Here is a 288,358-nt window from a genome sequence, read left to right as displayed (position 1 = left end):
GCACACACACCTAAGCATCATGTCAGATCTGAGCACACAAACGCTAACAAAGGTCCCTTCCCTCCTTCACGTTTGGCTGTTTTAATATGTGGCTGATGCACACTATCTCAGTTTCCACTTCCTTCTCTTTTGTTTTGTTTTCCTGTGTTTGATAATGCTTATTTCTATGCCAAATTGAGTCTTCATATTATCATTTTTATATATATGGTATATAAAATACATATATATATATATATATATATATATACATATACATATATATATATATATATATATATATATATATATATACACATATATATATATATATATATATATATACACATATATATATATATATATATATATATATATATATTTATATATATACATATACATATATACATATATAGAATAACATGGTGGATGAAAAGGCAGAAGGGGTCTCAGGTTGTGTCTTGACGGTGGTAGTTTGCGAATTATTTTTAGTGGAAAAAAGTGACACAAAAGACGTCGGGCTCTGTTGCGGCATGACTGTTTTCATTTTGGATTCCCACCACGCTTCTTCGCCGCCCCGCCACCTCGCTTTCTGATTGGCCGTACGTCACTGTCAACCGGATTCGTGTTCGTTTGTCCTCGGAGCACAGTACCCACGGTCCGAAGTCAGGCCCAAAAAATCCAACATGAACATCCCCGATTTGAGGTCGGACGTCCTTCCAAGCGTCCGAGCTCAGGCTGAGAACACCGCACATGGGAGGATTATCTGATAAGATTATTTTTGAGAGTTGGTCCTGACCTACAATTGTTGGGAGGGGAGATCAGGGGCTAAAATCGGGCTGATTATCCTGCCGTGTGAACAAGACTTTACTCTTTAAGTGAAGCCACTGGTCACAGAGTCGCGTATTGATAGTCCATTCATGTACTGTATATGGTCGTGGCTTGGAGACAATTTTATTTTTTTTTAAAGACAGCTCTGACACACATAGATGTACATCACAGCATATTTTACAAACATTATCTAAAATATTGAAAGATCTGGCAATAGGCGAATCTGTGGGTGCCGAACCGTGTGGGGGTCCATTAAAGAAATGAAAACCCAGACGTGCCAATGGCATGTCATGTTGCTCAGGCCTTCCGATGAGCGTGGTGGCTTAATATATTGCGCAAGAGAATAGTGGTGTTAACAATCCAGTAAAATAACAAATTACTATTTATACTGTTTTTTTAACTGTTATGGAGCATACCAACGACTCTTTTTGCAGTCTCAGAGGTGAAAAGAGAACCTTTACGGTCAGTAAATTAAACGGCATAAAATCCAAGATGACATAACGGAGACAAAAACTCTATGGGTAGGCTTCCAGGATATACAGTACACGAAAACAGGCTTCAGTTATACGTACATGATTTAACCACAACCTTTTAAGACTACATGGCTGGCTCGACTTTACCGTGCCAGAACCTCAGAAGAAATCGCTTTGGGGCTTTGTCATACTTTCTTTCACTTATATTTACAGATAATGAGTCCTTGATGTTTACATGGAAACAATGTTACATTGCAACAATATTTCAGATTTTGGATTATAGTCCCTCTCTCTGTCACACACACACACCCACACACATACTCACGCATTCAGTAATAGTTATTAAGATTCCAAGCTGTGTTTCTTCCTCTGCTGGTTTGGAACTGCAGCGTCACACTGGGAAGCTAAGGCTCTTAGGCTGCCTTCACTCCACTTCCCTCTTTAGTTGGGACACTTGTTATCCATGACGAACAGGGTGCTCAGGAGGAAAGTGTCTAAACCCACGCAGGACTACTAACGAGTTTTACAGCCCCAAGTGGCCGTCAGACAAGCAGGTCAATGATTTGTTTGTGTAATATAAAAACATCCATACATTTTGATGTGAGAGACCCCACAATAAGATAGTTGTACATGTTCTTATTGTTGTTCTAGCGTATCATGTAGATGCTAAAAACAACAAACCACACATTGAACCAAGTCTTTTGCTAAGACACAACCCTGAAACACAGAAAGGCCAATGTCCGACACTTTCCTGGCGGTGTCAAAGTTAGTGTCGTATAGTTTGATATGAGTAGTTTTGCTCTTTTAAAAGGTAATTCTGGTTAAATGACCAAGAGACTAATCTGTCAATTTATTCCCGGGAGGCACCGTATAATCAGTCCTTTGTGGAATTTGGTAATAAAAAAAAAGAATTGGGCCCAAAACCGGCCAGATTATCATTATGTGTGTACTATGTTTTAACTGGTCATACATGTGATACATGTGGGATGAAAAAGTTTGAGCTCAAAGCCACAAACATTCAACATCACATACCTTGTGAGTGCCTGAGCGAGCCGGGGACGGGGGGGGCAATAATTGGAAGTTGCCTCGCTTCAGAGAGCATGACACAAAACCAAGACAGGAACCGAGAGCTTTTTCGCACTGTTTGTTTGCAGGAGTTGGTCACAACTTGGGATAGGTCAGAGGACCGTGTGGCCCTGGCCGGCAGCAGAGGTGTAGTGGGGGGGATTATAGGAGGTGTTGGGGGCGGGGGGGGGGGGGGGGGCAGGAGAGGGTTAAATCCGGGCTGCCATGGCTAATGCTTCAATCTTCTCGCCCCCCCCCCCCCTTCTCTACAACAACACAGGATCAACAAAGACAGGATCAACAAAACTCTGACCAAAATCCTCTGACGCACTGACACAGAAAATTCCCAGTCCTCCTCAGGGTGCACAGGGGACAGCAAACACACACACACATACACACATATCTCCAACTGCTTAGGGAACAACAAACAAAGGAGGTAAATACAGCTGCAGACGGCTGGGCAGATAAGAGCCAATCCCTATCCCCAACTTGTTCCGTGGCTCACTGGCTACCGACTGCCCTCTGCAGCTGGCTGCCTCGGCCATGCCTCTTACACAGCACAAACACCTGCTGCTTCATGCTTGGACTCTCTCAACCACAGCATCCCTTGCCAAACACCAGACTTCCAATGCTCCCAATCGCCCCAAAACTTTCCTCCAGTTGTGGCATTTCCTTCTATCGCACCGCTTTTGTGCCCGCATTTGACAGCTGAACAGCTCGGCTGTGTTGTCGTGCCAAGTTTCTTGACTTGGCCGCATCTACAGATACAGTGTGCTTGAACACAGATTACCCGACATAAAGACTGTTCAAACAGACAAACACACATCTCAGCACATCGGGGATGAAAATGCCAGACGAGCCTGGTTTTTAGTGGCGCAGACAGAGCCGGACGTTACTGTGTTTGTGCACACGTCTGGATGGAAAGATGGAGTGATGGACTCCCTGCAGATAGAAAGAGAGAGGCTGAGTGATAGGGAGAGGAGGAGGAGGAGGCGCTGCTAGATTCAGACAAACTGCATGCAAAGGGCGTTTGATGTAATCCAGGAAGTTAGTTCAGTAACTCCATCTCCCCGTCCCTCCGACTTAGTGAAGGATCGCGTAAAGAGGGATGAAGGAGGCCCTTGTCTGGAGAGCCAGGGGTTTTCCACATCTGTCCTCCGCATTGTAGCCGGCCTCTCTAAACAGCCCAGGAGTCTGTTATGGCAGTGGGACGCACACATGCGCACGCGCGCCGACACACACAGCAGCTACGTCTGGGTGAGCCTTGTGGAACGCTTTAACACTGATTGCAGTTAAGCGTTAAATCATCCATACTTAAGTTACCAGAGAGAGAAAAAAAACATCAGGATGCAATTCCTCCCCCCGGAGATGTCTGCATTGATGTGTGTGTGTGTGGGTGTGGGGGTGCGTGTACGCGTGTGTTTATGAAACAGCAGTCATGCAACACGTCCCTGCCTTCTGAAGGGTTCCTTGTCTTTCGTTTTTCCCTCCTCTGGAATGCTGTGACACGCACTTGCCTATTCTTCCTTTGAGGCATTTGACATGTTGCCTCCGCACCCCAACCTATCCCACACCATGCCATGATCTACGTGTAACCTCACCTCCAAAACTCTGGAGGGAGAAGAAATGGCAACCCTTTCATACTTTCAGTGGGTAGGTGCCAAGTAAACAGGGACGTACACATTCACCGACACATCCTGAAGAATAACTCGGGCACTACAGTTACTCAGGTGCAGGCGGTCAGGCCCAAGGCACGAAATGCTGGGAGGAAGCATATCTACTCACTTGTGCCCTCTGTGGGCAAAAAAGAACAGCTTTCCAACCAGTTGCAAACAATAACTAATTGGAAGTATTACATAGAGAATAAAGTGGTACACCTTGGGGGACCACCTGAAAGCTTGTAAAATGTTGAGGGAAAATATGCCTTCAATGTCTTAAAAGTGTTGTGCTGTCATAATGTTTGGGATCAGCATACCGCATGAGGTCTCAAGTCAGCCAGCATCAAAGGATCAACTCAATGATTGTGCTTAGCTTTTTTGTTGTTGTTGTTGTTGTTGTTGGATTTTACAGCACTTTTTTTTGTCTAAAATAACAACTTTTAGTAAACAAAGGACTTTAATTTGGAAATTCTGTGAATGATGTCATGAATTTGAGTCTAATGGACTACTAACGGATTCAGACTACGGACGAATGGCGGACTAAATGAAGGGTGTCCCGTCTATTTTAAAATTGTTCCCGTTATTCATCAGCAAAACGGGCGTCCGTCAGTAACGGATAGGCGGACCGGTCCGTCACATAGGTGGGGCGCCAAGCTCTGTGTGGGTCCATATGTATACTTACAAATGACCAATCATGGCTCAGCTTCAGAAAACAGGTGAGCTGTGATCGGTTGTTACCTGAGCCCTGAGCAACCGTGATATCATTTTCAGTCGACAGAAGTGACAAAATGGCCGCCCCCCGAGATGGCTTAAAAGAAGTGGATTAAGTCCTATTCCACAAACACAATATTTATTAGAATGCCTTGTTTCAACTAGTGTGCCTGCATAGAACCTATTCTTGAAAAAAATATGTTTGCCTTGACTTCTACTTTATATTGACCGTAATTGGACATATAGGGTTTCCAAACCACCATTTGGATTCTGGAACAAATTATTTCAAAAACAATTCATCGCGATTGCAAATCCTGTTTTGAAAGTCGTCCAAATCCGAAATTAATCAGCGTCACACAACAGACTGCACTCAAGGTACCATTGTCCTAAAAATTCCAATTTCACAAGTCATAAGTGAGGTCAAGCAAGTTGCACCACTCTTTCTTGTCTGACTCCATTTTGCAGCAAAGCAGTCCTCGCTATTGTTTCTTTCATTCTCTCCATTACAACCATTTTATGCTCATCTCAGCAGGCTGACATGTCATTGTAGTGGGCGTTTGACAGTCAAACACATTTCCCTGTAATTGCCACCTCATAACGTCATAATTACCATAGACGATGCAGCTCTCACTCCTGAGTGGCTTGGCAATAATGGGAGCGCTTTAATGATAGGTGTGTTTCATGGCGTGTGCACACGCACTCGCACACACACACACACACGCACGCACACAAATCTGGCTCTTGTCCAGGTTGCTTTTCTTTTTATTTTACCATTTCTCTTCATGTGTATCTCTCATTTAATTCAATTAAAACTTTTAAACAATCTAATTGGAAACAACTGCCTTGAAAAATTAAATTACATAAACAAAACTATCCTGACAGATTACGTCTAATATTAGGCATCTGGGCCTTATTAGGCGGCAGTAATAACAGTATCAGCACACGGCGAGGACAGGGAGCAAACCATTTTCTGCTGTATTAGCTTTGACTGGCCATGCAAGTAGAAGGTAACCTGTGTGTCTACATGTGTGTGTGCGTGTGCGCGTGTGGGGGTGCGTGTGTATGTGTGTGTCTATAGGGGCCGTGCACCCCACAACAGGGCAGTGTTTATTTATTCTCTATTAGGGCAGGAGCAGACATTAAACCCAAACAGGCCTAGCACAGCACCCTCCCCTTCCCTTGTGGACATTTTTTTTCCCTTTCAAACCTCCCTCTGGCCCGCCCAATTAGGAACATATGGAAATGGGGCACAGTGGAGGTGAATGAATGTGAAGCACAGGTTTGTGTATAAGGTCAGCAACTTTCCTTGAGAGTCTGAAAGAAGAGTGGAGTGAACAGGTCTTAATGCATTATCTGCCGTAATAATACTTTGAAGAAAGACAAATTTGAGTTTGGCCATACAATTCAGAATTAGAACAATATTTTTTGGAAATATTTTCTGCTGCCCTGAATGACATTTTGTGAGACGTCAGTGAATGCAGAATGGCTTTAATTCGGTGAGCATCTAATGCAGAGTTGGGCAACGTAAGTGCTGGAGGGGGCCAGATAGGAACACACACTTTCTAACCAGATGCATGACAAAAATGCTATTTTAAATATGGACAAAATATACACATACGTACAAAATCTCATTTTTGATCATATGTTTTTCAATGCATGTTTAAAAGACCCATCAGCCTAAACCAACAACTAGGGGTTTGAAACAAAAACAAAATAACCATATACAATTTTTTTTTTTTCAAGTGCAAAGGTCTCTCTTGCGTAATAAAAATGAGCATTCAAGGACGGAACAAAACTGCTTAACAGAAAAGCAACATTAAGTGCAAGAACTAATTTTGTTCATTTTTTTCTCAAAAATCAACAATTCAATATTATTGGAGTATGATGTTTGTCCTACATATCATTCCAAATCTGCAAAAAAAATATTATATTCATCCCGGTGTGAGCACAACTAAGACACGTGTGACATCTAGTGGTGATGGGTGATAATACAAGTTAAAACCTTTTCCTGAATATTCACAGTTTGGCACCCACAGACTCGCATATATTTTTGGTTTTTTCTCAAAATGTTTTCATATGAATTTTCCCAGTTTCTGCGGGTTTTGTTTTCCCCATTTCCCCCCTTTTTTTATGAGAATCATACACTGAATGTTTATCAGTGTTTTTTTTTTTTTTAAGAATTAAAATAATTCGGGATGGTGCGGGTTGTCATAATCAGAGTGTGGCCGCTACATGCAGTTGCCCATCTCTGATTTGTGCATGAGGCCAAGCCGTGCTTGAGAACACACTGGTTTTAACCTGAGAGGTTCCATTGGTGTTACTGACCCCCAGTGAGCATTGGGTGGGGGTCTACAGTGGTTTACACAGTCCATACCCGCTGTCCAGTGCAGAGCGGCTTTTGTTAGCTGCAACTGCTGTCAAGGTCAAACCTTTTTCTCAAACCTTCTCCCCACAAACTTTCTTTCCCTCTGATCTTTTCCTGACCCTGGATCAGCCTCTTGCTGCCTGTCTTTCTTTGCCTCTACCACTCCTCTGCGTCTCTCCCTTCTCTCCCCTGCTGCGGTTTCAACCCGTGTCATCACATCAGAGTCGACAGCTCTAATCACTGCGCAGGCTGTAAAACATGGCAGGGACTGACAGCAGGGCTCAGCGTGCACACACACACACACACACACACACACACACACACCTTTCCCTTTCCTTAACACACACATCCAGTTGCAGTTGCAGACACACTTTGGTGGGCGCACACAATCGTGCACATTTACACTAATGCGGGCATGTGCGCAAACATATTCAAGGAGACTTCATCTTTCATCGCACACTCTCCCTCTCGGGTGTATTATCGCACTGGTTTCCCGCCTGTGTTCTTGTGCAACCCTAAACATGGTGTTCCTGGAGGTGGAGGAACAAAGGAAGACCTGCCAATCAATGCCTGATCCATCTAATCCTCAGGTAAGACAAGGGCTTTACCATGAAAGACTGTCGCAGGCCAGACAGAGGAAAACACGTGAGCAAGTCACCCGCACAGCAACTACCTTTTTTTTTTTTTTTTTTTTTTAAGATTACAGCTACAATTAATATAATTGCATTGTCAGTGACCATATTAGTATCACTGACTAAATCTTAGGCTTAGAAGAGGCCAATTACTGTTTGTTACATGTTCATGGCTGTATTGAAGGAGGATGATAATGCACACGTAGTAAAAAAATGGCATCAGTGGATTTTTTTGTGGTCATGTTGAATGCATTCAAATCTTTGTTTTCTTTGCTGGGTCGGTTTAATCATTTTGCATTTGTTCCATACAATAAGTCAGAAAGGGGGGAAAAAAAAAATCGCAAAGGGGACTAAAACCCAAATCACACTTTAGGTGCAGGCCAAAGAGGATAAACATTTATTGGCCAGACTAATTGTTTTTGAATATGAGTATGAATTGAGACTGTATGCAAATTACACCAAAATAAATCAAATTAAGCTTAAAATTATTTAAAGTAAAAATATAAATCTTATAATTACGCAAGTTCAAAATATGACCATGCTGCAAAATGTTTTCGGAAACGTTCAAATAAAAATGTACTGAATAAAAACATAAATACAAAACGTTTGTTTTCGCTCTCAGTTATCATGTGCTGAACTGACACAAAATAAGACATTTTGTATGTACACAAAAGGCCCATTTCCTTCCCCAAATACAGTAAAATTGCACATTTTATTTTAATAAAAGTGGCCTTTTTATTGTGGACAAGTCACACCTGTCCAACAATCATGCTGTATTATTTCGGATTAAAGGAGAAGCGCTCACTAACACAGGTTTCAGACAGATTTGTGAATAGTTGAGAGAACATTTTGTCAGAGCTGGATACTTGGAATATTTTTTCTTTTTTCTCTGGATGGACTGCAGGAGTTCAGCAGTGAGGAAACTCCTACACACTGTTTTGTTAATATTTATTAAAGCAGAACAGCTGCTCTCGCAGATGTGCGATATGTTGGTAAATGTTAAGATTTACCCAGGAGGCTTAGGACAAGACACCACAATGGGAAGCGTAGGTACTGTTGGTGGATGAATGACATCCGTAGTCATGGTTGCCAGCACCATGAGCATAACCCTCATATTATGTGGTGGGTCAAATTGACCCCTGTTTAAAGTTAATAGTAAAACGTTAGTGGTAAGAAGTAATTTTGAAGGATGTTTGTAATGAAGTTCTTGTCCAAAGGTAGTGCTCCAATAAAATCCTCAACATTTATCTTGATTCAAAGTCAATGGGTCAGTTTGACCCTCAGCCGAAGAGGTGTTATTTTCTAACATTAATCCATTAAAAATAACAAAAACAAAACAATATTGTATTTGATATGTAGATCTTTACAGTGAACAATTTATATTATCGTTTCTGACACATTTGCCCAGAAAACATGTCCCGGGTCAAATTGACCCTATTGCATGATCACTGTTCCTGAGGAAGGAACAGAACAGGAGGGTTGACACATGCTTGTTTGTGATACATCACTGAAAATTGTTGTAGTTTCCCTAATTCGCTTAAGAATGCTGCGGGGGCCGATTTCATGCATCTCCGCTGGCTGGATGTAATTGCCTACCAGGCTGAATGTGGCCCGCGAGCCACGAGTTGGACACATATGGTATAGAGCAGGGATGCCGGCACTTTTTCAGCCTGAGAGCTACTTATGACATGACCGAGTCAAAATTATCTACCACCTAGTAAAAATGCAAAACACATTATTTATGAATATATTGAGAATCATTTGTATATGTACCGTATATGCTGGCGTACCTTGCATGACTGAATCAACCTATACAGCACGATACAACAACAAAAAAAGTTTCGTAATTACCTCACTCTGATGACTTGCACTGAATGGAATCAGGCAGGGACGTATAGTCCGGACAGTAGCTGCTGATAGCCAGCCTCAAGCAGATATGCAGCAACAAGAATCCGCCCATTCGCTCCATTCGGCGCGTATAAAAGAAGTCAAATTTTTTGCACACAATGCAAATATTAATATTGTGGTCTTGGTAAAGTTCAGGAACTGTATAAAAAAAATAGATTTAGCCGAGTGAACAGGACGCTGTGTGGCTAAGTGTGACGTAGAATGCCTGATGCTGACTGGCTGCCGCGAGGGGAAATGGCAAAAAAGTTGACTTGTTTTATACTTGCCGAATGGAGCGAATGGGCGGATTTTTGGTGCTTCGCTCCGCGTCCCGAAACTCCAAATGCATCATTCGCACCGCCCAGCACGCAACCGCGTCCGCCCGCGCGAACTACATTGACTCCAATTCAAACACGCCGCCAGGAACGCTCCCAACGCAGTTGGTGTGAACGTAGCAATACAGTAGTGAGGACGGATGATAGGCTGGCGATCTACCCACAATGCCTTTGCGATCGACCGGTCGATCGCGATCGACGTAATGGGCACCCCTGGTATAGAGACATGGTTTGAGGGCAGGGCAACTATAATATTTGTATAACTATAATTGTTTTCATTCAAGGCAAGGCAAGAAAATCTGCAAGTTCAATCGGTATTCAAAATAATTTGAGTCAGCTCCAAGGAGGAGAAAGGACCAGTACCTCTCAAGGTTAGTACGATTGTTGCTCAAGTGTGCTGGTGTCCTTGTGTGGTCCAATCCATGTATTCTTTTTTTTTTTTTTTGTATTATATTTTGTGTTTGTAAAGCCTTATGCGAGTGTTGATGCATTGCTGTTTGCATGTGTGTGCGTGCCCATACAAAAAAAAAACATTTTTTGCATTGACAGCCACTGTGAACCTGTTCCAAAAGAAATCTGATTTCAGTGTTGGTAATTTATTAAGGACCATTCTGCATTCATCATGGCAACAAGATTACATCCTCAATAGAGGATGTATGCTTGAAAAGTTTCAAATGGTTTATTCACCCAAACTCAGATAAGAAACACAAAAACAGTTCAAGGGAACAGGCAATATTGTCAAATTAAATGTCTAAGCGCAAATGGTCACAGTGTAACTAGAACCTTCTCCACAAATATCATGTAATTTTTTGGGGGGGAAAAAAAAACCCCCACAAAGAATAAATGTTGACAAAGACGAGAACTGATTAAGCCATCTCAGATTGTTTGTCCTTGAGCGTTATTGTAAAAGAGAGTAACATCAATACATCCCCTGAAAAACATAGCCGCAAGGAAATATTGAGATCTTTCAAACACCTGCGCTCAAGACAGAATTTGACCAGTAAAAACACCTCAAACTCCCATTCAGGGAGAACAATGCGGAGCATTTATGTAGCACTGCCAATGAAGGAGCAAGGCTATATTTTCAAAAAGTTTGAAATGCCGTGCATTGACAGCAAAGAGATGTTTACTTCACCAAGATGGGCCATTATATGATTCAAATGTATCGATTTTAGAAATGAAAAGATAGATTTCAAAAAGCTTTAAACCTTCACTAAAACCTTGCAACTATGACCATAGAAAGAAAAAAAAAAGAATGAGATCCTCTCACTGAGACCAAAGCATAATATTTATCCTGTAAGATAGGGCACATAGCGGACAATGTAAGTGATGCGCGTATCCTTTTCAATGAGGCCCCAAGGTGGCGTTTGTGTGTGCGTGGCACGCATGTGTGTGTTGATCAGGTTGCAAGTGAGTTACTGCCATCACCTTACCCCAACACCCCCCCCCCCCCCTTTCTGCCTAGGGGCTAGGGTGGTATGTCAGCATCTATGTGACACACACCGGCATGCTTGTACGCACACACGGCAAGGCGGTATATCAGCATCTCTGCTGACAACCTCTGTGCGTGTCTCCCCCATCATCTGGCCATTAGACAATAATGGCCACCAGAGCAGAGTCGTGTTTCCCTGTGGGCTCGGTACAGTACAACAGCATTTATTAGACGTAAAAGACGCACCGTACTGCCTCTGCCACTCAGCACCCACACGGAGGAGGATGAGGAGGCGGTGCATGTGCAGTGCACGCATCATGTCGACAGAGGTGTCCAAATGTTTTCCTCCAAGGGCCGCATATTGAAAAATGGAAGGAGGCCAGGGCCCCTTTGATATTCTTCAACTTTCATTTATTAAACTCACTAATAAAATCACTCGATCAAGCAATGATTTTTTTCCCTACATCAAAGCTTTCTGTTTCAAAGTGATAAGGCAAAGGCAGTGAAATTTTGCAGGATTTGGGGGCCCTCCAACCCACTAGAATAAATCCACTTGTGACTGAGCAGCAGCCATATCACATTTGCACATTCAGAAGCTAAACAAAAACAATCTGTAGCAATCTGGTCAAATCAAATAAACTCAGCAGTCAAAACAAAATCCACATAGAAACTAAACAAAGACCAAAAGGTGGAGACTGAAGCCGAAGCTTACATTGTCTCCTATTTTAACATAATATCAAACTGTCACGATTGCATACATACGTACTGAATATGCATATACAGTACCCCCCATAATTATCAGCACCCCTGGTTATGACGTGTTAAAAGTCTTAAAATAAATTATTTTGTTTCATAAGCATAATCTCATGGGGAGGAGCTGCAATTTTCCAGCTCCTCCCCATGACCATCTCAGTCCCCAGACTTCAACCCCACTGAAAACCTGTAGCGTGAGCTAAAGAGGAGATTGCAGAGGAAAGGATCTAAGATTCCCCTTTCTGTATTCCCCCAACTTGTGAAACATCACACAAGAAGATTACATGCTGCTCTGCTGGCAAAAGGGCGTTGTACAACGTATTAAAGTTGAAGGTCAGCCCAAACATTTATTTTTTCAAGAATATGTAGGCCCACTAGTTGAAACAAGGCATTCTGATAAATATTGCGTTTGTGAAATAAGAGTTCATCTTCCTCAGCCATCTCAGGGGGCGGCCATTTTGTCACTTCTGTCGACTAAAAATGACATCACAGTTGCTCAGGGCTCAGGTAATGACCAATCATGGCTCACCTGTATTGTAAAGCTGAGCCATGATTGGTCATTAATATCCTTCTGTTAATAAAAGGAAAATCCAGAGTGGTCACAGGAAAAAAACTGAATCTGAAAAAAAAAAAACTAGTTACAAAACGTCAAACACTTTGCGACTAAATAATTCAGTGCCGTCTATTTGCGTCACTTTGTAAGGCTCAAAACAATATTTGTTGAAGTCTTGCATGCTTGACCGAAGTCTTGTTTAACATAAAAAATTATGCCGGTTTGAACTCTGCAGTTAGCGTCAAAAGCGTCAAAGCATATTTTTCCCAAATGATTTGTGCTCAACTTCACAATGCACAACCACTGTATGCTGCCTGTCTAAAGTTTTGATTTGTGAGTGTGGGATGCACAGGTGTTGTGGGGAATGTTAATGATGTTCTATTCAAAGGTGTCAGTAAGCTGTGACAGTGTGCCTGTGAGCCACCACAATGAAACCAAAGCGGTTAAGTGGAATCCAGTCATAACTCATTGTCACCGTTTACACCTGTGCTTTCTGGAAATATTGCGTGCATTCAACTTTATTTTCTCTCGCCTCTGTGATCGCCAGGGCAAATATCGGCCTCCGAAGAATGTTGCTTGCGTTATACATTGTACATAATCTACTTCAAACCACAATTAATGATCCCACCAGGGATTCGAGATAGTGTTGGCCAAGCCCAATCACCACAAGCCCCAACAACCCTGCACAACAGCTGCAAAAAAGAAAAAAATCCCAAACCCGACAGACCAGTTCAAAGCAGAACTTCAGAATTGAACCTTTGCAGCCCTGCAATTATATTTTCTCAAGAAGTACTTTCTGTTTTATGAATATTATTTACTGGATCAAAGAAGTACGCATGTGCATACTCAAATGCACAAGAATGAACGCACCACACAGCTATTTGCAAAAACACTCTCTATCAGAAGCATCTACAGGTAATTTGAATTGTACAGTGGAAATTTCAAAGTTTAAAACAATCCATTCCAAAAAATAATCCATCACATAAAATGTACTGTTGTTTAATTTCCAGAATTATATACATATAACCTTTACTAACTGTATATTTGTCTAATAAAAGTTAAAAGAGGTTCATTACTAAATTGTAGGGACGCGCAGATTTGGAGGGGCAGTTGATTAAAGCTTAAAGGGGACACGTGGAAAAGTTCTTTTTCAAGCAAATTGAGAGCTCCTCAAGAAAGCTAAGGTGGAGGTAGAGGAGGCTGAAGACAACGGAAAGGGATGTAATTGTTACATTGAATTTTCTTTAAAGAGAGAGACAACCCAAACATATTTTTTTCAATAATATGTTCTATGCAAGCCCACTAGATAAAACAAGGCATTCTGATAAATATTGCGTTTGTGGAATAAGTGTTATTCCATCTGTCTTTAGCCATCTCTGGGGGCGGCCATTTTGTCATTTCTGTCGACTGAAAAAGACATCACAACTGCTCAGGGCTCAGGTAATGATCAATCACGGTTGACCTGTTTTCTGAAGCTGAGCCGTGATTGGTCGTGACCTGAGCCCAGAGCAACTGTGATGTCATTTTCGGTCGACAGAAGTGACAAAATGGCCGCCCCTGAGATGGCTAAACAGGGGTGGATTTTGCTGCTTAACTCATATTCCACAAACGCAATATTAATCAGAATGGTGTGTTTCAGCTAGTGCGCCTGCATAGAACATATGTTTGGGTTGATTTCCACTTAAAGGGTGGGAATAAGCTACAAAGGCATTCTGAAAAAGCTGCCATTGCACGCTACTGATGAAAACAGACTTAGAAAGGACACAGGACACAAGGCATTGCCGTTTCCAACAAAGGTGCCCACCATTTGCCCACGCAGATGTCAATGTGTTCATGGGAATGATATTACATCCACAAATGAGTATTCTAAAGGGAACATTATACCCATTTCATGGGTACGAAACCTGAATTGTGGCCACAAAACAAAAATACAATGTCACATCTGGGGCCCCGTAAGTGTTGTTGGATCTATTCTACGGAGCAATTTATTTCCCCAGCAATTTATTTCCCCCTTTTCTTTTCAGTGAAACACAAAATTGAGTAAATCTTGATGTGAGAAGGTGGTGAACCTCACTTTCTCCTTGTCTCATGCACTGCCCTTGAGTTATATATGGCGAAGATGCATGTTAACTGGGAGGGCTGGCAGTGAATGAGAAGCACCATTGGTGGTAGAATAATCCAAATAAAACATCCCATTATACACTCTGGATTGCAAATGATTTTTTCATTTGCAAAATGCATTCATTAAAAGTTCACGACTGCATTTGAGTCAGAACACAATGAAAGTAAAGCATAAGTCACACGATAATGAAATGCTCAATGGCTATAGTTAACACATACAGTACATTCAGTAAAATGTTCTTGCCAAGAAGCCTATTTGCACACAAAATGTAAAGGAAATGAAAAGGTTTTGAAATATTTTTTAACATAAATATATTTCTTTTTAATCTAAGCTCAAATCAATTGATTTTCAGTCTGATGTGAATACTTTTTTGATTTCTTTAGTCCTCCATGAAAGCGAACAAATTTTGGATTTTTTTTTTCAAAAAACTTATCGCAGAGATGGTGAACAAGGGGAAAGGGGACAAAGAAGAGTTAGAGGAAGGAACTGTCATCACCGATGAAATTCGGGTAACATTTGGATACCATATCCATGATTATGATTATCATTAGAATGATTACTATTGTTATTATTTATGTATTTATTTTTTTCATTTTGAACTCCATTTTTTACCTTTTGCTGTTGCATCTTGAGAATTAGTGTTTTGATGATGTTCCTGTAATTGCCCCTATCTGGAAGAACCCATAGTGTTTTAGCAAGGGAATTGAGGCTGAGAACTGAAGTTCACCAGTGCATTAAAATGAAATCATACGAAACAAAGCTGTGAAATCATGAAACATTGCAGCTCTGATATCAGATAATAGATTACTTGTTCAGGTTCTGCTGGTGAGCCTCTCCTGTCCCACCCCCAACCCTACTTCTCTTGCAGGGACACTGCGACGTACATTATGTCAGTGTCACGCAAAATGCGTGTGAATGGGAAGTAATTCCCCCAGTTTAAGTCCCTTATTTCCATTTTGTCATGTCTGAGCGCTTGTCATGCTTTTGAACAAACATTGACATCATTAAAATGCAAATGCAGTTTGGATGGCGGAGGAGACAGAGGGAGATGTCAGGGCTGATATGCACACAAGAAGAACACACAAACGAAGACACACACAACTGCGAGTCGATATGGCAAACATTCACCAAGGTTTGAGGAAGCGATGGAGTAGAGTGTGTACAGTGTGGCTGCATTTTTGTTCTCTGATTGTCTGAGTGTACTGTTGTGAATACTTCATGGCTCCTGCCCTTTATTAAGAAATGGGTGGGGGGGGGGGGGGTAGTGGCCTTCACTCCAGGGCCCCAGCAGAAGCCCAGGGAGTGGGTAAGTGGGTTAACCCAGAGGCCCAGTCAGAGCCTGTGGAATGGATAAGTGGGTCACCCGCCCTCAACTGAACACTCAAAGGATCCACTCTGACTCCTCTCCCTTTTTATTATTAGAGCTGGTCTAATGTGTGAGGGGACCTAAGGAAGGAGCATGGCACTCATCTCCGCAGGACTGAGAGAGAATCGTCGCCATGTATGTGCGGTATACTGCTGCAATTACTATTTGGATGCAGTTCCTGAGACATTTGAAGTCGTTTGAAGCTGTATCACAACAATTTGTTTCATTTAATGTGAGGCGGGGGGTGGAGAAGTTTAAATGCTAGCCAAGTTGGGTAATCTATGACGTTGAGCTGTTGACCAAATTTTATCTAGCTTCAAAAACACGTGTCAAAAAAAAAAATGGATCGCAGCACATTCGAGATTTAAGAGAAAGACCCACAAGGCTGTATGAAGTCCACAAATGTAATCATTATGTTTATAAACGATGTACCTTATAAATGTTAAGTTTTTCCATGACAATATTAACAGTTAAATATGGCAGGCCAAAACAAACTGCTTTTAAAAAACATAAGAAGTTTAGAAGGACTGAAAGACAGTCTTGTGTTAAGTAGAAAAAAAGTTGTATTTATTTAACTTTATTCTTAAAAGTTCTGTTAAAAAAAAGCTACCACTCAAGTATTGTGTTAGCTAAAACGGTTGTCAATTTTGTTTAGCGGGGTTGTCGGCATCAGTTGAATGAAACAAATAAAATAACTTCTAATCTAATTTAGTTACGTTTAAAATCAAATAATGAGTGATGTAACTAAGTAATCAGTAAAGTAACTATGTTACTTTTTCATGGTAACTGTGGCAACACTGATGATGTTGTCACTCACGCAAACAGAGTCACCACACAAGTCAAATCCACTGACAGCATGCAAGAAAATACGAAACAATGTGAAATCTTACCTGTTCAGAGTGTTCTCCATCTCTTGCTCAAAGTCAGCAGGGCCAGACTCCAGCACGCCCGTGACCCTAAAGAGGAAAAGCAGTAAAGAAAATGGATGGATTGATGTGAAATATTACATTACCAGCCTACTTTTAGGAGTAATATTATGGCAATGAAGAGAATGAAAATGCCACAGCAACAAGTCTGTGAAGAAATATTTTTCAGTTCCAAAAACAAGTCATGAATTGAAATTGTTTGAGAGACATATTTGATTTGGTTGACGTAGAAAAATAAAACCTGAGGATTTGATTATAGTTGATCAGGTTAAAGCTGCTGGGGTAGAGAGTTGACAACATTTTTTAGCTCTTTTAAATTGTACAATATAATAAACACACAAATAAGTTCCAGTTCATAAACACTTCATTAACTGTTCAAGGAAAGGTTTAACTATAACTGATGGTGTAGTGGTACATTTGCCTGACTTCAGTGCAGGTTCAGTTCCCACTCAGTGACAGTGTCAATGTGAAAGGGAATGCCTCAGTGATGGTTGTTGGAATTTTCCCCAGGCGGGTGCTACAAATAAATATAGATGGACAGATAGACAGATAAGATTGATTAGATAGATGGATGTACAAAGAATGGATGGATGGATGATTGTATTGTATTGTATTTTTTTAATTATCGTCTGTTTTTGTTTTATGTTTTTAGAAGCACACAGTTCAGTAAGGAAATCAGGAAGATTCAGGAAGTGCAAAGCCTGCTGTCTCATGGAAAAACCTGTGTTGAGCAAGAACACAAACAGTGTTACCACACCAACATGATTAACCACCCCAAAAATAATCACTTAATGTTTCACATATTCTCACCATAGTCACAATCATTGTTTTTAACTGAGTAATCTCAGCTAGTTTTCTGTTATGTGCTAGCAACGGTACAAATAGTTATAAGACTTTTCATCCTGAGTGGTATGCGAAGGTGCGTAACTGTAACTGACTCCCACACAAACAAACAGAGCGGGGTCTTTCTATTCCACCGCACAACACCACAACGCACATCAACAGTCCCAGAGGTAACAGCCAAAATAAAGATCTTATTTCTCTCTCTCTCTCTCTCTCTCTCTCTCTCTCTCTCTCTCTCTCTCTCTCTCTCTCTCTCTCTCTCTCTCTCTCTCTCTCTCTCTCTCTCTCTCTCTCTCTCTCTCTCTCTCTCTCTCTCTCTCTCTCTCTCTCTCTCTCTCCTCTCTCTCTCCTCTCTCTCTCTCTCTCTCTCTCTCTCTCTCTCTCTCTCTCTCTCTCTCTCTCTCTCTCTCTCTCTCTCTCTCTCTCTCTCTCCCTCCCCCCCGTTTTCTCCCCCCTCTCTCTCGCTCTCTCTCCCTCTCGCTGCCTCTCCCCCTCGCCCTCTCTCTCCCTCTCTCCCTCTGTCCCTCTCTCCCTCTGTCCCTCTCTCCCTCACCCGCTCCCTCTCCTTCTCTCCCTTCCCCCACACACACAAACAGTGGCTTGTCAGCTGCCAGACCCTGACGTCTCCTTTCATGTCGGCCAGGCCTCCGAGAGGAGCTGAGATGCCGAGGGGCGCGCCGCGCCTCCCAGGGGCTTTGAGCGGCGTTTGATTCCTGATAGATAATAGCTGGTTCACTGTCAGCTTCCAGGATGATCAGTTAAATCCTTAATCACCCGCCTGTCCACTTGCATGACAGTTATTTTTTGGGCTCCTTTTCTGGACCATCTCTTCGCTCTCCTCACCCCACCCGATGAGAAAAGTAATCCCCACAAGAGAAGCAACAGTAGTTGGGGGGGGGGGCATGTTGTGGAAGGGACCCTAGATACAGTGATGGGGTGAAAGGCAATCGGATCTGGATGCTGCTTGATTTCCAAGAACTGTTTGGTACAGTATGTAGAGGCTGGAAAAGGCTAAAAACTTTGTCACCGCAGATGATTCTCCTAGTGAAGAAGAACATTACTTTTAACTGTCAGCATGACAAGAAGAAATAGGTTTGACCGCTCTAGTTGTCTTCGACCCTCCTTTACCTGTCTGATTCAGAGGAAGAAAGAAAGAAGAAAACGGTAAAGTCGTCACCTGTCAGCCTGTCCTGTAGTCACGTCACCGGGCAGAGTGGCTGAGCCGGAGTGGAGATGAGCGTTGCGTACCGTACGGCCTTGATCAAGGCTGCTCCAAAGCAAGGTGCTGCCACTGCTGACAGCCTCTCAACCACGACCGCCCGCCTCCTTTAAGATGGGGAAAATGTCAGTTAGACAAAGACAGAATTTTTGCGCTCCCGTCTCATTGTTCAGTTCTGGAAGTAAAGTTCAGGTTCACAGGCCGTTACAGGAAGTTTTGGACACTTGGGCACCGACCACGTTTGGAGAGTTGTGAATTATCTTTTAAGTCTCCAACAGTTCAAAGGCTCTACTTGAAGTGGGTGGGGTGATCTGGAATAAAATCATGATTGTCATGAAGCGTATTCCATTAAAGCCAGCACAACTGTCGGATTCATTAGGGGCATTGAGTTTTTGGTTCCAGGTGGGAAAAAAAGTTCACCAAAGACAAACCAAGATGTGAATGTGTTCATCAGAAATTGAGCAAATATATAATTACACTTCATATGTAAAGTAAGCAAGTACCGTAAGTAAGCTTGTAAGTTTTACTAATGGAATCCCAAAAGTTGCTACACTTTTCAACAAAAAAATACTTCGACAAGACTGCATAAACCCTATCACTCTTGATTTTCTCAATGCACTTCTTTTTTGTTGTAGTCTTTCTTTTAATGCTCCTTTTATCAGTCCTACAAAAAGTACTAAAAATGCAATGTTACCATTTGTTTTAATCTATCATTCCATTTCTATAGTGCTTTTTCTTCCAGGAGGGTCAACTGGAGCCTATACTCACTGGACTGGTTGCAAATCAATCACAGGGCTGCATAGACAAACAAACATTAACACTCACATTCACACAGATTTAAAATGTTAGGTATTAATAATTCTTTATTCTGTTGGTTGTAATTGTTATCACACATGGCTGCACGATCGAGGGTGGAAGGCAGTCTCCAAGTGACCACTTGACAGTGGCCAACTTTACATGATCCGCAAGTGGAGATCTTGCAGTTCCTTTTAAATGTACTTTGCACGTGGCGATCTTCTGCATCTACATGCCATGTACACCGCACGGCTCTCTCTGCGCTGAAATTAAAAGGAATGAGCTGGGGCCCCGTTCGATTGGCTGCATTTCCGTTCCGCTATGGCTCAAACGTTATCTTCTGCCTGCGCTAGTCTAGCAGAATAGCAAAAGAAAGAGAAACTCCATCCATGTGCACAGTATGACAGCGCATTGCGCTAGATACCCTCACTCTTCATATCTACTATACGGTAAATGAGGCAAAAATGCAATTTCATATGACTACAGTCGTCCCTCAAACGTCTCCAGTTGGTCCAAAATGCTGCTTGCCCACCTACGAACTGGAGCTCGGAAGATGGAGCACATAACACCAATTCTGGCCTCCCCTTCACTGGCTCCCAGTGCATTTCAGGGTTCAATTTAAGATTCTCCTATTTGTCTTTAAATCGTTTAAATGGCCTCGCCCAGGCGTACCCTCTTCGAGCTCCTCCACTCCCTACGCACCTTCCCCCGCCAGCCTCAGGTCTGCGGACCAGGTGCTGCTCGAGGTGCCGAGGACCAAGCGGAGCCTCAGAGGGGATTTAGCCTGTTTCTGTTGCTGGTCCTTCCCCTCTGGAGTGACCTCCCATTGGTTGTTAGGCAAGCTCCCTTTTTGTCCATTTTTAAAACCCGGTTGAAGACACATTTCTTTTCTCTGGCTTTTGATCAGACCTCAAATTTTCGGCTCTTTTCTCCGCCGTCAATTGTATATAGTGTTTCATGTTAATTGATTGGCTTTATTTATTTATATTTCTATCATCTGTATTTATTAATACGTGTATCACAGCCTTTTATTGTTTTTTTTATTTATTGTATTGTTTGTAAAGTGCTTTGTTACAGCTCTAGCTGTTATGAAATTGCGCTGTATAAATAAAATTGTATTGTATTGTATTGTATTGTATTGTATTGTACATGAATGGGCAACTCCCCGCACAATGTACAAGTGTATTGGAGCATTACTCAAGGTTGTTTCTTGGAGTGCATTGTTACCTGTTGCTAGAAATAAGCCCACTTCAAATACAGTGTTGACTTTTTCATGGGATTTTCTCCCAAATTCTTTTGAGAACACATGGACTTATATAGCTTACTTGTTTCTGCCCGCCTGCTTGTTCCTGCGCATTCCCTCTCTAGCGATCATGTTTCTCACAAGCACCACCATGCGCACAGAAAGATGCTATTGTGGCTTTGCTGTAAAAGACGGCCCATACTCAATCGCCTCATTTCCCACATCTTGACCTTTGACTGCTCGATTCTAGCTGCGCGGCGCTCGGCTGCAAGGCACAGGGATTCTTTCAGCCAATCGAATCAGAGCGCAGCTGAAGGTCAGAGGGTCACCGCCTCACCGTGTATGGAATTCCATAGAGCCACAAAGGGCAGGGATCACGCTCAATCACAGCCCACAGAGCGAAGAAAACATGACTCCGAAAGCCACAACACAATGATGACACGCACAACAAACAGTGATACATGCTGACACATCCTGATGATAAACTGATATAGCGATCTAATGGATGCTCCACATTGTTTTATTTGGCATCAATCATATGGTCACATGACGTGGGACTTTCCAAGATGGGACCAGTTGGTGTTGGTGGCGGTAAGGAAAGTACAGTGGAACCTCTGAAGTTGAACAGCCATGTATACAATTCGGAATTTGACCATCATTTTCTCTGCCTTTCTCTTTCTTTGTAGCTGTTTTTGGACTGTCTCGATGTTAAATGCATATTATTTGACTTCATGCTTTTTCTTTCAAACTATAACACAGCTGATGCATACGGAAACAAACAAGTGTCTTTTGTCAAGTTCGATATTTTGTTTATGTCAAACGTTCAGGTCAGAGTGATGTTTGTGTCTGTATTTATCTTTAAATTCATTACAGAGTTAAATGCAGGAGATTGACACGGTAAACTAGATTTGCCCCGGATCGAAAATGAAGATGCGGCAGTTATTACGGCAAGCGCATATACGCCTGTCCACAAAAATAGTGCCCTGAGTATTGTTATCCTACAATTAGCTGTGTTTTATTGAGAAAACTTGTATGAAAGCTGAGAATATTAACATGTTTGTTTTCTCGCCTACATTTTATAATTTTTTGAAGATTGCAACAGTTTGATCCTGGATTAGAGTGTTTATGTTCGCAGTATTTACTAAAGGAAAATGTTTCAAAATCTGGAGAAAAAAAAAGGTTCTGATCAGGACCCTGTATATTTTCTTTATTATTAGTATATCATTTTAACTTAAAAGTTAAAATCATTCACCCAACAAATCAATTGAGGAAATGATACATGACTTATTTAATTGGTGGAATTATAAGGTTAACACACGTTAGATTCTTTTGTATGCTTTTTGTATATGATAAAATCTTTGATTAGAAAAAAAGGAAGATTCAAATCTTGTTTTTCCATGCCTTATTATTACTTGGTGACCTTCAAAGAACGTGAGCCACGTTTTGAACTCCAAAGAGAAAACATTAAAATACATGAATGATTAGCGTGGCTTTTAGTAATGCTTTCCAGTGTATACCATCATTCTTTTTTTTTTTCTCCCATGACCCATCAGGTCAACAACATTGCCAGACTGATATTCAGTTACAAACTAAGCATGGATATTATTGTGTGTGCATGTGTCAGTCATGGAAGTCTCAGAGGTGCCATCTGCAAATCTATTGAAAGATCGTCAAGAGACTCCCAATCAGCTTGTGTGTGTGTGTGTGTGCGTGCGTGTGTGTGTGCGATCTCTATGGGAGCATGCAGGCCACGTCTGCTGCTTAACTCTCACTTTCATCACGCGCACACTCAGAAGTGACAGTCCCCATCTACAAAGAGATTTAGAACATCACCAAGAGACCTGCCGTCTCTTTTCCACGCTCTCTCACTCACATGCAAACACACAAACATAGAGAAATACCCGCAGGAAGCTTGAAACAAAGGGACTGATGACGTCACCCAGAGATGCGTTTTAGTCCCACATCATTTCCCATTATTGGCCCTAATGAACAAGACCAAAGGCGTTAAACGACTCGTCTTTCCCATCCCTCCTCTTCTCGACCATAACCCTCCACATCCTCACTTCCTGCCATCCCCGCTAAATCTCCCTCGCACCACCCTCCCTATTGACGCGTATCCCCAGAACACACCGGCAAACACAAGGCCCACAAAAGGCTGAGCGCCTCAGCTAACAACCGATACACAAAAACACAACAACAAAGCAGTTGTTGTCAGGTTGTTAAGTCCTTGCCACTGTATCCGAGGGTCGGGGTGACGGCAAGCAGACAGTGAGAGGCAGAACGGGATGAGATGGGCTTTGGAGAATAAAAGCCGGCTAATCCTCGCATTTGGATATGGGGAAACGCAGGCTCGCAGGAGAACGCATCAAAGCCCAAGCTAAATTAGCCTACATCCAGCGAGGCAGAGGAGGAGAGAAGAGGCAGTGAGAGAGGAGCGCGGAGAGCTAGTCTCCTATGGGCCCAGATTAGCAACACACACTCATTATTCTCCAGCATTGCACGCAAACACACACGCATACACTGCCATGCCCACAGATTAGAAACATACACTCATTATTCTGTCTCAGTGGGACACTAAACCCCAAAATCCAGCACGCTTGCTGGGAGCACTTGCACAGAGACGGGTTAACGGAGTAACGGGGCCCACCGCTGCCTTTGTGTGCACTGTTAGCTACGCTGGGAGCTAGCACCTAATAGGGAGTAACTCGGTGTGTGTGTGAGGGGGGTGTGTGTGTGCGTGTGTGAGACGGAAGGGAAAACAGAAGCGAGCAATTAGGCTGGGAGAATAGTGGTATAGTTTCATTCAGGGCAACAAGTGGAACCCCTTCACAACATATTACATTCGGAAGTTAGGCTTTTCAGGTTTGGACGTTTCACATCTCAGTAACAATCACACACAAGTGTGTGTGTGTGCGTGTACTAAAGCGTCGTCATGCATGATAAGCATTTCACGTACGTGTACCACCACAAGAGCCTGGGCCAGCAAGTATCTAAAGATCAACTCCGTCTTTGTGGGTTTTTTGATTTTTTTTTTTTTTTTTTTGGTGATGTTTTTCGAAATAAAGGAGCAAAAATGCGCAACCAGAAGACACTTGTGCCGCACGGTTGAAGGGTTTGTGTACAATAACAAATCAGATGTTCCTGTGTGTTTACATGTTATCTGCATGCTTGAGGGGCTTTTCGCCGGTCCTACTTTCTAAGTGTGACTGTAGCATTATTGTCTAAAGATGTCCTGCGATTGACTGCCGACCAGTCTAGCGTGTATCCCGGCTCTCACCCAAAGTTAGCTGAGGCAGGCCCCAGTTTTCTTCGATCCTAAATGAGAACAAGTGGTATGGAAAATAACAGAGATGGCCGTATCATTTTGCCGGCCACCAGTCCTTTATTGTCAGTCCGTCATTATTTCAAGCTGAACCAAAACTGTCAGCGTCAGTCCGTCACTGCATCACCATTATTTTAACTGCACTTCCGTCATCGCTAAATTACGTTTTGTCTGTTTTAGGACTGTCAGGAACTTTCACCGGTCCACCAGTCCGTCATCATCAGCCTGTCACTCCGTCATCGTTATTTTAACCACGCTTCTGTCCCTGCTAAATCTATCCATGATCTATAATGATACAGGCAGACCAAACGCGAGTTTTCTCCTTCTCCTTCTTTATTGGTGGATTACAGCTGTTTGGTGCACTTTGGTCCACGTACTGTACACTGCCATCACATTTCCATATATCATCAATGCAGTGCTCTCGAAGCAACCCCGGTATATTCACACCCGTGAAAAACATACGTGAGACAAACAGCGCATGTTTCCGTCAGTCGTCAGTGAAACAGGAGTCCATCAGTGATGGACTGGGAAGGTCCGTTCGCAGTTTCCCATAATTTGTCATTTGCCAGCAAACCGGGTGGCTGTCAGTGACGGACTGACGTGTGTGTGTGTGTGTGTGTGTGTGTCTATATATATATATCCATCCATCCATTATCTATACCGCTTATCCTCACAAATATACATATACATATATATATTTAGTATGTTTGTCCATTTAACAGATGTCCAGAGCTACCAACCTATAGAAATTCACGTCCACAACAATTTGTCTGAATCATGCTTGCACCTGCCTTACAGACATGGTAAAGACGCAAAATCAGCCACCACAATTTGTTTCAGGTTTGATGAATCACATTTTATCTATTTTTATATACTCTTCCCAGAGCACACGAAATAAACTACACACTCATTTAGCCGTTGTGGCAGACGCAATCTTGGATGCGCCTTGTTGGTAGATGAGCAACCAAGTTTGCGCCCGTTTTTCCAGATCATCAAAGCGGTATTTAATTGACAGTTGAGCGGGGTGTGGTTTCAGCACTTTTTTATTTATTTTTTGTTTACATTTTTTTTTAATCATTCAAATTTAGCAGGGTTGTTTAGACTCCTCTCTGTGCTATTTCAACTATAGAAGACTTTTATTTTCACTTGAATGAAGGTTTTATGATGCCGACATTATGGCTCTGGATGAGATTCGTGCTAATTCCACTATTTCCAATGGGAAAAATAGTTTCAATATCCCACCATCAAACGTGTGATTGAGCAATGTCCCAAAATGGATCGTGTTTGACCTTTGAGCTTCTACTGAACCTTTAAATCATATGACAGACATAAACAACCATAGCGGTCTGTGCAGAAAGCTATGTTACCAAGCAGGTCGTTTGCTCTCCCACTCACACACACACACACGCGCGCACCCCCACACACACAAACGTACATACACCCACATGCACACACAGTAGCAATTATGGCAATCAGCAAGCCGACCCAATTAGTGTTTCCTGCTTGTTAAGCCCTAGGGGTTGGCTGCTCGACCACCTCACTTTGCATAACTTAATCTGCAATGACAGGGTGTGACACCCAGACTTCTGACCCTAACTAGCTGCCTGTGTGTGTTGAGTGTGCGTGTGCATTTACAAGACATTTACTATTTTATAAGGACTTTGGTAGGTCCTCAAAATGTCAAAGGGATGTTAAAGTTTACAATTAGATCGAGGTTGGGCAAGCCGGATTCTGGTTTTTAGTTACGTTGTTAAGAGATGCTCCACATAGAAACTGTGTGCCACAGCGCGTATGTGCTCGTGTGCATGTGTGAGCGCGAGCAAGCGCGAGAAAGAGACCTCTCCTGTTTGTCCGGACTGTGTGTGGTTACAATTTACAATCACCAAATTGCTCCCAGGCTGAGGAAGACCTGTGAGTTCAGAGATGCGGGAGAGGAGCGCTCGATCTGGGCCTGATTCTGCGGCTACCTCCCCTGTCTCTCATGAGGGCTTTCTCCTCCCTCTCCTGCCTGTGCTACTTACAGGCTGATGGACAAGTCTGTTAATATGCAGCACGTGAGGCGAGGCAAAACAAGGTCTTTCCAGCACATTTGCCGGCGCACACGCCATCAAAACGTCCGCTCCCAATTGTGTCTTGGAAGAGACTGGAAGCTTAAAAGTAAGCTCACCTCTACCACGCAAGTGCTATGATTGTTCAAATTAGTTTCATGGTTAAACACTTGTGCCGTTATGGAGTGAAAGTGAGGCCCTCCCCTTTTTGGTGAGTGGTTGCCCCGTGACACATGTTGCCAGGCATTAAAGCTGACAGAAACCATGGTTACTGAAAACAAAAGAACTATTGTGGAGGTGTTTTTGATCTTAGTGTGTGCGTGCATGTGTGTGTGTGTGTGTTTGAACTCGGTGTGAACCGCATGGAGTCTGCGGAAGCGGGAACAAAAGCACAGCAGCGTGCAAGTGTGGCCATCACCCTGATTGCAAAGGAAGAACAAAAACAACAACTTGTATCTTCTTCGACTCTCAACTTCCGCTCCTTTCTGTTCTTTTAAAGTCTCCATTTTGTATTCATCCCTTTTTGGACTGATTTTTTTTAGTTTTTTTTTTAAGTTGTTGCTTTTTGTTTCCTCGCCAGTTCCAAAGTGAGGAAAGCATAGTGGGAAGTGTTTTCTATGAGTATCTCTCTGGTGCCAATTCCATTAAAGGCAGGCTGATAAACAGGCTAGGATAATTAAAGGGGAGTGATAAATAGTGCTGCCTTAATTAAAGGGGAGTGATGAGGACACGTGTCGAAATGTTTTGTTAGCGGGCCAACGGACAGATGAAGGAGGAGAGTAATTGCTTTGGATTAATTATTTGGATATGGGCAGCGAGAGGGTACACACATCTCTTGAGGGCTCTGTCGGGATGGTGGGATGCAGAGGAAGGAGGGGCGGCAAGAGGAAGCGTCGCAGCTTGGTATCAAGGAAAAAAAAAAAAACGCGCTCGTATCGCTCTTTCGCTTTTAACAGCCTTCTGCTGTTCAATGAAAATTCTTCGGGCTGGTCAAGAAAAAAAGCCTTTTCACATTTTCCCGTAAATACTTTCACACCTGGAGGCTGCCCGGTCTCACCGCAGGCTTCAGCTGCTGTCCACTGAGGAGCTGTCAGAGGCCAATTACCTGAATCATGGCCGCCTCAACTTCAGTTATTCTTTCACTTACCCTTCTCCTCCTCCAGAAACCTTGTAGACTATTCATCTTTTTTATAGGCCAGGTTAAAGCTTCAGATGAAAATGTCCAAGATTTAGAATCATGGCGACATAAATGAAAACTGAATGATGAGTTGCAGAGTACCAGATGTGGAAAAGCATGTTGGTTGTAAGGTTAAGGACCTAAAATGAAAAAGAAATCTCCACCAGAACAAAAAAACAGAAAGAAAATAAGAACACAAAGTCGTTGAAGTAGAAAACTTTCAAGTTGGACTTGTAAGTCCACCTTTTGACATTTTTGCCATCATGAGATTCTTTGTGTTAATAAAATCGTGTAGCTAAACAGCAACGTTATGTTTTTGAAAAGTACTCTTTTTACATTGGGAGCCAGAACCGTCCTTCAAAACATGTACTTCACTTTCGACCACAACTTCATTATTCACTTACAAAGGCTCGCAACGCCATCAAGACAAAAGTCAACGTTGTTTAAATGAACCACGTGCCAACTCTTTAATATGAGGAATATAACATTCTTCAGAAGGTCATTTTTTATTGATTGATACATGCACTTCAAAATCGCGAGGGTAGATTAGCTATTCAATTATGAAATACACTGATTTCAAAATGAAATTTCAGTGCAATGCTTTGGAGAAGCATGACGTTTTACCTCACTACCCAGCGTTACAAATATCAGAAGCTATAATTACACTTACACATACAGCTTGTCTGTGTTCAGATAAGGATGTGTAAATATGCTTCAATATTCAAATCATGAAAATGTACAATACAGGCTAGGTGGCTGTGAAAACACATTTTTCTGGTGCTGTTGTTATTATTACTTTGGGTTCTGGAAAAAACAGTCATGTGAAACTCCATTCAATGAGAAGTCTTTTTCTTAGGAAATTACACAAAAACGTACTGACTTTCAAAATCATAAAACCTTCTGGCAATGTTTAAAGTAGCATTTTAGATCCGGAAAAAGACAATGACAACATGCATGATTTGCAAATCAAAGATCGACTTTCATCTACTTTCGTTTGTCAGTATGAAACAAACAGACGCAGGTAATCTAGCGTTTAGCTCGTTGATAGCGACACCTATCCATCCATACATCCATTATCCAAACCGCACTGAAATCTAATTTTGAGAAAAAAAATTGTGCAGACTGCAGACCTTAAAAGTCAAAATCAAAACTCAAAGTTGTGATGTAATGTAAAAACAGACAAATAACATGACTGACATTATAAATACTGTATTCATATTACATAAAATATTGATAGTAATACTTTTAAGCTTATAGGCCACTCCTCCTGGCTGACGTACGCGGTAACAGAAGTTAATTCATTTCCGTTTTCCGGTTCTGTTTAGCGAGTAGATTTTCTCTCCTGAGTCCAGACACTTATCAAATTGTCTGCTATTCTGATGTGCAAAGTTGGATGTTCCCTACTTTAACGCAGTTCAAGCCAGACTTCTGTGAAAAGTGTGCTCGATCACCCAAGCACTTACCCGGTGTCTCGCAATTACATGTCAATCTTTGGTTAGCTTAGCAATTGGCATGGCTTCTTCATCTTTCCTCATCGTCATCAATTCGCGAGAAGAATAGTTGTCAGGAATGTATCTTATTCAATGGGAACAGAGGCAATGATTGCTCACTTAAGAGCGACTCCACATGTTTAGCCGAACTAGTAGCTAGCCAAAGCTCGTTGATGGCTAGCTGGTGCGGCGTAAATAGCACCGAGCTTGCCTCATACCTTAATTCTTAGTTTTGCTATTCAATGTGCCTTGAAATTCTAGCATTCGGCCTTAGTCAGAGGTCATACAAATGAAACGATATTGGAAAATGATCATGTATAATATAGACTTTGTATTTTATTGAACAATGAATGAGTGTTTCTTTGCTAAATCATTTTTCAAAGCCAATAATAATAATCCCAGGGGCATGTGACTGCTCCTCTGATGCACTCATAAACGTTACCTCGGTGCAGCAAAGAAAGATTTACAGCCCTTATACAGTACATGCGCACACATACACACGGCTCACCACACACAAAACACATGCTTCACCTCTCCACCTCTGTGCATGTGTGTGTGAGAGCAGGTAGGACCATCTGTGGCATAGATCACAGACAGATGTGCACAGCTGCACCACCGGGCCGGATCACCTTACATAAATACTTTACCATGTGAGGGATTCATTTGGCCGCATTAATTGACGGTAAACTTGCTCGGTAACGACGGCCCCACACTAATGCAAGCTCACACACACACTAAACAAAACAAAAAAAACAAAAAAACACAGTCCTGCATGATCACAGGTGGCTTCCTTCACTCACAGGAGCAATGAGTGGGTAACCGGTGGTAACTGGACGCTGATCAAAAGGAAGATTGACATAAATAAAGAGCCTGCAGGAATGCATTGTGCAAACAAAATATGAGCTGGGCCCCCAAACATTCCCCCGAGGGGAGGGCTGAGGAGGGGTCGGTGAGGGGGTGAGAGAGACGGGAGGTGGAGTCCAATACTTCACTTTGTCTTTATTCCCTCTTGTGCTCCTGCCTTTCATTTGCCGCCTGAGCGTTCAGAGACAGATTAAAAACAAGAACAGGACGGCAGCAAAGTAAGAGGAAAAAGAGGCAAGATAGATGCTTCCTTTTAGGGAGCCATCATATTTAAACAAGATATTAAAACAGATGCTTGGAGGGCACAATGGAGTAGATTTCACCCCTCCAGTGACTGTCTAATGTTCTGCCACCTTTTGTTGTCATTTTCAAATTGGACCAAACCTCTATGGCAGGCTTGATATTTAATCCTCGCTCAATGAACCTTTGATATGGTAGCCGTCACCCAAAGGCCCCTGTGGTTTGTGTACACACAACACACACACACACACACACACACACACACACACACACACACACACACACAAACAGAAAACTGCCCTGGGGAGTTTCCATGTATCTTTTGGGTGTCTGTTTTTCTCCATGTAAGGCTTTAAATCTAGAGAGGAAAACAAAGTGGCATAGTCCATGTAGCCACACACACACACACACACGCACACAAATGGCTGTAACACTACCATAAGAGGAGTTTACGGTTGGCACTGCATGATCAACCAGCGCTGAGACATTTTTCGTTTTTCTTTCCAAAACAGAAACAAAGACCACATCATTAATACTAGACGGACAGACAGTAGAGAGTACACGTCCGCCAAGGTGAACAGGTTGTGCTTATCAACACACAGGATTCCTAAAACAAATCTTTTCATTGAATTTGTTAGTCTAAAGCAGGGGTCACCGACTCTTATGAAATGGAGAGCTACTCCTTGGGTCATGATTAACACACCTCTGAAATAACAAATCTGTTCAAATAACCTATACTAATACTAATACGCATTATTATTATTGATATTAATCTACATGAAGACACTATTAGTGTTAATTATTTCTCCCGATGACTACCAGCAATGATTTTACCATGAAGGAAACAGAAAAATATGAACGCGCAACACTTTATTTACTTTCTGCCCGTGTTTACATTTTCAAATGATCTTTTCTGCAATATTCCTAGGAAATCACACTGTCCCATCACTAGTGAGCTATTTTTAGAACAGGCCCATGATGTGACATGTGGTCCTTGAGGTCTACATAGTGCCCGTGGGCAACATATTGGTGACCTGCAATATAAAGTAAGTAAGTAAGCATAAAAGTGAAATAGTGTTCATTAAAGTTCCCATGACACTCTTTTTATTTTTTTGTAATCACTCATGTTCCTTTATCGGGTTAGCAAGATAATTTGGGTTGGAAAAGCAGAGCGTTCCCTTTTCCAGGTGTTTTATTGGCTCATACTGGTCTGGCAGATTGACAGTCAGGTTTCTCAATAATATTCACGATGTGAATAAGCTTGACTCCAATTGCCTTAATTTGATATGGAGAATGACTGCAAGAGTAGTGTACACGCCAAACATGTATTTGCGTCCTCCGTGCCACACATACTGGAGACAAAGTGGGCCTTCAACAGGTAGATAGCAACACACATTTCTTATATTTCTTAATAAAGAATAATGTGTGTGAGCGAGAGTGAAACTGAGTAAGAGTGGATATGTGCGTCAAGTCAGCGACAAACGACAGCTGTAAACAAGTAGGACTTCCTCGCCAGTTTCCTCGCTCAATACTCTCCATTCGGCTCTTTTTCACACGGTCCCGGTATTCCCAATTCAACTCAAATCAACTTTATTTATAGAGCACTTTAAAAGAGCCATCGCTGCATACAAAGTGCTGTACGTGGAGCCAAATTATTCATACAAGAACAAAGATGCAATAAATTACAATCAATTGATCACATAAAAACAGTACACACCACAAAAAAAAAAACAGCCTCTCATGCTGAGTCAAAAGTTAAGAATAAAAATGTCTTTTAAGACTTTGCTAGGATCAGTGGTTCTGAGGAAGATAATAAGTAAAAGTCAACTTTATTGGATTTTATAATTATTTGAGTTTTATTATCTAACTTTCCCAAACCATTGGGGAGCAGTTGCTGAGGGAATGCCAGTGGTATATTGAAGGAGGTGATAAAAGACAACAACAACAACAACAAAAAAAAAAAAAGACAAATTGCAACTTCAAATCTACAGGGAGAACACACACTTCTTCATCTGTCGACAAGCTCTCCGTAGGGAGTAACAAAAATCTGCCAAGCACCTGTTCACCCTGAATTCTGTTTACTTGTGTTTGGATGTTTGGAAGCTTGTGTGCCCCGCAGCAAGGTATCGCACCCAGGAAACGGTGAGAAAACCCTCAGGGTGCTTTGGCGGTCTTCAGGGGCAAAGGAGGGGGTAAATCACTCCAGGGGTCCCCCAGTTCGAAAACAATTGAATATAACGTGCAATAGTGTCTCAGGGGTGACTGGACACACGGGACGGGTAAAAAATGAAAATAAAGATAGAAGTCGAGCACTGAGGGGAGTCTGGGATTCTCACCTTATTGTCTGCATGAGGAAGAAGAAAAAAAAAACAGCTTTGATGAAGGGAGACGAGGCACAAGGCAGGAAAGGGCTTGGAAGAGAGGAAAGAAAAACAAGGAAAGGTAAATCTAATTACAGGGGCCAGATATGGCAGCAACGTCAGTTAACACTGAGACAATAAACACAACTCCCAGGCAAGCATGCTGTGTCTGTTCACGTGTGTCCGTTCGTGTGTGCGCATTCATGTGAGCGATAGGCACAGGAGGAGGGCGAGAGGGAAAGACGAGCCCCTGTTTGTTTGTACGTGACTGTTTCTCAGGCCCCGAATGCTGGCATTCCAGAGCCGCGCAAACACTCACAAGCGCTGACATTTCATCATGGGCGAGGTCAGAGCTCAGCACACGCCCTGTGGCAAACCTACAGTACATCGCTCCTGTTGCACAGAAAAACAGATACACATACCGAGCAATAAAGCGCTCAGTTTCATAAAGGCACTAAACACACCTATAGGACCTTATGTCTGTTATGACATTCCCCGGGTAGGTACAGTTTTTAGACTTTGACGATACATAGACAGGTTAATTACTGTATATGTGTCGACTATGGAGTTAGTCTGGTGCGACATCTGTTGTGACATTTTGTATGTAATCCTGATAGAGAAGTAATAATAAAAGAAATATCGCCAATCGTCACATGTGGCAAAGCATCCAAAGGCAGGCCAAAGTGACAGGTGGCACTATAACTGAGGCCATTTTATCAGAAAGCTGAAGAGAGTCTCATCTGGAAAAGGCCCATTTAAAAACGAGGCCAAATGGGAATTACATGTTAAGATTCATGGGGACTTTTGGGAGTGAAAAAGTAAATCCCAGTACCTATACATTTATCCAGATTTTCATAAAAATGGAATTATTGGAATTTATTTCAGAGCAGATGTATAAAGGATCATTCAATGCCAAGTCAAACAGAGTTTCCAAATCATTACATTGGTTGCGTTTTTCTTAAAAGTACATTTTCAGTGACCTGAAATTCAGTTTGCGTAATGGTCAAGAAACCAAAACAAAATTTAAAAAACCCTGAATGTTGTCCATCTTTTTCCCTTCCATCATGCTTTTTTCCAATTTCGGCCTCGCAGCAGGTCTAACTCACTCGCACCTGCGTGATTTTGTCTGTGTGCGCATGCATGCGTGTGTGTGTCAGTGTAACCTAAACACTTGTAAGAGGAGCTTTTTACAGTGCGCACACTCAAAACAAACCGCTGCCCCATGCAGCCGCTATCTGCCTATGAAAATTGATACGAATTGCTCTTTGCTGAAACTGAATGCTTCACAGACAACCATCCAGTCTGTACACGAACACAGTCCACTCGTTCCAGAAGGTCAGAAATAAGGAGGGGCAGGTGGGCAGCAAGCTGTCGTATTAGTGCGCTTTCAGCATGGATGAAGAATGGCCATAAATGGTAAAACCATCACGAACTGCTTACTGTAAACAAGCGGCGAGGAAGTGGAGAGGGTGAGAGATGCCATCTGAAGAGGTGAAGAAAAAAGAACAACGAGGGAGGGTGAAGACGACGAATGTGCAGACATTGAGTGTTCAGATGTGTTTATTTGAACGTGGTGGTGGTTTTGACACACAAAGGCAATATTAGAAGTTTAAAACAAACTGATCTTCCACATCCTTGGCCGGCGGATGTGCTGGTTTTAATTGTGGTTTAAAAGTGGTTTTGCTTAAGAACAATGACTTGAGGATTGATTTCCCCAAAGGAACCAGTTCAAAGCTGGCACAACTAGCATTAGGTCATCAGGTCCCATCATCATTGGGTCCAAATGTTGTCTAGAAGCCACACTTGTATGACTTTGCTGTCTGTGATCTCAAAACTGACTACAGTGGTGAATCGTACAGGATCGGAACTGGATCCATCTCATGAGACTGCAGAAGACTGTAGAACCACAGCGTTACATGCATTTTACCTGATTTTGTTATGTCTTGGGCTATAGCGCGGCAAAAGGGTACGAGTAGAAAACGTGATGACCAGGCTACTATAGAACAGGAGATGGTAACTTCCGTTCACGTTAGGAATATCTTAAAAAGCAAAAAGTGACAAGCCTTCCTGTCCACTTGCCAATATACGGTGAGTGTCAATGACGTCGGAGGTCGCGCAGTTTGCCAATGTATCTCTAAATGTGTGAATGCTTTTATGTGTTTTTGTTCTTATCATATTAACTGACTTGAATCGGCATGGGCAAGTAAAAACACACACACAAACACGCGCACACACCATAATGTAATAATGCAAAGTGGAAAAACATGAGTTGGGCTGTTAAGCGTGAAAGTAGACATCCGCCAATGAATAGAGTAAACCACAGTAAATGAAGAGATGCATCAGGATGAAGAAGTGTGAATGGAGGCAGAAGGACAAAACAGGGTGAGGCTGATTCGTGTAATGCCATAGTGGAAATTGACTTTTAAATGCAATATTACATTTCTGCACTCACGGAGAAAGAAGATAGAGAGTCTACCTTTTTTTGTTGCTTAATAAGAATAACAAAATAATGTACTTGAGATGGAAAAGCAAATAGAGGACTGAAGATAGGAACCCTTCTGGAAGTAAAATACATTTCTGAGGCATACAAACAAAGTTTTACAGACTTCATTCATTCTTGCAACTTGCGTCTTTCAGGTGCTACAATTAAGAGGAGAAGCCCCAATTCTTTCCCAAAGTAAATAATGGAAATAGTAACGTAGTGCAAGAATAAGTTGCGTAAGGTAGTGCAAAAATAACAACTGCATAATATACATATAAATAAAGTCAAACTACTCGCCATTTGATGGGTGTGCCCGGGTGGTGAGTCTTCTCATATAAAGAAAAAACAACAAAGAGTGAACATTCTCATGATTTTATTGCTGATGTCCATTTATTATTGCTTTGGCCATATTGTACTGGGACAGAGACGCCTGTAACACTTTGCAAAATCTTCATAATTTCCATCATCACCCATTTCCTATATGCCATCACATTCTTTCTGCCATGGCATCATAATAAAAAAGTTTTAAAAAAAAGCACACATTCTGGAGTTAATTCTTTATATACTCACTGAGCCAAAGTTCCACAAGATGTGTTTGAATTTAGATGTAATTTTCAGATTTTTCACAATTTTGAGGTTCCGCTGTATCGTATCTACAGACCAAAGACATTGAGAATGAGCAATGAGCAAACCACTTAGCATGCTTCTCCTATCGTGTGTGGGGAAAATAATTTTACATTCATGGGGCCAATGCAGAGGTAATGAGGTCACGAGGCCAGATTTTGTCTGTTATTGTACCTTCAGGGCTCCATTTAAATGAAGTGCTGCTTTGCTGTACTGTTAAGTGGACAGCACAAAAATCACCATTTGTTTATTTTTTTCCATCAACACTGAGTTACGTTACACAATACTGCAAGTCTGGAAAGACTATAAAAAGCCTTGGTTGGTATGAATGGTGTGTAGGAAAAGACTGGACAAAATGGCGTGTTAAATCAGATAAAGCTTGAACGGAATGACAACCCCGGGAAGAGCAATGACAGTTTCAGAAGCAATGCACCATTAGCGTAGTGATGTAAAATGACTACGAGAAATTAAAAAAGGGATTATGGGACAAAAACCTCAATTTAAACATAACGGTTTACCATTGCAACCTCCAGATACCATACAAACATAACGCCTTAAGGCAATGATCAGCATAGAGATCGCACTGTTGCCATCTATCTGTACGCTCTAGTTAGTGGCGAAGCAGTGACGAGGAACAAAGGCAGTGGCGCAGAGTGTAGCTACATCTTTGTCAAACGCGAACAACAACTGTGTGCTGAAGACAATTTTTTTTTAGTATAGTAGTTGGATAATCACAACACCCACCAATATCACAACACTTGGGGTGCTTTAGGACAGTGTCAATGTATGAGGCCGTACTGTGCTATAAACTGTGGAAATATTTTACCAAAAATAAGACAGGTAGCACACAGTTACTTGCAAAATATGCAAGTCTATCCACAAGGTTCAAACTTATTCACCTGTCAAAAACGTTTACTCCACATTGGCAATTTCACACTTCCGCATCTGACCATTATTTGCCAATGATGAAAAATAATACCAAAACTGTCGATAGGAAATGTTATTCTCAGATTTGGAATTTTTTTAACAAATGAGATTCACATTAAGTTGAAAATTATGAAAAACTATTTGATTATACTATAATTCACCAGATTTACCCTTATATAGCTGTTCCCCGCGCCTAGCATGTCAAGATGTGGCTGAAAATATTAGTTCTGCTCTACATCTGACTGTCACCAGTTTATTTTTAACAATATGCCAGAGACTGTTTACGACACATGCATGATTCTTATTTTCATTCCACTGAGCAAGCACCCATGGAAGAGTTTCAAAATTACTGTCAATTGGAAACATACAGTTTCGCTGATTTGGAAACTTTTGGATTGTCGACAGCACATTCTTGGAACATTAATGCACATCAGTTCTCTCCTGTGTAAACCGCCGCTTGTTGCCTGTCAGCACTTCAGTGTTTCTTTCATGACACATACATGGCCGTATCCTGCACCTTTAAAATACACAAAACTCAGAGCATTTGGATTGTTGAGTATATACGATAGATATGGTCTAACATCTTGAACATCTCTCTACTCGCACAACCCCCCCGGCCCTAAAAAAAAATAAATGTGTGTGTCGTAAAATGTGACTATGCAGTAAATCTAATCTAGTAGAGAAAGAGAGAGAGAGACAGAGAGAAAGTAACATCATTGTCATCATCATGATTATGACTAAGCTTGCGGTCTCATATTTCCCAGATTCCAGAAATGTGTGGACACAAATACTGATGCTGTGTTTTTCCCAAATGAGTAAGCAACGAAACAAAGTCATCTTTAGGCATGAATTGCTTTGGAATTCGTCAAGACATGGGGAATTTACAGTGATGGTTTTTAAAAAAATGTTGACCATTTGGATGAGTTTTCTCCATGTATAATACACTGCGATTTTATTTTTCTCTGCACTTGTGTATAAGTAATTGTGTATAATACGGTCCCCTGATTTGCTGGCATCTTTTAATACACTGGCCAGGAATTCTGGCACTAATGTATTACTGTATTTGGAAATATTTTATTTTGAGCTTGACCTCACCACGTTGGCTGCGTGTTCCGTCATGGATGACATGAACAATTGCCATGACTAGTTTTGCCCACGGTGTACACATGAGAATTTTTTGGGAAACGAGATACTTTATATTACATATATTTGGAACGTAAGACATTACATATCATGTTTGAATGAAAGTACTTGAAACTCTTTTTTTTTTTTTTCCTGAAATCAACCTGAAAAAATGGATCTTATTCATGGTATTTTATGGTATTTGTTTTCTCCTTAGCTTTTCTGCCACATGTGAGTGAAGAGGATTTGTTTCTGTTTTGTTTTGTTCCTGTATATGAAAGCCAAGACTTTTAATACAATATTTAAAACAATGCCTGTACAATGAAAGTTGGCGTGATGGTGAAAGTTTGACTCTGCTGACAGATTAATAAAAATTCCATTATTTCTTGTGGAAAATTGTTATGAAACGTGAACAAATTGGAGCTTGACTCTTTTGATTCAATTTAATCCAGCTGTCAATTGAAATAAAAGGATGCATAGACACAAACACAGGTGGATGTATCCTATAAGCAGAAGAACTGAAAATAAACTTCCTGGAATTGAATTTGAAAAATGTTTCATCTCTTCACTCCAAAAGCTGTTTTGGAACACATGCTCTTAAATATATGGCTCAATGAATGATGCTTCAGAGTTTTCATAGAAATACAGGTGCACCCTGAGAAGCAGCCCCACGTGCACGCACATACACAGTCCCATAGCTCCAGAACAATCAGCATGTTTATACAAAGTGTCAAGAAGAGCTGGCTCGCTCAGACAGAAAACACCGGGTAAAATTAGGAATTCCAGGACGACGCACTAAATGGCGTAAACCTCATCATCTTTCTTGAAACTACACACACACACACACACACACACACACACACACACACACACACACACACAGAGCGTTGTCCTCTGCTAGTCACTGACGACGACTGATGATAGAGCAGGCGGAGACGGGGACAGAGGAGTCAAACAAAGAGGAGAAATATGAAGACAGGAGGATATGGAGAGCCAAAATAAGCGAGGAGGAAGCAGAGCGATGGAGAACAGGATGAAACTGACACATATTAGAACAACCAGAACACACAGAGAGATTTTCCCTTCCTGAGAGCTCATATACAGAGATTAGTGGGGGCGGGAGGGAAAAATGAGAGAGCCTAGGCTTTAAAAAAAAAAAAAAAAAAATTAAACTGCAAAGAAAGACGAAACTTTTTAAACCCCAAAACCTTTCTTATCACTGAGTCTACTTCCATAAATTTACATATTTACATTATTAACTTACACAATGTGACTAAGTGCAATCGTTGGGCTTTAATTTGTGAGCCTCTATCAAGAGCTCGGAAATATTTAGACAGGTGATTCACTCTGAGTTTATTTTCTTAAGAGGTTAGTTGAAGACGAATGAAGTACAGTCTGGAGTGAATATCAGGTATTGATTATTGTTCGACTGGCGCCTACCGATACGAAGTCAAAGTGTGACTTCGTATTGATGAGATTTTGGTTGGTCACGCCTACAACGAATATGAGACTGTGCAATCTGCAAATTTGTTGCATTTTAAGGGGATAGGAAAGCCCTTAAAAAGGCAATTTGTTAAGCTTAAGAATAAAAAGGGATTTCAGGAGGGCCTTTGCGCCACATGCTTGGGCCCTAAAAATGGACCATTTCACATGGCAAATGTTTAATCCTTGGTGGAGGTGGCGCAGTGTGCCTTACGTTGCCATCCTGCATTTTCCTATCCAGCTATGAAAGCGTGCGATTTATTGAGTGCAGATTTTATTGTTAGATCCTACCATCATTTAAACAAGCAGCATTTTAAACTGCTGCGAAAACAAGTCCACTCTCGCCTTACCTTCTGCTAACAAATAAAGCTGTAATTGATGTGCAGCCAGCTCCCAGCTTGACGTTTTGTTTTATGCTTCACTGGAAAGATTGTGACATTGGAATCTTACTGAATATTTTTGTGGACCTCCTGCGGGATTGGAGGTAAATTTAAGATGAGCAAAACACATTTTCCTTTTTCATTGCGCACATACACACACAAAGCCCAGTGGCCTTAGCAGGTGAGTGTGTGTGTGTTTGATTTAGTTCGGGGAGAGAGTATTAAGGTGAGGGGAAACTAATATTTCTCTTGAGAGAGATTGATGTGATCTGTTCGCAACTGTCATTGTTTGCGGTTGATTTGAGAGAACAGCCTGCTCTCGACAGGCATTGCTATCTGCGTGTGTGTACGTGCGTGTGTGTCAACAGCGGAGCGCGAGCATCAAGGAAAGAAATTGCTCTATTATTTTAGCGACTGCAACAAATCAGTCGCTTCACCTTTGTCCCTCTCACTTGCCGGAGCGAACATGGACAAACGGCGCCGGCGCACATGGGAGCGGCTGCTCGTTCGTGCACTGCATAAGCCCGCCGGAGTGAATAGACCCTTTCACGTCCACAGATAAAGGAATGAAGGGCAATAAAATGTGTATACTTTAGTCACTAATACACTTGAGCTGTCCTTTCATGCTATTCAGCCAAACCATCACCGAGGGGAAACATGGTCACACACTGCTGAATATGAATAGGAAACATTTTTAGTATTGCTGGAATGTTTACTTAGTGCGATGCCACTGTCCAAATGGGCATATGCGATCTCATCATAAATGGCCACCACTGTTAATGTTTCTTTAAGTGTCAACATGAATGTGAAACACAACGGAACTGCCCAAGTCGAACATATCTCAAAGGGCCTGTATCATGCTGTTTTAAGTTTGGCGATCTAATTTCTTAGGAGATAAGAGTTATTTTGGTGGCTATTTTTCTAACCCGCAAGTACAGTAATATGCCTGGCTCACACTTCATCTCCCCGTGTGGCTTCCGCACCCCTTTGATGACATTGTCCCAAGACGGGCTGCTGCCACGGACGTATATATGCGCGCACCGTCCACGAAACAGTTAATGATAAAATCACAGGGGAGGCCGGCGCCTCGGCCAGGGAGGCCGCTCATAGTGCCTCTTTGCCGGATGTCCCGCGGAGCTCCAGCCGCGGAGGCCGATACATGCATGTGCAGGCGAGTGCACGGATGAAAAATAATTTCAGAGCGGTGGCGCTCCAGCCGGGGAGGCTGGCGGCTCGGCCGAGGAGGCCGCTCGTATAGCGCCCCTTTCACAGATACGCTTGTCAGGCGTCGCGCTGGCTGCTCGACAAAGTGGCCGCGTGTTTAGTCTGCCGGGGTGGTACGGGGGTGGCTGAGTCTGCCCACTGGGTTTGGAAAAAAACATTGTAAGTTTACTGCCGCTTGTACGTATAAGATTGGGGACCCAGTCATTTTCTTGGATTGGTCTGATAGTTCTGGGATGCACAGAATTATAATATAAATCCGTGAGGGGATGTCGCTCCATGGCCGGACTTGCTGGCCGGTCTTGCTATCCTGTCATCCGTTGCAAATGGCTAATTCAGGCATTGAGCAGAATATTCAGTATGAGGGCGGACTCGGACAGTTTCATTGGTCCACTGTGACATGTTCGGTAATTTCACTGGTCGGATGTGACGAGACTATTGACTACATTTATTGGCAGCCTGAAGAGCGGCAGTAAAAAAAAATATCTAACTAAACCGTGTCACTTTAAAAGTCGCAGGCTTCAAAGAGTGGGAAAAAGTTGCAGCTTATAGTCCGGAAAATGTCAAGAATTAATTTGTCCCAGGCTCAAACTCATCATCAGAAAACTGTACAGGCAATATTCACGTAACATTTGAACAAACCTGTCGTATAAATGAAAAGGAAAAAAAACTAACGAAAAATACAGAAATAATAAAATAGTAAAATGACTCACCCTTTTAAAACATTGAGCCTCCTCAGATTCTGTTTTTTGCTTTGGTACTTTCCATTCCTTTCCTGTCCAAGCACGATAACCTGAAAGTACATGGAGAAAAGATTCTTAAAAGGCTTAGGAAAGGTGACTTGAAGCAACTGCTGTTAGCATGGGTTACCCCTGACCAACTTTGAAAAAAGCAATGGCCCAAGCGACAAAGTTTACTGCCGTTTCATGCTATAGACTTATGTCGACAATACTTGCCATCGTGCGATGGCGTTGCTTAGGAAAATAGTCAAGTTTATTTTAAACGCTGCTGTCCTGGACGATTGATTAAAACTCAGCTGAGGAGAATTTTAAAAAGTTACACATGCTGTACGTAGTATACCAAGGTTCAACAATTTAACAATTTTTTTTCAATTTGAGAGGCCCCATAATAGATGAAAAAAAGAATAACCAAGTAGTGTGTGGTGTACTGATGATGACCAACACAGAGACACACACACACAATATCTCCATCAAAAATGTTTTTCCCCAAACCAGAGGACGAAACTCAGTGTTGACCTCAAAGAAAGATACGCGATCCTAAATATTGAACGTTTACCATTTACGATTGCCAACCCGAACTGTTTTCTGAGCAGGTCGCGGAGGATTAATCCCTCTGAACTCACACCACACCACAGGATAATCGTTCAGGATAATCTTTCAGAGACATCCGACAATTCAGGCCTTTGCTGATGGTAATCAGCTTTTAATTTATACTACTTTTGTCGGAGCCAAGTTGATCCCGTGACCATTGTGGATTTTTCTCTCTTCAACGCAACGGTATCAACAATTACGTCAACTCGCGTATACGACTCTGACATCCCTGTCTTGTGTTGGATTTCTTTCAAAATCAGTAAGCTTCTTACTGAAAGTTTGAAGCAAGGTCAGATGAAGTTTGTAACCCGGCAGCTCTGAAAGAAACCAATAGGAACTAAGACTAAAAAGGAAATCCTCCTGTAGTCTATACTATCTACACTGTATGATGGATGCAATCAGGATATCAGGCTTCAAATTGTAATGCAGGAGGCGCTACATTGAGTAGGGCGGGCTCTGCCTATATGCTTGCATTCTTATTATTAGTCATGCGATTAATAGAACTGTTTTATGTAGATGAGCACTGTAGGTGGACGCCAACATGGCGTACAGTAGCTTAGTGGACTGCTTTGCGGAGACGAAGCAGAAACATATGGCATCACATCTGTTCCTCAGCAAATCAAGTTGGCTGGAGCCCATTCAAATGAGACAGATGTTTGCTTCTGGCACGACGCTCCACAGTGTTTAGATGTTCCAAGCTAAGTGAAGATGATGGGTGACTACAGTGCAGGTTTACTGTTACATGTTAAAGGAGGGATCTTTGCATTTGTATTTGATAATCCGATAGTGATATCTAAAACTGACCCGAATCTGATCAAACGCAATGCTACCATCAGAATTGAGCATAATGAAGTACATGTAACGGGGCTCTCCGTGTCTATGCTTTTTTGTAGTTAAAACTGTTTTAGTTTTAGATCCTAATATTAAAGTTGGTTAACTTGCTTTCATTCCTTTTACTTCTATGCCAGTTGAGAGTTTACGGGTTAAACTACATGTATTGTTTACGTTTTACAGTTTGACTCTGGAAAAGATTTCTTTTTACATTACTTCATATTGGAAAATATATATTTAAATATCAAATTTGAGGTCAACTAGCATTCCACAACATACTGTTTTTGACCATTGAGGTTCCTACGTATAACACAGAAAACTTCCATTTTCTTACATATCATGATATCATCATAAGATTTGAATAGCTGTAACAATTCTTAAGTGCTTTCACACCTGGAAGTAAGTAAGACCAACCCACCACCCAAAAACATACACACTGCAGTGTTCTAAATTCATTCGTAATTTGCTTGATTGACCTGATGATTTTAGGTATCGTGCTTTGCATACACTATGCAGTATAAACATGCATTCATAAACAGTATTGAAATTCTTTTTAAATCTCATTAATGTGGAAGGGGGAAAAATTACATTGGGGAGCAGCTAAATAATGCACTTTACACATGCATCATTTTGTTAAGACGCCGCATTTTGTTTATTTCTGCTCCTTTTCATCCCTATTAACAAAGGGAAAGCATTTATCTTTGTCTCTGATTATATCCCAGCTCATTGTGTGTGATCACAGTGGTTGGTCTCTGTGGCACATCCCCCCACTGGATGAGACAGAACCATATAAAAGCTTCATTAACTCACAACAATTAATACATTCATTTCACAAATCAGTAATCAAGGCTAGTGAAAAGACAGTGGCTAATACAATGTGGCACACGTCACCTTGACTTGAATTGACTTCAGAATGCATTCATACAGGAAAAGTGCACAAAGCTCCTTCTTCTTTTGCCTGGAATCATTTGAGTTAACTAACCATCTAACTAGCTTATCTCTCTCATGTCATTTGATATACCATAAATAAATAAAGAGCACACAAAGCATTTAGACATCATACAAACCTTGTGAATCAAGCTGAGCTCATGATAAGGAAGTTAGCATTTCCTTGTTTCTCACCAAAAGTGGTGCCACAACAACTTCCTGTCTTCCTGTTAAAATACTGCTCCTTGTGTTTGGGAGGAAAATATACAGAGTAAAAAAAAAAATTAAAAAAAAAAAAAAGAATTCACAAAATCCAATCCGGTTATCTTTTGAGAAGTTTCACCACTACTTCAGAGACCACAGTTTTCCTACTCATGGAAAATAGTGTTTATAGAAAATGCAAGTCAAGTTTTGAATTAAGGTTGAGGGTAAAGAAATGTTCAACCTTCAGCAGATAAATGTAAAATTTAAAATATATGTGAGAACAGCCACGGCATGTCAAAACTCTTTACCCATTTTGCACAGGGAAGGTCAAACATTTGAGCGAGGTTGCAATGAGCAAAACCTGCTTGAAGTTGAAGGAGAACGTTAAACATTTGATTGCAGTAGCAACTTCATTTTGTTAGGACTTTCAAGGAATTTTTAAAAGCACAATGTCACATTTCGTCATGTCTTCATGAAATGTGCTTACAATTCTTCATTAGGCTTGATGGGCCGCACTTGGGGAAAAGTGTTGGTACTTTGTTCCTTTCTTTCCTTTTTTTCATTTTTTTTTTTTTCCAGATATGTCACGATAATGAGAAGCGTCAGGTTCCATCAAGCAGAAGAGGCCCGGTCCACATTACAGATGCATACATCACTGCCCTCATTTCAATGTAATAACACCTGTCAGGCCTGATGAGGGCTGCCCATGATGGCTTAGTCCCAGCCCACGTGTGCCCTCTCACATCACACACCTGCATGCACACAATTATCAAATCAACAAAACACATGTATGGTGCGACACGTGAAACTCAGAAGAGAAATGACCTCAAATCTGCATCTGTACATACAATACATGTGAGTTTTGCTTCCCTTATGAGTTATTTACATGTGAATTAATAATGATGGTAGGTTAAGACACTAAATTGCCCAAAGGTGTGAATGGTTGTCCCTGTGATTTAATGGTATCGGCTGCGATAGGGACGAATACTTTAGAAAATGTATCTATGGAAAATTATGAACTTTTATTAACTGTAGCGTAAGATTTTAACATCCTAACCATCATACAAGTTTACAACTCTATGATTAAACAGATTAAAATTAGTATAAAATAAAACCTACTCTCACTTTGAGGTAGTCTGACAGACACATTCATTCAGGTGCATGCTCTTTATATCATGCGATGTAAGATTAATTTGTGAAAATCATACATAATTTATTGTATTACTCATACCTTCTTGAGCATCCCTTCACTATGCGGTAATGAGTGATTTTTGTGTTCGACTGTATGATTATCATCACACACTTTATTGTGACTAGGGTTGCCAACCGTCCCTTGAAAAACGGAATCGGCCCATATTTAGAAATATAAGTACGTGTCCCGTATAGAGTTGTAAAGGCACGCACTTAGTCCCGTAATAACGTGAAAGTCAAAAATAGTGTGTGAAATGTCGATGGAATTAATGAACAAATGTTCCCTTTATATGAAAACTTACGGTGACGGTCTTAGGCCCTCCCCATATATATGAATTAATTTCAAATATCAACACTTTATCTTGGGAATTGATACTTAAAATTGAGCAATCTGGATATCGATATTTTGGCATCGATACGCTCATAACTAGTTGAAGGATGGCCGACCTGCCGATGAGGTGTCCCTTATTTATTTTTCAGGGAGTTGGCAACCCTAATCGTGACTGGTAACATTCTGTGGTGGCTTCACAAAAAAAGAACACCTACCCAAAAAGTAAGAAATAGCTAAATACAAGCTGTGCTGTTTATTGTTTTTGATGCTTACTGCGCTGAACTGCTGAGGTCACACCTGATCATATTCAAGTTTTAGAGGTTATACTTTTCAAACACTTTTGGTGCCACTTGATGATTTTGAAACTGAGAATGTTCCCAAGAGAATGTTACTGCATTACTAGTAAACTTCAGATTTTTTAACAGTTGCGCCATGCACTAGCATCCCAATTTTTACTGCTTCTTAGCGCAACCACCTTTAATCAGCAGCCTTTACATTGGATATATTGCTCATGAATGTGGAAAAAAATAATAAGGGAGTGAGAGAAAATAACTATAGGTGAAATAAGTTATACATTTCCAATGTCCTTTTCTTCTTGTTGTCATGCTGTAGACTGATACGAATACCTCTAACAGTGTCAGTGAACAGTATTGTGGAAAAAGGTTGCATAGCGTTTGAAATCATCCACAAATCAAATATTTCCAAGAATTAACTTCATTATTATGAGATCGTGTCTCGCTGTGTGGAGTTGAACAGCGGAGAAAGACATAAAGTGAGCAGGCTCGCTAATGGACTTCATACTGAGACTCGCAGATTCGCAACAGTCAGTCACTGCTGGCTGCTGTCACCAGCTTTTAACGTTTAACCAGCGACTGCATGTAAAAAGCCTTCCTCACACAGAAACCAAGAAAATGTGTTGCAGCGCGCACTGCGGCAATAGACAGTCTTGATAGGCATATGCACACACTTACACACACGCAGAGCAGGAGCAGTAGAACAAGGCATTACCATAAATTCATTAGAGTGGTTGGGCAACATTTATAAACATGTAGAGATGTTGTTTACAATGTGTGACTGGATGGATTACACAAGTACACAGACTAGTGAGGGGAACGCTCCAATATATACACACTGTTTACACTGACGGAGCAGGAGGGAGAGTGGGTTAGAGCACATCGCTGCACAAAAGTCCCTGAGTGGCATGTTTTACACAGCGAAATAAACATTCAATAAAATAAACACCACTCCAGTGTGCCGGGCCGCCAAGCACACACACAAACGCTGTTTGCGTGTGCGCGCACGTGCGTTTGCAGGTGTCGATGCTCAACGCATTCTCATGATGTTCCAATAATGGCATTTAGATGAGGGTTTGTGACATCACCCATGGCTGTGTATTCTTGGTTGGGTTTAGGTCCCAAAAAATAAACAAGCATGGTTAGGGTCAGGGGGAAAAAAAAAGGAAGGCCGAGGCTTGGTTGCCACGGTTGCAATAATAACAGGAGCTAAAAACAAAATCAGGCTGCTGTTCTGGACTGTTGTGTTCAAACATGCAACAGAAAAAGCAGGTTGTGTGGTTGAACACAGTACACAAACAGTGGTCATGTGAGTTGATCTCATTGTGGTCAGTAACATTTAGAAGTGGAATACATAAACAAGGTCCACATTTAACTTTTGGTGGGAGTGAACACACCCCTGTTAAAAAAAAAAAAAAAAAGACTGGTTATTCTTACGTTTGAAATAAAAATGACACCACAATAAAGTACACAACTTTATTTTTTATTAGAAAATATGTATGAACTATTATCTGCATCCATCCATTTTCTACAGCACTAGCTCTCATTTTGGACACAGGTGAGCCGGAGTCATTTCCCAGCTGACTTTAGGTACGATGGTGCAGTCTGGCAAGGTCCAACCAATCACAGGACACAGAGACAAACAACCTTCACACCACAAAAGTCACAGATGAGAATCACAGATGTTTAAGTTTTTCCGATAACTTAACCGCTGAGACGGTCCCAAAAAGCTTCGCTGGGCTGGACACGCTCACTTGTGTGCAAGTGGTCGGCCATTTACATTGCAGATAACTAGCAACAAGCGTCATCTGGCTACTAGTGCGGCTAAAACACTTTGTGGAGTAGCTATTAATAAGCTACACTTCTGACAAGAATTGTTCTAACTAGGGGATAACGAGGAAAAGGATGGAGAAGCCATGCTAATTCCTAAGCTAACCTAAGAGTGACATGTAGCGTTTTCCTAACCGGAATTAAGTGCCTAGATGATCAAGTGCCCTTTTCACAACAAGCGATTTCATCAAATTGAAACTAAAATTGTCCCAAAAACTTAAAAAGAAAAAAGGTATTTCGAGCCTCGTGAGATAACTTATTTTTTTTCCCTTGGGAGGACAAGCTTCCCTCAGAGAGGAGATAGGACTTAAATACAACGATTTGATTTGAAATTACAGGTGGTAGTGGCATTGACATTAAGCATATGAGGCTAAAGAGAGGACATGCGCAAATGGTGACGGGGTGTTGATACAAAAGAAAGACAAAGAGATTCGGAGAAGAGAGGATGAATTTATTGCTCCTTCGAGAAGTGCATCTCGACGTGATGGGAGGAGGAGGAAGAGAGGTGAGGGCAATCAGACAGGTTGGACGAGGAGAGCACACACAGGCGCGTCCTGTTTAATGTCTCGCTGACATTTCTGCTCTCCATCGCCTTCCGCGCCGTCCTGCTCCCGATGGAGACGAATGATCCGAGGGGGAAAAGGCGGAGCAGAGGGCGTGCGGATGGTGGAGTCGCACCTCTCTGCTTTGCGCTTCACTCAAGGTCACAAGTCCCAGACAAGGTCACGGGTCAAGGTTCACAGCAAGGCCGACCAATCAGGAGGTGAGCATATCTAAGTGAGACTAGCCCTCGGAAACTCTCTGCGACATTCTCTAATGTGTGTTTGTGATTCGTTGTATTTAGTGTTCACACATCTGTTATCTGGCATGCATTCTGATATGATAAAGATGCTTTTGAAAACTTAGGAATGCTCTTAAGGGCAGTTTAGAAGCTACCTTGTAGCCCTGTGCTTCAGTCCTTGAGTAAAAATTCTTTCTGGATACCGTCACTCTATTAACCCATGCAACCAGCCTCCCTGCATCTGTGTGTGCGTGGGGGTGTGTGTGCGTGCGTGCGTGCGTGCGTGTGCGTACGCAGAGAGGCTCACACTCACTGTCACTGCTCTGTGTCTGGTGCTGATTTCATTGCACTAAACGAAACCATCTGCATGTTCATGTGGAATCTCACACACACACACACACGCACACACACACCCCCCACACACCCCCACACACACACTCCTCCCGCCCCATCAATTGAACTCTAAATGCCGGTGTCCATATCAACAGGTGAAGGATGTTAGCTACCAGCTTCCTCAATGACCCTCATATTCATTCCTGCATATGATTTCAAGGCGCTACTTAGGCATGTGGATTGCTGATATTATTAAATGGGTGTTCTCTGCCATCAATATATGTTTTATCTATAAGCAATTGCACTGAAACTTCAAAGACAATTTTAACAAAGTAATGTAGATGGAATGGAATGGACCAAAGAAGTAGTAGTGCATGTGTAAAGGGAAAAAAATGTGAAGAGGTAAGGATTTTTGTTTGTTGGCATGCCAATATTTGTCAACAGGCAGCACGATGGCCCAAAGGTTAACATAAGTCATCTCATCGAAAGTAAGGTTGGTGCTTTGAAATTGTGTTAACTCACCATATTGCGTGGAGTTTGCTCATTCTCAATGTGCTTGTGTACAATCTATTTGTAGTCACCAACTTTCTTCCATAGTTCCAAACCTGTATGTAGTAAAAACTGCAAATTGTATGTCTAGGATGAAAATATATAGACCATATATTTTTTTAACATCACTTGGTGACTTGGGGTTGACGGTTTCGTAACAACCATAGATTAAAATTTAAATCAACGTGCAATTGATATAAATGACAGTACCAAATACTCCTTCCTCTGGCTGATTGGTATAGCCTATACTGCTTGCTCTGTATAGGGGAGGGGCAAATTTATTGATGTGACCCCAGCGAACTTTATAAACATGTCAAAACAACCAAAACTGTCCAGAGCGCAAGTAAGAAAAAAGAGGAGGGAAAATGGGAGAAAGAGAGGCAGCCTCTCTTTCTTGGTGTATCCCATTAGGTGTCACAACATCAAGTCACTTGCATGATTTGTTGGAGTTCAGAAGCAATACAGTCATGAAATGAAGGAAATGTTCCATTTTTATAGTTTAAATGTGTGTGACATGTTATCTTATAAATTAAAGGTATAGTCTGTTCCATGTTCAGGTTAGTTGTCAAGTTACTGTAAATATGTGCAGCTTCCAAACTTGAGATTCATTCATCCATTGAAGATTTTGACTGGATTTTAGTCTGTGATCAAGCAACATTTTACTTTTGTCTCTTTTTAAGTCATTATTCATCAAGAGGTTAAGTTCCTTACAATAGTCAGGGGAAATGAGGTGCATTATGTGCATTGGCATTTGCTTTTGAATTAGATTTAGGATTTTGAGAAATTCTCCAAAATTGAATGAATGAATGGACTAACAATGCCGCGTACGCATCGTCGGGAGAAGTAAAGCCACCGGCAGCCATCTTACGTTGCCACCGGCCGAGCTCACCTGACTTTAATACATTGATGTCTCCATGGCGTTTTCACGTTATTTTCTGTCTCCACGCCGAAAATGCCACAGTGTGCGGTGTGCAGTTGGACCAGTAGGTCTGTGGGAAGTGCTACATGAACATTTCATCGGTAAGAATGTGATATAATACATTTTCTCTTATAAAGTAGGCCTATATCTCCGAGTGCTACTCACGATTCGTCTGCATCAAGTTGTCAGAATTTCAGAACCATCAACAAATAAATGAAAGCAAAGCCTATCGGGAAAGTATTCACTGTGAAATGTAAACCTCACAATTCACAATACTGAGATAAGTTACCATTCATATAGAAGTCCATGGATGGGGAAGGATAAGTGAAGTGAGGCTACGTTCAAATCCTGCAAGCAGTTTTAACATTGCAAATTACCCCACACCCATGTCTATGAAAAATATAAGTGGTATAGCAAATGCATGAATATGTTGCATTTTTTGACATTCTTCTTAATTAGTTCCTGTGCATGAATTAATCGATCCACCCAATTTCTACAGTATTTGTCCTCATTACAGTGGTCAACAAATCTTTACTAAATTTTTCAATCAGAGATCAAGTACATTTTTCTAGATGGATTTTTCGCACTGGTTCCAAATCTGCTATTGTTCTTTTGCTAGCACTTCAGATTTTCATAATACTAATACTAATCTAAGAACAATATGTAATATTTTAATAAGGGTTAGGTTCAGCAACCGGTAGAATTTTTTTTTTTTTTGGGGGGGGGTTGGAACGTCAAAGTCCGTATTACGCAAGCTTTTATAGGTCAAACTAAAAAAACAAAAAATGAAAACATCTCCAAAAACTAATGTGCAAGAAAACAAAAAGTCAAAATTACGTTTAGGGACACATAAAGCCATGCCTGATTCAAATGTGCTGTTGACCAGTGTTATGGTCACAGGCCTGGACTAGTCGCCAGCCAATCGCAAGGCACATATAGACAAACAACCAATCACAGGCAGGGGGCATATACTGTCTCTATGAAGGTGTACAATTTGGTGATGATCCAAATGTTCGGCCTTGTTGGAGGTCTACATTCCACAGAGTGTCATCTGAGCCGGTTCTGTTTCCCCATCTCATTGAGTCACCAATTGTCCAGAAGCTGCTGTGAGCGACAGAGACAACAGGCAGCACAGGGCCTGAGAACACTTCACTAACCCGACCGGTACCAAGACAAATAGAGGGGTGATTGCTTCCCTGTGGCCCATCTGGCTTCTCTTAAGGCGAGCAGAGGGGAGAACCAGGGGTGGGCGTAGAATGTGTGCTCACATTTTAAAGGCTGCCACTTTACGTGGGGTAGTTCAAACACATCCCTGACTCGCCGACCAATTACAGCCAATCGCCGCTGTCGGCCCGACTGCTTTTGCCCGTCAATAAAAAAACATTTTGTTTGGGCCCGCTCAGGCCTCACTTGGACGGGCGCCCGGCGGCGCAGTGGAATAAAGATCAGCGTGATTCAACAGAGGAAACCAAGAGGTGAGTTTAGTCACTCGGGAGGGGAAGGGAGGGGCGAGGGGGCAGCCTGACCCTGTGAGTATGACTGGGTGTGTAGACACAGGTAAGGATGTTTTCCATAGAGCGGGCAGATTGCTTTCCTATAGCATGGCAGTTATTTTAAGTGTTTGGACGAGGTCCCGGGTGAAACCTTGAGGCCGCCACCTCGGAGCTAAAACCCAAGCCCTCAGGACGGCAGATTTATTTCAGCTCCAGTGGAACAGACAGGAAGTCCATTGCTTCACATTTGGGGGCAAGCTCGGGTCAAACCAGGGCCCTGCTCCATGACTGCTTGCTGGCCACATCTCCACCTGCTGGCTCACCGGTGAACAGCGCCATCTACATAAAAAGTCAAACGTATTCTAATACAGCACAAGATGCTTTATAATTGATATTTCGGCCCCAAACAAACACGCCTCTCACTTCCTGTGTCTCTGCTCTCTGTCTTCTCTTTCTTTTAAGCCTTAATAGTAAACAGAGATGCTGCTGGGCAGGGAGCAGTCCAAACGGCAGGGAAATAATAGCTTAGTTGTCACCACAGATACACACTTTTGTTACTGCCAAAGTACAATGACGCATCTGGCTTCTGTTAAGTGTAGCCCAGCTTTACGGTTATGTTTGCAGTAAATCACCAGAAATGAATCTAATTCCGTTTGGATCGACATACCCAAATGGATGCACTCTGAAATGGGACAGGCCTTTTGCATTGCACATGCAAATGAATGGACTCGGCAACACTCAAAGAGTTAAAATTTCGGTGCGAGTCAGTTGTTGTTGTGAATGCACATGAGTGTGTATGGGCTGAGGACTGCCCCGCCCAGTTATAAAGCAGGGGGCCCGGGCCGGGGGCTTCACAGAGGGGCCGGGTGTGTGTGCGTGTGGGCGTGTGCGTGTGTGTGTGAGTGTGTGTGCGTGCGTGTGTGTGTGTGAGAGAGAGAGAGAGAGAGAGAGAGAGAGGCAGTGAGAGCTTAGCAAGGGGCCCACAGTGTTTTGTTCTGTTCCACATCAATGGGACATCAAGCCGGGTTTGGGCCTGACAGCACCCGGATTAGAGGTTTTCTACCAGACTCTTTCGACCCCTCCCTCTGCATGCACGCACACGCACACACAATGCGTGCACACAGACAAACATGCAAACACACATGCATAGAATGGGCTGAAACACATCATCTTAATTTGAGTTCTAAATTGTGATTTGCAGGTGGCCTACAAGCGGAGGAGAGCTCTTCTAAATAATGCTGTGTGGTTGTGTGTACATGCGTGCGTTACTTAATAAAGACATTTATTATCATAATTTTCCATCAGAACTTTTTTTCCTCCCAAAACGTGCTTTATGATAATTAACCAATGGCAGGCTGCATCAATGTGAAATGGAGAAAATGGTCACCGCGCTAGAATGACATGACTTTTTTTTTTTTTAATAAATTAAAAGTTAACACATAATGTATGGCTGCAAAAATACGTTGACCAGCCACATCGTGACGTATGACAGTCTTACAATATCCAATACCAGAACTCAAATTCTAACAAGTAAATGACCGGTAAGGATTTTCAGAATTTTGATAATTATACTACTATAGAACTTTAAAAGACTTTTAATGGTGTGAGTGTGTACTCAACCACACCCCACCCTCGCCACATCCCAAAGCATTGCAACATTAAATGACATGAACGAATCATTGTCAATCAGTGGCACACATGTGTGGGGGTGTTTTGTACTATATGCCATAGAAAATATTGATTCTGAACAGAAGCTCAAGGATTTCTACCAAACCTGCTACTTTTATGTCGAGCACAGTATTGATGTAGGCTACTCCTGTACTGCATCACACTGAAGACCAGATTTTATATGTTGACCTTCTGAAACAACATATTGTCCTAGTATGGTGCACTGCACTTGTTCACTGCAAACATTAAACAAATAAACGTATTGTTAAATCAATACCACCCTAACAGTGCTCCACAAAAGTGCTGATAATAATCTTTGTAGTCAGAAATGAAGGCCTGATGACATAGCTCTGACGCTCATGTCTTAGCTACCATTCAGTTGTAAATTACTGAAAGCTAACACAGGATATCATAAAACACACCCACATGAAATAATACCAAAAAAAAGTGATAAAGTAATGACTGCTTAAGAATGTGGACAAATGAGGAAAAAAATATTTTTAGGCCAGACTACACAGTAAATTTCATAGCGCATATTTTACTCTAAAAGGAGTATATTTGGTTCTAGTAAACAGAGTAAAATTTGAGAGTCAAATACTCTAAACGTACGTAGAATTGCACGTACCCCAAAAACGGTTTGTTTGTATTAATTATATCAATATAAATTATTTTATCTTAATTTTTTTAACACCCACTGAAATCATTTAAAATGTCTACTTGCTTAACATCAAAGTACTATTGTGTTAATTGAGCATAGGGGCTTTTTGATACACACAGCAAAGTGTTTGCATTTGGAGTTACTATATAAGGGCTTTAAATTGGGATTGGGCAGTGCGGTTGGGGTGGGGGGGTGGGGGGGGGGATAAACCCATTGGAGCAGCTCCTTCGTGTGTGTATGCATGCAACAGTTCATACCTCGACTGGACCTTGAGCTGACAACAAGTGCGTTTGATGCCAACTGCTGTTGGCCTGTGAAGTTCCCACTGAACCAATCCCCCTCCTTCCTCATCCATCGGTCTGGGCTTTGGGGAACACATCCATGTCGGCTCCCTCTGGTTCCCCCATGACTTAATTAGAGCTCTCTGATTCTCCACATTAGTTTACTGTATAGGAACAACTTTTATCCCTCGCTGTAATCAGCTTGCCCACAAGAACAGAACACAATAAAAAAGAAGGGCAAAAAAAGGGTGTTTGAAGTTTTCTTTTGTGTGATCTTGAGCACTTGAGTAACAAAAGCTCAGTGCAGCTGGTCTCACAGTGGAGTGCCGCATGGCCGAGTAGGCACGGAACCTGCGCCCTGCAACACCTGCACGATTGGGTTTCCACGACACTACTCCCTCGAGTTTTATTCAAAGTGTTCATATTCCGCATGAAAATCATTTGGATACATTATTTAAAACGCGTCTCCCTGATGAAATGTGTCCCTAAAGGGAATAAATCCAGCCGTTTATTACCATTTGCCCTCCTCACCCATTGTAAAAAGATTTTTGTGATGAATTCTTGAGGTGTCATTAATATGCATAATCAGGCAATGGCAGACATTAGCCCTTTTAGGTCTATTATCAGGAGATGGCCATGACAGACTGCCTAGTTTTATGAACCTCCTTGTGTTTCTTGTATGAAATATTCTCCTTCTCTGTGATGGTCAAGGTGACCTCCAATTTGATGGCCAGCTCTACTATCTGTCTATAAGGAAGTAGTTCAGAATTACACGTTTAATATTGATAATGACAAAAAAAACGTAGTATAAAAGTAACATTAAACTTTACATGGATGGCCTTTAAATACACAAGATGTTTTTAATGCGTTTGTATAATATTGATTTAAAAAAAATACAAGCAACTTTTTAGTTCGTTCTAAATACATTTATTAAATACATTATACTTATTTAAATGTTGTGACGTTGCCGTTGTTGTATTTGCGGTTATCAAAATACGGATTTTATTATTTTTACACACAGGTTTGAAAACTGGATGTCCCTCCACTCCTGCAAGGCCGCTGGTTGTTTATATTCATGGTACAACTACGCCATCTAGCGTCACAGATTCACTTTTTTTTTGTCGATAGGACAACAACTGAATCTCAGTCAGTCATAGTTATTGGTGCCGTTCCCGTCCCCATGAAAAGACTTACGGAAAGTAAACACAATTGTTATTTCGAAAACATTATATCACATATTATGGTCTTCCAGTGTAAAGACAAAATGCCTCTGATTTTTTCCCCAGTAGTAAGATTGGCCCAGATGTCCATTTAAATGTTGCCATTAAGCACCGTCATTGTTGGTTAAGATCTTTATAAATATTTACACAATCAATAAAATGTTTTTCTTTATATAATTTGCGTCCCCAATTTTGCATTTGACCCTGTGTAAAAAAAAAAAAAATAGAATAGTTGATTATTCTGAATGACGTAATTTGGGGGGAACTAAAACGAGCAAAATGAGCTACGTATTAGAATCTTCTTAACCCTGGATGACCCACTGTTAAGTGATTATTAGTTAAGTGACATTAATAAAAAAATAAAAGTAAAATAAAATGCAGATATTGTACACTGAGTATATAGTAGGGTACGTTTTTTTATTTTTATTTTATTTTTTTTATATGAAGAGATGCTGATTCATGGTGGTCGACTGGTTAGCACGTCCGCCTCACAGTTCAGAGGTCGTGGGTTCGATCCCGGCTCCGGCCTCCCTGTGTGGTGTTTGCATGTTCTCCCCGTGCCTGCGTGGGTTTTCTCCGGGTACTCCGGTTTCCTCCCACATTCCAAAAACATGCATGGTAAGTTGATTGGACTCTCTAAATTGCCCTTAGGTGTGATTGTGAGTGTGTGTGATTGTTTGTCTCTGAGTGCCCTGCGATTGGCAACCAATTCAGGGTGTCCCCCGCCAACTGCCCGAAGACAGCTGGGATAGGCTCCAGGACGCCCCGCGACCCTTGTGAGGATAAGCGGTATCGATAATGGATGCTGATTCACGGAGCACTGGTTGCTTTGAATGAAAAGGAATGTCACCCTGTTCCAAACTGTTCACAGGGCGAAAATTGTATTACACAAATCATTTCTATTACAGAATTATTCCTTTTTAAGTGGTTGAAGTCTACCAATACAATTCCCTGAATCGTAAACATGTTATCTAATGTCTGATATCATCTTAAACTGAGGTACGCTAAGGTCATCAATAGCCAACCCGTACGATATATGAAATAAACATTATAATGATGTCAAATGTATTTTCAATATATACTGACTTGAAGCTGAGGTTAGTTTTGTTATTTTTGTTTAATTCAACAAAAATCAAAGTGAAATGTCAAAAACTTAAAATAATAATAATCACCACTATTTTTTAGATGTCATCATGAGCTGTTCTATAGGTGTCAAGTTGTTGTACCATAAAGTCACAAAACAGTAGTGAATGGACTTTAAGGTATACATTAAATTTGTGTGCAAAGAACCTTTGAGACTTTGAATTCTATCATGTGTATCGAAATTATGATTATTGTGGAGGTTTTAAAAATGTGCTTTACTAATCGCATAATCAAGGAAACATTGAATGTATTTTAAATTCTGGTACATAATGTTTTGTAATATTTCTACTTGGAGATTGAAGTTCCATTGGGAGGAGGGAAAAAAATCAAGTTCAATGGCGCTTGTGTATGTAACTTTGTATTTTATCCACAAGAGGGAGGTAGAGCATTGAGCAAAACTTCAAAGGGACTTCAACGCTGTGGTATCAAATTGAAAGACTTCGGTAACATTCGGACTGCCATTTTATGTATTATATATTTAAATAAGCACACCACAATTGTTCTTTCACTTTACTATAATTAATTAATTCCAATAATCGTTACCCCCTACAGCTTGGAGTTCATTTTTGTAAAAAAATGAAAACCTCTGTGAACGTTGTTGGCGTACCGTGGCAAATCCCAAAAAGGCAGAGTATATCATTATGTTTTCCATCGTACCACATTCATTAAATACTTTTTTTTTTTTTTAATAAAAACGTTTATTATTAATTCAACAAACATACAAAAAACAACAATCAGTTTTCCAAACTACCAATGCCGGTTCAGTGCAATTCCAAAATATATTTTCAGCAGGGCAAGTAATTAAAGTTATTCACTTCATAAACATTTGAATAGTTGTGTTTTTTTAAACTAATGTAATGTGACTATTGTCCTAGCCAGAGGAAGCTCTAAGTGATACCTTCTTGTAGTAAAACTATACACGCCCCCAACCCTTATATAAAGAAAAATTAAATAAACACACATCACCAATGAAATGTAAAATACATTAAATGCACATTACAAACCAATTCATTTGTAAACAAAGACTGTAAACAAAAAGTAAGCATGTGGTTTTAAGTATTTGGCCTGAGGACAAATAACAGTCCAAGTGGTTCACTACAATGACAAATATTTGTTATGTAGACTGTCAGTCATAAGGATGAGTTTGCCTTGCCACCCTGCACGCGCGCGAATAAAACAAAGACAAACAACTGCAGAGCAACAATCGTTTTTGCTGCAATACATACCGAGGACACAAAGGATGCTAACTTTAGCATCTAAGCATTGTCTCAAGGAGGACAATGTCATAAATGAGTCCAAACAATGTCCAAAAATGTTTGACACTGGTCAAACAACAGCATAGATTTACTGAGCACCAAATCTACCATTATTAAATCAGATTATGGCCAATAGAAGACTGAAACATCAAAACATACACACCACAATAGTACGATTCAGAAATGGGGAAATAAAAAATGACTGAGTCTAGCTGATGACTTGCTAGCTGCTACGTCACTTGTCAACGATAGAGTGTTTTATTGTTCCAACGCATTTACAATTCTTTGGTGGTAAATTCTTTACACACGTGTGCTATGTTAAAAATAAGTTGCACGAGGCACACCGACTTTATACACCTTATATTCATTTTTGGGTTAAGAGTGTTTACTGGTTTAATATATTAATATTACTGTGTCAACTTTTTTTACACAATAGAAATGTTAAAATGTTACATAAAACAAGTTCAGTTAAGTCAACCTTTTTAAAGATGGCAACAGTTTGACGTTGAAATAGATTTTTTCCCCCAACATTTACTATGAGAAATCCAGCTTCCTAGCGTTCGACCATTAAGATCCCATTGTATTATGATGCAAACCCATAATTCAATATTTCAGTTTTGAGAAATTGTCCCCTCGAAGTGCTACGTACAAAAACAAAAACCGCGAACATCAGGCCTCTTTCCAATGTGCTAAATAAATAGTTCAGGCAGTGTCACAGCATCACACATATCCATTAAGACTTATATGCTTGCACATATCGATACCCCACGCATACTGTACAATATGACTTTGTGTAGCCCCTGTATCGCTTGCCCTTTAAAGCCACTGTGCTATATTTTTTCCATTCAAAAGACACACACTGGTTCAGTCGTAGCGCCACACTCGACTATTGATTCTCATTATACTACGATTGGTGAAATCATGTCAGAAATACAGGCTTAATGTAAGCAGTATTAGAGGTTGAAATTGTCGAAAGAGCGTACCTTTTGCTTGACAGCAGAGCTGGTGAGGTGATTGTCGCAATTTACATAGCATGAGCAGGGGGATAATAGCTGCGTGACAATGTGTATTTTCTGAAACAATGGAGGTGCCATGCTCGGCATGGTCAAGGGTTAAAGAGTAATTGAACGCTGAATTAAGCCTGCTTTTTGACAGAATCCTCGATTTTTGAGATGCACTGTATTTTGCTTTTCTCATCTTTTCTCTCGCTTATACTGCCACCCACAGGATGCAAGTGGAACAGTACTCATTACAGGTGATTAATTGATGAATTTCACAAACATTTTTTAAAAGGTAGAGTGCTTGTGTTACATAGACACAAGCACAACCGGAGTGCTGTTTTCAGGGGAGTCAACCTTTGGAGTGCGCCATCTCTCAGGCCCAACTAATCCCCCCGTGTGTCAGAGCAGGTGTTCCACCAGCTGTCCAAGGCCAAACACCTGCTGTGACATCACTGATTGGGCGTGGCTTCAGGCGTACCTGGCTTCCTTTGAGCCGAAACAACGCAGTACCTTTTATTCCTATGTGATTCAGAGTTAAATTACACTCTAAGGTCTCCCTTGTCTCTCACTCATCCAGTTCCATCTGTCCACTGTTAGCTGCTGTAAAGCGTTTACGGTCATCCACGTCCACCTTTACCTGATGCACTCCTCCTCGGACAGGCTTTCTGGTTCCTCGTTTTCACTGTCATCTAGTTCGGGCAGATCTCCCCACAGGAGCAGATTGAGACCTGCACACATGGAGGAGTTGGCAGGTTTTACAAACCACACATGTACTAAAGTACCAGTACAGATACTTGTGTAAAAAAAAATACTCTGGTAAAAGTTGAAGTACTGACCCAACTGCTTAAGTAAAAAGTACTTCCCACCTCTTATACATTACACTGTGATTACGGGTTAGGGTTAGAAAAAAAAAAAAAAAAAAAGAGAGAGAAATAAATTTGCATTAGGGGTTGTGCTAAGACACATGCAAGCTGTCTTCAATTGTGGAAAACAAGTATGTATACTTTAACACAACAATGTTTCAATATTAACCTTCTATTCCATCCGTATTGTTTAAACAGACCTGTTGCATCCAATCTGTTGAGCGTGGAAACGGCATCACTGTTGAACATCCAGAAGTGTCCGTTGTTACATGAGAGCAGGCAGGGTTTACAGGGGGCCACAACATGATAGCCAACTACATTGCCACTGTGGCGAAAAACAAAGCAGAAACATGAGTCTGCATTTTACAATGAATATAACTGAAAAGTGCTAACTCAACTACTGGCTGTGGGACAGATGTTTTGTTTGTTTTCAACCTGCATGCGACGACAACAACAGTGGAATGGCACACAAAGAAGCGCCACCTGCTTTCATTTAACACTACTCTCAGTTAAAGACAGAGAATTATGTCAAATCATCACTGTTACAAAAACCTTCACAATCCAATCAGACTTAATTACTTGTGTAGAACTGTTCTGCTATGTTACCTTATGAACCTTCGTGAGGGGGACAAAACATTAAAAACACCTCTCAGCTTGATGCAATGTGATTATACATAGTATAATTAGTATATTGCCTCATATACAGTGGGTACAAAAGTAGTGTTTTGATTTTGAAATAAAACGGCTTAAATTTAGAAGCTGCTTTCTCAGTTGTTTACGGTCATGCCATTCAAATAAAAGCGGTTCTTAAAATGAATGAGTGAATGAATGAATGAATGAATGAATTAATTAACAAATCGCTTTACCTACCACTTGAGACATGCAATGTCTCTCAATTTGCACTTGCAGCTTTCAGTCGAGTAGCAGCTGGCCACAAAGTCAACAGTTCTGTACGTGTCGGGGAAACAAACATAATTGAGAGGTCGGGTTGGGTCGAAACGTTTCAGACAAAACTTTATCGATCACACTCGTCGATGCAGTGGAAATCATAGTCAGGGAAACCTCGTCTTAGCAACAATTGCACATGTAAACAACAGCTGGCAGAAGCGCCAACTTTATTAGCACTTACCTATTTGGAGGTATATCGGTCGAAAAGAGCTGAACTTCGGTGTCTGCAAGAAGCACGGCTTTCATGCCTCTCGTACAGAGTACGCTGTCACAAAAGATGCAGTTAACCTGGGCGACACACTTGTTTTTGAAATTAGCGTTGGACGTCGACATGGTCGTCCCGCTTTGCTGTTAGAAGCTCTGGCGTTGGCGTTTCACGCCGCCTTGATGTTGCAATTGCAACAGAAAGAAAAATTCACAGTGACGATATCCGATTTCTCTGCGTTTACGGATGACGGGAGTGCCTTTAACATTCACTTTACAGGCGACGGTGAGCCTCTCTCCGCGAGCAAACGCAGCTAATGTTAGCTTTCCTGATGCAGTACAAACTCGCGGGGGGAATCCAAATTAGTATCTTAACGTCACACGAAGAAGCCTGTCGGCTAAATTTCATAAATATACCAAGAAACGGCGAGTAAAACGATTGTTTACACGAGCAGTCCCGCTTCCATACAGTTGTAGTTACAAGCTAACCGAATAGCTGTCAGTTTTGTTTACAACTTCCTGGTATTTAAAACCACTTCCTGAAACAATCTTTGAAAAGAACCCAAGCTTAGCTCTGATTGGACATTCACCACAGTGCCTCACGCAATTGGACAGATTTATCTCCAAGACCAAGTTTAATTGGATATACGTTCCACTTGGTACAGGCCCATCTTCAGTAGTCGCCTACGCTGATTGGTTTCTTTGCACGTCATTAAGACTGCCAAAGCCAATCGCTGTGTAAAAACCGTCTCTTCGTGTTCTAAAAAATTAGGCGGGGCTCGCTTCGTGTCGTAGTGAAAAGTTTTTCCCTGACCGGAAATTTCAAACGATGGTTGCGTTTTAGTGTCTCTTTATGCGCTTGCTGTTGTACGTGAAATTGTTATCGAAGTCATAGCAAAAATAAGATACACGTGTATATTAGTTATAGCTTGGTAACGTTGCCGACTACTTCCGGTTTTAGCAAGCTGTCAGGCTGGATTTTAGTTTGAATGCAACAAATGTGAACATAATAATGTGTCGATGCACATAAACTGCTATGTCGTGGGTGACTGACAGTCATGAAAAAAAACTAAATCCACGTTGCATAGCTTCTTAGTGCTATTATGATTCAGCAGCACACATGTCCGCTTAAATGATCACTTAAACAACCACTACAATTTAAAAGATTAGATTACATAAGCATTATTTTTGCTTTTTATAGGTCGTTTTAAGTGTCTCAAAGAGCATCCTTATGTCCTGCGCAGTGGGGTCGAGGAACAGCCAACCCCTCCACCGGTTCCTCCTCTCTCTCACTTCTTCATGGCGGGGGGGTGAGCAGAGCAGATCACTTCAGGCGGGATCGAAGAAGCAAGCGGACGCTTCTGGAGCGCATACTGAAGTTATCGCCCATTTTAAAGGGGGGGATAAATCCCCCTTTTGACTTTAAACGCTTTGCACCACAACCGGTGGCTCAGAGGAGGCGTGCATGAAAATTGTGAAGCAGCAGAAGCAGCGTCAAACTCACAATGCGCCCTGAGTGAACACACGCAGGGAGACAATACGGACCGGCGCGCTCACCAAGCGAGGAGCCACATTTTCTCATCTGGATCTCCCCTTTTTTTCACGCCATTCCCACTCCACCGAGCCGCAACGTGGATATTCTCCCATCAAGCTTATTATTGTCCAACTGAGAGCGAATTGACTTAGCAGCGTGGACGAGTGGTTTGCTCTCCAAACTCCAGCCATGACGTCTCCGGCCAAATTCCGAAAAGACAAGGAGATCGTGGCCGAATACGAAACTCAAGTTAAAGGTAAAACTTTTTTTTTTTTTAAAGATCCTCGGAATTCCCAAGCGATGATGCAACGGCGCTTGTCGTGTTGATCGCATTTTTGCTGCCACCATCTCTTGTTTGTTGGTTAATTAATTGTCAAGTTCTCACCATATTATCTCCTTATGAATGTGGAATCATCATAGCTACTCGGATGCAGCATGTGCTCATGTGGTCGCTCGCCTCCTAACGTTGAGCGCAAATCGCCAACAAAGGCAGAAAGAGGGGGGAAATGCTTCGTGTCGTTGACCACCAGCAGCTTGTTTGAGGTGTGAAAGCTCACGCGTTATATGCTGTTTGTCCGCTATGTACGATAAGCAGAAGATTTGCTGTTTCGACGAGGAACAAGGCAGGGCGTTTTCTCTCTCCTCGCTGTCTCCCGCATGTCTGTGCTGCAGGCTGCTGAGCTCTGCATACCACCCGAGCATGTGTGCCGAAACACACATTTGAAACTAAACGGCGATTGTTCTTGAACGTCCACAAGGTTTTTTTTTGTTTTTTTCTCATGCGGTGCACTGAAGTGAGTTAAGGCCCGATTGGTTGTGTTTGTGGATGCTTCTGTCGTCAGGCAGTCAGGCAACACTGGTGGCGGCTGCACTCACTGGCCACTTCATTAGGTACACCTGCACCACCATCTGTTGACGTCCAATACAAAAGCTGTATTAAAAAAGTCGGCCTTTTCAAAGATACTCATCACTGACACTGTCATTATATAAAACTATATTCGTCTGTCATCGTTGTAGTTTTCCATGAGGAATAACTGCGAGGTGTTTAAATATTGGGTATACATAATTTACAAATGTGAGAATATAAACCTTTCAGATTTACTATCAGTGTGGTGCCATTTACCCTTGGTGTTGGATTTAAATGATTATACGTTTGTGATGTCATAGTGTGTAGATTCTCCATCAGTGCCAGTTTCTTATAATGGGACTTCTCTTTTTATTTTGGTTTTGTTATACCGGTTTTGTCCAGGTAGTCCAATAACATGCATCTTAGTGTTATTGAGACAAAATTAGCCATAGTTGTGTGTGTGAATGCTTGTTTGTCAAAAAGTGAGCTGCGAAAGTTAGTTCGCTCCAGTTACTCAGGACTGTAATGATGAAAAGCAGCAGTATAGAAAATGGATGGCTAGCGTTTTGTTTTATTTGTTTTTAGAATGCCTGCAGGGCCAGATCAAATACTGTTGCGGTCCGTATGGCCCATTGGCTTTTGGTTTCACACATGTTCTAAATGGCGCACAAACTACCACCGCAATAATTCCACCATCTTCAATACTGCACTTGTGAGAGCTCATCAGAAGTTATAGGCTGAGTTTGGAATGGCAAAACTATTGGAGGGTTTGAGGAAATGTTAGTACTGCAGTTGTTGAGCAATGTAAATATTGTGACATCCTATTAGTGCACCCCGTCAATTAACTCAACAATTCGGAATGAGACCGACACAAGTTGACATTAGCAAACAGGAAACACAACGGGCATAGTTTCCTCTCTCTCATAATCTGCAGTATTTTTCAACCGAGCAAATACTCATCCAGATTGGAATGTGTAGCGTAATAAATACACGTGCGTCCATTTTTTTCTCTATTGGCTGACAGTCGTCTTGCTGCAAGCTGAAAAGCAACTAAACTGTTTTCTGCTATTTTGGATCCGATGTGTTCTGTTTTTCTGAGGCCTATCAATAAGCAAGTGTTTAAAAACCTTAAATTAAGATTATTTAGCTATAACAGTGACATCAAAGTTAACACTTATCTGATTGTTGAGCATGTGATGATGTAAAACCAGCCAGCATGACTTCCATCTATCTATTGCACATTTACGTCACAAACAGTCCCAACGCTGCAATCAGTCTTTCCAGCTCTTCCTTTTAAGCACTTTACCCAGTTGGAGATATGACCTGGCTCTTGGTGCCTGTAAAACTCCTGACAACGGAAATGCCCCCCCCCCCCCCCCCCCCCGAAAAAAAAATGTTGTAAAGGTAATTATCCTGTGCTAGCTTGTTCTTTTGGAAGAGAGGATATTGGCTACTGCTGCAATTGGCCTAGATGAGTAGATAAGATGGGTCACCTCTTTCTCTGTCACATGGGCTTTCTCGTGTTCCTGTTCAGAACAAGTAGTCTGGTTATTCCCAGTCCTCCAAAATTCACCTCTTGCCCCTCTCGCTGTGTTCAGGTGTCACTTTAAATAGGTGTTCCAGCAAACCAAAATGAGGCCATAGAAAGCATCTCGCATCTCTCCCACCCGGATCATCCACAGGATCTCATCCAGGCTCCTAGTCACCTACCTTAAATGTTAACCATTTGGAGTGTGATATATGTTCCCATTAGAACAAGCATCATGTTGAGCTGCTTTTGTAAAAGGCTCTCTGTCAGGGCTGCATTGTGAGCACTGCCTCCTGTGGACTTCATGTTTGTCCATCGACCCACCCTGTCAAGTACTTCACAGCACCTCTTTAAACAGCGGTGGTGTTTTTTCCCACATCTAACCTGGAATTAAACCAGTGCATGACTGCTTCGGGTGATTTTGGATGTCTGCAGAAGGTGCAAAGAGACACGCGCTTATACACAGTATGTCATTAGCTTGTAAGCTGCAAATAGAGGGAATCAAACGATATGTGATAACATGCATCTGTCACTTCCCAAATCTGGAATTGGTGAAATTATGTCTGTGCTTATCAGGGAGCAGGAGTAATCTTTTTTTTTTTTTTTTTTTTACGCTGCAGCGTGGAAGGTAAATAAATGTAAATCCCACCTCATGGCTTAAGTTGATAAGGCTCTGCAGCATGATGGTGCACCTACATGTACACACACACACACACACACACACACACACACACACACAGACTTGGAGTACCTCACATAATCAGAAAAGCACCAATTTTGGCCAGCTGTAAAGTGTGAGCAGTCCCAAAATGTCCTACATTTTCACTAGAAGTAATGTCCAGGTGTTCAAATACTTTAGTCCTGAAAAACAATCATCCACACACGGAGTAATGGAAAATTGAAAGAATATTAGGTGAGAATCGCCAGCCTTTAGGAGATTGCACGTTGTAGGAACGCCGATTCCAACACAGATGCAAATGGTTATACGTGCAGTTAAGGAATGAGCTTATCATCTCACGTTAGGAGCGCGTGGAGCTCTTGGAATTACTTGGAATTGAATCCAGAGGTCGACTCTGCTTTTCAGAGAGGCTCTGGATCGCTCGGGGTTTTGGCACCGTCACAGTCTGCATGGGACTGCATTTATTCAGCCAACGCAGTGCTCCTGGTTTACCAATCAGCCAGCTCACCATAGTACTAAAAAGAAAAGAACAGGAAGTGTTTAAGTGCATGTGAAAGCCCTTCAGAATATTTGACACGCTTTAAACTATTCAAGGTTACTTTGGCGCCGCATCTGTTGCTGTTCCACACAGCCGTTAATAAGCGTCTGCCGCCGTCAACCAATTTCCCACTCCCGCCATTAATAAACCCTATTGATCTTGGGGCTTTTGTGGTCTGTCTGAGACACTCGGAGCAATATGTACAGCCGTCCGGTCTGATGGTGTGCTTGAATAACTCTTATTGATCGTTTGACTCTCAGCAACACATGTACAGATGGCCCAAAAAGGCATTTGGGAGCAGCATCTGTTATGATTTCACAGCAGCAGATATGATGATCTTTCACCCTGAAAGGGGACGTGTGTCTGTATGTACGTGCGTGCCTTATTGGCCATCAACTAAAATGGTGTCCGCCTGCCCACATGCACGTCGTTAGTCAGGCGTATGTTTGCTCGGCGGCCAGTGAAACATATGATTTAGGATAAATAGCTGCTTTCACTGGCTCACAATAGGAAAGGTGTTGACACAGCAGTGGGTTTGTCTGCAAACAGGCTTGTGCGCGCGCGCGCGCGCGCATGTAGGACGATGCCCGGACTTGTTATTTCTGTTGTGTTTGATTGATGTATTGTTGGTGAAGAGAAAAATAGAACGCAGTCGGATGACAGCTTTCGAAAGCACTTCATTACCTGCAATAATGCCGACGTGATAGAAGAGAGGGATCGTGGTTACAGCGTGATGGTTATTGCAACACTGACAACTCTTCAATGTGGCTGTGACAATGTGGGGGAGTTGTTTAATTAGTGGCACTTTTGAAGGATTGTGTCTGTGTGTGTGTGTTTCAATATTTAGCATCTGCCTGTCATTTAGAAACTGGCCCGGTTTGTACAATTAAACAACCACAAGAAGTCAATCACACGGCTTTCAACAAAAGCGCTCACCCCATCTGCCTGTACATGGATAATCGTGCCGAGTTTTGATTTATCACTGTGCTTGTCGTTTGCAGTGGTATAGAATTTCAAGACATCCTTCAGAGAGCTGCCTAACATTTTGTCAAGTAGATAAGCAACCAATATATGATACGACTCTTTTTAGTATGATGCAGGGCAGCTCTACACAACTGCAAACTACAACCACAATAATGAACATCAAAATTGAATACGATCATCTCTTCAAAGGCATGACTTTATTTTTTGGGTAGTTAAATTGGCTCACATGAGGAGATAACGGATCTTATCAACATGCAAGTGCGCGAAACAGACTTTAGGAAGATCAGTTTTCCATCGTGTCAGTTTTTAGTGACGTAAAACGATTTGTACAAAGGATATGTATCTGTGTTGTGAGGTATGCAAGGTTGTTGTTGCTCGTGGGAGTGAGTAAAAGTGTGTGTGTGTGCGCGCGCGTGTGTTTCAGGCTGTATTAAGGATTTTGCTGACGGAGCTTAAAATAATCAGTCGGGAAGGATGTTAGTGTGAAACTGAGGGTATGGAGTCGGGCTTGAATATACACTGATTGTACTGGGAAGCTTCCTGTCAGTACAGGACACACACACATACAACTGAGTTCTGTACATTTGTTCAGCAGCATGACGAGAGTAGCACTGAGGATATTTTTTTTCTTTCAATAAATAACTCCATTCCATCTGATCCTTTAATAAATAACAACAGAAGCAGCTACCACGCCTTTGTTTCAGGCGTGCAGTGTGCTGAGTCAGCAATGGACTTGGCATGGCTGAAAAAATAACATTGATTTCCTCCGTCACTCTACCAATCTGCTACTTCCTCATTCTTCACTCAGGGGTACACTATAATGATTCACTACATGGTATCTTTTTAGGTGTTACATGCTTGCATATCGTTGCTGTCCTGTGAAAAACACTTATGTCCAATTTTGGATTTTTTTTTTTAATTTTCACATTTAATGCGGAGTCTGTAACACGGAAACACCATTCACGTAAAAATAACAACATTGTAAAAAAATGGACATAAGTGTTTTTCACAGGACAGCGACGATATGCCGTGTTATATTCGGTATAGGCACACAACCGTATATAATCGAATCCAACCGCTGGCGCTTTGTCCTCCTACACGCTGTCGAAAGATGAGAGATAAGATGAGGAATGTCAGGCATCAGGGCGACCACCGTACTCCAAGCTATGTCGATTGAAGCAGTACAGGTGAGCGACAACATCTGGCATATCAGATGCTACACACGCTTGGCTGATTAATGTCGGCGAGAGATGAAGCGATGCATCGGGAGCACTGGGGAGAAAGGAGAGAGAGAAATAAACACGCCGAGAAAGAAAAATGCACACAGCCGAGCCAAGCGGGTAAGGTCAGAGTTTAGCTGCGAGATGACTGCCGTTCATTCGTGCCAGATGTTCCACATGCCCTGATTGGGCAACAGATGTTCAGCCTGCAGTGGTTGGCTGACGGAATTCTTCCCTCCCCTCCGTTTCAGGTGTTTGAGCTTTGACTTCAAAAGTATGACGATCGAAGGGCAGTGACAAATCGCTCTCTAGATTTTTGTGTGCTTCTGTTTTGCGTGATGTCCACTGAGACGTCGCTTTGTTGCGCCTATCACTTTGAAAGGAGACATCTGCTTATTTTCTGTTTCGTATTTTCATTCTGCTAGTACGGCTGAGTGACGGCAGTCAAAAAGTGCCTCCAAGATATGCCTGCGTTTAGTTGATATGCTGCCTTTTTCTGTTTAGCTCCCGTCTCTTTAAGATTCCTCTTCAAAGTCCACATTCTTTTGATTGGCCAATTTCTAGAAGCCTGCTGAATAGCAATGCCCCAGTGCATTGTGTGGGTGCGGGAGCCCATGACCTTATAAGGTAATCCGTATCAGGATGACCTTCCTGATATGTTGAGACATATTTATATTTAAATATTTTGTTCCTGAAAACGGGGAAGTCTGACATTTCCGACCTTTGACTAGGGAAAAGTGCAACGGTAAGCCAGTGTGAGTTGGAGTTCCTCCTCGCAAAGTCAGAGAAAATCACTCTGCTCCAACTTCATCACCATGCACTTGTCTGACGTGCCATGACGGTATGGTGCTATGTTGCTATTTCCCCTGTGTATGAAGAATCACTCCCTTCAGACTAAATGGGAGTTAAGTGTCAAGCAGGATATGTCCAGCTTCTCAGTTTTCTAAAGGCACCATAAGAACCAGTGGTCAACTGTTATGGCAAAATGTATGGATCACTTGATCCCTAATTTGCATTTTGTCTCTGTTTGAATGTTGTGAGTTCCTGTTTCCTTGGAAATGTCATGACCTACTGCACTTGTTTTTGTCGCGGGCAACCTTGTAGTCACAGCTTCTCTCAGAGGGCCACTATGATGGTGAAGCCAAATAAATGTGCGCCGTATTTTTTTTTTTACTACATACAAATTAATTGATTACTAGTTCTGAAATCATAAATCAATGATGATAGCTTAATTATTGTTGAAGTTAATGTTAAAAGGGTGACAAAAAAAAAATGTCTTGCAAAATCTCAGTTATTATTCATTACACGACAGTTGACATTTTGGTACAGATTTTAGCAAGGATCATGGACATTGACACATGGATTGTCTTTGCGGGACACATAAAACGATATGGCGGGCTGAATCTGTCCCCTGGGCTTTAAGTTTGACACCTGTGATATACAGTATATACTTCGCATCAATGCAGTCACATTGTTCTACAGGCCGCAAAACTGAATGAAGATTGACTAGTATGCTCCAGTATGTAATCAGTTTACCTCACAATCAATCGATGAATCAATAAGTGTGGTCAACCTTTGGGCGCATATCATTATACGCTCATTTAACTCAAAGTGTCTACAAAGTATACTTTGATGCAGTTAATAAATCTACTAAATAACGAATTAAATAAAACATTGTTTCACAATGCTGCTTTACCGCCTGATTGAGATGACTAAATAATATTAATGATAATATAAAAACAGTAGACATAGACTCAGTCGGCACCGTGGAACTTTATTCATTTTTCATCAAATTAAAAGAGGAGGCAGGAAATATTCTTTGCCAATATTGTTGGCAAAATAATATTTTTTTTAGTGTGAGTAACCCAAGGCCATATAATAAAAAAAAGACTTGACCCCTTTACCCACTGCAACAGCATAACAACCACTCAACAAGCGCAAGAATGTGAAAAGCTGTCGATCCCTTCCTCCCTCACGCTCAATTTCAATCTTTTTCTTTCTCTCGGCCCACATCCAGCGAACAATCGGAGCATTGTGAAAAGAACCACTGGTTCTCCACTCACACTTTTGTTTTTCTCACTCCTCCTTGCTCCCCCTCGCCTTATCTGTCACTCTTGTCTCTCTCCTTTCACTCGTCATGTTTGACAGTGGCAATGACGTGTGACACACACGGCCTCCTGTTGCGCTTCAAGCCGGCCGTCCAGGCACATGTGCAAACCACATGGCTGACACGCAACCGACCGCGGATGTTTGGGTGAGTTGATGAGGGCATCTTTAAGAGCAGATGGGTCTATATAAAGACAGAGAGGGCCAGGACTATGACTGCTCATATCCTCGGCGAAACAATCAGTAATGGAGCGGAGGCTGTAAATAAATAGGGAAGGGGCCGAGTGAAGGGAGCGAGAGAAAACAAGTGTAAGAAAGGCTGGACGATGTTCCCGCAGGATGCAGGTTGTATTTGAACAGCTCTCGTGCGTGGCCCAAGAACAAAGGGGGAGTAAAGGAAGGGGCTGGACTATGAGGCAAAACTTGGAAGTTAAAAATCTTTTTTATTTTTATTTTTTATCCGAAGCCGTGCAACCCCTGGTGTGTATGCACTTATTTTAGCCTTCTCACTCCCCGTCTCCGTCTCCCCTCTTGCTCCCTCCTTCCCTCTCCATCAGCAGCTTGTCTATGCACGTAGGCACACGAGGTTGCTACGGTTACAGAATTGCCCCCATTTTTCTGGGTTTGCAAGGAGCATGGAGGAAAATGAGAGAGAATAATGTAGATTTGTCTTCCCTGTAGGTCTGCTGGCTAATCATGTTACCGCACATGCTCAGACCCACACGTGCACGCACAACTCCAGTTTGAACCCTTTAGATTAGGGTTCGTCTTCCTGTGCTTTTCATTGCTTTGTTTGCTCATGGTGTCGTTGTTGTTTATTCATCTTTCTCAGGCCGTGTGTAACTACATTTCATGAATAGCGGAAAGCTGGATTGTGCTATTAAAGAGAGGGTGTCTGTATCGAGGCATTTATACGCATTAAAAGTAAGCAAATCACCGCACGGCACCCCGCCATTCACTTCACCTCTCCTAATGCTGTTTTAATGAAGCCATTCATCAGCTCGTCTCAGTTGAATCTGCATTGCACACACACAGCCTCGCACTGTGCTCGCCTCTTTTCTTCTGCATAAAGTGAGGACACAGTGTTCTTCCCCCCTGGTTGCCATGCGGATGCACCAGTTCTGCTGTTCCCAGCATCCACGCTCCTCCAGAAGGAGGATGAGTCTTTCCTTCTTCTCCCCGTGTTTGTTGCCACACATGCTGGCTTGTTTTAAGTGCCGAGACCGAGATTTGCCGCTAACCCGTTTTGGATGTGAGAAACATGTTGTAGTTTTGTTTCCCACAAGCATCAGAGACAATCACAGGCATATGACTCCCATACTCAACAAGGCACCGAGCAGCGTAGTTCAAAATGAACTATGATCTGGCTTTGGAGGCATCCTCATATGAAAGGGACCTAAAATATAAGGGTAGACGGATTATCGGCCGGGCCGATATTCGGCATTTTGATGAATATCCGTATCTGCCTTTTTTTTAAATCGGATGGCCGATAATAAATCAACTTAAAACTGTGTTAACTTCAAGGAACTATTTGTTGGAATTGTCAGTTAACTTTATTAGAGATTCTACTGAAGTGACATTTTAACATTTCTGTCATTTTGAAATTTTGGAGAACTTAATTTACTGTAGAAAACTATAGGGAGCAAGTTTTCATGTAACTTTTCAAGACATGCTGATGACCCTGGGAGCGTCCTGAACTTTATTAGAATTTTACTACAAAGATGCACATTGTCAAAAATGTATGATAATAAAAACATAAAAATTATGCAAATCCGAAAAAATGTTCAACAAACATGCGTAAAGGCATTTCAACAAAGTTAAGAGTTTCAATTTGTTTTATTTTTTGATGTCAATATTTTCCTTTTTACTGAAAATGAATATCGGCTCCAAATATCAGTTATTGGCCTCCTTGACTACTAATAATCGGTATGGGCCCTGAAAAAAACATATCGGTCTATCTCTACTAACATATTCAACCTGTGTTGTCTTTTTTCTTTGGGAATGTCATTGACATTATTATGCTATGATACGCTAGTATAAGGTGGAGCCGAGGCACTCAGCCCATTGATTGGTTAGCAAAAATTGTCATTGGCATGTTCAAAATGGAATGGGGGAAATGCAAAAGACGTAATTTACTGGTAGAATGTACCATTTTTGTACCCTTCACTACATTTAAACAATACACTGTATGAAAAACAAGTCTACTGGTGGGTTGGTCAAAAACTCACCTCAATACATAATGAAAACTTTGCTTTACAATTCCGCCCTGATGCTCCCTCACTTCACAACTTCTACACGGCATGTTGGATGTGTGGGTGGTGTTTGGGGTGTGTCCACATCACGAAAATGTTGAGCTTGAGGACGGGGTCGCACATCCAGGTCTCCCTTAGATAAATGGCAAGGAGTCAGTCTGTCTTGGGTGTGTATCAGCTTGGAAATATAAGCGCCAAAATCGACATGCAAAAGTCAGTGTCTTAAAACTATGATGGTTGTGGTGATGGTTGGTTGAAGAGTTAGCCCTTGATAAACAAGTAAAAAGGGAACAGCCTAATGAGACATTATGAAATAATTGCATGTTAGGAAAAGCCATTATTGATAAGACTCTCAGTGGTGACTGCTGCAAGGCAACATGGCCGTTTTTCATGAATGTGGTCAAACACGTCTTCAGAGGAAGCATTTCATGTGCGCACTCGTCCTGTACCTTATGTTTCAATGTGGGTGTGGTAAGCATGTTTGCCTTAACTATTTGTTTACGTGTCGGAGGAGCTCGTCAGTGCAGGTGCCAGGAAGGCTGTTAAGGAACTCTCAGCGCATACCTGGGGCCCGATATTTATCTCGCTGATTTTTGCAGGCGCCTGTAAGCATTCGTTTTCTCTTGTTGCTGCTTCTTTGCAAGCATCGCCATGGGGTAATGGTGTGTGCGTGTGCGTGTGTGCGAAGGACATATTGAGAAGTGCTGTTCTTTTCTCATGCATGTTTAAAGTGCGTCCTGAGGCAGTGAAATATGTGTGTTGTCAAAGTATTTCTCAAAACCTTGTTTGAATGGTGTGATACGCGCCATCCACTGATCTTGTGACACCTATGGCAATATGGGCAGTTGATGCTGAAGTCGCACACGCATGCGCAAATCTCATTGTACTCAAATCGTTTAAGCAGTGTTCGTTTTGGGCTCCCTCAGTAAGTTAATGAGTGAAGAGGTGTGAAACTTGCCCTAGGCCTCATTTATAATATAACAACCTAGTTAGCATTGATTTCAGTGGTCGATTCTTTTTATCTGTATTGCTGCCATTTTCTTGACTGTTTTGACTACGAGTTGTTGTTGTTTAATATTTTCGATTAATTTGTAACCCTGCATCCCATAGCTGATGTCATGTTTTCCTGCAGACGACGAGCTAATGGTAAATAAATCAACGGCACGGGACCTCTGCTGGTTGCAGTGAAGTAGTGAACTTCACTTTGCATCAATCAAGACAATTCATTCTATTATCAATTCCACAGTATCGAAAATTCATAATGACCAGTTAATCGAGTGTGCACTGAGATCCAATTGAAAAGCTATTTCATTGATACCTCAAAAATCTCAAATAAAAAGACCTATACACATTTTGAACGGAATCCTTTTAATTCTATAATTGTGCAGTGCCCGGTCTTGTATACTCTTGTATACTTGTTGAAAATATAGATAGTAAATATTTAAAATGCTTTCGATGGAGTTTCTCAGTGTCTACTCTGTGCCACCATGCACGACCAACTGAGCTTTCCAGGCGCTCTTCGGTTAACTGCATCTCAAATTCTTCCTGTCTGGCGCTCTCCCCTCCGTCTTTTATCTCTGCTTCCATCGTTAAGTATGCATAATTCATATTCTTTACCCCAGGGTTGTTTTACGTTGGTAAATACTGCAGAGTGTGTTGGTCGGGCATTCGTTTGCTGCGGCTGAGTTTTGCATTTGTGACAGTTGTCAATCTCTGATCATGACAAATATTCCCCACAAAATACTTTCATCAGTACTTAGATATAACTATTTCCTCAGTAGAACTGTGTAATCCATTTGAAATTATGAGAGTTGCCTCATGATATAAACAAAAGCCATATTGATGGGAATGAAAAGCTTCTTTCACTGTACACAATGTCATTTTCATACCAGAGATTTGATCACGTGTGTCACAGCAGGTTTATCGTAGCTGATTTCACAGTTTTATTTGTTTGGATTTGCTGAGTACTAGCTGTACTAAACAACAGTATAGATGGAAAGATTCCAAACGAGGAAAACAGTAGCAGATGGAGGTTTCTGTACAGTCATTACACAAGATAGACCTTCATGTGCTAAAAATCCCAGTAAAAGCATCTCAATTGGGCATGGTAGTGTGCACATAATTTGAACGATGAATTACAATCCATAATTTATTCCAGTATCCCCGATAGAAGAATTATGTTTATAAATAATGGCGTTTTCTTAATATCTGGACCAAATGATACCAATATGTCATCATTATTATTATGTAGCAGAGCGCGCTGAATCTGCTGTAGTCTCTGTCTCTCTCCACTGTGCACCGACCCCAGTGTGGAGGGAGGGGACCATGTGCCAGCCTTCGCCGTGGGACTCCCATCTCGGATTACGGCCTTCGCCTCTACCATCACTCTCCCTCTGGTGATTGCCCCCCCCCCCCCCCCCTCAAAAAAAATCCTTCTCCTCCACATTCCGACTCAGTCCGTGTGCTTCAAACAGAGTGGAAATGGGAACATCCCTCCCCTTTCTACATGCACACACACATACTCATTCCCGCTGTGCAGTGGCCCATGAGGGAAAAGTTGTATGAACTGACGGTGACATTTACTGTGTAACTCGTTGGTCACAACATTAGGTGGTCCACCGCAATTTCATTGATCAAATGTAAGAGCTGTATTAACAACTAGAGGGAAGTTATTTCATTTTGTTTTTATTTGAATAACTGTGCCCCCGCCCCCTCCGAAAAAATCATAACATTTGAACAGGGGTGTTTAGACTTTTTCCATCCATTGTAAATAGTACTTTACTTGTCGTGTAACACCTTCTTTATCATCGATGCATGACTTCACTTATTGACTGGGAGAAATGATATGGCTCCTATTACATTATATAAAGGACGTGACATCTGCTTTGACTCAGGTTCGAGTTACCTTAAATGGTTCCTTCACCTCTATAGAGCTACAAGGAAATGGATGCTTCATTTTGATTGACAAAAGATAATATCACGTTGGCTCGGACAGCTACTGGTATTCACTTAACAAAATGTTTTATTCTTGCTTCTGCCAAGGAGTTGTGTGTCAATGCAAAAACTACTTGAAATTAAGGTGAAGGGGCAAGGCTTAGGCCAAAGGGAGAGGATTTTTGTTCACCATGTATTAGATAATGCATGAATCTTAGCTACACAATTCATGCATACGCAAGAGGTGGGCAATAATTAAAGTACGAGTATACCTGGGTCTGATCCAAATTAGGATTGTTGAGGCCCGGCAGAGAGCTGCTGTGTCACTTTATTGTTTGCACTGATGTAGAAACGCACTGCATCATCCTAATATTATGGGCACCTTGTTGCAGTGTAGTTGTACACCACTACTCATCATTTATCATTTTGATACATCGATTTTTATTGGATCTCTTGATGAAATATTCTTAAGTACATCTTGGCTGCATTTTGAGTCCTTTTTAGAGGTGACTAGACTATTGGTATAATGGAGAAGAACGCAGGGTTTGAGGGGTGCTGCCCTTTGGCACAAAGGACCATCAATCACCTCATTTCATTGATGACGGCAGATCCAGAGGCACACGCATTTTACTGAACCCCCCCCCTAATTACCCCGAATCATTCTGTTCCCACTCCCTCTGTCATCCAACTCTTTCTCTCAGAGGACAGCAATGTTAAAGGTGGCAGTCTCTGACATACAGATGCACGCACACAGCCACTTACTGTGTTAAAAGGTTGCTGTGGGTGGCTACAGGCTGAATGTGTGTGGGACTCTTGTCATGCACTGGTGGTATTCCCGCTAAGGAATGTTGTGGGGCGACTTTCCCACTGCTGCGGCCTATCTTTTTAATTGATTGTAATCTTGGTCTAATCCAGCGTACCGGCAGTTGAGCACTACCATTATGACTACTACAGTATATAAATAAAGTGTCATGTTAACCTACTGTTTATCTAAATGCCATCCCTCTCAGACATTTGGAAGATGGAGGGATGTGTTTGAACTGCACCACATACAACACACCCATGTTTAACATGTTAACATGAGGTTAGATTAGGTTCGATCGCTATTTATTGATGTTGAGCAAGGTATGTACAGGTACATGTTGACTCAAATGCACTAACGCCAACCGGAATTGGCCATAAAAAACTGTCCTCGTCAGGAACAGCCATAGTGGTTTACACAAAGAAATCATACTTGAATTGATACATTTTCACCTTTTTTATAGTAACCAATTTGATCAATTTTGTTTGGTCCAAAAGGAACTTACATAGTGTTTCAACGAAATTTATTTGTCCTTGTATTTGTTACGTTAAAACATTTACTTGTTTTGTACCAAAAAATAAATGATCGTCTGAGTAATCGTGATTTAAATTATTACCAAAATAATCGTGATTAAAATAATTTTCCTAATCGAGCAGCCGAGTATAAATGCAAACTGCACGCGGCATTGCCGCAGTGATGCGCTCGCTGACGTCGCCGGCGGGAGTGTAAAGAGGTCTTTAGCCAGTGGTGTCTGTGCACAAAGATTTCTGAGTAAAGCACAGATTAGGCACTTATTTGAGTTTGTCAGTGACGTCAATACAGTGGAAGTATGTGAGGCGGGATGAGGGCTGGCGCACGGCATAAGACAGATCCACATCTAAAAAGAGCCAATTTCAACATGACAAAAACCATGATTAAATTATTGATCTTTGGGGTATTATTGACGAATGCGTTGTTAAAGGATGAAGTTATTAAGGAACTATGAACTGTTTTCAATTGTGGAAAGCAATGCATAATATGTCAAATGAACAGTCTTCAGATACTAAACCCAAGATTACACATCTTTCTATTGTATTTTCGATGCTCATATGTTCTTCATCATTTGACGTTTACTTAAATCTACGAAGGTTTTATTATTTTGAAAATAGTGTTTTGAAATATCGCATCTGCCTTTGTGTGCTCGCTCACAGGGTCTGCCATTTTTTATGTATTTTCTATTTCCTTTTTTAAAACTCAGTAAACTAATTGGTTGTTAATCTGTATTGACTTGACAGAAAACGTATAACGTCACTGGACGAAATGACAAAATACAAGTATCGTTTTTGTCTTTCCAGTCAGGGTCCAACAATGCATTACTTATTTTCTTTTAAGTCCTGATGAATATACCAAATGATTCCTAAATGAATACATTTTGCCGTTAATGAGCTGAGGCATGCCAAAAAGCTTTTGTTTCAAGTAAATGAGAAACAAATTCAACATTAACGCTGTTTTCTGCATCGCGGCTTAAGGCCCAAGTTGGCGTGCGTAATGCTGCTATTGTTTAGCTGTACAACACGCTGACACTTACTGCCTATTCTTTCCAGCGTCTTTGTCAGCCGTTAATGGTCAGGGGGGCTTACAGTATGTATGAGTCATGTCCCTGCCTGTATCCCTCTCCATTGTGTCCGGCTCTCGCTGTGAAAGACAATGATGGCTACTGTCCCCCCCGATGTCATAGCTCACATACTACACGGTCCATATGCACGCTGCATTGCTGGCAACGGCCCAACTTCCACAGCATAGAGGCCATTTTGAGTTCATGAATTATTGTCTTGTCTTCGGTACAAGAGGGAGAATTGCCTGGTTTCTAGCAGAGGGAAAGCTGAGGGACAGAGTTTTTTTTTTTTTTTTTTTTTTGGAAAGGGGCATTGGGAAAAAAAAAAAAAAGGAGCAAGCTCTCGCCTGAAGTGAGCAAGCGAGGAGTGTACGCCTGATGTCTTTGAGCTCGGAGAGTCAGAACAGCGGGAGTCTCCCAGATCAAACAGGCTTCCTCTGTGGATAAAAAAGAAAGCCTGGGCAACAGAGAGAAAAACACTGGCTGCAGAGAGATAAAGCAAAACAACATGACAGCCTTTTGGAGTCTCTCACAGTTTAACAATAAACTCTGCTAATGACTGACTCACTTGTCTACTTTACCTTGTTTTGGTCCCCTAATGATGGGACTGTGGGGTATCTTTGAACAGGTGTGGGCCACATGTCTTCCTCCGGTCTGCTATGACCTTTGACTTCTTCTAATCCCGGCCTTGAACAGACGTCGACTGCGGTCAGAAACATGTTGCGTGCTCAATTATTAAGTGTGACACACTGCCTCCTAAATGAACTCCCAATAAGCATCTCATTACGGACACACCATTCCTAGCGGAATTGATTACATGCAACACCACTCAGAGGCAGAGATACTACAAGCATTGTAATTCTTCTTTTCAAAACAAGTGTAGATGATATTATTTCCTGAGAATTTTATTTGTAAAAGGTCAAAGTATTTTTTGAACCAAGGCTATACATACAAATTGAAATGCTACTTTCTGTGATTATTGAACATAAAGTAGTGTCTGAATCCGCCGTCTAAAATGACGCCTCGTCTTTCTAGTCGAGTATCGTAGAGCCTCTTAGGTCGGACACAATTTGTTCTGGCAACCTGGGATGAACTGTGTAATTTTAGAAATAGTTCTTCCTTAATGACAATGAAAATTTGCGATTTTCGCCTGGTCGAATCAGGGTTCACTACAGTGAGTCACTCCCATCATTTGATTAGCAGAGTCTTTTTGCTGCCGTATGCCCTTCCTGGCTCAACCCACTCATTTTTTTTTTTTATTTCCCGAAATGTTGGTTGAATTCCAAATTGTACCATTTCAGGGGCGTCCCAAGATCCACATTCTGCAGTCTGCTGCAGTGGTCTGTTTTCTTGCTGCCCTGTCTCCTGTTGAATAACATGTGTCTCGTACATGGCCATAAGCCACCTGCAGAGAAGTAATTACCAGAGATCTCGTTCTACTCTGTTATTGTTGCCATATCTTGTTCTGACTGATGCCATCCATTGGCGTGTTTCTTTTTTGTAGTTTTCTGCAGTAATTTGAAGTGAAAAACTGCCCCAAAACGAGACAAGTAGAGCTGAGCCAAACCTTTACTGTACAGTGGAAAATCATAATAACTTGTAGTCTGTCATTCCTTACACGAGCAATGTCCATGTCCGCTTGAGCCTGAGCAAATCATGTTCTTGTCAGCACCAGACAGCTCTGTGTATGTGTATGCATGATGCGGAGATTACACCGGGCACCTGAAAGTGTTCTGTCTTCTCCCACTTCCACTGATCCAGCGTTAATAATTCAGCTCCGCGTTGCGGAAAACAAAACGACAGCACTGCTTTCCCTCTGTGTAGATCTGTCCCATTTTCCCATCTGCTTGTCTGCTGTCTCAGCTGTCTGTCCAGAATCAGTTACACCTCTCAGTCTTTCTCGCACTTCCTGTATTCCTAAGACTTGCCTTCTGTTTTGATAGGGATTTCATTCCTGATGTGTCCACTCCCTTTTCTCTCCTTATTTTCCCTTTTCTTTTTAAGCCTCATCGGGGTCATTTAGTAAGGTCATGGATGTGGAGCTTGGAGGAAAGGGTGTGACCGCCCACGGTAGAGCACCCTATTGTGTTGTGCCGATTGAGACATGTCCTGTCTTTGATACAGGACGCACATATGTTGCGGGGAGTCTCCCACTTTTTGTTGTTCCACTTGTTCCTCCTCTGGAGAGGTGATATTGTTGTATCAAACTGTCCATTACCAAATGCAGATAGCTTCGTTAATGTTCAAGGCACACCAGGCGCCATCTTCCCTTGGCGTCAAAGGCTTGGCTACAAAGATATCAGGAGGCTACCAAAGTTTTAAATCGGAAACTCTTCCTGAAGCAGATTATCAGCAACACTCCACCTCAGGTCAAAGATGAGGATTTAGAAGGGAGCAGTCTTTTAATTCAGCTTCTATTTTGAATGAGTAAAGTCTTGTCACAGAAGGTTGAGCAGGGTTTTCACAGAGTTGACAGTGTATTTAATCAGGGAGGCTTTGCCCAAAGTGAGTGCAGCAGTTCGGATGAATACTAATGGGCGTGTTGCTAATGAATGCATCTGCCACAAGGTGAAATACAATCCAGGATCCTGTTTAGATGACGCATCCGTGCGTTGCGATGCTTAGCAGAATCCAGAAAGTAAGGTTGTCAAGCAGGTTAGACTCGAGGTCAAGTCATATTTTCCGCGTCGGCATATCTGCAGGGCGTATCGGTCCATGTGACGTCATTATTGTCATCCACCACTGCGCGCAAGGATCCACAAGGACCCCACTGCAGTCCTTCTTCTACTCAGGTTCCATGGTTGCACAGTTTATCATGGTCATACTTTTCCTACTTTCCAGCAAATAAAGAGACACAGGATCTCTGATTGTTTTTGTGACATCGCCATTTTGATTAAATGCGCAGTTGTTGATGTGTGGAACGCATACCGACCTGAACCCTGAAATGGAGTACGAATGGACCCGCATGACCGTCTGCGGTCCGTGGAAAGTACAGTATCAATTGGCCTCAACTCTTCGTAAATAGACAATTCTGTGCTTCCAACTTTCAAGTGCCTTTTCTGTTCCAGCATTACTCTGCCTCAGTGCACAAGGAAAGATCTCTAAAGATACGCTTCGGTGAGTTTGGTGTGGAAGAACTCAGATCCCAGACCTCAACCTCCTGACCATAAAAATGCTCCGGATGAATGGACACCAAAAGATTTCCTAGTTGTTTTTCCCATTTTCAGTTCAGTATTTGTAATGGCCCGCTGCCCTGAAACGTTTGCTTTTGGCTCTGTACATTTATCTGCTAACCACTCCCTGATTTGATTGAACAACAATTTCTGATTCATGCAGCTACTGGATTTTGAATAAGTGTTGCCAACAGTTTTGGGAAGATGCCTGTTGTGGCCCCTGAGATGATGACATTTGAGCTGCTGGGACAATCATGCGGGTGGTATGTCAGGACTGCAAAAGGGGAATGGTTGTTATGCGTGAGGAGGCAAAACAATAGCATGTATGTGTTTGTGCACTTGAGCAGGGCGAATGCTGTTTTCACCATGCAAGGTCGTTCTCAGAATCACCTGAGGTGAGTGTTAGTCACCCTGCATCAGTTTACAAACCCATAAATGGTGTGTGTGTGTGTGTGGGGGGGGTAATCATTAGTGTTGTGGTGCTTTCTAAGCAAGGGGAGATTTCAAAGGTTGCTTCAGGCTAATTTGAATCTTGTGTATTGTGGAAGCCTGAGAAATACTCTACATATTATATGAAGCTATTCATTATGGGCAGCGAGCTCACATTTGACCTCATATTGCCCTGCACCAACCCTCATATATGGTGCGTGTGTAGTACTTTTGTCAGTTTTACCGGTGTAAGCTTGATTATGTTAATATTCGACTCCTGATATGTTTTCTGGAAGGCAATCTCTGACAGTAGTGCAAAATTACACAGAGGTGTCTCACCTCAACTTTTATATCAAATTCAAGAGGGAAAAATGCACAAAGAGGCAAATTCCATTGCAGCAGGCATTATTACGCTTTGAAAAGGTGGTTGTCATTTGCCTGACTATTTTAAAGCGGTTAAATGGATTTGGATCGCTGCATCAGGGGTAATTCATAACAAGAAAAATTCTCCCTGTTTTTTTTTCATTATTTTTGTACAAACCACGGCTAAATTCTTGAAGGCAGCACATAATCCTGTTAGATACACTATAGTCCCACATAATTAACGTGGCGAAAGCATAGATTTTTTTTTGTCATTCCATTCTTATTCCTCCCTGCCCAGGTTTCAATCAAGGATGCACAGTTGAAAGATGTAAAATTGAATTTAACCTCAGATAACTGTGGTTTACCAAGAAATAACCTGATTCCCATCCCTTTCAAAGCTCAGTGTTCATCTTACTGTTTGTAAACTCTTTTTGACCATAGATTAGGGCTATGGTATCGATATGCGATAGCATGAGATGTGTTATCCAGCTATGTGATGCCACTAGTATGGTTGCAGTTGTTTTAATACTGTGAAAAATCTTCAACAAATCCCAGCCGAGCCTTTGTCAGATTTTTGTTCCTTTTTTTTTTTTTTTTTTTTTTTTTTGTTGCAGTGGTTGTTTTGTGCTGAGGTGCAGAGTTCTAGTCTTTCCTTAGAGCCTTTTCATGCAGCTTGCCCCACTTTTTCTTCCCCCCTCCTGTCAATGCACCACTTCCAAAGATGCTCTGATGGGAGCAGCAAGGAGTGCTGGATTTGAGGAGAATCTTTATCAAGATGCTGAATATGATAATCATCATAGGATTTTTTTCTTTTCCCAGAGTAGTGGTGTATTTAAACATTAAGCCGTATAAACACCCCAGGCCTGTGATAGTACTCCACAACAAAACATTCTCCACGGAACAGCAGCAGCTAGGGTGGGGCTGTTATCTTCTCATATGCCCATTTTAGCTGTATCTCACATGCAAATCTACAAAGTGATGTACAACTGATACAACGGATGTACTGCAAGAGACTGTTACTGGTATACAATGGCTCAGTATTGTATTGGATAGACAGCATGAAAAGTCCAAAATGGCTGACTCTCTAATTGTGAGGTTTATCTCCCAGTGCACACCCATTTTATAGATTCACTTTGAAGTTTTGCTGTTGGCAGCTGTCCTGGTCATTAATGTGAACTGTCCTCATAGCGTTAGATACAACTTAGTCATTATTTTGTACTCTTCCTTAAAATACTCTTCCTTAAAATATCAGAGGAACAATTTCTCCTCTTTTCACATACACACTCATGTCAATGCCTGTAAAGGAATTTGTTGTTGGCATGTTCAGTGTCGGAAAGAACGTATTGCCTTCACTCATTGTCTTCCCATGGCATGCAGATAAGCATCACCACTTGACAGCCGTCAGCAGATATGACCCTTTTGGTCTCGATGCTTCTCACTCTATCCTCTATCTCCCCTTTTAGCCCCATGTCTCTTGGAACGCTACGTTAAGAATTTTCACCCATATTGGTCCACATGTCACATACACATGCGCAGTGATGTGCATTTAGCCTTCCGTCTGATTGAACTTGTTCCTCACAACGGTAGGCTTACAGATGACGTTTACACACAGTGTTGCATTCAGACAGCTGGTTCCTCCGGCAGCTTGTTGCTGACGAATCACTTTCTGTGAGAAGTAAAATACACTGCGGGGTAAACATGGCAAATTACTATTTAATCTACAGAAAGGGGTGTTGCACGCCGTCCCTCATTCAGTTGAAATATGACAAACCCTAAACGGCTAATGGAGATAAGGCTGACCCTTCGCCCGCCAGACGACGCGTCTGCACTTGAATGGCGTCTGCTCCCACCCATCACTACTTTCATTTCGCCGCTTGTCTTTTAGATGAACGCTGTAATGCTTGATGCAGAGAAGGTTGAGGCTGACACACACAGTGAGACAGGCAGACATGCTCAGCGGGCTTCTTCCCATGCTTGTGTTGTGGATTAGACAAATCCCCTGACTGGCTGCTAAGCTGATTAAGAAGGGTGTTATGCACTGGCCATTTGGAAACATTGGAAAGAGTGCACACATAAACATACACGTGCATACACACACACACACGGTGAGACAGTTTAGCTTAATATCGTCTCCCCTCCTGAGCCAGGATGGTATAATACATTTGAGCAGGTTTCGCCAGGTTTCGATACTCCAGCGAACCTTCCCAGACAGATGGCGCCGATCTCTATATGGTCGTGGTTTTCATCCCTTCGGCAAAGTGTGTGCGTGTTTGCGTGTGTTGGTGTGTGCGTGTGTGAGAGTGAGCGTGACAGAGATGGAGCCTGTTGGAAGAAATTGAAGCCCAGATGGCTGTGTCCGTCAGGGACAGGAAATAGAGGTGACACCAGGTGCACGGTCATGCGAGCAAAACGGAACATCATTAGAATTCTGATTTTGTGACTAATTAACCTGTGAGTACACTACAGGATGAGCAGTTTACCGAACATTCTTTTAACAAATAGGAAGGACATCATTTCTTTATTAATGTTATTGACTTAAATATTATGTAATTAAAAGTTCATGGAGTGAATGAGGGACGCCATGTAAAAAAGCCACTGATCTCCAACTCGAGCCAGGAGGTCAACGTCACTGATGGCATCTTTCTTTGTTCCATCCATCCAGTCCCACATGCGGACAGTTTTTCTCCAGCCATCCATTTTCTATACAACTTGTCCTCATTAGCGTCGTGCGTGAGTTGATGCCAATTTCAGATGACTTTGTGCGATAGGCAGAGTCCACCCTAGACTGGTCACCCAGGCATTTTTTTTGTCTTTGTAAAAGACTGTTTTTGTTTAAGCGCTCCCTATATAAGCAGTGCATTTGTTGGGTATAGCCTCATCCATACCGTTCCATTTTGCCTCATTTGCTTCAACATGTGGTCATTCGACAATCTGTTCCACAATGACAGAATTCCCTATCCTTATTTACATTTAAAATTGACCAACCAAAATGTATTTGCACATACGAATATATAAACTGTCATTTTATTTCATCTGTATGTCTATGGGAGAAGCAGCCCTCCCGCTTAATCCCACCTCCCAAGAATGGGTTAGTGGAGCAGGCAGGCTCTGCAAGTGGGTGAGCAGTTAGTTAACTTTTGATAAGCAACCCTTTTCATTATGCATAGAAAACCCCCAATCCCCATCCCCAAACCTCCCACTGCTACCATAAGAGAGGAATCAGAGCATGCAATGGCGTAGGAGCGTAAAAGAGTACATCCAGGCAGCATTACTCCTGCCTGAGCTGAAACTGATCTGAAACGAAGTTCTATTGTTCCAAGTGTTTTATACCAGGGTTGACATGGGAGAGTGACCTCTGCCTAGTAGCACTGTGACCTCTGACCCCCTGACCTGTAGTCCTATCTCAAGCAGGGAACCCCGGCAGGGAACCCACACGGCTTAGAGCCTGGCCCACAGAAGCATCGACACCCTTCCTCGTGCAAACATCCCGTCTTGCGCTCTGCGGACTGAATCCTGAAGCCTATGAAAGGGTGAATGACTTCCTGGCCTGGTCACCAGGGTGAAGAGAAGCATAGAGGAATTTACTCCTGCTGATCCCTTCTATCGCTTGCTCCTCATCATATTCCCAGCATCCTCACTCCTGTACTTTGAAACATATACATCAAATTTATAGCAAAGTATTGTTCTGATTTGATGATTAAACGCTTGCAAATTCATCATTATCTAGAAGTGATGCTAGGAAGCATTTCCTGAAATTCTGTTCCCACCATTCGTTTTACATTCCTTTGGTCATCAGTAGTGTAATTGGTGCATAGGGAGTGTTTGTTTGTGGTTCTTAAATTTTAAAGCTCTGTTTCCATGCTTGGTGAAAATAATCCCTCCGGTTTCAGTTCTCCATTATGATAAACCAGAACTAACAAAAGCACCCCAAAAAGTCAGATTATAACATCTGAAATTCCCCTCTGTTACTTATTTTCCTTGGTCGTAGCACACACAAAAATCCCCACTTCTCCATTGTCCTCATCTTTGCTTCTCATAGAATTGGCAGGTCTGCTCTGGTTTTGACACTTTGGCAAGTTGTCCATGTCTAGAAGTCACCGCACTTGTTAACTTGCCTCATTAAAGGCAACACTGCGTTTCCTTAAATTGGAGGGATTTGGGGGACAGGCTACATGCCTTTACGTCGGTGCGTGCGTGCGTGCGTGCGTGCGTGTGTTTTCAGAGGAAATAAGTAGACCCAAGAAAAAGAAATTGGCTGGAATGGTTCCATTCCAGCAATACTTTCCCCTCCAACACTTACTGTACTGTAATTCTATCTTTTCCTATACTCCCCCTCCTTACATAACTGGTGTGTGTGCATGTGTATGTGTCTATAAAGTGAAGTAGTATTAGTAAGGCATGTCTGGAACTAATAGATTCCACCCTGCTTAAGAATCCTTTTAGGAAATACTACCTGCAAACTGAGGCTACCAACCCATTCGGCCGCCTTGAAATCACATGCGATAGGCCAACCCGCACTCATACAGTACATATATAATATAACATACATTCCTCGTTCAACCAGCAAACCCAAACGTTAGTTTTTCCTCCCCTAGTAGTGACTACCTCCACAGCTGCCTTCTTTTCTTTACGTGTTTTTATTCAGACCCGCACACAGGCACAAATTCGGCCTCTGCGCACAGGCTTCCTGTAGTTGTTAAGTATAACCCTCCCATGTGCTCCCTATGGGCAATGAACTGCTCCCACTGACTTCCTGTTTCTCTGTCGTCTCTTCCTGCGCAGAGGCTGAATGAACATATATTTCACCGTGACACTATCACCCATGCCCACCCCTATCCCGCTTTACACCGCTCTGTTCCCCCATTTTCATTGTATTGCTTTCATTCTCTGGAGGACAATAGCTCCTGGTGGTATGACTCAAACTTATTACGGCTGGAGGGGATTGGGCAAGATGGTGACCGCAGTAATAGTGTTTTTACTTCAGAAGCAAAGATGTGACACGTAAGTAGAGTGAGTCTTTTCTTGATGGAATCAGTGACCAATGACAACTGTTCAAACAACTTGGGAGAGTCATAAAGCAAAAATAAAGTGAACAGTAGTAGTGGCAGTTGTGTAGATGATGCTGATAAATCGTCGCTCCATTTAAGTTGACCAGTGATGCAGTAATTGTGATACAACTTTGAATGTGCAATGATGTAAACTTTTACCTCTTTAATTGGGGAAAAATGACGGATGGGCAGTGAAAAGAAAAACAAACAGGTACAAAATGTTGATTGTATTTATCAAACGCATCCTGAAGCAATTGAGGCTGTATGGACTGCACTATTTAGCTGCAACCAGCAGAGGCGCTGTTGATTAAGAATAAGCTCAAGTAGTTTGGTCTTTAAATAGGAAGTCAACCCAATTTTTTTTGTTGAAAATAATATCTTCTGCCTTCTCTCATCTAAACATGGCATTCTGATTAATATTGCATTTGTATAATAGAGTTAAGCAGCAAAATCCACCCATTCTAGCCATATCACGGGATGGCCATTTTGCCACTTTCTGTCGACTGAAAATGACATCACATTTGCTCAGGGCTCAAGTAACGACCAATTAAGGCTCACCTGTCTTCTGAAACTGAGCCACGATTGGTCGTTACCCAAGCTTTGAGCAACTGTGATGTCATTTTCAGTCGACAACAAGTGGCAAAATGGCCGCCTCCTGCGATAGACAAAAACGGGCGGATTTTACTGCTTAAACCATATTCCACAAACGCAATATTAATCAAAATGCCGCGTTTAGACTAGTGGGGTTGCATCGAACATGACATCAGCAAATTGGAAGTTGAGCTACATTCAATTAAAGACAACTCCTCCAGGCATCATTGTTCTGCGCAATATGACACAGCACCGATTTCTGCTGCAGCATCTGTTGCATCACTTGATCGCCAGTGGAGGTTGGATGGCAACCTCACTTAGACTAAACCGCACTGGCACTCAAGAGGCTTATTTGGAAAGCTCCTCACAGTGACGAATGGGATTGCAAGAACATTATATTATTTTGCAGGAATAAATCTCTCAAGGTGCATTGTCACCCTAGCTAAATAGCCTAGCAAAAGGCTTCTTGTCTATGGGCAAGACAGCACACATAACAGCTAGCAGCCCACTTTTTCTAACATATACAGCATGCTACACAGATGATTGAATGTGCCACACTGTTGAACATCAGATGGAAAAAAAATATACATCTTATGGCAGCGGGAAATTTGTGTTTTAAAACCCACTCACACAGGGTCCAGATTGGCCCAAAGGTAGAGTGGCATTACTGTCAGATTGTGTGAGTCCAAGCCCAGGGTGTCTTCAGGTATAAGGAGTGCTTGAGGCAATAAATGTGTCTCTTGTGTTTGTGCCAGCTCGGTGCAGCCATCACTTCTGTGCAGGCTTAAAATGAATTTCAATTCAGGCCTACTAAAACAGCCATTTACAGTGTGCGGTACAGTTCGGGTCAGTTTGCTTCTTCTACTTTTCCATTTCTAAATTAAAACATTGTGAAGGTACCACAGAAATGAATTTTTGGATCGATATTTTGTGGCTAAAGGCGTCAGCTAGGCACATGGTGGACAGATTGATTGGTCAACAGAAAAGAGAAGCCTTTTTTTCAATGTCATGTCAGACGGAGAGGAACATCCATTCTGGGCTCCACCCAGACTGTTTATGTGACAGGCCCTTTGGCAGCGCCTTTATTTGCCTCAAAATGTCTAACCGCACGCTAGCATGCGGCATGTCTGACTGATTTGAGGCAGCAGCTTTAAGTCTCAGACCTTAGGAAATAGTAAAATCGCTGCCAAAGACAATAGATCATCTTCCAGCTTTATTCAAATTGACCTGAACACAAGGTCAGTGTTCTCTCACTTAAGAAATGAATGAAAATGTAAAACAAATGTTTATAGCATAATATAGTGTTTATCTTTAGACCCATGATCAGATAAATGAACGTGACTTGCACCGCAACTCTGGTTCTATTTTCATATTCCTTTCACAGGACCATAATGTGGTTGGTTTGGTCAAATTTTTGTGTGAAAAAGACTGCCCTAGAATATCTTTGGCCGTCGCTACCTATATGGCCTTTAATAGACCTTGCTGGCTGATGAAACATTCTGCACCACCAGTCTTCCATGGCCTTAGACAAACAGAGCATATAGGTCATGTGAAGAATAGCAGATGTTTGTGTAACCATTGTAGGCTGGTAATATAACAACACCAAAGAGCAAAAGTGTTGCTCCTTTTGATGAATTTTAGGGTTTGGATTGTGTTGTTGGCGATACTGGCGAGTGAGCCGGTAATGCAGACATAAAAGTGGCAGCAGGAGCGAGAGAATCAAGAGGAGAGCATCAGTAAAGCAGAATCCCAGATCCAAGACCTGCTCTCATCTGCTTGGAAAATGTGACTGTTCTTTCTGGAGGGGGTGGAGGCGCCACATTCCACTTCACATCCCACTTCTTTCTGGCTGAGGGGATGATGACCATTACAGAGGGACGGCATCGACCTGCACTGTGAGCGTCTCGCCTCCTTTCTTTCGTAGCGCCTCTCTGTACATGGACAAAGATGAAAAGGCTGACTTTTCATTACGCAAGGAAATTCAGCTTAACAGCCAGGATCAACAGTGGGAAGCAGAAAGAGCTCAGGGTTCCCAATGGTTGAGTCATATAGCTATAGCTTTTCGAAATAGAGTGTGCTTTTAGGAACACCTCAGTGTGTTTCAGGGCTTAGATTGAATTCAGCCCTTAAACTTGCTTTATAAAAACCGGGGCCCCCCACATGGGTCATCTTCTCTGGTCTGTATTCATGGTGGAACTTATAAAGTCAAACTAAAGCTGTACTGTGATGCTCATTGAAATGATGTTGTTCTCATTTCAAAATACAGGAAATAGTCAGTCAAACCATTGCCACTGAAAGCATTTATGAAAACAGGCAAAGTTTTAAGTGACATTTTCGTATTCTAATTATCATACGAGTGTAAAGAGGTGATGGTTGACCACTCGATATTAAAACTGAACTAAACATGGCATTGTCAGAAGAGTCCAACCATTTCCAGTGACAAAACAAGTTACATTTTAAGTTCTGTGGTTATTGTTTGCACTTTGTCGTCGCTGATAACACTAGTTTGGCAAACCTTTAGATACTCACATAAGTCAAGTTTCACAAGGTTGATACTAGGGCTGCTCGATTATGAAAAAAATATTAATCACAATTATTTTGGTAATCATTGAAATCAGGATTATTCCACAGATCGTTTATTTTTTGGTACAAAACAAGAAAACGTAAACAATATAAAGACAAATAAATGTACCGGTAAGTAAGGTCCTTTTGTAACAAGCCAAATGTATAGAATTAGTTATTATAAAATAGAAAAGGTGCAAATATATATTGATTCGAGTATGATTCCCTTTTGTATGCATATTAATAATCGTTTTTTATGATTATGCCACTTTTGTAATCGTGGAGTGCAATAATCGTGAAAGAAATGGAATTTCGATTAATTGCACAACCCTAATTGATACATCTCTTTGATTACAATTTCAATTCTGTAGATTGTGCTAGTGGTCATAATGTTGCATGTCACTCCTAAACCTGCCTCTCAGCGATTACTATATCATTGCGGTCCGCTTGTCAGAGTGCTGCTTTTCAGTTGCGCTGTTTGTGCAATGTGGTATGCGTTGTTGTTGTCCTGCCACAGTTAATTACAAGGCCGGCCCGTCACCTTGTGGTTCTGTGGCTGCAGTCACAAGAGGCAGGACTATGGTATGACTCCATCCCTGCCGCGCTGCAGTGTGCAAATTACTCACAACTTGTATGCACACGCACACCCCGGACAGTAATACATGTTGTCAAAGCAAATACCCACAACAGGTTATTGGCTCAGATGCCGACTGTATGTGTGTGGGTGTGTGTGTGTTTGTTTTTGCTTTGTATTAGCGCAAGAGGGCCCTCGCTGTTTGGCGGCACAGCGTTGAGGTCTGTTTGAAAGACAGATTGCCGATGAAGCGTGTGCGCTCAGGCACCTTTCGAGATTCCACTTCTCTTTGTGGCAATGGTGAGGAACTGCACCCTCAGCTATAAAAGCACAAAGGCAGCATCAAAGAGGCTCTTGGCTCGACGGACGAGGGACTCTGCCAGAACTGCCTGCGAATGTGCGCTTCAGTCCGTGCTTGTGTGTCAGGCAACTTGATGCTGAACAGGAGCCAGGATGGAGGGCAGAACACGTTGCTTCCTCTACAGCCAGCATTGTAGAGGTAGGGCAGCTGTGGTGCGCTAGCCGTGACCGAACACGGCGAACATCCCGGCTTGTGCGTGTGTTGGGTTTGTTGTTTCTTCACTCGTACAAGGATACACGTGCAGCGCACACACAAAGTGTTGGCAGGCAGCTAGGAGAGCATAGCATTAATCTGTCAGCTGTCGGCGCTGATCCATTTATCATTAATGTGTGTGAGTGGGTGCACGTGAGCGTGTGCACGTGGCAACTTGCTTCCTGAAACAAAGCTGCATTACACGCCATTCTCCAGAGGAGTTTTTCCTTTGTGATTGAATGCGTCAACGGAGTGCACTCTATTAATTAAAGACTAGACTGGAAGAAAAGGTGGGTGGGAGGCAGAGGGGAAATGGAAAGCAATAAGCTACGATAAATGACCGCCTCTACAATTTTGGATGCGCGGAAGACAATACGGTTATATATAGATAAACATAATAGAATTATGTACTACAGTGTATTGTAACGCGCTCGTATGTAGTTATTAAGCTTCAGTCGCTTTAGTCCCCCGAGCGGTAACCGGATGCATATTCACTCAGGAGCTGCTATCAGCCACAACTCACGCCCACTCCCTCCGCACACTAACTGACCGACTTGTGACAGCGGTCAAGCTCATTGTACATATATGTCCATCCTGTCCTTTCATCTGAGATTTTTGTCATTGTCAAAGACATCGCAGACACTCACCACCAAGCTAATGAAGAGCAACAGTAATTTTTCAAGCACATCGAACATTTTTGTGTGCTTTTATTTTAAAAAGTAGTTATAAGTCTCCTTCGGTTGTAGGAGGCGCATATTTAAAATCTTGCCCTCAGATGGATTGATAAAAGATTTGTGGAAGAAATTTTAAACTAGATAGTTTATTTGCATTGCTATAGTGGGGACAGGTATCAAGCGGTTTCTCCTATTGGGAATAATATAAAGATGTTCCATGGTCAAACTGTGGATATCATAGAGCTTAACCGTGTGCACTTTTTTAAATTAATGTTTGTTACAATTTATAAGTAAGATGACAAACAACTAACATTAATGATAGTGTAAAACAAAACGCAAAATCTTAATTTGCTTCCTTGCAACCATTTATAAACAACTTAACCTTGGAGAAACAAAGACTATGATGCTGGAGTCAAAATGGTCTGATGAGTTCCATTGATGTGTCACATGACACAAACAGGTTTTGTGTGGCAAAAAAAGTGTTGGAATTCAGAATATATGAAAATGACATTTGCCTTCCGGGATTCTACCCGACAATATATATTGTTGTTGTGTATTCAGATTAACTTAATAATGTCAACAAACCTGTCCCTCCCTGCCCTGACAGAGATTCGCGCCCAGCTGGTGGAGCAGCTGAAGTGTCTGGACCAGCAGTGTGAGCTGCGGGTGCAGCTGCTCCAGGACCTGCAGGACTTCTTCAGGAAGAAGGCGGAGATTGAGATGGACTACAGCCGCAACATGGAAAAGCTGGCTGAGCGCTTCCTCACCAAGACACGCAGCACTAAAGACCATCTGTTGAAGTATGAAACGGACACACACTTGGCTTAAAGACTACTATCAAAATGGAGTCATTCTGTTCAACTTTTTAAATTACATGGATGAAATGTGTACTTGCTCAAAACAAGAATTACCAAGAAGTGCTGTGAGGTTGTAGTGTCGTCATCTGTATATTATGAGTCAGAGTGGCATGCTGTGTGTATGCACTCAGGCCAGATTGATTGGAGTGGACCATCGCGAAAAAGTTTGTAATCCGGCAAAACTAGTTGCCAACAGTCGGTCACTCATGAAAAGTAGTTGCGGAATTCTGCGCACTAGCCTACTTTTCGTTCGGGTTCGATTGTGTCACTCAATGCGCGTTGGGGTGAAGATTAACACTGGAGCACATCCAGCATTTTTTTCCCCAGGCAAGTGGCTGTTAATTGCAAGAAAGAAGACATGCTACGGCATGTGTTGTCTTCTTTCCATTCCATTGCTTTCGTTGGCCTGTTTTTGTGTGACCAATGAAGGGACTTGCTGTGTGCCCACCTCCAACCCTTGGGTTAATAGTTTACATCTCTACTGTCAAAGGTGATCAAGTTGACTTATCCAAACTGCACCAGCTGGTGGTGTTTTTAAACTTCTGGCTAACCATAAAGCACACACGTTATTAGAGTTAAAGATACATGAAGGTGGAGGGTCTATCTAGCCGACTGTGTTGCCTTGCTATCATTTGGAGTTCCTATTAGGAAATTATATTGTACTGTTTTTTTATAGTCCCTACATTCACACATTTCCTATCAAACATGACAACCTCTTAAAGAGGAAGTCAACCCAGGGGGCGGCCATTTTGTCACTTCTGTCGACTGAAAATGACATCACAAATGATCAGGGCTCAGGTAATGACCAATCACGGCTCAGCTTCAAAAACAGGTGAGCTGTGATTGGTCATTAGCTGAGCCCTGAGCGACTGTGATGTCGTTTTCAGTTGACAGAAGTGACAAAATGGCCGCCCCGAGAGATGCGTAAAACGGGTGAATTAACTCTTATTCCACAAACGCAATCTTTATCAGAATGCCTTGTTTCAAGTAGTGGGCCTCCATCGAACATATTCTTGAAAAAAAATTGTTTTGGTTAACTTCAAGTCAGAGTTTACGCTTCTGCATTTCTTTTTTACTTTTGACTTTTTATTGTTCTCTGTATGCATCACACACTTGCCCAGAATTATTCTGTGGTTAATAAAACACATACACACACATGGGGATTGAGAAAGTCACATGGTATTGACATATTTGCCCACTTTTTATTCTGCCGTGCAACATCTGTAACGTTGTCCACGCGGCTGCTGCTGTTGCTCTGACCGGTTGCCACGCTGGAATTTCAGTTATTTTCCGGCTAAGTGTCCACATATTTTTTTTTTCTTTTTTTTTTACTCCCTAAAAAGTGTGTGTGCATGTGTTTTGTATACGTGTACTGAGTCCATAGAGATAGCTGGTATTCACAAACGTACTGCTCTAGGCTTTCACCAAATTGTGCGTGCCCTTCAGCTGACAGGATGATGTGTCACACATTTTGTAGTCAAGCCTGCCCTCTCGCTCACTTTTTAGCCCAATCTGAGTGTTAATTAGCTGTGGCCCTTACATAACCCATGGCGACAGCAACACACTGAATTCCAACACTAAAAGGTACACTATCGAAAAAAGATGTCTTGACAAACAATACAAATGATATAGTGGTATTCATTTAGCAATGTTTTTATTTTTGTGGTTGTAGTTTACTGTGGCATCGATCTTGACTGCATCATGCCGCTCCCTAATATTGTGTTATTGAGGACGAGCTGTTGTGTATTGATGACTACGTATGTGCCAAGTATAAAAGTATACTTTGTGTTATATTTTATATTAAAAAAAATAATAATGATAATAATTTACAGGTAACTATATATGTCGATAGGGGTTAGCTTGGCTTTGTAATGTGTGTGCCACCTCCTCACCACATTTGCTGGAGTCAAGCATTAACAGGAGGCACCTCCTCACTCGCTCTCTGCTGAGATGCCTGCAAAGGACTCTCCTTTGAGTTCTTGATCCGATTTCACGCTGAAAATCCCCTCTCACACATGTTTTTTTTTTCCTTCTTTTTTTTTTCTTCATTGTTGGGTTATTTTTCTCAAGTTAAAAGTATGTTGCTATAAGCCACTGTGGAACTTCTGCCGGTTTGTGCAGTCCATGAATGCACAAACGCTGCCCCTTGTTGGCCTTAGATTCAAAGAATAGAAAGTGCTATTGTCCTGTGTATTACAAGCAAAGTCACCGATGAGAATGAATGACATTCCTGCAAATCACCCTGCATCATTAAACATAATTAAATAAAATGGAGCGCCCAACACATGACAGACCTAGTTTAGAAAATGACGATATATAATGATATACGCCTACCTGTATAATCTGATAAAATAGAATACAAAATCTGACCTTGCAAAGATCGCAATGCTGTGTGTGCGTCAAAATAAGAAGTAATTCTAAAGTTTTGGCCCTCTTGCATAGCTAAATAAAATAACCATCATAGAAATTAGAGATGGGAATAATCTCTAAATCTGTAAATCGGTTGATTGGATCTTAAGAATGTGATTGATGGTGGAATTGTGACATTGTTAATTCATCACTTCATCATGAAGTGCACCATTAAGATGTTTGGTATCACTTAATTTGCTATCTAAAGAATAACGACATTATATCAGTCATTGTAAATTGAGTTTGGCGTCATTGTGATTAATGCAACTTTACATTCACATGAAATTCATTCAACTCATCGTTTGAGTTAATTGTCATATCCTCACAGCCTGACCTGAAATGTATTTTTATACAAGTCAACTGGCATAGCATGCCATCACTGAGAAGTTGTCTTGCACAGCTTCTAACATTGTGCTCTGACTGTCCTCCCATGTTCAGAAATGTCCTGGGATAAGATGAGTTCATTTCCCTGGACAAGCCAGCTGAGTAATGCCTGCTTTTGAAACTTTTTCAGCAGGAAAGGAAGACATGACTTGCTGGTTTTACTTCCCTAATCTTAAGAGAAACACAGGCTGAAAAATATCCCCAATACTGGATTGTATTTCAATGAAACCTTTGTGGTATTTTTGCTGGCTGCAGGGGAGTGTTCAGTGTTCCACATATAGTATAGAAGAGGTTAAACTACCTATTTTGTTTGGGTTGTTTACACAGAAACCAGAAATAAAAAGTTGGGCCAAATTGACCCAAGTAGTGGATCGGCCATTTTCCCAAATTCTGTTATTATTAACCCAACCGTTTCTGGAGTGTACTTTTCACTTTCTGCACTTTCTGGAACAGGAATGTGAGGTCGGTACTTTGGAATGTGCATCTACAGTAAGTTATAAAATAATGGTTAAGAGGATCCCGTTCTGAATTCATATACTGATTTGACTTCTGATTCTGCTGTTCCCACAATATGTGCTGGTGACAAACTGTGGTTGTGGATTTCTGCCAGTTGATTTGATGATCTTAGTGTTGTCAGACTGAAATTACTTCCTAGTGATGTTGCCAGAAATGACATGACTACATGTCTTCATACTATTCATATGATCACGCTAAGCATGAGTAGGGTTCAACTTTCTACTGTATGTAAATGTCAGTATGATCGATTATTAACCAGTAAAGACCTGAATTTGCAAGATTGTAACCATGCATTGGGAGTGTGCGCATTCAGTCCATTTAGATAGCACCATGGCAACCTTGCAGTTGTACGTTACTTTATACTGTAGAACTGTAACCCGACTTGTTTTAAAACCGTGGAAAATTCATTTTTGGTTTGGAACGGTGCCATACAATACAGTTTTTAGAACTATGGGTTGGGAAAATATGTAAGCCACTAACCAATGAAATGACCTTGTCAGTCAGATTTTTAAAAATAGATTTGAATTAGTTTCATGTCATCTTAAGACACATGTGAAATCTTGAGCCACACCAGACAATGCTAATGATTGTCAAACTACTAGAATTCAACATTTATTGTGATCATTATTTATGACTTGGTTTGTACGAGCATGTCTAGTCACGTAAGAGTCATTTGGTTGAAGAAAAATGTGCTGGCAGCAATGCTCCATTTAATGCTATGTGCGTTGATCCTGACTGTAAATGACCACTTAGCATTTCCCTCTAATGTGACTCACTGCCATCACCTGACTCGAACGGTCGCTATGTTTCACTAAGTGCACCATGTGACCTTCAACAGAGGCCAATGACATTTTAGTGTTTACATTGTGATAACCAAGGGCCGGGCAGAGGTAGCTGTTATTTCACCTCGAGTGCTGCAGTGCCATAGTGATCAGGAATTGGCTCAGGGTGCCACGTGTCACGTGGCACAGGGAGGCCAGTAGATTGAGCAAATAGTGGAACTTGTTTTTCTGGATGAAAATGTTACAAAATCAGCGAAGTCAGAAGCACCGGAAAGTGAGCAGACGGCAAGGAGGAGGATCAAGAGTGTCTATAAAATCGACTCGGAAATTGAAGACATACACTATAGAGTTAATTAATTCTAAAAATGAATGGCCTGACATATGACTAGCCAATATTATAAAATTGTAGGTAATTTAGAATGCTCTATTTTTCGCTATAGGTTACAACAATAATTGTGCAAAATGTTGTGTCAAAATGGAGGGCCTCGGAATAGGTGCTGATTTTTTTTGTATTATTTTTTTTTTAAGTTTTGATTTTCTCTCAGAAGCAATTACTTGCTGGAAAAAGTCCAGTTTCATGCAGCTGCACAAGCGTCAGTTATAGAGTATAGAAAACACCTCAAAAGAGTCAACAAAGAAATCGTTTAACCCCGATTTAATGTTTCTTGAAGTTGACATTACTTGCATTCACTGAAGCAGGAAGTATAATGAAGGGGTGATTTCCACCCCCTCTTCCCCTCACAAATTGCAACTAGTCACAAAAAAGGCAAGTCAGCTAATTTTATTTATTTAGCGCATTTCATACACAAGGCAAGTCAGTGTGCAGCTTGACATATTAAAAGTACAAAATTTACAAGCATTCACAAATAAAAGATATAAAGACATTTAAAAGTAAAGAAAAGAAATGAAAAGTAGCTTACTAAAATTACTAAAAGAACAAACAATGCAAGTACGATCTGAATCTGCATACCTCAAACACCTACTGTGTTCATATTCCATTAATATTCTTTTATATGTTCATGACCTAAACCATTCAGTGAGTTACCTGTGTAGACAAAAAAGCATTTCAATTTAATTGGAAATTAATTTTCACACTTTGTTGTTTGTATGCTCATAACTAGTGATGACAATCCTAATGGATTGATTATCAAGAATTTTGTTGATTGAATGAAACTGATGGTGACATCTGGAAGCAACTGAGGCAAATTTAGAGTGTGCAATTTGTTTGCAACCAGCAGCAACGTTGCCATCAAAGTGGGAGTTCAGAACATTAAAAAAAACATATTAATTTACCTCATTGAGCAAGGAAATTTAGTCAAATGCCTATCCCTGCTTATTACTGTAATCACTGACTAGGTTTGACCACAAGTATTTACAGTTAGTATTCTTCAAAAGAATTCCAAGTAGTGAGCGTAATAGAAAATGTGTTTAAAGTGTTAATGTGGCTTAGTCGGAAACATTCCACCCCAACCTCCCACTTTTTTTTTTTTTTTTTATGTGACAGACTACTTAATCTACCGATCAATGATTAATTAATGTACAAGGCAGCCCATTCAGTATTTTTACTTTTCTACGAATGGGCACAATGAGGCAAAATCAGTGCAACATTTCCAGGCAGAGTTTGAGAGGAACTTCCGAGTCTTTTTCTCATCTCTCTCCCCTTTTTTATGTGTCCTTTCTTCTCTGCAACAGCTGTGCTTTTAGGGGAGCCTTACCACTTCCTGCTGGGTTTTGTACCCTGGCTGAATCCCCTGTTTGGGTTGGCTCACTGACCTACTGTGTGTGTGTGTGTGTGTGTGTGTGCGCGTAAGTGCGTTTGCGGGAGGGACACAGGGTGGCTGTTTTCTGTATAAATCTGTCTGGGCGTTCTCTCCCTCCATGCCTGTTATTCCAGTGCTTGTTTCATCTTGATGAAAAACAGCGTGCTGTACAATGAACTTGTTTCTACCTTTAACAAGCTGTGGGGCCACATATGCATCTATCAACCAGATAAAAAGGTTAACTTACAAACGGGTGAAAGCGACTTAATGCTTCTTTACCCAAATTATGCTTCAAAGGGGGGCCTTGATTACATCTTAAGACTTGTTCTCCATCAATGTTATCCTGTGCAGGAAAGAGCAGAGCATCTTGTCTCCGGTGAACTGCTGGAACCTGTTGCTGCTTCAGGTGAAAAGGGAGAGCCGCGACCACGCCACTCTGTCCGACCTCTACCTCAACAACATCATTCCCCGCTTTGCACAGATCAGCGAGGACTCAGGACGCCTCTTCAAAAAGGCAATGCTCACTCACACATGCAGATTGCAGACATTGTCTCTAAATGTGGAAGTCAACCCAAACATTTTTTTTTTCAAAAATATGTTCTATGCGGGCTTGCTAGTTAAAACGAGGCATTCTGATAAATATTGCGTTTGTGGAATAATAGTTAATCCACCCATTTTTAGCCATCTACGGGGGCGGCCATTTTGTCACTTCTGTTGACTGAAAATGACATCACAACTGCTCAGGGATCAGGTAACGACCGATCACGGCTGACCTGTTTTCTGAAGCTGAGCCGCGATTGGTCGTTACCTGAGCCCTGATCATTTGTGATGTCATTTTCAGTTGACAGAAGTGACAAAATGGCTAAAAAGGGGTGGATTTTGCTGCTTAACTCATATTCCACAAACGCAGTATTAATCAGAATGCTGTGTTTCAACTCGTGGGCCTGCATAGAACATATTCTTGAAAAAATATGCTTGGGTTGATTTCCTCCTTCAGGAAGATGCCCTGAATCAATACAAAAATGTCAATGTCACCCCTCTGTGCAATGTTAAATCAAAATAGCCTATGTTTGATTGTCCTTTTCTTCGGTTGTGTTAAAAAGCAAGATTATGCCAAAACTACAAAGCCAGTCTCTGTGAGTCTTTAGCACAGTGGAAGAGCCCATTAGGAAAGACACTTCCTAAAAATGCAGTTACAGGAATGTATTTTGACATTTCAGTCCTCATGGAACTATGCCTGTCCTTGAGAAAGCAAATGGCGGAGTCCTGACTGTCTAATCTTGACTCTTATTGTCATTTGAGTCATGATGAAGCCATTCATTAGACCTTGTCAACCACATTCCAAGTCCTCCAGTATGGACATGTTATACAAAATACACAATCTTAGCAGGGAACTACTGTTCCCTTGCATATGAGCAACCAGTTTGGATTGCAAAGATAGGATTTAATATTAGAACAGGTGCTTTTCAGTCACATCGCCCACTTGTGTTCCATGTCCTTTTCACATTGTTGGCATTTCTGAAAAATGGGAAGTTGCTTCTTCTGTCTGGATTTTTACTGGAAACAACATTCACTGTCTTCAAACTTGTATACAGTGACATCTAATTTACCTTACAGTTAGGTTTGGATAGAATTGTTGGATAGAATTTTCCCTGTCTTGCAGATTTAGGGTGAAGCCATTTAAATTGTACATTCAAAATCAGATTCCGAGACCTCTGCGTTTCAACTTAAAAATAAACAACACTTTACTTTTTGAGGCGTTGAGAATTTGGCTTGGGGATCAAGTGGAGCAGACTTTAAGGACTGGGCTTAGCAAAAGAATGTCGCCCGTAGAATGCCTTCACTTGTAACAAAGGTCAGTGTGTACAGTATGATGGTAAAGTGAAGCAACCTTATTGGGTACGAAAACTAGATTCGCCGCCACGCAAATTTTAAATGTCCACTGTCTGAGTGTAGGTCAAGTTTGGGACTTAATTTGTCTCAACAATTAATGAAGACTTTGTTCATAGTTGGAACAGGACCACTTGTAGAAGTCAAGTGAATTCTTGACAGGGTTCAGGTCATTTCACCTCTAGTGTGAATGTCGCACAGACCAAAGACACTGACCAGTGTTGAAATGACAGAGAAAAGCACACAGAAATGATAAAAACATATTTTTTCACCCAGCAGTACACACACCTCTTTGCAGAGAATTCCTCCACCTCTGCTACTAGCTACTAGCATAACTTGTTCAACTGAAAGACACTGTTTGTGGAGTAGTGGATGTGTGTGTGTGTGTGGGGGGGGGGGGGGGGGGCGGGGGGAACTCAAGTCAAACTGTATTAACAAGCTTTACGTCAGGACATAAGTTGTCTTGATGTGTTTTTTTGCCGTGGACTTGCCGAGCCAGACAGGCGATCACAGGCCAGAGAACGAAGTTCAAAGGTCAAGATTCACAGTTGACAGATAGGACGGCTCAGACATGGCTGATTACTTTTAGATTGCTTGTAGCTCAACCGCTCTTCTGCACTTTAAAGCCGGAGGGCGGGGCAACCTCACTTGCCCCGTTACCTCGTTTGTCCGTTGCAGAACCCTAAATCTTTTCCCTGTCGCTTTCTCTCTTCACACACATTTATCCCTTCTCATCCTAATTCTGACCTTTTAACTTTCTCGGGATTGAATTTCTAGCCCTCATTTGATTTTACTCAGGCTGGATTTATACTGCCCAATTCCGATTCAATGCATTTAAGAGGCTTGATTCTGATCCGAAAATAAGCGATTACATGCCATATTTTGCTTCTATTTACGCTGTAGTGACGCATGTTCAAATTGTGTCACAAGAGAGCAAAGAAATCAAATTGTCTCACTTGATCTATGCAGTGTCAATCCAGTTTTGTTCCGCCACAAACATTCAGCCTCAATCCTTCAATAGTCTTATTTCTTTCGGCCTTTCTTTGGTATGGCTGCTCTTCTTTCTCTAACTGTAAGGTTTTTCTCATATGTTTTATATGCCTTTCATATGTAGCTTAATAAGGGAAGTTTGACAAAAAAAAATGATACACTTCCGCTTTTACACCACTACAAATTCCACAATGAAAAACTCTTTTTAAACTAGTCAAGTGCACTGTGGCCGTACTCCCGTATCCTTCCTGTAGTACCTTCATCCTGTTTGATAGTCTAGTCTAGACAGATGAGGCTATTGCTTAACATCACGGCTGAGTTTCTTTGCAAGTTTACCGGACGGACAATACACAATTACTGCCGAGTGATCTTGCTAATGACACAGAGATAATTGTTAATAAGCTCTTTGTTCACAGTGATTAACTAACTTTTAATCTGTCTTGTCTCTTTAGAGCAAAGAGGTCGGCGTGCAACTGCAAGAAGACTTGATGAAGGTTCTGAATGAGCTTTATTCGGTAGGACCAATCTCTTATCCATAAAGAAGATTTTTTCATGTGGTTCGTGTGCAGCCTAATTAAAAGCGATTGGAGGGAATGAAGTTATTTTCATCTGGCGAAAAAAAAAATGTTGGTGGAGAGCCATACACTTCAAACAATACCATAAATAAATAGTGATTCATTATAATGCTTCACCAAAATAAAATGTTGATGTTGCAACGTAGAATAAAATAATTGGTCAGTTCCGTTTTCCTGGTTACTGGGCAGAATTTGTACCCCAAAGTGCAATAGAGAACTGGACCAGTAATGCAGATTTCACTGAAAGTTTATTTGTACAAACAGTTAGAAAACCTGACTGTAATGCAGAGTCACCATTGGATTTTTTTGACAATGTTGTTTTAGTGGTCTCACGCTGTCAGGAGCAACACAACATTGGTTACTCATGTCCGTCGCCCAGCCAAGTCGCTGATGTCCTTGTCTGTGTGTGTGCGCGCCCAATGTTTAGCTGGAACTCAACCCGCCAATTATAGTTTGCAAAGAGTTATAAATAAATCTGGTTTAAATGACGTGCACATGCCTACTCATAAACAAAGCAGTGACTCTAGCTTGGGATTTTGAATCAGAACAGTGGAGTGCTGGTCGCCGAACTAGGGCTGACCCAGCTTGATGTAACGTTTCATGTGTTTGACCGCTAGCGAGTGGAACGGGTGTGTGACTCGTTGGCGAGGAAAACTGCAGAATGCCCCGTCATTTTCCCAAAGCCAGAGTGGGGGGGGGAAAACGTTGTGATGTAAATGTCATGTTCCCAGGTGATGAAGACGTACCACATGTACAACACCGACAGCATCAACGCAGAGTCCAAGCTGAAGGAGGCAGAGAAGCAGGAGGAGAAGCAGATGGGGCGCTCCAGTCGCCAGGACGACCGTCAAACGCCACGCTCGCCAGACACCCTTGCTAGCATCAAGGCTGATGACAAACCCATTCGCCGCTCCAGTGTAAAAAAAATTGAAAAGATGAAGGAGAAGGTGAGTGGGGACGCCGCGCAAGACGATGGAAGGTGCCACATGTGTTCGTACCAACCTGATGCGTGTTTCTCAGCCAAGATTTAGAAGAGCACCGACTTGAATGTCCTTCAACAGTTGAATCCTTGTTGGGTCCTTTACCGCTTGTCCAATCTTCTTCTCAGAGACAAGCCAAGTACACAGAGAACAAGCTGAAGGCCATCAAAGCCAGGAATGAGTACCTTCTTGCTCTGGAGGCCACCAACGGCTGTGTCTTCAAGTATTACATCCATGACCTCTCCGACATCATTGACGTGAGTGTGAAAACACCGACTTCACTTTGCTGAAGGTTTATGCGCACAAAAATGAGCGCAAACTTGATTGAGTTTAATTTGTCTTCACTGTTCACATTAGGGATGGGCATGAGAATTGATTTAAAATTGCGTTGATCGAGTTAAAATTGGTTGGTGATTTGAGCGTCATCGCTCTGTGTCTTAATTAAATGGCCACACTTAGTTAAGCGATTTCATACCACTTGAGAGTCCATTTGTCCAAAATGGTTGCTGATTGATATTTGTGTTTGGACAGTGCTGTGACCTGGGCTACCATGCCAGTCTCCACCGTGCCCTGAGGACCTACTTGTCAGCAGAACAGAATGTAGAGGTGTCCAAGCACACTGGTCTGGAGACACTGGAGGGTGCCGCTGAAAGTCTGGAAGCCAACGGAGACAAACAGAAGCTGATGGAGACCTACAACAATGTCTTCTGCCCCCCAGCTCGCTTTGACTTCCAGTCGCACATGGGAGACACGGTATAGTCAATATCTCTGGCCTCTCAGTATTGCGCAACGCACTTCCATTGCGCCTCAAACTACAACCTGTGCTTGTGTATACATAGATGGGCATCATGTGTGCACAGCAGCCACTGGAAAGTGAGCTTCTCCAGAGGTGTCAGCAGCTTCAGTCCCGTCTCTCCACGCTCAAGATAGAGAACGAAGAGGTGAACAGATGTTATAGTATTATTTTCCCCTTGATATTTCTAGCATATGTCTTTGCATGCCTCTCAAGGTTTTTTTTTTTTTTTTTCCCCCTCTCTCTGCTGCTCATTAGGTGAAGAAGACCATGGAGGCCACTCTGTCCACCATCCAGGACATGGTGACAGTGGAGGACTATGACGTGTCCGATTGCTTCCACCACAGCAACAGCATGGAGTCTGTCAAGTCGACGTTCAGTGAATCCTATCTCAGCAAGCCCAGCCTTGCCAAGAGGCGGGCCAACCAACAGGAGACAGAACAGTTCTACTTTACGGTCAGTGGCAGGTTTGAATGATGGATTATAGTACTGGGAGTGGATTCAAAGAGCGCTGTGATTTACTGCACTTCTGCGCGTACCTGAACTTAACACTCATCATACTGTATGTTGTGTAGAAGCTGAAAGAGTTTCTTGAAGGCAGGAACCTGATCACCAAGCTAGAGGCCAAGCATGACCTCATCCAGAAGACCATCGGAGAGAGTGAGTGTCCTTTATGTCTTTTAGACGTGTACTGTACTGTACGTGGAGGTCACCTCGACTGCGACCATATGTGAACACAGATGTGCTGGAGTGAGCGGTGATGAGGGATGGGGGGGTGGGGGATGGGTGACGATTGGGGGTCTTCCTCAGGAAATGTCAGCATTTCCGTAACCGGGCAGGAAAGCCTTTGTATGTGTACGATGACTTCTTCCTCCCGAGTGTCCCACATCTATGACTGTGTGTTACTCGCCTAAGTCCACACTTGTTCTATCTCTTCCCCCTTTAGGTCAGAAAACTGACTGTTGCCTTGCCAGGTACGTGTGGGGAAGGAAGGAAGTACATAAACACACACGCACACTATCTCGGAGACATATGCCAAAGTAGGGTTTTCTTAATTTCTTGGCACTCATGGGGTATTATTTTCCCCGTTGCTGTTTAAAGATATTCTCAACATATGTGTCTTGTGTGAACAAATAGAGCGTTACCAGAGTTGTGTGCGTATAAATAGGCACTCTGGCGACTTAATGACAGAGCGCTGTTTCTCTCTCTCTGTGTGCATAGTGGACGGAGAAACTCAGCAGTACGGAAACAGGTAATTATCTGTCGTGTGAGTGCGTAGTTTTGTTTTGGACACATTTTCCCACCGTTGCCACCCATAAGATGCAAGGGCATATTTGGAAGCATGTACGCATGCACACATGTGTGTCTGCTATGGAATGAGTGCAATCTAATGGTCTCGCTGGTGCAGTATGACAAGGGAACTAACAACAGGACCTAATGTTTGAGGCGCCCCCTTGTGGCATTAAGGTCTCCTACTGTAAAAAAATAAAAATAAAAAAATTCCATGATCATCTACAGTACTGCAGTCATTTCAAACCAGGCTGCCACAGCACACTAGTGTGCCGTGAGAGATCATCGAGGTTGCCATGGTAAATCACACAATTTCACCTAACTTGCGGGCAAGTTATTTATTATTGCAAATTGATCTTTGTTCATATATCTGTGCCAGCAACATGTAGTGACAGGCAGAACTATCATTTGAAGGTACAATAAATCTGTGTATTAACGTGTTGCCATTCATACATCAGAATACGTTTTTTTTTTCTCTGCTTTGTGTTCAACTAAACACGTCCAGCAATATGTGAGTAAATTGAGACGTGCTCATCATTTCAGTCTATCTTTTTTTGTGCCATTTTTGTTGGTGGTCTGCTGTGAGATTTTTCTCATGTAAAATGGGTGCCATAGTGCACTAAAGGTTTGGAAACACTGCAGTACTGTACATTCACGTGTCATAAGACATTTTGTTTTTAATGAATTCAATTATCAGTCATCAGTTAATTAAAAAAAATATATATATATATTCCTCATGATACCCAACGTTAGGTTTCTGGAAAACCCAAAACAAAAAGGAAAATTGTAGTCTCCTAGCAACAGCAGCCTCTCCCCTCCCCATGTCTGGCACCTAAACGTGTGCTCTGATGCATGTGCAGTAGACGTGTGAGGTAGTCCGCCTGATAACATGGTTGCAGTTGTTTTATGTCCTTGGCAGCATCCTATTTACCATCTATTATTGTGTGTAATTATTAATGCAAATAATGCTCCCGTCCAATTTTAGGATGCAGGTGAAGCCATTCCTCTTATGGTTGAGAGCTGCATCCGTTTCATCAGTCGCCATGGTGAGGAAATTCTTCCGTCAAGGGATAGGTCTAGCACCAGCCTTTGCTGTGCACTGATTGGTTGCATTGTCGTGCCATGTGACCGGTTCTGACCCGATTAGTCTCCGAATGAACAAACTACATATCCAATATCCAGCATAGCAATCCTGAGCATGAAAAATGGATGTAATAAAAGCAACTGTGTGCTTATGGCTGTGTAGGTCTGCAGCATGAGGGCATTTTCCGAGTATCAGGCTCCCAGGTGGAGGTCAATGACATCAAGAATGCTTTTGAGCGAGGTAGGACTCAAATTCACTGAAAATATGCCCCCCCCCCCCCCACACACACACACACCTTACCACTTTGTTTCTCTGCATCTTGTGGGTTACAGGCGAGGACCCACTGGCAGGAGACCAGAATGATCATGACATGGACTCAATTGCTGGTGTCCTCAAGCTCTACTTCAGAGGGCTGGACCAGGCCCTTTTTCCAAAGGAAGTGTTCCATGACCTCATATCCTGTGTCTGTAAGAGTCACCGCCGCCAATCTCTTTGTGTGCTTGGTTTGTTTTTCCAAACTCTGTATTGTGTGACTAATCTCCTGGGTGTCGTCACTGTTACGTTGCAGCAATGGAGAGCCTCCAGGAGCGCGCTGTCCACATTAAGAAAGGGCTGCAATCTTTGCCAAGTGAAACCCTCATCATCATGAGATACCTGTTTGCCTTCCTCAACCAGTGAGTGGCAGGACGGACACACACGCTCTTGCACACACACTGTTTTTTCTAATGAGATCTAACAGGAGAGCCTAAAGTAAAATGGCTCTATATATATCTATATATCTATCTCTATATCTATCTCTCTATATAAATATATATATATATATATATATATATATATATATATATAGATATAGATATAGATATAGATATAGATATAGATATAGATAGATATAGATATAATTTTCTATTTCCGTATTTAGATATACAAGGGGTGCAAACTATTTGAACCATATATTTGATAGCAGTCAGTCAATCAAGATAACGAACTGCTGTTGTACAGCATGTGCTGGTACCTTTTATTCCTTCCTCTGAATACTCCCAGATCAGTATTTTTAAATTTTTTTTTACTGGCGCCAGGGCATCTGGGTCTGACATCACCAGCTTTCCTCAAGCACATTCTGTCTGCACACACTGTTATGGGTAAAATACTGTGAAAAATACAAATACTGTATCTCATGTTAACTTAGACGAGGTAAACATCCCGAAAAGGCCGAAGAGGCCCTTATTGGAGTTTTTTCCCCCCCATTCAGTTCTTGAAAAAAGATTTACCCCCTTCTCTGGTCGATTTATAGCCTTGTATCATATTCAGTGTCTTGATGAGCTATGCAGGCTTGCATTCCCTGCAAAGCCAAAGTCTGAAAGTCACAAGGGAGACCCCTCCTCTAGCAGCTGGGGGTTCATTTGCAGCCACAGAAATGCTACTGCTGTGCCCTTTTTGATGCAATATTTGAAAACAGAAAATGCCTAACTAACAAATGGCCATGTTTCAAGTTGATCACATCACATCACATTACAAGGGGAATCAAACTAAATGGACACCTGAAATGTAAGACCTCCCGAGTAAACAGACTTGTCTTGTGGAGCCAGAAGAGGAGCTTTTTCGTTGGCCGTGGGTGATTTACTGCCTCCCAAATGAGTCTGCTTCTTTCTCGCACACTCCAACACCCTTGCTGGTCAAGGAAGTGAGACACTGACAGAGGAGTAAAAGCGGAGGCACACTAGTTGAAACACGACATTCTGATTAATTTTGCGTTTGTGGAATATAAGTTAAGCAGCAAAATACACTCGTTTTTAGCCATCTCTGGGGGCGGCCATTTTGTCTTCTGTCGACTGAAAATGACATCACAACTGCTCACAACAACCAATTAAGGCTCACCTATTTTCTGAATCTGAACCGTGATTGGTCATTGTGAGCAGTTGTGATGTAATTCTCAGTCGTCTGAAGACAAAATGGCCGCCCCAAGAGATCGCTGAAAACGATTGGATTAACACTTATTCCACAAATTTATCAGAATGCCCTGTTTCAACTAGTGTGCTTGCATAGAACATATTCTTTGAAAAAAATATTTTTGGGTTGGCTTCCGCTTTAACTGCAAACTGACTCACACAGGTGTGCATTCAGAGATATCTCACATCATATAATGCCTCATCTGTGATTGGTTGGCAACCAAGCCAGGGTGTATCTGGCCTCTCACTCAGTCAGCAACCCTATTGAGGACAAGAAGTATAAAAAATGAAAGGATAGATCAAGCCCCATGAAATAAATATAACAGGTGATTATGAAATGAAATGAATGTCTTCTTTCTACTCCACCCAGTTTGTCCCAGTACAGTGAGGACAACATGATGGACCCTTACAACCTTGCCATCTGCTTCGGCCCCACCCTGATGTCTGTCCCCGAAGGTCACGACCAGGTCTCCTGCCAGGCCCATGTCAATGAACTCATTAAAACTATCATCATCCACCATGACACCATCTTCCCAAGACTGCCGGACCTGCAGGGGCCCATCTACACCATCCCTGGAGCTGGTGATGACTTCTGGTCAGTGGCGGCTCATCAATAGAGGGCGCTAGAGCGCCGACCTTCCGCCCAGCTGAGTCACAGTGAAAGGGACAAAATTAAATGATGAAATATTATAATAAAGTACTTCAAAATATATGTACATCTGGTTTTAGATGAGCAGGATAGTGTAGTTATTGATGAGTAAAGTGGATTTGATCTCTGCTGTCTCAAACAATGACGTATGTGTGATATGGGCGTCGCTGATAGACTCTCGCTAAAAGTGTGACGTGCAGTCGGTCCTCATGCAATTCACACATATGAATTGCGCTGCCTCCAACTAATAATATTTAAACGGAGTTGCTGTTAAAGCCAGCATCATTTCTTGTCCGTCTCCGAGCGGTTCCTGCCTTCAATGGGAACTTGATGTGGCGGCCATATTGCATATGGCTCAGCCAGGCTTACACAGTGCATCTAGTTTTGTCCCTCGTAGTCAACTCGGTGAAGTTACTTCATCACTTTTCGAGAGGAGAAGGTGGAGCCCAGGCAGCATGGATAAGAACAGGTATGGTGGATTAGTTGATTTACCGGTAATTAGTGGTTTCTCAACAAAATTAGACAGAGGATAAAGTGCATCTACAATTGTTGCTGCTATGACTACACTTTTAGGCTAATTTAAGAAAGGCCCTTAGTTTGTGTGCTTTGTTAGGATGGCAGACTGAGTAGAGCATATGGCTTTGTCAGTGAACAGTGCTGATTTTTCTGGCGTGAGTTCAATCCCCAGCTGGAGTCACTTTTTTTTTTTAAGGCACAACCAAACACTTAGTTTTGCCTTTTTATAAAATGAAATGCCTTTCTTAATTAGAATGTCACATAATCATTTAAAGCTCATCACACTCAACGCAGTGATTCAAATAATACAATCATGAATAAATCTACTTAAGGTTTCTTCATTGTACTGGGTCAGGGGGCCACGAGGATAAGCTTACCCACCATCACATGAGGTTAAAGTAGCGCCAGACTGCATCAGCTCACATGCATAAATAGACAGAAAAACACGTACAGAGGTCAAATTAGTTTTCAGCAAACCGTCGCAACACTTATGAATGGCTCCAGTAATTTAATTGCAAAGTTCTCTGAGTTTTATGACTTAAAGACCCAATCCGAGTTGTAGCACAGTTTGCACATATTTGTACGAATGTTATTTTGTAACAAAAATGCTGCATGCTAAGCAATTTAATGGGTACATAATAGCAATCCCATATCACCACTTTCAAACTCCATCAAAGAACAAAATGTGCAACTTGTTAAGAACGGATAAGCTTGTGCATTCCTAATGCGTCATTTCTGTAATATTTGCCTTTTTTTCTGCAAGAGTGTCAGGTGTGTGCAAAATTAGTTCTTGCACTTAATGTTGGGTTTCTTGTTCAGCAGTTTTCTGATGCCTTTGAGTGGTAATTTTTATGCAAGAGTGGCCTTTGTAGTGGGAAAAAAAATTACAATATGTGGTTATTTTGTTTGGATCATTTCTTCATACAGCAAAAAATATGTTATCAAAACTGAAACGGTATATTAAGAGCAAGTATTTTGCACGTATACATGTATTCAAAATAGTATGTCATCTTAGGGAGTTAGGAACTGCGTCGTCACTGATTAAAAAAAAAAAAAAAAAGTTCCTCTAACATTTAAGTTGCTCATCTCCACCTTAGAGGTTCCACTTATAAAAGAGTCCTTCTTCTTGGCTGACATTAAGAATAATTCAAAAAACCCTATTAAAACTCCACATGTGTTTTTTTGCAAAATAATTATTCAATGTTAGGTTTTATGCGACAAGATGTCATTCAGAGATGTGTTGTGCTTGATGTGACGTCATACAACTGAGTTGATGAATATAGTTCGGACCGCACGTTGTCAAACACACGGCAACAATCTGACGTAGCCTCTTCTGCTCTTTTTGTCCATTCCAGTGATAGTCCGCACTGTGAGCCCCCACTTGTGCAAGAACTGGCGCCCCACACCGTGTCCGTCAGCCACAACAGTGACGATGGTGCGTAACAAATGTGTATAATACTCCGAAGAAACTTTATGAAGTACAATTGCTCCTGGCGCTAGCTCATGAGATCTTCTCGAGCTCTCCGTGGCTGAAAGCTTTTCAACCAGCTCACAACCTGCTGCCTGTTTATGCCGCTTTTTGTATTTATTTTTTTTCCCAATGTGTGCAATCACCAAACACAGCAGCACTAACCTGCTCTACATCGCTCTGGCTTCCCTCTCTCTCTCTCTCTCTCTGTCTTGTTTTTCGCCACCCACTCTGTCGCTTCCTGTCCCTCTCCGCCATCCTCTCAACATCAGGCACCTTGGCTGTTTCAGAGTCTGACCCAGTTGAAGCCATTGCTCGGTTCGACTATTCTGGCCGGACCAGCCGCGAGCTGTCATTCAAGAAGGGCGCCTCGTTGCTTCTGTATCAGCGAGCGTCTGATGACTGGTGGGAGGGGCGACACAATGGAGTGGATGGATTGGTGCCACATCAGTATATTGTGGTCCAAGACATGTAAGATGTGTACACTCACTATGCTTGATACATTATGAGCGTAAGGATATTGCCTGCAAGAACATTCCAGTGTTTGTTAACTGTCGTGTGGAAATCCCCACTGTGCTGTCAGCCAAGAATAGATCATTGCAGTTTAACTTCTGGTTACCTGAACGATTCATGTGGCCCTGGTACTTTATCTGTTAGAGGTTGTGAGAGTTCACCTGTATGTAGAGCAGAGATGACAGATGTACAGTGTTGACAGCCTGCCTCAAAGGGAAATTCCAATCGTGGCTAGATGCAAGCTGCAATGCAGTTTAGTGCTCAGTGGAGTTTCAAGGGGAAATATTTATGAGTCATCCTAATGTAAAAGAAAAAATATCTATATTTTGTTCAATCCCGTATTGAAATTTGTCTTCATGCCTGTTTATATTAAACAGTCTCTCGTTCAAAGTGCAAAGAGGGAACATCTGATGTAAGACTAGATTATTTTAGGACTGATGGTGGCCGAGGCAGCCCAAAATCTGATGTGGACACCAGGGACCAGCTGGAGGAAAGGGTTTCCACTCGAGGCAGCGCTGCATCTCCTACGGGTGCTCATGTGGCTGACATCTACTTGGCCAACCTCAACAAGTGAGTCTTTCATGCAGATTGTACATATAAACTACAGTTGAACCTTGAATGTTGTGTGTCCCTTTTTACTGGCCAATTGTATTGAACCATTTAGGGTTTATTTTTTGCATTTATAGTTCATTACACTTGTCTGAGATGACTTTAAAAAAAATATGAAAGAAATTAAATAGTTGCCCGGTAAAAAAATAAAACACACCGTCGATGTCCAAATAGGGTCAATTTGATACTTTTTCTTTTTTTTTTTTTAATACACATTATTAACCAAATTTAATATCAACTCTCTTGGACGGACACTTGGACTGTCTTATAAGAAAGGAAGCCTTGTCCCATATGGCATTGTCACCTCAAGATTGAAAGTCTGGATGGTTTTTGACAATAACGAGTGAAAGTAGTATTAGATACATTAGGGTAAGCCTGTTTTGTTAAAAATGGACAGCTGTACCGCTTCACGCACAAAGGTGTATGCCGATACCGATTAATTTCCGCTTATTACACTGCTTGGTCAGCTCATTTATTGCATCACTCATGGCTCAAAGACCTTTGAAATTGAGTTTTCAGCCATTGATCGGGGGTCAACGATTTTGTAGTGTATTAAATTCCCTTTTTTTTGTGCGTGAGGGTTTGGCTGATAGCACTTGACCAAGCTAACCACACTGGCAGAGCAGTCGTGACAGATTTTGTTGTAAACCAACCGAACCGACAAATGTGTATACACATTCATTAATAGAGAAAAGCTGCTCAACAATTCTCTCATTTAGGATGAGGAAACGTCCAGAGTCCGGGAGCATCAGAAGAACCTTCCGCAGCTCAGACAGCGATAGTCCAGGGGCCAATGGAGGTGGTGTGGGAGGTGTGAGGACTGCGTCGCTTCCAGTAGGCGGAGCTCTGGTGAAGGAGTCTGCGGACAAACGGCCAGTTAGCGCGCACAGCATCCTCAATTCCATCACGCGCCATTCCTCGCTGAAGACCAAGGTACTGTGACTCGAAGATTTTTCGATTCAAAATTATTCAGACAACAATGTGTTAAAACATACTTAGGTGGAAAGCCCTCAGCTGCGCAAGTCAACTCCGGCAGGACGCTCCAAGAGCTTCAGCAACCACAGACCTCTGGAACCTGAGGTCATAGCCCAGGTGGATCACAGCTCACAGGTACTGCCCACTCTTCAGCGCTGACGTTTAGGTGCAGTGCCCCAGCAGATGGCGCTTTCTCTCTATTCTAATACATATTTTACATTTAAAGCAGAACTCTGTGTGTAAATATCATTCAAATTATATTCTAGAATAAATATTATTATTAGTAGTAGTATTTATTCATTTTTATTTATTATTATTAGCAAAACTTCTCTACTTGACCAATGCAAGCACTAGTATTAATGACATTATAAAATTGTATTACCAGTAGTTAACATCAAACGCTTCACTAGTAAAATACGTACCTAGTCTAGGAGGTATGGCGGGCATGTGCCTTTTTTTTTAAATTATATTATATTAAAAAATATACAAAAAGAGTACTACAGTTTAATGGCGAGTAGCTTATACTAAAGCTTTCCATGTAACGAAGCCACTTGTCAGTTCAGTTAATGATTATTTCCTCTTTGTTGCAGGACATCGAGGCAGCAATGAGCTGCGCTCTGAATGAGCTGAGGGAGTTGGAGCGGCAGAGCACCTCCAAACACACCCCTGATGTGGTCCTCGACACACTGGAGCAGCTGAAAGGTGTGACTGGCGGTGGCGGCGGAGGAGGGGCGTCTGAACCCTCCAGCCCGCTCCACTCCCGCCTGTTGCGGGACAGTGAGGGCGGCTCCTCGCACGCTCACCCACTTCAGCGCAGCGCCTCCTCAGCCAGCGACGTGCCCTCCTCCTTCCGAGCTACCAAAAGCCAGCCGAGGAGCCCCCTCCCCTCCGCCACTTCGCCTTCACTGTCTTCTTCCTCTCTCTCCTCGTCGGTTCCTTCCTTCAGAGAGCTGCGTCCCCCGGCAACGAGGCCCAAGCCAGTGGTGTTCCCGAAAAGCGGTGGAGGGAATGGCAGTCCAGCCATGGGTTCCCCAACATCCACTGTGCCACCTCCGCCACCGGGGCACACGCACTCCCTCCCTCATGCGCCTCCGCCACCACCTTCTTCCCAGTCTAATGACAAATCCTGCCCGGCTTAGCACCGCTTCTCCCCTAGCCCACTTCAAATCTGATCATAATGCTCAAACCAGCAGGTCTTCAAGAAGGTGTCGGAAGCACTTAGTTCGTTATACATATAGTACATACTCGCTAACCCACTACACACTGTAGCATTCCGATGTCACAATCCATTTTAGAGTGTCACAAGGTTGCGTGGCAGGCAACTTTTCAATGATCGCAGCATGGGAAGGATTTTCAGGTCTTTCACAAGGGAACAGGTCAGACGTGCTGACCGATGGGCACCTGCAGCTTTTCATACACTAGCTGTTTTTAGGGGGATGGGCCAAAGTGTTGCTCTCCTTCCCACACAGATTCACATGAGGAAGAAAAAACACTGTATCTTTTCCTTGAATCATTTGTGAGACCCTGTAACTATCAAAAGGGATGGTTTGATTCCTAAGAAGAGACTGTGAAAAGTTTTAAGCTCTATTGAAATGAAACACACTGTCTTGCTGCTTCACACATGGAAGACTGGAGATGAACATCTGTATTTAAAGACTGGGCCAAATATCAGTGCGAGTGAGTGAGAGCTTTATCTCTTGTTCCAGTCTTTTTTTTTTCTTAATGTGTTACTGTTTGGGATCTCGGTCCAGTAAAATGTAGCTAAAAGAATTATTAGATCGGGTGGGGAACCGCGAGCGTTTGAGCTGGCAACAAACAAACAAAATCTCTGAAAAACTTGTACAAAAAGCCTGAAAACATTTAAATCGTAAATGCTATCCAGTGTATAATAATGAATTTTTGTTTGGTTATTGCATCATATTTTTTCATGAATTTAATATGACTGTCAGCGATAGCCACTGATATTGAAAAGGTTCCTCAGCCCTAAATAAAGCAATAGCAATAATGGAACGCTGGTAGTTTGAGGCATTATGCTGCTTTTCTCCTGCAGCTCTTCATTGTGTAGGGGACCACTTAAAGCCAGCATTTTTTTTTCTTTGTAATGTTGGACTGTACACGCACATGTTCTCCACAGACGTGTGTGTGCGGTGTTTTGTGGCAGGTAAACACCTTTCAGGTTGCATGCTGTGGCCATTTGATAGCAGCTTACAATGACTAGATGGCTGACAACATCCTTTTATGTCTCTGCAATGCCACTGAGAGGCTAACTACAAACAAAAAAAAGACAGCTTGCTCATATAATTATACTTCACACTTTGCAGTAAAACGTTTAATTATTCTAATGGTGTTCATGTATGTTTATTAATCATTAGGGCAACTGGAAGCATGGTGCTGAGGGCTTTTAAGAGTGTGTTTAGAGCACAACCAACCACCTCATCCAATTACTTCTTAAGCACCCTTTTATTCTGACTTTTTCACTGTTTTATGGTCAAATGTGGACCGTGTAGCCGTCTGGTTGTGTGCATGTGTGTGCCGCTATGTGAGCATGCTTGGATGGATGGATGAATCCATTGCAAGAGGATGGCCAAGCTATGATATGGCAAATATGTGTTGTCACCCGTGTCTTTTTATTCACAGGATTTTGCAATAATGCCACAAAACCTTTAGTCAAACACATCCACAGAACTCTCACAAAGGTGGCCAAAGAAGAACCCATTTATTACAGGGAGGGAGTAGCACCATTTAATGTTCGAATAAATTTCTCCTTTTACAAGTATGTAAATTAGATCAGGATATGAATTCATAAAATGGTTAAAATATTTTTCTGCATGTGAGACACTGCATCACGTTACCCCACGTATTGAATTACCCTTGTACTTTTTTTCCCTTTGGCTTTTTATAATGATTGTGTATTACTGTTGCTCTTACCTCATCGCAACATCTGGAGGGACTGTGACTGCGTGCTTGTGCACACACAGACAAACATTTATATGGGTGGTTGGTGCATTTCACTGGTCTCAAATCAGTCGTGCACTTGAACAAAATTGGCTTTTGCGTGTGGACTAACTGTGTGCGGGTGACTTACCCGATTTGTCACATATGCATTTGTGTCCATTTGGAAATGCAACTTAAAAAAAACAAAAAAAAAAGACAGACTGTAATGTCAAATTTATTTATAGTCGTCTTTGTATTACTGGAGAATCCTGTGTTCAGATGTAATTTGTATATACAATGTTGTACATTACAGAGGTACACTCTTCTTTTTTGGTACAATATTGTACAGTAATATCAATGGTGGTTTAATCAAATAGGCCTTATATAATTATATGTGTAGTTATTGTTGTAGATCTTTTTTAAATAAACATTGCTTGCTATGAATTTTGATATGTATCATATTTGTGCCCAGACTGACAAACGTTTTTGAGCATCCAAGTAGCTCTATGTGCAGACAACAATATAAACGTGTTTAATATATAACATTGTAGACACACACGCACACGCACACGCGCACACACAAACAAACTCGAAACAACTTCCAATGCTGGGATATGGCCAACAGGAATACAGTGACTACAACTCCCAGAAGACACCGCGCCCAACAGCAGAAGTTTTGAGATATTGTCTTAGTAACATTTAATAATTTAAGAGCTAAGACAAATTATTACTGTATTATTATTAATACTTATTATTAAGTATTACTGATATTACATTTATAGGTTTTAACACTGCTATTGCTGTTATGATTCCCCGTTTCTTGTATGCAAGTATTTATGTCACATGACCCACTTCAGGAGAGCTACTTTATCTGCCGAAATAAAGTGAACTTTGTCGCTGTTCCCTCTAAAATCCACATTCTCAAGAGTTGAATTTTCGATTGGAAGCAACTTTTGGACATAGTGTCACTCATTTGAAGCAGTTCACGTTTGCACATTCAGCTTCATTTCCGCAATCACAACTGAACCACGGGAGCAGCGAGCAGACATTTCCTCTTGAGTCGAAACGCTGAAATGTGGTTACTAACGCTTCAGTCGAAATACAACACGTTTTTGGCTCCATAAACCAAGGAAAGGAAAATAGTAGTCCACAGCAGCAGCCATCTTTCAACCTCAGGTGTGGTTTATCCTACTACGGAGGTTTTTACTTCCACAAGTATGCCAATTAGTTATTTTTTTAAGGAGAGTCCGATTTAAATGCAGTATGTGGGTCGCAAACTGACTACTGACAACTGCTGACACTACAGCGCTACAGTACAGCGTTGTGGTTTGCATTTGTATCGTGCCGTTTCACTGTAAATCTAACACGCTGGCTCAGAAAAATCACTATTAAACTCCTCCTAAGCTTTAGTTATACATATGCACGTATAGGTTGTAAGGAAGCTGTCTTTGTGTTCCACAGTTTGACAATTTGCTACTTTTGTATTTCACTCGAACGAAAGGGAACTAAGGTTTGTGTATATTTTCTTTCATTTACTTTATTCTGCCATAATGTCAGAGATGACAGCAAGCACCCCCAGCTACCTGTGGTCCTTACAGGATGTGCTGGGTCAAGGAGCAACTGCCTACGTCTACAAGGCTCGAAATAAGGTAACCTCATATTTTCCCAAATATGTGCTTGTTTTCCTCTTCTACAATCACCACATGTCTGTGCTGCTCACCTTTTGGCTGGAAAACATCACACTGCTACATGCAGTCAAAATGCTGAGCTTTTGTTGTTTTTGTGTTAACAATGTTTGTAGCGGACGGGTGAGTTGGTAGCCGTCAAGGTGTTCAACTTGGCGAGCTACAACCGCACTCACGAGGTCCAGATGAGGGAGTTTGACATGCTGAGGAAGCTGAATCACAAGAATATTGTGAAGCTTTACGCCGTGGAGGAGGTAAAGCTGGCATTTCAGGCAGGGACAACAATAATTGACAACCTTACTGAATGTTACAAACCTTGTCTTTCTCTTTTGCAGCTGCCATCCAAACAGAAAGTTCTAGTCATGGAATTCTGCTCAGGGGGAAGTTTGCTCAACCTGCTTGAAGAGCCAGAAAATGCTTTTGGCCTGGCTGAGACGGAGTTCCTCATTGTATTACAATGTGTTGGTAGGTTAAAGTACATTAAACATGTCGTCAAATGTACAGTGGGCAGTGTACATTTAACGACACGACAGGTCAAACACAGTCCGTTCCAGTATTTGTCCCTTTTGTGAAAAAAATGAAAATGCTTAACAGGGTCTAACTGTCACCAATGTCAATCACTATGTAGTTTGTTTTTGTGAATCGCATTTGCTGGTTATGGGGAACAAAGGTCAGTATTCTAGTGCATGGCTAAGTTAGTGTGTGCAATGACCTTGAAATCAATTACCTCCAAATAATTTGAGCGAATTCAAAGATGTGTGTCATATTGGTAACCCTTCACATTAAGCAGTACACAAGAAGTTGCTCTCGGTTTTATTTCAGGTGAATATTTGCCGTTCTTTTTTAGTACAGGGAATGAATCACCTACGAGAGAACGGCGTTGTGCACCGGGACATAAAACCGGGCAACATAATGCGGCAGACAGGTGAGGACGGCAGGTCTGTCTATAAGCTGACTGACTTCGGAGCGGCGAGAGAGTTGGAGGATGATGAGAAGTTTATGTCCATCTACGGAACTGAAGAATATCTGGTAGGAAATCACAATAAAAGTAACCGTTTGTGTGATATTGTTGTGCTGCAGAAATAAGTTTCACGATGATTGCTTAAGGAGTAGTCCCTACTCGCACTCGGCCATATTATGCTTACTATGAACTATGCTTGATGAGCTATGTAGGTTTTGCTAGTGGGAGTGGTCATGCACATGCATGGTGTTTACTGTATTGTCATCGTTCCTTGATAGCTATTCATCATAACTGGCACCTGGCATAATATAAATAAACAAAGTTAGCCTTGGGGGATAACCGTGAGTAATTGACCCCCTTAAATCCTGTACTCTATTATTTGCTGTAAAATTCCCCTAGTCACTGTTTTTGTGCTCATGCCAAACCATGTATAATAGGGAAAAAATAGTGCTTTGCCACCATCTTGTGGCATCTGCAGACATCTGCAAGCCATAAAATAGAAATGGACAGAAATGGTTACTGTACATTGATGATGTTAATGATACCAGCCATCTCGTGCAATAGAAATAAAGGACTACAAATAATCCAAAGTTAGGAAAGTTGCCGCAATGCAAGAACAGGATGTCTGAACGCTTAAAGAGACATGTGGGTGAATGTCAACAGGGGACAGAAAAGTGTAGGGTATGAATGTCCAAATGCGGCTAGTGTGTTTCCACCAGCACGCAGCCTCAAGCATGAAATTAATAATGAGTGGCCTGTCAATAGCGTTGACAACAGTACAAAATACATGTAAAAAAAAAAAACATTTTATTTTTGACCACCAGATAGCAGCAAACCTGTTGTGTTTTGAAAGTTTCTTTTATTTGACTTTTTAGACATATTTTTCTAGAAAATGTCTACTTTTGATGTTCCACAGCATATTAGTATGTGTGTTTGTGTATAGCACCCAGACATGTATGAGCGTGTGGTGCTCCGTGCGCATCACCAGAAGTCGTACGGGGTGAGCGTGGACCTGTGGAGCGTCGGGGTGACCTTTTACCACACTGCCACAGGGTCTCTCCCCTTCATGCCGTTCAGAGGGCCCCGCAGGGACAAGCAGACCATGTAAAGTCTTGAACTATACTTTTAAATGGCACGGTCAGCACATATTTATTGAAGTTATTGTTGCTAACTTGTGTTTTGTTGTGCAGGTACAAAATCACCACAGACAAACCAACGGGGGCCATTTGTGGATTTCAGCGGGTTGATAACGGACCAATAGAGTGGAGCTCGTGCCTGCCGGACAGCTGTCAGCTGTCACAGTATGTCTCTTCCTTGATGAGTGGAACTTGATTGTTCTTTTAAACATTTAATATGAATGAATAGTCGGAAGATGCTCATGGTGATACATTGGTGTTTAGCATCCATTTCTTCTTGCTCACCCATGTCAATTTTGATTGCCTCCATAGGGGTCTCAAGATGCATCTTGTTCCTGTACTTGCCGGTATACTTGAGGCTGACCAGGAGAGGTGTTGGGGCTTCGACCAGTTCTTCACAGCCACAACAGACATCCTGCAACGGCAGCCAGTGCACCTGTTTGCTCTCCAGCAGGCTATGGCGCACTGTGTCTACATACATCATTACAACACGTGAGTCTGCGCATTTTATAGAGTTTGTTAACACAAAACCGTTCAAGTACCAGCTGACAATTAGTGTTGTTTGCACTGTATAGCCACATCTGTTCTTTCTTTTGTCCAGGGTGTCTGGTTTCTTTGAGGAGGTGGCAATGCAGACTGGAATTGATGTCCAGCACCAACAGCTGCTCTACTTGGGCCATGAACTCCCACTAGAGGGCAGCATGAAGGTGGTCAACCTCCCTCACACTACAGCTGCACGGCCTCTCATCCTGCTGAGTCAGGGGCCAGAAGCAAACTGCTGCCTACCCTTCAGGGAACGTAAGACGCACATACATTGATTTACAGTGCGTGACATATAATATCATATTTTTTGCTGCACACAGCAAATTGAATTACGCTTTATGACACAAATGACAGTGCCATACATTGTATTGTACATCAGCACCTATCATTAATGGCTAGCTTTTCTGCGTATGTATCCAATCTGTAGCAGAGACGCCGATCATCCCAGCCAAGTTCGACGTAATGGCCGACTACAACTTCACCAAGGTAGCAGCGCTGTGATTTATTCTGTTGTTGCCACATGGAAAAAAAAACCCATCATCAAGTCATTATTATCGTTGCCGTTTTAATGTCATTGAAGTTAATAGTTGGAGTGGTCCACCAGTATCTGAGGATAGTACAACTGCTGCACTCACGCAGAGAGCTGCTGCTAGAGGGATATTACAGCTACATGTGAGGAGCACTCTTCTTCTTATTTTCACTTCACACTGGAACGTTCTACCGCAGAATCAAACTGACTGTCCTTTTACAGCATCTTGCGTCATCCATCCATCAATCCATGAACCCGAAAGTTAAATAACAAACGGACTGACGAACAGAAAACACAAATACACGCTACATATGTTTGCCATTGTACCGGTAGTTATTTTTGCCACCTCTTGCCCAAAATCAGCTTGGATAAGCTCCAGCTCGCCCGTGACCTAATAAGGAACGGCTTTATAGAAAATGGATGGACGGATAGTTAGTTTTGTAAAGGCTGAGTTTGTGAAACATGTCATGAAGATTGTACTGTTGTGGCAATAGTTATGCGTTGCCGTGGGTATTTCCGCATGTAATGACCAGGTTGTTTGATTACTCAACTGCAGACAGTGCAGTGTGTCTAACTGGGTGGAAGTGTTTACTAAGGGGAGGCCTTAAAATATTACAATGTAATATGTATTATAATAATTATACATTATAATAATTATACTTTATAACCTAGTCTAAAAGCTTTCTTTCCGACATCGACCAATTAACGGTCTTTCTTATCCCTCCAGTGAGGCACAGGCTTTCTTTTCAGCGGACATCATCGCCTTTCATAAATGTTGAAATATTTAGCTATTTTTCTCTCGTACCTCCATCCAAATGTCAGCCTTACAGATGCCTCGTCTTCTCTGTAGGCGGCGATTATTGTCTCATCTTCAAGCTTCTTGCCCGATGTCAAGTGATTACAATGGCATTTTTTTTTTTCCCTATTTCAGGATGAAGTTGGGCAGGGAGTGTGGGGAAGCTATGCACAATATTGCGCTGATCAGCATTAGACTCAAGTCCTGCCTCGGGGTCCAACACAGGATATTCACTCTGTGAGTCTGCTTGCACAAATTCTGAGCAAAATAATGGGCATTTTTTTAAAAAATGACCTCGTCCTAACGCTTTCCTCCCATGTCTTTTATATTGCGAAGAGATCGCCACGCTTCACAAAACCTGGGTGCAGCTGATAAGAGTGACAGGTTGCAGCAGGTAAGCGATACCAGGAGGCTTAGCCTTTGCTGAACTGTAAACACAGAAGCGGGACATTCTGTATAGCTTAAACCGGGTCACCGGAAATGCTCAGGCTAGTTTCAAATGAAAGGAAATGAAATATGTCTTGGGTTCTAACATGTTTTGGTTTGGCTGGAAAGGGATACGTTTCTAAACACAACAAAGCTCAGGCCTTCCTTCTTAATAGTGCCGACCAGAAATGTTAATATTACTTGTGATATCACAATGTACGGCTGCTGCTGTCATCCTTGCAGGTCAATGAGCACCTGCCTGGGTACGCTGCAGGCATTCGGGAATTTCAGAACCGCCTGGATCACTTGCAGATAGAGCAGGCCAAACTTGCAGAGATGCTGAACAGTGACAAAAGGTACAAAGCAGGAAGCTCCCAGGTCATGGCGGTGTGACTTTTGACCTCTTGTCTCCTGCAGCTGTCAGAAAATGCAGATACTCCTTGAAAAGATCGTGGCCATTCATCAACTTTACCGTAAAGATCGACTCTCGGGAAGTATGTTGTTGTCTCGTAACTTTACATCCATGATTCCGCTGCCCTGCCTAACTTTTGATTTTCTCCACAGATTTGTTATATAATGATGAACAAATCCACAAGTTTGAAAAGTATGTCGCATCTACCTGTCGGACTGCTCTCCCAGCCTGGGAATGTTATCACATAACCTGATTATAATCGTCTTTGATAGAATCCATCTGTCCTCCCACATCAAGCGGGTTAAGTCTCTCACCAGAGAAAACTGTGTGCTAAAATATAAGGATCTCTTGGACAGCACTAGGACATGGAGCAGGTCAGAGCATGTTTGAACCACAGAAACTTAACTCTTAACTTTGGCTCACATTCACATCACCTCGGACAAAACCTTTTGAACAACTACACTTTTAAAGTCCCTGAAAAGTCAAGGTAAAGGTTGTCTGAATTTGACACACCGTAGAGAAGAGTGTTGTTAACAGACCTGACAAATTTGAATGTTTAAAAAAATGCCAAAGTGTATAAAACGAGGCTTCAAAATAGATCGAAAATGTTTCCGCTTAAAGAGGAAGTCAATCCAAGAATGCGTCACTGGACCCTGTTTTAGCCACACTCAGAACATCAGGAAAACTAAAATGATTAAAAACAGTTCAGCGCTTTACTTCAAAAATTGAGTTACTGCATATTGTTTTCGGCATTCACCTATATAATGTATTTGGAAACAAATCTCTGAACTCACTTTACAGGGTCATTAAGGACGCAGTAGCGTTAATGTCCCTCCTGTATCTGCAGAATTTTACTAGAGATGCAGAACCATCTACAAGACTTCAGTTCCTTCTGCACAGGCATGTTGGCTGACCTTGAGATAACTGAGCAGCATCAAAACAAAGTGAGTTGGACTCGGTCACGACTAGTCACTCAAAATGAAAACTATTTCGTTAGACATGAGTGAAGTATATTTTCATTACGGAGGTTCTACACTGAAAAGATACAGTCAAAGAATAGATATTTTTTAGTTGTACTTTCAGGAGGAGCACAAATTACTCTCACAATGAATGGCAAAGTGTGGCCTCCGTTTATTATGTGTTAAAATCTGGTGGTTACATGGTGCAAATCATGTGGGCCGATGGATGATTTTTATCAATGCAACATGTCATCTGTCCACCTCAGACTCTAGACAGAATCTTGGTCACACTACAGCCAAGCGGAGCAGGACAGCAGCAGCAGGAAATGCCACTCAGGGATAAAGAACAAATGGTGTCCAGGTTTGTGTGTGGGTGTGTGTGTGGGGCGGGGGGTGCGTGTGTGCGTCTCTATGTGTGCAAATCCAAATGACAGACAATTTGCATGCTAGCACATCTTTCTTTGTTCTAGGATGTACCACCTAAAGGAAGAAATGGAAATTCTGGTCCGGGAACTGCAGTGTAGCAACACCATTATTGAGAGGTCAGTAAAACAGCCTAAGTGTTGTTCATGAATAGGTTCATGTCACTGTACTGCATGTCCATTTTTTGTGCAGTCTGGCAGCAGTCAACTCTGCAGTGGCTGTGAGACCGAGCTTGGCCCGGCCCGCCACACTGTGACAGGCGCCTCGTTTTAATTGCCTGGTGAACACTTGCTGGATGACTGCTGTGATGCTATCAAAGACTGCCCGCTGAAAGAGGGAGCTGAAAACGGCAGATTGTGAACCAATTAAGAGATAAGATTCACAGTTGGGGGACAAAACACCACTGAGGGATTTTGTGCGTGCGGTTTGCCAGCGGGCACTTCAATGCAAACCTCATTAATACAGTTTATCTATTCAACCATCCATTTTCTATACTGATTCCCGTTCAAAGTCATGGGAAGGAATTCTTCACTGACGAGGTGGAAGTCTTCCGTCTCACTGTCAAACCTGTCAGGTCTCCCATGACGTTTTGTTGACTTCAGGCACACGCTGTGATTAAATCAATCAAAGCCCCCTCAATCACAGTAGATTTCATTTAAAGTCGTTTTCTACTCTGTCCCTGTGTTGTTGTTTCCATGTAGCAAATGCTGCTATTATATTGGACATTGTCTGCACAAGAAAAATTACTAACTCAGAATGGGAAATTATGTTTTGTTTTGTTTTCATGCACACTTTCAGATGCTTCTATTTTGCATGGGTGAGTGCACCTTATTTTTTAACCTGTGTTATGTTGCTTTCATCGGTTTTGTTGTGGGTAATAATTTTGTCAAATACAATAAGAAAAGTGAAAGTAAGTACATATTTAATGCTCACGTGAGTTTCTGGGAACAACGCCTCTGCGAAGATGACTCATCATTATCCGAAATGTTAAGCTTGAAAAAAACCCACTTTGCTGGGGGTATTGTGTATCCCTGTTTTGTGCAGGCAAAATGTCACAAGTTTCATACTTAGTCTTTGCTTATATAAATGTCTTTTTTTATTATTTGAGAGTTCCAGTCTATGTATACATGGGGGGAATTTTGGGATACCAACCACATTTTGGATATGTATCAGCTGCAGTCAGCACTCCTAACATTGTGATTTGCTTCATATCCTAATATTTGTATACTATATATTGATAATAAAGCGTAATTGGTAGCCAGATGTTCTGATTTGGAGAAAATAATTCTGAAATGCTTCACTGTTTTAGTGTCTTACCGAAATAGGTGGCAAATCACTCTCTGTTAAAGTAGAAGTGCAGATGCTTACTGGTGAAAGTAGATTTATTGATTCAACTCCTGTACTTAAAGTAGAAAAAAACGTATCTTGCTTCTCCTAATCCGTGCCATCATGGTTAATGTTCCCTGGTTCGCTCTCCTCCATATCGCAACTGGCCTTTTTTTCCACCTTGTCTTTATTAAGTTATTTTTTTCATGTTGTGTCATAATCTGTGGAGGTTGACAAATAACAAGCGTTTGACAGAGTAGAAATTCCAGATGTTTTCAAATGTAGGGACTACGTGTAAAAAGTCAAAAGGAAAAAAAGAATTGGGTATTGAGAAAATATTAGACAGAGGGCAGTTCAACAAATATTGTGTCCTACTAGCTACTATATAAGTGTTCTTTTAGAGTGAAAGGGAGCATGGAAGCATAAAGTTCGTTATCAAAAAGAATATGACTGGAAAATGTAAACACAATTTTATCTAAAGAGTCATGTTTTAAACAACTATGGAATCATACTGATTGTATACTCATCTTAAAGCAATTCTGCTGGTTGTTGAAAGAAATTGAGCAGTACCTGATACAGACAGACAACTCGCCTTCAAATGTGACAGGTATAGCAATATTTAATATCATTTCATGACACTTCAGTGACTATGTCAAGGTCTGGAGATAGAATGATGACAGTAATCTAGTTTTAAAAATGAATCAGGAAGTCATGTTTTGTGTTGCCAGTTTTCAGTCTTCGTTTTTGTTTGGGTTTAAATTTAAAGTACCACTTCTTTCAAAAACTGCTAATTAAATTATGTATTGCGCAAAACAAAATGATTGTGCACCACCTGGAGTAGTTGGAAATATTTACAAGGCACTAGTACGTTATAGGCTACAAAGCACACACATGGTGTCACAATCTTTTGTTCTTGCGTGCTCTTGTGATGAACCCAGTGAATACTACTATTGAAAATGGTCTTTAATTGGCCAGTTTATTTCCTGGAAATCTGCCTGAGTATTGAACTATTATGCCACTTATGTTCGAGTTGAAAATCCGAGCGCGTTCACGTCGCTTGGGGGGGGGGCGCGCCCGTAGGTTTCAAAGAACTACCCGGCTGGTGACGTCACGGCGACACGCTAGTGTCAGGCGCGAGTTGAGTCAACATTCGAGGCACGGAGGGAGCACAACACGGCAGACACATAAAGCACTTAGCAGACGCGATGGCTTCTGCAAGTGTGGTGGGCCAACACCCGGCCCAGCACAGGCTGGACTCGGAACCTCTGCTCCGCGTCTTCAAACCGGCCACCGGCAGGAAGAAAATCACCCTTCCGAGGAAGTCTTCCTGGGAGAAAATGATGTTGAGAAGATGCGGTTCCGTCACCGCTCCGAACCAAGCCGGGACGTGTCATTTGCCTGCAGGACCAGCGGGGGACACGGCAGTCTCAAACGACGGGTCTCCCACCGGTGGGTGCCGAGTAGTCTCGTCAGCCCCCGCTTCGCCACGTAGCCCGGACCGGGCCATGCAGCGGGGCAGCGCGCGCTCCGACTCGCGTTCCCTGGCCGGGAGAGACGCTCAGTACCGCAACGCAGAGGCTGCGCTCCAGTGTTCCCCGGTCGATGTCACGAACAGCGTGTCGTTCGCTGCGCGGCACCGGCAGCTTCTACATAACGGTCGGGAGCCTACCAACAAAGACGTCGGACACCAAAGCTTTTTTAGCTCGAAGTCCGGCCGAAACGAGAGCGGGGGTCTTCCTCTGGAGCGTGTCACGCAGGGCAGGACCGGAGTGGTGAGGTTGGCCCGCACCGAGCCTCCCCGCAGAGAGGCCTGGGCCATCTTCCCGCAGGGGTCGGAACTCGGGCTGACGACCGACAAGGGTGCGGGACACCGGTTCGAAGCCAAGGCCGTTACGCAGGATTGGTGCGACGCTTGCAGCTGTCAGATCAACACACAGGCCCTCGAGTGTCAAAGTGAGTACAGTACTGAGTAGTCCAATGGTCTCTTGGTATGTGTTTGTATGCTTTTGCGTATGTGTCACCTGTAGTCCTAGTAACACGTGCTTGTCAACTAGTGCACAGTTTTGCCTCACTACTAGTAACTGAAAAAGTACTAGTGACCGAGGACAAACGACGTAGTAGTTACTAGTACAATGTATTCTCTAACAGCTTCCCATAATACTAGTCGGCCAAAAGTGGCACTAGTAGTGGAAAAAACACTCACTCTGCTCGTGTACTGGAATTACTAGCGTGCTCGCATTACTAATGAGGACAACAGTACTAGTACATGTCATGGACATTAAGATAGATATCATGGATTTCAAAGAAACGCTCAAACATTTTTTCCGTACACTAGTAGGCTAATAGTGGCACTAGTAGCTCAACTAGCCTGCCATAGTCATTCTACTAGTGCGCTGAATTGTCATGCTATTGAGGACAAGAAGTCCATTACATGGACTTAATCTGAATATCAATGATATCGATGAAATACTCAGATGACTCCCCGTATACTATCAGTAGGAGAAAAATGGCCATAGTAGTGGGAAAGATGTGCTAGTAGGACACATTCACTCAACTAGCTTGCTCAACTAGCATAGTCATTCTACTAATGTCTTGCTATTAACGACAAAAGAGTATGCTAGTATGCACTGCTAGTGTGCACATAGTTGTTGTACTAGAGCCACAATTTGTCTTATTAGCGAGGACAAAAAGTGTAGTAGTACCCAGACGTTAAGCACAGGTCATCAAGGGTATCAACTAAAATTTGGTCACTAAATGTTCAAAAAATTTTCAATAGTACTGGCATGGAGCTGAAACATCTTATGTCACAATTTGGTTCATTTTTTATTTTTATTCCTTTTTTTACAGATCTATACTATTGGTCAGGCCACACGTGTGGGTGTTATTTTATAAAAAAATTTAATGACCAATCTAAAGTGTTAAAGATATCTCACGCTCCTTGACGATGTAATGTTGATGGTTGAACAAAACACATTTTGGGGGTCTCTTGAAAAGTGATAATTTTGGAGGTACAAGAATTCCACCTAACGCCAGCGATATACTGGTAGGCATTTTAAAATCCTCAAATGTGTTTGTATTCCAGTGTGTGCAGTTACAGCCTCCGATCTCATGAAAAGAGTACAAGTAGTCAGTTGTTGTTTTGGTAGCTCACATTTTGCTCCACAGATGCTGCCAACATTTACCCATGGAAAGCTCATTATCTTGTCCTTCCAGCTTTGCCTCCTTGTTCTCGCTCCGGGATTTATGGCTCTTGTTTAAAGAGAAAGAGAGGGAAAATGGTGGTTTTGTTTTGTCATCTTGAATGATGTGTTGCCTTTTGCATTCCAGAAACAACCAATTTAAATGGAGCCTATTTATTTGCAGTCTGGCGAACATGTTGGAAGTGTTCTGGTGGGGTCACGTGGTTACTGATGACATCACAAACACCTGTACTGCCTCGGTCATTGCCAATTGGGTCACAGTGTCTCTATGTCTTTGGGCAGACTGCTTTGGTGGAAATGTATGCAAGCAGTGTGCTATAATTATAGTAATAACGATAATAGATGTAGATAGTGCCTTTCAAAGGACCCATGAGCACTTAACAACTCATGTTATTGACTGTCTGCTTTGGCAGGGAGTTTTTATTTTAACATCTAGGGAAGCAGCATTACAGATTTTAGGAGGGAAGACAAATAGAAATTTGTAGACAAAGGAGGTATAGGATGTGATGAGACAAAGTAGTGCAAGTTGCGAGTCAGAAGTGCTGCAATGTAAAAGGCGAGCAAAGCCTAGCGAGAGGGTCCGCAGTGCTGCGGGGCTGTCCGATTTAATGTTCCATCAGCGAGTGGCCGCCCAGTGAAGCGAGAGCAGAGATTACTGTCGGTCATGAGTTTCTTTGGATCACACACCAAAAAGTTCTCTTCAGTATTTTGGTTTTGTTTTGTTTTATTTGAAATACCAAATGCTGACCCTAAGAATAAATGGTCCACTCTGCAGCGTTTTCTCTCAAAACCTGCGGAGATGGATGTGTAGCCATACGGGGTAACATAAATGTCAGCATTTCTGGACCAAAATAGAAACTGCCTATGCATGCACACATGATCCACTTTCAACTACACCCACGTGAAATAACAGGGAAAGAGTCAGGAGTTTTTGCAGCCAAATTATTTGTCCAAGATACTGTAAATCTTTGTGTTGTGGTGTCCTTCACTCAGTCTCTTCAGTGTGCACCCTTCAACATCCCTGAGATGCTGCATGTGTGGTTTCTCAACATTGTCTAGGGCTTCAAGACGAATCGAGGGCATTTCTGAAGTGTATATCTTGTTTTTAACATGCGTTTGTACTGTATTTGAAAGGGCAGGAAGGGAGGGGATTGGCAGCCAGTTTAATCCTTGCTATGTGTCGCCTGCCTGGGATTATGTCTGATGGATGGAGGGACTGGGATTACGGGCATGTCAGACGAGTCAGATGTCACATTTGGATTTAATTAAGGCTTTGAGGGGGCCGTGCTGTTGTGGCACCATTTAGCACCTGTAAATCTTAATTAGGTGTTCCTATACTGTGACAGCACTGCTTGTACTGTATGTTGATCAACATCATATGGTCGCTAAAGAGAACCCAAAAGCACATAAACATTTTCCCAGAATGTTTGTTTAACCCATTAAGGATGGGAGTGCATAACCGTCTTTCTACCCTTAAAGCCTGTAGAGCATATACGTCATTTTCTTCTTTTTTTTATCAAATTTTTGTTCTCTTAACCAATGAAATGCATCAGAATATACACGTGACGGTGTCATGAGCTCGCAGAGGATGTTCTGGAATTCTTTCGAGTCATAAAGGCGAACGCCATCGATCGCGGCTTTGAAATGAGTAACGGCAGTGATATAGATGATGCGCTTGTGGGCTTTGAACCAGTAGAACCAGTCGAACGTGATATATGGTTAAGGTATATGTTTGTAGACAATGACATTATCGACGTCTTTGTAACAAAAAAGAGGATGGTAATTACCACTCGATTTTTAAACCTCTTACACCGACACTTTATTTTTACATCCTTGATTGCAAAAGTAAAGATGAATAAACTCGGGCCTGTGTGCAAGCCACATGTCTAAGGTCTCAAAATCTTTTGGAATTATGTTTCTGTCTACTACAGGGGCTGAGATATTAATTATTTTGTAGGTGTTGAATTTCTGGGAAAACTTCAGGTATTCAAGGGTAATTCCAAAGACGACCTTAGGTTTTGGGGAGCTGTTGAGCCAGGCGCTTTAGGCTTTAATGGGATAAATTAAATTCCTCCCGCCGGCAACTCAATTATCCATACTCTTCATAAACAAACAAAAAAAGGATCAAGTTGTTCTACATGGCCATGATTGTGTTCATTTGTATACGCCTGCCTCCCCACTGAGCCTTTTAGTTGTTACACTGGCCCACAAGGTAGGCCAGTGCTTGGTAAGCATATCCCCTTGAACTGATTGTTAAAAAGCACAATGACCTGCGCCCTGTAAATGGTGGCTCTCGTTCACCAGACCTCATAATGAGGTGTGGATGGAGGGTCAAACAAGACCCAGAAGCAGGACGTCGTGTGCAGTTCTTGCCTGATCACTTCTGTCACATAAAACACCCCATCAGGGTATCGGCGGGGGTACAAAAATGCTGAGACACTGTGGAACCTCCAAGCTCACTTTTTGAAACAATTAAAACAATCAGAAAGAATGGAAATAGAAATCATCTGTTCCACGGTTGAACTGCTGCAATGATACATTTGTTTACTTGACTAAATGATTAAAAGTACAACCATTATGATGAATATAGTTGTTGTAATAGTGGCAGCACTCCATGTTTTTCTCTTTGCCAGCTGGTCTTTCCTCATGTTCCATAGCAAAACGTGTCGTAAGGCGAGATGTCATAAATAGGCTCCCAAAAATTAATAATTTCTCCGTTTTACTGCTTTTATCTCATATTTATGGTGTTTGAGGATAGACTTGCATATTTTGCAAGTGACCATGCTACCGGTCTAATTTTTGGCCAAATATTTTCACAATGCTTGAAGCACTGCGACAAGTGTTACGGCACAGTGTTGTAAAGTATTGTGATCTTGATGCGTGTTGGGCTAAAGCTTTCGATTCCCAGAGTTGCTGCAAACACATTGTTGGACATAACATTGTGGGGATGAAAATAAAGCTTCATTTCTCGCCGCTGCCCTCACCGCTAGTTCTGTCATCCATTAATATTTTAAGACTAGCTAGCTGAAGCTAGCAAAGCCAACCGCTATTTTCCTTCACCACCACCTTATTTTCATATTCTCAGATTTGCAAAGATCATCTTCCACTTTTCTGTCTTTTTTTGAACCATTGACATTGGATTGGACCTGTAGCAAAAAAAAAAGTCTAGGAAAAGATGCTAACAATTCCCATGGAAACCATAAATTAGCCTACATGTAGTAAAGGTGTACTTTTCTGACAGTGTGTTCTTTATAGGGCAACTGAACTAATGTTGAGGTAGTCTTCATTTTTCAGTCCATCTCTTTGGTCTTTCCTGGTCAGTGCAGGCCTTGTTTCAGTCAAGCCTCTCATCTGTTCCACATTGGTTGTCCACAATGCGCCATTCACAGTGGAAGAAACCCCCAAAAGAAGGTTGTGTTCAATGGCTCACAAACTTCTTGTCCCGATGCAGCTCTGCCAAGGCGTGTGAATGTCCTTTTTGGAAACATTCCGCCAGAGCTGACAAGTCGTCAGTCGGAAAGAAACTACTGAATGTAGAAGAAACACCATCGTCCTTCAACCGACTCCATTAAATATTTGTAATGGTTCATGTGTTCACTGTCAGTTGATTTCCCCCCCCCCCCCCCCCCCCCCCCCAATATCAAACAATACATGGGAAGAGTTTCCATCGTGCAGTGGAGTGTTGATTAACGATTATAATGGCAAGTTGAGGTCAGGAGATGAGAGATATGTTATAAGCAGATAGACCTTGTTGCCACCATGCTCTGCCCACGGGGAAGACGTTCAGGCAGTCTATATTTAGAATGCCCTTGGTGGTTGGATAGTGGGACTGCAGAAGGACAAAGCAAAGGCACTCCTCAGAAAATCCTACCTTAAGGCTTTGTGATTATAACAAACAGTGAGAACACAGATGAAATCAACAGACGGTGGAACCTTTAACGCAGTGATTCCCAACCACTCTGCCCCATTAGTGTGCTGTGAGAGATTATCAGTTGCGCTATGAGAAATTATCCAATTTCACTTCATTGGTCCAAAGAGTATTACCGGTACTGAATTCCTGAAAAAATATATCAGATTTAAATATACCAGACTTAATTTACAGGTTTAACAAAACACACCCACGTTTGACATTGTGTAAATAAACTTGTGAAAAAATCTTTCAGTACATATTTTGTAACTTTTTTTTTTTTTTTTTCCTAGTGGAAAGTATGTGCCCTGTTCCAATATGGGTTGGAAACTTCTGCTCTAAACATTACTGTAAATGTACAGGCAACGTTTTTAAGTCTCTTCTTCTCCATTATATGTAGAAATTTAACAGAAATTTGAAAGGAATTTTCCCCTAAAATATTGGTTGGATTGGATTAGGTTTTATTGTACAGTAAGACTGAGCATATTGTAGAGAATCAGCAAGGTGGTTTAGTGGTCATCTGCCTTAAAGTTACGAGGTTCGGGGTGGTTTGCATGTTCTTTCCTTGCTTATCTCCACTTCCTTCCAAACTCCAAAAGCATGCATGTAAGTAATCAAAATTGCCCATTGGTGTGAAGTTATTTGTCTATATTTGTTCTACGATTGGCTGGCGATCAGTCCATGGTGGACGCCGCCTGGCATAGACTGGAGCACACCTGTGCTGCTAATGAGGATAGATAATAGACGGCAGTATAGAAAAAGGATGGATATGTGCAGAGTAAACACTTCTTCTATTACCTTTTAAAAGTAGGGCTTGCTTGTTCATGACCAGAAATACACTAAAACGCAGCAAGGGAAACACTTGAGATGATTCACCTTATGTGGCAATTAGATCTATGAAACAGTTTTTCATTGCAAAGAGGGGATGAGAGTGTCATTCATGGTAAATCTTGTAGTAAAATAAGCAGGAAGCAAGAAGGTGAACGCTCCTGCTGGAAGGAGAGAGGAAAGCTGCTGTGTACGTTACAATGACGCTGATATCGCATGTGGGGGGGTCTCTGTCTCTTTAAGCCAGCTGCACAGCACTGCAGAGTGTGGGTGCTGCAGTACAGACCGGCAGAGGGCTAGAGAAGCGTTGAGCTCACAGGAATCGGACTACGGATGGAAAAGTAGCATCTCGGGGCTCGGAGGTCCGAGCAAAGTGAGAGGCAACAGAGCATTAGCGGGGTGGGGAGAACCGGCGGAGGGGTGGCAGAGCGAGCGCAGAAGGGGCTCTTTATACGAAGCGTGGCACCGGTGGCAGAGTGGCTGCGCTGGGATGGCAGAGGGGGGCCATGGGCGGGCTGGCGTTGGGGCAGCCCTCTTGGGGACAGGGGCCGGCGGGGGCAGCACAGAAGAGCCAGCGAGGGCTACGGGACCATGCCCTCCAGATGGAGCCACCATGCTCCATCCGCGGCACAGGTAGCACCTGGGCAAGACGGAGGGGGGAGGGGCACCGGGTTGGGGGGCAGGTCCAGGAATGTAGAAGGTGTCACGGTGGACAGGACATTCTTTGGTCAGGTGTCTCTTCGTCTGGAGGAGGCGCGTGGGGACTCGGAGGGGGAAGTCAGCAGCGCCTGCTTCGGGCAGGTGTCGCGCCGGCTGGGGCGACTTTTGAAGAGGCTGCCCAAGTCCCGATCGTGGAGTGACGGCCTGAGGATCCTTCGGAGATCAGCCTCCAACGGGTCGCTGCTCCCCACCTCAGGTATGAGCACACGAGCGTAGCTCAGGCAGAACCAGCAGAAAACCGAGAGCTCAAGTTGTGCGTGAGCGAAGGTTAGTGTTGTTGCGATGAAAAGATGGGGCGGTATTTTGTTTCCCAAAGGGGGGGAGTGATGAGTGGACACTTTTTGTCTGTGTGGCTCAAAGGCAGGCTGTGGGCCAAAATGTTTGGATACTGTGTGTGTGTGTGTGTGTGTGTGTGTGTGTGTGTGTGTGTGTGTGTGTGTGTGTGTGTGTGTGTGTGTGTGTGTGTGTGTATGGTTCCATTTGCGGACTATGGACATTGTCTCTATCTGCTCACTTTCTGTGCACCATCATGTGTGAACAGCCTGCACAAAGAGTACAGATGTGCTGAGATCAACAGAATTTCCCAGTAAACAGAACAAATAAATGCCGATGGATCTGCAATCAACACAGAAAGCATGCTATATATGTCTGGAAAATCCAATTCAACTATTATATTTCATATTTGTAGCAGGATGCTTGCTTATATGGCATTGATTTGTTTCCCGTTGTTCCAAATCCAGCTCAACTAATGTAGCTTGGGACAGCAGATTGATGAATGCCTAATGTAACCCAAGCACAAACTGGGACCAGCGTTAAAAAAAAAAATTGCTGGCCGCTGCAGTTTTATTGATTGGCTTCCACCGCAGGAGACTGACAGCTCAAGTTAAAAAAAAAACAAAAATAAGATTTTGCAACACACTTCCATGTTTTTAAGTGTCCCCCACTCCGTAATGTGCAAACCTGCTAACATCCCAAAGCAAACACGACTCGCCGAAGTGATGTCACACTGAATCCACAAAAGGCTTTAGAAAGAGGATCAATAGCACAGGCTAGCGCAGGAAGATAATAGATATTTTTAGTTGGCGCTCCCAGTAAGGAAACCCAGTTAATCCTCGCTCCCTCCTTCTTCGCTATCCTATAATTATCTTCTGTAACACACACACACAGTCACACACACAATCTTGCTTGGTCCTACTTGAGGGAAATTCTCCAAAACGCTACGATTGAAGTTGGTGACTTTAGTGGTCAGACATTATGACTTGGCAGAATTATCTGATGGGTTGCCACGGAGATGGCTCCGTTACCGTCATATGAACTGTGTTTAATAAACGAGTCTGAAATTTAAAAAAAAAAGTACCGATAGGTTGATGGAGCTATAATAAGATGCGGTTATAGGCAAATTGGCATGCTTTGAAGCTAACATGACATAGTTGCCAAACCGTGTAATTATAAGGATGGTGTCGCCGCATGATGCGATGGCCTACATGAATTTCCCCATAGACTTACCATCTGTAACACAGATAGCTGGTTGAAAGGATTGTGTCTACACCTTGGGGAGCTGAGAGGAGTGAAAACTGTTTTTATCTCCGACATTTGCCAGTGGATCTGAGTTTGTTTTCTGCTTTAACTCGTAGGGATAAGCTAATTTAGCATGAACTAATATGTTCACATTCAAACCTTGACCTGAAGTTATCCTTAGTCACCCGTATATTTTATTTTGCCAAAAGGTGTAAAGGGGACCAAAATAACTCAAAATTTCCATTCTTCCTTTGGGCACCGGATTGTTGGGGTCCAAATCGCAATAGTGCTTTACCTAAAGGGTGGAGCTGAACAGTGCAGTTTGCTGATTATCTGACAGTGAACTACATTATTGTTGGTCAAATAGATAATTAGTTGTGACATCCATGAACCACATTGTCTCCATTCAACAGCAAACAGAATGCACTACAGTCTGGATTAGCTTACTCATCATTATTGTCTGAATTTACACCCTGAATTTAAGCACAAATGTAACGGCGTGATGGCTGCCCCCTTGAAAGCAACACTTTGAGCCTCCAGATGCATCCATTTGCAGCTCAGCTAGCAAAAATCCTTTCCCAAACAAACCAAATTAAATTCTCCTCTTGTTTGTTTGGTGAAGTCTGCATCTGTTGCCAGACATATGGCGGCATTGACTTGGAGGATGATGATGGTGCCCAGTAAAATATATAATGTTACATCCACACAGACGGTTTGTTGCCTCACGCTTGGTCAGTGAGTGCTTATTAAGGGCGCAAGCTACAATTTATAAGTGCATCAGTTTAATTCCTTGTGATATAGTGAAGGATGGGATGCATTAGCTGCGCCGAGAATATGGATAGCTCCTTTAAATGAGCTATGATAGGATGATGGGATCAGACTGGCTAAAAGATGCTCTTAATTCCTTCATAAGACCCCTTTTGGGTTCATTAGAGATCGTGTTAATAGCATCACTCCTGATTTAGAGCTGCCTAACCTCAGATTTACCCCTCCCTCCACACCCAGATATGGTGAAATAACAATGGGACCCCATCATGCTGCAATCTAGTGCCATACAGACATCCTTCATGACCCCAAGAACCAGGCTAATCTCCAATCGTTCCCCTCCCGTCTCTGTCCCACGCTTACTGTCTATAATGTTAAAAAACAACCACAGCAACTCAACTCAACCAGTTTATCCCAAGTCTGCCCGCCCATGCTTCTTACACACGCCATTTCATATTATGGAAGATTTGGCTGATGGGAAAACATTCCGATTGCTTCGGCTTCCAAAGAACCATGAGAGCAGAGAGTTTGCGAAACCAAAGATATGCATGTCTTGAAATGTTCCACTTAGCAGGCCTCCATAGAGAACAAGCTGAGTGCAGTTGACACACAGTCACACACACACACACACACACACACACACAGACACACACACCACACACATGCAGACTAGATTTAGTATAAACCCAAGTGCAGCAATGGATGTTCACACAGGTACCACGTTCAAAATGACCTTGCAAGAGTTAGCTTTGTTTTACGGACTTTTCTAATAGCAGTGCTTTTGACAAAGTAAAACAGTTAATAGTCAGACAGGATTATGCCTTTTTTTTAAATACAACGACAATGAGTGGCACATGTGATCAAGGGATTATTCAAATTTTGGAGCAAAACTGTATTTCTGCCGGTGTTCCTCATGGTTGCGTTCTAGGGCCTCATTTGTTCGTAATCTACTTTGTCAATATTCTTCGTACATTCAAAATCTGTAAATCGAATTTCCTCGCTTTGTGGATACCACCCGGCTATATTGCTCCTCTGCCTTCCCAACCACCTCCATCTCTCATTTGTTTACTGTAAAGCAAATTGTAGTTCTCACACAACTTGCTAGTGCTAAAATTGCATTGCTTCTTGACACAGGGGTTCAAAAGCCACCCTCTGGCTGTCTCGCTCAACAACATTGTTTTTCAGGTCTTGCAAATATAATGTCTGTGTATTTTAATCTTTTTCGAAATAGTAGTTGCCTAAATCCTTTCCCTCGCACCACCCACAATTCTCATTCACTCCCTCGTCACATCCGAAGTCGATTAAGGAAATTCTCCGCTTCATGGTCTCCCACACAAAGCATTCGATATGTTTTTTTTTTAGACCTCTGCATCATAGCCAGGAATTCTCACATGAATCACATCACTTTCTGACGCTTAATCCTTCAAGCCATTCTTCAAATATTGTTTAAATGCCACAAACATAATAAATATTGCAATGTTTTTTTATAATGAATTTTACGGATGTAAGATGTTGACTGTTTTGCAATTTAGGGATCCGAATCAGTTGAACCATCCATAATCATCAAGTTGTGTAGGGAAGGGTTCAAGAGGCTATTTTCAGGTATGCACCTGTGGCACTTAATGTAACGTGGTCAAGTCACATTTTTCTTGATGTATGGTGAGGCGCTTTTATTATTTCGCTTCTCTGATGTGGCTTAGTAAAGTACATAACTACATCCCATTATTACTGTGTTTGTTAGCACAGCTGTTTATGGGGATCTCATTAGATTCTGCAGGTTTTGACCCCAACACACCCTTGTCTCATTGTGTTGCATTTTTCTTTCATTTCACACGTCTACACTTCTCTCTTTCTGGAGGCAGTGTCAGTTTAAAAGTAGTCTGACTGGAATGATGGGATGAGGGACGTGTGTGGTGGGGGTTATGGTGGCGGATGGGCGCATCTCGCTAAGGAAGATCAGCCGAGGTTAGTGTAATAGAGAAACAGACAGCATCGCTGTATACACAAATTTGCCATGTCCCATCCATACAGTATATCCTACACCTCAAGTATAAGCCTTATAAAATCAGAAAAGCAACCTGTCGTCAATGTTTGAAACAAGGCAAATAAAAAGCGACAGTTATTTGGATTTAATTAACAGTCTTCTGAGACAGCCTGTTTCAAGTTGTACACTTTGAAGCTTCTGCTCGAATAAATACAAAGGAAGTGAAAATGCTGTGAGGAAGACGGCAGGAAAAGTTGTGAACCCACACCGAAACAATCAGTGACATCATGAAAAGTGGACTTGAAACTGAAACTTGACCCCAGTGTAGTTGAGCAGAACTGGCCTTTTCTAATGTCAGGTTTCTTTGTTTGCGTAACAACAGAACATTCCCCCAGAAACCCGCCAGAGTTCTCACACTGCTAAAAACATGTCAAAGACATGTCACACTGGGAACAAACAAAATTGTCAACATGCCTCACTGACCTTTACAGACATGCGGGTCCATTAACACTCACAAAGGCTGAACTGCACCTTATGCATATGCGCACAACAAAAAAGGATCAACTTAAACCGCACACGCTACGCCGCTACAGGTATCTTAACTGCTGAAACATGTTTATAATATTTTCAGACACTGTCTTTTATTTTGTCATTATACGAGTATAATAATGATCTTTTGGAATGCAATTTCAGAGCAGTTAACCCTCAAATGTATTTGCACTCTTCAAATATTGTTGTTGTTTAGTGTAATGCAAATCCGCGACTCCCGTGGCTTTATCTTATCGGCGTGGGAATATTGTGATTGTTGGGCGAACCATGACATGGTGGTAGAAGCGTTATCATCCCGCCGTGGGCATGTCGCAAAGGAAAATGTGCGTGTGAGTGTTCCTGGTGTTTCCCTCACATTTCACTCAACAGTAAGACAGTTAAACGCTCCTCCCAAGGTTGTAGCTGAGCCAGCCAACAATAACCATCATGTCTAGGATTGAATGCTACAGCGCCAATTTCTGGGGCTGCTTTAGTCGTTGTTTTCCACAGGGGGGCAGCAAGGAATGTTGTGAATGCAGGGTGGTCCTCAGTTTGCAGCTTACTGCAGTGGTTACTGTTTTTCATTTGATTGTTTTATATTCTTCGGCAGCACGGTGGACAACTGGTTAGCACCCCTGCCTGGTTTAAATCTCAACATTGGTTTTCCAACCCATATTTTCTGTGTGGGAAAAATGGGTGGATTAACTCTATTCCAGAAATGCAATATTTTTCAGAATGCCTTGTTTCAACAAGTGGGCCTGTATAGAACATATTCCTGAAAAAAATATGTTTGGGTTGACTTAAGTACAAATTCGGTTGACATCACCGCAGTAAGAACAGAAATCAAACTAAAAACTGAGGACCCCCTGTACAAGGATGCGAGTATGGTTTATGGTTGTGTCTCGTCCAGTTAGAGGGAAGTTACTGCGTGCTAACTCTGTGATTCCAAAATTATACCTACTAAGGGACGAGCCGCTATTTTTCAAACGATGTCATGCTAAATGAAAATGACTAAATGGAGGCAGGAAAGGAGTTTCTCTCTTCCTTTCCTCTTCACGTTTCCTTTCTCCGCTGTCTTTCTGCAGTGACCTCCAAACAGAGGTGAGCGCAAGACACACGCTTATCTGAGTGCTCGCCTTTCCCCCCGACACTTCCCTGCTGTCAGCAAGACGCTGTATCCCTGAGCCATCACGCCCTGTTCTCCATCACATAGCGACTTTTCCCTCAGGGCCCCTAAACTGTCTGTGTGTACTCTATGTGAACCCTTCACACAGGATAGTACAACAATGCTCAAAACGTTGAATAATTCGGATGCCATTCATTTTCATGAAAATGAAAAATGTAAATAGTCTGCACTTGTTGCCTGCGGGGTCATCTCCCACTTTAAATCGCATTTTTCTCAAATTGTGGCAGGGGAGTGTTCATTTGCTCAACTGCAGCTGCGAGGAGAAGTCGATTAGTGGCACTCAGAGGCCTTTAATTAAAACAATTGTTGAATAGGTGAAAATATAGAGATGTTCGATTCTACTTTTTCTAGACCGATATCAATATGCGCATTCACTGTTTGAAAACTCACCGATACGGTGTACCAATACGTCCAATTACTATGATACGAGGTATAAAATTTCATTTAACACACTGACAAAAAACTGTGAACAAAGACCTTTCTTTATGGCACTGATGATGATTCGCTGATGTGTCAAACTGCCACAGTATATGGCCAACTACTGCCGAGAAGGACTCACATTTTTGGGGCCGTTAGTATCGGTGGCTGGTGTCGGCAGCCTCCATGAGTACCCAATACCTTAAAATAAGGCTGGTATCAGCCCAATATGGACACCCGGTATCGACACTCGCCCATTCCTCATAAAAAAGAACAATTATGGAGAAATGCGGAGAACATAAACATGGATTCCCATCCGAGAGACTGCTTATGTGCTTTGGTGCTGCTGTTGTGGTTAGCAACAGAGTTCAAATGGGATCAGCAGTTTGGACATATGGACTGAGGTAACTGAGTCAATTAAATTATGTAATAATAATAATCTATTAATATAAACAGCACACAAAAGGGATGACTGGATATATACTGTATAAAACTGCATAAAATACATGTATACACATACAGACATACTGTATGTTTTTCCTAGTGGAAAAAGGGAACATTTGAGGGAGCCGTCTATTTATCAAAGTCATTTTTTGATCTGTTACCGCCAACTAATTGTCACAACTTCTGTTGGAGGGATGGCCTCTATTTGACAAAATCTCACCCTACAATGATCACAGACAATCTTGTTTTCATGGTTACCGTGCTGATGCAGTGCTGACTCTTCTATCACAAAAGTTGTGATAAGAACCATTTTTTTTTAAAATGACCTATAACTGCATCTGTTGCCTAGATTATTTTGTGAGTCGCCTGCGCGTGAAAGAAATTTAAACGATTAGCAATCACTGTCGCCTACAAGCTGCAGTCCTATTTTCCTTTTCCTTCCCGTCCCCTTTTCCTGAGTGCTTTTAGAATCTCCTTTTTTCTTTTGCATGGACTGTGTGACCAAAGCCAAAGATGCAAGCTGTGAGACTCAGAGTTTGTGCAAAGCCTCTGGCCACAACAAATTTATTTTGGGGAAGTTTTAGGAGGAGAATGTAAATCTGTTCCTTTCTAGCCAAGCAGTAAAAGATAGTTAACAGTGCCAGTGCTGCTATTCTGGTACCTTGTGTATGTAAGTGGATTGTCAGTATTCTAGTGTACGGAATTGTGTGGTATACATTACATGGTCCTTGCATGTCTCTGTACAATGTGGTTAGTTTGAAGCATCAGGTTTATTTATTCAGCTGCATTTGTTCTCTGTAAAAAGAAAATGTGATATTGCTGTGCTTCTATATAGATCTAATCACACTAAAATGTTATCTTTAGTTTAATATGGTCACACCAATATGTTTTTCATCATGCCATTGCCACAACTTAAGGTGTCAATTTGAATTTTACCACTAGATAGAGCTGTTGTCCCAATAAAGGAGGTTTGCATCTGTGCAGGGGTTTTCAAAAAAGGGGGGGGAAAAATGCTGTTTGCAACATATGCACTTGAACACAGTTACACTCTGAGTGACTTAAACACAGAGTTTATGAATGCTAAATTACACTCAAACCCAACATTTGCCCACTTGAATTGTTGGCTCCCGAGTTTTTCTTTTTTAAATACTTGAAGGCAATTTTTAAGAGCCCATTTCAAGTTAAGTGTATCTGAAGCTTATAGTGGCAAATTCAACACTGCTACTTTTTGTTTTTCTCTTTCAACGCTCTCAATATTAAAATAATTCCTATAGCTCTGGAGGAATTGGAACCAAATTAACTTAACTTGTCTTAAAGCTCTAGCTGTTATGAAATGCGCTATATAAATACAATTGTATTGTATTGTATTGTATTAACATGACATATCTGAAGTGATTTTTACCATATTTTCTTCCATTTTCTCGCTGCTGCACCTAAACTGGAATCACAACTTTATTATTTACAGCAGTAACGGAGTCAGAACGTGGCTAATGGATGGGCATGGAAAAAGCAAGGTGGCCCTGAATAGTTCTCTCACTGAGCACAATCATCCTGTCCCGACACATTGTGTATTCAAATAAAATGACAAACAAAATAATATAAAGTTCAGCTCTTTATTAGACAACCACAATTATGCCTTTTTTTTTTTTCATGAATCTCACTGGGTGGGCAGTCTGTCAATCTGGGTGGGCCTGTGCACACCTAGGCCCACCCATGCCTCCGCCCCTGGCATACAGTACTCTATAACATCGAAAACGCGATTGACCTGTATCGTGTATTTAGTTTGACATGTGTTTGTTTTTTGGGTTTTTTTGCATTCGTCAGACTGCACCTACACCTGCCATCTGGCGTGTGAGCGACAAGTCCAGCTGGACTGCAACCAGAGAGACAATAAGCCTGAAGAAACTCAATTTCCCAGAAGGCACTGCTCCACAGCCGAACACAAAGTAAGCATTCTGAATATGATGTACGGATGTATTTCATGCAGAAGGCCACAGGCAATGTCTGTTCGTGCATGTGTGTGTGTCAAATAATTGCACAGTGCTTACCTCAACTCAACATCTCTCTAAGCCCGCACTTTTACGTAGGCAACCTCTTCTTCTAAAATCCCCCCCAACAATAACAGGAAGCACACTTAAACATCAACCAGATCTCCATTTTTAGCAAAATTCACAAATCAAGGATCTGGTAGAATTATGTAAGTCACTTCTCCGTGTACTTTGATCTATTGTGTGCTAAGCATGCATAGTGCTCTTGGCCTCCCAGCTGCAGTCACCCACACAGTTGTGGTTCAACACATACACACGCGCGCTCTTCGGTTCCACACAAGCACGAGTCACACGAGCACACGGACCTGCAGCAGAATGTCAGCAGCCAGTGGGTAGATGAGACAAAATTAGAACCTTGGTAGTGAGCCAGGTAGTACTCCACTTTGAGAGAGCGTGAACAAACTCACTCTTGCTATCACACTGACCCAAAAAGTGTTTAAGATAGTGAGGAAGTGACAAATGAAGGCTATTGTTTTTGTTGTTGTTTTTTTTTGACAAATGTCACAACAATTATGGAATCCATCTATAGTTGTCTAAGCGGAACCACTGCTTAGTGATTCGGTTTAATGAGTTGAATGTACAGCTCACTGGTACTGCCGAGTAGAAAGAGAGAAGGCAATTTATTTTCATGCAGTCTTCTTCACTCTCTACTGTCATTTGCTCTCCTTTATGGCTCGGAGTGTGTGTTTGTTTCGGGCCTCCCTCAATTGTGTGTATGTCAGCAGAAAATAACCCTCTATGGCGCTATTACTGTTGTGCAATTATTTGTATGCGTATGTGTGGGGTTTCCCTTTGTATGTGTTGCTGTGTGTTTGTGTGCTGGGTATTTGTATTTGATTGATTTCCTGTCCAACAACATCAATAGAAAAAATATCTTCTTTCTATATAGTGCAGATAATTTACCTTCAATAATGGCTGCAGTCGGCATACATGACGCATGTTGGGTTTAATGTCTTCTATTCTTGAGGCCTGCATTTGTGTTATAATTCTTGGACTTCTGCGGCAGTGACGACGCCGGTATGACTGATCACCTTCCCCATGAGGACTCATGTCACTATGGGAATTAAAAGGAGGACCACAAAGGCAAAACACCAACAGGAGTTCCAAAATCTTATTTAATGAGTCTCATTCATCTTATATATAATAGGGGTGTAAGAAAAAACGTTTTGAATCGGAAAATCGGTTTTGATTTAGAAGATGTGAGTGCACTGAATCCAACTAAATCTTTCCGCTTGATACTGTATATCGCGATACATTTCGAATCATCTTTTATTGGAGAGACAGCCTTGATATACTGTATAATACTGTGGTGCTTCGAGATACAAGTTTAATTTGTTCCGTGACCATGTTCATAACTCACGACACTCGTGTATCAAGTCATAATGTATTTTAATGAGAAAAATTGGCACTCTATAATACCGTATTTTATAAAAATGTACGATAATGACATAATTAAATAGAATGTAAAAAATGTTAACAGTTTTTGCCACATTTTTGGATTCCGTTCAATGGACTCTGTGCTGCTCCTTCTGGTGTGTGCGCCTTGACCACATGAGGGCAGTATACTACAGACATAAGGACATACATGGAGCCCGTCAAAACTCCTCAGTAAGCCGCAGTAATATTAGTTCACAGAGGATAAAGAATTGTTATATTATTTGTGTGCTCTACCTGTTGTGTTCAAATACCCGCTTAAATGGTAATGACACTGACTCTATTCGTTAGCCTTTTTTTTCTCCAGACTTCAAGGTACAGTAGCTTGCCACATTTCTAACCTGCTAAGCTAAATTCGGCTGCATTTTAATGCCAAAATGGAATAATTATGTCCTATGATGAGTTGATTGATGTTTTTTTTCGGGAGACACTTTAAACAAGTTTATAAGCTAAACTGTCTCTTAACACAAATTCAAGAAGTCCAATATGGCAACGTCAAGAACATTCTTGTTGTATTATAAGGCTCACAGTGCCACACAGTGAGAACCTCTGATATCAATCAGTCAAACTTTATTTGTACAGCACTTTTCATACATAAAAATGCAACTCTAAAAGTTCTTTAAATGAATGAACAACTTACGGTAGACATGCACAAGGCACACACACACATACAAGTTAAAAATAAAACCGTAAGGACCTAAGAACCTGAAACTGAGTACAGAGCATCCAGATGAGAAAAACCCCATCTGAAGTTACAGAGCCGTCTGGTAAATCATCACCTGAGTAGATTTTAACCATGAATTACACACAGAGAAAATACATGCGCATACAGATGTAATGAGTATTCATACATTCAATGGCAGGAGTGTTTGGGGAATTGGAGCCTTTCGGCGCACAGGCTCATTGGCATTTAGAAGGCAGGTTAAAGGGTCAGAGTGAGGTTAGAGGTCAGTTTAATCTCCACCCTGAGTAATCATTCGCTAGACGCTAATCTCATTTTTAGGACCACAAGATCAACTTTCCATACATAAACCAATGGCGACAGAGTTGCAACGTCCAGGCGTAATATTAAGCACGCCTATATAATCTAGGTATTTCCAATATTTTCAACAATACATTTGAACATTTTGATTACTTAATGCTTGCTGTGTTTGCTGTCATTCTTGTAAGTATTTGATTGAAGTGAGCTGTTTGAATTGTTAAAATTTGACAAGGAGATCTGGCATAACAGAGGCTTCCCAGTTTGCGCTCCAAAATACAACTCCTCTAGTTCAGATAAGGTGTGCTATTCTCCTCGTTTTATGTTTTATGCCCCCCCCCCCCCCCCCCCCCATGTCTAAATGGTATTCTGTTTATTATTTGTGTTTATATAATATGAATATGAATTAAACAACAAAATCCACCCATTTTTATCCGTCTCAAGGGCGGCCATTTTGCCACTTACTGTCGACTGAAAATGACATCACAGTGCCTGAGGAGCTCAACCTGAGAACATCACATGGCCAAACCCAGGACACAGGTGTGCTGTGACGGTCGTCAACTGAGCCCTTAGACACTGTGATGTCATTTTCAGTCAACAGTAAGTGGCAAAATAGCCAGCCCCTGAAATGGATGAAAACAGGTGGATTTTGCTGCTTTGTTCACATTCCAAATGCAATATTAATCAGAATGCTGTGTTTAGACTGGTGGGGGCGCATAGAACATAATAATGTTAAGAAAATTTTGGACTTGACTTCTTTTGAAGAGTGGTGCCGGACGGATGTAGAAAAGCTAGTAACTACTTAACACTAACAATCAATCAACATTCCTGTAAATTGTATAACTCCACTAATGATCCATCCATTAATTTTCTACACATTTGCCCTTATTATTGTGAACTGAAGCCGCAGCCCAGCTAAGTTTTCACGAGAGGCGAGGTACACCCACACGTAGAACAGCCATTTTCCTCTGTGGTATGGCTGTCCACGCATCTTCCTGTCATTGCAGTTCAGTTGCGGTACGCACAATATGTAAAACAAGAGCTCACTCATCAACATTTCCCTCTCTTTCTCTCAGTTAGAGGAAGTGATGTTGCACTGCAGAGAGAAAGAGAAGGGGGAGGGTGCTCTCAGGCTGATAAGCACAGATGGTCGAGCAAGAGCGTGAGCGAGGAAAGAGAAAGAGGAGGCGAGCGAGGCATCAGTCTCTTGGTTTGCATCGCCAAAGTGACACATTGAAGAGGAGAACGCAGATGGAGGCGGCGGCTCTATTTTACGCATCGTCGCTACACAACGTAGATCTGCCGCTCTCTGTGGGCTACATTCTCCCTCCGTATAAACGTTAGCATCACTCCGATGATTCCAGAGAAGACAACAGGATGTGGTGTAGCGTGCGCACGTTGGTGACTGTTAGTTTGCAAGTGTAGCAAGTACCTATCAGGTGGGTTAACTTGACACCCAGCTGTAAAGTGACTCCAGGACACCAGGGCCAGGTAATCTCTTGCTGTGCGTTTAGGTGCATATATGGTGTCGGAGCAAAAAACACTCGGGGAGGAAGTGACACTTTCTATGCTGGTTCTCGGATTTCCTGGTCCCCCCCTGCAATCGCCGTCACAGGTGGGACTTGAAACACTCTGAGCGAGTCTAGTCAGGCTAAAGCGGGACTTTGCGGAGCTGCGCCAGACCTCTCCATGACTGTCAACACGGAGCCGACCCCTTGCATGACCAGCAGTAACAGCATGAGCAGCGGGTACTGCAGCCTGGACGATGAGAGCGAAGACTTCACTTTCTTCACGGCCAAGACGTCGTTCTTCCGCAAACCGAGGCATTCCATTAAGGTACAAAACTTTTGCGGGTAGCCGTGGCGCCCAGCGGATGAGTGGCCTTTTTTTTTTTTTTTTTCAACTATCATTTGGGTGAGAAACTTGAAGGCAAGAAAAGCAGAAGTTTTGAGGAGGAAGTGGTTAGGACACTGCAGGCAGCCTCTTGCTGCATATATGTATGGGAAGTCGTACATTATTTAGCAACATTGATCACGTCAGCCTTGTCCATCAAGCCTTGATGCCTCATAGCACTGCATCCACCATAGTAGGGCATACATGGATCTAACATTGGGGCATGTATGAGGTGTGAAGGCCATGACATGTATTTTTAACAGAGTTAATGATGTCAACCTCGTCGGTGCGTGGGAGAGGTTTCCGTAGAAACAAAGCTGATAGTCTACCACTTGACTGTGGGCGTGTGTGTGTGTGTGTGTGTGTGTGCGCGTGCGTGCGTGTCGGCCACTTTAACTGTAGCAAGTCTTTTTTTGGGGGGTAGTTACCATGGCAACTGTTTCTATCAGCCCGTCCACACATAAACATGATATTTGCTTGTGGCAATATTGTGCATGTTGTTGCTCTTGACAGAGCACAGATCTCACTTCAGCACCAACTTGTATATTAGATGCCAACATCATAACTGCATGTTGTCATTACACTAATTAAGTACAATTAATCACCTCCAAACACTGATCGGCCAGTCACAGTACAGCACAGAAGAGGGTCCACCGCCAGTTGTCTGTCATTTACTCGGCGAGGCTACGGTTTTCCAAGTTTTGGATGTAGTTCCGCTCTTTTGAAAGGTACCGATAACAGTATCGTATCACTGCCGATACTGTACGTCTGTGTGCTTGTAAAAATGCACTGATACAATGACAGCGATACAAGTTTCCCAGCCTGACATGCAATATTGATGTGTTATACACATAATCAGTGTTAGTCTATTAAAACAACATCATTTCTGAATCACTTCAGTAATTTTCTAATTTTTTTTCTGCCATCTAAAATGTATACAAATTTCTTTTTAAAGGGAGCAATTAATTGAGTAATTTTCCCCACAGTCAGTCAAATAAATTAATGTGCATCTTTAAGTCACCAGATGTTAGTTCAGAGCGCTGCGATATGATTCATTTCTGTGTTTTTCAGTTTATTCGTTATACCTAAAACACATAAACACAATTTCTCAAATGTGTCTTGGTGTACTTTATTATATCACAAACCCTGCGTTTGATTGTTCTTTCTATTTTTAACAACAAATTCAATTTGATATCAGAAGTCATGAGAAATAGTATCAACCAAATATTCTAGTAACTTGTTGAAATTTTGGTTCAGATTGTATGGAAGCGTATTGCATTCACTTGAAATCCTGTTTTTCGGAGTAATTTTTTTAGGCCTTTGTTTGGTTGTTTTTTCGTTTTTTTTTTTATGTTTTTTTTTCCTCTTCCAAAAAAATTCTGAAAAACAGAAGAAAAAATTCTGAAAAACAGGAAAAGAAATTCCAAAAAACTGAAAAAGAAAAATTCCATAAAACAGAAAAATTAAAAACAATGGTCCTCCCAAAAAAATACTCAGAAAAACAGGATTAAAAAAAATAAAAAATTCTGAAGTGAATACAATACGCTTCCGTAAGATTGTATGCTAAATCATTTTTAAAATCCGTTTAACAAGAAACATTTAGATTGCATTTTACTTGATTTAGTGGGCCACATAAAATGATGTGGCAGGCCAGATCTGGCCCACAGGTCTTGAGTTTGACACCTGTTCTTTATAGGTCCCTCTGCGTACATTTCCACAAGACCACTGTGAAATAAAAGACTAAAGCTCAAGCACTTTACCCCCCTCCGCAGCCTCCCACCCCCCACCGTCTGAGCCGATGCCTTCTGTGTCTAATTTGGCCAAGGTACAATCCCTAAATAATTGACCAGCTGTGTAGTCAGCATGTGCGGTTAGCTTTGCCATGCGCTTGAGATGTAATGCTGTTGGGGTTTAGCCTGACTGTACTGCCAGCATCACTGTTGTCAGCTGGTCAAGCATGTTATGTCTCACATAGCCTGAGGAGTATGCTTGTAAGTGGCATTATGCCACTGGACCATAGGAGGGAGTGTCTACTGTACATCATCAAGTGGATGCATGTCCTCTTTTCCATGAGTTTGAATATGAAAAGGAGATTATGCAAACGGACGTGAGTGGCATCCTGTGAATAGAAGTGCTCAGTGCGAAAGGCGGTGATTGTGTTCGCTCCTTACACACGGGGAGACACATACCGGTACATTCGTTAATATAGCGAAAGGGGACTTAAGATCCTCTTTTTCATTGTGAGTCATTTCCAGTTTTTAGCCTCACATAAACCTGCTAGCTTTAGTGTATGTGTGCTGCTTCTTGTAAAGCACTGGTTGTTTGCATTGCATTATCTGGTGCTGCTTTTTTGAGGGATTGGCTTTGATAGGTATGACATTTTGGGACTGAACATATGATTAACTACAAACGTAAGATAAGTGAAAATTGTATTTCACTCAGAACCATTGTAACCCTACCGTGGATAGGATTTCATTTTTGACAGTAGGGTAATAGATTTTTTATTTTTTTATATAGATTTTTTGTTCCAATGCCAGGAAAGAAACTGTAATAGCAATGTGGATAGAGAAATAATATTCTCTTTTTGCCTTCTTTTTAGTTCCCCTGCCCCAGAATCAAAAATGGTACGACCCAGTGATTTTACATCCTCACATCATGAGTTATTTTAGTGGGTAAGCAGTGCACCAGATTTTTACTGTGCACCCAGAGTTAACAGGCCGTTAATGTTTATCTCTGTGATGTGACAGTCAAGGGCATTCATCGCTACCAACAATTCAGAAATAAAATGTGGTCGGGCAAATACACACATATGGCACTGTCTTCCACACATTTTTTTTTCTCTTTTCATGACTATCCAATGGAAAGCGCTTTTCCGTAACATTTGCAGATACCTGGGAAAGGTTCTGTGCTCTACTGAGTTCTATTCTTGTTCTGAATTCATATCGAAAACTGTATGAGCATGTGTGCATGTATGTGAAATGTAAATTTGTATGTGTTTATGTGTGTACTGTGAGCTGTAGCACAGGTGTTGTGGTTAGCTGTCCCCTCTTTGCATTTGAGCTTTTTTGGATGCATTATTAAAATATGCACGCACACACACACACACACATTCAAATACAGAATGTTAGAGGCTACCTTTCAAGCAGTTGTGTGACCTCTCTTGTCTGGTCTCATCAAAATGAGAGCATCAACACATCCTGATGTCACCCTGGGGTGAGAGCGTGTGTGCGTGTATATTTGTGTGTGTGTGTCCTTATGTAAGAGCTCTGGATTTACACACTTAGGCTGTCATAAATCTCCACTTCCACAATCACGTACTAGTTGCAGTAATTAATGAGAACAGAAAGAAGAAGAAATTAAATGTAAATGATCTAAAAAGAAGCAAGTGTGGTGGGAGGGTGCCACAAAGTCAGAAGTTACAAGTATTGTTTTGTAATCACTGCCGCTGTTATGCAGAGAGGCCGGCCTGCCTGTGCCTGTGGTGCATTTCGAGACTCACACAAACGCAGGAATTCCTGCGAGGTTCTTTTCAATGCGCTTGCCTTTGACATGGGAGGACCTTTAGATGCATATCATGCATATTTCTCAGATGCTTTTCTTGGCTACCAATTGTTCTGTTCGTGCAACAGCATTATGTAAGCAGCTCACAATAAACCTTCAAAGTATCATAATGATTTTTATTTGATTGTATTTGCAAACACTGTAGAACCTGCTTCTGTGCTGGGCCCAGAATGAAGAGAGGTTTACCCATTTGGTGAAGTCGTGTAAATGTTACATGGCTGACCCAGCACCGAGCACACCATGTGAGAGAATTAAAAAAAAAAAAAAAATTAAATTTGATGCTCATGTATTCTAATTGTATATGTTATGCGTAACTTTGCCGTCCGTTTTTGGTGACTATAGATTCTTTTAAAGAATTCTCCCGTCCTCTGATTGTTTTTTGTAGTACTGCACTAAAAAAAAATATATCAATAATATCATGTTAGTGTCAACTTAGAAAAAAATCAGAAGTCGTGCAACTATTTCTTAGCCCGCATAATTGAATTAGCTGCACAATGCTAATGGTGGTTTGTGAATATGTCCCCCCCTAAAATGGTACCTAATAAATCACTGCTATAACATGACTTATATGGGCCCTGCGATTGGCTGGCGACCAGTTCAGGGTGTACCCTGCCTCTCGCCCGAAGTCAGCTGTGATAGGCTCCAGCACACTCGTGACCCGAACAAGGATCATCAGTATAGACGATGCATGATTGTTTTATAATTGTATATTTGTTGTGGAATCGGTTTATGCAAATAGATGAATCAAGCATGTGCAGTGGGATTTATCAAACTTGAGACAAATTGCAATGGCTGACTGTGTCTTTAAACAACATATCCGAAAAGCAAATGCATACCGGCGAGCACAGTAGTGCCATTGTAGTGCAGGCAAAATGAGAGCTGGTGGCAACAAATTCTCCTGTAAACATTTTTAAATGCCGGAGAAAAAGGTTGTCACGGCAACAATGCAATTTAGAAGAATTGTTAATGATCTCAGGGCTGACTGAGCCAGTCACAAGAAGGAGTCATGCCATGTCACCTACAGTATGTCAAAACTCCTTTCTACTATGCATTTGCTTGTGCCTGGGTTATTTCAGTGTACTGTGTGTGCGTGCCCTGGCCTCCCCCCAGAGCAATATTTTGGGATGGTAGTAAATCAGTAAATTAAACTATCCTAAACAAGATTTTAAAGTCTTTATCAACAGCAGGTTTCACAGGTTTGCCGCCTTATGCATTCCACGTTATAATATTTGTAATTGTCACATAAGTCGGGGCGAAAAAAGGTAACCGCCACGTAAAAGCAACAAACCACCACCTTACTGGAAGTATGACAAGTAATGACATGTATGATGACAGTGGAGATTTACTGCTTTGAATGTGAGTTCACTTACTTCCCATAATATCCGCTGTCTACGGTATTCTTATTTTCTAATTAGCACAAAATGCCAAAAGTTCATCCTAAAAGATTTGCTGAACTCTATCCAGAAACGCTTGGAAAATGTCATGTGTGATGAAGTTTTGGGCAAATTCCGGAGCTTTTGTCTTTTGAGGTTTCTCACTGTCTTAACTGATCCAATGAGATCCAATACTAAAGCTATTGAAGGACTCAGATTTTACATATATTTAATATACAATATATGTGTGTTTGTATAAAATATACAGCAATGTTATCTTGCAGAACACTAACCGGAATGAGCTATGTATACCTCTGAGTTCTGTGTTGTTTAATACACAAGGCTGTCTATATGCATAGACACGCGCACACTCACTCGCGTGCAAATCTTCTCTGTCGAAAAAAAAAGAGATTCCAGCACACAACCTGAGGACTTCCCTTCGGAAGTAATTCCTGACCTGCATTTTCTCTCTAACTTTTTCATACAGCGGCTCTCTCTTTCTCTCACACTCTCTCTCTCTCTGCCCCAGATAATGCAAAGGAACAGAGAAAATAAAAATATATATATATTATAAGATAGAGGATGCTTCCTAGCGTACTATAAATAACCTAGTCAAACTGTGTTGCTAAGGCTGGCTCAGCAGCTTCTCTTTCATCATTCCTTACCCCTTACTCGCTCTCTACCCCCCCCCCCCAACACTTCACCCCCCCCCCCCGCTTCTGCTGTCATTGCTGCTTCCATCGCTCTCACCCTCCTCCTCTTCGTCATAATGAGTGAGAAACATGGCACGCAGTCAATAACCAGGTGCAGTGATGCTGACTGAGTCATTTGCGCACTTCATTTGCAACATTTCCTGTTCCCCTGTTCAGCGACAAAGCTGCTAGCCCGGAAGAGCAGATTTAAATACAAATATAAAAGTGTCACTCTGCATCCTAATCAGCTGCAGTCATAGTAGCGTATTGCTGCGTTTGGCAAAGATGTGGGACAGGAAATTAAGAAGCTACCACTGCACGCAGCTAAAAGATGAGGATGTTCTGAGTGTGCTCAGCCAAGCACAGCCCCTCATTCACCTTTTTTTTTTGTGCGTGGTAAACCCCTTTTTGTAATGAGCTTATTCATTAAAGAGGCTGGTGCCTTCTTGAGGGAGGCACCGCCATCTTGTGACCAAAATGAGCACTGTATGATTGCTTATCCTTTTTTCTGTCTGGCAACAGAAGAGTGAAGCAAAAGAGGAGGAGGAGGGGGGTGTTAAAGACCTTGCAGAAGAAGAGGTGCGCACCAGGATAGAAGAATATAACTCCCGGGTGTCAGAGAATGGCATGAAACTGGTGAGTTGTCATAGTCGCATCTCTTCGAAATAACAACAGAAATGGAGACATTAGAGAAGGACACATTGGGAGGAAAAAACAACCCAACTCAATTCACCTCACAACAAGCAGCAGTTTGGCAGATAAGACTAGTGAAAAATTCTTCAAAAAAGAGGGTTCAAGTTGTTTATTGCCGCTTCCAGTTGACCTTCACATCAGTGTAAGCATTAAACAAAGACAATTACACGTCGTTTATTCAAAACAGCCAGAGTTGAGTCTTTAGTCTACTACCTTATTGCTAATGATAAAATATATAGGAAACTTAATTGACAAGCTAACGCTAGCGCTGACACGTATTGCTGTTACAACCCTAAGCTACAAGTACTTGAATAATAGTCTACTACCTTAATGCTAATGATAAAACATATGGCAAACTCAATTGACGAGCTAACGCTAGCGCTGACACCTATTGCTGTTACAACCCTAAGCTACAAATACTTGAATACTGAAAAGCTAATCAATGCAACACATTTAAACAGACTATAACAGTGGTCACTTGTGTATTTGTTATATACCTTATATTGCTATCCTATACCAATGCGCACCAAAATCACACATCGCTAATTACGCTGTCGTTTATTAAAAGTGTACAAACAGGTCGACCCCAGCCATGCATATCAAAGTCTAGACTTAAACTGACCCCGCAAGAGCACAGGAAGGCTTTAATAATTTACGAAAGCAAAACACTGTTTACGTTCTCTTTATGTGCTGCAAGGGCACAACAATGGAACAGAGTGTCATGCAGTCCCACGAAAAGTTGAGTTAAAAAATGTTCAAGTCAGGAACTGTGATTTTAGACGGTGCATCCAATAGAAAAAGAGATGGCTGAGTGAGTTCAGAGTGCTAACTGCAATAGACCAACCAGCGGGAAAAGCATCCATTCAACTTCCTGGTTCGTCAAATATGGGGCAACCTTGCACTTGACCACCATTGTCCCTGCGCCTTGCTCCGTGGTGAAGAAAAAAACAAGTGCAGTGTGAAAAGGCCTTTAAACTATTGATTTTTTTTTAAACAAGAGGCTGTCAAATGCATCTAATCTAGCATTTTCATTCAATATTGCCGTCTTTTGGTGACATAATGCTGCAATTGACCATATTTGGACAAAGTGTTTCCACCTGACAATACGATTGACCTTTTTCGGTTATATTCCATAAAATGTTTGTATTTGCTGTTTTACTGTGCTGCAGGCCTCAGACGGCTCCTACACAGGTTTCATCAAAGTCCATCTGAGGCTCAGTCGACCTGTCACAGTGCCGGCTATGGAGGTGCCGGTCCTGGGAGGCCCTGATGGCTCACCGTCAGAAGGCCGAGACTGCGGGCAGGGTGAGGACAGAACCTCCTTCTACCTCCCATGCGACTGCGTGAAACAGTTGCACATCAGTTCCACGACGACTACCAGAGAGGTGATCCAGGGCTTGCTGAAGAAGTTCATGGTGTTGGACAATCCTCGCAAGTTTGCCTTGTACAGACAGACGCATCGCGATGGGCAAGGTGAGGAAAGAGTAACACTTGGAAATGGCATAAAGGTACAATTGAACACATTCCAATTGTTAAGGTTTTGTATGTTTGTCAGATTTGTTCCAGAAACTTCCTCTGTGCGAGCGTCCACTTCTTCTCAGATTGATAGCGGGGCCTGACCCGGAGCAGCTCAGCTTTGTCCTCAAGGAAAATGAGACCGGAGAAGTGGAGGTGACAAGCAAATTGTTTACAATTACTGTACTCTTCTCCATGCTCTTCCGCCAAGCAATTTTGTTTTATCTTTCAGTGCTTTGTCTTTGTGCAACTTTTACATCTTTTGTTGAAGTATTTTTTGGTGACAACCTACAAACTGATGATGCCATGGCATAGGAAGAGTAAACCCCACTATTGGGCGTGCATAGTACCCAGCCCTCTGTATTTTGTTAGCTGGAGCTTTTTAATAGCCATTCAGCAGAGCAAAAACTTACATGTGCGTCGGACCCTCCCTAACTTCTGCTAACAACCCAGGCTAAACCTAACTCCTCCTGGACATACAATGATCGTAGATAACAGTGAAGATGCCTCGCTCAACTTATTCCCTTGACGCCAATTACTACTTTCCTATTAGCCAGAGCTTTGATGCTATCTTGAGGCATCGTTACAGAAGGAGTACAAAAACTGCAAATAGGTGAGCTTTTTGTTAATAGAATAGCAAACTGCAAATGAGCCGGGGTTTCACTGTAAAACTCAGAATCTTCTGACTGTGAGGCTCCTTCAATGTAGCCATCTACTAATTAATTTGGACCTTGGTGGAGGTTTTGTTTATAATGAAAAGCCACAGAACACTCACATCCTAATGACTGACCTGAAAATAATCATGTGTGTTTGTCAACAGTGGCATGCCTTCTCGGTCCCGGAGCTCCAAAACTTCCTGGTCATTCTGGACAAAGAGGAGGCGGAGCGTGTGCGAGTCGTACAATCTAAATATACAATGTACAGACGCAAACTACAGCAAGCTCTACAGCAACACGACCCCTGACCCCTGACCCCCTCACCTGGGTCCATGTGACCTCAAAGCAGGGAGAGATTTAACCCTTTCAACACTGAATGGCCGCCCATCACCGCTCCGAAACCCGTCGTCCATTCAGACAGCTCGGAGACGGCGCTGAGCTCGTCTCCGCATGTACACACAAACACACACAGCCTTTCTCAGGACACATATACACACCCCCTCCCTCTTTGAGCTCCAGGAGACTTTAGGGGTGTTTGGACTTTAGCAAGAACCCAGATGGGACTTCAAATTGTTGTATTGCATTTCAAATGACCCTCTCTCCTTCTGCTACTGCTGCTACTGCAAAGTGTTACTTATGCATGAGTCTCTCTCAGCTCCCCGACATACCTGAACACCCATTTAGAATGATAAATCGAATGCATGATTACCTTTGAAAGGACAATCATACCAAGTATGTGTTTTCCTTCACTGAAATGTTGGCTCTGATGCGCAAGAATCAGGTGTTCATTTTGTTGCTCGAATAGAAGACGTGGACTTGTGAGGGAGGTGTGAGAAAGGTTCAGGGGCTGTCTTGTTGAACGAAGAACAAAGCTTTAGAAACAAAGCTTTAAAAACAATCGACTCAATCCTAGAATTCTGGATTTCTGCTTCAGCAAGTCAGGTAAGGTGTGTAATAAGACCCAGCCTCCTTTCAGGTGACAAATGTCGGGAGGTGCTCCTGCAATTGAAGCCATTTGTGACTCAAAAACACTGTTTTCTGTGCATTTGATCATTATGATGTTTGCACCAAACTCAGAGGAACACATCAAGCATGGTGATTTTAAAATGTGGGAAAGACATTTGTATCCCTTTTCAACTTAAAAGAGGCATGTACGCCGTAAACTGGCCACAACATTAGGCACAGAGGTCCACTACAAGAGCTGTATTGAGGTTTTGATCGACACTTTCAGTAAGCTAGTCAAGAGTGCCGTTTATGTAACAAATGTTTTCTATTATGGTTGTAGTAATCAAAATCAGAGCTGCATCTAATTACATGTAATTATTGGATCACAAGTGGTTTTTAAAAAGATGATAGCTGGTTTGCCATTGAACAGTACAACCAGTTTGTTCAGACCTCAATTTTGGGCCTGAAAAACCATGGTCTCCTCCAAAAGGCAGTATGGCAGGCAAAAAAAAAAAAAATGAACCACCGCAGTAGAGTGTGTGGAGTAGTGTATAATACTGCAGTCTTCAGAACTATAGGTACCTACACTGCATGGAAAATGTTCTGGCCCGTCAGTTTGTCACTTACATAACTTCCATGTAAATTAAAAAGTAACAAAGTAAAAATCATCATCAAGGCTATGATGTGCCAATGATGGGTTTGTGATGCGTACTATGTGATACCATAGACACTGGAAAATGGTTTGTTGTTATGATGAGTATCATTGTTCTTTTAGCAACAGTGTGTGTGTGTGTGTGTGTGTGTGTGTGTGTGTGTGTGTGTGTGTGTGTGTGTGTGTGTGAGTGTGTGTGTGTGTGTGTGTGTGTGTGTGTGTGTGTGTGTGTGGAGATAATGTGAAAACTGTAGTCTTTTTTTTTTTTCACTATACTGACTTTCGCACATGCTTGTGGCCACACTTATCAAACGATATATGCTAAATTTGACTTAAATTCATCTTTTTTAATCAATTCATTCGACCAAAGAATTTAATCAATTTTCACATATTTATGTTTAATTATTTTAAAATACCGGTAAATGATAAATGAGGCCACTAGTCCATTAGCACTTTGTTAGCCTAATACCAGGGTTGAATTAGTCATTTTTGAACATTCTCAAGAAAAAGACAACAAATACAACCAACTAGAACAGGTGCTTCATTCCAACTTTTACAAATCATCACCACCTGGATGACAAAAAGAAAAATATTATTTTTGCAAGCACATTGGTATTTTCCTTTTGATAATGTGACAGTAATTTAAAAATGACTTTGGCAATTTTGCTATTAAGCTAACGACATGCTCCTCAGTGAACATCTGTAATACAACGAGAGCTGATCCCGCAGGCAGTGCCTTTTTTCCCCGTGTCCCCGTGTAACTGTACATTTACCCAATGGATGGACAGTGTGTCCCTGTACACAGGTGCCTCAGTGTTTGTATGCGTGCTTTTGTATGTGTGCAAATATTTGGTTTTCCTTAAGGTGGGGTCACATGTTACTTTACTTTCTTCCATGCTGTGCTTACTCATTTGTCATTCCAACAAACCGTTTGTGTGTGTGTGTGCGCGTCTGTGTCTGACTGACTGTTATTTATGTAATTATATGCCCAAGGGTTGAGGCGTTACGCTTTTTGGCAACTTATTTTGTTTGAGTTGAAGCGTGTGATTACTATATCAATAGAGATGTACAGACTATCAGACTGAAATAATAATAAAAAGTTATTCCTTTATGGAAATCAACCTGATGTGTTTGTGTTCCTTATTTTCATCATTAATTTTAGAGACCAGAGTTAGACTATGTTATGTCACCTTCTCTAGCTCATGTTTCAGTTTTTCATGTTCAACATGGCTCCACGTGCAAAGTCAGGTGTACACTTGGGCAAAAATACACTTCAGGTGGGATTATGTTTCAAAACATTCCTTCCGTACAGATAGTCTTTCCAAAATAAAGTAAAGAAATTCTAAATTTTGTGAATATGGAGTGCACAAAAAATGTTAAAAAATGACACCATGATAAATATTTTTTTTCTCCCACTTTTCTTTACAAAGATGCTTAAAATGTGTCAAAAGTGTGTAAAGCCCTCTCAAGTTACCAAATGTCCCACTTTTACCACTTTTGTCCCACAACATCCAGATTAATAGACTGTGACCAGACCTTCAATTTGAAAATTTTAGTGACCAGAAGAGGGCTTTGCACGAAATGTCCCCTCAATCACTTTTAGAGTGATTCTGCAAGGAAGACAGGTCAAATATTGGGCTGTGGGTGAGCTAGCGTTAGGGCTTATCCAAGTCACCACACCAAGTCAGCATGAGCACAAGCTAGCAACCAGTGCTAGCAAACTTAAACGGGGGAGCGGGTGTCAACCCAAACATATTTTTTTAAGACTACCTTCTTTGCAGGCCCACTAGTTGAAACACAACATTCTGATTAATATTGCATTTGTGGAATATGAGTTAAGCAACCAAATCTAATGGTTTTTAGCCATCCCCGGGGGCGGCCATTTTGTCACTTCTGTCGACTGAAAATGACATCACAGACCCTCAGGTCTCAAATAATGACCAATTTTAGCTCAGCTTCATGTGAGCCGTGGACAAGATGTGTACACCCCAGACCGGAAATGTTTCACAAAATCAGAACAACTTTACTCAATATTTATCCTGCTCATCTAAAATAAATATTATAAAGATAATATTCATTCATATTGTCTTCAAGAAAAGTAATGTGATGACCACAGTCATTGGTGTGGTCTGATTTAGTACAGAGAGAATTCATCAGAAGACCAAGTGTCTGCTTTGACAACATCAGCCACAACAGAAGGTGATGATGTCACACATCTTGGTGCAAATATATGCAAATATACAAGTTGTGATTTCATGTTCACAGGTCAACACTTACATGTGATGTTACATTAACATTCCAACCCTTTTTCTAGGGCTTTAAAGACCTATTCTACTTTTAAATGGCATTCAAATCAACAGGTGTTAGTGTCCATCACAGACTATGAGACCAAATACAGCCCAGGCCCTTCAAGCCCTTCTGGCTGCACCTGGTCTCATAACTTGGTGGCATGGTTGTAAAATGCAGAGAGGTCTATGATTTAGAATGTTGCCCGATCCTTACTCTTACACCTTGACCTCTTTGCAAGGGAGCGTGTATCGATTATTAGACATCGTCATCCTAAAGCTAAGAATAAGACGCCTGAGCTTCGGGGTAGCGGGAGGGCATCGTCAAAGTGTGTCGATATGCTTATTTGTGGCAGCGAATATAGGCAGGCCCCTCTTCTCACCTCTGAGAAAGAGCTTAGTTTAGCATCAGCGCCTGTCCAGCATGTATCACCATCTTAATTTAGCCTCAAGCCCTTCTCACCCCGGCCTGATCTCACCGTCTGTCCTCTGCGCCACCACTCACTATATCTAGCCCGCTATACATCTCCATAGCCTCGCCAGTTTAAAGAAGACACATGCACAAAGTCTAAACACACACATGTATGTTAAAGCAGTCTTACCTGGCCATGCAAGGCACTGCCCATCTGCCGAACTGGCTCATGATTAATCAATTCATCATTTCTTTGCATGTATCACTTCAATTTATGTCACCAATTGTGTAACAAAGCCACACAATGATGATGTGGCCTGTGATCCTTGCCATACCGACCCCAAAGTCACTGCGGACCGCCAGACAGGTTGGGGACACGAGATGCTTTCATTTTAGTGGAGAAAATGCACTAAAATGAGAATCAAGTGAGGAAGGAAGAAAAAGATTCCAGGTAATGAACTGAATACACTCAAAGTAATTAGAAACATAGGACAGGCAGGCAATTGACTGACACAGCAAGGTTAATGAGGACTGAAAAGTGACGATACAGGCGATACCAGAATCGGAGTCTTTTTTTCTTTTTAATATATTCTTGTGGTTGACATTTGCATTGGTGTAAAACTGTACTAAATCATACCGAGAACTGTTTCTACTAGGCACAGTGCTACAAACTACAGCCTTTAATCATGAACATATGACAATCAAAACTTTATTTGGATCCGACTTTGCAGGTGTATTATGACTGGATGCCACTATTGTTTTATGTATTTACTGCATAGCATTAATAAAGCCATGGTGTATTGGAGTTAGTTTGGTGATTTTAGCAATAACCAGAAGACAGGAGACAGCTGGGGATTTCAAGATGTCGAGATTGTCTTTGGCAGTGACAAGGGCGGATGGGTGATAAGACAATTCAGCACACTAGTAGTATGACCACTAGAACAATGACTGTGTCTGTGTCTTACTAATTTACTGATAAAGGAAACTGTTTTTTTTCCACTACTAAATGACATTTAAGCATACTAGTAGGACAACTTTGGTATACAAATAGGACTATAGGCTGTGGACATGTTGGTGCTACTAGTTTGCCTACAAATCCAAACTACAAGTTTTCCCCTTTGAAGTAATACCCCTTTCCTCTAATGCATTTTCCCAGCCTTTTCTGCCACTCCTCCATATACTCTTGAAAGAATTCTGCCAGGATCCTCCAAAGGGCCATCGTCAAGGCCATCTTGATGTCGTCCATGTCTTCAAATCAGGTGGCCTGATGACCTCCTTGAGCATGGCAAAGAGTGGGGCAAAAATCACACAGAGCCAGGTCAGGTGAGTCGGGAGATTGATCCAACACGGTAGATGTTATTCTCAGCCAGGAACTGTGGGATGCTCAGGTTATTGTGAGCAGACGCGTTGTCATGGTGAAGCTCCCTCGAGTTGAAAATTTGTAGTTTGTAATTTGGGTTTGAAATGTATTTTTGTGACACCTGTCTAGGAACATTTCAAACATAGGTTGTATATTGAATACATGCTCAAAAGGCGATTTGTTTCTTTGTGAGTTTGCTTGTGAATATTCTCATTCATGCCATCATTTGATTCTCAGAGTATTGAAGTGCTTCTCATCATCTAAATTCTCTGTCGAAAATATGCACATTTTGTCCCTCAAGGGGTGTTGTTTCTACACTGTTTCTTTCTACACAGAAAGGTTTTTGTTGAGTTTGCTAATTTTTTTTTTCGTCAAACGTTTGTACGAAATAAAATTATCTGGATCCAGATGCATGCATAGATTTATAGTCTGCTTTAAAAATTATCTGGATCCAGATGATTTCATTTTGGGCAACCATTTGACGAAATAAAATTGAGTAAATTCAACACCATTTTTTTTCAATATGCTGCCCCTTTTTACAACTGAGTGACATACAATTTGTCCAAAAAAATGAGATCATTATGTCTGTGTATAAACTTTTTGCCAACGTGAGAGATTTATTTTTAATGAAATGATGTGCCTCGCCAGTTGGCACAAGAAAAGTTGGGACACTGCATTGGAGGTGCGTTGTTGAGAAGCTGTTCACATTTCAGCGCCACCAGGGGGCGCGCGTTACTTCTTTCTAACTTGGAGTCCACTCCGAGCCCCTCCCCCGCCTTCCCCACCGTCCGCCTGCCTTCTCGCTCACCCCGCGGGGACACTAAAGACGCCCATAGCAACAACACACCGCTGCGTCGAATAAGATACTCGCACAGTCGAGCGGACGGATTAAACGCCGCCACTTCGCCGCGCTGACTACAGGTGATCAGCGGAAAGGCCACGATTCTAGCATGGGGCGAGAGCACCGCTCGCTAGCTTATTTTGGATAGCCGCCCCGAAGCGAAGCAGCCCCCGAAGCCGTCCCGACTCCCGACGGAGGACTCTTCGGAGTTGGGAGCGTCGCTAACCGCAAAGTCAGCTTATCGGAAATAAAGACGGGAATGGTTCTCTGGGTCGAGTCTTTAGGCACACAGAGAAAGGCGAGGGGCTCACGGAGCACTCCGCCGCGCTGTTCCGTTTGGACTTTTAAGTGTTTTTCGAGAGAGGGAGCGGCTCCGCGACGGACGTGGTTTGTTTTGTGGCTAGCTGGCTAGCGAGCTCAGGGAAACGACCCCCCCCCCCCTCCTTTCCTCCAGCGTCTCCCTGCTGCTACTTCGGCTAACGTTAGCAGCGCACACAATACTCATGCAAGTGTGAGCAAAACAGATTGCTGACTAACTTTTAGCTCGAAAACACAACTCGGTAGTTTTGGGGGCTGTGCGAGAGATCAAAGCTTCGTTAAAAGGGCCATCAGCTCCGTTGGCCATGTAACAATTTTTTAAAATCTTTTTTGTTTTTAATGGTTTTCTGGGACTTTTCTTCACTTCGGATGCTGGCGTTACAAACTAATTACAACCATGATGATCATAAGCAGAAAGCCAGAGGGCCCAATCGCAACAGGTAACCCTAACCGTGATGTCTTGCTTTGTTGTGCTTTTGTTTTTGTCTTCATAGTAGGCCCTCGCTTTTCGTTTACATGAATATCTTGTGAGCGAAATGGCTCAGAATGAACATATATTTTCTTGTCCGGGCTTAAAACATCTAAATGCAGTAGTCCTTAACCGTGCAAACATGAATTACCCTTTCTTAGAAATTGACCACGAGACTTCCCGGTGTTTTGGCACACCTTCCAGGAAATGCTGATGTTTTCATTTACTTTTTTTATGCTTTCATTTTACTCCCGGCATGAGGTCATATCTTGATAACATTATCAGGAGCAAGAGTCAGCTTTTCCTCAATCACGTTTTAGCTGCATTGTGTGTTTGAACTTTAGCTTTCACCCCCTCGCTGTGTGAAGACAGATTAAATGTTTGCTTCTATTCAAGCTTGCAAAGTCATATCCACAAATACTGTGTGTGCAGTGAGTGGTGTTTACAGTCTGTAGAGTTCCAACTCTCTATTAGGGGTAAGGTGCTTATTTTTGGGCGGAAACCTTCTATGTCCAAATGTGGTCATACATTTCATGAGCCCCCCCCCCCTCCCCACACACGCACAAATCGATTTTTTTTTTTTTTTAATTATTGTAAGAAGAGTGTTAAAAATGGTTTGCTGTCTGATGATGCAGTCTTACTGGCTCAATAAACATGCAGTTTATTTTATTTTATTGTTTTCCTGAAAAGTGATGGTTTGAGAGATGCTAGCATTCTGCCTTTATTTACGTTTTTATTTACTCTGTTTCTGCTAGTTTGTGTGTTTTGTTTCTTGCTTGTCTGTCTAGTAATCGCATGCAAATAGACAGTCTTATCGTATTTGCGCTACTATTTGAGGAAATAGCTTTTTTGTTTTATTTTATTTTAAGGGTTAGCCCCCCCAAAGCAGGCAGATTGTGTTTGAAAGTGCCGAGCCCTCCCAGAAGGCTAATGAGGGTCTGTGCTTGGTTAATATTGTGCATGGAGACCTAAAGCCTGTGTTTGCTGTGCTGAGCTGCGCAAGTCTAATGCGTGGGTATCTAGGCAGCAGGTCTAATCTGTCCCGGTGCAGGTCTGTTGACAAGGGACACAAGTTGTGACGCACCTGCCCATGCTCAGAACACTCTCAAGGGCCAGTCGCAGGGAACACCAGTTGTTTTTCTTCCAGCTAAGCAAACATGTCGCCAGTGTAAATGTTCACAAATTACTTGCAGCCATCATCAGAGTAGTGGTGAGGTAGAAAGCTCCCTAACAACCGTCGAGATGAACAGCCTGCTGACGGGCTCTGTCATCTGAGAAACCACCTACAAGCTTGACTCATTCATACATTCAGCCTGTATCATCTCAGATGAAGTGATGTGACCCCACGCGCACATTCACACACACACACACGCACGCTTTGCTATTGAATGGCCTTGTGAGCTCCTTTTGGGAGCACACCTGACCTGGTCCATACAGTACACAAGCAGGCTTGAATGGCCAGATGGGTAGACGGAAAGATGCTGTCGTCACACGGGCATCTGTTACCCCCATTAGGCCAATAATACCACTTGCAGCGCTAGCAATCTGGGACCCTAAGCCCTATCTAAGCTGGTCAGGTCGCTGCCATGCACTTGGGTACAATGTACTCCTCGCAGTACACTACATGCATTGGGTGGATTGTCACAGGAAATGTGGTTTCTCCAATTTGTTTTCATAACATTGTAGCTGATTGACAAGATAATCAATGGGATTTAGCGTTGGCCTTTTCCCCAACAAGATTAGATTACCTTTTTCATGTATCCTTGACTGCGTTATTGATTGGATCACTTCCCTTGATCAAGCTGCCGTGTTTGTTCCCCTTTGTGCCTTTAGCACGTCACGGTGATGGACTTTACGACTCGTACATGAGGACGGACCACATCCTCAAAGAGGACACAGACACCAGCAGTCCTTCTGGCCTGCTCCCCATGCCCAAGATCGCAGTAAGCAAACACAAACACCCCAAAGCCAAACAAAGTCCTATTTCCTGTGCTGTAGCGTGCCGTCTCCAGACATCCTGTTCCACGGAGAGATGCAACCCCCCACAAAAAAAAAAAAAAAAAAAAACGTGTTTGTTTCTTGTCATCCCATTAACTTTACTCTGTTTAGCCTTTACTGTTGCATGGCAGGAAGTTCAAAAAATCAATTCGGTTTGTATAGTTAGGTTAAGTAAAAATATATTTTGAACATTTTTAATTCCTATTATTGTTATTGTGTTATTCAAATCGTTGGATGGCAAACGATACAACCAATCTGTGTATCTACCTGTTGCCATTCATACAACAGAATAAGTCATGGGTCCCTGCAAATGTTTTAGCTTTGTGTTATAAAAGCTCAAATTTTACACAGAGTAAGTACAATTGGGACTATATTAATTGAAACAATATCAGTATTTCAGTTTACATACTTTATTTTTGTTTGGTGGTCTTCTGTTAAGTTTTTAATGTAAAATAGGAGCCTTGGCTCCACAGGTTGGAGACCACTGATCTAATTATTGCTCTCCTAAATAAAAGCCCAGGTTATTAAATAAGTCTAATATGATGCACATTGATTATGTCACATTTCATCTTCAATAGGGATAGAGGAGTGATTATTATGTGTATTATTATGACGACTATGTACTTGATGAAAATAATGTGAATGAGCTCAGCTCATCTCTTCATTCGTGGGATATGGACACACAGTTTTTGTCTTTTTGCCTCTAAACACCACCGCAATGGGTTTGATGTGAATTGAACAACATGTGTTTTAACTTCAGACTTTCAGTTTTAATTTGAGGGTATTGATATCCAAATCACATAAACATGTTGGAATTATAACAAGTTTGTGTATATGCCTCCTAGTTTTTAATGACGGGAGCAGGCTAGCTGTATTCTAGCATCGCATATCCTCCGGTTAAACCAAGTTTCCTTGATAATCAAAACACCTCATTGTAATTTCCGGCCACTGCTGATTCATTAATATCTATTTTTTAAACAATTACTAAAGGAGACATTCGCGGGTCAAACTGCCGCCATCCCTAAAACTTTTATTAACTACTTTATAGACACTGTTGCAACATTCTTAACACTCATACATGTGTAAAAATAAGTGAACCACAGCTTGTAAAATCAGAACAAAACAGAAGCCTTCCCTTTAATGGCAAATGGCACAGTGTTAGATGTGCCTCATACGCATGCACCTTTTAACATTGTTCAACTGTTATGCAAGTGTGAATTGAAGTTAATGGTGGTTAAAAAAAAAAACATGTCTAATGACATGTATGGTAGCGTGTGCTTATATCCTCTAGCTTTTCACAAGACACCGCAACTGTCTTGTCGATCACTGAAGTGCTTAGCGTGCAGAATGTAGACAGCTATGTTACTAATTACATTTAAGAGCCTTATTCCACAATGTATTAATTATTGATTGAATTTGATGTACTTTTATTTATACTTTGAATGTATGCAAATTTTAAATTGTTCATTTAAAACATTGTAAGTCTGATAACATTTCATTAGGCTAGTAGCATAATTGCCCAAGTCATGTTTACCTCACTGTCATGATGCCACTAAGAAATACTAATGTGATTGCTAGATTCACACATTAGCTGTAGATACACAGATATACAGGTCATGGTAATCCGCAAGGTTGAGTCGAGGCAGCTGGACTCTTAATCTTCATTGAAGTTGTTTTTTTTTCTTGTTTCCTAAAATGTTCAAAATGACTTTGGCAATAATACTATAAGGCTAATGATTGGATAGATTATTATCCACTTGAATACATTTTGCATCATTCAGTAACGATCAATAATGCCTGTACATACAAGCGTGCTACCTACTTTTTAGCTTTGGATGTTGTCTGAACGGCCCCGTTGGCAGCAAATGTGCACACTATGAATGTATAAAGCCTCTCTCCTGCCAAAAGAGGCAAAATGGTTCAGTATAAAGTCTAAAGATTTATTGGACTTGAAAATGTGACCCACAAACAAAATCGCTAATCAACACCCAAAGCACCCCCCACCCCCCGTTGTACTGTGCAGCGTAATCTGCCGTCAGTGGGCCTGCACAGGGGTTCGGGCACGTTGTCTCTATACCAGGGCCACTCTTCTCCCTTTGTATTTGTTGTCACGCTCGCCGAGGTAATATTCTCAATTGAATGTAGCTGACAGGAGCGCGCCCCAGTTCCGTTTGTTGGAATGCACAGAGCTAGTCAGTTGAACTCATAACCACATTTCTCATAGCTGGTCATTCGAAATGTCATAAAAAAAACACGTGCGGAATTGTGCTTGTTGAGGTTGGTGGTGCTAAGGGCTGTCACGAACCTTTGCATTTGTGTTTTTTTTTCTAGCTTAAGCTACCTTGCGCTGTTGACAAGTTTTGTGTGTTTGCGACACGTGAAGAGTTGCGCAATTGCCAGCACGCTTAGGCGTTTCTCTGACAGCAAAGAGATTAGCTCCTCTCCATCTGTCGCACTTTGCGCACAAGGAGCTCCGTTGACACCCTCGTTTAACGACGTTAACCTCTGGCTCTCTTGGTGATGTTTTTTCTAATTGCTTCCTCGTCAGATCAATAATCACTCACTGTTGGCGCGCCCCACACAGATTTTTATGCTCGTTCGTTAATAGTGTCCAGTGGGTGAAGGGACTCAATCAATGACGTCGGCTGTACAGTTTTTGGGACAACAGCTGCAGAAGGCCGCAGCAGGGTCAGCCATTTGGCTTACCCGCCATAAATTAAGACCATAGACTTGCGCCTATGGAAAACCACCCTGTGTTGTATCGCTTTGCTGGAATGCAGGATCAGCCCCTGTTATCTTCATGATAAATGTCACCACCTCATTTCATCTACTGTACAATATCCCGGTGGTGTGGCTCTGTGTCTTATAAAACCAGGGGTGGGGCACCTTTTTCTACCAGAAGCTATTTCAGCTTAAGTCCTCACATGCCTTGATAAATGTAAAAAAAAAAAAAAAGAAATTGATACAGCAAACATGTTTATTATATATTATGAACATTTGTGTGATCCTATGAGATGATAGTTGTTTTAAGATTTGCATAGCAGCTCAGCTTATATGTATGCAGGCTGTATATGGCCCAGAGGTTGTAGTTACCCCACCCCTGATAAGTTCATACCAAGTGCTCAGTGAGGGCGGGAAACAAATATTTAGGCCACTGATATCAGTGGTCACGTGGAAGATTTGACAACTAAAATGTTTACAATACGCCCCAACAGATTTGTTTTTATTTTTTTAGAAAATCTTGTTTGCTTTCAGAAAAATATTTTCTATGCTCCACATTCGACACCAAAATACTCCAAATGACATTTGTCAATGTGCACACATCTAAATGTGATTTTTGCAGCAAATTCATTTGTTGCAAAAATTAGTACACAGCAAATACGTTTACAACTTAAGTTTACCGTCATCAAAATTGTTCTTGTATTCACTGCAAAATTGGATCAAAGGCTCAATTTTCAAGGGGGTGTGCTGTATACGCACCTCAACAACCCACAGCTTCTGCATTTGACTTATAATAGCAACTTGAGTGACCTTACGTCCCATTGTGGATAGTTCTCTTTCCACCAGTAAGAGAGTTTAAAAGGACTGAATTCCAAGGGCTTGGTCAAATGAAACTGCCGGCAGGAAGAACTGATACTCATCTTAACATAAGTCCTGTCATTGTAACGATGAGAGACACTAAAAATATTCCTAACAATCATAGAATTTTAATGATTTAATCCAGTCATGCATGTTCAGTTCAGACGAAATAGGGTGGTGATTGGGTAAAACATGTTAGATAAATTTGGGCCGCAACGAAACAGGAGTTTGACATTTATCTCCTTGTGTGTGTGTGTATGTGCGTGTGTGTGTGTTGGGGGGGGGGGGTATTCTGGTGTTGGCTACCAGACTGGATCTACATCCAGTTTTGCTGGTTGGACCTACTTTAATGGCTGACAGTGTGTGGCACTCACTTTGGTTGTCGAAATATATCTCTGGGTGTAGAAAAACAAGACTTGAGACAAGTCATGCTGCCGATCATGATTGGCTTTTTGATAGTTTTCGAGGAAAAGTACGTGATCGGCATTTGTCGATTTTAAAATGGTGTGCAGCAGCGGAAATCCAAACAAACATGTCTGCTGTGTGGACCAAAGGTGTATATTTTTCTGAGGTTTTTGGTTTAATTCTGGAGTTCACTTCAGAGGTTTTAGTGTACAGTGGCTACACCCAAGTACAATCTAATGTAGTGCATTTATTGTCTCAAACCCATGTAACACCAATCTAATTGCCTTTTCTTCCTCTTCAGGCAGTCAATAACAAGGGTGTGATGAGGGATCAGATAACCGTACGAGGTGGCCAGCTGAAGGTCAAGTATCTGTACGAGGACTCCGCTAACAATCGCAAGATCAGTGCCATCACCGCGGTCGCACCTCAAAACAGCGGGACCAGCGGTCAGACGGCTAGTAAACCGGCACCGGCCACCACCTTGCCCAAGGATCACAGTGCTGACAGGTTGGAAAGACATTAAAAAAACAAGTCTAACAATTTGACCATTGAGAGGCTATTTGCTCACCGCCCGGAGTCTGCTCTGGTTTATCACAGCTCCGAATCCAGTAAGGGCTCCAATGACAACGCTGGCTCTCAAGGGGTGGCCAATGGAGGGAACTGTACCAAGCTTTGCGGCCCCCTCACGCCAGAACAGGCCGTGAGACTGTACCGGACACAACTGACCAGCCTCGAGCAGACCGAAATCCACTCCTACTCGGACGTCTACTTCGTGGGACCCAACGCCAAGAAAAGGCCCGCCGTCACTGGGGGCAGCAACAATTGCGGCTATGACGACGAGCAAGGCGGTTACATCAACGTTCCCCACGACCATCTAGCTTACCGCTACGAGTTTCTCAAGGTAAGGCAAAGGAAATTCTAAAAGGCTGTCGTCGACTTGAAATGTCTTTTATCGTGAGATAAAATGATTATGAAGCAGTTAGGAAAAATAAACAGATGACCAGCATTGAGACCGAGACAGTAAATATGCCAGATATTCACAGCATTTGCCAAATAGATGAATTGCTTTTGTTGTAGACTCCTGTTTGAGCTTCTTTGATGAATTGGATCATTAAAGTGTTTTGTGTAACAATGACAAGGCGATGTGTTTATTAATTCAACATGTGATCACGAGTCTCAGTAGTTTGTGGAAGAAAACACTACAAGGCGGTCACCGGCCAGGTCACGCACGGCTGTGGGATGGCAGTCTGTCAGCCAACGTGGTTGGAAGATGCTTTGTTACCAGCAGCCAAGAAAATAAAAAGACCAAATATTGGGGGGGTATTTGCAGTAGAAAATCAAGCTTCATTCATTTGCCTCCCTTTTGCTGTGCTCAGATTATTGGCAAGGGCAGCTTCGGTCAGGTGGCCAAAGTCTACGACTACAAACTGCAGCAGCACCTGGCTCTGAAGATGGTCCGCAACGAGAAGCGCTTCCACCGGCAGGCGCAGGAGGAGATCCGCATCCTGGAGCATCTGCGCAAGCAGGACCGCAGCGGCACCATGAACGTGGTGCACATGCTCGAACATTTCACCTTCCGCAACCACATTTGCATGACCTTCGAGCTGCTCAGCATGAACCTCTACGAGTTGATCAAGCGCAACAAGTTCCAGGGCTTCAGCTTGCCTCTGGTCAGGAAGTTTGCTCACTCGATCCTGCAGTGCCTGGAAGCCCTGAGCAGGCTCCGCATCATCCACTGTGACCTCAAACCGGAGAACATTCTGCTCAAACAGCAGGGACGCAGCGGCATCAAGGTAGTCAAGCGCACCTGCGCCGTGCGGCCTGCAAGCAACCGCTCTTTCTCTCTCGCTCGCTCGCTCGCTCGCTCACGGGCTTGTCTCTTCTCCCAAACAGGTGATAGACTTTGGCTCCAGCTGCTTCGAACACCAGCGCGTGTACACATACATCCAGTCTCGCTTCTATCGAGCTCCCGAGGTGATCTTCGGCGCTCGCTACGGCCTGCCCATCGACATGTGGAGCTTCGGCTGCATCCTGGCCGAGCTGCTCACGGGCTATCCGCTTTTCCCCGGCGAGGACGAGGGCGACCAATTAGCCTGTGTCATGGAACTGCTGGGCATGCCTCCTCAGAAGGTTCTGGAGCAGGCCAAAAGAGTTAAGACCTTTATCAACTCCAAGGGCCACCCCCGCTACTGCGGGGCCAACACCCTGCCCACAGGGGCCACCGTGCTGACGGCGTCTCGCTCCCGCCGCGGTAAATTGAGAGGCCCTCCGGCTAGCAAAGAGTGGAGCGCGGCGCTCAAAGGTTGCGAGGACGCCACCTTTATTGACTTCATCAAGAAGTGTTTGGACTGGGACCCCTCATCTCGTCTGACCCCCAGCCAGGCCCTCAGACACCCTTGGCTCTATCGCCGGCTGCCCAAATCGCTGCCTGGAGCCGAGAGGAGCCAAGGGGCCCCTGCAAAGAGGCTCCCCGATCACCACAGCACCTCTTTTCCCTCCATCATGGCCAAGGGGGGGTCTGGCCTGGGAACCACTGCTACTAACAACAAACTGAGGAGCAACATTTTGGGAGATTCAGGAGAGGTCATACCTATTCGCACGGTCCTACCCAAACTTGTCTCCTAGAGAGAGAGTCCCGCTCATCTCCTCTCTACCTCCTCCCCTTCCTCCTCCTCTGCACTTCTCAGGAGGAGTCAGTGTGCGGGAGGAAGCGGAGTCTCGGTTTTAAAATGGTTGCTTGTCCTTTGTATTTGTTTTTTTTTTTTTTTACTGAGCGGTGTCGACACCCCAGTTCTGGCTTTTTGATATTAGCTGAGCAAATGAGAGACGACGCGAGAAAACAAATCTTTACTAAGTTTTTATACAGAGGATTTCCTTGGGCGGCTGTGCAGTTTCTAGACACAGTCGTCGATTTAGATCATGCTTTGTACAAACGTGAGTGTTTTTAATGTGAATTTGTTCCCACGCGAGTGTTTTAAGTTGGCCGCACTCGAATGTCCCACTCTTTATTATTGAACACTCTTGAGGAGTTAAAAGGGCTGCAAACTCCCTACTTAGCTCACTGGTAGCAGACAAAGCTTTACTCAGCCAACAGCCGTAGTAGAAAAGAGCACACTGACACATTGGGCCAACACTTGCACACACTTTTGACGACAGCATCATGTAGTTCCTGCAATAACTTTTCACCTCTTCTAATTGACCTCTCTACCTAATCCCTGGTGCTAGCATGTCAACGCAATATGTGACATTTAGTGTGGGCGTGAACACGTTGGCTTGGTGGTGCTACTGTGGGAGACATGAAGAGCGATCTATATGTATTTAAAGCCCCCTTGTCCAGGAGGTTGATGAGGACAAAAAGCTCCACTTGTCAGCAAAGTGTCATGGCCTCACTTTGCTTCCTCAGTTCTTGGGAATATTTCATCTCCACCTAGCCTCCTGCCCGGATCAATACAGTCATGTTTATGGACCACTAAAATCCTCTAGATTCTACAGGGTAATGAGGGTTCATGTCTCCAAGAGGGGAGGGTGGAATATCTTTTAAAAAAAACAAATATGTTACAGAATGTGCGAAATATGAGCCATTTTCTTTCTCTTGAAAAGGGCCAGTAGGAAAGATGGCCCTCTGTGGTACCGATTTGAAGGCATGTTTCTCAGGGAGACATACTTGATAACATCCCTTAATCCTACATAGCAGGGGTCCCCAACCAAGAGACCGCAACCGGGTATCAGACCGCACAGAGAGACTGAACAATAAATTACTGATCATCACTCAAGAGTTTTATTTTGAAAAGCAGTTACATCTGCCTGTTCCATTGTCAAAATGTTAAAGGGTAGTGCTTCAAGAAGAACAAGCCACATATTGAGAAAAGAAGGGCCTGTAACGTCCCAAAAAGACAATTATCAGCAGTCCTAGTTTGCGATTCTGGCTTGTTTACTGACGCACCAAACCCGCTCTGTAATGTGACACAAAAGAAAAAAAAAAAGATTCCGTCAATATGGGATCGGCACAGAGCTCCCACTAATTAGAACTACTTTGTACATGGTGCCTAATAGTGAGTTGTATAGTTGTATATGTAATCGTGTGTTTTAGTTTGTATTAACTTGAAACCAGTCCGTGGCGCAAAAAAAAAAATGGTTTGGGACCGCTGCTATAAAGGCTTTCGTTTGCATACAGTATATTTGAGTTGCTGTGACGCAGTGGAGCCGCAAACGGGGCCCGGCCTGCATGCTCCACAATCTGACCTAGATTCGCTCCCCCTCCCCCCTGGTTCTCGCACTGTGTCATGTAGGCCAGGGAACCTTGTCAACCCATTAATATGTATATTGAATTATGGTGCTGTCCAGTCACACACACACACACACACACACACGCGCACACATACTTGCACACAAAGTTGTCAGGTGCATGTTGTATGGACCACACTGCTCAAAGACTTCTATCTCATCCCTTGTTTTCTAAGTAAAACTGTCAGGGATTTCTACTCCATTGTTGTTATTTTTTATTCTTTAATAGAAGTGGTTTCTATTGCGAGTCACTCCCAAAATGTCAAGAGGAAGACGTATAATTCAAACATGGATTAAGAAAAAAAAGTTGTATGCCGTCATGTTGTACTCGTGGTGTGTGGTATAGTAGCAGGAGGTTTGGTGTTCCAGCATGAGATCACAATCTTGAGAAGTTGCTGCTGAGTGACTACCAGAAGAGAAATGTAAAGTAACCAAATGAAGTTGTGATAGTTTCTTTTTCTAAGGAAAATAAAAGAATTGTTATTAACTGAGTGCCAAGTGACTGATTTCAATAGATGTAGCAAAATCTCGCTTTAGGTGATGAGTAAGACTTGTAAACTCAGTCAGTCACACTTTTGTGACTGCTCGCGTCGGGCCAAAACTTTATAAGTGATTTTGGTGAATTTCATATTTTTTCAAACATCTATACTATTGGCCAGCCCACATGCGTGGGTGTCACTTTTAAACACTATGACCAATATAAAGTTAAAAATGGCTTGCTCCCTTTCACGATGCAATGCTAATTGGTTGAACAAAGCCATTTTTGGGGTCTCCTGAAAAATGACTATTTCTGAGGTACAAGGTGTTGGCCCGACGCCAGCGATTTGCAGTTACGAGGCAAAATGAGATCCTAAGCCTGCGTTTGAACCCTTAACCTGTTTGTTTTGCGAAAAGGGGAACACTACCACAGTCCTCCAAATTGGCCACTCGAGTGTTTCTACCAAAACTGTCAGCAACAGACTCCATGTGGGCCCGACGTCCACAAGTGGGGCTTGCGCTCACAGCCAAGACTGGTACTAAGAGTTCACAGTAAGCACATGTGACGGACGTGAGAGTGTCTCCAGATGATGTGGAGAACATTCTGCGTCCATCTGGAGGACCTTGACTGCGTCAGTAAAGGATTGTTTGGAAAGATAGATCCTTTGGAGGGCCGCATAGACCTCCCCATGCTGGCCAGAAGTACCTCAAATGCTCTTTGTTAGATCGACGAAACCCTTTGTCAGATCACATGAGCCAGAGTTTCCCTCTGGTTTATAAGATTAATTTTTTAGGCATGTGACACCTTGGTTATGAAACAATGTTTCCAATGGTGCTCACGGACTACTATGAATAAGCTCTTGGGCAGGGAAGGTTATGGAATCAATGACCTTGAATTAGTACATAACATCGTTCATTTCCTAGTCTCCAATCACTTAAAAGAGATTTTTATGTATTGGACTATTAGGTTCACTAACAGTCAAATGGAATTTGTTTTCAAACACAACTTAGGTACTTGCGGTAATTACATCGCTGTTTTCACATAAATTACAACGCCGGCTGGTGGACCTTACGTAATAAATATTAAACCAATAAACAATATATAATAGCAAACTATTTGAAGTAGAGTATAACAAAGCACTTTATCAAACATTTGTTTATGCTAGTGCTCACTCATCTTTGATCCTTTTTTTTTTCTGTCTTGGAATTTTAAAATACGACTTCCCTATCCCATGTCAATCAAAACTGAGCATACTTTGGCAGAACTGTTGCTGCAGTTTTTGTATTGGATGTCCAAGTGTAGCTAATGTTAGGCCTGGTGAGTGCAGTGTACACTCAACCCTGCCCCGCCAACAAACATGTCACAAGTGATGACTCAGTGTCATCCTTTTCATGTGTTTCTGAGGAAGTACACACAAACACAAAATCCCAAAACACTTTTTGACAGCAAATGAGTATTCTCTCGGAAAGCTGTGTCCGGTAGTCTGATGCGTGTATACCTGATGAATGAAGATGATGATTCTTATTCTTATTGCCTTAAATGTCATCACAGCATTTGTGCACAATTATTAGACATTTAATTACTTGGTGTGCCTTCACCTTATGACGTCTAGCCACAACCACGATAAACAACATGGCTAAATAAATGGCTCTCTAATTGTGTCAATTAAAACTGAGAATTTTTAGCTTTGCAAAATTAGACTTCTGGGTATAGAACTGAAGTGGAAAAACAGCCCACACTCTGTACTTGAGCGTTGAAGTACAGATAATTGTGGAAAAAGTAGAAGCACTAATTCTATTCCTGTACTTAACTTGTATATGTTTTAAAATGAAAAGGTTTTTACAAACAATCATACAGTATACAATACCTATGTCTGATAACTTGGCACAATGAAAAAAAAATGTGTTTCCATTTTTTTTTTTGCTAATGTGAACTGAATAACAATAAATGCTTAATGAGCTAAATATTGCAACTGAAAAAAATACACTTCACCTGTATGTTTTTGTTTTTTTTCAGATTAGATGAAGATTTTTTTTAATGCCAGAAGCTCTTGGTTTAAAGGCTGGCACAAGATAGAACGTATTTGTCATCAATCAGTGGTGTAGCCAACAACATCAAACAATTCTCCTAAATAAGTTCATGGGCGGAGAATATCTTGCTTCTCTAAATCTGATCTGTCATCGATAATGCTCCCTGGGTCACGTTCCTTGCCGTGAGCGGTTGTGATGTCATTTTCAGTCGACACAAATGACAAAATGGCCGCCCCCTTGAGATGGCTAAAAACGGGTCGATTTTGCTGCTTAACTCATATTCCACAAACGCAACTAATCAGAATGCTGTGTTTCAACTAGTGGGCCTGCTGGTAACATAATCTTGAAAAAAAATGTGTTTGGGTTGATTTACCCCTTTAAGTAGTCTACACAAATGAAAAATCTCTACTTCATTACTTGACACCACAAGTGCTGAAGTATACAAGTAGAATTCAAGATGTGTTTGCAGAAAGCTGCTGACTAATTGTTGACAACGCTTATCAGCCTCACTTCATACCTGTAATGGCCGAGTTGTGACTTGTCAAACAGGTTTCGTGAATGGCAGTCTGATCTTTTTTGGAATCTACCTATGAGCGACAACCTGCTCAGGTTACACATCATATCCCGTAACGGTTGAATCCTCCGTGTTTACATGTAGGCTGGTGCGGCCCCAAGGGAGGAAACAGTTCGTCATCTGCGCAACAACCAGTCGAGCAACGTTACCTCCATTATGGCCATACAGTGTTGTGGATGCTTGTTGGAAGGGGGATTTTGACAGGCTGCTTAATCATCCAGACATTATTATCTCAGATGGTGTCGGTAAGTAATGCACCAGTGAGTTTCGCTTGACATCATTTACGTGGGACTTTCACTCATATTAGTGTGCTAATAAAAGCCTGGTGATATTTTCCACTCAAGACACCACTTCAGTAGGTAAACCTGCACATGCTGCGTATCAAGAATTTATGAAGACAGTAATCCTTGTTCTTTAATGCTTGACTTCATTTGGGTCACGATTGATCTGGAGGCTAGCCCAGCTGACATTGGGCAAGAAGCAGGGTACAACCTGAACAGGCTCGCCAAGGGTAAATCACATAAAGTCAAGAAACATTAACACTTACAATTTAGAGTCAACAAAGAGACTCTGACCAAAGCCGCACCCCTCACTGATGTGCATGATTTGCACTGTAAACAAGCAGATGTTAGCCATGGCTGCTACGCTAATAGTCCGATTTATTCAAAACGGTGTGTAACTATATCACACCAACGGTTTATTGGTTTGAAGTTGTATTATCTGTAATGCACAATCAATTAAAAGTCAAAAGGTTTCAGGGTGTAACATGTCTCTCGCTAAAAGTCAGATGGGACAAGTTTGAGCTCACCCATGAGCCAAAAGAGGACAAACACTGTAGAAAATGGTTCGATGGATAGATGTTGCATGTGTGCCAAATGTTGTGGCTGTATGTCAATTTAATGTCTTTGTTTTCATTTATTATTATTATTTTTTTTATTTCATTTATGTATTATGCGTATTTGGACAATTGACTCATTTGCCATTAAAATATCTCATTGTCTAAATGCTTCTGTGCGCTAACTGATGTTGTATAGCATGCAGTGAAATGTATCCCAGGACCATCCATCAGGCTGTGCAGGACAAAGTCAACTATTATCTAAAAATACACACAGTTAAGGCTAAAACATCTGGCAACACTGTTAAGTTGCAGTAAACAGCCCTCTGTAAAACTGAAATGGAAAGCAACCATATTTAATGACCCCTGTTTTCAGACATTTTGTTTTGTCATGCCAAAAAATAGGCATTAGGCATTTCTCTCTATGCAGGTCTCCGTCTTTCATGTAAAAGAAGATTACATCAATCCCATTACGTACCAACCCTGTCACCTTTCTGACCATATGCTTCAAAGATCACCTGTCGCCGTTTGGCATACTGACTTGTGCTCTAATCTCACCTCTGCCGCAGTTGGTGACAAACAAATAACAAGGTAGTAGCAGGAATGAGGTTGATGTCACTGTTTTTGCAGATGACTCAAAATAACATACAGCGAACACGATCCGTCCCGTGACACTGGTCCAAGTTCAGATTTTGTTTTTCCCCATGGGAAATCATTTAAAGATCATTTAAATGATTCCCCGTGGGTAAGTCTAGGCACAAACTTTTGTCCTCCTAAAAATATGATTGACTCAACAGATGATATTTTCATTTTTCTGTATTTCAAAACAGTTCCAAGGCGTCTTAATAGCATGTCTGTGATGCATGCTTTTGTCAAAATGCCCCAATAGTCAACAATTACAGCACACCACACAGTTGTTTACGCTTCCCAAAACTCACGAAAATGGCGGATGGGTCACCCTGCCAGACTCTACAATACACCATTACACCACCAGTGTTTTCCAACCTTTATTGGACCAAGGCATTAGAAAAATCTGACAGCACGCTCAAAAAAAAAAATCACAAAACTACTCCAAACCAAAATATAAAAATAACACTTTTGATTTCGCTGCCATTTTTCACAAGATGAACTCAAAGGTCCATATACTCAGCGGACATGTCACCCATTAAGCATGTTTATGATCCCGTGGATCGCCGTATGCGACAGCATGATCCACTTCCGGCCAATCTCAGGCCATTTTGCACAGCCGTCAAACAGCGGACCAACATTCCACAGGCCACAATAAGCATTCTGATCAAGTCTATCGACGGAGATGCGTTGCGCTGTGTGAGGCAAAGTGTGGTCACACCAGATACTGACTTTTTTTTCCCTCACTTTCTGGGGGTCACATGAGCTAGAACTACTGATTCTGAAGCCCCGGGGCGGATTACATTGACAAGGCAGCATATAGAGGGTGAAATCTGACTGGATGAAAAAAAAATATATATAACATCCATATACATGTAGCACTGTAAGCAGTACAGCTAAGAGAAATACCACGAAATGAAGAGAATGCACTGTTGGGGATAAAATTATACAATTTCATGGAACGAGTAGAATATTGGTTGTAAATATAGGTCAGTTCTTTTGATAGTTTAGGTCAGCAGTGGAGACCTGGTTTGTTCCAGTGTTTGGATGTTTTAAAGCATTCATAATCTGGTTTGTCTGACGTCAAGGCAAGGAGGGCAAGTGGAGTCTGTTTTGTCTATCTTAACCCCGCTACTATTCTCCCCCTATTTTCACCTTTAGAAAGCACGCAATGCAGTTACACCCACACAAATAGAATAAACTCACATAGTCCTGGGTCAGCGAGTGTATATGTACACACACACACACACCCACACACACACACCCACATGTGAGAGAGATGTGTGGCTCTTCTGGCTGTGGACCACAGGGACAGCTGACCATAGCAGTCTATGGACGAAGCAAGACATGTTGCGTGCTGGACTAGCTCACCGCCCCTTTTTCCCCAACACACACACACGCACGCACAAACACTTCCAGACACATGTCCTCACATGCTCCAAAGCAGATTGCAGCCTACTCCATCGTTGTGCATCACACAGTGACACAGCTGAGCTCACATGCACAGCTGAGCACGTCTCTACAAGTTAAACCCATCACACACTTTGGCTCTTGTGGGACCATTTGCCCACACTGCCCACCACCATTCTGCTTTGCCCACAGAATGCGTGTTAGAGTAGGAGCCGTGGACAGGTGCGAGTGGTTGAAGAGGAGAACCTTATTTACAGGTGGTGAAAAATACAGCCATCTCTCTCTTTGTATTTTGTATTAGTTGGTCCTGTATTTAGGTTCTTAGTTTCCCCCGACCTTGTTTAAATGACCTGGCTGGGTCACAGTTAGGACTGGAATAGAAGGTGACTCATCCTCCGTCTTCAGAGATGAGTCTGCCTGTTTTACTATATATATATATATATATATATATATATATATATATATATATATATATATATATATATATATATATATATATATATATATATATATATATATATATATATATATATATATAGAGAGAGAGAGAGAGAGAGAGAGAGAGAGAGAGAGAGAGAGATATTTATACCTCAATATACAATATATGTGTGCGTAATGTGTTTTTCAGCTTTTATCTTTCCAGTCCTTCTTATAGGCCCAAGATGGAAAGTCCCCATGGCAACACTTGGAAGAAAGTCATGTCGCAACATAATTTCTCAAAATTAACATATTTATTGTGATACATGCTGCTCAGTGGTTTTACTACCTACGCCCAGCAGCTTTTATTGCCAACTTTTATGCTTTTTTGCAGGTGAGGCAAACACTATGAAAGTGCAGGGGTTCAATAACAAAAAAAAAAAAAAAGTTTGGTGCTGATATGCATGCAGATACAATGTTTCAACAGAGAAGGATCAGGCTTAAATGTATCTAAGTAAGTAGGTCGTTAGCTAGACATCTATCAAGGTAAGTGGGTATAGGTAGGTGGGTCAATACCAAGCTATGCAAGCCGGTTAGTAGCTATCTTTAGTAGACATGGGAGTATGTCACAAGCAAGTCTCAAGGCATAATCTTCAATTTTCAAGCAAATCCCAAGTTACTGTGGGGGAAAAAAAAATCAAGGAAATCGCGGCATTACCGCCATATTTCAAGCAAGTTGTGTAAAGCCATCACTTGGTTCAAGCAAATCCTAAGTTAAGTCATCTTGCTCAGCACAACATATGTTGGGGTGATAAAATATTTTTTGACTGATCATAATACAAAAAAGTACATTTACATCTCTAAAAAAATCAAACAACTTAAGAGTAACATACAGGTATCCAACCCTGTTCCTGTGACTAGATGTGTACCATAATCATTAGATTTTAGAATTTCACACATTGTTTTGGTGCCAATCGGTTGTTGCTTTGTGAAGTTCAGTCAACTTAATGTGTATTAGTTTCGGACTCTCACAACAATAACAACAACAACAACAACAAAAAGTCACTCATAGTCAAGTTCCAAAAGTTTAGTTAGTATTTGACCAGCTATTGGTGAGCTAAACTGTTGAGCTAACCAAGCTAGCTTAGCTTCACACGGCTAGCTCACCTGCGAATGACAGATGAAGACGCCGTCGACCTTGTGTCTCTTATCTTCAAGTTTCAAACCTTGCATGCTGCTATTGTCTTTTATCTTTTGCCGATTTCATCAGAAGGATAATCCTTCAATCCAAATGTATTGTATGACTATTAATATTTTTCAGGCATCTTATTCCCATTTTACATTGAGTTCCGCTTTGCAGTACTACACATAGTTTGATTTGCTCAAAAGACGGTAGTATGACGGTAGTCATGAGTTCAGAGAGAGACACACCCAGTTCTGTGTTTTTAAGAAAACGCTTGTATTGAGTCTGTTCTCGCATTGAATCAGGCTTCAGTTTGTGTCACATGCAATGTCTACAATGTCTTCTTCAGTTTATGTCACTGTTATGACCACACAAGCTAAGAATTGTGGAAAATTGAATTTGGTGCCACTGTTGGTCAACAAGAGCGGCCCTGTATGCTGTTCTCGGCTCATTTTGCGCATTTCACAACAGTTCCACTGCACTGGACTGTTTTTAGAATGTCAAGCTGATTAAAGTAAATCTAGTTTGAAGATGTAACACTGTTACACTTCTCATTAAAGACAGATGCTCCATTGAAATGCAGCCTAATGGAATTGAACACCAATTCATATTATAATAAGTGGTCATCATTTTCAGACTGGATGGCACCACTGTTGTCCAAGAACTATTTTCTGCACACTCAATGGATAAATGTATTCATTTATGTATCCATAAGAACCGGTTAACCCCCCCCCCCCCACCAATTATTCCCAACAATATGTCAAAATCTGTGGACAAAGAAACATGCTAAAAATCCAAAATGAGAATTGGGACGGCTGGATTTGTACATTTTCTGCACCCGAAATATAATCAATCCCGTAAATTTGGTTGTGATGGGCTAAAACGTGTGAAACTCTGTGGAAACATATTTAGGTGCTGCTAAGAATCTACTTTGCTGCAATAGTACATTGCATACGTATTACTCGACATGAATTAGCAGATAAAAAACACAAAGGGTTAAGTCAGGACCGGGTATGCTATGCAACACTCCACATAGCTGGTATCTGATTAAGAACATTGGCGGTTAATTATGATTTAGTTAGGACAGCGCATGATACATTTTGCTATGCCACCAACACTTCTCTATATGACTGGTAGCAAATAAAGAACAGAGGGGATCTACATGACTTTTTCATCTCTCAACAAGCTGCTTTGTGTGCAAAGCTGCTTTTGCACTTCCTTTTCCGTCATCATGAGAAATTTGTAGCCTATAGCATTCTATATTATCACCCCTAAATGTCCCTTTATACAAATTATTCTAGTTAGCATTAGACTGCTCTGGTGTGCCTAATGTTGTGTCCAGAAGGTGAGATATATTTGCATGTCTCATTGGCCTTATTCGCGCCAGTGTCCCATTTTTGTTCTCTCATCCCCCGTCTCCCTTGGAGCAGCTGCTATGTGAATTGTTATGCTGAGTGCTTTTTCCATGTCAGAGTTTGGAGGGCTACTTTCCGTCTGCCCGTGACAGGAAACACGCTGACCCACTGAGGAGAGAGCCAAAATGAAGATCGTATTTTACATTGGTACCCTCGCGCTAAAGCAAACTCCCACGCAGTAGACTGAAAGGGGACGCAGGAATGTACTTCCCATCACCACAGCATCAATAATTCAGTGATTTTGCTATGTGTTCATGTTTATCTTTTACTGCTGGATGAACATGGAACATCAGTGCTATATTAGGAGTAGGTTCATGGTGTCAGGACATAATGGGATGCTTTGTAACAACACACTACAAAAAAAGCTCAGTGTTACACGCAGCAACTTTACAGAAAAAAACCCAGCAAATGTGCTGTGCTGAAATTGATTTTTTGAGGGGTAATTTTTATACTTTGAGGATAGCTGGGCACATGTTTGGCCCAAGGCTTCAACTTCGCACACAGTCAAGACTTAGTTAAGACGTAAACACACAACAGGTTGTGCGCTGTAGAGCAAAGGCCTCTGGTGAAGCAAATTAAGGTAATACATTTGAAAACAACATTTGTTGTTTTAATAACTTTTCCAGAGTAGAAAAAAAACAGCAAACAGTAAATTGCAGGATGTTAAACGCAAATACATGAATTGGGGTTCGATTCAATTTGTTATAGCGCTAAGCGAGGCAGGTCCTTGCAGGTTAAAATACATTTAAATGAATAAAATACTAACATGCAATGTAGTTAGTCCTCCCATGGGCTCTATTAACATAATGTTTGTATTCCTTATATATATTTTTGTTGCCGCTTACATTGAAAAATGTTGCAGGAAATCATTGACTTTGGGTTAAAAGTCACTCCTTCGCTGATAATTGCTCGCCTGTACTCTTTTTGACTGTGTCCGAGAATCAGGTTCGAGAGTTCACTGCTAATCCTGTCCACGGTGAAATGCACACTGGAAACGTGGTGCACGCAGTGTATTATATTTGAACATACATACACTAAAGGCAGCATACACTGAGTGGTATTAATCATGTCTATTTATGCCCCATATGAAAATGTTTCAGGATCTTGCCTTCTACATAAGCACGCGCGTGCTATACGCACAAACTGTATATAGACCGTATGCACGCACAGTTTATTTCTATATACAACAACAACCAGTGGTCATAATGTGCAGCGGGTCGTGATCTTGACTTGAGGGCAATACAGTATGTGTTTAAGGCCAAGCCTCCGCGAATGGAAAGCCACACCAGAGGGGCCTGCTGGTGTGTGGGTCATATGTCCGTACAAGGACATAGTCAAGGCAGAGGGCCTTCATACCAACCCTGCACACATGTCTGCGAGGGTGTGTGCAACTGTGGCAGTTTGGGGGAGAGACGGAGGTAGTGCCAGCTGGGCAGCTTAAAAATAGTGCCGAGTACGGGATTGCAACTGCACGGGAATCTAAGAACACATGGCCGCTGGTCCAATTGTAATTCGGTGGATTTCGCTGGGCTGGGCTAAGTGACGATTGACGAGCAGAGGGAGGCGGATGATTAAACCGAGTTGCCCCACAGTGTCTGCGCTTTGATGGGATTTTGTAAGAAGTCTGCGGTTTGCATCGTCACAGATATGACAGGAGGGGCCGTTTTCCAGGTGTCACTTGGCCAGTAAATACTTTCCAAACGCATACGGTGGGGAGGATGCTGGCGTGATATGACGGCGCAGTGGGGCAGTAGGTTGAGTGTGCGGAAGGTGAAACGTGATGGGGATCAGACTGGCAGGATTAAAGAGCGCTGGACTGACCTCGGCTAACGCACACAACAGAGGGAAGGGATGAAGAACCAAAGGGGAGGCTGCTCGGAACAGAACAGCTGCTCAGTAAGAAGAGTCGGCGCTATGCGCCCACGCTCGAATAAAAACAAAAAACAAACAAACAAACACAAGCAAGAAAATACATGCACATGCATTCAAAACTTGCAAACTGTAAGAGTGATTTCATTTGGAGGATAATCTCATGCACAAAGTGGCTCTTTCACCTCACATAATCTCCGTTCAGATTAAGATGGATTATTGGATTACAAGGGTCTCCCCACGGGAGAGAGATAGAGAGAGAGAAGAAAATAAGATAGCGGAAACTTGAACTCACAAGATCAGATGAAGCGTCCATTAAAAAAAAAAAATAAAGTCCTTTAAATTGAAAAGAAAGCACCAAAAGACTTGAAAATGTTGTGTTAAGAGATATTATTTCAACGCAAACTGTATTTGTCATCATCTTCCAAACCGCTTATCCTATATAGGGTCGCGGGGAGTTGCTGGAGCCTATCCCAGCCGTCAATGGGCGAAGGCAGACTACACCCCGAACTGGTCGCCAGCCAGTCGCAGGGCACACATAGACACTGTCACTGAGCGGGAATCGATCCCACGCTGCCCGCACACAACTCAGGCGTGTGTACCACTACACTATCAGCGGACCAAACTGTATTTGCTATTTTCAAAATGTATTATTGTGAAATTTTTTAAACACAAAATTACTTGAATCATTTCACAAAGATAACAATTTATCAGATCATAACTCACTCAACTAAAAAAAAAAAGGCTCCTTTTGATTTTTTTTTTTTTTTTTTTTACAAAATTTGAACGCACATGTGCATATATGTAGGCTATGTGGTTGAACAGTCCTGGGAAATGACATGCACGTTTTTATTTTGTGCACTGCCACAGCACAACAGTAAACATAATAAATCATCCCTAACAGTCAACAGCAACATTACCTTCATAAAAGCTTAATTATTGATTTTTGATAGAAGTCTAAAAGATTCCCACGTTTCTGTAAAAATAAATTAAAATAGCATTAAACCTACACAATGCTTTTACATACTGTAAATCCACGACCTGGATTCGAATATTAGTCAAAATGTCACTGTTGGTCATCGGCCATCATGGAGGCCTGTGGCCTGAAATCTTGTCTGTTTGTGTCAACTGTACCAGTGGCGAAACGCACACTTTGAATGTGTCTTTTTATGAGCGTGTGTCCTATCCGAAAGACTAGTAGGTCAGTGTCCCAGAGCGAATCGTGGAGAGAAAAGGCTACATGACGCGTCTGTCGGCGAGGAAAGTCGTCATGAGCCAAAATCCCCATAACTGCAAAGACTGCCTCTGTGCAGGACAAGTGGAGCATGGTCAGCAGAATCCAACGCGTGTTATGCTGTGCTCAAATGTGAGAAAACAAGGCTACAAATGAAGGAGAAAAGGAGTAGGCGTGTACGAGTATGTTGCTCACAGCATGGAATGGGGGCATTCTAGTCAGCTGAGTAGGGCGGAAGACGGCTGGCGAAAGAAGTAGGGCTAAATAATTGTCTCTTGTTATCAAAAGACCTCTTGTGTTGTTGAGGGCACTAAGGGCTACAGGAATGTCCATGTGACTAAAACGTGACAGCGACCGCTCACATATACGCTAACAAACTGCTGCCCCACTGACCTGAAAACAAATATCGAGAGGGAAAGGGGGCGGGGGGAGGGCACAAAATGAAGCTTAACTTTTAGAGAGTCGTGTATCATGTTTATTTGGCCTGAGCAACATTTTCAGTTGGCGGCACTTGACATTGGGCGTCATTGAGACACAGACGAGTGTTTCGACCCATGGTCATTGATGAATGAGGGATTCCCGTGGTGGTCACATGCTTGTTGCGCGTCTACAGAGCGGGCCGCTCATTTCATGGATGACAAACCTCACATGGTGCCCTTTGTGCGCATGCATGTGCTGAGTTTGTTGCATTGTGCACTTTTTTTTTGTCAACGGTGAACTGCTCAGGTCTTTACCGTTTAGCTTGTGCAGGTGCTCGCGGCTCCATTACTGACGACCGCTGTGTGTATAGGTGGTACGGAAAATGGGTAGATTGATGGAGGTGTTGGATGAATACATTCCATTCATTGGATGCTGACGCGTCAATATCGCTTTCATCTTGTGGCAATAGCGTAGCTTCGCCACTAGATGGACGTGCTAAAAGATGTTTGTAGGATTTCATTAAAAAAAATTAAGTAATAGTGAAAGATTGTTGGGGATGCTGACTTTGTTTTCAGCACCACTCTGTCATCATATACAACGTGGGACAGGAAAACATTCACAAAAACAGGACTGTACAACATATACATATACTGTACACTGTTCTGCATTTCACAACAAAGAAGAGTTTATGGAATTGTTGTACCTTGTATTGATCCCCAACTTAAACATACCGGGTAATTCAAAACAACTCAGCAAATTATATTGGAGCAAACAACTTGCTTGCTTTGTTGTGATAACTAACATTGTTGCCATAAATCTCAATTTTTATTTGAAAGTTTTTGCAACTTCAGGCAGAAGTCAAGTAAAAAATGTTCTTTGCAATAATATGTTCTACGGTCTCCCATTAGTCTATACACAGTATTCTGATTTGTGGAATATTCAATTAATCCGATAATGTCTCTTGTTTTAATCCATCTCAGGAGGCTGCCATTTCACCTGTACTGCCACCTGCTGTTGACTGAAAGTGACCTCACAGTGCCCCCACCCCCCCAAATTTCAAAGCAACAGACATGAAAAAAAGATAAGTTGCATAAATCAACTAAATATTTGAAGTTTTGCTATTGTTAAAATTGGCTTTCCAGCATTTCTCACCCCCCAAAAAAAGAGTTTACAAAAATGAATTGTCCCTTGTATTGTCCTCCAACTTAAAACAAATACAAAAACGACTCACCAAATTGTTTTTGGACCAAACAACTTGCAATAAAAATATATATATAAATAAATAATTTACATAAATAATAATTTAAAGTTAGTCCAACTTAAATGACTGTTTTAGCCACGCAGATAATACAAGTTGTGTTTTTTTTTACTTTTTTTTTACAGTGCAGAGGCTCAGTTTGCAAACATCACAGATCACCGTTTTTCTGGGTTTGGTCATGTGATAATGGCCACAGCCCTTCGAATTGACCTCGGCCTCGGCATGAGGCTATGCATGGACTCACAAGGAGCATGCCCAGGCGCTGCAGGGAGCGCTTACAGCAGGGGTCTTCAATCCTGTTCCTCGAGGGCCGGGTTCATGGATGTTTTCCAATTCTGCAACACACCTGATTCAAATGATCACAATCGTTATCCAGCTTCTGTAGACCTTGCTGATTATCTGATCATTTGAATCAGGTGTGTTACAGCTGGGAGCGATGGAAAACTTCCAGGAAACTGGCCCTTGAGGAACAGGATTGAAGACCCCTATATACTTTTTGATTTCCAACTTTGCCCTGCTTAGTTTGTGTTGCATGTTGATTTTGTGTGTTGGAAAGTTTTTAAAAGCATGTTGTGACCTTGTCTAATACAAGTACAGTGCAATGAAATTAATGTATATTCGAAAAATAATATGGGCTAACCCTGACTATTTTGAAACTGTGACAAAATATAGCTTTTGCAACGCGGTTTGACTTTGGAATTTCCGTGTCTCTGTTTGTGGAGTGTTTTATGGCGGGACTCAGCTTTTTTTTTTTTTTTTTTTTTTTTGGTGTGTCACTGCACTTGTGGAAGCTTTGTGTGTATGTTTAAACCCCATGCAAGTATCCACTCCCTGACAATGGCGAGTGGCCACAGCACACGTCACGCCGCAGCTCACGTTGCTGGAAAGTTGTGGTTAACTTTTTGTATGATTTCCGACAAAATTCTCGTGAAAACATGGCACGTTCAAAATGTTCCCTGCCCCCCAGTAGGTAAAATGAACAACGCTGGGCGAGAAAAGAGAACGGAGGTGGAGCTTTGTTAGCCGGTGTCTTGCTGAGGTGAGCTAAAAGCCAAAAAGGACGCAAATAAACCGACACATAAACAGCCACGCCGACTGGCATTTTGTTCTACTTTTGTCTAAGGTCGCGTTGTGTATACAAATACATTTCAGTGGCTGAAGGGTGAAGACGAAGGCGGCCTTAAATGAGCTCACATGTAAATATAGGTTTTTGGAGTTCTACATAGCAATTAGAGAGCGATGGCTGGACAAAGAGGGAGCGAGAGATCATAGCCGGGGGATCATGAAGGGGATATGTGTGCCTGCGTGCATCAGAGGGGTGAGCCGGTTCAGGAGGTCCCATGTTGGCCAGGGGGCTTGCAAGTGTTCAGGTGCTAGAATCCTCCGGCAGAGCCAACGCTGACCATGTCTATATCAAGAGCCGGCTTGGGTTTCAACCCCATGCGCCGATGGAGGATTATTCTGAGAAATCGCCGGGAATAACTGCTCCAAATTGGCTCTGGCTAATGAAGAGCGGAAGGTATAGAGAGATGATGGATCCGTGGATACGCCTCGACTGCCCTTCGAGCGTTTCTTCCATGCGGGGGGTTGGCGAAAAAGAGAGAGAGTGTCTGGGGACGACTATAGAGGAGAAAATGGAAATGTCAGCATTCCAAAATCCTGCAGCTCTGCGCACAGGCCACACATTCCTGGTCGTTCACAGGACAAACAGTCCAGAAGCTGCGCACGGGAATTACTGGTTTTGTTAAATACATGCCGGATTTGCCCCGGGGGAGGAACACATTGATGAACAAGGTGTCCCGATCTCAAAGTCAACCTGCGGCTATCTAAGTATCATCACAGCTTCATAACTGGTATTAATGCATCGGCACAAAGCTGAGAAAGCTCAGCTAACACACTCAAATTTCAGACATCCCACAACAATGGTCGTGTGTGCGTGTAGGAGTGTTTTACAAGTGCGCCTGCGTGTGCGTGTGCGTGTGTATGACATCCATGACCTGGGGTAAGGAGACATGAGACGTGTTTCTTACATAACAGTGAATAACGACACTAAACTGAGGCATGTCATTACTAAGGAGGCGTTCAGCCAGCAACACAACCGGCGGCAATTTGTTCGGTTAGGAAGTGAGTAACTTTTGGAAGATCATTTAATGTAATATGCACCGGAACAACAAGTTCAAATGTCTGTCAAAGATTCATATTGTTAGCTCATTTCAAACTCCCACGACCATTGGACAGTGTAGTGGTTCACATAGTTGACGTTTGCGTGGATAACATGGGCCCCACTGGAATGGGCCTGTGACTTAATATCAAAGATCACTTATATGGAAAATAATGATCAATTTATTTGATTACATTTCATTGGTTTATTGATCAAATCAATTCATTGTTATTTGTTTCCTATTTTAATGGGTTCGGAGAATATCTCTCTGGGTGTTCTGAGCTCCTGTTTCTGCACTGATTTTATTGTATTAAACTTAAATTACGAGTGATTTTTTTTCCTTTAATGTTTTTGCAAAAAATGTCCACACTACTAAACCATATTAGTAGGTATTCAATCAGATATGTACAGTATAATGATCATGTTAAGCAGAGATTATATAATGTTTTCGCAAGAATGGGAGGGGCTCTTCCACAGGTGCACATCTGATGAGGCTGCGCTTTGTCCCGCAGCTTTTGATCTCTTTTGAGTCCAGGCGCCAATTACGCCGAATGGAAAGGTGAGTAAAAATATTTATTTCTTTGTACTCTGTATTTCTTCATAAACTGTTTCCAGTATTACAAACTCAAGCCTCAGGTAAAGCTGCCATCATTGTGTTTGGCCTCACGCCAGAGTCGTGTGTGGGGGGAAAAATTATGTTAATGCGATGCAGTGGCTATTAGCCACTATCGCTATTAGCTAATCATACAGTACTGTATAGCTTTATTTCAAAGTAAAAGTGAGTATTTGTCAGAGCTGGGCACTTTACTCTTTTTGCCGGTCCGTCCTCCATCTTCCATCCTCCGTCCACGACCTGCGTACCCTTCCGTCATAAAAATGATCATCCTCCGACCCCGTCCGTCCTCGTCCTTTTAAAGCACTTCCGTCCTTGCATTCCGTCAGTCCGCAGATCTTTTGCTGGCTGATTTCCTGCGCACATCCACTTACTGGCTTGGAGTATTGTGAGTCGATTGAGTTGCTTACAACTGTTTAACCAAGATAGCATTTAGCTGCAACACAAGACCATCGTGATGTGATGAAGAAGATGATGATGATGCCGACTGGAGCAAGCCAGAGGACATCAGGAGAATATCTAAGACTGAGTAATAAGGCAATACTATTGCGTTTTACTGCACACCTTTTGTGTTTTAACGCAAGACATTTTCCGCTTTTATCAAATAATTATTGCAAAATAATACAAGGTCATTTGAAGAGGAAACAAAGACTTCCACTTCTGGGTCGTTTAAATGTATATGCGGGTAGAGATTTTTACAGTCTAAAGATGTCCCACACAAGGACATATTTTGGGATAAGGTACTAAATGTTAACAGTTAGTACACACACAACGGGCTGCTTTGGCTCTTATTAGATTATGCAAGTGTACCATAGTGTTTTTAGCTTTACATCCAGTTTCATCTTGTTTGGAATGACAAGTTACAAGGGGAAAAAAAATGTTGGATAATGTGTGTTATACCCTGTCAAACAGTTGGAAATTCTGCAATAAAACAAATGATATTTAAAGAATTTAAATGTGTTGACTTTCTTTCTAGATTCAGCCTCAAAGTACAGTGTAATTACAAGAAGTTATTATTCACTTCAATCAACTTGCTACAAGTAGCAGTAAATTAGCAGGTTGCATTCACATAAATAAATAAAGTTAATTAATGTAGACTAAACATGTTCAGTTGTGTCTATTTATTCATCTTTTGTTACTATATGACATGTTAAGTTTTCCCATGTGTAAAAACTGTGGTTTAAGGCATTGGTTTCCACGCGAATTTCTAGTAAACTCTACTAATTCGGATTTGTGTGTGCCACTGTTGGATTGAACACAATGATTCTGCCCGGGGGAGTTGTGCCAATAGTGGGTGGATTATAAATGAATTTCCCATAACTGACATCATGCTGTTGATGTTTCGAAACACAAACTAGTCACGTACGCGGCAACGTCTCAGCTTGTTGCAGCCAATATTGCACGCCAAGAGTGTCAGTGCTTGGTGAAATAGTGGTTTGTACACCTGCCTCGCAGTTCTGAGGTCCTGTGCTCGAATTGTGGTGCTGAATTCCTGTGGAGTTTGCAAATGTTCGAATCTATGCAACCTGCACACAGAAAGGCCAGGGCCGAGATTCGAATATAGAACCTCACAACGGTGCATGAGGCACATGTGTTAAGATGAAGTAATTTCAAATGTGTGCCCTCATGTTTTTTTTTTTTTTTTGTAGTGTGAAAATGTGCTGTAGCACCTATAATACTGGACGTATCGTAGAAGTTTAGTAGTACTGTATAACGCTTTAAATGTCATACAAGCGTCGCCCATTTAGTTTAAAAGGCAATCCTATGACGGGTCTGACATCTAGCGGTTATTTGGAGAAATGCAGTTGCAACAGTTGCTGGGTCAATCAGTAAATGAACACATATCACATCGTGTCCTGTACTGAACCCTTTTGTATTGCTGCAGTATTTCCAGATTTTAAACATATTTTCCTTTGTTGAGTGTTGCGACTACAGTACAACTACTGAATACGTAATTAGTTACACATGTAATGTTCCAGCCACTGCAGCGTTTATTGACATTTTTGTGCCACAAAGCAACATTTGAACATTTACTAGTTTCCATTGTGTACCCCAAAGTACTGGAGGATTTAAGCGTTTGAATGAGGGTTTATTTTGGGACTGAATGATTAGCGATTGAAATACAAAATGTATTTTCTTAGAATTGGACGGTTTTTGCTTCATGTCTATGATCCTCCTTCTTTCAATACACACACACAGGCACAGCTAACATTTATGTACCGTAAATATTGACTGATTATGTTTAACTGTTTCATACCTGTATCTGCCGCAGTTAGATGATAAAAAAATATGCGGTGGAAAAGCATTTCCGGTAGTTGTCAGTCGAAACCATTGGAGCATTTATTTGATGTCTTTGATATCTATCTTAAGGTCCATTTACTTGAATGCTCTTTATCCTCACTGCGAGGAATAGGGCTCACACGTAGCATGACTATTATATGAGTACTGTAATGGTATTTCCACAATTGTATGACATTTTCGCAAAGTAGTCGCAACTTTGTTATATACAAAGGACCACTACATGTGAATAGTGAGACAAAACTACTTGTGAGCATTTTGGTGATGCTATTAAGGCCCAAGGGGCCTAGCGTGTGACCCATGCATGTACTAGTATACTACGTACTTACTATAGTTATTAGCATCAGTAGTTTACTCTCCATCCAATTTCTATTTTTCTATTTCTTCTAAAACTTTTCACAGCTGATTGGGCAAACATGAAGGCTGTAGGCCGGAATTGCACACTATTAGGTCAACAGTGTCACTAGTTGCAAAAAAAACATTACTAGACAGTCATTTTGAGGATTTCTGTTGTTCAACAAGTGTGTGAAATTGATTTACCTGTGAGAACAAAGCTTGTACTAGTACATGGACCTTAACCTATATATAGGTATAAAGGATATGAAATAAATGCTGAAATACTTTTCTAAATGTCAAGCAAAAAGTTAATACCAAAAACGGTATTTAAAAAATATAGACTGTCTGTCCATGCCCACATTTGGAAGGAGTAGGGGCAGGTACACAGCCAATCACCGATTACAATTTTGCAACCTTGGGCTGCCCGTGGCTGGCTGGCTGGCTGGTCATAGAGATTACCAACTCTATTTTTATCTTTCCAGCTTTTACTATCAAAACAGTACTAGTGGCTCTCGACTGAATCTGCCGTCGGTTATGACAACAACACCACTTGAGTAAAAACGTTATCAAGTCTAATTTACCAATAACGAAAACACTTTCCATTGAAATAATGTGAAAATATATGTGTGAAATGGTGCCTGTCTGCCATTTGTGAGCGCCATTTGACAGCTCCGCATCTCCTTTTATTTTTTCGAGAATCTTTATAGAGACTTTGAATCAAACTTTTACAAACCAACAGAGGTGGGCATTTTACAAAATGTTGCTGGTCCGTCATTTGTTATTTGTGAGCGGCCAGGATACCCGTCCGTCATTCGTCAGTCCGTAATTTTTCGTGAAGAACTGAATCGTAATGATGGGGGCGGCATGGCTCAGTGCTAAAGTGGTCGTCTCCCAACCTAGAGGTTGTGGGTTCGATCCCCGGCCATTGACCAAAGGTAGAAAAGCCCTATAAAAGTGACAGCCCATTTACCATTTAATCGTTAGTCCATCATAAATCCATTGGGCCGTCAGTCGCCCCCCCCCCCTAAAAAAAAAGGTCAGAAAAACGGGCGTCCGCTAACTATCTGTCAATAACAGGTTAGTGACGATTACATTGATGGATGAAAACCCACTTCCCGCATTCAGTCAGTCCGTCTATTTTAGACCGGACCGGTCAGTCTGACGGAAAGGCAACCTCTGCAAACCACCACTATAGTATAGCAAAGTGTATAAACATCAATGTAATATATACTAGAAAGTAAGCAACACACACCAAAAAAAACCAACAACAACAAAAAAACACAAGGCACAGTAAACTTTCATTCGAGGTCAACTAGTGGCTAAGGAACTAACTGCAATGCACAAACAATTTTCTTGTTCTTTGTTAATTTCAAAGTATTTACATATAGATTAAACTCTACAAGAAACATTTGATAATTTGGAAGGGATTTGGACATTGTTATTTTGTGAAAGTAAGATTTGCCAAATAACAGCATAAGATTGATCACAAAGACTTGTCATCATGAGCAAAACTTATAATTATACCTTTTAGACCAATTGCAATGGTATGACCATTTTTTTTCTACACATATTTATTCAAAACCTCTCCAAAATTTTGAAGACACAGGGCAACTACAAAATAAATGAAGAATTGTCTCCGACTCATTCCCACATAAGGGGCATTTATCTAAGTCAGTGAATTTGGAAAGTGAATTATTGCGAGGATAAATTTTGTGTAGCATTTGAAATTTAGTTATTTTATTTGAAAGCCATGTTTTACGCCAATTGATGTCATTGAATTCTGCGATCCAGTAGAATTTTCCTCGAGGAGATATTTTATTAAGCGTATTCCTAACAACTTTATTTGTGCAATTTTTACTAAATATCATATAATTTCTTTAATTGTGAGAGAAAGTGTTTGAGTCTTTATATCGTGTTATGTCACTATAAACTATTTGAATTTGACTTATTTTCTTTTCCGAAAAAAAAATGTCATAACTATAAATATTACGACGCCGCTTCTCCTTTAAGTGCCGAAAATGAGACTATGACGTCAGCAGCAAAACCTGCTCTGGCTGGGTGTCTGACTTGGCCCTCGGAAAAGTGAAGTGTTGCTGCTTACTGCTAACCGAACTTTCTTCACCGTTCCGTTCGCCTTTCTTCAAGTCTTCTTTATTCTTGTTCGACGATCGCCACTTCGCGACGCGGCGCCTCTCGAGAATATTTTTGGGCCATGTTTTAGACTAAGACAAAAGTTCATTGAGTGTACTCGGAGGAACCGGTGTGTGAGGGCAGTACCGGAGATGGATAAGCTAAGCGAGAGCTGATTGTTAGCCGAAAAGTCAAAGGTCAAGAATAGGAGCGGATGGACATGCTAACGGCGAGCTAGTTTAGCATCGGCGAACCGAGTGACTTTGTTCGCGTCCGACGGAAGCTGGCCGCGGTTTGCTTCCTCGGGCCTGGTTGCGACACCGCCAATAGTTTGTCAAAAGGAAGCTAATCCAGGAAGAAGCCCCTGCCTTGAAAACGGACTTTTAGGCAGGCCGGACGAGAGGTTGTTGCTTAGCCTCAGACGAACAGAAATGCTATCCAACGCACAGAACCAGCCGCTCTTTCCCAACCCGACCGGGCAACAGAATCCCGCCGGACAACCGAACCCTGCGGGCCAGTTTCTCCCTTTCCTGAGCAGACCCTCCTTACAGATCAAGAAGAACGCCATTACAGACGATTACAAGGTGACCAGTCAGGTGCTGGGGCTTGGAATCAATGGCAAGGTGCTTGAAATCTTCCAGAGGAAGACCGGAGACAAGTATGCACTAAAGGTAGGTTTGACTTGAAAAGGAACATCGGATGTGTGTACTCATCTAAAGCGGAGCCCATTGTCTCACATGAAGAAAATTCCCTGGCGGTTATCTGGGTCCCTTCCTGCTTGAGCTGTCATAACTTGCCAAAGAAAAAAAAAAAAGATCATAACCACACAAGTCAAACACAAATGTCACTAACCCTATGCATCAAGCTATTTGCCATTCAGAATTCACAACTTAAGTCATATCAAGCCTCTAGTTAAAAATAATTGTTTTATGTTTCTTGCTGTCTTTGTGTCACTTACTGTGGTGAGACAAATACTTGTTTACCGGTATAATTTAGTTATAGGTGACTTAAGTCACTCCTTTGTAGTCCCTTTCTTGTTGGTATGCGAACCCCCCCCCCCCGCCCCCCCCGCCCCCAAAATTTTTTTTGGTAACATCAAGATCGATGTCACTGATGAGCTTGAAAACAAGAAAGGAAGAAATACTGTTTAAATTGTCAATATGTTAATTAATTAAGGAAGTTAATTCTCCCATAAAAAGTGGGCAAAAATGACGCCTTGTTTCAAACACAAAACAATAGAATGTCCTATTATCAGTTTTTAAGAAAAGGAATTAAGCTGAACCCTTGAGACCTCAGTTTACTTTAGTGTGGACTGAATTATAACAGAGACGCCACAAAGTGTACGGTTTCACAAGATGAGTACAGTAATCATAATTATAGTTAATGACCCTGGTGTGGATAAGTGGTTCAGAAGATGGCTGAATGGACGGAAATAACCTTCATTAATTGATTAATTATTAATTCCGAACAATCAACACTTTTGGCACTGTATCGTTCTCTTCTGCATTGTACAAATTAAACGTAACTTTGTTTTCATCACCTCAAATACCTCAAAATTAGATATGTCGAAAAGCAAACTAACTTTTAACACTTTTTGGGGTTGAAATACTGCATGAAAACCATCCAATCGAAAACAAGACGATACAGAAGAACCTACTGTCCGTCATGAATACAGTACTATATAACTAAAAATAGATGCGGAAAACCCATTTTAACCAGCCAGAGCGCATTTTTATGAAAGGAGCTCAAATAGACCTGTCGTGACATGATCACACAAAAATGGGGTTCATGAGTAATGGCGGAACCAGGTCCTTTGTCACATACCTATTTCTTGGACCTGGACTAAACGGGACTGTTTTTCTTTTTGGATTTCTATCACAGTGGCTAAGACAGGTTTCCATATTAACCACCCACTGCTGTGACATGCTATAACAATGTCGGGTGTTTTGCTGGTGAAATATTTCTCAAGCGGTCTAGTTCCCTAAAATCTGCAATCCCGTGTGTGACTTTTTTAGGGAACCTATGGTTGGTCAATGATTGATAAATATTGTCACACATTCAGGAGGTCCAGTCAAGGTATTGTTTTTTTTTTTCAGAGGTGGTGCAAAAATTAATTGCGCAAAGTCATGGCCAAGTGAATCAGAGTGAAAACATCCTGTGTGGTCGTCAGATAGATCTGTATGCCTTAAACAACTGGGTCACTGCTCTCCACATACATACAGCAAATAACATGCTGCTGCGCTGTTCTGTAACGTGTTGTGCCTCTTGTATACTCGCCACTTTGACTGACCGGCAACGGCCACACCTTTGCGTTCTACTTGTTTAATAGTGAACATGCACAGTTAGTTCAACACAGGTGATTTATTCACTAGAAGTACAATTTTAAAGTGCAAAAACAAGTTAGCCGTTTTTATTCATAGCTTGTGGCTCCTCCTCTTAACAGTCATTACTTCAACCAAACGTCTTCTGGACTCGCTAACTAGTCTTTTGCGTTTGTTTATGGGGATTTTTGCCTTCTCCTCCTGGCAAAACTCTGTCATTTGAGAGAGGTTGGAGGGACATCTGGTATGTACAAACTTTTTCAGGTCTCACCACAACATTCCAATTGAATTAAGGGCTGGACTTTGACTCGGCCGATGCAGAGTACAAATCGTCTTTCTCTGAAGCCATTTGCTTTGTAGTTTTATGGGAATGCTATTAGGTCATTCTCTTGTTGCGTAATCTATTTCTGTCCCCGACTGCCAGCTTCAACTCCCTGAATCACGGCAGGAGATTCTGGTCAAGTATTTGTTGATATGCGTGAGAAGCCATGGTTCCTCTGATAATACGGATATTTCTGTAATTTTGTACGAAAGCAGACTGATTATCTCTGCAAACATCTGGTTTTACTTTGAGAAAACATTGATCACATTTTTGGCCAGTTTTCTGACATGTAAGGACCACTTTTTCATCCTCCGACCCCGCTACTTTTGAAGAAAGCAGGATTGAAATGCTTTCTCTTTTATGCTGCGAAAACTAGCATTCCCACATTTTTTAAGTCTGTCATAGAAAGTAGACTCGCGCAACCAGTTACCATGTAAACAAAATGCCGGTTTTGGTTCATACCGGAAGTCGCACACATCATTCAGGCAAAGGCTCTTGGGGCCTAAGGTGGATAACTTGCAGGCTGTTGGAAAATGGAAGACACAACATGCTAAATGTGGAGATAAATTGGTCCCGTATTTTCATACGAAACGGTTCAGCGGTCTGGCACATCGACCTTCTTGAACCGCACAACCACTATCGGAAATCAAAGAACTGGTGGAAATTTAGGAACCAATCTGGAACCAGGCTGAACCAACATTATGGAAAAGGGGTTAAAAACATTCTCATCATGTGTTTGCTCATGACAGACTTAGAATGCTATCAAATAAAATGTGCTTTATCAGCGGTGTAGTTTCCACTATTTATGGCATTGCATAGAAAAAGAACAACAAACAGAAAAAAGGTTGTGTTCATCATAAAGGTCACTCTGTACCTGTCACATATTATTCAAGACGTCTGGGAAGAAATGGTACAAATAATGCACAGTGAGGCATGTTGGCAAGTTGTCAAAGTGCTTTAATGGATAGACATTAAAGCCCCAGTCGTGATTTAAGCACCCTGTGAACAATTGGTTGAAGACTGGTGCTGTTGGCCACTTTTCAAACAACTTGTATTAGGAATGCAGACTTTCAAAACTGTCTCCAGGAGTATACAGACTTCAAGAGGCAGCAAGTGTGTGTGTGTGTGTGTGTGTGTGTGTGTGAAGTGTGTCATCAAAGGTTAATACAGTCACAGAGGAAGTGCTCAGCCATTTTCCAGCCAAAGGAAGGAATAGGAGGGAGGCCACAAGGAAGGATGAGGTTTTTGGTGCACGTCACTTTCTTTTTGACTGTCTTAGCTTTACATTTAATCCCACTGAGCGGCGATTGTTTGCCAACCTAGTGAATGTTGATTTATTATTATTATTTTTTTCGTCAGGGTTCGTTCAGAGTCGCAAGCGGTCGCAAAGACGTTTGCCAACAGTTTTGTGGATGAAATAGTGAAGTGTGTAGACTCAGTGGCCAAAGCCAGTATGCAGCGCACAATGAGTTGTTAAAAATGAATTGGTGCATTGCGCAGCTAATGCCCTTCCCACTTTCAATCACACACTCGCTAATATTGATTCCTAAATTAGTTTTTATCTGAATACATTTTAGGTTGAGTTACGGAATTTTTAACCTTTGATAAACCACAGAGTTTAGCACACAACCACATAAAAAAATATATATATCTTATTTTTTTAAAAAAAAAGATATATCTTTTTTTTTTTAAAAAAAAGATATATCTTATTTTTTTAAGGGGCACTTTCGGCATCAAGGGGCAAAGCGGCATATGCCAAGCCACCAATATCCTTGCATTAAAATATCCTATTGGGTAGTCCCGGTGCTTTTTGTCTTTTTTGATCCGCATAGAGATCTGTATGTCAGCTTTCCGGATTTAAATACTACAGTATTTAACCCCTGACCTTAGGTCCAAAGTCTCTGTCTCTGTCGAGCTTTTTGGGGAAATCTGTCTCTTTGGCACACTTGTCACAAACACATTAGCATTGCTCAAATCGATGCGATTTATAATGCGTAGCGATTTAAGTGTTTTTTTTTTTATCGTCTTCATTATGCATTTTTTCACAGGTGCGACTTGGACTCTGGAGCGATTTTATAGTCCAAAAAATATGGTCCTTGTCTGTCCACAGTTTTTACTGATTATTTATTAAATAAATAAATTAATTAAGGCCACCAACAGCTATGTCTGCTGGCCATCAAGAGGAAATGGCTAAGTTATTTGTGATGTGGTGCTAATTCCTTCCCCATTTGTTGTTTCAATTTCACTCTAACTTCCTCCTCAAGGTCAGTCACTCATTTTTATGAATGTGGTACACTTCACGTATTAAACCATTATTTCGTTGCTAGCCACCGTCATAATTGTCAAGTGCAAATAAGGTTTCACTGGCACAATAGAATCCAAGTATAACCTGCTTTTACATCAGGGGAAATCTACTAGTCTGTCTTATTTTTTTAGAATTTTTATTTACTTTTGTATCCCATTTATGCTTGCCATTTACCATAGTGTCAAGATGGGGAAACGTTTCAGAATAAAGTCATGCATTCGTTTATTATTTCAGAATCGAAATCGTATTTACAAACAACCTACTGGTACTTATTTCCAATTAAAAGTCATGGCCACACAAGCATTTACAGTCTACACAATATGAACACTTCAAGTAGACGTTCATACAGTACAGATATTGTATACAGATATCCGTAATCAGATTGTCCTATTGACACAAACATGTTTGCCTCTCAACCGTGCAAACACGTCCAGAAAGACATCCTCTTGTAGATTGTTGTTTCACCCCAAAGAGGCTTTCATGACTGATTCAAGCTTAACAGGTTCCTCTGTAATCTCTCCCCTCCACCCAATTTCACTGCCTTATCACCCCTCGAGCGTGATTTCTCCGGCTCCATCCTGGCTGCGGCTCAAGTGGCAGGTGGACACTCCTGCATCTTTCCCCCTCACCCCACCTCCCAGTGTCCTGTCAGTGGTTCTGGAGCCTTTTGTGTTTGCTTTAGGAAGTGCATTGTGTGCCCATCTGCCCCCTCCTTCTCACCAGGCTTCAGGATTTAGTCTAAGAGGGCCCACAACAGATGGGCGGGCCACACTTATTGAAAAAAAAAAAAAAAAAATGGGGGTGTCTGTAGTGTATATTTTGTCAATGAAGCAGTAGGTGGGTGTTGGGTTGGGGGAATGTTTGTTATATTTAGATTAACCGTTGCTATTTTAGTTCATGGCCTTGTCTCCTCTTCTTACAGCTCTGGCTAGTTCCTCTTTGACATTTCAACAACGCGTTAATATTGCGTGCCTGAGCAAAACACAGAAAATCACAGTTTTAATGTTACTACTACACAATCATGATAGCAATTATATTGAACGCGGCGGTCAAGATGGTTGTATAAATAAATCAGTAACTTACACAGGATTCACTGTAGTTTCCTAAAAAGTAGCCCAAAAAAAAATCTTTTTTTTTTTTTGACAACTCTCCACTAAAAAAACAAGAGGCAAAATGGTAAAACAAAGTTGAGAAAACAGTAATACCCCGCTATCCGCAGGGGATGGGGACAGAGCCCAACCATAAATAGCAAATAATAAAACCATAACTGATTAATGACCCGCTCTAAAATGCTTTTTAACGCCTATATTAATATCTTAACCAGCAAGTATAGCACAAATAATGATCCTAAAACACATAAATATAATTTCAAACTTTTACAAACCTCTACAACATTGCTCTGTCCGTAAAAAAAAAATTAAGTTTGCAGTTCATCACGTACAATACAATATACGCACTTGGCAACAATTCTCAACTTTCTTTTAATATTCCGTCATGAGTAATTTGAAATTACATTATGATCAAGATGATTGGCCATAATGAAGAATCACCAATAGTCTAACTGATGAACATATGACTGTCAACAAAGCAGAGCAAAACCTCTCTTCTTCCTCAGGCGCTTTGGGGGGGGCATTTATTTTGACACCCCCTTATCCATGGCCTTGATGTAAATGGTGATAAACGGCAGCTGCTGTTGCTACTTCGTTACTGCAAAATACCCTTCCACTGTCCTTCTTACTGATATTTTTGCTGTATTTGTTGTTTTTATTATCAGAACTTGGTAATTCATGTCATATAAACATAGAAAATAAAACATTTGTGCACAATTTTTTTTAATGGTTGCAGAAAATCTCCAGTAGATAAATTTGTGACCAGTATCAAAACTAAACCAGTGCCAAATTCATGGCATATTTTTACTTTCATTTCCCATATCTTCTTAACTCTTTTGGCCCAAAGGTTTTGGGTTTGAATTGTTAGCACCTTCTGCTGGTTGAAGCCATGCATTTATTCATTTTGTATTCAGCCTGTCCTATTTAGGGCCCCTGGGTAAAAAGAATTGGTTGAAGCCAAGTTGTCATGTCATTATGCCTCTATCACAACGATTCCCCTAAAATTTAGTTATTCGTGATGTTACATGGAATCAGTTAGACACCTCCATGTTTATAGAATAATTAGTATATTGCTGCTTTTAGTTGGCATACGTAAAATATAATACAACTCTCCGTCAAAATATTAGTTTGCTCGTAAGTCATCCAGCATGAATTGGATCAGACATTGCGCTTCACCACAAAATCAGTTCGTTTTATGTTGAGCATATAATTTGAATATTTTGTCCAAACACTAAAATGCCAAGTTAATGTACAGTACTTCTGTCCTGAAAATATGATTTCATCCACTCAACACCATTCTGATTATGCAGGATTTACAATGATAAGAGATGTGTTTTCCCTATTATGCAATGTTTTGTCATTTTGCCATCCTCAACATCAGTTCCATCCATGCCTTTGTGTGATTTACCATGTTGGGCCATTTGTGCATCGTCCTATTAGATAGTATTTAAGTCCCAACTATGATTTGTGTTATAGGGTTGTGAGCCATAACTTCCTAAACAAAAAAGTTTACCGGTAATTATTTTTTTGGCAGTCATCCCTCCCCTGAGCTACCAGATGTTTTGGATGGTGTTTTTCTCTGCTGTTTTATATTTAATTTTTACTCCATTTACCACCAATTAAAAAAAATATATTTGCAAAATAATTAACTTTACTGTTATCTAGTCGAGTAACTCAGTAATTCAAGCTAAAGTTGCATATTGCAGTGAAAAAATAGTCAAATTTCCCCGTTTCCTTAAATTGTCGGCCCACGCCGTTTACTTCCTTTTTTTTATTCGATGTCACCATTTTAGAAACTGTCCGGAAAGGGCCACACAGGTTTATGGAGTTGGACAGAGTGCTGCTGCCCTCTTGTGTGTCAATGTGAAATTGCATTTAGTGTATTTTATATGCCTGTCAACGGGGCTATGAGCCAGACTTTAGTAATTTTATGACAGAGGCTGAGGGACGGATAAAATTTGACCGTAGGCCGCATTTGGCTCCTGGGCCGGAATTTGGACATGTCTGTATTAGATGTTAAACAATTAATTAATTAATCGACAATTTACCGACATATACTATTTTGGTAATGGATTAATCGTTTAGAGACATTGTTTAACTTAAAATTGTCCAAAATCTTTGGAATTTCAACCTATCAACAGTAAATATTCTCCAATATCTGTATTTCCTCCGTGAAAGCGGACTGATTATCTTTGATTTTATCAAAATAACATACTGTATTTGAATAAGAATTTTCTGCCTATTTTCTGACACGTTACAGTCTAAACCATTAACCGAATCGTCATATTTTCTACACTGTGAATTTGAAATGAAGAGTTGGACAATCCAATTCATTGATGAATGAAAAACTGAATCAGCAAATCAATTGATTATTAAAATAACTGTTAGTTGCAGCCCTGCATTGTATACATATGTGAAACATCAGGTCTGTTGTGACGCTGCGCTGCCAATTGCTCAAATGACAGGAGACTGATGCTTCCAGCAATGAAGGTCCCACTGGCATTAAGACCACTGATGTGTTGCATGTGGGGAGGCTTGGGATGTAATGCAGTACATGGCATGACGGAGCAATGATCATTTCCGAGCTACAAGGCTGAATGAATTATTTTGCCAGGATAACATTTTCAGAATTTCCTTGTGACTTGTCAAATATGTGTAGTTTAGGTTCACCTTTCTAGAAAGTTTTGTTCAATTTCTGAGTATGGTGATTCCGATTGCAGTCAGCCATAAAATGTGAAAAGATGTTTTTTTTTTATTAACATGCGTGGTTTTAGAATAGAGTAAAAAAAAAAAGCACTGCACAAAATCATTAGTGTGCATTGATCAAGTCCCACAGCAAGAGGGCGCCATATGTGCACATGACCAGCTCTGCATTGCATTAAATATATTTAGCCAGATGATGACAGCATTGAGCTTCTTTGTTTCTTGTGTGCTACTCCATCCTGATGTATGATGATGACTTAAACACATGCCTGGTCTTCTCCATTAATCAGTTTTTATTTCTGCCCTGCTGTCTAGATGCTGCAAGATTGCTCAAAAGCACGTAGAGAAGTGGAACTCCACTGGAGGGCTTCGCCCTGTTCCAACATTGTACGCATTATTGATGTCTATGAGAACCTTTATCAAAGCAGGAAATGCCTGTTAATTGTCATGGAGTGGTGAGTTCACAAATTCAGTCACCCACACACACGTGCACACAGAAAACATCTTGCTTTGTGTGTCCTCTGCCTGTTCACACTGGTTTTCTAACTGTTTTCTTGTGCGTATTGATTTTGTTCCTATCCGTTCATCCTTACATTATTATCACATTTATTCTAATTAGGGTCAGATGGGAGCTGGAGGCTATACCAGCTAACTTTGGGCGCGAGGCGGGGCACACTTTGGACTGGTTGCCAGTCAGTTGCAAGGCACATGTAGACAAGCATTACAAGCAACAAGCAAGTATTTACACCTACGAGTTAGGGCCGGGCAATGATGGGAAAAAAAATCATAAAATTCAAGCCTTTTGCATTTTCATTCTGCTGCGTCCACACTGTTGCTGCATTGAGTCTTTGCACATATTCAAATCGTGAAAAAACATCTTCCATAAGTCTTCTCCTATTTATTTGATCCTAATTGTTTTTCGGTTTTTATTTTCATAAGTCTTGGGACCTACTGGGCTAACCTGGAACGGTGGAACCTTGGGTACCGTATTTCGTGCCATATCATATGAAAATGTGTTTTGGAATGCCAATAAATTCTGTGAATTCTTGACAACTCAACTTAAAATATAATTTGAAAGAGCAAGTAGAAAATGAATGAGTAAAGTAACACATTCAAATAAGAAAATGTATACTAAAACAATAGCAATGAAAAATACCGTACACAACCCGCCACCAACCCAAGGACGTCAAATGGCACCATATGTTTAAAAAAAAAAAAACTAACTTGTGTAATTCGACAACTGTTATACCACTGCTAAGACGGTCTTATTTTAATTTGTCTGTTTCTTCTCATAATTGCATTCCCTTCCCTTTTGGTGTGGAGTCATTTGTACATGAGAATATAAAATGAGAGTGTACAATCGAACACATTGGTTAGTGCTGTGATCGTGTCAGATATGCCCATTCAGTGGCGCTATTCTCATCCCTGTTGATAATTTGTCACCCCTTACTGTTTAAGAACACAAGCATGTAGGGAGAGGGCCTAACCATCGAAAATGTATCACACCCCCCCCCCCCCCCCCCCCCAAATGCAAGAAGCTGAAGGGTTTTTGTCTGGTGATCATTGGGATGACCAAGTATGCTCAGCTCAACTTGCATTTCTCAGTAAGCAAATAGTGAAAGATAGATTTCGAGAAATTTGAAGTGTGTTGTGGTTAGACCCCTCCCTCCTTCACTCAAAAGACTGCCCACGCAACATGCATGCTTGAAGGAAACAAAAAAAAAAAAGTGCAGTCATGCATCTTTGGTCACACACACAAAAGCCCAAAACGTGACACTGTGATTGCACCTGTGACTCACAGTCATCAAGAACGCAAAGTTTAAATGAATCATCAATCAATCAATCAGTCAATCCAACCGAGTAGTCATGCATCATTTCAATCAGTTGCACCGCTAACCAAAGTTCACAAACACCACAGCCTGTGGCTAAAATGATGACTGCAAAAATGTGACATCAGCGAATGTGTTCGGTTAATACGATCGTATATAATCGTTTTTAAAAAAAAAAAATTTTTTTTAACGAGAATTGCTTATGAAATTCCAATTGTTTCGACATTGAAAATAGAGGCATTTGTCATTGCAGCATGGATGGTGGCGAACTCTTCAGTCGAATCCAGGACAGAGGGGATCAGGCCTTCACAGAGAGAGGTATCAAAACACCCAGGCTGCATTTCCTAAATTGCTGCTGCAGTATAATGTAACAGCGCTCACATATTTGGATGACATTCACCTTGACATTCGTGCTCTCTATATTCAACCTGTTTATTCTTGACGTCAGAGGCATCCGACATAATGAAGAGTATAGGCGAAGCGATCCAATATCTCCACGCTGTCAACATTGCACACAGAGATGTTAAGGTTGGTATGATCATTGCCTCTGTTTGGGACATAAAAACATTCACTGGTAACTGATGTGAACCGTCCCGCAGCCTGAGAATTTACTGTACTCCACCAAGAGGCCCAGCGCTTTGCTCAAACTCACAGACTTTGGCTTTGCCAAGGAAACCACCTCACACAACTCTCTTGCCACACCCTGCTACACACCTTACTATGTTGGTAAGAGTTCTTCTCTCTATTTCATAGCACGTTTCCCCCGTGGCTTGCTCGCTGAGCCGCATTGGTCGAATTTTTTTCAAACTTTTCATGTGTTCCTTTCACTTTCCACAGCTCCTGAGGTTCTGGGCCCAGAAAAATATGACAAATCTTGTGACATGTGGTCGTTAGGTGTCATTATGTATATTCTGTAAGTAGTCTTTCGCAAGGTTGCCTCACGCGGGATTATTTTGTTGGTGCAACATGTAAACTGTCGTTCCTCTCTAGGTTGTGTGGGTACCCCCCTTTCTATTCAAACCACGGTCTAGCCATTTCTCCCGGGATGAAGAAGAGGATTAGGATGGGACAGTACGAGTTTCCAAATCCTGAGTGGTCTGATGTATCAGAAGAAGGTGATGATAATGACAAAACTATGCATGTTCAGTTTGAGTTTGACTGCCAACACAAAAGGTGTGAATGAAAATTAGACCTGTCAATAGGTTGACAACAAATCTTTGATGACGGAAGCTTCGAATTACACCGTGACTTGCAATGTCGTGGCCCGTATTACTTCATCTCATTATTTAATCTCAAATCAAACAAGGAAGGTGTGGAGTTTCCAAATTCCACTAGGTAGCTCTTCAAGGGAGAAAAAGTTGCTGTAAGCTGCAGCGGAAGCGCCAAAACAACCTATTCTCAATTTATTCCGTGACAAATTCCAAATTTGGCTCATTAAGAAAAAAAGAATACAATTGGAAATGATGTGCATTATATAACCAAATATCAAATTAATTTGTTCAAGGCTCAGTGTTACTGTCATAAAACCTTGATTTAATCTTCAGGCAGTGCTTCCAGTAACATTTAGATATTAAGTTTAACTGTGGAGATTTTTGTTATTTTTATATTATATTATATTATATTTTTAATTTTATTGTATTTAAATCATTTATTTCAGTTATTTTTTTTTTTTTTAACGTTAACCTTGATTTCCTTAGGAAACTACAAAAAACTCTTTCAAGAGGTTCCTGGCCATGAACAGCAGCACATAAAAAAAAAATGCAGTCAATAGCCTATTATGTTGGAAAACATGAATTAAACTATTTTAACTCAGCACATTTCTCTCAAAATCTGGTTATCACACTTCTTCTTTGCCATCAATGGCTACGTTTACATGGGCAGATTTATTCAGATTGAAAAACCTGATTGGAATAAAAATGCTTCATGCATACACTGCATTTGGAATATTCTGACACTGAGCTGAAGTCTTGAAAATATAGCTTGTACTCTCTATTTATTTTTTATTTTTTGCGTAGTTGACTTTAGCGGTTCCATTGAAGTATCATATTTTTGAAATGCTGCCGACATCTAAAAATGAGAACTACTGTGGTTAATAATTGGCCCGAATGCTCAATCCTGACTGTCAAGGTTAATTCCGCATCCCTCTAAAGCAGACAGTGTAAAAGAACTTTACTGACTCAAAGTGCCGTCTTTCAATTGCAGCCAAACAGCTGATTAGGACCCTCCTGAAGACTGAGCCCACCCAGAGGATGACCATCACAGAGTTTATGAATCACCCCTGGATTAATGTAAACACAAACCCTCTTCCTTGCTCTCTCTCGGTTCAATTCTTTTGGAAGCTATTGTCCACTGAAGCCCCGATTGTTGCATGTCTCCCTGCAGCAGTCGATGGAGGTTCCTCAAACGCCACTGCACACTAGCCGGGTGTTAAAGGAAGAGAAGGACGCGTGGGAGGATGTCAAGGTTTGTCACTTGGTTGCTTGTTTTGGGTCTGCTGCTGCTGCTGCTGAAACGTGCCAACTGTGCCAACTGTGCTCGTCTTTCAGGAGGAAATGACCAGTGCCTTGGCGACCATGAGGGTTGACTATGAGCAAATAAAGATAAAGACCATTGAGGACTCGACCAATCCGCTGCTAACGAAGAGGAGGAAGAAAGCCAGTAACGCCATGGCAGACACTCAGTCTGCTGCTCACTGAAAGATGCGAACACAGATTGTAAAAAGAAAGCAATAAGTTGTCGACGTGAGTCGCACTGCATGGATTTTTCTCAGTGTTTATTTTTTCATGGTCAAGTCAAATTTTTTGGAGACTGCTTTTTTTTTGTTTGTTTGTTTGTTTTATGACGCATTTTAATGCCCCCCTTTCCCCTTTTTCAGAGAGGTTCTTGCTCTGTGGTTTTAGATGAGGGAAGAGATTATGAATTTAAACAAGGATCATCTTTTGTGCTAAGCACTCAAGAGTACATGAAGCCCTCACTGTTAGCAAAGTCTAGCCCAAATTAGTGAATGTTAAATGAAATGGCTAAATCCCCAAAACAAAAGAGCGACAGGCTTTCATTTACATATACACAATGTAAGCAAATTTGAACTGACAAGTGGATTGTAAGGACTGCCTTGACTGAAGTGAGCAGGGAATCGTTGCTCATTTTCAGTGTTTTTGAGGTTCTCTTTGTCTTAGTGAATGCTCTCACACGGGCCATTGTGTGCCATTCTGACCTGTAACCTCCCACAAGCTCTCCTCTCACCTGCCTTAAGACATCCTCGTTACAGGTCCAGTCTCCGGGCAGAGAAGGTAGCGCCACCTGCACGTAGCTTGAAAAAAAAAAAAAAAGTGTATTTTTTCACATATTTTTACAGACATTTTAGCACATGCCTTATCGACCTTTTGTTTGTGGCATTTAGCAACGTCATGTTTGGTTGCCAGATTTCAGGTTAATGCTATGCAGCTGGTGTGTCAGCTCGAAGCACTGCTTGGACCTTTTGTCAATGGTGTTGGGTTTTGTTTGCTCTGTGCATTTGAGGGATGGGAAGCGTGTGTGTGTGTGTGAGTGTTCGTTCATGTGGGCAAGAGAACCCTCTCGTGGGAGCTTTTTGTGAGCAGAACAGTGTGACACAAGTGGTTGATGGCGTCTGTTCTTGAATTTCTTTTAACAACAACTGCACCTCCAAACTTCCTGCCGGAAAGTACTAAAGAGCATCTCTTTGCTGGAGAGCGCCATGTGACACACCACCAGCAAGCTATCGTCACGATCACAGGGTGTAATTGATTGTTCCTCTTCTGTGTTCTCTCCATTCAGGACCTCCCAGCTCACTTGGGATCATGGGAACTATTGCGTTCATTTATTTTGGTTTCTCTTTGTAAGTACACCAACATTCTGTGGCACCAACAAATTTCGCACTGTAAAAATGTTGAAAAAAAAAAGTTAGTTTTGCTTTTTTTTCCCCTCTTCTTTTCTTGTGCACATTTTAGTTGCAGTTTTTTTTCTGTTCAGTCAGCTGCAGCTGCCATACTTTTGTCTGCTTGCTTTCAATTAAAAAAACACACACAAACCAGTTCTGCGTCTTTAAAGATTTTTCCATTATTCGTTTCCCAAGAACAATTATTAGCCACAGCTGAATAATCAAATATAAGAAGTGTCCAATTGTTTAGCCGAAAGTATAGCATGGTGTGCAATGTTGCACCACACCAGCCGAGGTAGGGGACATGATGATAACACTTTTTCAGTAAATGTAACTCAGTGGTGCTTTGTGCTCTTTTACATAAAACATTTTGACGTGGTTACCCGTATTTGCTCTAAATGAAATATACCTGGACTTCGACTGCACCATCAGAGATTACGCAAACTAATGTAAAATACAAAGAGGCATGTTGTTGAAATCTACCACAGTACCAGAGTTGTAACACTACTCGGGGATGGATGTAACAAATTATACTTAAAAAAAGAGTCATTGTAATACTTTAGTGAATAATTAAGAAGGAACCATAAACTTGTAAGACGAATGAAGAAAACGGATAAATTAAATGCAATAGAAAATAAGTACATATAATGAATAATAATAGAAGTATAAACTGCGGTCTATTGTGTGTGTGTTTTGTAGCCTGAATCAGGTTTGTCTGTAAAAGCATTTGAACACTTGGAGATCTGTGGAACAATCAACAAACCATTTTTAAATAGTAATTGCTGTGAAGAGTGCTTAAGTTCTAACAGCCATTTTAACAGTTGAACTGTCTATTGAACAATAGTAATGATTTTGAGTTTTCTTTTTGTGAACAGGCGACTAGGTGACCAATTTGGTACCCACAGGTAGCCCTCAAGGATCACGAGTAGAGAGAGTTCTCAAAATAGCTCACTGGTGACACTTGGGGCAATGTTCATTTTGCAGAAGCGACCATTTGGAAATAGAAACACAGTGATTTATCAAAATAAAGTGTTGAATATTGATATTTACATTTTCTATCTTAAATTATTCTCGATAAGTATTATGAGATCTGCACTGATGCAGACTGTATCATTCGGTCATGGTGAAGAAGGAGCTGAGCCAAAAGGCGAAGCTCTCTATATTCTATTTCAGCACCCTCACCTAGGCTTAATGAGCTGTGGGTTGTGACTGAAGGAACCGATAGAAGCTCTGTCATCAGGGAGGGGCTGAGGGTCGAGCCGCTACTCCTCCGCATCAAGAGGAGCAAGATGAGGTAACTAGTGCATCTGGTTAGGATGCGTCTTGGGCTCCTTCCTGGTGAAGTGTTCCAAGGCATGTCTCAACATGGGGAGGCCCCGGGGATGACTTCGTTGGAACGTCGTCCTGACTGGATTGGGAATGCCTCTGGGTCCCCCTGGAAGAAAATGACGAAGTGGCCGCACGGGTGAGTGGAAGAAAATGGATGGATGATTAAAAATAACATCATGAAAGGTAATATCAGCCGATTTGTTATTTCAGAAATGTGGACCAAACTGGTGTGTATTGAAGTATATTTTAAGATAGAATTATACAGTTATAGCTGGAATGCCCCTATAGTTTGGTTGGGAGGTATTGCCATCAAACCACTGGAATGCTCTTAGCTCAGGGGAGACATCTCCCGTAGACCTGGGGGGTCAATAGGACACTAGTTCTTCAGGGGGAGAGCCAGGGGCGCTCAGGAAGTGAACATGCGTGGAAGCAGCCCTAGGGCCTCCCTGTCGTAAACTGATCGTTCTCAAGGTAATCAATTTTTGGGGGGTGCAAGTTGAAGCAGACTTTGTGGCGCCTCGTGCCATATGGTACCTTTCTCTTCTTGAAGTTATTCAGGCGGGAAACAGACAAAGAAATTAACCATTCGGCGTAACCAATGCATATGTGGTTACCAAGGTTGAATATTTATCCTGTTCCCTATAAGAAGGAGGACACGAGAAGGGGCGTGCACGTGCGCGCGCGGCAACTCAGAGAGCAACTTTGTTTGGCATCAACTGTATTGGTCGTAGTAAAATCTTATTGCCAATCAACTGAATTGTCTGAGAAGTTCTTCATCATCAACCAGCCTGGCCTTACGTCTGCTCCGGACAGACGCATCGACTGACCCAGCTGCTCCTTGGAAGAAAATACACTACAGTATCAACTGATCAGCACCCGAAAAGTAGCAAAAAGGTCAGTGACTCCTTCAAATTTATATCCAGACTTTTCCCTTGTTTCTGAGGTAACTTCCATCCATCCATTTCCCAAACTGCTTATCCTCACAAGGGACTTGGGCGCGCTGGAGCCTATCCCAGCTGCCATCGGGCAGCAGACGGGGCACACCCTGAACTGGCAATTTGGAGTGATCAATCAACCTACCATGCATGTTTTTGGAATGTGGGAGGAGACCGGAGTACCCGGGAAAAGCCCACGCAGGCACGGGGAGAACATGCAAACTCCACACAGGAAGGCCGGGGCCGGAATCGAACCCATGACCTATCCTATCTTAACTGCGAGGTGGACATGCTAACCAGTCGACCACCGTGCCTCCCCGAGTTAACTTGCGTACTGTAATAACCCCAGTTAACAGTGATCCAGATCTTTTCCTCACTACTTCTGGATTGTGCCAAATCATGAATCCCGCGTCTGATGTGGCAGCAGACATCAAACAAACGGAATTGTTGTTTTACTGGCTTTGGAAACAGCACCTACCGGTACTTTTAGGATTTACGAGGCACGTTACTGAGCTGCCCGTTTCCCTTTCACTGCTGTAATCGTGACAAAAACATGACTGTTGGCACGGATAGCGCTTCTTTTTTTGGCGGCCGTCAACGGAGCGGATCTGTGTGCCAACTTATCTGATGAAAAAGCCCACTGACGTCATCAGCCAGCCTTCAAATTGAAGATCCAAACATGCAGGTCATGATGTCATCATTTGATGTAAGTCTTCATCAGTCTGTCTATTTGAATGTTAACTACACATGACCGTGATGTGTATTAACATGCATGCAAAACAGGATGTTTTGGACAATAAAAAAGTCACATTCTCAACTACCATTGTAAAAAGCCTTGAAAACAATAAGATAAGATAAGAATGCCTTTATGATACAATTTGTTTATTATATCACTAATAATATAATTGTAAAAAGCAATTCATCCATTATGAGGTTTAAGCACTAAATTAATATTTGTATTTCTGTATTATTACACTTTTAATCAATACCCAAGTAGGAGTGGGTCACACATATGTGCAGGTCATGACCAGAGTTGAGAGGTTACATAAAAAAATAAATAAATAATTCAACAGTTATTAGTTACCTGTTAAAAATGTAGTTATGAAAGTAAACCAAGTATTGTACAATCATATTAATGTAACTTGATTGTTTTCATTTACTTTTGGATTACTCCAACGCCAAATATGCTAACAAAGACAAAAGAAGCTAAATATCAGTGTAGTGTGGACAAAATTGTTGCTACCCTTCTGTTAATGAAAGAAAAAAAACACAGTAGTTACATGAATAATTTGAATCGGACAAAAGTAAAAAATTAAACATGCAATGAAAGTTAACCAGTAAAAATCAGTCGTTGCTTTTGAATTGTGGTTCAACTGAATTATTTTTTTAAAAACAAACCCAAGAAACAGGCCTGGGCAAAAATTATGGTAGCCTTAATGTAGAGTCAAGTCAAAAGTTTCTTACATTAATGTTTTGTGCGCACCCACTACATTTACTTTTTTTTAACACTTTCAGTTCTAAATATAGCAAGATATATGCCTTGCTTGCTTTAGGACGGAAAAATGTGTATTCCAACATCCACTCGTGTTTAAAGCCATATTTTGTCACGAGTGTGCCATCTCAGAAAAAAATCCCAAACCTGCCAATTTCCAACCATACGACTGAGTCATGTCTGTAGATGTGTTTCTTAAAGTGCAAAAAGAAAAGAAAAAAAAAAAAAAGATTATCAAAAAAGATTTTTAAATTTTTTTTTTTTTTAATGCTTCCCAAAACTCCTCTATTCATGTAACAGACGTGACTCAGTAAGTGATGTCATCAATTTTTTGCTCTGGGATTTTTATTGTCTGTGTGACATGCGGCACTCAGACTCGATATGTGACAAAAAGGTTTTTAAAGGTTGCTCCGGGAATATACACATCGATGTCGTAAAGCAAATGTGGCGGAATTGAGTCAAATGGGACATTAGACAACATGGTGTTTGTCTGTGTGTGTTCCACCTGAATTTCAAACACGTCTTTGTCGTCAGTTGCTAAGGCCTCAAAACCCCCAAAATCCCATCCATGCATGCCTGTCAGCTGAGGGTATTGGGGCTAAATAGGGGCCTCAAGAGTTGCCCCAAGGGGCGCCACAATCACCACAATTTATTTTCAAAATGTCAAAACAAAAAGCCCAAAGTTACGATTTTTAAAATGTTTCTTTTCTAATTTCTACATTTTATGCATTTTTTCCCTACATTTCAAAATATAGTTTCTAAATTTTGGGGCTGATTTAAAGCGTTCAAACTTTAAATTATTCAGCTTATCCCTGCAGCAATTCTTTTGTCAAAATTTCAAAATGAAATCCAAAATGTATGTTTGTTTTTGTATTTTTCTTGTATTTTCTAAATGTTTTGACTGTTTCAAACCATTCCAACTTCAATAGGTTGAGCTTATTCCTACCACTATATTTTATTTTTCTAAATTCCATACTAAAAGCTAGAAATGTCATATTTTTGGTCTTTTTACCCCTCTACTTGCTGCTTTTTTTTCTTCCAACTTTGACATGTCCTGCTCATTCCAAGTCATTGTATATCATTCCATGTCATGCAATGTCATTCCACATTTTTTCATTCACCTTCTCAGCCTCCACTTGCAATTTCTCCAGAAATTCCATTACCTAGTACTGTAATTGCTCTTATGAATTTATTATTGCGTTGGGATTCCTTGTATGTTTTTACATACTTGGCCAATAAAGATGATTCTAATTCTGATTCTGTGGTAAACCGCGGATCAAGTAAAAGCTCCAACCTCTTGTGATTCTTACCTAAAACCTTTGAGACCACATTTCAAACACGGTACGCCCTTAGTTGGCATACCGTTCTGAATATGTTCATGCACATGTAGTCAAACTAGAAAGGCTCTCAATAGAGGAGCAGAAATATACCATGTGGAAAGATTGAGATATGCCATTCAACACACCGGTTAAAAAATATCTACAATCATAAAAGTGAAAGTTAAAAAAACAATGAAGGTGTTCTGTCGAGTCTCAAGGGCAGCCGTGAAAAAAAAAAAAAAAAGAAGCAACGTGAAGTTATGGTTATATTGTACACCGGGTTGGAAACGACTGCAATGGCCACCTGACATGCATGCCGTCTGTTTTCACAGATGACCATTTCCAAAGGATGGTGGTGTGGTTTTCAAAAATGTCTATCATTCTATTTTTAGATCTGTTGTGATGGCTCATGTCCGGCTCTAAACTATGTTTGAATGAGCCCAAATGACGAGGCTTTCACGTGGCCAGTGAGCTAGCGACGCATCTTTGTGTTTGCCATGTTATTTGGAGTGGCGCGCGCCGTGGTGCTTTTCATTCGACCGATTCACAGCCGCTCATACAGGAAGCGGCCAAGTAGACCAAGTAGTGAGACGTTGTTTTGCTACCATATTTCACGTAATCTGGATCATGATTGTTGACATTTCGAATTTCTGAAGTAAGCTTCCGAGTCACATTTGAGCATTATACTCAGAAACTCAGACAGTATGTCTTTGTTATTTTTTAATATGTTACTTTGGCATTCCGTGAACTCTGCACGACTCCTGATTCACAGTGTTGTTTGGCACAGGACATTTGTTCACCACAGTTAATTCATACATCATTTAAACAAGGGGGGATTCCCCCATCTGTGGTACCTTCTCAAGGTTTCTCACTTTTCCCCAGATGGTTTTTTGTTTTTGGTTTTTCCTTGCCCTCCTGGGGGGTTAAAATCAGGGAATGTCGTGTATATGATCTGGTGTATATGTGAAGCCCTCTGAGACTTTCCTGTGATTAAGGGCTATAGAAATGAATTTGACTTGACTTAAACAGTGAATCTGAACCTGCATTAACCTGCAATGATACTTTGCGAACATGGAAAACTCATCACATAGCAAGGGTATAAAGATTTGACACCCTCAAATCTACAAATACCTGGACAAATAACTAAAATCCAACTTTAATCGTAACAAACTTAGCGTACCATGCTATGCCGTGCCATTCCACACCATATAAATACCGTACCAAGTCTGCGTTTCTACTGTTTATAACAAAGTTCATTGTCGACTTTTGAACACATGCACTATTGAAGGGTGCACTTACATTTTAATTATAATCTATTGACAATGACCATTTTCTCAGATGATGTCATGCATAGTCATTTGCATTGTCAGGAAGCAGTGAAGCCTCTGGATTTTTACACACTATAAGTTACCAAAGAGAAGTGAGTCATGCTGTACTTAATATACTGAAAAATTCTGGTTCGTCACGGCATGGTCATCTTTCCTGTATGGTTGACATCATCTATGAATTACCTTCACCAATGGCTGAAATGTATTGTCTTGGTCGCCATCTTTTTAAAATTATGTTGTTAGGTAGTTGCCAGGATTGTGCAATAACTACACGACCCATTTACATGAACCTTGATGGATGGATGGCACAAGAGTCCTTTCATCTGTTGTCATCCCGTTTATGAGACACAAGAAGCCAGTTCAGGGAAGACATTCCGGAATGCTCTTTGGCTTTGTGTGGAGTCCCAGCGATCATTGATAGCCATCTACTGTCTAACTCTTGTCAGAGTGCATACCGCTGTTTGCGGAAACACAGAAAGAGAAATACTGCAAGACAAGTGTTTTCGTTTTCTAACTGTTCAAGCTCGAGAGCACTATTCTAGTCTATGTCTTACTAATTTTTAATATGCAAATGGGAGGAGTGCGGTTTGCGTCAGCCATTCGTGCTTGAGTACAACGAGCGCAGACAGGTGGCAAATCGTTTCCCAAGAAACCTCATACGGAGGTTTTATCGTGCATCCATCAACTGCTGCTCTCTGTCTCATCACAGTCACCACTGCCACTTTCACAGCTTTATTTGACACAATCTATGTTGATTGTCACCACACTTTACCACACTTTAACATTCAATAGCAGACCATAGTGCGAAACAGGCAATTTGAAAGTTCATGGATAACAATCATAAATACGTATTTTTTCACATCATTTTAGCTCAAGAACTTCTACATACTGGTTTGTTAACTATTACAGAATTTCTTTTTAACCAATACACTTCATTTATGGAAGCTGTGATATAAACATGAAAAAGTGTATCTGGTGCAAATCCAACACAGCTCATAACCAAAAGAACACCACACCTCCAGTGAAAGACGGTGGTGGCAGCATTGTGCTTTTGGGGCATTTTTTCTTCAGATAGAACTGGGGCCTTAAACTGTTTTAAATATTAGTCAGTATAAGCACAAAATCTTAAGGTGGAAGTCAACCCAAACATATTTTTTCAAGACTATGTTCTATGCAGGCCCACTAGTTGAAACAAGTCATTTTTATAAATATTGCGTTTGTGGAATAAGAGTTAATCCACTCGTTTTTAGCCATGTCTGGGGGCGGCCATTTTGTCACTTCTGTCGACTGAAAATGACATCACGGTTTCTCAGGGCTCAGGTAATGACCGATCGCGTCTCACCTGTTTTCTGAAGCTGAGCCATGATTGGTCGTTACTTGAGCCCTGAGCATCTGTGACATCACATTCAGTTGACAGAAGTGACAAAATGGCCGCCCCCTGAGATGGCTAAAAACAGGTGGATTTTGCTGCTTAACTCATATTCCACAAACTCAATATTAATCAGAATGCCTTGTTTCAACTAGTGGGCCTGCATAGAACATATTCTTGAAAAAAATATGTTTGGGTTGACTTCTGCTAGAAAGCAAAAAATTAAAAAGTCAGAAAAAGCCTCCTAGAACATTTGAGATTTATTAAGGGTTGATCAGAGGCACTTTTAATGATGGCAGGTATGTGCTCACTTCCATTGAACATGAGTTTGAATGTGATTGGTCAATTCTGAACACAACCACCTCCCATTTTTACGAGGGTGTGCACACTTGTGCAACCACTTTATTTCAGTTGTTTTTACTAACCGTCTTGAAAAGATTTTTGTTTTTTAATTGTGTTGCACAGGTTGTAGGTCTTTACCTGAATGGTGGAAAAAGTTTTGAAATGATCTCAGCCTCTTTTTTTTTTTTTTTTTTTTATGTCACAAAATCCTGGCGTGTGAACAAGGGGGTGTAGACTTTATATTCACTGTGTTGGCCTATCCATGTATTAGAAGTGCTACATATATTGTAACTGAATCATTTTGGCGCGAGATACAGGATAAGTATTCTGATATGAGGTAGAGTAATTCTGCTGTTGCCTTACAGTAGAAGTTACAAGGCTGCTTGAATAAACAAAACAGAAACAAGGAGCCAATACATAATCGCACCTGCAATGAATATTAAAAAAAAAAAGAGACTCTGGTACAAAAGAAATAGTTATTCTCGTGTTTCAGTTCATCCATCCGTCTGGTTTCTGTACTGCTTCTCCGCTTGAGTGTCATGGGGAACTGGAGCCTATTTCAGTTGACTTAGAGCGAAAGGCAGACTACACCCTGGATTGATCACCAGTCAATCACAGGGCACATATAGAGACAGACAACCATTTGCACTCACAATCACGTGGTTACAGTTTCAGCTGACAGTATTAGAAATCACAAGTCACGCCATACTAATAATAACAAGGAGAACACTGTGTCCTAGGTGGTTCTTCAAAGTTGATTGACAATGGCGTCACAATGGTGGTGTGAACTAAAGCAGCCAGTCATTGCACAAGTGGATGTGAGCTTCAACGTCATAAGCATGTTCTTGGTCTGTGCATTTGGATGCAAATGTGTACAAAGTGACGCTCATTAATAAAGCAGATATTTTGAGTTCACACTCATTGATATCCCTTCAGAAGGTACCGGGCTCTCATTGCAAGCACCATGCTGCTGGCCCTAGAATGACTTGCGTGTCTGATGAAACGTCTTAAAGTGGTTTCAATGCACAGGTCTGAGTCAGATCAGGAACTTTACAGGCACTCGTGTGCAAAGCTTGTTAGCGTAAATCATTCAAATGGATGGAAATGCAATTTTGCGTTTGCCTACGCGGCCGCAATGTGGTGAGGGGCAGGTTCTACAATTAGCAGCACAAGCTCTGACAAGAACGAGACGGCAGTTGCCAATGAAAGATTTGTGAAGAGAGACACAACCACCAAAACGTGGGCTTTCTGTCAGTTGAGTTGTGGTGCAACATTAAACATTTTCATTGTAACATAATCCAACAAGCCTAACTCAATACCACGCATCAAAGTGTGTGGTGAGGTGTGATGTAAGACGTGGGCACGGTCAGCGTTTTTTTCTTTTTTTATTCTGGATCAGAGGAAACGCTTCACTTGTTGGGCAAACAGAAGCAGCACTGGCTCAAAATGATCCGGATTCAAGATCAGCGGGTGTGGCACCCCTTTCACAAATGATCAAAATAATCACCCTCAGCAGCAGTAGCAATACTCCATTTTGATTGACACTGTCAGCACTGTATTCGTTTTACATGATGTTAAGAGAGTGCCTAGTCAACTCACATTTTGGTCCCCAAAAAATGTCAATGGTTTTAGAGTATTTAGATGTCACTGAATTCAAAACGGACATTGTTTTTTTCTGAATTGTCTTTAGTTTTCCAGATATTCCATATTTCTGTTTGAAAAAAAGTGCTAATAATACCCGAGTTATGCCATTGGTATTCTCTTTATGTTACATATTTGACGAGGCTGTATCTCTTTTTCCAAGCATGTCCTTACATTATTCTTTCATTTTTGATGAGATATCGTGAAAGGCAGCAATCGTTATCGCCTTCTATATACAAATCATGTGGAAATCAAGCAAAAATTCTGAAAATCAGCCAATATTAGCAGTAAACAAACATTGCTTTCAGTAAAGATCAAAGTATGAGCCGTAAACTGTCAACGCACACTATCAACCAATTAATTGTCAAAACTATCGATATCTCAAAAACTAGAGCAATTTCAAAGAAACGGATATCATTTTTGGACTCGGCAGCACAAAATTACCTAGTCATTGTACATTTGGTCCACTTTAATTAATTTGAGAAATAACCTAGGAAAATAAAACCTTATGAGGCATCTTGGTTTCAGTCTTCAAACCAATCATAAGGGCAAATTAGGTTCTTTTGAAAAAACCCCCCCCAAAAAAACCAATGTAACCCTGCGTAAGTGGCATTACATATGCACATGCTATATAGTTCCACTTACAGTAAGTTTAAATAAAAGCGGCGATGCTGCTGCTGGTAAGTGGAGGATATAGGTCACGTTTGAGGTTAGTGCATCAGCAGGTTGGGTTTACACTTAACATGTAGAACTTTAGTAGTGCAGGGTGTGATGTACTTAGTCACTCTGTCCTCATACATAAACAAAATATCCAGTGAAGCTATACATCTTGGCAAATCCTTTATTTGGTACAAATTGACAATAAATAGAAAAGTACATTAAAAACAATAAATACAGTGTTGTCCATAAGTCCAGCAGACTCATGCCACTCACACAATTGGTAAAAAAATATAAATGGAATGTATACATCCATCCCTTCTTCCTGAGATGAGCAGGTTCACAGTGATGAGGGTCAGCGAGGTTTTTACATGGGCAAGTTGTGGTTCCTGAGACGTTTCGAAGCCAGATATTTTTCGATATAGTTAAAGAGCACGTCCAGCTCGCCCATGGCCTTGTACATGCCTTTGTTCTCCATCTGAGGACAAAAACACAGGACTGGCTTTAGTAAAAACGAAAACTGCATTCATGCGGGAAATTTCCGCAATGCAGGAAAACTCACCTGGTTGTACGTCGTATTCAGTCTGATGATGTCAAACTGCTTCTGGCAGGCAAAGTATTTCCTCTACATGAAGAACAGAGAAAGTGTGTTTTTTAACACGTCTGCAGACTCCTACAAGCATGCCCTCCGTTTGACTTCCTCTTTTGTAAGATCGGGATGATGCACATAATTTGCCGCTTCTTTTTTTAATGCGTCACGCCACGCTACTTGCAGTGAGCCAGACGAGTGACCTCTTCCTTTTTTTTTTTGGGTTGTCATGCTCATGCATGTGCCTCATCTGATGGAGTACTGGGGATTTATCCCACAATTAGGTCGGGAGTTTTGATGATGCTGTGCTTAAGGCAGTCATCTAAACACATGCTTTATGACGTTTACCTTTGAAAGCAGAAACTTGGATCAAGACCTAAGCATAGGGCCAAAGGCATATGCTTTTGGGCCTACAAATGGCCGTGAAAACATATTTGGATTTAAATGTACATTGCATGAGAGAAAACGGTCAATGGCCACATTTACAATATTTGTAAAGACCCCACCCCCGCAGAAAACGTAGCCCAGGTGTCTCTCGCTGTCTTCATCCAGCTCTGTTTATGTATCCAAATCTCAATTACTTTCTAGCATTATCATTAAATCCGCTGCACACAATAGCAGATTTTATTTCTCACTGACAACACACAATGCACTATACATTAATGCAACCTAATCTCCACTGGGTGTTAAGAAAGCTCATCTTGCCTCCATGTAAAATACATTTTCAACATAATATGCAGTACATGCACAACCAGTATCATATAGGCTAACATGTACCGTGCATTGTTGGTAAATATTACATGTATTCATCTATCCGCTGATCAAGCTATAAAAAAAAGATTCCTTTTTTATCATGCTGGGAAGTAGGTACGTACAAATGTACTTTGTTACTGTATTTAAACAGATTTTTCAGGTATCTGTAGCTTTATTTTTGGGCCACTTTTTACTATTACTCCCTACATTTGAAAACAGTTATCTGTACTAAAGTGTTTTACTTTTTCAAAATAAGTACATTACTTTTTTCAAACTCTGTGTATGACAACACGTCGTTAAAAAACCTCTAGAGAGATTCAACGTCAACAGAGAGAACTTGTTTGAATGAGATCTTGGGGTCTTATACGGTGGATCAATAGGGAAAATAAACTAGGGGGCATTGACTTGGTGATACAACAGATTCAGAGAAGCAATATATTCCCCATCCATGGTCTTATTTAAGAGAATTTGTGATGTTGTCAGTTCCAAGAATGATTCCTGGAAAATGTGTCTTGTGCCTGCTTGAAAACAAATCGGTTTTTTTTTTTTTTACATCCCCATCTATTCAAAAACAGATATATGTTTAGTGTATTATGTTTTCAGTTGCTATCATTAGCTAATTATCATTTTTTTTGCTAGTCAATACTCAACTGTAGGGAAGCTTTAGGAACACGTCATTATATTTCCCTTCTTGACAGTGCAGCACTACACAAGTTTAGAGAACAACTATCTTGTGTGCTGTTTTAATTTGAATTTGCCAAGTTATCGATACAGATCATCGACAGTAAAAATGTTTTTTTTAACGCATGTACTTATGTACATTTCAGAGTCTGCACTTTTACTTAAGTACAGGGATTTAATCAGTACTTGTATACTTGTTTACCTACTGTAAGCCATTTTTGACCTACTTCTGTCAAGTACGCAATGTGAGTACTTTCGCCATCTCTGATAACCACCAGAAAAATAGTGCGCACTGGACGCGCATAACGACGCTTAAAAGATGCCTCCTTAATCTGTGCACGTTAACTGCTGTACTCACACATTTGGTGACATCTCTCTTGAGCTCATCAAAGATCAGCTGGATGGACTGCACATAAGGTTTCAATTCCGTGGTGTCCTCCGACACCCCGGCGATGGCTGCGGGCAGAACCGTGGCCAGGTAAAAGTCCAGAATGCTGTTCATGGCGTAGCAGGCAAATGGCGTCTGATCGGAAAACAGAAATTGTTGTAGTTGTTGTTGTTGTTGTTGTTGTTGTTTGCACCAAACCCAGATGTATGCAGCCGCGACGCACTTGTGAGAAAAGAGAGAAACTTACTTTAAAAGAGTCCTCGATAGTCTGGTCTAGCAGCGCAGTGTCCAGGTCATCGTTTGCTTCCTGTGTCCAAAAAAAAAACAAACCAAAAAAAAAACAAAAAAACGTGTCAGAGTAGGCAGAGTTTGCGGGGGTTAGTCTGTATGATTCTGCCTTCACGGACAGTCTCTCCGGAGTGTACTGCACATGCATCGACGTCTCATAGCTACTCACGAAAAAATCCCTGATCTGCACGTAGTCTTGTCGCAGCCTCCGAAGCCTGCTGGGGAAGCTCTCCACGAAGCGACAACATTGGTTGTTGCACGTGGGAGTGCAACGCACTTTGCTGAGGAGAAACTGCGCGCTCAAGAACAATAGGAGGACCGAGAGACATATGGTGCTCATGATGCTGGATACTTCTTGGCTTTTCAGTGGTTCGAGAGACGCGGTGGAAGTGATGTGGCTGCTTATTTTTGGAGGAATCTCTTTCTTATTATATAGGCAAATTTGGACTGGGTGGGAATGAAAAAAAATGCTTAAAACGTGTGGGAAAGTTCCCCCCCAGACTCATACATTACATATGGGCTACTCCTCCCATCTGTGCGAATGGGTTTCATCTTGAATTGTCATGGGGGGAAATCTGGGGTGTCCCTAGATTTCAACATTACAAGAAGTCGTGTTAGCGTAAGCTGAAAATTGTGTACCTTTGTACAATGACATTTTAAACTGACTTGACCTTGGCTGCTATATGAAGTGGTTCACAATAAATTACTCTATTTAACATAAATTAATTGTCAGTCAGTTGCCCAAATCAATTCTGAAGAATGCAATAACTCTATTATTCCTCTCGTACTGATTTTGGGTAATTATTTTGATGAAGCGGGCGACTGGTTAGCACGTCCGCCTCACAGTTCAGAGGTTGTGGGTTCGATCCCGGCCTCCCTGTGTGGAGTTTGCATGTTCTTCCCATGCCTGCGTGGGTTTTCTCCGGGTGCTCCGGTTTCCTCCCACATTCCAAAAACATGCATGGTAAGTTGACTGGACTCTCTAAATTGCCCCTAGGTGTGATTGTGAGTGCGGATGTTTGTCTCTGTGTGCCCTGCGATTGGCTGGCAACCAATTCAGGGTGTCCCCCGCCTACTGCCCGAAAACGGCTGGGATAGGCTCCAGCACGCTCCCGACCCTTGTGAGGATGAGCGGTATCGATAATGGATGGATGGATTTTGATGAAGCTGTGGATTTTCACACTTGACATTTGTCTTTTGTTAATATTTTATGCCGAAAAGTTTGCAAGTCGCCTAATGCAATGCTCAATTCAGCCACCCATGAAATGAGTGCTTCTTTTGCTTTTCTAATAAGACTTTTATGGCTTTTTTTGCAACAGTAATGCCAAAAGGAAGAGCAGTCTTGAAGAAGGAATGTCAAAAGAACGTCAGAAGAGAAGATGAACATTTGTGTACACTGCAAGTTCCGTGAAGTAAGTTAATCAGACATTCAAAGCGGTCAACTGCTAACATGAGTTGCTAGCACTAGCCACTGTCTAGCTGATGTTCTCTAAATAGTTTGATTATTTTATAGTGCTTTGTTGTGTTTTGATTACAGTAGATAACATCTTTTTAAAATTGTGTAAAGGTTGAGGAAGCTAAAATGTTATTTAAAGCATAGCCTGTACAGTTAATGAAGATGTTATAATCAATTTGACCCTTAAACAACTTAATCCATGAAATGTAAACAAATCAGGAGGTTGACCAGGATCCACAATAGACTGCACTCAACCATCAAACTTATATTGTATTGGAAAGGAAGCAAACACACATGCTCTGTGTTTTCCTTTCATTTTGTACTCTATGGGATGTCCTGTCCTTGTCCCCTGTGTCCCTTGTCCATCTAGCCATCATTATTGGGTAATTTTGGTATTTTGAAGAGGTATTGGAAGTCATACCACTGTTGTACAACACACACCCTGTGTCAGTCAGGGTCAAGTAAATGTTAAAAGAAAAACTTGCTGACACTTGGGTCACACATGAAGTACAAGTTATAACTAGTTAAACATTGTCACTAACAGTAACAGGGGGCAGCACGGTGTGCTCTCAAAATAGTCCCGAAAAAAAATTAAGTTTGTTAAGAAAAAAAAAAAAAAAAAAAAATCAATACATTGCAAAATCCAAGAAATGTACATGGAGAGTTTGACAAAAGGGCAAATGAGGCAAATTGTCGTGCATTGGTCTAAAAAATATGAAATAATGTTTTGATAGAATCATCAGAAAAAACAGAAAGACAATTTTAATGTCTGATTTAAATGTAAATGTTCAAATAATCTAGGTTGTTTTTTATGAGTTGTTCCAGAACCTTTCTATCATACACCGATAGGTCCATAAAAACAATGGGCAATGACAAAGATTTTTATTCATACAGCGCCACAATGAATCTGAAGTGAAACATTCAAAATATTATTGATTTTTAGTCATCTAACATGGAGAGGTCTCTAAAAATATGATACCATCGAAGAATGAAAATCCATTGTCAGCGGCTCAATGGTATTTGGCCAGAGTGCACTAATTGTAAATACAACAATAAATGTAAACTTAGATGCCAATGTTAGTCATCTCCTCCCTGGAACTCCTTTGTTAGGTTTTCACTCTTTTCAATTCATTTGGTGCTTATTTGTGGGTGTTTCTGTTCCAGTCATTTTGTCTTCAGTAAGTGAAAAGGATGATTCATTGTATTGAGCTCAGGCAAACGCTGACTTTGTCATTGATCTGCCTTGAAAAAGTCTTGATTCGCTTATAAAGGATATTTGCTGTCAGTACCAGTTAAGCAGCATTTGAACATGAGCGCAATATGGCTTTCACATTCAATTAGCAGCCAAAGTATTATACATGCCGATGCAGTAGCATCACATGATGTGGTATGCCTTGGATCATGAGCTTTTTTTAGGAGATATGCAGATGGATGCTGAAATATTGATACCTCCGATGCCAGATTTTTGTCCTCTGCGAGCGATTCTCAAAACAAAATATTGATACTTCAGCCATTTGAGTTCTAATGTACAGTATATCATTAACTGGAACAAACTATAGACTTCTTGTCTAAAGCATACGTAATTGGAGGGAACTTTTTCTTCCGCTTGTGTAAGTGCGCAATGCATGAGCGCAGCAGCATGTCATGCTGTTCATTCACTCAGTTTCACTTTGTCTCTATACATTGGTACTGTGGCAGTACCAGAGGTGCCATGTGACCAAATAGCCAAGATGCTGTTTGAGATTCTTGCGGTAAAACGGTCAGAAATTGTGGCAAATCAACAAACGTTGTAAAGCATCTCGGGTCAAACCACAAGACAGAATACGAGGCCTTGATGATGAGGCAGAGTCACGGATAGAGGAGGAAAGCACAGTGTCGTGTGGTCGGTGGTTCTGGCAGGAAATATCCAGGTAAAGAGGAAGACACTGTGCTTTAAGTTGTACTTAGCACTGTTGCTACCAGATTAATATTACTTTTTAATATATCTGTGTGGCCCAGTACCAAAAACTGCTTCGTCAGTATACTTTCAGGTTTGAAATAAAAGCTAAATAAATAAATAAATGACCCTGATGTCTTGTAATCTTTATGAAGCAATGATTTGAAATACACTCTTTTTTCCCCCCAATTTAACAGACACATTAGGTGTAGTTGCAAAAAGTATTGCTTTCGTATTGGTATCTCAGATTTTACTCCGTGTCGGATCGGAAAGGAAATTGGTAGTATTCAATGTCACAATTTTTTAGATTGACTGTTAAATGTAACCCCAAAATGGTAAATACCACATTTTTATGACACATCTTCACTTAAAGATGAATACATTTGTATTCAAGCATGCCTGAATGAGGTCAAGGGATGTAGGAAATGGATGCTTCAAGCATGTGATAACAAAAGTAGCGATGTGTCATTAAGTAATCGGTTCACGTGAAACCTAAGTTTGCATTTTTGCACTCACCGTTTTGCCGTGTAAATTTGTGCGTTGGCGCGGTTGATAAACAAAGTCATTTTAAGCGGTGAGTCACACGTTTTTCCTCCAACCCATTTTTGCTGATTTCAAGTAACTTCCTATTGAGTTGGTCTGAATTAAAATGACTATGTTGACCTAGACTATATATACACAGTATATTTTGCGATTCAAGTGATATTTTCCAAAGGTTTTGATTGTAAAATGAGTCATTTTGAAACGGGGCTTTTATCTTATTTTGGAAACAAACCTGACATATTGGTTTATATGTATTACTGTAGGCTATGGTGTGTTGGTGCTCTGCCTCTAAATCTACTGCATGTGTGTGACTCATATGCATGTGATGCACAAATTGAATGGGAACTCTTGAATACGTCACCGCTCATTTTAAACATTGCGGTTGTGAACGTTTATCCCGCAAGTGTTTTGCCCGTGACATGTTGCAGGTCCGATGTGCTTTGCATGCATTGCATGTTTTCCACCTTCTTGCGCGTCACGTTTACTGCTGCAACTGCTAATGTGATGGATTTCAATGCGTATGTTTATATTTTTCACGTTTTATAAATACAAAATAGATTCAAGACCATCAAAGCAGTTCAAAAGGTTAAAAATAAGGAATGTAAATACAGCACAAGAGAATAAATAATAAAATATCTTTTGGATTTGTAATTGACTGTACGTTCCAAAAAATACATCATTAACTGGAAACATTTAGTCCTCTGTTTCCCTAGACGGCGCCAGAGCACAAATGTGAGCAGATCCTAATTTTTTGTGCAAGGGCAAAGCTCGCTGCGCGCATTTGCTAAATTAGGCAGACCGGTTTGCTGCTCATACCACGTTGAAGTCCGAGGTCGGGTGGATCGCTGGTATAACGTGATTTTGGTCACTTTGATCGGGGCACGGGCGGACGGATATCGAGGTTCGCAGACGTATTTATGTCTGCAGCAGTTATTCTGCATTTAATACGGGTCACTTTGTTGCCACATCGTGGCCACAACTGCGACAAAGCTCCACTCACGCATGAATCGCTGCGATTACGCATGGTTCACCTACGCACAGAGAATGATGCTATGTTGCCATGAGAGTGCGAGTGCGCCACATTTAAAAGGAATTAAAGGAGTCGCTTTGATTGGCGGTGAGTGATGTTGACTTTAAACGCTCCAACAGTGACGCAGCTCGCCCACTCTCGCCCATTAGAGAGAATTACCAACACCGGTCTAACCTGCCTCTGGTGCAAAGTTACGCCGTCTGCTGCGCATATTTTACACCGTTCAAGAAAGCAAAGCGCTTAGTGTTTCGCAACACTTGGTCATGAATAAGTCACACGAGCAAACTTCCTTATTTACGTGCATGTTCGTACAATGTACATCTCGTGCACGTATGTGAGGGGCGTGGCTTTGGTCAGAGACTTGAGGGGGAGGAGTGAAGTGAGGCTACATTAGAGTCTTGCTAATAGTTTGAACGTTGCAAACTCCCCTTAAATACGTTCTCAGAAAAAAAGATCATGAGAGGAACTTCCTCAGAAACCTTTTTTTTTTTTTTTGGGTGAATTGAGCAAGCAAATTGCTGTTATGAAATGTAATCTGAAACAAATATGAGGTCTCTGTTTTGCTGAGTTCGTAACCTTTAGGGAGAAGAAAGTTTCTCTTGCGCACAATTCCGACGTTGACCTAGAACTTAAAGACATTTTCTTTTCTTTTCTATTCTGTACTTTGGTGAACATGCGTACAGCCTACAGCATATTTTGCCGTGTTGATGGTGTTAACCACATTTTCGGCACCTTATCATTTTGTTTAGAAAGATGTCATATGATTAAAGCTATAATTATTCCTTTACCTACGTTCTTAATCTTTCCTCCAGTTTCTTTTAAGTATACAAAGGAAGTGAATCACCAAATGACTGCTTTGTAAAAATGGCCACATCTCCTGTGTATTATATTCATCTGACTTGTTGATTCATCAGCAGTCAGCGTTCTACAAATGGTAGTTTTTGGAAACGTGACTGTTTACAATTTGAGGTCATACTAAGGTTTCGGGGGCAGTTTGGAAATTGTATTCTCTACATCATCGGATGGCCATGTTACAATCATGCTGTCATTGTCAGTAATGAATATTGATAAATGACTCCAGGAATACATTCATGTCCAATTTTTCGACGACATGCAATACAATATGAGTCATGATACACGTGAGTCAGGAAACTGCTGAAAAATTCCTCAAAAGTCTGTTTTGCATATACATGCACAAGTCTAGCGCAAAGAGATTGGTGTAACTATGCACATGGGTGGAGTTGTCTTTTTTGGGAGTATTTTGGGTATTTGGGTATTTTTGTAGAAACGGGAGTTTGCGCCTTTGTGGGAGTAAACATAATCGCTTGCTTACCGGCTAATGAAAGCAGCTTCTCTCATTTCCTTTAAATTCAGTGAAGTAGAGGCGCACGATCTACATGGCGGGAGCATAAACAAACTCGCTAGAGTCCATGCAGGAGATGGGCAAGCGCAAAGTATGTTCTGAAAATTTCCCCACTGTGGGATCAATAAAGGCATTCTTATTCTTATCTGTTTATAAGGGACTGCAAGAAGATCTCCACTTGTGGAACGTGATCCGAGGAGCAGTAAGTTTATACCAGCTCTCAACCACCAATTTGTCACATGCGCTGGGCGTATGTTAAAGGACACACCTTTGCTGCACTGGAACGCCCAGCAAAGAGGGGTCTGCCAAATTCCCAAACTGGCGCAGCGAGGTTTGCGCCTGTACGGAAAACAGGACACAAGTGCTACAAAAATAGAGCCCAGCGAACGATGGGGGAAAGCAAATCCACTCTCATTCATAAAAGCAAACTTAAAAAAAAAGAAGACATTCAACAAAAATGTGTGGAAATTACATTTTGGACTAAACATTAAATACTTTGTATAGATATACAATATTAACAAAAATAACTAAATTAAATGAACAGTATACTGCCTATCAGCCTGTAAACATGTTTTGTCCATAGTTTAACAATTATATATATATATCTATATATATATATATATATATATATATATATATATATATATATATATATATATATATATATATCTATATCTCTATATATATATATATATATATATATATATATATATATATATATATCTATATATATATATATATATATATATAGATATATATATATATATATCTATATATATATATATATATATACACACACACACACATTTTCTTCTGATTGGTCAATACTATGTACTTAGAGAATTGTTTTATAGCACCCTCTGCTGTGTGGACAGAGTTGAAGCACGTGTGTGGGGATGGGGGGGCGGACAAGTATGCATTTTTGATGGTTTTAGTCATTTTACCACAGTACTTTGTGTTTTCTCTGTGCGTGGGAACGCATGTTTGCATTACACCGCGTGATGTGATGTGATGAGTTCAGTGGTTGTGGTTGCACCGTGTGAAGCACTTCAGCTCAGTCATGCTTCGGTTTCACTTGAGAGGTACATTGTCGATTACATTTTCTCAGAATTGGACATCCCATCAAGGTAATTGTGAGCTATGAGTACTTCTTGTCATTAAGGTAGCAGATATGCAGCGATAGATCTTGTCGTCTTGTATGAAGTTTTGTTGTTCCTCTAAAGCACTGCTATCATCATTACATTGGCGTGTCATGAAAAAGCCTGTCGGAGTAGCTATGAAAATACTTTATTCACTCACATTGAAAGCTTGTGAGAACGTAAACAATAGAACAATTAACATGTACATAAAAATAAAATTCCACCCCCCTTGTAAAAATGTCATCATCACTACCCATTGTGATATTAATGGAAATGTACAAAAACACATTTAGTCCGATTTTTATTATTATTATTTTTTCCTCAAGTGGTAAAAATGAAAGTATCCGCAACATTTGGGCACTGGATAATCTGTTGCATTTCATAATTTAAACAAACATACTGGCCTAAAAACACATCCTCTTTGCTGGAGTTAAACATTCATTCAATGAATTGAAATGATCGACATATTAAATAACGTGTATAAAAATAAAAACATTAAGTTAATTCAAGTATTAAATGAAGTACAGAAATGTCAAATGTCACAGTTCACTTAGTCTTTGCTGTCATTCCATGGCTCGTGCCTGGTGCACTTCATCCAGCCAGTCCAGTAGTGTATCCAACTCTGCTACGGCCTTCATCGCCGCTTTGTCTACGGACAGCTGGGTTGGGTAACAACAAAGGCAGGGGGAGAGGACATTAAAGGAAGGGCAACAATGGCATTCAGACAAGTATGTGAAGACCGATTGCAATACGAATATATTGGGATGAGGCACACATATTCAGAATCGAACTAAACAAACATCTCCCTCAAGACTGACTTGGTATTCAAGTTGAGTGATGTGTACAGTAATTGCTAACCAAACGTAAGGTCATTTACCTTGTCAAACTGCGTTTGTAAAGAGTCGACTGCTTTGTGTGTGCCCTCGTTGCAGAGACAGTGCTGAGGGGAGAAGATGAGAGTGTTAATTCCTCGCGATATGCTAATTGGACAAGCCGTTTGAGCATTCATTCCATGTCCTACTTGTGCGCTGATTTAATATGATTTTCTTTTGGTGCACCAGTAGACTGACTAGGGAGCAATTACTTGTTAGTTGTGAGGCAAAAATATGCAGTAGTTGACAACCAGCGTTGCCACAGTTACCTTGAAAAAGCAACTTAGTTACTTTACTGATTACTTGCTTTCAGAAGTAACCTAGTTACTTTACTGATTACTTGATTTCAAAAGTGACAAAATTGGATTACAAGTTACTTTAATAGTTACATTCAGCAGATACCGACAACCCTGTTTTGCCACTTAATTGGAAGTGCGTCTTTAACCGTGACAAGTACAAATAAAGGTTGCTTTTATTAAAAATAAAATGAAGACAACCTATTTGACTTGCCATAATAATTATTCCTAAAAAAGATAACCATTCTTTTTTGGATTTCATTTAACATTAATAGGCTACTTCTTTTAATATAGTAGACTTTCTAGACTTCCATTAACAAAAAAATTAATACATTGAAATATTTTTTTACTTGATGTGTTTAACAGCCTCCAAAATGCAGCAGTGAGAAAGACTTAAAAAGACAGCGCATACTTCTCAGTCACGGTCTCTCTCACATACTCGTATTGTGCAATCAACAAAACTAATCGTGAATGAATAATAAAAAGCAAGAGGGCTCCTGATTATTATAGTACTACTTAAAGGTACTCAACAAATAACTGTCTTTATAGCTTCAACCTAGTGAGGCATTGTCTGAGACTTCACATTGCCATCTGAGGGAATGACATCGTAAATGAATCGTGTCACATTTTCAGCGCCTTGATGCCTCTCGTCTCCGTACCGTACTACATAAACAGCAATGGAAGGATTCTCAAGATGGAAATACAGTCACCATTTTGTGTCGGCTAAAAATAAAAATATTAAGTTTAGTTGCACACTCTGTGCTGTCGACAGAGTGTTTTTTAGCCTCAATAACGCTGCGTCCAAAAAATAAAACATGGATCGCGGAGCAGTTTGCATTCAATCATAAAGAGAGAGTCCCGCAACATTGTGTGACTGCAGGAGTTCCCCAAATTTAATCGTTATATTTATAAACAATTTCCATCACAAATGTTGAGTTTTGCCATTTCAACATTAATAGTTAACAGCAACAACTTTGATGATCAAAGGTGCTACTCTGTATTCATGTCACCTTCAAGTAGAAGTAAACATAATCTACAGAGTAATGTTTTGTGATATTCGAAGAGTCACTGTAGTCTGATTACTTGACTGGGAAAAGTAACATATCAGATTGATTGGGCCTGGAAAACGTGCACATTTTGGATAACGCCTTACTTAGTACACCCTAAAAACAGTTGGGTAAAAAATGACACGATTTTGGGTCAAAAATTGACCAATCCACAACTTGGGGCAATTTGACCCAACTTTCTTGGTTGTTTTTGCCGAAAACAACACCAAAAAAATGGGTAGTTTTGTACAACACAACCCCCCCCCAAAATTGGCTGTTTTGTACAAAAGAATGCAAGAAAAGGGGTCAAATTGACCCAAGTTGTGGATCGGTCCATTTTTGACCCAAAATTGTGTTATTCTTAACCCGACTGTTTTTCTAGAGTGAAGCGTTGCTGTCTTCGCTGTTGACAACTACGTGTTTCTAGTACTAGTAGTGACATTATAAATTCCACTAGCTAATACCTAACATTCCATTTGTAGTAGCATTAGCGTACAGGTGTTAACTAGTGCACAGTTGAGTGATGACTCACTCTAAAAACAATTGGGTTAAAAAATGGACCGATCCACTACGTGGGTCAATCTGACCCAATTTCCTGGGTTATTTTGCAGAAAACAACACCCAAAAATTGGGCTGTTTTGTACAAAACAATTCAAGAAGGTGGGTCAAATTGACCCAATTTGTGAATTGGTCCATTTTTGACCCCAAATTGTGTTATTTTTAACCCAACTGGTTTTAGAGTGTACAATACTCATACATGGTCAATTCAAAGCACAGGTAGGATATGAAATGCTTTCCATACATGTTTGGCGTTGAGCACGCTTACGCATTTATTGACGTTCCGCCTCATGGTGACAAAAGCGTTGGCCAGGGCGCTGCAGCTCCGTTGCTCCTGTGGCTGATCGGAGGCAAAGTTGCGGAACACTCTCTCCACATAGAAGCGTAGGAGCAGGTGCAGGAAGCAGCATGTCTGATCATCCTAAGAAGGTCCAAAAGGCTACATCACCACATGCTCACACGTCGTGAATCGCTCTCGGAACTTTCACTTTTGAGCAACAGTCAAACCTGGAAAGAGACTCACCTGAACCTCTCTCATTGCTGCCCTGTTCAGAATCCTCACTCCAATCTCAGTGTCTTCTACAATCTGATATAAAACCCAAACAAAATGAGATTTAATATTCACACCCACCACGCCGGCTATTGCAGGGAGTACAGGTGACAGACTCACGGCTTTGGAGCGTATTTCGGAGTAATATCTGCGTAGCTCCGGCATGTGGATGCTGAAGCTGCATCTGTTGACCAGCGTCAAGGTGAGCGCAGGTTTAGCCACGAGGCCGAGCAGGAGGCAGAGCGAGAAGCAGAGCAAGCCTGTCATCGTTGTGGTCATCTGGAGAGGAGACACAGCGGACGCTTAACAAAACACGTTTAAGCGCAAAAATTGCGATTCGTTCTTCCAAGTTAGTCATTTATGGTTAGCGCCGAGTACTTTAGGGTCATGCATATTTTTTGGAACGATAGTATTTACTCTCCCAATCTCATTCGGGTGTCCCAACACAGAAGGCTCGCCATTCATCGTTCTGATGTTAGTGATGCTCAGCAGGCATCAGCAGCACTCACCTGTGCGTTCACCTGTATTCTGGAGAAGAATCCAAGGCTGGCTGTGTCTGTGTGCCTCCATTCTGTCTCCTCTTATAGTGCAGCAAGGGGGATTTTAGCAACAATAGTAGTTTCACACATTCCAAAAATCGGAGTAGGAGGAAGTGTCGTAACAGGTACCTCATTCAAAAAAGCTAAATGAATTGTGAAGTTTTCCTCCTCCCTCAGGCTGATATTACAATATCCTACACCATTATTTAATGACTCATTCATACAGTGACATCATTCTTCTGTGCTAATCGCCCTGGTTCTGGTTCGGCAGCATTAGAGAACTGTCTTGTCTGGATTCAAGCCACGACTTTTTTTTTTTTCGTAATGCAATTATTTCTTATACCTGGTGTACCTCAAATTAGCCACAATTTAGCCTCCTCGTTATTGTTAAATACTATAGATATCCGTTGTCAATTAAGTGTCAATTAAGCATAAGCAGTCTTGGGACTTTACTGTAGTCAGACAAGTTCGGATTGGAAACACCCAGTCGACTTGCTGAACTGATAATTCCACGGGATGAATTTTTCAAAAAATTTACTCATGCAGGAAGGAGTCAGACGTTGTGCTTTGTCATGGTTGCCTGCTGAGCTACACAAGGCAAGGGTGTACTCCATCTCCCCCCCCAAAGTTATCAGGGCTAGACGCAAGATTTCCATGCCCCTGATAGGATAAGCGCTGTAGGAAAATGGATGAATGGATCGGGGTATGCACTACACCATGTTTTCACCTGTCACTATTTTTTGTTCCTCCTCTTTTGTTCAGGTAGTGCTGGATTGTTATGATTTTTTTTTTATTTTTATTTATGAGTAAAACAAAATTATTCATTTTGGGGGGGTGTTTGGGATGAAACAGCTATCCAAAAATAAATCAAATGTTGACAGGTAAGACTGTAAGTAAAACGGCCCAAAGCACTTTTGTCATGTTTGAATTAAACAAAAGATCCATGACGCAAATGCAAGTTAGAACACTAATAGTGGCGGCCCTCTATCAGCTTCATCGTTGTTTATTCGTTCTTTGCATCTAATCTAATCAATTCAGCAAACCACAACAAATCGTTCACATCATGACACACTGTAACCTAGAAAGCTCCTGCAATGGCGCTTAAGTTTACGTCCTAATTTCTGGAATATTTCTTTCACACCACACAATGTCATTACACAACGGATGAACAATGACAACTATTTATTGTAATTCATGTCCTTGTAGAAGAGAGGTGGCTGAAGCATTGTATTTGGAAACGTTAAGCCAGAGTTGAAAAGCTGCATTATTTCTCCTGGCCAGCAGAGGGCGACTACACTGGTGGAAAGAATCTGCAGACACTGGATATTCCAAGTAGGCGTTTTTTGACATGGCAGGTCCCAAAAACATTGAAATAAAATGGAAACTGTTTTTAGTATTTTAGTATTACTTACATTTACAATTGTGTCTTTTTTGTCCCCTGAAAATTGAGATACAATCAACCCCGAAAAGAATTTCAAAATGCTAATTGCCATATTTTTGTGAAACATTTTGACCTAATGCAAATTGTATTTGTTGAATATTTTATTTCAGCATTAATGTTTTGGTAGGCACTGACCTAAATCATAAAAAGCGCTTGTCCAAATACTGCACATTGTAGCAGGCTAAAGTTTACAATAAAATGGCAGAAAAATATGGTTTAAAATGAAAGTAATTTGGGACGTTCAATGAAGGAACCAATAATGTACACATATTCAAGAACTGAGACAATCAATTGAACTTAGAGTAACGGAACTTGAAACAAACATATGTTTCATTTCTAAATGAGCACAAAGTAATCCTCTTGTTCATCTAGGTGTTGCTCGTCAAACATTGTGATTACCTGTAACAGCACGATGGCACCTGTGCCTCACAGTTCGGAGGGTTCGAATGTCAGCTCTTGCCTTCCTGTGTGGAAATGTCATGCTGAGATCAGTTATCTTAAAGTGAAACGTGTCTTTGTAAAGATTGACAACTGAATGCTTCTAGTACTAGTGCTTTGCCTTTGGCATTGTAAATAGTTAAGACGGTTTAACAGAGGTGGGTAGAGTATCAGAAATGTTCCCAAGTAAGAGAGCCGTTTCCCTTTCGAATAATTTGACTCAAGTAAGTAAAAAGTAGTCCTCCAAATAATTTCTTGAATAAGAGGAAGTATAAAAAAGTAGTGTGTAACTTCTGAGTGATTTATTCTTTAACTCACAAATGTCAAAATGGAAAAATGATAAAATATGAATTTACAAATTGGAGTCACTGATAGTGTAGTGGTACACACGCCTGAGTTGTGTGTGGGCAGCGTGGGATCGATTCCCGCTCAGTGACGGTGTCTGTGTGTGCCCTGCGACTGGCTGGCGACCAGTTCGGGGTGTAGTCTGCCTTCGCCCGTTGACGGCTGGGATAGGCTCCAGCACCTCCCCGCGACCCTGTATAGGATAAGCGGTTTGGAAGATGACACACATGAATTTACAAATACAAATATTGCCCAACAACATCGCTTACTAGCAAAATTTTTGAAAACCTTAAACTAAGGCAAATACAGACACAATAAAAGCTATTAAATGAACTATCTTTGTTTGAACACACTTTGCTTCAATACACAAAAGTCATGTCATTTCTTCCAATTTACATCTTCAAGGTCTTCTGTGCTGTGCACGTGGATTGCTTTTTCTCCCTGCTCCTTTTGGATGCACACATCCCCTTCTAGCACAAACGAGTCTGAACGGGTCAGTATTTGCAATCACGTGTTGTTGTTTGTTTGGATTTGACTCCACACAGCATTACATTTTGCAAACATGCAGTAAAGTTGCAAAGTAAAAGTAGTCCACCAAATAAATACTTGACTAAGAGTAAATAAGTAGGATTCAGTGAAAAGACTACTCAGACGTTTATTATTTTCTTTCCATAAATACAAATAAAATATTTGTGTGCAAATTCCGCCATTGTCCAACATGACTGCGTGTGCACGTGAGTATGTGTGTGCATGTTTGTGTATATACGGGTCTGTGCAGGAGCCCACTTGTGCTCCGAAAGACGCCCATTTGGCAGTTTGGTTCCATACATATGACCATAAAACTGTTAGCATATGCACATTTAACTCACGTAAACAACAATAGAAACATCTACATTACTGGGGTGCCAGAGTATTTAATAAATCGATAAAAATGAAAGTAGCGAACGGGATGCGGCTCAACGCAATTGAATAAAAGTGCCCTTTCTTCTTAACGTATATATTCAAGTAAAACACTTATGTCCAAATTTGGGAAAAATGTTAAATTTTCAAGTTAATGTTAATAAAAATAAGAAAACTGCCAAAAACCAAAAATTGACATTAGTGTTTTTCACAGGACAGCGACGATAATCAGTCATCCGAGCAACTTCTTTTTCAGAGACGTGTTAGATCTGGCCTATTTGGCGCATATGATTAGATAGGTGACTTGAGCTAGGCCGTTACCTTGCCGTTTTCTTTCTCTTGCTTTCATTTGGCTTCCCTTCTCTATGACACCCTTGACACATGTTAGTTGATTTCAATTAAGATGGTGTCATATTGTCATATTGGCTCATATTTGTGACAAATGTGCTCATGCAAAAGGGAGGTCTTTTTGTTTGGGTGCTTCGGGCATTTAATGTATCCAATTACATAATAATATCATTTAGTTACTAGCTTCTGTGGTGTCTACAGCCAAGTGCAATTGCTTCAGTCTAAGAATAGAACATGGCACAGGCTTGAATGAATTTGCAGTGCAATTAAGTATCACCACCCTTCATTCATAATTAGATGATTGTTGTTGGTTTCAAGTCTCTTGCAATAACATGATGTTTATATAGTCTTTTTGACTAAGATAAACAAATGGAGGTAATTTTGGACAATAGCTACTTTGGTGGAAAGTTTAACCACAGTGACACATCCATCCGCTGGTAAGGAAATACAAAAAGGAAAGGTTTTACCTTTATAATAAGTCTACAAAAAAAAAAGAAGAAGAAGAAAGAAGAAAGAAAGAAAGAGAGAAATACTTGAATGTCCAACATTTCATATAATCTGCCCAGGTTTCTGCTTCGGCTGTTCGTCATAATCACTTCAACCAAAATTGAAAGAATATCTTTTTATGTTTCTGTTATTTATGTTTATTTGTCCGCTTTTAAATGAATTATAGATATATAATATAAATAGAATAAAAGATCCATTGTGGTGGTACATAATGGCAAAAATCCTAAATATATTAACTCCGTCATTGTCCAAATGCTTCTGGAACTAACTGAAAATCATTGCGCCAGAAAGTTTACAATTGTGTAACAAAAACATTCTGTTATTGCTGTTAGCCGTTAGCCGTAATTGTGTCTGCTTTTGTTGTGCCGCAAGTGATGTCATCATTTCCTACGCTGCACTTTCTGCCCTGTCATACCTGTTTTACCTGCAAACACTCACTTTCGCTGCTGCATAGACGACGGGAGAAAGCTTGTCCTTGTGTAAATTGGACTCGCAATGTCTTGCTGTTATAACAAAAACTAAAATTGTACACAAAGGTTTTATGAACCCCTGTTTTATCCTCAATAATGTAAGAGAGTTAACATAAAAGTGCTTAAATGCATGTACTTTTTATTCACACACTTCACTCGTGAAAGCTAAATTATTCAAATCCATTTAAATAAAAAACAGAAGAAAAAAAGGTCCAAGACAATGTTTATTCACTTAATTATTATTTTTACAAAGCTTTATACAGGGAAGAAGGAATACAATGAGATTTTGCTCGGAATCACGTGAAAAATGCATGCACATTTTGGGACACTTCCAACTACACAGTAGTTAACGTTTTCTTTTTTTTTTTTCCCTCCCCAGTCTACTTATGAACATACTAACTACATATGTGAAGCGTGTCCGTCAATGCACCTGTATTTTCAGGCTTCTCAAGCGTTTGTCTTCTGAAATGTTTGTTTACAACACCATACAATATGTACTAATACATTTCTATCAACAGTAAAGTGGATCATTATATTATTTAGAAACTCCTCAAGCAGACATAATTGTGCTACCTGTGAAATCAATGAAATTTCGAAACCCCTGGAAATTTGTTGCAGTATAGCCTAGAGACAGTTCCCAAAGTGCACGTGAGGAGCGGGTGAGGGTAATGGCGTGTGTGAGTGTTAGCGCACGCTTCCTTGCTCCAAGGCAGTTTCCCTAAATAACAATGGAGTGAAGGTGTCTGAAGCACATGATGACATCCAGCGGTATGGGCGGGCTGAGTTGATTTCCATCCAAGCGCAGGTACCTGAAGCAACACCAACGTGACTTAACATGCCGATCAATGACGTTTTGAAACCAGAGACGATATTGTAGATGTATTCTTCTTCACTTCCTGTTTTGGCCGCCTGCGCCACTCGACTCACCTTAGTCTGGGAATCTGGCTGGGGTCACTCATGTCGGCCTGCAGGCTGCGTGGGCAGATCAGGGTGCCATTGATATCTGTCGGTAGGAAGCGTATAATGGATTCTCAAACAAGCCCGTCTACGGTTACATCATTGTAGAATTCCAATCTTAAGTAATTTCAAATTGCACGTGCGTGGAGGCTATCAAACAAAAGGAAATTAGGTGTGGCACAGGTGATTTGTTGACATTACTAAATGTTCATTATAGCAACGTCTTTGGTAACTGTGGCCGACTGCTGACCTCAGCTTTAGTTTATACAGATGAAGTCTAAACAGTGTGGTCTATGAAAGTTCAAATGAAAGCATAATAACATATTTTAACTATCATACTATGTAATTACTGGTAGTCCAAATATTATACAATGATATTTATCACAGGTTGAAATTGGGCAAAGTTATTCATCTAAAAATAGAAATAGCAAAGTATACTTAGGGGCATTGGGGGAAAAGAAAGATCCTATAATGAAGCAAACTAAAACAAACACATCAAAATTGAATTCAAGTTTATGTTTGTACCAGTGGTGGTTTAACTGTCTGTATTAGGGTTGTCAAAAAAATCGATACCTCAATATGAATCGATATTAAATGCAGTATCGATTCAAGATATTCAACTGCTTTGGTATCGATACTTTTCAGTCTCACCGCCTCATTCTGATTACGCTGACACGCACGGTCCTTCCAGACGCCAATGGTGTCGCTGTGTACACCGGTGTGCGGGAAATAGACGAAGAAGAAGCTGCTGACTCCAAAATATCACTAAAGCTAACGGTTAGCTTCGTCTATTTTTACATCGATCGGGGCTGGTTACTAGGGAGCATTTGTCGAGTTGCACCAACAAATACAGTAAAAGCTTGGCAAAGCTGCAACTTCAGAACACATCCATAACACTCAAGCTAACGGTTACGCCGTAGTGGATATAAAAAGTCTACACACCCCCTGTTCAAATGCTAGGTTTTTACAATATAAAAAAAGAGATGCTGCGGTTGCGCCAACTCCCGTGACCCTCATGTGGATAGGCAGTTCAGATAATGGATGGATGACAAAAGAGATAAAGATAAAAATATGAACAACTTTTTTCCACCTTAATGCGACCCTGTAACCTGTACAACTCAACTTATTTTTGTTTCATATTTTCGAGAGAAGCGTAAAAATTAAACAATTGAGACAATGTGGTTACACAAGTGTGCACAGCCTCTTATAACCGCGGATGTGACTGTTCAGAATGAAGCAATCACTTACAAACTCATGTTAAATGGTAGCCCATTTAAAGTAACTGATTAACCACAAATAAAGTTATCTGTACCGCTTCTCCTCACAAGGGTCGCGGGGCGTGCTGGAGCCTATCCCAGCTGTCTTTGGGCAGTAGGCGGGGGACACCCTGAATTGGTTGCCAGCCAATCGCAGGGCACACAGAGACAGACATTCGCACTCACAATCACACCTAGGGGCAATTTAGAGTGTCCAATTAACCTACAAAGCATATTTTTGGAATGCGGGAGGAAACCGGAGTACCCGGAGGAAACCCACGCAGGCACGGGGAGAACATGCAAACTCCACACAGGGAGGCCGGAGCCGGGATCGAACCCACGACCTCTGAACTGTGAGGCGGACGTGCTAACCAGTTGACCACCGTGCCGCCTTCTAACAAGCTTGTGTCGCTTAATCGTTTGTGTTCAAATATCCTTTGCTTAAAGAGTTGTACGACTGTGACATTGATGCTATTCGTTGGTCTGCCAATGCCATTTTGTATTGTTAGCATTAAGCGAGCGGACTTTCCCAAGGCAAAGTTAAGTGGTTGTTTCCAATGCACATGTAATTCTCTTTGTTTTTAGTTTGACAGTAAACTTCAATTGAGTATGGCAACAAACAGCTTGGAATAAGCACTTGGTCTCTTTTTGGAAGAATTGTTCATTATCTGCCAAACTGCCGCTTGTTGGAAAGAGAGTTGAGTTGAATTCGCTGACAGCATCTAGCACACTTTTCTCAAATTTTTGCTCCCAAGTCAAAGCAAAAATAATCGGCCAAAAGATGGCTCGTATCTTGAAAGACTCTTAAATCCGGTCCCTCGTAATCACGTTACTACTGTATATACTTGTGGGTATACAAGTGAGGATTATTGAACCTAGCTGCAGGTCATTACGGTTTTAGAGGATGTCCTCTGTGATGCTACAATGACCATTTCATTTATGTCGATAACGACTGCCTATGTTGCTTCTTGTTGTAGGTTTGTTTGTCTATGTGTGCCCTGCGATTGGCTGGCCACCAGTTCAGGGTGTACCCCGCCCACTGCCCAAAGAGTGCCGGTATAGGCTCCGGCATGCCCGTGATGTTTTATAGCTATCATTTTTCTTCACAGCCTTTTGAAAAAGTAACAATTATAAAGTAATAAGGTAAAAATTGTTCAGTAATTGAGCTGAATTATTTTTAGAGCTGTGTTTTGTTTGTATGGGAATATTTCCGCTATTGGATGTTGCTTGTGTTTTAAAATGATACTGAATTCAAGACGTCCATCATTAATCCAAAGCAAGTGTTTCGTACCGCACTTTGCTGATTACACAAGTCTTGTCTGACATGATGGAGAGCATAATAGTAAAATTGTATCCGTCCCTTTTCTGTGGTGCTTTTCCTCACTAGGGTTGCGGGGGTGCTTTAGACTTTCCCAGCTGATGTTGGGCAAGAGGCGGGGTGCATCCTGAACTGGTTGCCAGCCAATGTCAGTAGTGGAAGAATTATGAAACAAAAATAACGAAGCTTACGCATGGACAACACATTCCGGCGAGCCGCCTTCGACTTACTCTCGATGGTGTTGTGATTGAGGTGCAGATGCTCCAGGTGAGTGCTGAAGAGAGGAATGGTGGCCAGCTGGTTGTGAGCGAGCTGCAGGTCCAGCAAGGTGGAGATGTTGAACACGGCCCTGGGGACGCTTTTGTCACTTAGATGGTTGTAGTTGAGCCTCACAAAAGCAAGGTGAGAGAAGCCTTGGAAGTAGTCTCTGAATAGGAGAATAACCTTTCTCAACATGTTGTCTTCCAAAACACTTAGCAGCCTTTTTTTTATGATTTAGTGCTAGAGTGGCTCCAACTAAAAAAAAATTCATCGGGTGCTTTAAACACCTGATATTGATTCTGATTAAAGAATTCTAAGCGTGATATGTAAAAATTAGGGCTGTCAAAGTTAAAGCATTAACTATGGAGATTAATTTAAATTTCACAACGCATTAAAAAAAAAAAAAAAAAAAACTCAGTTAACTCAGTTTTATTTACTTCCTGTGACAGCTGACCTCTGCTAACTTTGCAGGCAAACCTAGAGGAGAGTTAGTCGCAAAGACAGACTTTTACATAGTTTTACTTTAAAAAGTTGCGTGATGGATCATTGGAGAAATCTAAAATAATTTGCGCACTTTGCAAAGTCAAATTCAAGTACCATTAGTTGTATGTCTTTGGTGTATCGTTCAACAGTTCTATTTTACAGGAAAAGAATCTTATTCAAGGATCAAAGAGAGCTATTAGAACAGTCTTTGAACCAAAATATACTTTTATTTTATTTCCACATTAATTCCAAGATTATCCTCAAGTAAATATAATTTCTGAGCTTCATAAAAAAAATTTAATTGGAAAGATATGATTAATCGTGATCAATTCTGGAAAATTTTGCGATTAATTAGTTGACAAAATTTAATCGCTTGACAGCACTAGTAAAAATAAACTTCTACAATATGTCTCTGCCTTAATCACTGACACATCCCCGTGGGATTTGACTCATCCTATGTGCCAAGTTCTGAGCCCGGTGAAGTCTGCCTAGCAACAAGTGACCATGCAACATGACCAGGAAATGGAATCACATTTATTTATTTTTTAATCTATGTCTTAGTTTACACTCAAAACCTCAAATTACTTTTAAGTTCTGAATTGGAATGAATAAAAACAGATAGTAAGAATGTAAAGGTTACCTCACCTTTTTATTTTACACAAAAAAACACGACTGAATCTTAACTATTGTTGAGTCCAGTGCGTTTATATGTGATTTTATTCGCTGTGTAGCCACTTGGGCTCGGTATACTTGCTTTGGAATATCGTCGATGCGGTTTTTGTCGAGGAAAAGCTGTATGAGGCAGTTCGGGACGCCAGCGGGCATCTTTTTTAGCACGTTGTGGGCCAAATTGAGCTGCATCAGGCTGGACAAATCCTTGAAAGTGCTCCTGCCCAGGTCACTGTCGCTCAGCTGGGAGGGAAGACGTCACCGCCATATTGACACAAGGTGCAGAGAACACACACACACACACACACACACACAAGTGCATCGAAATAGGGGATTTCACCTGGTTGTGGTACAGGTCAAGTAGGGTCAGGTTCCCCATCTTACTCAGGGCGCCCGCAGGTATTTTGGAAATACGATTCTTACTGAGACGGAGCTGTTCCAGACTTGCCGGGAGGCCCGAGGGCACCTCCTTCAGCTGGTTGCGTTGAACATAGAGGTACAAAAGCGCAGGTATATTCTGGAACGCCTACGCAAAGGATATAAATAGAGCAGCGTCGCCGTTGCAGGAATTTCGCAACAATACATCATCATCACTGCACCAAGCGAGGAAGCTGTCCTACCTGTTTGTCTATTCGCTGGATGCGATTGTTTGCCAGGTTGATCCAACGGATGTCCGTGGCATTTACGAACGGTTCGGCCGTCACCTCCGAGATGTAGTTGTTTTGAAGGTACAGATAGTGGGTTCTGAACGGGATGACAGGGATCACGCGGATGTTCCGGTTCTCGCAGTTGAGAGAGTTGGGATAGCTTGGAGAGCACAGACACTCCCTGGGGCAGTCGGGGTAGGGGGAAGGCGGGCCCAGAATAAGCGGGGGGATGTCCGTTGGCTCCTGAGGTTCGGGCTGGGGGACGGAGGGCTGCCTGGGCGTGGTCGGGCGCCTGGTGGGCTTCCTTGGCCGAGGCCTCTGGGCGAGTACCGTTCCTATCAGAAGGAGCAGCACCAAGGCAGAGAAGAGTCCTGCGGGGGCCTTCATGCTCCTAAATAAACAATAACAAAGGTTTCATGTTTGTTTTTCTTCTTGCACATCCCCCAAGGATGTTATCTTACTTACATGTTTTTTGTTTTTTTCTGGTTTGTGGGTTTGTTTTTTAATCATGGGTTGGTGTTCTGCCAATTTTGATGAGAATCCACACACAAGTAGATGAAATTAATCATCAAAATTACACTATGTGTGTGGTAATCATTTAGCTACAGTGTCAGTTTTGACAGCAATATTATTTTCAGACAGTTATGCTGGATGATTTGATCATATCGTGTTTGTATTTGTACTACTTACATACTGTTTGATTTACTGGTAGCTGTGTTTTGAAGCTTTGGAACCAGAAGATGTTCTGGATCTTGAGTGTCCATAGTTAATGTTGAGGCCTATCAATAAAGCCTACCTTCATAGAATATTGATGCATACATTTCCAGAATGTCTGCTTGTCATAAGACACAGCACTCTTCACCTTTGTTGTACTTGTTTTTATACAAACGATTGCTTCGTTTTTGGTGCTGGTGAGTAAGCAAAAATCCATTTGTAAGGCAGGAAATTAAGAGTTGCTGAATGCTGTGTTGAAAGAGCTTGAGAAGGGATAAAGACTCTTTTGTCAGCGCTGCTCCTGAGGGAGACTTGAAGAAGGGAAGACTGCAGGTCTGGAAGTTCCAGAGTCTTTGCACATGGACTTTCACTAATAAGCTTACATACCGCTGCATGTGGCTACAGCATGTGCATGCTTGCATAACCACTAATGTAGCCCCATGGAAGAATTTCACCATACCAAAGTGGAAGAAAATACAGCTGGGCACCTGTCAGCCCAAACAGCAGTATATTCTAATCACTTTGTTAGTACAGTTAGGAAAGTCTTTTGACCATTAGGTAAACATCTCCCATGAATCATGGTGCAGGAACCTTCCAGACAGCATTTGTTCTGCCTGGGAAAAAAACCCCCAAAAAAAACCAGCGATCCCTGGCACTGCCCTTCCTTTTCCCTCTCAGTCATCCAGAGCCTTCCAGACCCTCGTTCCACATCGGACACCAAAGGGACTCGCCCTGCTTCCTTCCGTTGACTGTTGTCATGTGTGATGGCTTCTTAAAACAGAATATTGTCTAAAACATAGCAGTGTTGTCTTCATACCCACGATCCGATGTCATATTTAAGTGTTTGGATTATTTGTGTTGAACTTGTATTTGATGACTAATGTTGCACAGTTCCGGCAAATAACGTAACTCTGATTTTTTTTTTTTGACTTTGGTAAAAACAAACCCTGAAAAAGAAAACATACACACGCAAGTGACCGCAGTAACTTCACCTACACAATGTAAAACGATAATACTGATCAGTTTTGAGTGACGCTATCAGAGACCGGTCAAAAGTTTATAGATGGGCCTTCTCGTTCCAAACTTTAGATGAGTGCTGCATAATATGAGTTGTATAGCTATTCACACTCACATTCACACCTATGGACAATTTAGAGCAGTGGTTTATCCAAATTACACCATTTGTGGCCCGCCCACTGATTTCTTTTGGATGTACTTAATTTGGACATTTTCATCGGTTACACAAGTTAAAATGGGGTAAACTAACATATCATTTGAATATTTTCGAGGAAAAGAGTAGAAAATCACATCAGGTTACCACTTTTTAATCATGTGCAACTGAAAGTTAAGTACTTTTTTCTTAGTGATATAGTCATCTTACGGCAGATTGCTCTTCGTTTGATTCTGAATGTGGAGAGGGGATTCAGCTGCTGTAGTGGAGGTATGAATCCTTTTTAGTGGGCCACCCCACAATAATAATTATTTTTAAAATCGTAAACTCTTTGCCTTAAACCTTTAAAAGAAAGGCTTGACATAGATGTTTTAAAAAAAAAAAAAAAAACAACATTACATAAACAATAAATCAAATTGGCCCTTCCTTCCTTCTATTTTTCTGTTTGCGAGCAGTGGAGAAAAAAGCTTGGACACCCCTGATTTAGAGTTTTTAATAAACTAAACATATTTTTAGGAATGTGGGAGTAATCAGCAAAACCCCATGCAAGCATGGGCAAAGCATGCCAAACGCTACACAAGAAGCGATGAGCCAAGTTTCAAACTCTGAACCACTTGACCGCGAGGCTGACATGCTAACCAAAACCGTGCCGTGCTACCATTAGCAGTAGCATTTTCGATGTATATAGCTTCTCATTTGCAAAGGTTAAATAATGTTTGACGTGCTCATCTATTGGCTCGTATCGGACTGGGAAGGTGTACCTAATTGTGCGTCAGTAGTTGTAAATAGCCATTAAGTGATGGAAAATATAGTATCTAACAAGTCCCCTTGGACGTTTTAAATCTGAAAAAAAGTGGCTTTGTGACGTGTAACAATAAAGTACACAAGCCAATTAATTTCAACACATCGGTATAAAAAGTAGATGGTCCTGCATGCTGAAACTGAAAATCAAACAATAATCAAAACCACATAACAGCAATCTTGCTGTGTTAAAAACATTAACCACAGCTGAAGTGGTCAAATGCATACTGGAGTCATTTGTGACTAAACAACACAAGCACATGCATAATTAGATGTTGCTCAGTATGATGTCATCCAAACGGCATAGTTGGGCTGTTTTCATGTCTTTCATGTACGACCTGGCTCGTGGCAAAGGAATTGTGTAGAAGCAAGCGTGTGCCCCCTTTTGAAGCCCTCCTCACCAACACACTCTCTGCATTAGTCTTAGGATGTGATTGCCAAATATGTTCTCATGTGGGTGTGGCTGGCCTGCATTGGCTGTCCAAAAAAATGTGCATCTGTAAACCCATCTGGGTGTGCGGAGACAACCTTGCATGATAGAATCAATACAGTAAATACAATATTCAAAATCAGCTAAATTGAGAGCAGTGATTTGGGGTTTGATTATGTCTACTTTTGAACAGGGCAATTGAACAGTTAAATCAGTCGATCACACAGTAAATAATACGGAATGATCCTTAAAATGATGCAAATATTGGACTGGAATTAGGGACTAAAAGAGGCCGAATGTTTTTTTTCCTTTAACCAATAGTTAATAGTACACTTTGTGTGCACGTTTTTTTTTTTTTTTTATAAAAGCATACCTGAAAGGTTTTCCTTGTTGCAAAATATTTATTTCCTGCTTTTAAGCCCTTTGAGCCAGTAACATTTTTGTGATGATCCAGGAGTGTGGATAAATCAGCATTGGGCAAAATGGACTTTGGAACAGTTTTGGTCATTTTTTGTAAAGTTTGGAACTAACACATGAGGAAAACTTGGATCTGCTGGAGTACCACAGTGTGGCAGGTATGGCAAAGCACACCGTAACCATGGAAACACAATATGGCATTTGCTGTCCACGTGCAAACAGTCTCATTACACAACACACCCTCTGTTTTCACACCCAAACATCACTGTAAAAAAAACAAATAAAAGTTCCTTACCTGCCTTTGGTACCTGCCCTCTTTTGTCAAGTCACAAGTTGTGTCTTTTCTTCTCACTGCCTTTCGCCCTCCTTCCTTCTTTAGGCGTCCACTCCCTCTCTTCCTCTCTGTCCCTCACCCTCCCCAGCCTCCCTCCTTCCCTCTCTCTCTTTGAGTTGTTTGGCTTTTTTCCCTCTCAAGGTCACAGTGCCTCTTTCTTCACGATCCACGACTTTTACTCTTCACAGAGTCCATCTTGGTTTCCTTCAGTGACAAAACAACCAAGTAGCATGTCTGCTGCGGTATATTTGCATGGATGCAAAAACGTGTGAAAGATGGAACATTAGACTTTTTCGGCGCCGCCCAGCTGTGATTGAATTGGTCTTTCATTCTCTCTCTCTCTCTCTTTCTCTCTCTCCTCTATTGTTTAGATGATGGCACTCACATCAAATCATGTGGTTTTCATTAGCAACATCCAACTGCAAACTGCATCCACGTTTTCTCTCTTTTTTTGTGTAAGTTAAGTGAGCCAGACTCACACAGTCTAAGTATTTTTTGTACCACACGAAAATTTGAACGAATGCAATGCATGAGGTCTACCCGCCGCCAAACAACCAACTTTCCTGCCCTTACTGGCCATCATTTGTCATTAAGGTTTTACGGTTTATAACACGGCACATCAGTTATCAGTTAACTTCTTTAGACACTTATAATTCTGCTCATCCTTTTCAAGGGAAGCTGGGCCCTTTCCCCGCTGACTTTGGGACAAGTAACGGGTTACACCCTAGATTGGTCACCGGCCAATTGTGAGGCACATGCAGACAAACAGCCATTCACACTCACACAGGGCTGCACTGGCATAAAAAAAAAAAAAAAATCAGCCCTGGCATTTTGACTTAGACCGGCTCACACGCAACCTTGCAATCCCTTCTGTAACTGAGAACTCATTGTTTGTCATACTATCTATAAAATGAAATGCACACATCCCACATCCAGAACCTTGCTCATCACACCCATAATACAAGCAGAATCAAGTGGAGGTAAAAAGCAACATTCTGTTGAGCTTAATTGACTAGATAATGCTATTTTATTTCATAGTGTACTTCTACCTCACTAGCTAGCGGCTAGTCAGAGCCGATACAGTTTTACAGACTGCAATTAATGGCCCATTCATTCAAATCATATCGTAAAAGCACAATGACACCAAAAAAAATCTCTTAGTTCGTCACAATTCTAAATGCTGGTTTTTTGCTTGGATTTGTTCCTACTTGTATTACGAATGTGTTGACAAAGATATGTGTGCACCTTATTTCATGAAACCATGACTGTGGTTAGTATGATAAACAATGATTTTAGCCATGTTGTTTGCTTGCTATGGTGTGAGAATGTTGGGTACAATTGACATTGACTGCAAGAATCAAAGGTTCTAGTCTAAAAACAGATTCTTACAAAAAAATGCATCAAAACATGATTCTTTCACTGATGTTGACATTTCATCTGATGTTGGTTCAGTTTGCTGTTTAGATCGTAAATAGATTGATGGGCTGCTCTCTATAAACTGCGGGCCGGTGTCTTGGGGTAAAAGAGAGGAAAATGATAATTAAATAGCACTGTATCGGCCCCAAAAGAGGGCAGCCCACCGGGCATCTGCCCTGTTGCCAGATGGCCAGTCCAGCCCTGCACACACGGATTCAACCAATAGACAATTAAGAGTCTTCAATGAACCTAACAAGCATGTTTTGGAAGAATTATTCCCACCATGCCACCTGAATTAAGAATTATTACTTGAAAATTGCCTGTACAGTTAATGAAGGGTTTCCCTCGGTGATGACCTGGAACAGATGAATTCAATCCCAGGCTTGTGACACAGAGCACAGCTGGGCCGAACATCTGGTAATGACTGACCTCAACCAGAAATGGAAAAATAAAACAACATTTCTATTTATTCACTTGTTGTGATCATCTCACTGTGGTTGAAGTTGACTTCTTTTTTTGAAATGCCCTTAAGTACGCAATCTTTGTGTACAAAAGAAAACAGAAAAAAAAAGCCAAATCCGTAGAAGTTCTGTCAAGAATGTAAATCCGTCTTAAACGTTGAAAATCAAACCTCAAGGAGTTCTTAGCAAGCACAATGTCATTTGCTGTGGCTGTTTAGGCAAAACGCATCCAAGCATCGTTGGGATGTTTCATTAGAGGTGCTGAGTATACAAGGCTATTTGTGTGGTTTGTTTTTGCATGTGCAAACTGTGTCACATGGCCTTCGGAATGCGAGTCGTCTAGCTCGCAGTGCTCAAATCCACGCAGATGGACAACAAAGCGCTGAATGTTTGCGCTGAGCTTCTACCTGTTGATTCTAGAGCAGCGATATTTATTGAGGGCTCACACTTGCTTTTACTGCAGGAAACATTCAAAGCTGCGGCCGTTTTGCTCGCTATTACATACTGAAGCAGCTGCTTTCCAAAGAGATGACGAGTGATGGGGGTTCAAGCTATGGTCCAAAATAGCAAAATGTTTATATTAATCAAAGAGCCATCCGACAAGAGGTTCTTCTGTCATCTACAAAGCAGTTTGTGTTGTCTTGCTCGGTGATTTAAAGATGAGCTGGACTTGGGGCAAGAAAGAAAACAGAGGAGAGGAAGTTATATTCTCTCCATCATTGATAGTGTCATGTGTGTTGTACCGAAATGTTGCACACATTGAGATGAGACAACATCACATCCTGTGAGCTGTGTGTGAAAATTCTTGTCTTTTTCATGCCGCACCCAATTGGCCTTGCAAAAAGGCCAAAATCCACGTCTCTGAAGTCCGTGAGCCAACAGTATTGGCTGTTAAAATGCTTACTCTCAGCATTTTAGTCATGTCACTATGTCTGCCTACAAAAAAATATAAAAAACACAAAATATTTTTGTTATAAATCACTGACTGCTGGCACAAATGCAATACTGTTTGTCTTGTGGAATATGACAGGAGAATTCATGTCTGATGAAAGCGAAGACGATTTGTTGCTTTTTATTCTTTAGTTTCCAGGTCCTAGTTCAGCTATATCAACTGGAAATGGGTCAAAGAGCAATTTTCTCTCGCTGGCTCCCTCTAAGTGAGTTGGTATAGGCTCCCGATTCCCTGTCACCCAGAACATGATAAGTCGTATGGACAACAATAAACACACGACTGAATAAAAAAATAAAAAATAAATAATAATAATAATAATAACAAAGATGATGACCTTTGTGGGTAGCGAATGAGAAAAATTCACAGCAAGTACTTTTATTTTATTTATTTATTTTTTCAATCAGTAGTTGATGTTTTTTGTTTTTGTTTTGTTTCATTACACAGATGCCTTCTGTTTTGCATGTTAAATTTACCCAATGACAACAGTGGTGAAAGAAAAAAAAACATTTGCATGTGCTTGTAATTCAGTTGGTGAATCTGACGGCACATTTGAATATCATTCAGTAGTCAAAACCCATAGCCATAAAACAGTCTGTTTGGGTTCTTCTCATATTCTGATGTCGTCACCTCCATCTATGCAGGCTTTTAATCTACAGCCTGACAGTTGACTCGTCATAAACAGTTACATGAATAGACCCGATGACTGTGTGACGCTCATGTGTTCCGTGACTTGTGTCTTGGGCGCATTGTTTCAAGTATACTGTTTCTGAAGCCAGTCCAAAATTTAATTGTTGCCACAAAAAAAAAAAAAAAAAAAGTGTGTTGCCTTTTATACACAGCAAAGATTGTACAATCAGCTCAGTAGAGAAATAAACAATTGTTCATCTATGTAAGCCTTTTCCCTTATTAGAATGTATTTCAGCTGTGACTGAGTACTGCCAATATACTTTATATACTGTATATGCGCATTACAAAGCTCTAATTACCATAATGGACCAGTGGGACCAGTATAGCTTATTAAACTGCTGAGTCAGCATTACCATTGTTTCTTTTTCTTACAAACAAATAAATGTGTACAGAATATTCATACATGGACACAATTCACCTTGTCTTGAGCTCGAAACTCTTCAGGATGAAGAGAGGCTCAATCAGCCCACTTTTTTTCTGGTGAAAGGTGTTAGACGGGCTTGTTAAACACGTTTCTATGTAAAACACCATTAATGAAGGGAAAATCCAGCAGAAGCTAAATCTTTAAATCCCCAGTTGATTCAAACCTTCATTTCAACAACTGTGCAAGTCATGGAAAAAGGCTACCTGATCTTATGACAGGAAGGTAACACACACACGCAGTCCAATAATATTGTTGGTGATTTGAGGAGGAATGTTAAAAGTCAAGAAAATCTCTGCTCCAGAAAAAAATAACACGTGCTTGCTAATGTTCAACCAGTGTCCGAACTTACCATCTGTTTTAACTTTTAAAGTTATGTAAGGTGAAAATAATGTGTTTCATAGGAATGCAAGACAATTTTGAACTTTACAAAATATTATACAAATGTAGATTCAATGTGCCTCACTTTTCTACAGGTAGAAAAAATATATTCTTCTACCGAGTACATTTGGTCTCCGTGACAACAAGTAAAATGTAGACTTCCATGTTCGATGGAAAAGTTGTTGTTGCGAGCTTCAAATGATATTTTGTTTTGCCTTTTGGTCCCATTACAGGCATAGGTCATTTTCTCTTGATGGGCATATAGTAAACGCTCAAAACTTTCATGGTAGTTGAACGCCTCAAAATTTGTAAAATAATAAGGGAAATACAGTCCAAAGTTCAACCAAAAATTCACAACAGCAGAAATCAGGCTCAACAGGGCTCAGCAACTGGCATCTTTCTAGGCCAGATTTTTCATAGCGTTGTTTTTGTTGCCAATAACATTTTGTGTGTTCCTTTTACTAAGGGTAATCATGGCGTTAGAACTAACATTGCCCTCTACAGTATTTAAAGTTGCTTAGCTTGCTAAACTTTGCCACAGTTTTCCAGAACCAAATCAAGGAGCGACAAAGAAGCATCTGGAAACATTAACAGTGTGAACATAACAGCAAATACTTGTGGACAAAAGAGCTTTGTCTTTGGTTGTGGTCATGTCTAAGCTGAATGCTTCGTGTTTGTATATTATACATGAGGCTCCTGAGCGATCAGTGGATTTTTAGTGTTGTTCTGACACCACAGGAGCTTCTCTGCGTGCAGATTGTTTTGACTGCAGGTTTGGAAGGTATAATTCAACCCTTCAGAGGAAAACGGGCAGATTTATTCTGTTTTTAAAAGTCTGAATAGGTCATCCCCATGGCAATGAGTCCTTGTGGGAGAGACTTCTGAAGAAACAGGTTTTATTATTGTTTATAGGCCAAATGTACTGATCTGAAGAGAATGCAAGAGTAGCATATTCACCTGATCATATTGGCTTTGACTCTTTTGCAAATCTGCTTCTCTTAAAGAGAAAGTCAACCCAAACATATTTTTCAAGAATATGTTCCATGCAGGCCCACTAGTTGAATGCAAGGCAATATGATTAATATGAAATATGAGTTAAGCAGCAAAATCCACCTGTTTTCAGCCATCTCAGGGAGCGGCCATTTTGTCACTTCTGCCGACTGAAAATGACATCACAACTGCTCAGGGCTCAGATAACGACCAATCACGGTTCACCTCTTTTCTGAAGCTGTGCTCTGGAGTCACCCACCCCTGATGTACAAGGTCAAAAGCTAAAATTGCGAAAATGAAGCACCTTGACTTGATGTACCACACAGCTAGCTTGTAATGTGTTATACGCCCCTGCAGCGCTTCCTCTCGCAGCATAAACATCTGACATCTGGAACAAAAACCTTTTGGAGGGATGCAGCAGTAGTCTGGCGTTGCTGAAGACTGAATTAATGAGAACGCAGTAAAACCAAGTCTAATAGGAGAGAAAAACATGTTGGAAAAGTTGGACCACCTCCCAGCTCCTCTGAAGTGGCCTTATTAACCTCTAATGCCGACATTTATTTCTTTGTTTTAGTGGAACTGACAAGATATACTCTTTTAACGTGTAAGGCTTGACAGCCACAGAGTCCAACACTAGCCCGGTAACTCTTGCCAACTCTTTTTTAGCAGTGGAGGAGTTTTCGTCAACAGCCTTTTGTGTCATGTAATCAATAAGATAAATCCAGTTTAGAATGAGACCGGTGCCTCATGTGGGACTTGGCCCAGACAATGTGAGCCTGCTCAGACCATCACAAGCACTTTGCAACGCTTTTAAGAGGACATGGTGTCACCTGGAAAGTATGGATGTGGCTGATTTAGTCATCCTGTGTAAGACGCAGACAGAAAAACAGTGATTCCCGCTATGTTTAGATGACACATGATCACATCGTCAGAAAAGTTAACGCACTAATGAAAATATTGATGGCGGTTGATTTGAACTTTGGCACGATTTTATGTTTCTCTTAATGTTGGTCGAGTTCCGTTTTATTACCTTACAGCGTTCTGTCTGTGCCCTACAAATCTGTTTTTCGGTCATTTGCCCGACTGATAGTGAATTCCGATGCCACGTATGAGTGCTTCATTACCATCAAACTACACACAAGGAAGAATGCCCACTGTTGTTTTCATATGTGATTGCTCATGGAAAGAAAGAAGTCATGTTAAGAATACGGAGAACTGTACAGTACCAACACGTGTCACCTGGAGTGCACTTTGAGAGGTCCTCATGGCCTGACATTGACCTGACAGTTCTGAGATAGTTTAAGCAGATGGAAGTCAAGCAGGAAAACGATCACTTCAGGCTTTGTCAGTTTCCACCGAAGCTTTATCACTTTCGCAACACTTGAACACAAGGCAGGCTCTTTTGGGCTTTCTCGATCCTTGCTAACTGGGGACTCCAGATGCAAGAGTTAGCATGCGATGTGCAAGGAAGGGCGCTGTCCAAGTCTTGGTTGATGCGCTCAGTCTGGCCAGGGCAGAACAGAAAGACTTTCAGACCGAAGAAGTCCAAAGTGAGCTCCCGTCAGAGACATTATCCAAGAGAGACAGAAAACGTGTTAAAGCAACAAGTCAGCGGTTTGGGTGGCAGAGGCTGAGCTTGGTTAGGGCAATGAAGTGGCGACTTTGGAAAGTCTAACCACAACTGTTAACGACAGCTCTATTGCTCTTGGATGGAGACATACCAGAGACAAAATCCAGGTCTATGCGGGAGCACAGGTGGCTGAGGCTGGGTAAGAGGTGGACAAATCCAAAGCTGAGGCCTTACCGCCATGCATCCATCCATTTTCTGTACCACTTGTCATGATCAGGCTCACGAGCTGAGATGGAGCATTCCCAGTAGACTTTGTGCGAAAGGCGGACTACACCCTGGATTGATAAGGCCTGACTGGGATCACAGCATAAACAATGCCAAATGATTTTTTTCCCTCAGTTTGCTGCCATGATCCGTATCCAAATTGGTTATTTGAGAGTGAATCTTTTGAGAGTTTGTGGCACTTTACCGACCGTCACAAAGATTCTCCCTACATCTGATGGACAATGAGGCATAAAAGCAGACCTTAAAGTGGAAGTCAACCCAAAATATTTTCTTCAAGAATATGTTCTATGCAGGCCCACTAGTTGGAACAAGGCATTCTGATAAATATTGCATTTGTGGAAGAATAATTAATCCACCTATTTTTAGCCCTCTCCGGAGGCGGCCATTTTGTCACTTCTGTCGACTGAAAATGACATCACAAATGCTCAGGGCTTTGATTTCCGCTTGAAGTGTGGAGATCTTGATTCGTTTCATGATTCATGTTAAAGATACGGCACACACATTGTAACACAGACCAAAGTTTTCCTTCCATTTTCTATACAGGTTTTCCTGTTCACACTGTCACTGAGTGGGAGCTGAACTCACACAGCCTGTACTGAAGTCAGGCAAATGTACCATGACACCGTCAGTGATGTAATACAGGTGCCAGAGAAACATAGTAACACTCGGTGAAACCATAAGACAAATGTACCCTGTTATATGAGATGTCTGTGCGCGTGCATGATGTCAGCAGTAGATGTCATCATAAACGTTGCAACATGACTGTCCTGAAACAATAGATACAAAAAGGAAATAAGTGCGTGTAATAGATGTTATTGGGCAAACCTGAAAAGCAAAGGAGGAAGTCGAGAACAAGTTGGTTAATTACTCGTGGACAATTAGCTATAAGGAAGGAAAGTTCCTCTTATGCAGTAAGACTATAAAGGAAAAGCTAGCGGGGAGCATGTTTACTTTTTCATGTTCAACCTTCAATGGCACCCAAGTCCTCAGTCTCTTTCCAGCAGAGACTGCGCAGTTAGGGAGGAGGAGGAGTTTCAAGGTGAAGGAAAGGCCCGTCACAGCACACTGGCCATCTTCTCTCATCAAGACGAGTTCAGACTTCTTCCGCACCGCAGCCATTTCATGACGGAAGACTCCAAGGTGACATGCCAACCCCTGCAGCATTTCATTTCCATTCACTTGAATGGGGATTATAACCTCAGTTTGCAAGAATGCAGTCTTGTAAAGCATTAAATGAATAAACCGAGGTTTCGATGTTACGATTTTGTTTTGTTTCATGACGCTTCTCTGTTATTTCGTCTTTCATGACAGCCACAAAAGGTGGGACGGATTAGAACATAGAAGCTCCGTAGACACACCTGATGTGACTGCCGTTAAACTATCTGTCGACAGGGAAAATATGATGCCGATTGTAAGGGCCCATGAAAATCTAGTTTCAAAATGGCTACATTTGGGACCCTTTGAAAAGGAAAAAACTATCACGGCCCCAAATCCTTGACTTTTTCATTTGCCGATTTATTGTATTGGTGCGGCTACGAGATGAGATGTAACGCATTCACCGAAGCTCTCCAGAGCCAGTTTGCAACGTTTGCAGATGACTTTCACCTCTTTGCGCCGCTGCTGTGGCTTTTGGCCCAACCGAATGAGTCAGTCTCCCCGGAGAACGCTACTGAGTTTTGCCATTCCTAAATGTTTGTCATGGCGCCAAAACTGACATCGCTGTTACACCACTACATGTACTATTCCATTCAGACAGACATAAGACAGCATGTCACACTTGGTGTCAGAATAGGAGGCCAAAATAACATGCTGAGACAGATTAAGGATTCTAATGAGGAGTTTATTTCCTTTTCCTTTTCTCTCACATTCAAATGTAAATACTTTGAATCACTCTCAGACAGTAGACCCAGTCAGAGGGGAGATGCCGGTGTGACATGTTGTTACCGTCCAGTCGCAGGATCTTCAACCGGGAATAGGCCAGAGGTCCCACTTCTCTGCAGAAACTAGTCACGTTGAAGTCTAAAGTGAACACATTGTTATTAAATGATCGATTCGGCATTATGTCATGGTGACAAAGCCTTTGGTTTCGTGCCATGCTCTGTGTGTTCATTAGAAGAACTCGGGCAACATTTCCTCTCACCCACTCTGTGTTTTCTATTACACCTCACAGGTGCTGTGGTTAAAATGGAGGCCGTGAAATGGAGGCGCTTTCAGTCATAGCGCGGCTCTCGGCTAAGACCAGCTTTGGCGCGGCCACCGGTGGTTTTGCGAACAAACCTCTGCGGTGTGTGTCATCATGGAAGTGTTTTGCTGTCTGCTCGACTCCCTGCTCGAGGAGACAAGCAGACACTTTCCTCACCACAGTCTTTGAGGCCAAATTACTTCGGTGACAAAAGGTTTTCTTTTGTACTCAGTTGCAGTGTAAAGTTGAAATCCAGTCGACAGCAGGTCAGAGTGATGGAGAGCAGATCGAGAAAGTGGAAAGAGGAGAATAGAAAGTAGAACAGCATGTGCTTCTCGCTCATCTGGCACCATTTCCTCTAGTCTAAAACCATCACAGATGTTTTCATACCAATCTCTTTTTTCTTGTGCAAACCTACTTTTTCCTTCATCATACAACATCCCCTCCCCTTGCTCTCCTCTTTGCTCATGGGATTTATGCACCACTCCACCTAACTTTGTTGCAGGGCCAGAATATGTATATATATATATATATATATATATATATATATATATATATATATATATATGTGCTGTCAAGTGCTGTCAAGCGATATTTTTTAAATAATTAATCGCAACATTTTCCATTTCCAATTATTAACTTTTGTTGAAATTATTCAAATTGTCGATTGCGATGTATGTACACCAATTCCTGCCCGCTTTATTTTACTCAGATAACCATACAGTTAGTAAATATTCAGCAACGGCAACCTAGGTGTTTAATTACCTCACATGTACGAAAAAGCTACTGTACATAATAAACCATGATCACAAGCCTCATTATCTCTGTGTACTCACCGAGTTGTGATCTGATCTGGATTTCTTTTTGTCGGTCTCAGGTCTTTTTCACATCAAGAAGTTGATGTAAAATGCTTTTACGCTTCACTACACTTACTCTGATGGCCTCCGCATGTTTTCCATCATGGTATAATGAACACAGGATTGAATGATTAAATCCTTCGCTCTCAACAATTTCTCAGTCCACATAATTCAATAGCCAAGGTGCTACTTGCGCTTCAAACTAACTTCCGGTCTCCAGCTGAAAATGATGTCATTGTCATTTTGTTGATGAATTATTCCGTTTAGTTCTTATCCCACGAACGCAAGATGAATAAGAGAACTGTAATTTACTAGTGTCAAATCAAAGTGTCAAATTAATGTCAACTTTCTCATAACCAGCAATTAAATCTTAATAAGTTACAATGCCTTAGGATTTTTAAAGGGAAAAAAAAAAAATGCTTGAAGAAAGTAAAATGCTCTTCCACAAAAAGTGCCTCATGAGTAGACATTTGTGTCTCTGGAGACAAAGATAAATTCAGTCACAAACAGGCAGATGTGTTGTGTTTATGCACAACTCACCTTGTATCTCATTGGCCTCCAGGTAGAGGTGCTGCAGGGTGGTGGGCACTGCGGGGATGCTAGTAAATTTGTTGTAGGACAAGTCCAGTTCCACCAGGGTAGAGAGGTTGAAGGCCTGGGGGTGAATATTGTCACTTTTCAGGTAGCAGTGGCTTAAGCGAAGGTACGCGAGGTTGCCAAGTCTCAGGAAACTGTCCTCATCAAGCCCTGAGAGGGAGTTGTTGGACAGATAAAGCTGCTGCACTGAGGTTGGTAAATGTCTGGGGACTGACGAGAAGGAATTCCCACCGAGGTCCAGCAAGTTCAAGTTAACAAGACCTGAAAGACATGTGTACATGCTCAGTGCTATATTATTGCACTCCGTTGTTGTAAGAGGCGTTTCTGATTATTTTGAACCTCTCGTGGTCTAAAGCAAACCTAAAATAAGAGGAACATCAGCCAACAGGAAAAAGGAAGACACTTCTACCTCGAAGCTCTCCTTCTTTGATGGTTTTCAATATGTTTCCCTGCAGAAGCAGCACTGTCAAGTTCTTCAGGTTCCTGAGAGCCTCGGGCCCGATGCTGCTGATTTGGTTATGGGCCAGTCGGAGCTGCTTGAGGCCATCCGGCAGATTACGGGGCACTGAGCTCAGATGGTTGTGGTTGGCAAAAAGATAAACCAGTTGGGTCTGGCTTTGGAGGATACCCCGGTCCAGCTGGTCACTTTTCAAATGGTTGTGGTCCAGAATGAGCCACTGGAGTCCGGTGAAGTTTGCCAGAGATGAGACGGTGAGGGAGGAGATGTTGTTGCTCTGTAGAAGAAGTAAAAAAAAAAAAAAGTGAAGTGCTGAAATGTAAAATAGAAGATGACCTTCTCAAGCATTTTCCTACCTGAAGAAACAGGTACTGCGTTCTGGCCGGTAAGAGCTCCGGGACATCCGCCAGGCCTCTGTGGTCACAGTACAGTGCCGTGGGCCACTGAATGGGGCAGTCACACTGTTGTGGGCAGGCCTGGGGGGTGTTGGCTCGGTACCAAGCTGTGTCTATGCGGCCCCGCAGGCTCAGCACGCTGGGCTCGCCCAGCAAGCGGTCGATCCACAAGGGAATGCCGCCGTAGTCCATGTCGGCAATAGTGGTTGTGGAGGCCACAGCAAAAACACACGACAACGCCAGCAAACAGCACAGCGCATCCATGGAGACTAGCTGGCACCCGTGTGAGCCTGCATGGAAACAACATCCACTCAGTTAACTCAGTTCTATTTACTTCCTGTAGCAGCTGACCTCTGCTCACCGTGCAGCCAAACTTAGAGGAGAGTCACTGGCGCTAAGATGGACTTTTACGTAGATTTACTGGAGAAATCCAGAATAATTTGCACACTTTGCACAGCCAAATAAAAAAAAACATATTAGTTGGACGTCTTTGGTGTATCGTTCAACTGTTGTATTTTACAGGAAAAGAATCCTATTCAAGGATCAAAGAAAGCCATTAGAACAGTCTTTGAATCGAAATATACTTTTTTTTCCCCACATTAATTACAAGATTTTACTCAAGTAAATGTCGGTTTCAAGCTTTGTAAAAAAATGTAGTCGAAAAACATGATTAATCGCGATCGATTATGGAAAATTTTGCGATTAATTAGTTTAGAAAAAAATGATTGCTTGACAGCACTAATATATCTATCTATATATATATATATATATATATATATATATATATATATATATATATATATATATATATATATAGATAGATATAGATATAGATATAGATATATAGATATATATTATACACATACTGTGTGTAATGGAAAGTATTCAGACCCCGTGAAATTTTTCACTTTCTGTGTCATTGCAGCCATTATTGTACAAAAAGGTCATTTTATTTCTTTTATGTTTCATTAAGGTACACTCAGCACCACATCTTGACAGAAAGAAACTGAAATGTAGAAATGTCTGCATATTTATTAAAAAAGAAAAACTGATATATCATAAGGTCATAAGTTTTCCTACCCTGTGCTAAGTATTGAGTAGAAGCCCCCTTTTGAGCTAGTACAGCCTGGAGTCTCCTTGGGAATGATGCTATAATTTTTTCACACCTGGATTTGGGGATCCCTTGCCATTATTCCTTGCAGATCCTCAACAGTTCTGTCAGGTTGGCTGGTGAACGGTGGTGGACAGTCATTTTCAGGTATCTCCAGAGATGCTCAATCGGGTTTATGTCAGGGCTTTGGCTGGGCCAGTCAAGAATGGTCGCAGTTGTTCTGAAGCCACCCCTTTGTTATTCTAACTGTGTGCTTCGGGTCATTTTCCTGTCTAAAGGTGAACCTTGGCCCAGTCTGAGATCCTGAGCACTCTGGAAGAGGTTTTCCTCCAGGTTATCTCTGTACTTGGCCACATTCATCTTTCCTTCAATTGCAACCAGTCGTCCTGTCCCTGCAGCTGAATGTTATATATTATTATTATATGATATTAATATATTATTGCTATTTTGTTGATGTATGCAAAGTGCTTTGCTACAGCCCTAGCTGTTGTGAAATGCGCTATATAAATAAAGCTGTATTGTATTGTATAAGCACGCGTGTAGTGTCAAGTTGTGCAAGTGATACTCCCACAGCGTGAAAGCATAGCACAAGCCAAAAGTCGAGCAATCATTCGAAGTTAACGATGCTGCGGCAGATATAGGCAGACACCCATTAGCTTGTCACATTTCCAGTTTTCAAGGCCCGCACAAGGACATTCAATATGGAACACAGATGCACATCCAAAGAAGACCATAAATTTACCTTTATGTTCAGGAGAAATGTTGATGAATTTCCCAAATGAAGCGCTCGGCATCCTGCAGGAGCACTGAAGACTTTTGTGTGTGTGTCAAAGAGTGTGAGAATTTTCATGCTATGTTTACTTGCTCTCTGATACATTCCTCTTCCTCAAAGACTGGCGCCATCCCAGACTACCTCCAGGCTCTCCCCTCGCTAAGCTACCAAGGCAGTAACATTTGGAGTAAACATGTCGCTTGTAACACGGAGATAAACATGCACATGGCCGTGTGCACATGCATGTGTGTGCATTTCACTGTAGTTTTAGCATGTGCGTGTGTGTGGGCGTGTGTGTTGCCTGAAGGCCTTCCACTGAGTACCTGGGGATCCAAAGAGACCATTCTGTGTGTGCGCGCATGTGTGTGTGCGCGTGTGTTTTGCGTCTATGCGCCTGCTGTCCCACATCACAGAGGAGAGCAAAATGATTCCAGACTTTTCTCCCAAATATGAGGGGAGATCGTGGTGAAAAGGTTGAGAACAAAAGGAAATATTGCAAGTGCGCCCTCTTGTACAATCATGCAATCAAAATAAATCAACATGCTGTTAGGTTTTGCGCTTTGTAAGTGTCTGCTCGCCATTGGTTGACATAGCAGCTATTTGTTGACAATCACAATTTGTCAGAGAGTGGTATTAATTTAACATTATATTTATCATTTTCATGGTCGTTTGCAGTGGTGTAGAACTACAGTTATCGACTATGGGGAAAATGGGAACTAATGTTTGGATTAGATACAGCCACAGCTCCTCTGCTGGTTGCAGCCAAGTAGTGCACTCTGTATTGTTTCAGAATGAAAATGAACCGACAGAATTTGAGAACAAAATTCAGAACATTAGATATCCCCTCATTCGTAGTTTTTAATATTTCCATTAACGATGTAGCTATCAAATATGACAAAAATTAAAAACAAATGAACCAAAAAAAAAAAAGAATGACCAAACGTGAGGAAATTTCTAATGTAACTTTTAGTCAAGGCCAAGATGTGATGGGTTGGCTCATTTGTCTTCGCACTTTCAAAGACTCGCGGCGCTCTCGGGTTGTTTCACATTAACACGTCTGGACCTTTGTTATTTTATTTTTTTTACCTGAAAGATCACATTTAATTGCCATAATTTGACCGCAAAGTGAGTCATTGCCAAAGCAAGTGTTGTCTTGCAACTTTCAACACCTTCGGAAATTCTACGTTAAGATTTGTTCTTTGTTATTAGCTAACAGATTGCAACATTAAAGGGACACTTGAGTGGGCTGAACATTGGCACTTAGCCTATATTACAGGTCTGTATGTAAAAATTATGTCACCACTTAAATTCACCCTCATAAAAGAATCTGTAGTGTTTTTTTTGTTTTTTTTGGGGGGGGGGGGGTGACTAAAGCCACAGATTGGCCCACCCTCTTTTGTAGCTTGGCTTGGTTTTTCTATCTCAGCATGTACATCATAGTGAGGAGGCCAGCGTTGTAATATGTATTGTTTGTTGTCTTGGTTTGTCACGTTGTGCTGTCAACTGTAGTGTCTGAAACTGTGATTAATTGCCACCAAAATTCATGTGCGCATTCCTACTTCCTAGAAGTGGACAATAGTAGGAATGTGCATATGAATTTGGGTGGTGATTCGTCAGAGTTTTTGGACATTTAGCGACGCTAAAGTTTTGTTATATCTCCATAGGCAGATTGGCAGGCAGCCATGTCTGTTAGCTCTCGCTAGCTTCTGCTAGCTCCCGTGGCTTGTCGAGGCAGAATTGGAGTTTGGGAAAAAAGTAAGTCAAGCCAATCCTTACAGATTTAAATGTAATATATAATGACCTATGAACAATTGATCTTACGAAAAGCCTCTCAGAGCACATTGTGTTTGAGTATCTTATGGAAGAAAACAGGCTGTACGTAGGCTGCTGATTACTTGCTCTTAGCCAAGTTAGCCATGGAAAGGCTTATTGTTTTGTGATATCGTCAGAGGTTGAAGTGGGGCTTAGTAAAGATGTCCACATATATTTTGGGGCCGACTGATCCCTGTCATTGTCACAATATTACAGATGTGTTTAAATGATTTGGAATGGACAAATAATCCCCGGTGCGTCCCATGACTCCCACCAAGAAATAGGGGAGGGGAGCGTGGTCATATTGCTCATTTCCTGGAGGTGGTTTTAAAGTCGTTTTTTTATTGATTTCTCCAAAACTAATTGATATAATTGAAAATACAAGCTAATATAATTTTCCTGATTAAGAAAAAAAGAAACATAAATTGAGCTTGTTTGTAAAAATGTGACTATCCTGGTCAGATGATCCCTTTAACTAAAATCTCAGCACGCAATTTTACTTACATTTCTATTAAAGTACATTGTGGAATATTTTCCTCTTTGTGTCTAAAAACGCAAATCAGCATTTCTTGAGTAATCCTTAAAAGAGTTTAAAAAGGCAGATGCCTTCATGAACAATCAATTGGGTCCTTTAACAATAATTTTTATAAGAATACATGACAAACAATATAAAAAATGTACAGGTAGTCAGATAATATCATTTTATCGGGATCAAAAAATCATAAGAAGTACATTTTATATTACTTTTCCCTTCTGTTTATGTCATCATCATTTACTCATCATTTACTTTTGAACCCATAAACGCACCATCTGGCCCTCTTATCGACAGCACCTCTTAGCATTCACAGTAGGGGGCAATGTTTCTTTTTTAATTCATATACAGGTGGGCTTGGTGAATCCAAGACGTTAACAAAACGACAAAAAATACAAACATTTATTTTAAATCTCGGTGTAATAATTGTTCTTGTATTTTTAGTAGGACTTCAATAGAGCATGTGTGCATTGTTGATCTACAGCATGAGCTTCCTGAACATGGAAAATGTTTAGTGTAGAACATGGTCTTTAGGCGACCACGGTTGATTTTTTTTTTTTTCATACTTACAAGGAGAACAATGCCATCCATATAAACTTCCTTCAATATGTGTGAAAAACCCTGTGTGATGTAACCTCCGTTCAATTTGTGTTTGCAGACATCTGCTTTTCATTGTGTACTTTATGTTGTTTCCTGCACCCCAGGCCGGGTGCTGGTTCAAGTTACTTTTAAAAGGGAAGATTTATTTTTTCTTTAAATGATCATTCCTAGTCACACATCCATAGTAATCAATAATGTACCTCTTGCAATAATCCTGATTTCATTTGTTTATTTTTCTTTTTAATTGATTGAAGAAGTGACCAGGATATGTGGTTCCTGTGATGTAGTACTAGTAAGAGCCAATATGTTTGTGTGCGTAAACCCCCCCCCCCCCCCCCACATATTTCACACATAAAGTTACACCAGAAGACAGGTTGATTAAGTGTTCAGCTCACACGAACAGAAGTTTGCCTCATCTCAGATGGTGTTTACACAGCTAGGATCATGAAGCTGAAAGGGTGGCGGGTGAAGGGTCATACTTCCAAGATGGCTTTGGCCACTCTGAAATATGCTTAATTTGTTGACCTAGTCTTTTTGCATTCTTCCTTTGTGGGTAGCATGTAAATATCTAACTAATTTACCTTGCTTTGAAGCTTTAGCCACAACAAACTGTCTTAAATCAATTTGCCACCATTGTTCATCATCTTAAATGTAGGAGACAATAAATTGTGTACTGTTCCATCCATTGCGCGGGTGGTAGTTTGGCGAAGTTGGTCGTCGGAAACGCTAACGGAAGCCCGTTTCAAATCATAGGCGGACAGCCCTATAGGCGATTACTATTTTTCCTGCCCGGACAAAAAGGCGGATGGATGGACGGGGGAAGGGTAATAAAAAAGGTTAAAGGACTGCAAATTTGTTGTAAAATGCCCAGCTTTCAGCTCTAAAATCTTGGGTCCGACTTTCTAGTGTAAACATGTTCAATTCATTAACAGCTACATCATTGTTATTTATTTTCTTAAATTACAATGTATGATTCAGCAAACGGTGACAGCGAAAGTAACATTATTTTGATGAAAAGACGAAAAGGAAGCACGTGGACACAAAGTCAGATGGTATTTGAGAAGCAGGAAGTGACCCACATTAAGTCCAGACAGCCAACATGTGGGCAAACTCGCACGTGTGTTCATTTAACCCTTAAAGTAACTGCTTAGAGAAGGACGTTCAGGAACACGTGAAGGTTTGCTTACCAGCCCGTATATGCAAGTCTTTGTGCTGTTTGTGTTTGATTTACATTCACTGGCAATTCAAGGCAATCCTTTGACGCCAACATACCCCCTAGTGGCTGTACATGAGCATCACAGGTGATGACATCATATATACTCATGTCTTAACCCCCTGCCCCTCACTCACTAGTAGAAAAGTCATATTCAATATTTGCTTCAAAAACCATTCTATGCCATAAATATACAAGCCAATGAAAGTACCTGCAATCATCAGTTCATTGTGTGTCAAATGTCATAAACAGAGGAGGCCCCTGTATTAGTAATAAAAATCATCAGTTTGTATGCACAATAATAGTAGTCAAAGCAGCTCCCTCAGTATTTGCACAATAATAGATTGATGATTGATGATTTAACAACAACAAAAAATAAAGAGCAAAAAAAAACCTAATCATTTTGTAGTGTTGTGTGTGTTTCTCCCAAAGGGGTGCAGGAGGGTGGATGTTAAGAGCGGAAGAAACCATCACAGTGAATGAGCGAAAAAAGGGGTGGAGACCTTAACCTCTATTTTTTTTTTTGTTGTTGTTGGTCCGTGTGTCCTCCAGTCTTGGGACCACTCAGACACAGCAAGGTGGACACAGAGAAGGGGCCCGTATCGCAGAATAGGTAAAGCGTATAACGTTGTCTGTGTGTGCGTGTCCGTGTGTGTGCGTGTGTGTTAGAATGTGTCCGTCAATGTGTCTCTTCTGGCAATTAGAACGGCATGAGGCCTAATAGGAGCTCTGTAAGGACGCGCAGATATGACCATACTAGTGTTATTGTTTGCTGCTCGGACATCAAGTTGACTATTGGAGACTCCTCTGAAAATTTGGACCACTTTTGAGGCCTCGCTACAAAGAGTGCATTGTAACCAGGTTTCCATTTCTGTCCTGGGCATTTTTTTTAAACTTCCTCCTTGGGTTCCCTGTGGATTAAGACTTGTAAGAATGTTGCTCCCTGCAGGCAATCCCATTCCAAAACTATGCCAGTGGCTGCACTTTTTGTATTTGAGCGTTAACATGCAACTTATAAAGTAAGGAAATGCTTTCAACAGCTCTTAACTACTATAAACATGCACATTTCTGTCACCATTCAGGTTAAAGAGGATTTTGCGTGAGTGCCGCCATGCATCCGGTGATCATCCTCTTGTCTGCCCTGCTTCCACTCTCTCCTTCCCATGCACAAGATCCTTTTGCCTGGCTGTACAGCCGCCGGAGCTCCATCCAAATGGACACCACAGGAGGCGAGTGCCCCCCTGAGTGCGACTGTCCCCCGACCTTTTCCATCGCCATGTACTGCGACGCACGGGGCCTGACAGTCATGCCCAGCGTCCCTTCCCGGATGAAGTACTTGTACCTCCAAAACAACGCCATCACAGCCATATCTGATTCAGCTCTGGTCAACGCAACCAATCTTGTGTGGCTTATGATGCACCGCAACCACCTCACATCTGATGGCATCAGCGAAAAGGTAAACTTATCAGTTACGAGGACCAAGGTTATTAACAAAAAACGAACCAAATAACTCAAACTAAAATTGAAAAAATCATTTTCATTCGTGAAATAAAAGGAAAAAGACTATATCTTTGAAAAACTAACTAAAACTTAACAATAATTATAGCGACAACAACGTCCGTTGTTTTTGTCTATGTCGATTAATATGATGCATGAGTTTGCAGGGTTAAATTTTAATGCATTTATTTCGGTATTGATGTACGTCCGTACAGAAGAAGGAAGGTCAAACACTTCTCCCTGACAACACTTGTACAGTAGTTTACTTTACTTTATTACACAATACTTAGTGACCTTTTTATATTTTGCACTCTACAAGTGATCCATTTAGTTAACCCATTCACTGCCAGACATCTTCAGACGCTCTTTTATCCTAACGTTTGGAAAAATTTGAAAAACAATATGAATGGCTGGACTGTGAAAAGACAAATAAATACGTCAATGGCAGTGAATGAGTTAAAAACTAATACTAGAACTACTATAAACTATGCTAAAGCATCATCAAAAAAGAAAAGAAATTAAAACTAACTGAATTTAAAAAACCAAACGTGAAAATTAAATAAAAGTGGACTATAATCAAAAATCCTTAACTATTATAACCCTGACAAGGACACACAAGTTCACTTCAGGCAGTTGCATGTTAGATGGACAATTTAGAGATTTGAAAAGAAAAGCTGGACACTTGAACATTTTGAGTCTGAATCTTCCCAATTTACCAGGATGACCACATTGTTTTTAGGCCTTTTCGAAGTTGGAACGACTGGAGCGTTTTTATTTACAACACAACAACTTGACCAGCATCCCTCGTAACCTCCCTCGCACCCTTCGAGACCTGAGGATCAATCATAACAACATTGAAAAGGTAACACTTTGCAGCAGTGGTGTAGTGTTGTGGGGCTCACATAATTGTGGTTGTAGTATATTCATATTCAGTGCAATGTTCATAGATAATATCCCGGACATGAACATGTTGTGGGGAGAAAAAGTCAAACAGAACTTCAACATCACTGTGAATGACGTCATGAGATTTGTTGAAATATCAGCAAATTATGTTAAAGGGAAGTCAACCCAAACATGTTTTTTTCAAGAATATGTTCTATGCAGGCTCACTTGTGCATTTGTGGAATATGTTAAACAGAAAAATCCATCCAATTTTGTCAATCTCAGGAGGCAGCCATTTTGTCACTTCTGTCGACTGAAAATTACATCACAGTCGATGAGGGCTCAAGTAACCACCAACCACAGCTCACCTGTTTTCTGAAGCTGAGACATGATTGGTCGTTATCTGAGCCCTGAGCAACTGTGATGTCATTTTCAGTCGACAGAAGTGACAAAATGGCCGACCCCTGAGATAGCTAACAACGGATGGATTAACTTATTCCACAAACGCAATATTAATCAGAATGCAGTGTTTCAACTTGTGGGCCTGCATAGAACATATTCTTGAAAAAAATACGTTTGGGTTGACCTCCACTTTAAAGATCCTGTAAAGTGAATTCATAAATTTATTTGAAGATAATTAAAGGTCCATTTAAAATGCGACAAATTGTTAGTGAAACAACTGAGTTAATACAATAAAACTTTATTATTGACTCATATTATTTCTTTTTTTAGAATAAGTGATTCTGTTTGAAAGGGTTTTAGTTATGTTAACTCATTTCATTGTATTAAGTACTCTTCAGTTTTACAGTAGGGCTCAGTTGTGTTGATACAGCATTAAACTGTTTTTCACCATTTCAGTTTTCCTGATTTTTTTTCTTTCTGGTGTGGCTTAAATGCCGCTCGATAATGCACTCTGGCATCTGTTATGAATTGCCCTCCCCCACTATAATAACAACTGAGTGCCTTTGTTTGCACCAGCGATTCTCCGGCAATTGTGAGTTTCTTAGTCCTAATGACTTGGCCCATTTCTACAAACTACTCCGTGCCTACTGTGCCTACACCCCAAAATGGATGCCCCAATTTACAGAACACAATGTTTGCCCTCTTGAAGGATGTGACAGAGGAATACCAGTTCTGTGCAGCATTTTTCATTTTGCAGCTTTTGTTATGCTTTGCTATTGCTCACTAGAAGTACATTATAATAAAGTACCTGTTGCCTAGGTAACACCTTCAGACCTAGAAGGAATGGATAACCTCACAATCCTGCATCTCCATGACAACGCTATCACAGACATGGGTGCATCGCTGAAGTCCCTGACATCCCTCACACTGTTGGACGTCAGCGCCAACAAGTTGACAAAGGTGAGTGTGTGCGTGCGTGACTTTTTGTGTACAAAATACGGGCCTCTGTATACTTCAAGACTTCCCTCTCTCTCCTTCCAAGGTGCCAGAGGCTCTCCCCGAACAATTGCACCAACTGTACTTGGACTCCAACTCCATTGCCTCTCTGCCTGAGGGCTTCTTTGCCGCTTTCACACAGCTGCAGTATCTGCGGATGGCCCACAACCAGCTCACAGACAAGGGCCTCCCGTCCAACATCTTTAATGTGACAGGCCTGGTGGAGCTGGACCTGAGCTTCAACCACCTGGAGAGAATCCCTCTGGTCAGCCCCGCCCTGCAGCATCTCTATCTCCAAGCCAATCACATAAAAGGTAGGAAGAGGCAGGATTTTTTTTGACCACTTTTTCACTTGGTCATTTTCATATTAAATATGTTGTGAGACGGCAGCACGAGTGCCTGCTCAGTTTCAGAAAACAGCTGAGCCATGATTGGTTGTTAGTGCAGCCGTGAGCAACCGTGATGTCATTTTCAGACGGCAGCAAGTGACAAAATAGCCGCCCCCTGAGATGGGAAAAAAACTGGCGTATTTTGCTTCTTAACTTAAATTCCACAAACGCAATTTTAATCAGAAAAACGTGTTTAGACTAGTGGGGGCGCATAGAACATATTATTTAAAAGACAATTTTTGAGTTGACTTGCAACAGATTTTAACTTAATGCAACGAATATTTACATTCTAAACATATTTGAATGCAATAAAAAGTGTGTTTTACACAACTAAATAGTCAGTCAGCGACGGTATCTCTCCTTTTCAACTTTTAAGTGTATTGCAGTAAGTGTAGGTACTACTATAACCCCCCCATAAAAAAAAAAAAACATTGCTTGAAAATCTGCGAAATTGTGTGATGGCGACAATGGACAGTGTAGTGAAAATGGATGGATGAATTGAGGTTAATAGGATACATACCAGAAAAAAAAAACATATTGCCCATAAACTATCAAATGTGCTTTTACTTACAGTAAAATCTTAATTTACTGTATCACATATACTTTATATCCTGCCGCCAAACAGAGTTTATGGCAAAGTGACAATAACTGAAATAAATAAGCCAGCCGCCCCCACTAAACCGTTTGAATGGCAAACTAATACAAAGTCACCAATGCAGGTATGATGCAAACTGCAACAGTTGTGAACCCGTTTTCACGTTTTTACATATGTCAGTGGACATGCTAAGTGCTAGCAGATGACTAATTATGGTTTTGTCTTGTGCTGTTGCAGAGTTCACATTGGGGAGTTTCTGTAGTATCGTGGACATTAGCAACTTCTCCAAGCTGCAAACTCTGCGTCTGGATGGGAATGAGATCAATCAGCAGGACATCCCATCGGATTCGTCACTCTGCCTGCGTTTGGCCTCCAGCATTGACGTTTAAACGTGTACGCGACCTTTGCATAACACCACCTCGATCAGAAACTTTGTTCTGCATTGCTACTGCTGCGGGATTATTTTATATCCAAAACAGACATTTTTTTTTTCTTTTTGGATTTTTTGGGAATGTTTCTGTGTGCAACAATAACTTTTGTTATTTCAAGAAAAAAAAATATTATTTTAGAATTTTTAGGGCCTTTCACAAGTATTATTTAGCAAGGCTTTCTTTCCCTTACTCTTTTTCTTGTACTTGAATATATTTGACAACATTGTCGAACTAGATTTATTGTACGACAAGTTTGACATGACTCTTCCTTTGGTCAGCACATGTTGGTTGACCTTAAAGGTACGTAGTGGAATTGCATTCACAAGATAATCTTTCACAAATTGACAATGCTTGATTTTGTACAAGTGCACTCTTACAGTGTTGAAGATTATCATCTTTTTCTTTACTTTTTGCATGAATAAAACACAAACATTTGACATATCTGTCTTACTGCCTGTTCACCCATTAAACCACAACTACATACATTTCAACCAAATGATTTCTGTTTTTTTTTTTCTATAATGCCAGGACACTTAAAAATCCCGTCAATCAAATGCTTATAGGGGTTTGGAGGATGTTATCCCAAAATATTTGACCTCTTAATCAGTATGACTGGACAAATATTCAAAGTCATGAATAAAACTTAGTATGTACCGGTAATCACGTTGTACAAAATGTTGATGTGACTCCATCATGGGAGTCACAAAAAGTGGCAAGGCTGAATGTGTGACAGCGTATGCATTAATACTAAATATTCGTGCTCACCGATATTTGGGAATGTATTGATTCTGTGTTCATTAATGACATCTACGGTCAGGCGCAAGCTCCTCCCAAGTGTTCTTGAGGTAAATAGATAAGATTCACAAGGTTCAGGCCAATGAGGTGGAAGAAGGGTTTACAAGCCTCGGGTTCACAACGAGGAAAAGGTCAAGCAGGACATTTTTGACTGATTGTAAAAGCATTTTAAATTCCACATTCCTGCCAGTTTCCTTAAAGAATGTTGTACTTGACTTGTCTCATTTCATGAGCAGAGGCATTCAGATGTGGATCCAGGATGAATAGACAAAGAAGTAATAATGGATTGTAGCATCATCAGCCATCTATTTGCAGTTTTTAATGCTTGGTTGTGTTCCTGCATCAAGTGTACATTTTATAGGCTTACAGTGATGACATTGTGGCCTCAAGTCACTGACCGTAATGAGGTGCTATAAAATACTGTTGTCTCTCACTAACTTTGCTGCTTGAGTTACAGCATCATGTTTGCCATTCATTCGAGTTAACACACACAAGAAGACACACACAGAAACACAAGCCAACATTACGGCTTCAAGAGCGCAGACCGCTCGTTGTCCCCATTTAGGGGAGAATACCAGAACACACTCACACAAAGGCATCTCAAGGGCGGTCAGGTGTGTGCTCATGATTGGCGGAGAAGCTCGCGGTTCTCAACTGACCGAGCCTTTAAGAGAACTACCTGAGAATGTGGTACGAAGAAGAGCTCAAGAGAACTTGAGAGGACATGAAGGAATCCCGCTGGAACAACTGGAAGGATTTTGTTTTGCCGAACCCTGCTGTTGTTGGCCAGGTACTTGTTAACTCCGACCACGCACTAGCAGCCACAAATGGGGAGATTCACGCAGAATACATATACAGTTTTGTGCCATGCTGTGTTTTACACCATAATACTAACTTGTTTAAATGAACATCTCTGACGGGCTCAAATAATAGCGAGTAATATATTTGAAAAACTGAATCTCATTCGACTTTGCAATCCATGCCTTAATGACTGCGCAACAGCAAGGGTGGTGCAAAAGTGCACTTACTATTGAGTGAAAAATGATTGTATTCTGCTTTTTGCACAGACAAGCTGCGATGTGTTGGCGAACAGATGGTGACACATTGTGCGTGTGTGTGTTATGTGTTGGAACATTGGATGTAACAGAATGTGCACGTTGACGAGGGTGGGAAGACTTCTGGTCGAGGGAATTGGGCCAATAAGAAGGAGTACATGCTTTCCACAATCGGCTATGCCGTCGGCCTCGGGAATATCTGGAGATTTCCGTACTTGGCTTACAAGAACGGAGGGGGTAGGTGTACCTGATGACATGTGTTGTAATTTGGGACCCAAATGCTTGATCGGCCCCGTATCTTTCAGCAGGAGCCTTTCTTATACCTTATTTTGTCATGTTGGTACTGGCTGGAATTCCTCTTTACTTCTTGGAAAGTGCACTGGGACAGTTCTGCAGTCAAGGCCCAATTCATGTGTGGAGAGCAGTGCCGATACTCCAGGGTAAGATCTGCAGACCATCGTGTCTGATTGAAGATTAACTATGGTTAGTGGTTAGCGCAGCTTTTGTTTATGACTCCCAGTTGTTTGTTTTTCAAGGGCGTGCGTCAATAAAACTGACATAAAGCAGCAAAATGTGGATCAAATAAACAAAAATAACACGTGATAAATTTCAAGTGAAACCACCATGGGAACACTGCATTGAGTGGGAAACCCCAGCTACAAAAGAGTAAGCTCGAAGTTTTTATCCAAACGCACATGCGCTTGTCTACAAAAATAGAGCACTGAATGTCTCAGCCAATGACTTGGCAGCACCGGTCATCAAAATAGAGCCAAAAGTCTCATTAGATCTGGTTGTCGTTGTCTGTTTTTATGTATGTTACATTGCATTTTGTACCTCATTTTAGCCTTGGTGGAGGTGCACACTCCCTTAGTTCATTCTTAACAGTGTCAGTAACTAAGAATTATTATACTGTATTATATACTGATGATTGTGAAAAAAAAAAAAAAAAGACCGTAAACAGTACATTAAAGTAGACTAGATGTGATTTTAGTTGAACCACAGCTAATTTATGACGTCTGTTTTTCTAAATGAATTATTCATATTCTCTATCTTCAGTACAGAATGTGACTTCAAGGGAATATTTTAGCACCAGGCCAACAGGAAATTGTGCTTCAGGGGAAGGAAGACAAACATGAAGACATGAAATCAGAGCAACAATCCTTCTAACTCTTGCTCTGTTCAGGGGTTGGCGTTGCCATGGTTATTGTGACCCTTATATTGTCCATCTACTACAATGCCATCATGGCCTACAGCCTGCACTACTTGTTTGCCTCCTTCCAGTCTCCTCTGCCCTGGTCCGACTGCTTCAGTTGGACCAACAGCAACTGCAGCGACTCTCCTCGAGGTGCTTATTAAAAAGAAAATAATAATAACTAAAAAAAAAAAAAAAAGATGGAGCACTTAAAGCGGAAGTCAACCCAAACATATTTTTTTTCAGGAATATGTTCCCAGCAGGCCCACTAGTTGAAACACGGCATTCTGATTAATTTTGCGTTTGTGGAATATAAATTAAGCAGCAAAATGCTCTCGTTTTTAGCCATCTCAGGGGGCAGCCATTTTGTCTTCTGTCGACTGAAAATGACATCACAACTGCTCACAATGACTAATAACGGCTGACCTGCTTTCTGAATCTGAGCCGTGATTGGTCGTTGTGATGTCATTTTCAGTCGACAGAAGACAAAATGGCCGTAAAACGAGTGTATTAACCCTTTTCCACAAATGCAATATGTATCAGAATGCCCTGTTTCAACTAGTGGGCTTTCATAGAACATATTCTTGAAAAAAAAAACGTTTCCGTTGACTTCCGCTTTAAAGATTATGTTGTTAAAGCTCAATAGTTCCAATTCTACGAGCAAGTCATTTACTCATTTTCTTTCCTTCTCTAGTGTATTGCAATATAAGCGGGGCTTTAATGGCCAATTGGAGCCAGAGAAACATGACTTGTTCTTCATCCGACACGATCTTGGTGCCAGCGCAGAGCCCCAGTGAGCAGTACTGGGAGTAAGGGTGTTCCATCTTCAAACTGTTTTTTCTACATTGTTGGATATGGTTATAAATATTCTCTCCTCTTCCTCAGTCTCGTGGCTCTGCAGAGATCCAGTAGCATCGACGACACGGGTCCAATCGTTTGGCACTTGGCTCTGTGTTTGCTGCTGAGCTCCATCCTTGTTGGTGCCGCGCTCATCAGAGGCATCAAGTCGTCCGGCAAAGTAAGCCAGTGTTGTGGAACCGTTAAAGGCACCTCCATAAACTAAGTCAACCCTTGGGATTCACCTTTGGGAGATTGTGCGGTTCAGTCACGTTTGCCTAATGATGGCAGGCACATGTTTGCATTACGGAGATTTTAAGTCACTTACAGGGCACATACAGACAAGCAATGGTTCACATTCTCATTCACGTTAGAATCTTAGGACAGCTAATGGCGATTTTTTGGGGTATTAAAATATATACAATTGGTTTCCAAACTCTTACAGCTGAAATCAACCCAATTTTTTCCAAGAATATGTTCCCAGCAGGCCCACTAGTTGAAACACGCTATTCTGATTAATATTGCGTTTGTGGAATATGAGTTAAGCAGCCAAATCCACCCCTTTTTAGCCATCTCTAGGGGCGGCCATATTGTCACTTGCTGTCAACTGAAAACGACATCACAACCGCTCAGGGCTCAGGTAATGACCAATCACGGCACAGTTGTGATGTCATTTTCAATCGACAGAAGTGACAAAATGGCCGACCCTGAGATGGCTAAAAATGGGTGGATTAACTCTTATTCCACAAATGCAATATTTATCAGAATGCCGTGTTTCAACTAGTGGGCTTGCATATCACATATTCTTGAAAAAAAATATGTTTGGGTTGACTTCCTCTTTAAAACTAGTGTTTAAAACTAGTGAAAGAGCAAGTTTGGTTTGTTTGTGATAAAATGAAGCACAGCTTTAACATTCCACAATAAAGTTAATTACAAACAAAATACAATGAAATAAAATAACAAGCATTTCAGAATGTTGTCCTGTGTCCCTCTAGGTTGTCTATTTCACTGCTACGTTCCCATACGTGGTGCTTGTGATTCTTCTGATCCGGGGAGTGACACTAGAGGGAGCCAGAGATGGGATAGAGTTCTATATTGGCTCCCAGTCCAATTTGACCAAGCTGGCTGAGGCACAAGTATAGGCCTGATTGATTGATTGATCGTAATTTCTTGTGATTTCAAGCATCGCAATGTGTTTTAGGTGTGGAAAGACGCTGCGACTCAGACCTTCTTCTCTCTGTCTATTGGTTGGGGCGGAGTCATGACACTTGCTTCCTATAGCAAATTCCACAACAACACGTTGAAGGATTCACTAACTGTGACACTCACTAATGCTGGTAGGAGCACGATGAACATTGTTTTGGGGAAGTATGTAGATGTAAACTGGCCAGACACTTCATTAGATACGCCTGTATCAAACCACTACAAAAGCTGGAACAAAAATGTGCTTTTATGAAGGTCTCCATTTTGAGGGCTATGTGATGTTGCACATGACATCAATAATATCTGTAAATAGATGACTGCAGAGAACATTAATCTCCACCATCTTTAATCTGTTTTGCTATTTTCCTTCTTTGCTAGGCACCAGTGTGCTGGCTGGTTTTGCCATATTTTCCATTTTGGGCCACATGGCTCATGTTTACAAAATGCCTGTCGGAGAGGTGGTGAAGGAAGGTGAGTCACACATAATGACCTCTTAGTACTAAGTGTATGAAACGTTTATTGTCGGGTTGACTGTTAAATTTCGTTTTTGTGTTGCGCAGGTTTTGGCCTGGCCTTCATTGCATACCCAGATGCTCTGTCTACACTGCCTGTTTCTCCACTCTGGTCCTTTTTATTCTTTTTCATGCTGCTGACTGTTGGTCTCGACTCCCAGTTTGGAGCAGTGGGTGAGACATGACTGTGCCGGGATAAGAGTATTGAGTCTTGTACAAGAGTATTGTATTGATTCCTGTTAGACTGTGCTGATGTCCTTATGTTGTGACCAGCGTTACAGTAATACAGTAGTAGGGGGAGCACTAGCAGTAATAGATGAGTCCATCTATCTATTGATCCTAAACCTTGTATCTTTTCTTCAACTTAGAGGTGATCACCACATGCCTGATCGACTCCTTCCCTAACACCTTCACCTCCAGACATGCCACGTTGACCATTTTAATCAGTGTATTGATCTACCTCCTTGGTCTACCTTGCGTCACACAGGTACGTCTTCTGAACACATTTCTCACTGTTGTGTAAGTGGACCTGCTCCATTTGTCAGTTTGTGTCTAGGCCGGAATATATTGGGTGACTCTTGTTGACCAGTTTGTCGCAAGTTGGGTAATGCTCGTTTTGGCTCTCTTGGAGATCATTGGTTTCATCTACATATATGGTAAATATGACAATTGCAACAAATGGAAGTGAAGGGTATATTTCGCTTGAATGTGGCCATGTTCTGGTTTGTTCTTCTTCAGGGGGAAACTGTTTTATTATGGATGCTGAGATGATGCTTGGCAAGAAGAGTTCCAGTTATTGGTTCTGGTGGAGAGCGTGTTGGTTCTTCATCAGCCCCTGTGCCATAGTGGTAAGTGTACAATTTACATTGTGATGTATAATGTATGTAACAGTGAAACAAGTTGGTTGTGTTCACGACCCTAACAGTGCAAAATGCCCTTTTTAAAATGCACCAGGCTGTACTTGCTTGCATGGGTGTGCGAAAAGAACAGAACTTATTCGAATCTACACCTGCGCAGATTTTCACTGCACCTGGTGCCAGACTTGTGCTGTTCCAGAAAATAGAGCCCTAAGAATGTGCTGATTTTCAAGGGCGCCTGACTTCAGGCATTCATTGACTGCAACAGATTGTGGCGAGAGAGTGATTTACTTTAATCAAATTACTCCTTCATTTTACAGGTGATCCTGATCTGGTCTCTGATGACTTTTATGCCCCCGACTTATGCAAAGGTCCAGTACCCAGCTTGGGCTCTGGCTCTGGGATGGTGCATTGAAGCATTTATCCTTCTTTGGATTCCACTCATTGCTCTTTTTAAGCTGATAAGAGCACAGGGAACACTGTGGGAGGTGTGTGCGCGTTTCCATGTGTGTGTGTGTGTGTGTGTGTTGCTTAATATTGTTCTTATGAATGCCAGATACAAATAGCATCCATTATCCTGCTGTCTGACTTTTCACAGCGTGTGAAGTCAGTGTGCTCTGCCTCGGAACATTGGCATCCCTATCTGGACGTCCATCGTGGTGAGCGGTACACAGAAGAACATTGCAGGAGCAGGAAGAACCCCAGTAACCACCCCAGAGCAGAACCAAGTGTAAATATAATTTCGAGCTCATGGTTCTAATGAGCGTTTCAGGAGACATTTTCAACCAATTTAGCTAGCGCACTAGTGTTAAACTCACATCCGTCTACGCCACATTATGGCCGGTTCAAGCAAATCATGCGCATGTACTTCTTTTCAAACAATTTCCAAATTGAAAATGGCTTCATTTTTAATAACTTGAGATACTGAACACATGTGTTGTTATCAAACCACATTTTAAAATAAATGACTTCTGATTTGAAAGCCAGTTAGCCATCATTCTGTTGTGTATATGTAAAAATAAAAATAAATGTACTGTACCGTGTATGGCTTCAAAATCATAACAGGCCCTAACCTACGCCGTGGCTTGCGACACAAATAGGTTTGGCACCCCTGAACCAGCGTGTGTGACTGTGGTTGGAATTTACGGACATCTGGTGGCCAACTAGTAAACCGCATCTATTCACTCCAAGCATTCACAAGCAAAAGCTTGTAATAGCAGATGAGTGGGCAAATCCCGAATTGTATTACTCAATTGACTTCCCCGCCACGATTTCCCTAAAATTATAGGAGAGTGGCCTCGGGAAATAGATGTTCATCTCATACTAGTTAGGAAATAAAAAAATGTTGTTGATTGAGTAATGGCTGCTATCCCCAGAATTTGTGAAAGGAGGCAAGGTGCCCAACAACAAAATGGGTGTGTATATTTATTTATTTATTTTACATGACTGGTGACTTTTGGTGTCTAGACGAGTGTCTACACCCTTCCCGAATTACAGTAAGAGTATTTAAAATTCGTAATGTAAAAATGTATTTGAAACAATGAGAAAGTTAGATGTCTTTGGTTGAAGCTTGTTTGATGCATTCAGATATCATTTTATATGCTCATATTTTCATAGAGAGCATATGTCACCTCTTCCTGAATGCAGTGATAATAATTTTACAGTGCTTACACTTGTGCCGAGATTACGTGTTATATAGCCGAAGCCATTTTTCATTTTTGTATTCATATGATCATACACGTCACATTGCATACACATACACCACAGACAAACTGTACTAAGTTAACAGTTGAAGGACAAATAAAGCCTAAGGACCAGCAGGTTACTGTTTGTTTAGGATAAACTACAAAGTAAAAAGGCTGCCTTTTAACTTTGTACCTCCTGTAATTCTGAGACTCACCTGACTCAAATGCACCAGACAGGTTTTGTGTTGGAAAGACTACATTTGTTGAAAGGTTTACGGATGCCGGTATCACGAAAATGACTTTTTTTGGCTGGTAGTGGATCCCAGTGACTTGACAAACTTTCAGTGTCACTTTAACTTTTCACCACCTGGGAGCAGCTGCTACTGCAACATGTGGAAATACAGCAGCAACCCTCCCAAAGATGTGGCCATTACAGCTGATCAGGTGAGATGGAAAGTTCTTTGAAATCATATATGATAGATTATTTATTTGTCATTTGGTGCTCTTCATAATAACATCAACATTGAACCACAACTGTTTGATTGTTCAAATGGAGTCAAATGTCACTAATAGTTCAGTTGGATTGGTAAAACAGTATCTCTGACAAACCAAAGTAGATCGCACAAACAGTAATAAATACAAATTACATTTAGATTAAAAATATTCTACTGGTAGTGAGCGGAATATAGCCTAATGTAATGGAGTAAAAGTAGTATTTATTCAAATAAAAGTTACAAGTATATTGCATTCAAATTACACTTACAAGATTCCCCAAAACTTACTTCAATAAATGTAACAGAGAAAATGTAGCTTGTTACTATCCACCTCTGATACACTTAATCAGTAAAATTGCTCATTTGGCTAAATAAGACTCCAAAATTTAAGTCCAATGTTATGCGGTTCTTCATCACTGCGAACTCCAACCACAAAAGTATAACCAATTGTAAAACGCTAATACCTCTTCAATAGTGTCAATTGAAAATTGTATTACCAGCTTTGTAAAGGCAGAATTTTTGATGCATCTCTTTCATTGGATTGTGAAGGTGGAATTAATATTGTTTACTGTAGGGATTACACATTTGGTGGGAAAAGTATTTCAGACTAATCTTTAAAAACAACAGAGCCCTACAGTCCTTCGGGGTTTCATTTCAATGTTGACAAACATTTGCAAACACTTTCAGTCCCGTTGGCTATTATAAGATATTATACTGTTTATACAGGATAACATATTATACTGTTTCTACAGTATAATATGTATTAACTATGTATAAAAAAATATTATATATATATATATATATATATATATATATATATATATATATATATATATATATATATATATATATATATATACATACACACACACACTAAACTAAGATATGAATAAAATAGAACTTAAGAGTTATCTACATGTTTTACAGTGCAGATTGCAGGTCAGCCCTGATAAATAAGCATAAGTTAACGTCCCCTGGCTTTGACAACTTGCAGGCCAGGCAGACAGATGGATGTGACGGGAAGCATGACATGAATAACATCTCTGTACAGGATCCTCCCGTGATTGATGCAGGTGATGAGAATCCAGAGCGTGGTAACTGGACCAACAAGACAGAATACATGCTCTCTTTGACTGGTTATGCTATTGGTCTGGGAAATATATGGAGATTTCCATATTTAGCGTACAAACACGGCGGGGGTAAAAATTCCACATCACAAATCCTTTGAATGACATTGATGTGTGAGGGTTACAAGTGCATAGGTGATGTTTGTTTATTTCCTTTGAGCAGGTGCCTTTGTCATTGCCTATTTGACGATGTTGATTTTGTTCGGGATTCCGCTTTACTTCCTGGAAAGTGCCATTGGACAGTTCTCCAGTCAAGGCGTAGTCAATGTATGGAGATCCGTGCCACTACTTCAGGGTGAGCCTATCACTCAAGCACTATTGTGACCCTGGCCTGATCTTACTCGCCTGAAAAAAATCATGGGTTGATGGATCAGTTCGCTTCCTGTAGAACATTAACTTTCAAATAAAGGGGAAGTATTTGTGATCTTTGATGATTGAGTTAGCGTCTGGTAGTGAATTTTACATTTTGCAACGCTCATACGTGCATGTTTAATCGCCGTCCACTATGCATACCGAGCATTCTGACCTATCTGCAGGTGTCGGCGTTGGAATGATCTTTGTAACCAGCCAGATGTCAATATACTACAACGTCATCGTATCCTATGGCTTGTTCTACTTGTTTGCCTCTTTCCAGTCTCCTCTGCCATGGAGCACGTGCCAAAGTTGGGGCGATAAAAACTGCAGCGACACAGATTTAGGTGCTCTACAGTTTCTCTGCGTTACAGTGAATGGAATGAGATGTTTCAAGAAAACAAAAATGTTTGCTCTGATATTATAATGGCGCTAGACGACAAAGACCAAAACTTTTCATGCAGAACTTTCAAATTGTACTTTAACCTTGTCAACCTATAATCCTTGTACAACATTGCCTTTTGAAATCTTGAATAATACAGTTTCGCTTTGTAATCACTGAGTCTGACACATTTTTAAACACAACTTTCAGTGATTACTGCTCAATGCTAGAAAAAAAGAATCACTACTAATTTTGAAGAATATCTGATCAAAGATCAGTGTAAGTGTCAACTAATTTTCTTGAAACTTTTATAATTACAACATAACCTCAAAATCTCTTCCAGAATGTTTGAACTTTTTAATAGAAAATAATGAACAATCTGCAGATATACAAATTGATTTTTAAAATACAAGGTTGACATTTTATGTGATATCCTTATCCTTAAGTGAAAACATTAGCACTCAGCCATGCTAGCTATCCAGCCGCAGCTCGTAGCTGGTGCGGCACAAGGTGCCTGGCGCTTAGCATTAGTTTCCGAGCAACCGTGAAAGCAGGGAGGATGGCTGACTGAAGTGGACGCACACAGCTCCTCCAACTCCATAATCAGACATACTTGAAATACATTTTTACGCAGAAGCTGATACGATGAGATCATCAAAAAGTGTTATCCCAATTCATCGGGATGTAGTCTACATCTATGCTTTAGGACAAATACCATCTATGTACTGCATGTACCACGCACCCCATACCTAAAAGGAAATCGACCCAAACATATTTTTGTCAAGAATATGTTCCCAGCAGGCCCACTAGTTGAAACACGGCATTCCGATTAATAAAGTTCAGCAGATTAAGAAAATTAGTTAAGCAGCAAAATCCACCCGGTTTTAGCCATCTCAGGGGGCGGCCATTTTGTCACTTCTGTCGACTGAAAATGACATCACAACTACACAGGGCTCAATCACAGATCGTCCGTTTTCTAAAGTTGAGCCGTGATTGGTCGTTACCTGAGCCTTGAGTAGTTGTGATGTCATTTTCAGTCGACTGACGTGACAAAATGGCCGGCCCCAGAGAGGGCTAAAAACGAATGGATTAACTGTTATTCCACAAGCGCAATATTTATTAGAATGCCTTGTTTCAACTAGTGGGCTTGCATAGAACATATTCTTGAAAAAATATGTTTGGGTTGATTTTCCTTTTAAACTGATATCAAATAATGGTCTAACAGTTTTCCATAGTGGCATTTAACTACAGAGGCGCCACTGTATTTGTCATCATTGCAAGAGCCCTGTCAAAATACTCAGTGTTGTAAACGTCGTCTGTGGCAGATATAGGTTCATTTATATCCAAGGTTTCATCTACTCGTGGCAACTTACATTTAATCCTCTTCACTGTTCATTGTGGGTGCTTAGCGGGGACTACACACTGTTTTCATCAATGCTTCCTGGAGGGAAAAGCAATTGACTCATCAACTCTCCCTCTCTAGTATATTGCAATATAAGTGGTGCTTTAGTAGCCAACTGGACTCAGGACAACAGAACTTGTGCTTCATCTGACAAGATAAAACTTGGAGCGCAGAGCCCCAGTGAGCAGTACTGGGAGTAAGGATGTTCCCATTCACGTCTTCAAACACGTTTTCACCCGTTTTAGTTGTTGTCTCTGAAAATGAATGGTGCCTCACCCTCTTCCCCAGTCGCGTGGCTCTGCAGAGATCCAGTAGTATCGAGGAGACGGGTCCAATAGTTTGGCACTTGGCTCTCTGTTTACTGCTGAACTCCATCCTTGTTGCTGCAGCCCTCATCAAAGGAATCAAGTCATCAGGAAAAGTAAGCCAGTCATATTTTACTTCTACATTCACAACATAAGAGAAAAAAAAGCAGGAACACAATATTATGTGTGTTTTTTTTTGTTTTGTTTTTGTATGTGTTTCAAAGTGAAGAATTTGAAACTCATACTAAAAAACAACAAGAATACATCAATACAGGTTCAGGAAACAAATGTGATCATTTAGATAAATGCGAATGTAGGTCAATACCTCTGATAGTGTTTTTAGGTCAGCTACTAAACCAGCTCTGCCAGGTTTAGTAATTGGCAGAGCTGGGCGCTCCGCCTATATGACGGACCGGTCCGTCTATCCGTCACTGACGGATGCCCGTTTTGCTGACGATTGACGAATGAAGGGAAAAATTCCAAAATAGACGGACTAACCATGGTCGGAAGCCCCTTTATTTAGTCGGCCGTTCGTCAGTCCGTCAGTAGTCAATTTTTCGCGGCGAGGCTTCGATGGCCTTCGATGGTGAGCGCCGGAAGGAAAATAGTTTTTGTTGCTTGGGGGACCGATTTGAGTGAGGGACCAGGCTGTGAACAGGCTTCCAAAGCGCCGTGAGTCACTATTTCTGTTCAAATAGCGGGGGGAACGATGCTACTGAAAGTTTAGTCATACTCGCAGACGGACGCCCGTTTAAAATTAGAGGCGGACGGGCCTATCCATCCATCCATCCATTATCTGTACCGCTTTTCCTCACAAGGGTCGCGGGGCGTGCTGGAGCCTATCCCAGCTGTCTTTGGGCAGTAGGCGGGGGACACCCTGAACTGGTTGCCAGCCAATCGCAGGGCACACAGAGACAAACATCCGCACCCACAATCACACCTAGGGCCAATTTAGAGTATCCAATCAACTTACCATGCATGTTTTTGGAATGTGGGAGGAAACCGGAGTGCCCTGAGAAAACCGGACGGGCCTATAGTATACATTATTTTTTTACCCCCGGAAAAAAAGGCGAATAACGGATGCTTGATTTGTAGTAAAATTCCCAGCTTGGCTAATTGGCCATCATGGGATTTGACCTTTGTGGCTCATATATACCCTGTGTCTTTACAGGTTATGTATTTCACCTCTTTATTCCCGTATGTGGTGCTTGTGATCCTGCTGATCAGGGGCACGACACTCAAGGGAGCCAGAAATGGGATAGACTTCTACATTGGCGCTCAATCCAACCTCACTAAATTGACAGAAGCTGAGGTGAGAAGTATTGAGCATTAGTGTGAATTTGCAGTTATTGGCATGGGGATCAGTAAGGGACAAAAAGGATCTAATGCATCCCCTCAGTATCAATGTTCACGTCTGCAGTGGTTAATCGCAAAACTAGAAAAATGCCACAGAACACTGCAGTCAAAACTGTGATGCCGAGAACAGTTTTTGGCTGTTGACCTCAGCAGTCGCTGCCGTCTGTGGCCATTGTGGTAAAACCGACGCGTGTGTATTTTTAGGTGTGGAAGGACGCTGCAACTCAGACTGCGTTTTCGCTCGCGATTGCTTGTGGGGGACTTGTGACTCTTGCTTCTTATGGCAAGTTCCACAACAACATGTTCATCGACTCGGTGGCCATAAGCCTCGTCAACCATGGTAGGGCGCAAACACACACACGCGCACCCACGCACGCATTCACAAACAGCAGTTTTACTTCTGAGGATAAAATACGTTGATTAAGGTCGTAAATTATTTTCATTAATGGTAAGTACATTGACTAGTGGTGTTTAATGTCGGAAAGCAAAGGGGAGCAGAAGGTCTAAATTCCTGCGATTCTGACGTGTACTCGGTGAAATACAGCAAATAGACATAAACTTTGTATTTGCTTCAAATGAGGCATTATGTTTAATTTGTGTCTTTAATGTGACAATTTCAATTCCATTCCAGCAACAAGCATTTTAGCAGGCTTCGCCATCTTTTCCATTTTGGGTCACATGTCCCACATCTACCAAGTTCCTATTGGAGAAGTGGTGAAAGACGGTCAGACACTTGATAAAGCACAAATTCAAGATATCGAAAGCCTGTGCTGTGCGTTGTCTTATGCAATGATCTATCTTTGCGCAGGATTCGGCCTGGCATTCATTGTATACGCAGAAGCCCTGACCAAGCTTCCCATTCCCACCCTTTGGTCAATCCTCTTCTTTTTCATGATATTCATTGTTGGCCTCGACTCTCAGTTCACAAATTTAGGTAAGGTCATCATTCATTTGCTGCTATGTCGTCATGCCTAACTAACTGCAAATAGCCGCTTTACCATGAAGCTTCATCGCCATTATCACCTGTTGTCTTTCACTAGAGGTGATCTCCACCAGCATCACTGATGCCTTCCCGAAATGGAAACGGGCTTATATAAGTGTTGGTTGTTCCACGATCACCTTCTTATTAGGCCTGCCTTTAGTCACAAAGGTGGGTCTGTGGATAAACGCTATTACAGGAATGCGTTGTTATGACAATGTTCATGTGCAGTGTGTGTCTGTGTGACAGGCAGGAATATATTGGGTGACTCTAATGGATGCGTTTGTTGCGACATGGGTACTGATTGCTTTGGCTCTGATGGAGATCATTGGCTTCTGCTACTTATATGGTAACGTGGACTTTGAGAAGCAATTATTACTTTAACTTGTTGTGTTTGCATGTGTTCGTGTTGTTCGCTGCATACTTGTGCTCAATAAACCCCTCCTTGCAAAGACTTCAGTTCAAAGTTCAAACACAGTTCCATACAAAGAAAGGCATACGGTTAAAACCCAAATTATGAAAAGAAAATGTTGTGTTAAAGTGATTTTTTTTACTGACCTTGTATATTCTGTCTGGAAATGACACAAGAAAGTGCCAAAAACTGTCAAAGTTAGTTTTGGGATATTAATTAAGAATAGTTTCATTGTTTTTTTACATTTTGAAAATGATTCATACCGCAGGGATTTTCGAGGAAACACAAGCTTTTGAACCATTCTAAAGGCTCATGGTACCGTCCAACATAATCCAGAGTATTATACAGTAAGAACATTGGGTATGCCTGTATTTTGAAAGGCTATGAATAATTTTGGACAGGGAACAAATGAAAATGTAAAATGTGAAGACAGCAAATACACAATGTCTCCTTTTGCCACTTTCTTCAATCAATTCCAGCCAAACAATACCCGTTCAGCACATAAAAATGCGCTTGAATTCAACATTTGGCAAAGGACAGGTATGAATCATTTGGAGCTTAACTGTACACATTCTGCATTTCTGCTGTTTTTCAGTCATGTATGTGTATGTGTGCGTGATCACGCACGTGTGTGTGTTGCAGATATGAACCGATTAATTGAAGACATTGAGATGATGCTCGGGAAAAAGAGCTTCTGGTTCTGGCTGTGGTGGAGAGCATGTTGGTTCGTTATCAGCCCGTGTATCCTGTTGGTGAATACAATCTCAACATTTCCTTTTTAAATGACTTAAAAGAAAATCTTACGCCACATTATAAGTACCCGTACTCAGATTTGAGTACTCGCCGATACGAGTACCGATACTTTCCAAATACGTTTGTTTATTTTACTCATTTGCTAGCTTGTGCATTTAATATTAGCGTTACGCCACGGAGACAACTTGACATGCAATATGAGTCAGTCATTGATGGATGTAACGGAGAGAATCCGGTCACTTTTCAAAATAAAATGTTTTTCAGCCTCGGATAATAAATAAACCGGAAGTACTGTACTTTTTTTTTTCTTTCTTTCTTTTTTTCATCTGTGCGGCCCGCCGCATCTGTGCCCGGTGGTTGGGCACCTCTGATATAATGGAAAATTTACACCTGAATTGTATCAGGAAGGACACCCGGCATAAAATCTGTACCAAACAAATCATGGCTCTCCATGGCGACCCCTGACAGGGAAACGTCGACGGTCAGTTACACGGTGGAACTTATTGCAGTCGTGTCCCTTGTCTCAGTGATTTGTTGGAGAGTTACGCTTGGTTTGTTCGATAATAACGTACACAGGGGTGACTGCCATGCCTATACTGAACCGTGCACACCCGGGAAGGAGAAGGAACACCCCCGGTCACATACACACACACTTCCTGTTATTGCGTGTTGTCTGACCTCCTTGCGAAGATAATACACCGTTCAAGCTTAAACGTTTCTTTCAGGTATTTTCCGTAATAGAGCGAGTAAATCTATCCAATGGTTGTCAACGCACTTTCTCTGTACGCCATCGCTGCTATACTTTGCGTAGCAGCATCACAAAAACATCCAACAAAAAGGCAAAACACATGGTTGGCCGCCGTTGGTCCTCTATTCAGACAAACGCAACGTGTCTATGGAGAGTTTAAAGTGTTTGACTAACAGCTGACTACTGTTGTGCAGGCCATCCTGGTGTGGTCTCTGAAGTCGTTGAAGCTCCCCAACTATGGAGGAGTAAAACTCCCAGCTTGGGCAGCGGCTTTGGGTTGGTGCGTTGCTGCTCTCCCACTCATATGGATCCCCATCATTGCAGTTTATAAGCTAAGCAGAGCAGAAGGAAATCTTTGGAAGGTGGTTTTGGATATTTTTTTCACTAAAAGGCAGAGTGAAAGTTGCGAACTCTATTCATAAAACAAACTTTTCCTTGCAGCGCCTGAAGTCATTGTGCTCCCCCTCGGAAGAATGGCACCCTTTTCTGGACATCCATCGAGGAGAGCGCTACTCAGAGGAACGCTGCCGGAAAAAAAGAGAACAAAGAGCAGCAGATCCCGAACAAATGTCGATGCCGGTGTTCAGTGGTTTGTGACAACGTGGAAACCAAGAATTCGTGGCTGTCCTGTGAAAAACACTTACGTCCATTTTATTTTTCATTTTTCTTATTTCTATGTGAACGGTGTTTCCGTGTTACAAACATCACATTAATGCGAACATTTTTTTAAAATCCAAAATTGGACACAAGTGTTTTTCACAGGACAGTAGCGATTTATGTTATTTGAACTTGAAGTTAGTGGGTGAAATGAAAGCTTTCTCAAATCATTCTTTGTTGTTGTTGTTGTTTTTTTTTTTCTAAAATAAAGTTGCCTGAGCTTTAATTGATTTTGAACACAAAGCAACAGTCAACTAACCTTTTCCTTGAAAGTGAAGTGAAAAGATGAACATTTCAACACATTATAAAAAAAAAAAACTCAGCACCCTCTTCAAGTACACTCTCTTCAACCTCTTCACTGTCTGTTCTCACTGACTCCAAATACTGCAGCAGTATGAGTGACATGAGCATAAAACAAGCAAATGACTCAAGAGTTTCAAGACTGCAGCTCATACCCATCTCCATATATATAGTTGTTGTAACATCATTACATCAGACACCATCCATGCTGGGAAATAAAAGAATAATAATCCATTTCTGCAATTTTCTCCATTTATGAACCGCTACTTTACATGCAATCACATATGCGGTCACGGCCTGAAAATAACATGGATATTATCTTAACCTTGTCAATATCATAAGACCAGCACATGTATATACATTTTCTGCTGCGATTATTATACTGAACTTACTGAAGCACTTAGCAAACTCTCCCTGTCACATTCACCATGGCAACCACGCACAGAGAACCTGCAGATATACATAGACCTGTTGCCACCACCCACGCAACAGACACGCTCAAAACGTGCCATGAAATGTCTCTCGGAAATGATCCAATTAATGAAGATTGTCCGTTTCAGCAGAGGTAGCGCATAAGGTCACCGAGCGACAATCATCCGCTCATTTGTTGGATGAAAATAATTGAAAGGGAAATATGCTGAAGTGTATTCTGGGGAAGAGATGGCAACAGTCACTGTCACAGTTGTATCGATGATGTCACTATTCCATAAAGGTGAGACGATTTACGACAAAGTGCAAAGCATGCACGCGCGAGCTTTTTCTACTTATCTGTGTTCCCTCTGC

The 288,358-nt window shown here is 41.4% G+C and overlaps 13 protein-coding genes across 31 annotated transcripts; 8 read left to right on the top strand and 5 right to left on the bottom strand.

Moving 5' to 3' along the window:
• Positions 1 to 57,595: 57,595 nt before the first annotated feature.
• Positions 57,596 to 63,429, bottom strand: LOC147142322 (protein FAM72A). Of its 2 annotated transcripts, XM_086039486.1 has the most exons (5): positions 63,099 to 63,429; positions 61,157 to 61,240; positions 60,898 to 60,975; positions 60,228 to 60,352; positions 57,596 to 59,892 (listed from the first exon to the last, which is right to left on the bottom strand). In XM_086039486.1, the coding sequence occupies exons 2-5, from the start codon at positions 61,219 to 61,221 to the stop codon at positions 59,798 to 59,800; spliced, it is 363 nt and encodes a 120-aa protein (XP_085895612.1). In that variant the 5' UTR covers positions 61,222 to 61,240; positions 63,099 to 63,429; the 3' UTR covers positions 57,596 to 59,797. The 2 variants fall into 2 exon arrangements, with proteins under 2 accessions (XP_085895612.1, XP_085895611.1); XM_086039485.1 differs by lacking the exon at positions 63,099 to 63,429 and having other exon boundaries at positions 61,157 to 62,915.
• On the top strand, positions 61,967 to 116,528 carry srgap2 (SLIT-ROBO Rho GTPase activating protein 2). 3 transcript variants are annotated; one of them, XM_086039478.1, is made up of 23 exons: positions 61,967 to 62,969; positions 92,772 to 92,964; positions 99,224 to 99,386; positions 102,205 to 102,267; positions 103,059 to 103,274; positions 103,436 to 103,564; positions 103,839 to 104,060; positions 104,147 to 104,248; positions 104,359 to 104,556; positions 104,676 to 104,760; positions 105,047 to 105,074; positions 105,322 to 105,352; positions 106,376 to 106,436; positions 106,637 to 106,714; positions 106,807 to 106,941; positions 107,043 to 107,148; positions 108,791 to 109,015; positions 110,941 to 111,020; positions 111,344 to 111,524; positions 111,999 to 112,136; positions 112,895 to 113,108; positions 113,175 to 113,285; positions 113,741 to 116,528. In XM_086039478.1, exons 1-23 carry the CDS (start codon positions 62,903 to 62,905, stop codon positions 114,287 to 114,289), a joined length of 3,375 nt encoding a protein of 1,124 aa, XP_085895604.1. In that variant the 5' UTR covers positions 61,967 to 62,902; the 3' UTR covers positions 114,290 to 116,528. The 3 variants fall into 3 exon arrangements, with proteins under 3 accessions (XP_085895604.1, XP_085895603.1, XP_085895606.1); XM_086039477.1 differs by having other exon boundaries at positions 111,326 to 111,524; XM_086039480.1 differs by lacking the exon at positions 61,967 to 62,969 and adding an exon at positions 91,186 to 91,436 and having other exon boundaries at positions 111,326 to 111,524.
• On the top strand, positions 114,686 to 125,217 carry ikbke (inhibitor of nuclear factor kappa B kinase subunit epsilon). 4 transcript variants are annotated; one of them, XM_086039481.1, is made up of 21 exons: positions 114,686 to 114,827; positions 117,642 to 117,733; positions 117,886 to 118,023; positions 118,105 to 118,234; positions 118,617 to 118,798; positions 119,674 to 119,834; positions 119,921 to 120,031; positions 120,179 to 120,358; positions 120,468 to 120,664; positions 120,837 to 120,895; positions 120,990 to 121,081; positions 121,870 to 121,971; positions 122,071 to 122,128; positions 122,404 to 122,516; positions 122,578 to 122,654; positions 122,725 to 122,764; positions 122,845 to 122,946; positions 123,420 to 123,516; positions 123,798 to 123,892; positions 124,002 to 124,073; positions 124,147 to 125,217. In XM_086039481.1, exons 1-21 carry the CDS (start codon positions 114,743 to 114,745, stop codon positions 124,208 to 124,210), a joined length of 2,247 nt encoding a protein of 748 aa, XP_085895607.1. In that variant the 5' UTR covers positions 114,686 to 114,742; the 3' UTR covers positions 124,211 to 125,217. The 4 variants fall into 4 exon arrangements, with proteins under 4 accessions (XP_085895607.1, XP_085895609.1, XP_085895610.1 ...); XM_086039483.1 differs by lacking the exon at positions 114,686 to 114,827 and adding an exon at positions 116,939 to 117,260; XM_086039484.1 differs by lacking the exon at positions 114,686 to 114,827 and adding an exon at positions 117,326 to 117,594 and having other exon boundaries at positions 117,683 to 117,733.
• A 1,177-nt stretch (positions 125,218 to 126,394) lies between these two features.
• Positions 126,395 to 158,339, top strand: rassf5 (Ras association domain family member 5). 3 transcript variants are annotated; one of them, XM_086040353.1, is made up of 6 exons: positions 126,395 to 127,233; positions 142,602 to 142,723; positions 153,280 to 153,393; positions 154,620 to 154,923; positions 155,006 to 155,121; positions 155,786 to 158,339. In XM_086040353.1, the coding sequence occupies exons 1-6, from the start codon at positions 126,486 to 126,488 to the stop codon at positions 155,927 to 155,929; spliced, it is 1,548 nt and encodes a 515-aa protein (XP_085896479.1). In that variant the 5' UTR covers positions 126,395 to 126,485; the 3' UTR covers positions 155,930 to 158,339. The 3 variants fall into 3 exon arrangements, with proteins under 3 accessions (XP_085896479.1, XP_085896482.1, XP_085896481.1); XM_086040356.1 differs by lacking the exons at positions 126,395 to 127,233; positions 142,602 to 142,723 and adding exons at positions 146,400 to 146,729; positions 146,854 to 147,074; XM_086040355.1 differs by lacking the exons at positions 126,395 to 127,233; positions 142,602 to 142,723 and adding an exon at positions 146,400 to 147,074.
• Positions 158,340 to 162,050: 3,711 nt separating this feature from the next.
• Positions 162,051 to 173,661, top strand: dyrk3 (dual specificity tyrosine phosphorylation regulated kinase 3). 2 transcript variants are annotated; one of them, XM_086040931.1, is made up of 6 exons: positions 162,051 to 162,874; positions 164,737 to 164,846; positions 169,187 to 169,392; positions 169,483 to 169,786; positions 170,262 to 170,678; positions 170,779 to 173,661. In XM_086040931.1, the coding sequence occupies exons 1-6, from the start codon at positions 162,832 to 162,834 to the stop codon at positions 171,508 to 171,510; spliced, it is 1,812 nt and encodes a 603-aa protein (XP_085897057.1). In that variant the 5' UTR covers positions 162,051 to 162,831; the 3' UTR covers positions 171,511 to 173,661. The 2 variants fall into 2 exon arrangements, with proteins under 2 accessions (XP_085897057.1, XP_085897058.1); XM_086040932.1 differs by having other exon boundaries at positions 162,058 to 162,196.
• Positions 173,662 to 194,346: 20,685 nt separating this feature from the next.
• Positions 194,347 to 209,097, top strand: mapkapk2a (MAPK activated protein kinase 2a). Its single transcript, XM_086040974.1, has 10 exons — positions 194,347 to 195,128; positions 203,533 to 203,672; positions 205,300 to 205,364; positions 205,495 to 205,574; positions 205,646 to 205,772; positions 205,884 to 205,959; positions 206,037 to 206,161; positions 207,249 to 207,334; positions 207,429 to 207,509; positions 207,593 to 209,097. The coding sequence occupies exons 1-10, from the start codon at positions 194,889 to 194,891 to the stop codon at positions 207,740 to 207,742; spliced, it is 1,170 nt and encodes a 389-aa protein (XP_085897100.1). The 5' UTR covers positions 194,347 to 194,888; the 3' UTR covers positions 207,743 to 209,097.
• Positions 209,098 to 219,526: 10,429 nt separating this feature from the next.
• il10 (interleukin 10) lies at positions 219,527 to 222,538 on the bottom strand. The gene is made up of 5 exons (XM_086040296.1): positions 222,225 to 222,538; positions 222,015 to 222,074; positions 221,738 to 221,902; positions 219,919 to 219,981; positions 219,527 to 219,834 (listed from the first exon to the last, which is right to left on the bottom strand). The coding sequence occupies exons 1-5, from the start codon at positions 222,393 to 222,395 to the stop codon at positions 219,724 to 219,726; spliced, it is 570 nt and encodes a 189-aa protein (XP_085896422.1). The 5' UTR covers positions 222,396 to 222,538; the 3' UTR covers positions 219,527 to 219,723.
• fmoda (fibromodulin a) lies at positions 221,483 to 270,612 on the top strand. 7 transcript variants are annotated; one of them, XM_086040295.1, is made up of 9 exons: positions 221,487 to 221,857; positions 223,375 to 223,467; positions 262,489 to 262,579; positions 265,534 to 265,594; positions 266,154 to 266,437; positions 267,218 to 267,340; positions 268,582 to 268,722; positions 268,805 to 269,072; positions 269,980 to 270,612. In XM_086040295.1, exons 5-9 carry the CDS (start codon positions 266,195 to 266,197, stop codon positions 270,129 to 270,131), a joined length of 927 nt encoding a protein of 308 aa, XP_085896421.1. In that variant the 5' UTR covers positions 221,487 to 221,857; positions 223,375 to 223,467; positions 262,489 to 262,579; positions 265,534 to 265,594; positions 266,154 to 266,194; the 3' UTR covers positions 270,132 to 270,612. The 7 variants fall into 7 exon arrangements, with proteins under 7 accessions (XP_085896414.1, XP_085896419.1, XP_085896421.1 ...); XM_086040289.1 differs by having other exon boundaries at positions 266,064 to 266,437; XM_086040288.1 differs by lacking the exon at positions 262,489 to 262,579 and having other exon boundaries at positions 221,483 to 221,857.
• il20 (interleukin 20) lies at positions 230,086 to 233,123 on the bottom strand. The gene is made up of 5 exons (XM_086041078.1): positions 232,965 to 233,123; positions 232,818 to 232,880; positions 232,563 to 232,715; positions 230,400 to 230,462; positions 230,086 to 230,181 (listed from the first exon to the last, which is right to left on the bottom strand). The coding sequence occupies exons 1-5, from the start codon at positions 233,121 to 233,123 to the stop codon at positions 230,086 to 230,088; spliced, it is 534 nt and encodes a 177-aa protein (XP_085897204.1).
• On the bottom strand, positions 238,039 to 247,375 carry prelp (proline/arginine-rich end leucine-rich repeat protein). The gene is made up of 7 exons (XM_086040287.1): positions 247,252 to 247,375; positions 243,397 to 243,814; positions 243,117 to 243,302; positions 242,862 to 243,019; positions 241,594 to 241,790; positions 238,760 to 238,835; positions 238,039 to 238,641 (listed from the first exon to the last, which is right to left on the bottom strand). The coding sequence occupies exons 2-7, from the start codon at positions 243,808 to 243,810 to the stop codon at positions 238,551 to 238,553; spliced, it is 1,122 nt and encodes a 373-aa protein (XP_085896413.1). The 5' UTR covers positions 243,811 to 243,814; positions 247,252 to 247,375; the 3' UTR covers positions 238,039 to 238,550.
• Positions 256,295 to 261,080, bottom strand: LOC147142313 (lumican). The gene is made up of 5 exons (XM_086040286.1): positions 260,795 to 261,080; positions 258,903 to 259,231; positions 258,499 to 258,823; positions 258,033 to 258,350; positions 256,295 to 256,472 (listed from the first exon to the last, which is right to left on the bottom strand). Exons 1-5 carry the CDS (start codon positions 260,844 to 260,846, stop codon positions 256,321 to 256,323), a joined length of 1,176 nt encoding a protein of 391 aa, XP_085896412.1. The 5' UTR covers positions 260,847 to 261,080; the 3' UTR covers positions 256,295 to 256,320.
• Positions 270,613 to 271,609: 997 nt separating the features above from the next.
• LOC147142311 (sodium- and chloride-dependent neutral and basic amino acid transporter B(0+)-like) lies at positions 271,610 to 277,610 on the top strand. Its single transcript, XM_086040624.1, has 15 exons — positions 271,610 to 271,758; positions 272,116 to 272,260; positions 272,332 to 272,463; positions 273,207 to 273,368; positions 273,910 to 274,024; positions 274,101 to 274,233; positions 275,048 to 275,188; positions 275,254 to 275,389; positions 275,634 to 275,726; positions 275,816 to 275,941; positions 276,136 to 276,254; positions 276,324 to 276,423; positions 276,506 to 276,615; positions 276,945 to 277,112; positions 277,223 to 277,610. The coding sequence occupies exons 1-15, from the start codon at positions 271,693 to 271,695 to the stop codon at positions 277,382 to 277,384; spliced, it is 1,908 nt and encodes a 635-aa protein (XP_085896750.1). The 5' UTR covers positions 271,610 to 271,692; the 3' UTR covers positions 277,385 to 277,610.
• A 931-nt stretch (positions 277,611 to 278,541) lies between these two features.
• Positions 278,542 to 287,809, top strand: LOC147142310 (sodium- and chloride-dependent neutral and basic amino acid transporter B(0+)-like). Of its 4 annotated transcripts, XM_086039591.1 has the most exons (15): positions 278,542 to 278,753; positions 279,855 to 280,002; positions 280,094 to 280,225; positions 280,467 to 280,628; positions 282,147 to 282,261; positions 282,354 to 282,486; positions 283,542 to 283,682; positions 283,931 to 284,066; positions 284,358 to 284,450; positions 284,535 to 284,660; positions 284,767 to 284,876; positions 284,955 to 285,054; positions 285,760 to 285,869; positions 286,813 to 286,980; positions 287,060 to 287,809. In XM_086039591.1, exons 1-15 carry the CDS (start codon positions 278,700 to 278,702, stop codon positions 287,213 to 287,215), a joined length of 1,884 nt encoding a protein of 627 aa, XP_085895717.1. In that variant the 5' UTR covers positions 278,542 to 278,699; the 3' UTR covers positions 287,216 to 287,809. The 4 variants fall into 4 exon arrangements, 3 of the variants coding, with proteins under 3 accessions (XP_085895717.1, XP_085895718.1, XP_085895719.1); XM_086039592.1 differs by lacking the exon at positions 283,542 to 283,682; XM_086039593.1 differs by lacking the exon at positions 287,060 to 287,809 and having other exon boundaries at positions 285,760 to 285,841; positions 286,813 to 286,974.
• The last annotated feature ends 549 nt before the right edge of the window (positions 287,810 to 288,358 follow it).

Source organism: Filicampus tigris, chromosome 9 (genome assembly GCF_054856515.1).
Source record: "Filicampus tigris isolate MCC_2025a chromosome 9, RoL_Ftig_1.0, whole genome shotgun sequence".
NCBI lineage: Eukaryota > Metazoa > Chordata > Actinopteri > Syngnathiformes > Syngnathidae > Filicampus > Filicampus tigris.
The sequence above is the reverse complement of the archived record's forward strand: the minus strand, read 5'-3'. Positions and strand labels throughout refer to the sequence as shown.

Excerpts from the sequence above, each read along its gene's own strand:
- LOC147142322 (XM_086039485.1), bottom strand. The coding sequence starts at position 61,308 with ATGTCGACGTCCAACGCTAATTTCAAAAACAAGTGTGTCGCCCAGGTT. Across the intron at positions 60,353-60,897 it reads GACATTGCATGTCTCAAGTG|TGGCAATGTAGTTGGCTATC; the intron begins GTAGGTAAAGCG and ends TTTTCGCCACAG. Across the intron at positions 59,893-60,227 it reads CAACAGATTGGATGCAACAG|GTCTCAATCTGCTCCTGTGG; the intron begins GTCTGTTTAAAC and ends CCATGTGTGCAG.
- srgap2 (XM_086039477.1), top strand. The coding sequence starts at position 62,903 with ATGACGTCTCCGGCCAAATTCCGAAAAGACAAGGAGATCGTGGCCGAA. Across the intron at positions 104,761-105,046 it reads CCAGAAGACCATCGGAGAGA|GTCAGAAAACTGACTGTTGC; the intron begins GTGAGTGTCCTT and ends TTCCCCCTTTAG. Across the intron at positions 106,437-106,636 it reads CCGTTTCATCAGTCGCCATG|GTCTGCAGCATGAGGGCATT; the intron begins GTGAGGAAATTC and ends ATGGCTGTGTAG.
- ikbke (XM_086039481.1), top strand. The coding sequence starts at position 114,743 with ATGAAACACACTGTCTTGCTGCTTCACACATGGAAGACTGGAGATGAA. Across the intron at positions 120,032-120,178 it reads GACAGCTGTCAGCTGTCACA|GGGTCTCAAGATGCATCTTG; the intron begins GTATGTCTCTTC and ends TTGCCTCCATAG. Across the intron at positions 121,082-121,869 it reads GAGGGATATTACAGCTACAT|GATGAAGTTGGGCAGGGAGT; the intron begins GTGAGGAGCACT and ends TCCCTATTTCAG.
- rassf5 (XM_086040353.1), top strand. The coding sequence starts at position 126,486 with ATGGCTTCTGCAAGTGTGGTGGGCCAACACCCGGCCCAGCACAGGCTG. Across the intron at positions 153,394-154,619 it reads CAGAGAATGGCATGAAACTG|GCCTCAGACGGCTCCTACAC; the intron begins GTGAGTTGTCAT and ends ACTGTGCTGCAG. Across the intron at positions 155,122-155,785 it reads ATGAGACCGGAGAAGTGGAG|TGGCATGCCTTCTCGGTCCC; the intron begins GTGACAAGCAAA and ends GTTTGTCAACAG.
- dyrk3 (XM_086040931.1), top strand. The coding sequence starts at position 162,832 with ATGATGATCATAAGCAGAAAGCCAGAGGGCCCAATCGCAACAG. Across the intron at positions 169,393-169,482 it reads AAGGATCACAGTGCTGACAG|CTCCGAATCCAGTAAGGGCT; the intron begins GTTGGAAAGACA and ends GGTTTATCACAG. Across the intron at positions 169,787-170,261 it reads ACCGCTACGAGTTTCTCAAG|ATTATTGGCAAGGGCAGCTT; the intron begins GTAAGGCAAAGG and ends TGCTGTGCTCAG.
- mapkapk2a (XM_086040974.1), top strand. The coding sequence starts at position 194,889 with ATGCTATCCAACGCACAGAACCAGCCGCTCTTTCCCAACCCGACCGGG. Across the intron at positions 203,673-205,299 it reads CTGTTAATTGTCATGGAGTG|CATGGATGGTGGCGAACTCT; the intron begins GTGAGTTCACAA and ends TTGTCATTGCAG. Across the intron at positions 207,510-207,592 it reads ACGCGTGGGAGGATGTCAAG|GAGGAAATGACCAGTGCCTT; the intron begins GTTTGTCACTTG and ends CTCGTCTTTCAG.
- il10 (XM_086040296.1), bottom strand. The coding sequence starts at position 222,395 with ATGAGCACCATATGTCTCTCGGTCCTCCTATTGTTCTTGAGCGCGCAG. Across the intron at positions 221,903-222,014 it reads CTATCGAGGACTCTTTTAAA|ACGCCATTTGCCTGCTACGC; the intron begins GTAAGTTTCTCT and ends TTTTCCGATCAG. Across the intron at positions 219,835-219,918 it reads TGAATACGACGTACAACCAG|ATGGAGAACAAAGGCATGTA; the intron begins GTGAGTTTTCCT and ends TTTTGTCCTCAG.
- fmoda (XM_086040288.1), top strand. The coding sequence starts at position 223,435 with ATGAACATTTGTGTACACTGCAAGTTCCGTGAA. Across the intron at positions 265,595-266,153 it reads GGGCCCGTATCGCAGAATAG|ATCCTTTTGCCTGGCTGTAC; the intron begins GTAAAGCGTATA and ends CCCATGCACAAG. Across the intron at positions 267,341-268,581 it reads ATCATAACAACATTGAAAAG|GTAACACCTTCAGACCTAGA; the intron begins GTAACACTTTGC and ends CCTGTTGCCTAG.
- il20 (XM_086041078.1), bottom strand. The coding sequence starts at position 233,123 with ATGACCACAACGATGACAGGCTTGCTCTGCTTCTCGCTCTGCCTCCTG. Across the intron at positions 232,881-232,964 it reads CCGAAATACGCTCCAAAGCC|ATTGTAGAAGACACTGAGAT; the intron begins GTGAGTCTGTCA and ends GTTTTATATCAG. Across the intron at positions 230,463-232,562 it reads GGCGGAACGTCAATAAATGC|CACTGTCTCTGCAACGAGGG; the intron begins GTAAGCGTGCTC and ends TTCTCCCCTCAG.
- prelp (XM_086040287.1), bottom strand. The coding sequence starts at position 243,810 with ATGAAGGCCCCCGCAGGACTCTTCTCTGCCTTGGTGCTGCTCCTTCTG. Across the intron at positions 243,020-243,116 it reads TTGACCTGTACCACAACCAG|CTGAGCGACAGTGACCTGGG; the intron begins GTGAAATCCCCT and ends CTTCCCTCCCAG. Across the intron at positions 238,642-238,759 it reads AGCCAGATTCCCAGACTAAG|GTACCTGCGCTTGGATGGAA; the intron begins GTGAGTCGAGTG and ends GTGTTGCTTCAG.
- LOC147142313 (XM_086040286.1), bottom strand. The coding sequence starts at position 260,846 with ATGCCGAGCGCTTCATTTGGGAAATTCATCAACATTTCTCCTGAACAT. Across the intron at positions 259,232-260,794 it reads CATTTCTCCTGAACATAAAG|GCTCACACGGGTGCCAGCTA; the intron begins GTAAATTTATGG and ends GTTTCCATGCAG. Across the intron at positions 258,824-258,902 it reads CGCAGTACCTGTTTCTTCAG|AGCAACAACATCTCCTCCCT; the intron begins GTAGGAAAATGC and ends CTTCTTCTACAG.
- LOC147142311 (XM_086040624.1), top strand. The coding sequence starts at position 271,693 with ATGAAGGAATCCCGCTGGAACAACTGGAAGGATTTTGTTTTGCCGAAC. Across the intron at positions 275,189-275,253 it reads CCAAGCTGGCTGAGGCACAA|GTGTGGAAAGACGCTGCGAC; the intron begins GTATAGGCCTGA and ends AATGTGTTTTAG. Across the intron at positions 275,727-275,815 it reads CGGAGAGGTGGTGAAGGAAG|GTTTTGGCCTGGCCTTCATT; the intron begins GTGAGTCACACA and ends TGTGTTGCGCAG.
- LOC147142310 (XM_086039591.1), top strand. The coding sequence starts at position 278,700 with ATGTGGAAATACAGCAGCAACCCTCCCAAAGATGTGGCCATTACAGCT. Across the intron at positions 283,683-283,930 it reads CTAAATTGACAGAAGCTGAG|GTGTGGAAGGACGCTGCAAC; the intron begins GTGAGAAGTATT and ends GTGTATTTTTAG. Across the intron at positions 284,877-284,954 it reads GCCTGCCTTTAGTCACAAAG|GCAGGAATATATTGGGTGAC; the intron begins GTGGGTCTGTGG and ends TCTGTGTGACAG.